Source organism: Dromaius novaehollandiae, chromosome 3 (genome assembly GCF_036370855.1).
Source record: "Dromaius novaehollandiae isolate bDroNov1 chromosome 3, bDroNov1.hap1, whole genome shotgun sequence".
Lineage (NCBI taxonomy): Eukaryota > Metazoa > Chordata > Aves > Casuariiformes > Dromaiidae > Dromaius > Dromaius novaehollandiae.
Window position 1 is genome coordinate 8083156 of NC_088100.1, and position 241044 is coordinate 8324199.

Genomic DNA, 241044 nt, shown 5'->3' on the forward strand with positions numbered 1-241044 from the left:
ACTCAGTTCCCAGACCAGCACTGACAACAATGTTTGTTAGTTTATTGGCAATCACTTAATTCCGTTTAGAACAAATGTAGAAATTCTTGTCCATTTTATTTTAATATGTATTACTTACTCATGCAAACCCTGGAAACAGAGGAGCTTTGGACAAGCACATTACCTCTTAGAATGTCTAAACACTGGCTTTTAAATTAGTTGGATAAAGCTTCTTAGCTAGTAAGAAAATTTTTGGTACTTTAGCCCTAGTCTATGAGACTTCAGGATCAAGAGAAGCCAAACCGGTACCTCTAACCAACACAAAATTCACCTAAAAAAAGTATAAATCAGATAGTTCTTCCAACTGTGGGAGACATCTCACAGCAATGTTAAGATCTTGCAGGTCTAATCTCTGCTCCAGAAGACTGTCATCTAGAATCAGATCTAAAGTAATGTGGGTCTGAGTGCCTGCTCTCAGCTCAACAGGATTATGTACCCTAAAGGATTTGCTCTGATCACAAAAATGAAGCTTGAATTAGGTTGTGACGTTAGGTGATTCACAGCATAGTTGAGTGGAGGTGATTTGTCCCCTCTCTGCCAAAAACATCTCCAAAAGATCCAGTTCCCAGGCCTTCCTCAGAACTGGACACAAAACCAGCACAAAAAAATGAGGGGCATGGAAGCAGGAGAGGAGAGAGAGAGAAATGTCAAGTTAATCCAAACACTGTTTTATCCCTTGATCCCAATGCTTAAAAGATTTAACAAGGGGCGAGCTGTCATGTAGCCTGCACATATGTACTAGGGGATGGTTAATGTGCCCTAAAGTTTGATAATCTGAATAAAAATGGATTTGAGAAATTGATTTGGATTAACATGATCTGCTTTTTAGCTAAAAGATTTGGAATCCTAAACAAGCAGCTTAGCCACGATTAACTCATTTAAACACTTTCACAGCTAAATGTATCCCCAGTGCCCTGAGCTACAGGAGTTTTACCTTGGGGGGGTTAAGATGAACCTCAGCTGGAGGTTCTCCTGTCCTTCTCTTCCATATCTGCTCGTTCTGCAGAAGTTTGTTCATCAGATCACCAATTTCCTTCCTTTCTGTCATTTTCAGTATAAGGGGCTGGAGAAATCGAGATGTGAAAGTTTCTCCCCATTCATTCCCATCTGGTTGTGATTTCCTCCTCCTGTTGCCTGGTAGTAAAAAAGATCTGAGTCACACATGATTTGCCAGGTCACTGAAGAAGCCCTACAAAGGAGAGTCAGCCATGCAGTTGCTTCCGCAGACTGACATGAAAGTCCTTCAAGGGGGTTTTGGGTCCAGTTTTCTGTTTTGAAACTACTCAGTAATAAGAATTGGTCTTTGAATTACATACGAACACCCAGAGCAGTTTTGGTGGCTTGCCCTTGCCTCTAGAGCTGCCAGGACCCGCTGTCTACGCCTACGCTAGTAAATGAAATGAAACCAGGACACAGGCTCAGTGTCATACAGCCATCCATGCTGTTAAATTACTTGCATCACCTTTGGCACTACTTTGACCTAGGCCAACTTACAATGCACAGACAGGATTCACACATCAGCGCAAGGCCCAGTAAGCAATTTGGATTCAGCCCTCCTGGTTTAGGGGATGAGAAGGATTAATATATGCTTAAGTTGCGTAACTTGACCTCAGAGCCCCAGAAGGGTCCCTCACTCATTTTACTTGCTAGTATGAATGGAGTTGTTAATAGCCAACTGAGAATACAAATACAAGAGTTCCCTGAAAGCCAGGATAAGGTGGCTTGCTTCACTGCTTGCCACAAGTAGAAGGATCTCCCCAGAAGAGCCTCAGTTCAGACAAGAGGTTGGAGTGCATGCAACTTGTGTCGGGATAGGGAACAAGACCACTTCCGCACAGCTAAATCAAACAAAACTAACACTGAGACCCAAGAAGCCCTTCCCCAAACCTGAAATATTTTTTATCCATTAGATAAAATGTGAGAGCTCGTGAGAAATAGTCAAGTTTTTCCCATTACTTTTTTTTTTCAAAAAAGACTACAATTTTTTAATCTCTATAGAAATGTTCTAGGGTTTTGTTTTGTCTTGTTCTCCCCCGCCTTTCCCAAAGAGGTGGAAAAATCTGACTTTTAGGACTAAAAACACCTGGAAATACAATGTGTGATTTATACTAGACCTCAAAAAATGTATACTTTGACGCTTTGCATTTCTAGAGCCCTGCTGGTGAAAACTGGCTTTTTGTGTCCAGGCGCAGCCTATAACAAGGTAGGTGTCTAATCTTAAACCATTTCTCAATACAGACGCAAAAGCTATGCTTTCTCATTTAGACACTTGTGCTTACATTCTTTTTTGGCTTTACTGCTTTTTTTCACTGCTTTTCTTCATTTTTTAAATAAAACACATTTTTTAAAACCCAAATCATAAAAGAAGAATGAAAACAAAGTCTTCTTAAGAGAGCGCAGTCTGAGCCTCTCCTGCAGAATCGGGCGGCTCTTGTAGAGGCTAGATGGCAATGTCTTGCTCTGAAAGCCCCTGCAAGATGAGGTACAGAGAAAACCTAATCTAATCAGAAATGTAGCTTCGTTCACTGAAAAGGAATCATGTGACATGTAAAAAGTCTGTGTTCCTACACCAGCTGGATGATTCAAAGCAACAGTTATGAAGTTTTTTTTCTCTCTATTTGCTAAAATATTAATGTAAATGTAGCATTTGCTGAAGGCATTGGATTGAGATGTAAAGGGTGGCTGCAGGCAGAGGCAAGTAGGTTCCTACCCTGACTGATTGACTCTGCTGTGCTCCTCAGGATCCACCCAGGCTCCCCAGGATCCCCCCACTCTACCCAGAGTTCTCCAGATCCTCAGATTCCCTCCACTGACCTTAAGCAAAATCACTGAGATGTTTTACTGCCTCCCAGTGCTCAGACACAGGGGCAGACCAGACCTTGAAGGCTCTGAGGCCCAAAGGCCTAAAGCAGACATACCCCTGCTTGTCGTTGGTGCCACTCGGAATTGCATGGGAAACACACCTGCACCAGTTCCCACAGGCTGCAGAGGTTACAAGCACGGAAAAAAGCACGAGTGTCCACTGATAGCTGATACCATCTGTGCTCTTCTGTTATGGTCCAAGTCAACCATACTGTGCCACTGCTGTACTGAGAGAAAGCTGGATTTATGAACACAGACAGATGCATAATAGGAAAAGGATTTCACATCCCTCTGGTTTAGGATATCGACCTACAATGTGGGGGTTTGGGGGGGGGGGTGTCTGACTACCAAACCTATGCACAAATAAGCACGATACATGGACAGAACAGCTTCCAGGTAGGAGACTGAGAGACACTTGCCTTAGAGCACCCTGTAGTACCTAGGATCCCCTTGTTATGTAGACTGACTCAGAGCCAGGCTAAGTGAGAACTGGAAAAAAACTGTTCCTATATCCAGAATTAATACTTTAACTACTCATGTCTTCTTGTCTTTGCTGGACTTGAGCCATAGCTGCGCATATCCCCTTAGAGAACCTGGCTACATGATCCGCCTCAATGGCCGATAGCCTTATTGCTTCAGGCCTCAGGATGTAGTTGTGGGCAGCATCAGGGTTTAGGTAACTTGCCTCCTACATCCATGTGTGACACTGTGTGGCAGCTGAGCAGAGGATCTTATGGTGCCGAATGTTCTTCAGGACTCTTGTCTTGCCCTCACAGATGTGAGCCCCAACCAGGACCCAACTTGGCCATGACCCAATTTCACAGGAGCCCTAAGCTCTTCTGATTTATGAGTGACTTTAACTATATGCTTTTGAACCTAAGTCTCAGTCTACTGACTTCACACTGTTTCATCTCACCTAACTTCAGAAGTATTAAAGGCCTGCCATCAAAGTGACACATTCTCATCACTCCTCAAAGCTTGTGGAGGAAAACAGAAGTCCCTAAAGAACAATTTACCTGTTCTGTCTTAGATACCTATCTCAGGATGATCTTAATCCTAGTGTACTCTGACTGGCTGGGTATTAAGTGAGAGAAATGCTGTGGTGAGTTCTTTCCTGCTGCACCGCTCATTTTCATAGTTGTTGCTCAGAGCACTTTACTTCTTTCAGCCTAACCACAAGGACTGATCTCTTTACTAGCAGCCATGATGCTTCCCTAGCTTCTTTTTTTTTTAGCTAGTTTTTACACCTCCGTTTTTAAAAAACTTAAGAGGGTTATAAATTGCTTGCTGCACACAAGGAAATGAGCACTAAGTGGTATACATGGCTTTGGAAGAACGGGAATAGTTTATGAGAAAACTCTCAGGAAGCCAGCCTGCTTAATGATGGCCATGCCATGTTTTTCTGGTTATGATTAACACCAGAGAGCTGATATTGCTTAGCTCAAGTGATGTTTTCAGTACAAATCTGGGAAGGATCCAAAGGTTCTTCTTGTTAATTTGTCAGAGTGGATTAATTTTTCAGCAGCCCATTCCTGGAATGCAGCCTGCCCAGCTTCAGGTTTCATTGTGAGAAGCCAGAGATACTGAGCTGACAGCAGTCATGGGCAGACAGAGCCCAGATGTGGTACAGAGCTGCAGGAACCTAGTGATGACATCTGGAGATCAGCTTGCTGTTTAATAGTAAGACATGGTGGACATATTTCAACAGAAGCCTATCTACTTCCACAACAAAAGTAATCAGTTCTCAAACGAATCGGTCTCAGAATCACAACAGTTGGGTCTTAGATAATATCTGTCCTCACCTTCTAGCTGTAATGGGACACACAGAATGATAACATACAGCATAACTGCTATTTCAAGCAATGGTTACCAACCCTGAAAGCTTCTATGAGTCTCCTGTTTAGCGCTGGTTCTCTCATTTCCCTCCAATATGAAGGTCTGGTGAGGATCAGGTCTCAAGAACGATGGGTGACCAAGGAGAAGCTTGGTGTGAAATCCCATCATCAAAATAGTCAAAGACAAAGGTATCAAAACAAATGAGCATGTCTAAGACTTTTTGCAGGCAGATGCATGCTCTCCCTTCCCATATTCTAAACTAGCTAGCTCCAAGCCAGCTTTGTCCTGCTATGTAGAACTGACAGTCCCCAATTGCCATCTTTCCGTGGGATGTTTTAACTCAAGGACAAGACTGAGCAAACCGTATCTACTTAGCTGCTGGTTTAGAACTGGTGTGCCACTAACCATCCTGGAAAAGGCATAGGGACCATGTGTTTGTCTGCCAAACACTCTGCAAACATACCTCCAGCCACCCCATGCTATAGTCAGAGACAGCCTTTCTACCATTTCTATGCATTGGTAGAGGTGCTAGTCACATCCCTGCTTCTGACTCCTGTTTACAAAGCTACAAGTGACCCAAAGAGACCCGTATTGTTATTCTTGCCACGACATATCTGCAAGAAAACCAGGTCTGCCTCTGACACAGAGCTAGATTTCTGTTTAGTGATACCAAAACGCTATACTTTCCACTCCTGCAGAATTATTGCTTACCAGGGAGTTTCAGCTAATTTCGTTGATGCATTTATGGGCTAGACGCGCTCTCTCTTGCAATATAAATCAGCATAATTATACTGAAGCCAGGGTGTTGCATCTTATAATATACCAGTGTAGAAGCTTCTCTGTAGTTCATTTATTTTTAATTAATGAATCAATTGCCAGGACCTTTTATTACCTCTTACATATACATTCACAAAATAGATGATATGTCTATCACTAAAGATGAATATGATATAAAAAAGAACTATGAAGTAAAAATCAGAGCCTTTGCTGTCTGTTCTCCTAGTTACTCTTTTTAGAAAAGAAAGATGTATTGCATACACATACACTGCCTTACCTGTACGAAGACGCGCTAGCATGCATCAGCATGCACGCTGGGGGGGTTATGCCTGAAAATCATGAGCAAACGCCAGTGGCAATTCAATTAACACGGGCAAAAGAGCTTAATCTGGGAAGACTGCAGTGTTAAACATGAGGACAGACAGTTCATGGAGAACAGCCATCAAGCCCTTACAAACCTTACCAGTCTTTGCAAGAATACAGGTGTTTTCCCTTGCCTCTAGGCAAGATGCAGACACAGTCAGTCACATCTGACCACAATTCCCCTAGCCAAAATAGCCATTGCTCTTGAGTTTTGGTGTTAAACTCCCTCTTGCTAAAGTTTACAACTTCCCAGTGTTGAATGACACAATCCTTAAATACAGTTTGTATAGTAATATACGAAAGCTTACGAATTCTTTGAGGTAGAATCCTATAAAGGAAAATTAAGATATTATTGCTGTTGAATGTACAATGTCCATTTTCCAAAGCAGTGCCCAATTACCAGGACATAGGAAGGGGGTATGTGCACATGTGTGTGCATTTGTATAAATTTGTGTTTCCAATTCCGTGGTCGATGTTGTTCCTGTCTACATGGGATAGCAAAGCACCCCTTGGCCCAGAAACCAGGGGCAATTTTAGAACATATTTCTTAGCCTTGTGAATGAAAGACTCACGCAGGAATAATGAGAGCTGGGTTGTGCTCTTTGGAAGGCTACAACTTTAATACTAATAAATCACTCGGAAAAGAGGAAGTGTAACTGCCAGGCTGAGGGCAATAGGCTGGGTTGTGTTTGGGATGCTGAACTCTTCAATGCTAGGGAGATTCACAGCCAAAAAGAGCTTTAGGACAGTGGGGAACTGCCGCATTAGTAACTTGATGCCTCAGGACACTGTCTGAATTTTGTCCTCTGAATTTTCAGAAGTCAGCAACAGATAGAATGACTGAACCCAAACTTATAGTCATTATAGTAACTTCTATACGGGCCTGACTGATGAATCAATGTGACAGCCCTGGAGATGAAAGGCACCGTAAACTTTCCTAACTTTCAGGGAGGTCTTTCCAACAGGAGTCAGAAGACAGGCCGCAAAATCATAGATACTCAATACTTCTGAGGCACAGCGTTTAGACGCATTGTGCATTTTGTCATGTTTATAAAGCATTTCATGAAATTTTTGCCACAGTCCCAATGATTGTTCAAAACACATACAGCCATTAAGTCATTTTGCTTCTGCAGTCATAAGGCAATGAAGAACAATGTGCCCTTTGAAACAGAATGAACACGCTGATAAAAGGTCAGCAGGGAAATTATTTTTATTGCTATGGCCATGCTATGAATAAATTCAAAGATAAAATACAATGTTAGAACCACATGGCATATGGAATTGAGGCTGAAGGATGAAAAAATTCACAACCAAGGCAATCTTGCCTTCAAAAGTTTGTAATTATAAATCACATTGCAAAGGTTTCTCTCTCAGAAGACCTAGGTAGTTTTAGAGACAAATTACACTAAAGCAATATTTAGTGCCCTGCACTGAGCTAATCAAGGCAAGTCTCTCCCCTAGACCTTGAGTTCGTCAAAATTTTGTATAAACAAATGGAAGCTCTATCATCATTTTAAACTGTTTTGCCTGAAGTAGTTTTATTTTACACAAGAATGCACCTGTGCTTCTGTCTTTCCCATAGGGCTAGTAACATATGCAGATCTCTGCATAGACATCAAAAAATGTCATTTTTCCACAGCACCAGCATGTTCAGCAAATAGCTCACACTCATTGCAAGGGGACTTTGGTTTTGCCTTCTTGAAATCTCTCAGGTTTGTTTCCATCTGAGCAGTAGACAACACTTTTCTGCCCAAGCAGACCTGGGAGAAATGCCTGCTTGACAAAAGAAATGTTCAGATGGGCCATGATCGAATGACCCAAGAGGGAACCTACCTTAAGCTTCATGGCTGTTCCTCTCCACTGACTACAACCTAAGTATCTCACTGCTGCCCACCCACTATAGCAGATCCTATGGGGCATCTAGATGCAGAGAGTTATTTTAGAAGTATTCACAGAGTCTAATTTCAAGTATCTCATTTTGGCTATATATACACTCAATAAAGAGATTTAAGCACCTCTAAAAGAAGATTGAGGACAGGTTAATAGGAAGTTCAGGTCCCACTGTAGGCCCCTAAATGCCTAAAGGTGGCTGATATTAATTATCCCTTTTGTTTATAAATCTTGGAGGGGCTTAACACCAGGAACAGTGTCTGCATGCCAAAATGCCACAGAAGCTGCTTTCCCAGCAGCCAAGAACCAGTGCAGATCTCGCATTCCTTTTGTGCCCATTTTTAGGTTTGCTTTGTCTACCAAATGAGGCAGCTGTCCAGAGCTGGCCAGCCTCTTTGGATGGTGGTCAAGCCTAGGCACAACTACGCAGTACAATGCCCAAGCTTATGGGTCCACTTCACTGAGAGAGATTTTTGATCTTGCTTTTTCATTGCTTTTTTCCCCCAGCTCTGAGCTGAGCATGCTGAGCATAACAGTGCCCTTTGTCCTCACAGGCACATCGTGAATAAACTCTCTGCAAAGCTCTCCAACGCTGCCACGATCATGCAAAGAGGGTGAAGGTGTCATTGCAAGCCATGCTAGAGTTTCAGAGGGGTTTGGCACACCAGGCCAAGCTTGAGGGAGAAGTATCTGCAAAGAAATACCTCATTATTACCCATTGCACTCAATGAAACCAGAGTACATGATGCTCCAGGACACATTTTTAGTATAAAAAGTCAGTTGCTTCCCTCTGTGCTACACTCATGCTGGCTGCAAACCCTGGCAAGCACCCACCAAACTGATGGCACCCATGGGATGTCAGGGGCCCCCAGTGAGCCCACCGACATGATGCTGAGAAAGCAAACCCAGGACTTCCAGCTCCTCAGCCACTTAAGTAAATGGAAAATCTCCAGGAAATACTTCTAAAATAAGTCCTTTTCCCTTAACTGGGCCAGCTACCGCTTGGGGCCAAAATGTCTCCACATGGGAGGATCACTAAGCAGAAGATGGTGTTGAATACCTCTGTGTTACTGCTAGGTAGCTCTACTGCTACTCTGTGGGCCATACCATACCCCTGCATTTAGCTGAAGGCAGTGTATCACCTGTGGGAGCGGGTCTCAGTGCTGTAGGTTGGCAAGACCCACTCTGATCATCTAATATTACATTGACACATATGTCAAGGCCCTCCCTAAATTTCCATTTGATTCAGAATGCAGTATGTCATTTAGAAACCCTCTGCCCTGATTAAAAATATTCCCAGTCATGTACAAACTACCACTTGCTAATTTTTTCCAATCGCAAATTACTGCTGTTATTAGAAAAGTCTGTTTTATGTATAGCCTGACTTTAGCTTTAGCTTCACTGGCTCTTGTTAGTAGAAGTAGCTGAGAAGCTTTCAGCAAAACATTTCTTTGTTTAAAAAGAAGAAAAAAAGGCAAATGTGTGGAAAAAGGGTTAGCTGCAATGGGGTTTCTCAACACATCCCCATTAGGTAATTTTTAATTGAAAACATTCCAGATTACTAGTCAAAAATATGTTTTGGTCTGATCCTTTAATAACCTGATATAAAATAGAAGCAGTCCAAATCAAAATGACACATTCAAAAATTATTTACTCCTTAATCCTTTCCCTGGAAGGAGTCTGTGTGGGTGTATGAGACATAAACACTGACTGCTGTCACTGCTGCTTTTGCTTTTGAATGGCACTTTATGATAAGGAAGTAAATATAATTAACTCATATTTAAATGGCACTTTCCCACCCTGGAAATCTGAGTATATTTTATTTGCCAGTGTATAAATATGCCTGTGCTGTATCACATCCCGCCAGTGAACTGAGTTGGCTGCACAGCACCAGGCACACTAAGCTGTTTAGGAGAAGAAATTAAATATTTCTTTTGTGCAAGATGGAGAGGATCTGTTCCTCACCAGAAAATGTTTTCAGTGCTGGAACTGGGTCACGCACTAAAACTGCATCAGGCTCTCATCCAAAAGGACCATATAGCCTCCTGGAGAGTGTGTCATGACCTGGCCCCTCACATCTACACAGGCAAACCTGCCTCCGGAAGGATTACAGCTGGGAGAGATTTGGGAAGGTCTCGGGGTTGGGGAGAGGGGGACCCAGGGAAGAAGGTGGGGGGCCATGTCTGGAGTCAAGGATCTCTATTTCCCAGCCCCCAAGGTGTCCTTGACACCTCTCTCCTCTCCTCTCCTCTCCTCTCCCCGGTGTGGGACCACCCATGACATACCCTTTTATAGCTCCCCATGCCGTTGCCTGCCTCCTCGCTTCAGTCAGCCCCCAGTGAGCAGACAACAGCTTTTCCTCCCTTTGCGGCAGGTCACAGGACACAGAAGCCATGCTGTTGTCCTGGATTAAGCTGGGACCCAGTGGGTGGCTTTCAGCCCTGGGAGCCCTGGTACTCCTTTCCAGTGCCCGGGTATGGCTCAAGGCAGCTCGTGCAGTAAGCATGGCGAGAAGACACCCTGGAGAAACACGGGGTCAGTTGGGCATGATGGCCAGCAATGGGTCCCCCCAGCTGGAAACAGGCCGAGCTCCATCTGCCTCATCGCTTCCTGTGCTGGTGGTGTTTTCTTCTCCCCATGAGCCACAGGGAAATCTGGATAAGGACCATAACATCACTGGCACTGTCAACCCCAACAGCAGGCAAAGCCTTCTGAGATGCTGCTGTAGCAGAGGAAGCATCAGTGGAGAGTCACAGAAAACATGCTGGGATTGTGTGTGGCACCTTCCAGGGAGTTGGCAGGCAGCATTCAGCCTTCCTCCCCAGAAAAGACAGCCTTTGGAAATGCCGTCTGGTGAGCACCAAAACACATGAGCTCCCTATTCTCCAGGCAATATCATTACCAATCGGTTTGATTTTTTTTTTTTTTTTCGGATCAGCTCTTGGAGGTGAGCTTGATCTTGCCCGTTCACTTCTAGTTCCAGGAGAAAGTCACCAGTTTTGACTTACTTTGGTTTGCACAAGCCTTCTTGAATTTTTCATCTGAAATTGTCCTTTTAAAAAATGCCAGAAAGATACAGATGCTTTGCTGGTGCTGTAATCATTCTGGGACTCAGACACATAGGACAGCTATGGGCTGAAACACCAACACTCACACCTCACTGGGCCTGTTACTTTTGAGTAGTGCCATGCGATTTCCAGGAAGAAAAGCAATTCATACAAAGAACAGTTTAGAAAAAGCACTGGATGCCTCTGAGCTGCTTTGTTACTGGGTGGTCTTGAGACTCTGAAAATGCAGGAGTTGGAGAAAGGAGAACTACTTCTGTCCCTTCTGTCCAATTCATTCATTTAAACAAAGGTCCCCTTACCCCAAGAATGAGGCGAGGATCATTCCACAGAAAAGGACGTTTTAAAGACCTTTGGAAGAAAGGGAATGCGCAAATTACTGGCTTTTTTAAAGCCAGAGGATGTTTTTCCAGCATGGCACCACATCCACAGGAAAGTGCTGCAGGGCGCTTGTATTTCACTCATACAGAATAATATCGGACTCCAAACACAACCAGAAAATAAACAAGCCAAGTCAGGGCCCTGCCAGGAACTGTAAAAAAATGCCTTTTCATTTAGATGTCCTGTTTCAGGGTTGGGTTTTTTTTTTTTTTAGTGTCACTTTCCATCACATCATTAGAGCTTATATTTCTTCATGGAGTCATAATAGAAAGGGAAAGGTGTTTTCTCATAGCTCAAAGAAAGCAATTTGACTTTGTTCCCATCAATCTTCACTATTTGTCCTCAGAAAATGCTTGCTCCAAAAACAAAAGCTGATTAGGCAGGAGAATGACTGAAGCTCGCAGGAGGTGCCCAAGTGGTAATGTTTGCATCTGGCAAAGGATGTAAAGACTTGGCAGAAATAGGTTCCCCTCAAAACTGAGTTTGCCTTGTCCAAACTCAGCCACAACATGAGGATTTGCTTTGCTTAGCAGTCACCCAGCCTTGTGCAGAACAATGTCCTTTAACAGGAAAAGAAAAATCCCAAGCCAGGTTTTGATTTTTCCCCTCCATTCCACACCCATTTGTTCTCTGACAGGAAAATGACAGATGAACTAATAAAAGCCAAGTCGCATTCTGCTGCCGAGAAAAATGTGCCTTTTCTCAGCAGTAAATGGAAAAAAGGGTAGCACAGGTCCCCACCAGCTAGGAGAATGAGAGACGGAGGAGAGTTCACCCGCAGGGATGTGGCCTGCCACAATTTACAGTCCTAGCTCTAGTCGGGCATTTTGGGGGGGGGAATGAGAGAACAGTAAGAAGTTACTCAGCAAGGGAGCAACGTAGGAGGGATTGGTCCATATCAAAGAAAAATGCTGCCAAAGAATGATGACACTCCTGGGGTTGGGCATTAGCACAGTATCAAGCCCCTTCCATTCATTAGATGTTTGTCTAGAAGGACAGCAGACAAGAAAACACAGCAGCTTCTTTAGAGAGCTCACTTTTTTAATTAACTTTAAAAACATTCTCAACTAAATGATTCTGCAATGCACTTCAGTTTAGAATAGTTCATTGTGTAATGGGAAGAAAATGAAATGTGCTTGATTTTGCCTAGATCTTGGGAAGCAGGTTTAGTCTTTAATTTCACCAATTTATTATTTATACCATTTGGATGACAGGGAAAGAGAGAAAGCAGGCAAAATAAAATATAAAATCAGGTGGTAGGTGTTCTTGGGTTGAACTTTGCTGTCCATCAAAATATGAACATATTTTGAAATATTTTCTGGTTCATGCTAACAGCGCTGTGTGGTTAAGAAGCAAATGGGTTTGCAAGTGTGTAAGTGTTTTCCTGCTGCAGGTGCTGTTATGTCCATCCCTAGCACTGAGTTGCTCTTTTAGATGTGGAAGACATTTGCGCTGAGCAAGATGCTCATTTAGGAAGAAATGTCTGTACTGTTCTCACTGAGCCACAGGACCTGTGTAGAGAGTTGTGTTAGTGCCAGCAGGGTTTATTCTCTCCATCGGTCTCTGATTAGAGACTGCCTGAGGTCAAGTTGCCCCTCATCCAGAAACCACTGTCACTGAGCGCCTTGACTTGCTCTGTGCGCTGTGAAGCTGGTGCTGATGCATGTGTGTAGATGGGCAACTTACCACCAATAAAATCTGAGACCCAAAATCAGTGATTTCTCCGGCACTGAAAAATCAGACTGCCGCTCAGAGACTTGTCCTAAAAAAGCAGGCCAGCAACCTTTGCCATTTTTAACTGGTTGTAATAAAAGTGACGGACATGACAGATGCCTGGTCATGCTCATGGTCATGACCACAGTGTCCCCGCACTACATCAGATCACCTCTTGCTAGCAAAGCGCAGCTCCATTCCCCTGGTTCTTCTGGAGCTGCAGCACCAGAAAACCTGGTTTGGTGAGGACAGCCCTGGCTGTCCTCGTGAGTGCCCTCTCCCCTTTCCCAAACTTGCCCAAGGACTCTGCTCAGAAGTTCAGAGTGCAGCACACTGGTCCAGCATGTCCTTTCCTGCTGGGGATCTTCCCGAGCTGTCCATTAGAGTGCAGACGCAGGGAAAAGAGGTGTCCATCGAACCTGCCTGTGGAGTGACGCCAGTCATGCTTCCAGTCATTCGTCCCAGAAACGCATCCTGTACCACACCACACCAAGGGAAACCTTGGGCCAGCTGCACTCTTTTAGCATTGAGAAGGGCAAAGTCAAGCCTGCTTCCCTTTCATTCCTTCAGTTTTTTTCTGGAGAGGCCCACAAGGAAACCGTTAGGCTTTTATGATATGGGCAAGCATCCACCAGAATGCACTTCCCAGAGCATCCACCACACATACACCTCTGGACAGCTTTCAGGTGACCATAGTTCAGCCAGCACATAACTCGCAGTGTCACTGCACCACTGATTTAGGGAGGAAGGGCTCCCTGATGCAATGCTCCAAGCTGTGACAATTACACTGCTGTTGCAGGAACAGGTCCATTCAGCAGATGGGTGATCTGAAGCCCCCACATCAGCTGATTTGGTCAAATTATACTAAACCATCACATCCACTCAGAGCAAGTAAGCACCTTTAGACAAGGGTGCAGCAAGTGCACATTTATTGCAACATAAAGATGAGCTGTAGTGTAACGAACCAAAGCCATTACTGCCCTTTTTTGGTGAACTACACTTAACTGTGACAGTCCTTGAAAAAATCAGAAAAATAAACAAATATGCAAAGAGAAAGAGGAGGAAAGTGTATGAGGAGACAAGCTACACCAAGCCTAATAAGAGTGTCAAGGAAAGGCAAACAATACCTTGAGATTACTTTTTCTCCGGGTATCTAAGGACACTAGAAACTCAGATCACCTTATTAAAACTCCACTATGATGGAGACCTCAGTAATGATTGTGAGCAGAAGGATTTCTGGGCCAGTCTAAGATGATTAATTGCTTGTGATGCCTCAAGAAGCTCAAGAGAGTCCATGTAGCAAAAGAGGAAATTCAGATCCCCACGGCACCATGAGCATATGCTTTACATTCTGGCAGTACAATGGCTAAGACAACTTGCTTTATTTGTGCAGCCCCTGGGGTGCTGAGCAAGATGGCAGACAAGGGGTTAAGTAGTAGCCCTGTGGTTTCTGGAAGGGAAAAGCATGGCTCATTAACTCGCTGGAATCCTTTGAGGATATGAACACCAGGATGGACATGGGAAAGGCAGCAAACGCCGTATTACCGAGATTTTCAGGGTCCATTGAACACAGGTCCACATCAGAGGTCGGCGGCGATAGACTGTATGATAGCGGGAGGTGAAAATGGCCCTGAGAAGTCAAGGGCAAAGGGAAGTGAGTATGTAGCAAGCGTGTACTTAATGGCAGCAATTTACCTTTCTGCAGTCTCTTCTGTTGTATTCTGTAACCAGCCCAATCTGCCGCAGGAGGGTAATGAACGTGTGTCAACACTTCAAAAGTCTGACCCATCGTTTCCAGTTGTTAAGGTTCTCCCAAGAGTAGGAGCTTTAACTGGCCAACCCGTCGTTGTCATTTACAAAACTACCATGATACAAGTTATGGATCTGTAATTTAATGACTCTGTTGTTATTAATCCAAGCATCCTGTACTTTGCAAAAGGTTGAAAGTGTCCACATATGTAGCACAGCCATTTCACTTCCTGAGGTTCACCTGACACAGGCCTGCAGCCCAAAATACTGTACATAATAACTACAGCACCACCTCCTTGAAATACAATACCACATGGTTCCCCTTATTACCAACTGTCCAAGCAACTAAGAATCCAGGATTGCTCTCTTATCCCCCATTTTATAAAGGCAAACTGAGGCTCAAAGAATGGATTCCCCACAGAAAATGAGCTTGTCATCTTTCTATACAAAAGATCAGCAATGGGGAAATTCATTCACGAAATAGGAAAAGTTGATTTCAGCTCCTTTCTCTGTCTTGGGGAGTTTGAAAAGTGTTATCCTGATGACAATATTCAACTTTGATGTATAAAATTAAATAAACTTGGAAGCAGAGAGCAGAGCCAGGCATAACCTCCAGGCATAACCTCCTACAAGAGGGATTCACAGTAGCCTGGTAGAGAAGTATTCTCCAATCTCTAGCCATAAAAGTGTTTAAATGTTACGTGTGAGATAGTGCAACACAGAAGATTGAGAGCAGCCAAATCTAAAGCTCTGTGTGCTTAAGCTATTCTTCTGCAGACTAAGAAATATGGATTTGACCCCCTCCCACCGTGAATCTGACTGTTCTGTGTTCTGGATGAGTGTTTTAGCTCTGTTGGTTTAAAGAGTTAAAGGCAAACCACTGATTCCTGCCCTGTGAATCTTGACTGTTTCCCCCCAAAAAACTATTCAGTAGTTTGGGGACAAATCCAGAAATAGTTACAGAATGACTTAAAGTCTTTTACTGATGGTAGCTCAAAGGATTGTATTTTTCTTTTCCTTTAGTGAAAGCCTTTGAGAGACGCATGGCCCTGAGACAAAAGGAGCTAGAAGGTACATAAAAGTACAGCATGCACCGTGAAAACCGTTTATTTCTACTACACCCTGTTACCTAGGGCAAGGCTGAGCTGGGCTTGTCTGCTCAGCTTTGAAAAGAGACGTGCACAACCTGCTCTTTTGTCTTGCAAGCTTCAGCTGGGAGATTTACAGCAATGCTAGCAATGCTAAGGGAGGATTGTCCATCAGTTCATAACATGGGCTCAGCTGTGATTTACACTCAAAGCAGGTATTTCAATCCCTTGGTTGCATATGAAGTACGCTCAGACTTACCGCACTTGTTCTTTCCTCTGGTCAAAAATACTCATTTGGGAAAATCATATACATAAATTCATTCATTCATAGCATTTTTAAATCAGTTTTGCAACTTATCTCTGAGGACACAGCACTCCAGATCTGAAAATATGCTGTCCCTTAATGACCAAGGTTGAGGGAAAGTATCTCATTATAGGTGAAAACACATGGCTAACAAAACTGATCCTGCTGATCTCAATCTTGTCACCCTGCTCCTCTACATCCTCAGCACAGTGCATTCAACATTCCCACTAAAGCACAGCACCTGATGGCTCACCTGGGATTCAGGACCTGCCTTCTGCTTTATTACTAAATATCAGCCATTAAATCCATCCCAGATCAATACTGAGTCTTTGCATTTGAAGCTGCATTGGCTCAGGAACAGCAACTGCTCTGCAGTATTAGCGTTGCCTTCCCAGATGGAGCCACCTCTCACTGATCTTTGACATTATCATCATTGCCCATTGCTCAGCTTTGCTCCCACCGTGCAAGTGCCAGGAGAAGGCGGCTATAGGCTCTTCAAATGCAGCTTCCCTTGGCCAGAGAAGGAGAACTGTGGGGATGCTTCAACCCCCGGCCACCCCAAAGTGTGCCAGGAAGGCTGATTTGGTGCTGTCCCGCCACACAGCTATCTGGCATGGCAGACAAATCTGCATTCCTCCCCCGGGGATGCTAGCCCTGTCCTCAGGTACCCACCCGTGTTGCAAGCAAGTCCGTCTGTCTTCATCTCTCAGTGAGGCTAGGGGAAAGCTCTGGGCAATCAGAGTTTTGGGTCGTTACGTGCTTTGTCAGCACTTTGCAAAACTTAAGAAACAAGTATGCCTAAGTGAGGCAGGAGCACATCCCAGAGCCCTGCAGGCTGAAGCAGCGTAGTGCAGACCTCGGGAACACCAAGTTTAATACCTGAAGTGCTGTGACTGAAGTTACAACTTCAACAGCTAGATAACAAGCAGGATGTCAACAACCCATCAAACACTCCACAGGGCACCTGGAGGAGCACTAAAAGATGTTTTACTTTTTCTTCCAAGTGCTATTTTGGTTCATTTAGCATTTGCTTCTCATCCAGACAGACTCAAAGCATCATGAAATCACTGGGGCTCTTTCCCTTGACACGGTTAGGCTTTGGCATGGCCCTTTGAGAACCAATTCATCCCTCAGCTGCTCCTGCCCATGTGCACCACAGAAGTAGACTGATGGGCTGAGGCCAAAGGAAAAAGTGCCTCCAGGTTCCTGCATGGAGAGGATGTCAGCCCTGCTTGCCTGCAGAGGTGTATTACTGTTCCAACGCATTTCCCTCAAGCAACACCTATGCCAAAAGTGAGGATGCAAATTCAAGTGTGTAGAAGCAAACCAGAGTTTATTCAGCATTTATTTCCCATTCTGCTGTCATATGTGGCTTCTTCTGTCTCCATTTTCCTCTGGTGAACGTAAACCTTTTTTTTATTATTTTTTAATAAAATATATAAAACATTGTGCATTGCTATTCATAGGAAAACTGTAGTTTAACAACAAAAAAAGAATAAGGCACATTCCTGTGCAGCATCTTCAAATATATATATATATATATTTAAAACAAAACAAACAAAAAGAAAACCCTTTTCAACCTCTTTGAGGTTGTTAACATCTCACCAATCACTGACACATCTCTTATATTACCATAATTTCACTGTTGGAGGTGGGTTGTTTGATAGGGACCAGCAGGGAGAACGGACTGAAAAAAAATATAGGATTTTATCCCTGAGGTGTCAGTAAAAAAAAAAATGTTCCCATTGAAAAGGAAGATGAAAAGACAGCCATAAATAACTGTATACACTATGGCAAACATCCAAGCACCGAGATGATTTCACGATGGAAGAATCCCCCCTCCCCCCACCCCATTCCCCAGTTCTTAACAAGTCATATTTGCCAATGGGTTTTAATTAGGTTAATCTCATGGCTTCTGAAGTCACAAGACAGTTGGTCAGGATGTACCTCCCCCTCCCTTGCCAAATCACTTTCCAGACCTGCAGTTTTGTTCACAATTATCCCAAAATCCTCAGGAAAGGGAAACCAAAAAATCCAAAATCAAAACCAAAACCTGGATGACTTCTCTCCCCAACAGAGAGAGGAGCAACTGTACCGCAGCACACCGAACTCAAAGCCCCACATGGGAGGACGTCAATTGTCAGCTTCCTGCCTACTGCTAAGAAATGAAGTTGGCAACCACCTCTGCCGTAACCAGAGAGTCTCCATGAAGAGGAGCAATAGCAATATGTCAGGGAAAAGGAGACAGGGAAAGCTTTATTGCTGTCCATCCACACTGCACCACGTAGCACTCCTGAAAGGAGAAGGGGAGACACCCACGTAATACTCCTTTCCTCCCTCTTCTCCTCCCTCCTCGTGGAGGAGCCCCAGGCTGCAGTGCTGGACTTTTGGGATTCCCCATCACTTAGTAGTAACGGTTCAGGCTCCTGGTCCCTGGGATGTCCGGCTGGCCGTTCATCCAGATCTCCCGGATGATGCGCTCCCGCTCCTCCAGCCGCTGAGCTCGCTCCAGCTCCTCCGCCGACGTGAAGACGTTCATGTTCAAAGTCCTCTCGAACCTGCGGTGCCTGCGGGCCGACAGGTCCGAAGTGGTGTCTGAATCGTCGTCACTGTCGCTGCTGTCGCTGTCGCTCTCCCGCTCCCGTGGAGGCTTTTTCGCAGATGAGCGTTTGCAGTCAGTTCGGCAAGACACCCTTAGCACCAAGGCGAGCAGGGTCAAGACGAGTCCAATGCATACTCCAGAGACAAAATACAGAGCAGCCCGCTCCGGGTTTTCTGAAAGGGGAAAGGAAGTGATTATCAGAGATGAAAATCCCTTAAAGCGCACACAGGTTCCCTGTGCAAGTACCTGCAATGGTCTCTGGAGAGGCAGAGTTCCTGACGGTTCCTTATGTTTCCAAGCCTTCCATTGCTCTCCCTGGGCAAATCAGGAAGGGGAATTTAAAGGGTGGACTTGCTGCCAAGTCATTTACCCGCATGCAGAGTGTGGGCTAGCAACAGTTACATCTTAGAGTTGTCTGGCATTGAAAGGAGCAGCCCACAGAATTAAATACTGATTTCAGTGGCGGTGCGAGTGGGATTGAGATGAGGATGCTGTATACTCAGCAGCAGCTAAGTGCACCTTTCTGCCACATCCATTACCATTATACAAGGAATAAAGATGATTATAAAGCTTTATACACTCTCTGAGCTGTTGCCAAGCTGAAATGGCAAGCCTTGCAGCATGGAAAATTGCATATTATTTATTCATAGGTTTGATTTGCTTATCTAAGGCAAGTGTGCTGGCTTTCCGCCCAGACCACCAAAATGTATACCTGTAGTTGGAGTTAGTACACTAACAGGATGGATCCTGCATAACAACATTTCAGAGGTGATATAACAAGACTCCAAAGGATCCACAATGCCTTTTAAACTAGGTCATCTTGTTTATTTACTACTTTTTTTGTGGTTCATTGGACTTCTCAAAGCATAATTATGATAAACGTTACTGCAATTTCCCTGGGCTGAATCATCTCAGCACATTCCAGGGTAATCGCTACACTGAAAGGGAGAAGATGAATCAAGCAGGAGTGCCAAGGCTCTCTGTACTCCACTGTGTCTGGTGGAACTCCGGAAAGGGACTCAAGGATGCAGTTGGTTCCTCAGATGTGTCCAGCACCCTTGAACTTGGTGATGGACCTGTAACAGTTCCCACCAGCTGAGAACCAGCTGAGAAAGATCCCTGTGACTAAACAACTCCACTCTGCCTTCACTTTCTCCACTGTGTTTATATAAATTGCTTTCTCCGGCTGGTTTCCTTAAAGGAAAGTCTGCAGGAGATGAACTGGAAACTATCTGAATATTTTCAAAACTCAACAGGACATGAGATTAATCAACCTGCTCTAACTTAAAAGTTGTCTTTAAGTTTGAAGTTAGCCATGTTCTGAGTAGAGAGTTGGACCAGGTGACCTCAGAGGCCCCTTCAAGCCTAAATTATTCTACAATTCTGTGGTCAAAATCCAAAAACTGATCTGTGCATGGTTCAAGGCTCTGTGAAGGTCATTGCCTGGAGATGCTCATGGCACAGTTACAGGCAAGTTCCTTTTTGCTCTGCATATACTCTCTAACCAAAGGGATCTAAAAGGTAACTGACAGGCCAAGGGCAAGGAAGACGTTGTGCAAATCTGAAATCTGGCTAACAAAACATAAGACTATGCCTTAAGTGGTTAGAGCAGAGGGCACGAGAAAAAAACAGCCTAGAGAGGGACTACAAGAAAGGGGGAGGAGAGATCTGCAATTGCTGTGTTCAACAAGTCTGTAAAAGAGAGGAAAGAAAGGCAGCAGTAGTTGGAAAGAGAAGTGAGGCCAAGGCCAGAGGTTTTAAGCTAAGATATTTTGACAAGAAAGAGCCAGCAAAAAGCCAAAGGTAGAGGAGAAGAGAAGGAATGAGAATGGGCATGAAGGATGCACCAATAGCTCTTGTAGAAGTCTGGCTGGGTGAAATCCTGGCTCCAGTGAAATTAATGGTAACACTGAATTCAAGGCCCAGAACTTTATTTAAAACTGCAGCCCTGCCTATGCAATAGCAAAGACACTGTCTCTGGTACTGTGTAAACAGTAAAGTAGCAACCTCAATTCCAGAGATTCAGAAACCCCGGGAAAACTGGAATCATCCCTGATACTGTTTTTACCTCCAGTTGCCATATAAACCAGGACACTAATTGCAGAGCTTTCTTTAAAAATTGGCAAAAAAAAGGCTCCAAGGACACCCAAAATGGGAAGAACAAATGAGCAGGACTGGTCTATTTGCCATGGAAGACGCTGAATCCAGTCTGCCTCCTCTCTGCCTGGCTGACAGCATGCCAGGCACACTTTTCTGAGTGCCACATTCCTGCACACAGATGGGCTTGATTTGCTTGCCTTAGTTCCACCGCTCACTCTTTTAAAGCAACCCATAAAAAAACACAGACTGGAGCCTGAGACACAGGCACATATGGTTTCTCTTCCCCCATTTCTGTCCATGTCTTCCTTTTCCTCCCTCCTCCACGTTCCTTTTTCCCTGCCACTGTATACAGCTCATGAGCAAGCTGCAGCTCAATTGCTAGTTAAGCAACCATTTTGCATACCCAGCTTGTGCCTGTATCCATAGTCCTTCATTCAGTGAAATGGCTGTAATTGAATCTTTGGGCTCCACTGGCATTTATGAGCTCCTACAGCTACTCTGTCAACATCTGAGACACTGCCTGGACTTCTTCACTGAGCTGTAACCCTACGTTCAACTGCAGTCTTGGCATTTATCATACATACAATCTACTCACACAGCAACATCTCTTTGCACAACCGAAAGAGCAACTTCAGCTACAAATCAGGGGCTCTGCTTTTTCTCACTTCAAGTAGCCAAGTCAGCAATAGCCTGGATTGGGGGTTTTGACACCTGATTAGTGGCTTTGAGAGACTCCCCCACCGTACGTCCTGCTTGCAAAGACCAAAAAAGAGGCCTTCTCTTTAGAAAATGAATGCTCAGCATCTTCCAAAAACTTCATGGTGTTTCAGACTCATCATCCAGATACTGAAGCACCTCAAAACACTTGCTATATTGGAAAATACTCTTTAAAGGGGCATGTATATCAGTAACAGGACTTAACATACTTTTCATACGCATGCATGTGTATGTGTACACTATCACACCCTTTAACACATAAATTTTGACCAGTATAGCTTTTTTTTCCACTGCTGTGGATGACAGCTCAGAGCTATGTTTTTCTCCTAAACTTTTAGCAGAACCAAGCTGCTGTCAATCTCTTTAGCTGGGGTTACCTTTCCCCTTCTTGGCATTTCTCTTTCTAGACTGAAAGCATTGATGAAAATGTCACTAATTCAAGCCTGCATTTAATCCATGCACACAAAAGATATATGCTCTTTATAATCCTTTATACAAAAGCCACCAGTTTCTAGGCATTCAAACTGGCCAAAAATTAGAAACACATTTTATTTTGTTTTTCCAATCAAACCAGCAGCAATTATGGAGCCTGCTTCCTGAGGGCTAGCAATCTGCTGGGAGCATCAGCCCAGACTGCCATTAATTCCCCAGGAAATGCCCCAGGCCAAGGTTGTTATTGCTATTATAATAAATTGTTTCAATAAATAAAAAACAATCTAGGCATTAATGAGGCTAGCTTCCTGTGATGGCTTCATACATTCAAAAACCTCAGTGGGGAGGGGAATTTCAGAGGGCCCCAGTAAAAGGTTCAGCATTAAGCACAGCCAGACAAACAGTAGGAACAATATTTTCTGGAGAATTTACAGTTAGCCCCACAGGCTGCTGAAATCCTCTGGTAGAATAGAGGAAGCTCTCCAGGAGCCCCTTATTAATAAGGCTCAGACCAAGCAGTCTGAAAATTGGAATGATGTCCCCCTGGGTTGTTTTTTGGAAGCCCCTTGTTAATAGCTTGGCAGCATAGCTTTGCTTTTGGGAGGAGAACACAGATTTGTGGAGGTTTTCCTCCAACTATCTCAGCATGAATGCAATAACAAAACTGGAGTAAGTCCTCTGTCCAAAGGAAGGCATTAGAAGTGTTCTGATACAACTTGGCCACTTAATATTGGTACAAACACAAGGCACGGTTCTGGTCTTGCTGGTCCACTGTGACTGCAAAGACAGTTCCAGCTGTCACTGAGATCGGCAAAGTCTTTCCAAACCATCAGATGAGCTTTGAATCAGATCCATAGCAAAAAACAGGTCTGAGGTTTACAGGCAAAGATTGCATATAATTAAAAATCCAATCCTATAAAGACAATAACCTTCAAATTAAGGGCACCCCTGAGTCCCTTGCAGGACTGAGCCCTAAATCAGACTTGTTTGTTTGGTCCCCTCACCTGATAAATTCATTCGTCACTGACATTGCTTACTCCTTCTCCCTGTTTCTGAATAAATGTTGTTTTCAAAGTTCTGGAAGCTGGTATGAGACTAACACCTAACTGGCTTTGATACTCCTAACCATAACATCAGCTGCTAACAAATTTGATGGTGAAAACCAACACTTCTGCAAAGAGGCTTTGCTTTCTGCTGTGCTGTGATTTTTCACTCCTTTCACTCTTGTCAATAGAAACATTCCCAACTTTTATACAGGGACTTCAGCCAAAAAGATGGTGGAAACAAGCACAAAGCCTCTTTCTAAGGTAGATACTTCTCCACTGTGTGCACTGTAAGACCCTACATGTGCCAACAGTGCAAGGGATAGGTGCCTGCAGGCTCTTCACCTTCTGTTGCCCACCCAGACCTGTCGTTTTGTACAGTAAACGCTCACAACAGTGAGCAGAGAGAGGATCCCACTGATTTCTGGATGTTCTCCCTAGACTAAGAGACACCGCACTGTCTGAAGGCAGAAAAAGGAGTAGAGTGGCTCATCATTTCAAGCGTGCACTTGACCCATGAAATACCAAGTCCCTGTAACTTCCTTTTCCTGGAGTGGGTCTGAGGGTATACACTACGCTCTGCCCCAACAGAAAAAATACATCTTTATGTATTGCCCCTGCCTGCTTACAAATTTTTCTTGCAAGCTACTGTCTTGAGCCAACTCCTTGGTACAGGGAAACCCTGAATACAGTAGTTTCAGTATCCAACTTTTACCTCAGGGACTTTTTGGTGCCATCAAACAGAGGAGTTCTTGCACTAATGTTTCCCTTTGGCACAGAGATTGTGGTCAGGAGCAGTGGGAAGATGTGTGAACTGGCCCTCCCTGGTCGCCCTACACCATGCCTCTCCCGAGCCACCATAACAGCTCCACTGTGGACATCAGCAGCTGCTGTGGCTTAAGCTGCCTTCAGGGCCCCCAATTCAGACAAGCACAAAAATTTCCAAGTGTTCTGTTGCTCAAAATCTGCAATAGGATGGGTGAGAGCTTTGCAGCGCTCTAGTTTTATGCAAATAATATTTGTGCCCTGTGAGACAGCTTGTCTTTGAACACATCATCTAAAACCACTTCGCATTCACATATAACAAAATAAACCATGCCAAATCCATCCTCTCCATTAAAAGCAGAGGGCCAAATTACACATAGCAGATAAAGATAGTTTAGATGCTTCAACCCATGAAGCAGCCATCAATTTTTATAATAAGTAACAAACAACACATATGTCATTGAGACTAAAATTCATCTAAAGTCATGGTTAAGTGCACTGGAAAACATTAACAACAAGCTCCTGAACTCATCACTGGAAATTAAAATTGTGATATCTGAGCTTTACCTATTTGACATCCAGAGGATCTGAACATATCACAGGGAGACCACACTTGAAAGGGCAAGCAAATCCCACACCAACAGGACAGTTAAAGCTGTCATTATTTATTATTTGTGTTGCAGTAAAACATAGAGGCTCCTGCCAAGACTGACACCTTGTGAAGGGGATGAATTGAGGCCTTTGTGCCCTACAAAACAAATAAAGGGTCAAAGAGTGCTACTGTGGTAGACAGAACTGAAGTCCATGTGGCACAGTCAACAGTCCTGAATCTCAGTCCCAACTGTCCCCTACCATAACTCCTGCAACCTTCTGCTGCCTATTACTGTTCAGGTGGAGAAAATAATGTTAATAGCATTTTATTTTATAGCATGTTTGGGAATGAAGACGTTTTCATGTCAAAAATAGCAGCTGCAGGTAAGAGAAGGGAGAATGTGACAGAAGATTCATTTAAAGTTTGTTTTACCAGAAGTCCATGCAACAAAAATATATCCTACTCAGCCATCACCTGTGAAGAACATTACTGCTTCCATTAAAGCTGTCTGCTTCTTAAAGGTGACATGAAAAGCCAGGTCCTGATGCCATCATTAGACATGTGGAGGGGCAGAACCTTGGGTTCACCATCATGGATTTTTCTTAGAAGGAACCTCCACTAAATGTACAGGAATGTTCTTACTAACTACTGACCACTGCCAAAATGCAATGGGTGGTTTCAAATCCAAATACTTGTCTGTAGTACCATGGCGGTGATCTGAGCAAGTACATGTGCCTGACACCAAGAATGAATTAGTATTTAATGAATAAGCAAACCCAATGGCACAAAGACATAAAAAACTGTGGCTCACAAGTACAGGCGTTTTAGTTACACAGACCCCAACGCAACAGAATTACCTAATTGCATTAGTGTGGTGCTAGCAGACTTGCTGCAGTATACAGAATTATTTGCAGCAGGTAGTGGAAGAGTAAGACGTTAATATTACTGGCAAGGTGCATACAAATGTTTTGTTAAACAAATCTAGAACAGCTTTCAATCCCATAAGAAAAAGTGACTACAAACAGTGTGTCCTGCCTTTGGAGACTAGCTACACAGAAACTAGGGCCCTCCTCAGGAAAGCAGCAGAGATTGGCCTAAAATATGCTGAATCAGTATAGGTGCTGCTACTCAGCCTGCACTCCTCCTTCTTTTGGGTAGGTTCTTCCAACTCTGTAGGCAATCCCTACTGGTGACAAGGTCCCTCATGCAATTGCAGGATGGGAAGTTATTGCACTACATCATCTGTCTCTGCTGGACTTCTTGCTACCAGTGGCATTGACCCCAAGCACTGAATAAGGGGTACAATCTTTATGTCAAGAGCAACTTTTTAAAGTAAATTTAAATAGAAGGCAGCTCCTCTGCTACTTTAAAGACACATGTGGGTGAAAGATAAACTGTGATCCAGGGATATCTTACTCCAAACCAGATTTAAATATACAATTAAGCAGACGCTCAAGTTATTTCATCTTCACACTTCTACTGAAGATAAGCCAAGTTCTCTTAAGCAGGGTAATGCTGCTCATTTTCCAAATTACAGGACAAGCTCGCCTCCCTAATAAGCCAGCCTTTGATCTCCAGGAAAACGGAGCATCAGGAATAATACCACATGTAAAAATACATTGTATTTAACTTCATATAAGAGCAAGTCCAGGGGAAGGCAGAGCCCAGTAAACGCTGTTATACTATCTGCTAGAGCTGCTCTGGTCAGGTCTTCCAAGGGAGAACTTGCTGAGAGACAAATGAAAAATATAAACAGTTCACAGGGGCAGATTTAGCCCTAGGTGACTGTGAAATGTAGACCCAACTGAGGGTCTGCAAAGAGCTTGTGAGAGCCCAGACAGACTGCAGCCGCAACACCTACCTGTGATAAAGGAGTACGCTGCTAGGATGTTGCTGAGCAGTGCCATCTCCGTGCTAACGCCCACGGGCTCCATGCTGCTGTTGAACGCTGGCGGTTGTGTCTCATCCACAGGAAGCAGGATGGGAGTGATTTCTAGAGGGTAGAAGGTGGCTGATCTCCCTTTCTTCTTCTCTGCTTTGGAACAGAAAGGGAATGAGGAACGAGGCATGTGCCCCAGCCCTGTCCTGCCCTATCCCCACAGGGTCAACATCTGCTCAGCAAAAAGCCACCCAGATTTCCCCTCTTTGGCAACTAAATCTTGTCAGTTAGCTTCAGCTGAACACATGCAGTGTTTGTATCCAGACAGCATCTTCTCTCCCCCCGTCTCCTGCTCTTTCATGTCACCATTTAGACACACCCACCTACGTTACAGCAAATATATAATCAGGTTTCTTTTCTCTTATGTAAATCAAAGGAGCTTTTATCAACAGTGAGTTCAGCTAAGCTTGTAATAACTCGGCACACCAGCTCGGAAAACACAGGCAGAATCGGCAACCCTCTGCCGGTGCCACACTAACTCTGTAGTGATCCATCCACACCTGGCAAACAGAGCTGCTTTCTCTCCGGCCTTCTCAGGGAAGGGCGGATCTGAGTTTATGACTTCCTTCAGAAGCTTGCTCGCATTGTGTTTCACCCAGACATCATTTCCCCTTTGGAGAGGTGAGCGAACATGGGTTAATGATTTGATTTTATTTGTCGAAGACTGGAGCTAAGAAGGCAGCTAATTCCAGGAGGCTCAAAGAGACCCTTTCAGACCTTATCAGCTCACTGCTGAGTACTCCCTGCACCTTGATCTGCTGGCAGACACCCCTGCTAGTCACAAAACACTAATTGTTTTAAACACACACAAAAATTGGTGCACAGGATCCAGATCCATCATCCATGTGATTGTTTCACTGTAGCTATTACACATTTTCCAGCTTCCTTCCCTGGGATCTGGTTCTGGCCAAAAAGCAAGCAAGGCACCATAAAAATCACAGAATTGCGCCTGGCTTCCACTTATCTGCAAGTATTAAATTCAGGAAACTGTCAGGTCCATCTCATATAACACCATCAGTGCCGTGCAAGCAGAGACACCTTGGGAGCAGCCACAGAGCACGAATGTCTGTGCTCCCTGGCTGCCCAATCCGCCCGCACTCCCCGCAACTCCAGCACAGCGAGCCGTCCCGTTCGGCCTCACGTCGTGCACGCCAGGAAGCGGCTCAGCCCAGGGAAACAAGTAACAGGCATTTAGGGGTGTGAAAGAGAACAGGTAATACTGGACGGAGGGGCTGAGTGCACAAACCTGTGTGTAGCAATGCCAAATCCTAATCCTCAGAGCAGAGGCAGTGGTGATGGATGTCCAGGTGTTACTGCGAGAGATTAGCCCCAAGCAATGCGGGCGCTGTCGTATCTCTGCCACTGAATAGCTGCGTGGCCTTGGGAAAGGCACACATTACAAGCTACCAAGGTGTTAATAACTGGCCCCCAAGCAAAGTTTTCTGACGTGGATGCCTCGGTGGCAGATCCAAAAGGAAGAAATATCCAAAGAATCTGAGAGGTTTGGGAGCACAGAGATCACTGAAAATCAGTTTTACAAATGGAGGCACCAGGGCACAAAAGGGCAAAAGGACATTCAGCAGGAAATCAATAGCAAGGCTTTGCAAAAACTTTTAATTCATATTTAAGCAGTAGAAACATTAGCATGCCCTCTAATCTGCTCCCTATTCTCACAGCCCCAAAAATCCATGTCTGTACAAGGGCCTTGATTTTTCTCTACCACTGTTCCTGCAAAGAAATCCATGGAAGCAGGAGATGTTTGTCATTTCTAAAAACTAGGCCACTGCCCTCAATGTAAACCTTTCTGTTATTCACCTTTGTAGTAGTAATAAATTTTCTGTGATTTAATTTCCTCTCTTCTGAAATGGCAATGGCAGTGCGATCAGATAAAAACCTCAACCGAGAGCAAAAAGGTTATGATTTATCACACCAGTTATTCTCACCTTTGAGGCCTGAGCACTTGCACAGGGCTGTTTGCTAAGAACAAAGTAACTTCTTTAACTTAGGGAACATCTACATTCATCCTAAAGATCCTGGTACAGTCTGAACCATGTGGGCCATTCTTCGACAGCTTAAATCCTACCTTGCTGCCCATGTTACTAATTATGCTGCTTCCTTCTATGTGATAGCATTAAGATATAGTCCAAGCTCCTTTGCAAAGTCTTTTTAGGACTCAGTCACTAGTTTGTCTCAGCTCCCTATCCCTATCTCTAGCTTTCCTATCCCTACCTATGGATTTTGGAGAAAGGAGTTTGGTGGAGACAGACTGGAAGACAGAAAGAGACAGGACCGGCATTAGTAAGGGTCCAGCTTGCTTCCAGGGTTTGGTTAGCTGACCACTGGTAGAAATGAAGGCTTACTGTGGGGGCTTCCTGTGTACTGACAATCCTAAAGATCAAAGGAGCCTCGATAGGCTAGATTTGGCAACAAAGGCAGCTTCCATTACGGATTAGCAGGATTGCTATGTCAATAGCATCTACGCAGCCCAGTCCAAGACTGAGAGGCTGTTCAGAGAGGTAACAGAGAAGAGGATGCAGTGGATGACAAAAACAGAGGTGGACTGATGGAGTGTATGTCAAAAGCACAGAGAAGCAAAGGGAGTTCAGTAAAAGCTCACCACTTACCTAGTAATGCCCAGTTGCAGGAATCACAGCAGAGGCAAGCTTTAAGCATGATTTTAGGAAGAAAAAGGCCCAGTCAGTTGGGCACCACACAGCACTGCCATTGCAGATGTGTCCTGAGAGGGTCCTTCTAATCACCAAACCACTAGCCAACATGCAACATAGGTAAAACATTGTTGCCTGCACAGTTACTACAGGCAACACGGATTAGATGTTACTTCGGAGTTGGGATGAATGTGCCTGCATATCTGTATCTGTAGGCAGATACACATCGAAGTTCTCATTAAAGTCAGCAAATATTAGAAGCTTAATTCAGCTGCCTACAGGAATGTCAACTGCCATTTGAAATTCTCTGCAGTTTCCCACCTGGCCTCTACCAGCCCAAAAGAGTGATGCCTTTCAGAGATCCTAACTCATATCTGCCAAGCCCCTGCAGATGTCTTGGATACTTCAGAGCATCTCAGGTAGCACTGTGCATCTACGATGAGGCAACTGAATCCTGCCCTAGTCAACACAGTTGACAGATCCTAGATGGTCATTCAGCTTTCCATGTAGCAAACACTTAGAGCTTGATGTAGTTGCTCACAAATAGACATCTATGTGATGTCTACGTGCATGTGCCAGATCAGCCAAGAAAGGCTCAGAGGGAGGCCACTTCTGCTGGGTTTCGGCCATCCCATGCAAACCATGCTGGGCAGTAATGGTGTCTTTCAGGAGAGAGAATAAGGCATAACTTCTCTCATGTGAGATGTAAGAAGAATCTCATTTTTTTCCTCTGATTTGTCTGAAGGACATGTGTGATCAAACAAGTTTCTAAATGAATACTCATCTGCATACACTATAATCCAGCAAAGAGCACCACAAAACCACAGAACTGGTTTTGTAATCTGTAGGATTGTACAAGCACAGACAGAGAAGGCAAAAAATGATGTGGGTTATGCAGAAGGGAAAAAACAAACAAACATAAAATCACAGGGACCATGTGTTGCTCTGCCATTTAGTTCCCCAGTCTGCCATTCATTCCAGGATCATATGAAAAGACATCTCCTTTTCCCCTTTCTAGCTGTGAAGACATTATAGTTGTTTAATCAGCTCACCTACTATTGGTTTTCTTTTCACCACCTCCACCCTTTCTGAGCTCTTCCCGGTCACTCTAGTGGTCTCTGTGTGACTTCACACCAAAGCTGAGCAAAATTGTTTCAGCTAGCAGTACATTTTTCTGTCAATGGAGTGTTAGCGTAACAGAGATTATTTCATGCAATTAGACTGACTCTAGCGGATAGTTTTATAAAAAGAAGTAAAAAGGGGAAGGGAGGTTTCAGAAATGTCCAAATATTTCCTTTTGCTATTTTCAAAACAATTTTTTTTAGCTTTTAATTTCAAAATGACATCTGTGTTTGAAAAGTGGTGCATATTTTAAAAATGAATGGATAAACAATGTGAAAACTAAACAAAAGGTGTCATTTGTAGAAGTGAAATGTTTAGATGAATCTTAATGAAAATGAGTTCAGTATTTTTATCTTGCTTAAAAGAATCACCAGGACTAGAAAATTTATTTCAGGTTGACCCAAAATTCCTTTTCCTGACAATTTTTCAGTCAGGCCTCCAAACTGACAAATCTGTTATTGCTGACTCTCAGTTATCTGCGGATTGATTATCCAGGCTGTAGGTTAACTTCGTGAAGTATGTAGACAGAGTCAAATTAGCTCTGCTCACCCCCTCCATTGAGCTGAATCTCTGGGAGCATAGGACGGGAATTTCAGGAGTAATATCATGTACCCTCTTCCTGCCTGTTAGGAAAAGCAATGCAAAAACACACCAGCCGGCCCAATACATGCTTACCTGTGCTTTTCATTACCATATACCACCCCTTCCTCCTACTCACCTATCCCTGGAGAGCCAAGATTTGACTTCACTCATATCTCTTGACTTTGCATTTTATGGAAATAACATATTTCAAAGCTCAGTTGGAAACTTCTCTATCCCCTATGATACAGATCTCCTACTGTCTCTGCCCTCATTTTTCTTTGCCACTGTATTAGATGGGCCTGCAAAGTATTTCTCTGATGAGTTTTGACATGCATGGCCGTGACTGCTATTTCAAAAGCCGGTGCAAGTTTCACAGTTCACTTTAGTCAGTTGGTGGTCATGCCTTGAAACTTCTGCTTCTGACCGTGAAATGGATGGGGTTTGGGAACAATACAGAAACACAAATAAGGATTCCAGTGTAGCCTCTGTAAGGGAAGACAGAGGGGAAGGGTTACCACATCACAGTTAGGTTTGGGCCAACACCACAACAGTCATAGCTACCTGGGAGAGCACGCCCTATATTGGAAGGAGAGACATCAGAAAGGAACACGCCGTCCCCTATAACATTGGGATCAAACGTCCTCGTCCGCAGTGGAAAATGTGGCTTCTGAAATCCTTGGTAATTGGTTGGTCTTGGCTGGGTTTCATGCAGAAGCTTCTTGGGAACTGAAAGAGAGGAATAGGAAGAACACAGTTGTTAGAGTGAGTTATTTCAGCTGGTCAGAATGAGAATTATCGCATTATGCTATGGGCTCTGCTGATAGTTAATTATACCATTTGCAGACCAAACAGACACTCATTTACCACTATGATGAATGCTCTGCAAATGCCAGCACAGAGAGATGCAGTGAGAGAACGCTAGAAACTATAAAGTGATTAAGATATTGTTTATTTATAATTAAGCTTTGAGACTAGACTAAGGGTCAGATGAAGACAGTTTATTTTAGACACCCAGCTCAGGCACTGAAATGCCGAGTAAGCCAGTCTTTGGCCTCAGCCCTCATCTTCAGAGTGCTCCAGCTAGACACCTCTGCTCCTAGCGCGGTGGCAGGCTGGGCAGGAAGCCCCATAGGTGGGGAGCGTAGGGCATGTCCAAATCCCTGCTTCTCTCTGGCCGTCAGGTTCCTGGCTCAAGGCTGCGCATCAAATGTTTCTGTTCACTCTGGATTTACAAGACCAAACTCCAGAGGATGCTGTTCACATAAAATATGAAGCTTAAATCATTCACCACAGAAGAAACCGTGCCTGTAGGCCCTCCCCACCCTGAGAGACCTTAAATACACCGCTTGGGCTTTACACTTTAGCTACACTAGGAAAGCCCTATTTTCCATTCCTACTATCCTAAAAAGAAGGGTGAAGACTCAGCTAATACCTGCCACTCTCCATGTTTCTTCAGCAACAGTGTTAGCAGTACACAGGTGAGTTAGGCTAGTACATGTCTACAAGCGCTGCAATGATAGCTGTGTCAGTACATCCATGGTCTCTTCTTTGGACCAAAGCATGCCTTAAGAAGAGTGTTTTCCTCTAGTTTGTGTTGCAAGAGCAGCTCTTCAGCTGTACATCATGGTAATGCAATCAAAGTCAGTGCAGCTTCCTCAGTTTACACCCACTGAAGGCAAATCCACATATTAAATTCACCCATTTGCCTGCTAGGGACAAAACGGCATGTCATTTACTGAGCTGAACAGTTCTCTGCTGCTGCAGTGGCCAACACCTGAGGCTATTTCAGAGCAAAGTGTTTTTCCATACAAAGAGAGAAACCACACATACCTGCCATTCTGCTTAGATATTAGAGGAACAGAGCAACGAAAGACAATAAATAAATTAAAATTTCCAGAGGAGCAAGATGTTTGTCCCTCCAGTAACTGTACACTAATATATAATACATAAAAGCATATTAAAGATATATTAAAGATTACATTTATTGTATTAAAGATACAGACAGCTGAAAACTAGGCACGCATTTGCTAGACGTATGAAAGCCCTGAGAGCGCACTGCTGGACCAGTCAGCCCTCTTTTCTCCCAGGTCTAACAGCAGCTGCCCCTCTCCTCCTGAGCAGGTTACCACCACTCAGTGCCTCAGTTTCCCCACTGCTACGCTGCAGACCAGACTCTCTCTTTGCAGGGGTGTGATGAAGCATAATTTAAAAAGCGGAGCACTTTGAGATCCTTGGCACAAGCATGAGGGAGGACTGGGAGAGTGTGCAACCCTGGAACAGAAAGGAAATTCCTTCCTGCCCCCCTGCAGCTAATCAGCTGTCAAGCCGGAGCAGGAGATTTAATCGCGCCCATTAAATCTCCCTGCACAGCTACAGCCGGTGCTGGGGAGGGGAGTGATCCAACCACCGTGTTTACCTTGTGTTTGACTTACTGTCTTTGCTGAGGCAAAGCGAATTGTAGCTATATTTACGGACTGACCTTCTATATTAGGCTGCCAAGATAGCAGTACTGAAGCTCTTGCATTATTAGTAGAGTCATGCTAGGTCAGGAAACAGACATAAAAACCCACAGCCTCTGCATATCAAAGAGCTGGCACAGCAGTTTCTAGCAAGACCTGAACTGGCAACTATCCATCGATGGGAAGTCAGTAAAAGAAATATAGCCCCTGCTAGAAACTGAACAGAAGCAAGGGGGATACCTGTGCCAGAGAAACATCAGAAAGTCTGGAGAGGAGGTGGGTAGCAAAGAGATCGTCTTATAAACCAGACAGTCAGAGCGAACTGCTGTTTTGGGTGCCAGATTTGAGGCATCTGAAAGGGACCCGATATTCAGAAGACAAAAGGTTCAGCATCCTCAGAAAATAAAGCTCCCTTTGCTACATCTCAGGCTGGGCACCTGAAAGGCCTCCCAAAGACACACGTCAGTCTGCCTTTACACCCTTTTCACCAGACTGCATCCTGGCTAACCCGTGCATGTGCATCCTATGAAGAAAATGAAACAAAAAGAACATGGAGTCCAATTTTTAACAGATTTTTGCTTGTCTTTCATGTTTCGGACTGGCTATTCTTCCTAAACAACTCCTTCCACCTCCCGATATTCATAACCACCTCTGGGGCATAACACAGGCTGGTTGGAGCTGCTTCTCTCTGAAAAGATGACACCACCATCCACTTAAACAATCAGAACCAAATGGAAAAGAAAAAATCCTCTTCCCCTGAACACACCCAGGGAATTCAGAGCTTTTCCCACCTTGGCATCTGTGCCGCCACCGCTATGCTACCCACAGGACTGCTGGATGAGTGTGGGTTAAAAGAAACGTCACTAAATCAGCCAGCAACTGATCAATAACATCACAAGCAGAAGCGGAGATGGAGAAGTATTCAGAGGAAGTGTTCTTATAGACTAACTTTTGCCCATTGAAATTATTAACCACAGAGGAAAGGGTTCTTTCACAGGATGATCTAGCAGGGTAAATTAAGTTCTTCCTCTCTCCTGACAGCTGAGACAGTGGTCGGAGATTAGCTTTACCATGCTGCCATTTGCAAATAACTTTCCCCTTGAGTCAGTAATAGGAGGCTCAGCACTGCGACCCAGAGCACTTCACAGCCTTCAGCGCGTTCATCGACACAGCACCTTTGCGGGGCAGAGTTGTGCTCTTTTCTCTCTGAGATGGCTGAGAAAGATGAATACCAAATAGGCATTCAGTGCTGTAAAATGCAGATGGCTTCAGAGAGAGATTCCCAAAAGTATGCAGATGTATAACGTCTTAAAAATCCTAAGAGGTGCCTGTCTTCATTTTTGCAACTAAACCCCTTTAAAGTTCTGGAAGCAACTTACTCAGTGCAACACCGGATGTCTATAGCACTTGAACCTTGGACTTTTTCATTTGAAGTGACCATTTTTCTCTACAGACTTCATAAATATCTTGGCGACATTTTGCAGGGAAAAGGTTTATCTTGGCAAAAGGGTAACTGGAGGGACTGAATACAGCAAGCCTGTCCTTTCTCTAGTTTATATGATGCTGAGCTAACACAGCTTATACGGTTTGATTTGGAAAGACAGTAAAATGGAAAGGATTTTTCAAGTGCAAAACATCTCACAATTTCCAGTTAGCTTCTGTGTGGCAGCCAACTCCACAAGAAAGATTAAACATCTGGTTCCTTTGAAATACCCTCTGTAATTCCCCACAGAGGAGTGCATCTAACACAAAGCATGGCATGAACTGAAGCAAGGTGTCAAGAAAAGTTATTTATGTTTAAACCCACCAGAAAAAAGTACCTAGGATTTTAGACGTATCTCAACATTAAGCAAAGAAATCCTGGCAGGGAACGCTTGGCACTTAGCCTGCTCCATGCAATCAAGCAGAGAGGTTAAAGCAACCCAGTCAGCAGAACAAGTGATACATATTGACAGGAGGGGAAGAAACAGGGTCTTCAATCAAGACTGCTAACATGTCTGATAAGCAGGAGCCCTGCACCTTAAAATGCACCTGAGAAATTCAGTCACTAGGAGGAGATGAAATGAGTTGCTGTGGGGACCTCTGGGTACCTTCAGGTTCTTAGAGGTAACAATCAGCATTGAAACCTGGACACTTATCCAAATGATGAAATCCTCAGGTGACGTGGACTGGTCGCCTGAGCCGCACAGACAGAGGAACAACTTTCCAGATTGCAAGCCATGTTCAGGTTACCATGGAGGGGTTTAACTCAGGCAGCACTGCATTGACCCCACGTGAACCCAGACTCATGGTGCAGCATGGCGTGCCAGTGCTTGTGCCCATGCCACCATGGCTGGGACATGCCGGTGAGGCACCCGCCCAACGCAGTCCGAGGTTATAAACCTGCAAGAAAGCTCTTGGATCAGCGGGTTCATTCCTCCGACGTTCCTTAAAAATCTTCATATAATCTCACACTGTCTGTTGTAAAAGCAGTTGGGGGTCCTGCTCCTGCTGGAAAGCTGCTCCTCAGTCTGAATCACTGCCCACACTGGCAGTAATTTATACCGGTTCCCAGCCCAAGACTTGTACTACCCATTTGCAATGAATTAATGGCATCAATCCGCAATACAAACTCACCACCACCGCCTGCCAGCCTCTCCGCTACAGAAATAGGGGCGAACAAAAATCAAAGCTGAAGTGTGGTCTCACCGGCAGAGCAGACCCACCAGATTTGGGTGCAAGCAACTCGCAGGACAGTGTGAAGAGGCATATGCTGCTGATGATGACAGTACCCTTACTTGTACAGGACAGAGACTCCTTCTACTGGGATTTTCACACAACCACTCTCTTGTGTGGCCAAAAAACAGAGGGTTGATGAAAAGAAAAAGTTACTGTTCCTACAAGCAGCAAAATTCTCAATTACCCTCCTAAGAGAGGGAAAGGCCAGCTGACACCTTGCCTCTTTGTTAAACGAGATCATTTGCTCTATGTTTTCTACTATTTTGACCTGTCTAATTTTAAACATCCCAGCTCTGGGAATTCGGCTACTTGCCACGAGAGATTCTGTGCAGTGGAATATTGCTTTTTCCCAGGAACTCTACTCCAGGACACTGCTGAGTGTTTCAGTCTAAGGGCATATATTACTCTCCTAACCAAAACATTTGAATGGTACAGCCCCCAACTTTTACAGATGGGGAATTGGCTCAAGGACAGAGTTTTGAAAGTGTTTAAATATAAAAGTGATTTGTCCAAGCTCACAGAGGGAATCTGCGCCAAAGAAAGGAAGCAAATTTAGACTCCCTATATTTCAGCCTTGCACACTCAAACCATCCTCTCTTTTTGCTAATTCCATCATTTGTAATTTCCTGGTGCTTGCTCAGTCCTAAACATGTTTAAAGACTTCCACTCCCAGCACCCAATTATTCCCTGACCTCCATTTTCACTGTATACACAGATCAGTCAAGGGGCGGAAAGAACAAGGAAAGCTCACCCTTAAGAACGTGCAGACAGGGGGGCTGTGATTCTCCAGCCCTCTGCCACATATTCGCTTGTGCATTTCCAGCCTGCAAGGTTTACTATGAAAGCTCAATGCATTTAAAACAGATCTGCAGGACCTTCAGCAAATCCTACTGCAAATGCTCAAAGCAGAGTGCAGTTTGAACAAAACATGACTCTCTCAGCAATGAAAATTACAACCAAGCCTTTTTTCTGGGCAGGTTGGGGCCAGGAACTGTTGATGCTCAACATATTTTTTAAATTAAAAAAAAAACCCTAATGTGAGTAAACACCTATTATAAACTACTGCAGCTTTTCAGTGGTGGCAGCTCTTAAAGATTTCTGTTCAAGCCAGAATTCAGCCAGAAATGGGATCAATCATGTTTCAGAACTATTACAAGAAAGCAATTCCTTAGCACATATGTAAGATGTATGGCTTTCTAAGATTACAGAACTTAAAGTGTTTTAATGTGCTGTAAAACCTAAATTCACTAAGCAATCAGTCAACAATAGCTGTTAAAATAGTGGATTTTGGTTGAATCAGACTACGAAATATCACCATATAATCTCAGGGCAAGAAGGAAAAATCAGGCATGTAAGAACCCTGCATCTGGTGACAACAGTAACACCATCATGTATCTAGAAACATAGGGGTGGAAGATGTTGATCTGATCATTAAATCTTAGTGTCAGGCAACAAACCAGACTGCTCAACCCACAGTCTGCCGACCACATCCAGTTTGCCCAAGGAAGTAAACTGAGGCACAGCTTACCCCCTCGTTCCTTCCCAAGGGCCTCAGACATGGCTATATAGCAAGCTGAAACCCCTTCGAGTGGTCCATCTCGGCCCTGGATGTGCACTTTTCAAGTGATTGCAACCCAGCTTGCAACACGTGGCAAGCACTTGCCTCTTCTCATGATCACGTGTGTCACGTCACACATCCAACGCTGATCTTCCCTTCCTGCCCAGTCACCAGGCATTTCCACTTCATCTGAGAGCAGAGCCATTGCTTTTCAATCAGATATTCATATAATCACCTGACAGGACAGCATCATAGCCTACAGCTCTCAAATACCTCCATGAGAGGCTGGGTGGCCTGGGCATCCCTGTAAGAAAGGCTCAGCACACTGAACATCAACATCATGCCATGGATGGGAAGCCACAATGTACCTCTGAATATCCTATATCATCTCTAGAGCAAAAGTATGGTACAGTTTACATGTGAAATGTCCCAGAAGACATGAAGAGACTTTGTTCAGCAAAATGCAAGTCCCAGAGGTGGAATCTGATCAAAACACTGGCATGCAAAACCTTCACTCCCACAAAAACGGAAGCAGAGGCTTAATGAACACAAGTGTCCAAGACCTCATCTTTCCATCTCCTTCATTCATTTTAAAAAAGGGACTTTTTTCACCCAGCATTGATACAGTCTGTCATCCTGAAACTGAACGCAAAATTTAAGAAAAAAGGGGAGTTACTCAGCCTACTGCATGCACTTCCACACCACTGATAACGCAGAAACGACTCATGCCAATTACAGTAAGTCCACTTTCCCGCAATTCCAAGTACCACGTGGAAATCAAGTGAGGCTGTCCGGAAAAACAGCCCTGTCATTACCAAAGCCACTTACACCTCTCCGAGTCCCATGACTGCACCAGGGCCCTCCTCCCCAGCTCCTCCCTTCAGATGCTGCCCAAAGCAGAAATCTGCCTCTTCTGCTGGTATTTTTTGTGCTGGTGGGAAACAGCACAGGCTGTAATGCCTGACACAACTCATACAGCACAACCTCATACATACTCAAGCTTTCAGAGCACTCTGCCAAGACTACTCCTGAGGCAACCCAGATGTTTCGCCCTTTACTGCATCTTCTGACAGCAGCTAACTATGTAAAGGTTGTGCAATAAGAACATAAATGTAACAGACAACCTCTCGTCTTGTTTGCCCTCCACAGAAAAGGAGATAATCGTCCTTTTCTTACACAGCTGCAGAGAAGTGACTTCAGAAGCTGAAGTGGAAGCATTTTTGGTTCAGAATCAAGGCCCACACACCAAAATTAGCTCGGTCTCATCCTTCCCCTCAGGTACATGGGCCCTGTGATGCAAGAGCGTCCAGGAGATGAAGGTACCACAGGGCACCTCCAACTGAGTCTCTCCAAGGGGCAGAGAGACACACTGCTTCCTCCCAACCTCTCCTTCTTGCCTTGCACAGGACTGCAGAACACCTCTACCTGCTTTCTCCTATTGCTGGATGTCCAGAAATGCAATAACCCTATTAAAAGATCCAGTTCAGCTAACGTGGGCACCTAACTCATGCATGCCTTGTAGGTGTCTAGTGAAAGAGTCCTCCTTAAGAGAAGTTCCTAGGTTCCCTATATCATCAAAGATGAAAGGTGGGTGCCTTTGGAGGCCTCCAGTGGAGATTCTGTCTACTTAAATTTAGGAGCCTAATTAGGGATAGTTAATGAATCATAATGTTACCTTTGAAATTATTCTCCTGAGTGTATCTGAGTTAAAATCTTGCAAACTGCTTCACATCTTTTACTTAGATATTTTTCTTCTATCTTGAACTTTTCAAATCAGGATTTGAAGTTATAAACACCTTAATTTCTAGCCAATGATGCATGCACTTGATCTATCCACAGGCAGTTTTCCTCCTGCTTTCATAGTCATGAAAGTTAGTTGCTCTTCTTTCATCATCTTAAAGTAATAACATCTTAAATGTAATAACAGAATATGAAGCATCTATTGCCAGCAACCCATAAATCTACTGCTTGATGTGGCTTTTGGTCTCTAACGGGCACAGTGGAAAAGCATCGTGTGCACCAGTCTTCTCTCTACATGCTCTATTTGGAGAGAAAAATGGATCAAAGGGAAGAAAGCCTTGTAAAAGATATCTGCAGATACAAAGAGTTACTTTCATCCGGTAGATTTTTACTTGGTCCCCAAGTCACTAGAGTTCTACATTTTCACAAGATAATGCATCTTTAGGAGGAAAATACTCGAGCCCAGACCTGTTCCAAATTCCAGCATACTTAGCTACAGCCCCCATGGGCCCTTCTACCAGTCGTAGCTGGAGGACCTCTCTGGCATTCTGCCTACATCTAATTTCCACCAGGGCCAGAGCAAACTAGTACAACAATTTTATACTCCTGAGGAGGAGTAGAATTTTTTAGGGACCTGAGATGGGTTCCAGATCAAATCAGTAATGTCCCCTCCAGATGCTTCTGCTAGCAGTGTAGGTAACTGTAGGAACAGGCACCTGCCTCGGCACTCACATACAAAAGTCACTCTGCTAAATTAAGCAACTTTCCCCTTATTTTCATGCTGAACATGATCAGAATCTGACCACTCAATTATGTAGCTTCAATTCCAGAAATGGCAGCAGGCAGGAGAAAAAAACCCCTAGCAACTACGAGGGTACCCAGCAGGGACTGACAGCATCTGGGAGAAGCTGTCAGCCTCCCAGACTAGGAAGGCTATAATGGAGAAGGGAACAGAATCCAAGAAAGTATATTTTGGCTTTGCTTTTCCACAGCACACAAGTATGTCTGCATCTGGGGCCCGGGCCCATTATCAGTGAAGGGGAACAGTCTATATGTAGGATGGCACAAAAAGGATATGAGTTCCCCTCATATGGACTGTATCCCTCATATGTTTGCGTTGGTACTTTGCAAACCAGCCCAATCATCTGTGGATTTCCCAGGCATTAGAGGGAATACTAGTGTGCTAGTCTCTTCAGAGCAAAATTTTATGACAGACTGTAATTTTACACAATGCTGTAATTGTATCCCCACCCTGGATCAGGGATCCATAGTGAAGTTAAATTTCTGATTTTGACCCAATTCCTATTTTTTCTCACCACATTCATTCAGTTCCATCAAACATTTAACACTGCAAGAAAGACTTTACTCTTTAAAATGGTTTTTATAGGGCTGAAGTGTTGTCCTTGACTCTTTTAAGCTCTAGAGCTTGTCAGAAAGTCTTTTGTGAGGCTTATCTATTTCTCAGGAAAATATGTAACACAATACGAGGCTCCCAGAAGGATGCTGAGAGAACAGCGAGCATTGTGTATTCAAGTGTGGCTGATGTGGAGCCAGGGGACTGCTCCTGTGAAGAGCTGCTCACCGGCAGGGGAGGAAAGGCTCTGCGCTCCGGATGGCAACACACACCCAAGTGGTTGCAGCTCCATGAGTTACCAGGCATCAGCTGAGTCACAGCAACCAACTGAGTAAAACTTAAGGCAAAAGATACTCCCTCAAATCTCCGTAAGAGGGATACAAGTAGTCTGAGTGAAAGAGGTTTTTAGAGCTCTTCATTATTACACATCTGAAGGCAGTGGTTGGTTGAATGTTACATAGCACGAGAAACTTAAATGATATCCAACATAAAGATATTCAAAATAAGGTAAGGAGAAAGGGATGGAGTAAAGGACCAGAGACCCCAAAACATTCTGGAGCAGATGTGAAGCCACGCTAACCTCCACCAGGGAGAGGAAAGGGATGGCAGGGAAACAGGAGTTCAGACAGGAAAGGATGGTACCCGGCATCATAAGAACATCCACGGCTACACTGCACAGCCCAAATATTTGTAATAAACCCTCATGCCTCAGCATCTGAGCCAGCCACTAAGCTGATATGATCCAAACATTAAATTCCAGGAGTTAGGAATATAATTTTTCCTCTGAGACTATTGACCTCAGCAGAGACGGGCATTTCGGGAGTTCCTGTGCCCACCTCTGAAGCAATGTCACCCATTCTGTAGTCCACAGACCACTGGTGACCTGTAAAGCATCCAAAAAGTGATCCAGAAAACAACCAATTCAAAAAAAGAAAAAATAACACAGCACAGCGCTGGACATTCCCACATGGTTTGTCTCAGTGCCTGCTGACAGGCATAGCCAGGAGATGGTTCCCATCTGCTCCCATTGCCTAATTAAAAATGTTGGTAATTACAGTGGTAAAACTATGCTCTGTAAAAATAATATTTTCTTTTTATCTAAGTGCTACTTAACCAATAGTGCTTTATAGTTCCTTATCAGTTCATTGGCTTTTCCTCCCAGTAATTAAACAGCAGAGAACTACAGAACGTGTTAGAATATTTTTCTGAAAAGGTAGCGGTGCCTTGATAACAAGTGCTGAGGAATGCTGTCAGAAAGCAGTTGGCAACCTCTGCCATTAACGACAGTGACTTTGCCTGGTCATGTGGCTGATTCAGTGTGACAATTCCCAGCATCCCATGAGATGCCAGAGTTGGAAACCCTGCCTACAGAAGGCTTATCAATACCATTGAAATAAAGACTAAAAATAAACCAAATTACATAAGGTGGCTACAGTGTGAAACATCGTTCAGTTATACACAAATGCATGCAGATTAACATTTCCTGAGCAAAAATACAATGTAGTTTGAGACAGAGAGCTTGACGCCAGCATCATTGGCTTCTATTACGCAGGACTTGGGCTACACAGGAAGCCAGACTACGTTAACAATCTTGAAATCCAAGGATCCATGGATCTAAGAATAAAGCAGCGAAATGGTTTTCAGTGTAAATCCTTCTATTCATATGGTCATAACCTTTGAGACAACCTCCTTTGGAGCTGAGACTTCCTGAGCACAGTGGAAAGTTTGAGAAAAACCCCTATAGAAGTTCTTGACTTATGAGTGCATTTAACCTCGCCTTTTTTTTAAAGAAGTATATTTAAATGGCAGAACCTCTCTAACACAGAGCATCACCCTTAAATTATCTGGCTTGTAATCTGTGAAAAGTTCTTTACATGGTTTATGTATTTTTTAGAAAAAAGCGTAGCATGCAACATCTTGCTTCCATGCATATCCCAAGGGAGCAGTAAGGACCATGAGCTCAAGTGTTACTACAATTGCTAATGCAAGCAACTGCCAGTTTTTTGGAACATCAAATTATAGTCACTTTCTTGCCGCCAAATAAAAGTGAACACATGCCACAGAAAACAATGCCAGGGTTTTGATTCAGCACAGGAAGGATGTTACTGAGCACCTACCCCATGCTCTTATGCAACTTGCACTGCAGTTACTTCCATGACAAGCGTAATCTGTGAGCACAGGAAAAAACTGTGGGAATATACAGTGCTGGATGTTTGTGGCAGCTTTCCAGTACTTAATAATGATTTTTTAAGAGAACATGAGGTTTTGAAAGCTGGGTGTTTGTTTCTATTAGGCTTCTTGAAACGTTCAGCAAGGAAGGTATTTCGTGCACGTCAGTCTGCTCTTCCCCACTCTTCACACAAGTAACTAAGATCCATTTATATTAAAGCCTCTCGCCTTTCTCTTAAATTTATAAGGCTTTTTACTGGGATGTGAGCTGGCTAATTCATTCCTCCATCAATCCTATGGGAAGGGTGACTAGTCTCCTAATCTATCTCCAGTTAAATGCCTGAGACAGCATGAGTAAGGCTTTGCAAGACTGAGCTCCAAGTATACAAGTGTTCTATTTGTGTAGGACTTTGCTTGGCAAAAGGTTTATCTCATTTTTCCAATGTTAATGGAACTAAACGATCGTGAATCAAATTCCACCCACAAATTACTGGAGAAATTTCTCTGGGACTACTTGGGACACCCTTGAGACCTCTTTAAGAGACTAGCAGGTCTGTGACACATCCCAGTAACGAGTAATACTTGATTCACCAGAAAATTTTCACCACATCATTACCCTAGCCAAACCCAGGGATGGTCATTCTGGGAAGATCAGCAACTCTCCCTTTTTAGTGGCCTTTGCCAAGCATGGTCTAGTTTTTGCCTCTGAGTAGCAAGGCCTGTCAGCTGCCATCTCTCCTACTTTACCCTTCAAAATGACTGAATTCAACTAGTTAGAAAGAGGAAATGGAGACACATCTTAATCTGTCATGTTTTTAGAAGTCTTTCTCATTATATATCCCCTAAGAAATACAGATTGGTAATTCAAAGCCATGGAACTATTAGGCTTCAAGTGTACACTCACTGTACACCTGTAGCACCTCTGCTTTTAGGCTTCCTTTTTTGCGACTCTTAAAAAAATTTTTAAGACTTTAACACATACTTTTGCTGCTAGTAACTTGAACCCAATGCAAATCCTTTATATGGCATGCATTCAGTTGAAGTTGCCACTTCTTTCAAGTGGAATATAATGGTCTGTATCACACAAAGTATTTGTTCCCTCTACTGGATATCTTGAGCCCACTGACCCTGATACCTTATCATCAGATGAAAGGATTAATCCAACACAAAGAGGCTGTGAACATCTTTTGAACAAGCACACCTTTAACAAACACATTTCCAAACGGTGGTAGAGACAAGGATGGCTTACTAGATCCTGCAGCCAGTAAAGAAATTCATAAATACAGTCCACCAAAGAATATCTGTCCCGTGCTGGAATGATCTCTGTTCATACCAACAGAGAAGCTGCCCTGGTCTGTAAAGACACATGCTGCAGCATTTGCTTCTCTCTCAAACAAAAGTGGCAGGTCCTTTAAAGGAAAACAAATCCTTACCAATGCAGTGGCACAGGATAAAATCTACCTCATAACCTGGTTGGGATATAGTGACAAGATGTTATGAATTACAGTACCAATAACCATCCATGTTACTTCAAATCTGAAATAATCCACCCTAATTACCTTAACTCTAATAACTGCACAGGATCAGAACAGTTAGAGGAGAAGAATACTTGTTAACTTGTTGACTGTAAGATGCAGACTGCTGATAGGAGATATACCAGATATTAAAGTATTAAAACTGACATCAGCCTGGCAGGAGAAGGTTGCAATTCGTGCCCATGACTCCTAGGCGCTGTGGGAGTACAAACAAATAATTGAGCAAAGATCAAAGCATTAGCTGTTTCAATGGAGTAAGGCAGGAGATTCATCTCTGGTTTACTCTCAGGTAAACCTCCTTCCTAACTTTCTCAGAGTGCAGCAAACTTCAGCAAGCCCAGTGCAGAAATCTGTTACATTGCCACGTTGTTTATACCTGCATCATCCAGGTAAAATTACTGTTATGGTGGAGGGTAAGAACTGGTCCAGTATTCTGCTTGGTTAGTGTTTTTCATCTTTGAGTTGCTGCAGAGTTTTCTCTGTGAAAAACAAAGAACCTATCTGAAACACAATATGTATTAAAAAGTCTTGCATGAAAGCTATTTTCTTCACCCTTGAGCAAATAATCCACTTCCAATTACATCCTAGGTAATGGAAAGTCTAAGACAAATACAGTTCAAAGTAAGGTACACTGTGAAAGAGGCACACTCTAATTAAAAATGCAGTACGTAGAAGCAATGCCATCTTTGTGCTTGTACAACAGTCAGTGCAAAGGGCTGCCTGCGCAATTTCCCAAGAGCCACACTGGTTTGGAGGCATGGATTTGCAGTCAAATTTCACAGAGCTGGAAATAAAAAACCATCATCGGTCTAGTCTCCATATAATTGGCTGACAAAAGAAATGAAATGGCTATGACACTATGCAAACTCAGGCATTAAACAAAACATATGAGAGAGAACTGAAATATCATCTGCAAACAGCTTCCCAGCCTCTTCCAAGGGGAATCACAGCAGCATGCAAAGCAGAGTTTTGCACCAGTCCTCACACATCATCCTGTACTCCCACTATGACAGGACTAAAAGGACAGAGATGGGACGAATGATCAGACTGTTAACTGTGACCCTGACTGCCTATTTTCCTGTGGGCAAAGCAGAAAATGAAGTGATCTGTGCTGTTTGCTGTATACTACGACAAGGGCTATGTTCAAATTTTGTATTTCTGCTGACCATCTTCAGAAAGCAGAAAGAATTCTTTTTCCTCCACAGGGGCCTAATGTCATCTGAGGATTTGTTTTGTTTTGTTTACCTTTTTTGAAATGTCAGAGACTAAATATACAACAACCACAGCTATCTGCAGGCAATGAAAACCTGGCCATAGAGAACGAGGGAGTCTGTGATCTGGGAAAGAACCCACATGTAGGAGGGATGATCATAGCCTCTTCGGAAGACCCTGACCTTCACCCAAAGAGAGCCCAACGTGATGAGGAAACACAGGAAGGGAAATGTGTGTGGTCCTCTGGTGTTCTGCTTAGACCAGGGAAGATTTTTCAGTAGATAAAGATCAACTGATCTTTGGAACCATTACAAAGACGCAACGAGTGTTAGCCTGCACTTTTACATGTCCCTGAAGACATAAACTACACTTGCAGCTATAGAAGTAAATTAAACATGCCATTCACCTGGTACAGTCTAACAACCTCCATGCTATTAAGCTCTCTTTAGCTCCACCCAAAACACCTACTAGGAATGGAACATGTGCCTGTGTTAACTCCTAAGCCATGTCAGGAACTGCAGCCCATCAAATATCATCCCTGCAATTTAGCGGTATGGTCCATCCAGTTCCAGTGTCAGTAACTCCTGGGCTTTGACACTATTTCGTTCACCAATGGAGAAGTGTCCTGCAAGTCTGCAGGTCAGATGCAGAAGGCCCAAGAGGTCCGGAGAAGACAACGCCGTCTCTGGGGGCTCAAAGGATCTCGGACATGAAATCACAGATCTGCAGCAGCAGAGCAGACAGGGATGACCTGGAGATGTGTCAAGCCAAGAAAAGAGCTGGATCTGCTGCTTGTCTCCGGCAAAGGAAACTGGGATAGCCCAGATGCAGAGCCGTGACACACATTCAGCTCAGGGCTGTTACCAGCTATGTGTTGTGCAAACGGGCAGCCCTTCGGAAGCACTGAATACTGAAATGCTCCATGGAGAAAGAGGAGGCTGAGAGCATCCGCCTGGCCTCCTCTGAACTGTTACTGTACATGTTCCAGCCATGCCCGTAACACAAAGACATGATTTACAAAGAGGAACCTGCCTCTGATGGACCATCTGTGACGCACCACCTGGCCTTGTGGAACAGTACACATCCCATTGACTTCTCGGGGGCTACACAGAGGGAGGCATTCGGTCGCCACCATAAAGGAGAATAAACTCAGCCAGCCCAAGCTAAACACTCTTATCAAACTAATTTATTAGCACAGTGTAGAGCTGCTACTGCCCAGGAACAGGAAGGAAACATATTACCATATCTTTCTGTAATGCTCCTCCTTTCCCTTTAAACATAAAGAACAAAAAAGGTTGTGTTAGAGAGTCCAGCAGGCTCAAGTAATTGTAAGAGGATATTACACTGGGCACCTCATCCATCAAAGAGACCAGCAAGGTTTAAGGGAGAGATGGTGGGATAAAATAGTCTCCTGGGCCAAATTTGAGCCATAAATGTTGCTCCTTCTTATGTCAAAGGGAAGTCTTTGACTTCTAATCTTTCCATATTTCAGTTAAATGATGCAAATGACAGAGGTCTAAAGTAGATGATAAGTGTACAGCTAACCTCCCCCATGTTCCAGGGCTCCTAAAATTTCTCTCTTAAATCCTATTACAATCACTGTCTAAAATTACAGTGGAATTTATTCTTAAGCCATGCTTGTATCAATCATTTGATTTAATGAGCTATCCAAAGTTTCCCATCGGTGTTCTTCTCCAGACATAGCCATGCTTGCAAAAGCTGCATAAGTGTCAGGTACCTTCCTATGTGGAAACTCTCATCCCCCATCCATGTCCTTCTGAGCAAGGCTTTGGAGCCACACCTGTACACAACTAATTATGATTGTATTTTTGTCAAAATATAATAGTATGGTCTGATATCAAAACTCCTTTTCCCTCTCAATTAGACCAATTAAAAAAAAAGGCCAGTTTCTGATGGAGTTCCCTGAGACCAATACTTCCACCTGTTTAAAGAAAAAGAAAACATCCCTTACAGACATATTTTGGATTTATTTTCCCATTCTTCTACTTATTTATTTATCAGTTCTTTTTTTGAGCAAGGAAGACACTGATTGTATATACCAGGAAAACCATCAGAAGAAACACTCCTAGGGAAACAAGTCCACATCGGTGCTGAGGATGTGGAGCCAGAGACGCAACCCTGGCAAGCTGATCCCCCAGAGATGGGATGAACTCCACCTCCCCATTTCCCAGAGATTTACAAGCACTGCAGCTCTCTTGAGGAAGAAGCCTTCCACCCAGCCTAAATGCAGATGTTTCTCTTCCCTGGATGAGCTTACCATGGCTATCTTCACAGGTCCAGCTCCAATTCTGGAGAGCACGGACTTCTCAGAGAACTAATTATTAGTAGAAATCTTGCCACAGTGTAAATATAAATATGTAATTTACTCAATGTAAAGCTCAACAGGAGATTTTCCGGCTTCTGCTAGTGCTGGTACATGCACACAGATGGACACAAGCTGTCACAAAAGGACTGTAAGGACAGGGATTAAAAGCTGGCTGTACAACTAGTGCTGTAGTTCTAGTAGTAGGAGGTAGAAGTAGTTCTACCTCCTTTGTTCAGTGCTCCAGCTTTAACCCTAATCACAGTGAAGAACTGCAAAATACAGCCAATAAATACGGGGCAAACAAAACACCCAATTATTTGCCTAAGAATCATTTTCTTTTTACAAATACAGTGAAAATTCAAAACACTCATGCCCTTCTGCATACATAGCGTGTAAGTAACCACTGTGGAATTTGTACACAGTTAGCTGAGGTTTCTGGTTGCTGGGCCAGCACGACCCTGACTACATACTGGCCTCTTGGGAGGAAAGGCTGGACACAGAAATTGCTCTTATCCATGGATGGACATAACCAGTTAGCTGGCCATACAGTAGGCACCAATAGATAGGTTGGTATTCAAGCACTGCGCAGATGTCAGTCAAATATTATGCAGAAGAGGCAAAAGATGACGTCTGAGTGATGAGTTGTGTGCTAGCCTTGTTCCAGTTCTCAGTAGGAAACGTCATAATTACGAATGACACTAATGGGAAGGCTAGTTGGCCGTCACGGTTTACATGCCAAAGATATAATGAATGATACTTCTACCGTGGAACTACATGACTCTCATACCCAGTGGCTGGTCCAACACAGGCTAATGACAGGCAGGTGGAGCGTGCAGGAAGCTTACATGGCCCGGCCTGAATCTTTTCCTCAGGTAACCACAGCACATCCACCCCAGGCTGCATGGCCGCGAGCTCCACCACCCTCATCAATTCCCACTGCTACAGGAGGTAGCAGAAGAGCCACGTCTGCCACACGCTGAAAGCAGTGAACTGTTTAGAGACCAGTCCTCTGTGTTTGCCTGCAGTGGAACTGAAGACTATGGCAAAGAATATAACTCAGTGACCTTAAAAAAACAAGGTAAATTTGATTTGCATATTAGATTCAAATATTCCAAGGCCATACAAACAGATCGTCTAATCTGATTGAATAAAATTAATCCTCTGTCAGGGAGAAAACATTTCCTACTTAAGCCTTCAAACAGCCTCAGTCCATAGCTGACAATAACCATCTGTTCCTCCTCAGAAGTGAACCCAACCAAAACGTTTCCCAAGCAGCAGTACATTAAGTACATGGGCATGTTTAGCACAGTCACCAGGCTTTAAGGGTGCACTGGGCTCACACCACAAGCGTTGCCAGTTCTCACAGCTAACAAAACACAAAGAAAGATGAGGCTAGAGCTAACATCCAGCCTGCCTTGATGCTGCAAACTGAGTGACTGGATATCAGCTCAAAGCCCAGGGAAACTGCAGAGAATTTTTGTCACAAGTTCAGGAGAAGGTTTGAACTCCTACAGATTTCTAGTGCGAGTCACTAACTGCTACATCACTGCAGCTTCCACCTGGGTGACCTGCCAGCCCCTGGGATTCAGCTCCAGAGCTTCCTACAGAGCTTGGCAACTAGGTCATATCTGCACTGCCCTCCCTGACTGGGCCCTCTGCAAGCTACATTTCCCCTTGTAAACTAAGGAGGTCCATGACACTGGTCCAAGCACTAGCAAATGATCATGCGTACTCTGCAACTGTTCACATAGTTCCCGGCAATGTCTCAGCCCATACCAGCCAGCCCTCTCCCAGACCATGGCTGGCCACAGCCCAGACCATCACCCTCAGGCAGTTGGGATACGTACAACTGTCCAGTTTTGGAGGAAAGACGGCGGGCTGGATGCAAATCCAGCCGTGTCACTCACCCCCAAGGCCAGAGAAGCTTTGGGACATTTTGTGTAATGATATAGGTGCAGCCTCTGTGTGCAGAACAATGTCACTCCATCACTAGGCATTAACAGCTAAAGCAAGAGGTTTTGATAAGGAGTAAGACCCCAAACCACAGGGCAACACTTTCTCATTTGCACAGGAGATAGCACACTAGATTCTGAGCTGATTTAAATCAGCCTGAGAAATCGTGCTGCAGAGCGAAGCCAGCTGGAAAGTGAACATTTATTGCACTCCATGCTCTGTGTACACAGCCAAAAGCTAAATGTGGGTAGCATGGCCAAAAACCAAGCACCTTCTCTTGTCCTGCCTCAACTTTTGTGTGAAAACAAATGATGGCCTTCACAGCTGGAAAATTTGTATTTGAAGGTAGAGTTCTGTGCCTCAGGAAAAAGTATCCCAAAGTGAAAGAGCAGCAATAGCTTCTGGCAGTGCTCAGAGAAGCCTAAGGAGAGATGTACTGGCAAATACTCAGAGGAGAAGCACAGCAAATCCTGGCTCTAGGAATAACACATTATATAGTTTTAGGCAAGTCACTAGACCAACCTCAGGCAACTGCAAAATAAAGTTGAGTGTCACAGAGCAACAGGGCTAAAAGCTACTTTGTAGTGTCATCTAGCCTATCCTTCTGGCCCCATAGCAAGATCCAGTCTAGCTTGCTTTTAAAGACTCCCACTGATGGACACCTCACTACTGCATGCAATCTATTCCAGTGCCTCCCTCTCTTCACTACTATATTTTCCTGAATGTCTAATCTGAATTTCCACTGCTACAAATTACGTTCTTATCCCCTCCACCATCAAGTTCAAGAATAGAAAATTTCCCTCCTCTCTGCCACAGTCTTTTAAGTATCTGAAAATTACTACCCTACTCTCCTCCCAGTCTTCTTCTTCAGGCTAAACAACTTCAGATTAGGATTTATATTACAATCGTACCCAAAGGCAAAAACCAGGATGTAGTCCTCACTGGAACGACACATAGTGCAGAGAGTGTCCCCACTCCAAAACACTCACAATCCACACAGAAAGGAAAGGGAAAGGGAAAGTAAAATGATCAAAGAAAGAGAATATTATTCCTATTTTAAAGCTAGGAACTTGAGGTACAGATAGACACATGTTCAGAGTCTTTTCAAGAGCTCCCACAGCTGCAAAAGAGTTTCCGGAGGGCTCAGTACCCAACAAAATTACCACATTTGAAAACGTGGTCACTTCTGCTTCCACTGAGCTGGCAGGTAAACTCTTTTGAAATACGTCCTGAAGATGTATGAATGTTTGTGACAGATCTGGGAAATCCAGATCAGATCCTCCAAGTCCCACTCCCAAGCCCTAATCTCAAAACCATTCTTCCTTTTAGGGAAAGTGGTGATGATTAATGATATTTTCAAAGCTTTCTGATGATCATATTTTTCTACAGGAGCTTGAGACAAAAATGATCATTACTTGCTCGAAACAGTTACATACATCCTTCCTTGCAGGGCAAACCATAATGATGAATAATAGTTTAAAGGATTCTGCACATCAGATTTGCTATATTTGCAGATTTCATTAAGACAGAACCATTATTAATTGCCTGAATGGTTAAATCTAGGATTCTCTATGCAAGTCTTCTAAGTTCGTATGTGCATTCCTGATCACCCATAGGCTCCACTGAACCATCAGTCACAATCTGAATTCATTCCTTTTGACATTAGCACACACACAAATTCCCTGCTTGTTACAATTTTACGCTTTAGCAGTGTTTTTCATGCACTGCACTGACATAGTTTCAAATTTAAAATAACTTACCGGTAGAGGCAAGCATAGTTCCAGCATATCCACAGTTTATGCCAGTCTGGAGGACAAAGATACTATGAAGTTAACGGACCCTGAATATCTTGTAATAAATGCAAAAGCAATGGTAATGAGCTAAAAAAAAAACACACAGAAAAAATAATCCCTCTAAATAAAATGTAAACATTAATGTACAGTGCAATTTTGTGTTGGGGGTGGGAAGGTAGCAGAGGAGCTGCATGTGATGATGAATTTAGACAAACAATTTGACAAAAAAAATCTGGTCCTAAAATAACTTGAGAGGAAGCAATAAATCTTGAATTGTTCTGATATAAAAAATATGCTCCAACTGGAAAACCTTTGGGGGCGGCAGTTAACTACACTGTACACTGATTGCCTCAGCGTGCTTGGCTGATGAGCTCAGTCCATTCACACATACATAACTATGGCAGCAAACTGTCACTCGGCACAACAGCAGGACAGGAATAAAGTCCAATTGCCTTTTCAATAGGAAGGACTAGAGCACAAGGAGGGGGACAGGGCAGTCCCACACATCAGATCAGATCTCTTGGAGAACTGGGCCATTCAAAGCCACTTGTACCTGGAGGATGGAGGAGCTGTCATACGTTGGAATCAACAACACTGAAAAAACAAGTAAAGGTCACAGCAAATAAAGAATACACAATGCAATGGTCTGGCTGTGGTACGTTACTTAGAGATATAAATGGGAGAAGTATTTTAGGGACAGGGCATGTTACCTCTGCTATGTGGCATCAGTGAGACTGAAACAAATATTGTATATATTTCAAGCAATCCAGTTGTTTTAACTTGGAAAAAAAAAGAAGGAAGACATAGAAAAGAGTCAGAGGAGTGATTTAAGACCTGAAAAAATATGTTATGCTGGCAAATGAGAAGAGCACAATGTTTAGTCTATGAACACAGAGACTGAGAAAAATGACTTGACTTGATGTATTAAGAGAAAAAAAAAACACCAGGAACCAGTGAACTTTTTAATCTAGCAGAAGAAACTGTAGCAAGAAGCACTGTTTGGATCCATCCCAGATCACAGACAAGGTGCAGGTCTTTAACAGTCAGGATCACTAATCACTGAACTATCACTGCTATTGGTGTCTTCTCCTTCTTACGAATTCTTCAAATCAGGCCTGAACCCCGAGGTGGGATGTGTTTATTGTACTGAGCTCAGGATAAGAGCAACTGGATTAAATGTAATAGCATGTATTAGATTATGTTGGATGATACCATGGTCCCTCTGGCTTTTAAACTCTATGAATGAACCTATGACCTTTATAAAACACTGGCTGCACCAGAGAGGATATTTAAATCTACGTGTAATGAGTTTCCATTATGCTAAAGCGTCTGCCTCTTCAGCTGTGTTTGTAAAACGACTTAACCTGATGTTTCCCATTCCCCAGATATAAACATGGCCTATACAGTCAGGTCCTGCTTTATTATTACTCAGTTTTGTTTGCACGCTAACCTGGTATTTCCTGTGATCTCAGCCCCACCAGACTCTTCTTTTCTTCTCTTCTTTCTTTTCAAGTGAGCCAACGTTGTCTGGTCCCTCTCAGCTCTTCCCCACATACTCATTCAGCCAATGCTCTCCTCCCTCCTCTTCCCGCCAGCCCAGCATTCCTGTTGCTGTCCCACCCTGCCATCCGTAAGGAATCCCAAGATCAGACACCACTTCTTAAATTCACTACCTTGCTTGGGGCCAGTCCTTCAGAACCCAAGGTCTTGTAGTACACAAACGCGCCCCCAGCCCTACTTTTTAATCCTGCTTCCCAGTCTCTCTCCCCATTCGAGCCCCTGCACTGCCAACATAGACAAGTTAAGGCACTTTGCACCAATTACATTGTATCTGTTGTCCGTGTGTATACTATTAGCTGAGGATAGCTGTAAGGGAAATGGATTTAACTCAATCTTCTTCAATTGTGGTTCAAATTAAAATGACTTAGAACACTCCCATGACCAGTCATTTTGGCTCAGTTGACCCATGGTAAATCACTAAGCCACAATAACTTTACCATCTGCTTGGTGCCTTGCACTAGACTTCAGAAGGGATATGACAAATGAGCTTTGTTAGAGCTAATCTCCAGAAAACACAGTAACGCCTCACTTAAAACTAGAGTGGTCCAAAACTAAAGGCTGAGATTGTCAGCATGCATACAGAACGAGAGGCCAGTGTCCAGATCCTACAGACGCTTCGTAAATGCTTGTACTTACACTGCAGACCAATCTTGCACCAGCATACAGGTTAACTGGGCAACCCCCAAGCATGGCTTGTCTTCACTATGGGTGACTCTCTGGTGATACCACTCAACACACAACTCCCTCGCATGCCCTTTAAGAGTGAGCCAAAACACCCTATGCTAGGAACAACACGAATGGTAATAAGCCGGTTTCCTTTCCTCCCCTTATACTCCTTTATAATTTGAGAGGAACAGGAGGCACAGGAGCTATATACACCATCTGTGTGTGCATCACCACCCGTCTTCCAACACCCTGTCTACTACAAAGCCCTGAGAAAGCCAGTCTGCCCTCACAGCTGACTCAGCTTTGAGTAGAACATTGGAGTTGAGACCTTCAGAGCCTTCTTCAAACCTAAATCACCCTATGATCCTGTTTCACTGCCTATCTGGAAAGCACTTCTGCCTAGAGCCCCTTACAAGAGTCAACATCCTCCATTCCTGGCATTTTACCTGGTTTGGCTCCAGGAGTTTTACTGTTCTCAACATCACAGATCATACTTACCTTGGAAAAAAAAAACCATGAAAGAAAAAAGGCTCCATCCCCCTCAACGTAAGTAAATAGCATCTTAAGATGGCAATAGACTCTTTTACATATAACCCTTTGTCAAAGACTAGCTTAATAAGACTTTCACCTGGATAAAACCATTTTACATGCATTTATTTCTAGTAGATACTGTTTTCTAGTCCCTGATTCCTGAAGCCTAGATACAAGCTTCCTGCCCTTGCATTTGCCTCGCAGAGACACGCTGCAAGTCACTGCAGCCTCCCTCGCCGTCTTTGAAAACCAGCACGCAGCCCCCCAGCTGCGGAGCCCCTCTTTGTTTACCGCCTGGTTACGTTCATTCACGGCCGCTCACACTTGCAAAGCGTGTTGCTAATGGCAGTCACATGTGCGTGGGGTGTCGCACCCCACCTCATGCCTGCCGGTGACGTACAACCCTCTGCTTCCTGGCACACGAGCAGCCCAACATCTGCTTGTGACTAGCGCTCTGTTTTGGTTTGAGGTTCCTTTTCTACCACGGCGTCTGAAAGCACCAAGCACCAAAAATGATGCGGGGAGCAAACCTGCCCACATCACGCTGGAGCAAGGCTTGAGTCTTGCCAGAAAAGCAAAGGAAAGAACAACTTTCAGCAACATGCATCTACAACGCACACCCTGTTTAATCCCTGTCTGCAATGTCAAACGAGGGCAAACGCACACCCGTGTCCTGCCAACACTCGAGATGTGGTTTACAAACCACTCAGCTCATTTTTATCCCCTTCACCTTTAACAGTTTTGGAAGCTTCCCAGTCTGCTTTCACACCACACAAATGCTTGAAAAATAGTAACTTAAATGATGGAGCTCTAGATCAGCTTGCCCACTCCCACTGTCCAACTCAGGCATCCTAATCATCATGAACTCTAATTCAAGATGATGATGAGCAAATCACAACTGCCAAGGGCTCCAAGCTTGACTCGTAACACCATCAGTGGAGAAAAATAATTACCGATTCTTTGTTGGAAACCTGTAACCGGCAGACCCTGTAACTGTCAATTACAAGTGTGAAAAAAAACCAATCGTTAATAAACATCACTGAGCTGGCAAACCTTGAGGGCAGAGCAAGCCCTGCTGAAGCTGTTAAGTACTTTTCAGAAGGTTTGTCTATAGGCAGTGATCAAAATGGGGACTTCAGAGAGACCTGCCTGTGAATGTTTAGAAGTATCCTGTGGAAAAAAAAAATGAATGTTTCAGTATACCTCTACTTTTTATCATTATTTACTTACCATGAGAGTTTATATGCCTCTTTAAAGGTGCTGGTGTGACATACTGAGTTCTGGTACATAGGGCCATTTCAGGACCCCTAAGTATAAAATGTCAGAAGAAAAGCAATACCATGACTAGTCTGAAGACCTAAAATGGCCTCTCAAGGCAAGAACTGTCAAGCAATGCTCAGATCTACAGTATTACAGCTACAGTACAACAAATGATAATAATAACAGTAACACAGGAACAGCAGCCCAGCGGCTCAGATTAAAATTAATGCACCTGAGCTTCAAACACTCAGCACTTTCCTGATGAAATGCTGCCCACTGAGAAATCCATTATAGGTCAGCAATAAGCTATTTTTTATTTCACATTTTGGTTTTGTATACTTTTCCAGACTCTCTTCCTGCCTCGACAGAGATACTGGATGGATAACAAGCCCTAAATCTGCCAAAGAGTATTGCAAAGAGATGTCATGTATAAAATACACTGAAAACCAGTCTGGACACTTGCCAACAGGACTCCAAAAGAGGCAGAGCATCAACTCTTCCACAGCTGGGGTGGGGGCTACCCACAAGGGTGAAGGATTGAGACCAATAGGTTTTAGCATCAAGAAATGCTTTTCTTAATCTGTTTTTATTCAGGTCAAGAAACCAAATATTAGCTCTGATAACAGAAGGAAAGGAAACATTAGATGAGACTAAGCACACAGGACTGTCTGGTTTCATCTTTATCTTGTTTTTTAAAAGTTGTTTCTCTTGTTTTTTTTTATTAAAGCCTCAGTCCTGCAGATACTCACACATGTTGGTAATGCTATGTCTGCTAGTCAAATATCTTGTTTCACCTGATTTCAGGCCCAGTCCAAAAGTTAAGAGATTAGTTTAAACTAGATGATGAGATTCCTTGTTCCGTTAATGGACAGAGAAAATCACCTTCCAATTTCACCTTCACTTTCACCAATGGATACTTGGAGAGACTTGTTCTTTGAAGATGCTCACCTCTCCCCATTGCCTGGAGAAGTAGGGTTTCACCAAATGGCTAAGCCAAATTAAGAGTTTGCTGTTGTCAAGAACGGAAGGCTTTGGTTTGCCTTTTTAGTTTTCTGCCATTTCAGTGAGTTGAACCAATTTATCAAGCAACTAGCAGGAGCCAGGAGCCCTGCTTTGGTGGCAGAGAGCTGTTGATTCAACTAAAGTCACGTCATGGACGATACAAACAAATGTCCTTCCACACAGTTACTCATCTGCGCACAGAATAATGCTAAGGACTGAAAAGTCTAAACAACAAACTTCCCTTTCTCCTCCTCCACATCATAAATTAGATATCAATAACATTCATAGAAAGACTGTTTTGAAGACAAACCCATGGCTCACGAAGCTCTAAGCCTCAAGCACAAAAGAGCCTTTGTCCAAACAAATTCAGACACACATGAACAGCATTAAAACTAACCTAGTGCAAGTATTAACATCTGGACTTAAATACAACCCTGGTAGACGCACTTCCTATCACAGGAGGAAAGAGACCTTTCAAAATCATTTAAAATATACATCTAAATATTTTGTACATTTTCTTAACAATTGTAAGGGTATCGGAGTTGCTATGCCTATGCTTATAAATAAAACAGGTCAGGGCTTATTCTCTGACCCTCAGGGCAAGACGCACAGCACAGCTTGCGTCCATATGGCTAGACTTTCTCACCCCCTCCTTCCCACACAGTGTGGCTTCATTCATACTGCTACCAGGAACGCCTGTCTCCAAAACTGTGCCTGGACGAGCGCTAGTTAGCACATGGCAAAGCCAGGCTGAGGAGCATGAGAACAACTGAGCAGCCTGGATGATGCAGAGCAGCGCTTGAGTCCACAGCTTGGCCCTGTGCTTTGCTAGTATAGATGCAGCCAGTGAGAGCAGTCAGAGACCCAAACAAGAAGCTGTGTATTGGCATATTTTAATATAATTACAGCTTGATCAATGATAGGTGAAAGTCAACAGCTTGGATGCGAACACTGTAGAAAGAAAATGAATGTTATGCCTTCATCCCAGCTAAGGCAGTTGCACTATACAGCTACCCTAATAGCACAGTCTTGCCTAGCATCTTCTTATGTGCAATACCATATATTCTCCCCAACTGGATCTCACTTCTTATTGCTGACAAATAATCGATGTTTTAATCTACCAAAATGTCATCACAAGCCAGGAGTTATAGATTCCACAAATAAAATCTATTTTCTAGGCAAAGCTGGTTTCCTACTGTGCAGCTATTTGGAAAGGTGTGGGAACACCAATACTCTTTCTACACAGTACTCCTCTGTCCTGGGAGAGGTGTTTTGGAGAAGGAAGACTTCGTGTGCCCCTCGCATGAAAGTCAAAATGAAATATTCTTGAAAGATGCACTGTTTGCCTTGCAGCGTTAGAGTCAAATGCCATGTGGTCTTGGGAAACAGAGCTGTGCTGCTTCTCAGAAACAGAGGAGAGAAAAATGAGCAGTAGCCTTTAGTGTGACCACTGTTTGTCCTAGCATTCATTTATGGTTTGCCCTCACTAAAGAATTAGCTTGCTGTTAACCCAAACCCTCCCCCTCAGACCAGCAGTGTCCTGGAAAGAACAGTGTCTCTCAGGACATTCTCGTAAGCAACTACAGAAACATGGTGCATTATTAAGGCAAGTATTAAGTAGCTGGAAAAATGTTTAGAGCGTAGTTATCAATTATTCATTTTCACAATGAAAGGATACATCAAGTGGGGTTTTGCAGAGGTCAGTCCCAGATCCGGTTGTAATGAAAATATTTTCTTTTTCCTGGATACAGAGTATGCTGGATGATGACCAGAATGATGGAATATAGAGAATGTTTATTACATTTGCAGATGAAATCAAGCTAGGAAGGACTGCAATAAAGGGACAGGAATAGAATTCAGTATGATCTTGACAGGTTGGAGATACGGACAAGCCCAAAAAAACAAAGTCAGACAGGAACAATCAAGTAGACAAATACAGGATGGAGAACAGCTGCCCACATAGCAGTTCTGCAGACCAAGATAAAGAGGCTTCAGAGGAGATCATGAAGGTGAACATCAACCAGCAAGGTCAAGTGGTTGACTGACCGCATACAAGATCTTTCATTCACCCTTTCATTCTGCCCAGCACTAGTAAGATCTCAGACAGAGTACTGTGCTGTTTGGAGCTCTCTGCTGCAAGGCAAACATGGATCTCGAGGAAAGAAGCCAGAGGAGAAAAAAAAAGAACAATCAGAAGTTTAGAAAACATGAGGGAACACTGACACTGTTATAATAAATAGCAGAAGACTGAGAAGGAGAGTGGGAGACATGAAAACAGGCTCCAAAAACACAAAGGTTTATGTTTTCTGCTAGACAGCAGAAAGAAAGAATCTGTTTTCTCTGCTTATTTGGATGAGTGAAAAGTAATGGACTAAAAGTAATGGGCTAAAACTGTAGAAGGAAAATTTAGCTCAGTCATGAGGAAAACGTTTCTAACAGAAAGGAAAGCATGTAAGTACATCGCCAGAGAGTCTCCCCTGATCAAATACCTATCAGGAACTGTCAATGTCCAGTTCTTGCTTGGTGGCAAAAGAATGGACAAAATGAGCCCTTGAAAGGACCTTAAAGTTGTATGATTTGGTGGCAAAGAGCAGAGCAGTTACCTCTCCATGAAGTGCAAGAAGTTCGTGACAAAGCTAGCCTCAGTGTTTGCAACTTTAAATTGCCCACATTAGGTCATCAGCGACGGACATAGTACTATCATGAATCACTCCTGGTCTTCCAACCACTTTTCCCAAATCCCCAAAGCACTGCACACTTAATCCAGTCTAATTCAATCCCAATTGTCGGCTCACTCATCAAAGTCCTGTATGTGAACATGATGACTCCTTATCTCCCATGCTCTCTTCCCAGCTTCAAGCATCTCTATTCTCCCAAGTGACAGTTATAAGGTCTGTCTTACGTCAGCAAGGCATCATGCTGCCACCTGACCAGGAGCTATTACCATAACACTTTTCAACCTTAAAATGATGACAGCAAAGCATATAACAGGGAAGCAAGAAGGAAACTCAAATCTGTTCAGAGAAACAGCTAATTAAACAGGTGAACTTTTGGATTGCCTGTGCAGGTCAACTGCACAAACCAAAGATTCAAGGAACAAAAGGTCATCTGAGTTTTCAAGTCCTTATCGACGTGGGAAACTGTGCACAAGAGTTTTAGTCCAGATGGATTTTCTTCATACTCCCCCACGCAGCAAACATTTCCCAGCAAGTAGAAGAGGATTCAAGCCTAAAGCATGCCAGAGAAAAAAAAAAACAAAGACAACCAAAAGCACTCTGAGTATTACTAGTGATTTTTTTTCATGCACATATTGAGGATCCTAGGAAATGCCTTTTCATAATCCAAAACACATTTAGCAGGACCAGACCTCCCACCTTCTGAACATGAGAATACAAAGCACCCAAGAGTTAGCTCTGCGTTATCACATGTCCCATCCCACCCTACATCCCTTCCATAAATGAGCAGGGACTCTTACTTGAATCAGATGCTTCAAATTAGCATGTCTTCCTTGTGAGACAGAAAATTTTTGATTACTATTTTGAAACAGTATAAAAGCTACCAGCCAACAGGGTGACAGGTTTCTCCCAGGGAACTACCCAGAAATAGGCATTTGCCGCACAGGAGGAAGGTGTTGCTATTCACCTTTCGTACTTGCCTTGTACCAATGAACTGTTATTTTTTTGTAACAGAATTAAGTGACCCCAGCACCCACCTCCACATCCCCATTCTACATCACAACAGCTGCTCCACCTGCATTTCCTCTCCTCTTTTCCTCCTCTTTCTTTCAGAGAAGCACATCTATGCCTGTGAGTACGGAGGGATGTATCCTGCCTTTTTTCACTCCTGCCCAGAGCCCATCTAATGTGGTTGATAAAGCAGAGTGATTTGGATGGGAGCTTCCACAATGTAACATTTGTAAACCGCTGTCTGAATGTCTCAGAGTGCCAAAGCCTAAAATAACCAAGCATTCAGCAAGTGACCAGCACTGACCTGATTTTGGCAGTCAGCACCGTTGTTCTAGCAGTGGATGTTGTTTGATGCCTAACCCAAATAAATGCATCATCCTGGCTCAGCAAAGGGAAAAAGGAAAGATTTAGTCAAGGTACCCTTTCTCTAGCATCAACACAACAGATTAAAGGAGAGTGTCAGAGTTGTGACTGCTGGCATGAAGGATTTTGCTGGTGTTACCAGACCAGCCATAGCAAACAAAAAGCTATAAAGTTGGTCCCAGCTGTACAGGAGAAGGAAAACTTAATGGGCAGCGTAGCAGCCTGGGCTCTGCTTGCTTTTTCTTGGCACTAATTTTATTTCTCACCCTAGGCTTATCACTTAAGGCAGGATTCATGACACAGCAGTCAGGCAGAGGAATTTCACTTCAGGGAGAAGGTAAGTGCTTAGCACTAGGAAAACAAGTCACAGAAGAAAGCTGATTGCCTGCCCAGGCACCTCACTAAACTTTTTCACACCTAAACTTACTTTGGCTTGTAACACTGGCATCTGCTGCGCATGCCTGGGAATGCCACCACCTTGGCTATGAGCCCCTGAAGGCCCAATCTCCTACAGTGGCCTCGTGCCACCCTGACAGCACTGAGTTCAGCACAAAGCACAGCAGTCACTACCACTGTCCATCGAAAAGAGCATGCAACAGGCACCTCCTGCAACCTCGGAGGGCGAGCCTGGGGAACAAGAGACTCACTTCCAAATCCCAGCTCAGCCTGAGGAGGACTGAACCCACATTTCCAAGTAGGCACCCAAGCCCTGAGGGGACTGAGGAGACCCACTGAAGGGACTGCCTTCTCCTTCTGGTGAAGGTGACAAGCTGCATAACCTTGAACCCAAAAGCCAGTGGGCAGAGCCTTGCTGGGATTCAAAGCTGGGCTCGCACATAGGCAGAGTTGAGTTTTGCAACCCAGGTGATGAAGGGTGGTGTCCCTTACAGTAGCCCTAACGGACCATACCACAGCTCTTCTCTTAGGAAAAGTAGCAACAAAAGTCCAGCCAGCCCAGCTCTCAAAGGAAGGAAGCCCACCACCATTTTGTTGCCTTTACCATTGACCACACAAGACAAATGCCCAGAGCAGGTCATGATCATAGAGGCAGAAAAAGCGTGGAGGTTTGCTCTGTAGCCTAGGAGCTGCAAATGGAGAGAACAAGTGTCCAGTCCTGGTTCCTGGCTTATTTCCCGTATTTAGCCAGTGCCTGCCAAAGGCATAAACACTTCAGGAAGCAGGGACCTAACCCCACACTCCTCCTCATCCAGAGAAGTCTCCTAACTATGAACCCAGGCATGCCCTGCACAAGCCTTGTGAGTGGGGAGCCTGAGAAAGGGGGGGTGCCTTAATTCACACCAGTTTAAGCACCTGAATGCTCACGTGGATCATGCTTTACATCTGTCTTTGCCTCCGTTCTCCATAAAGGCAGGATAAAAATATTTCCCAACACGCTGAGGGGTACTGAAGACTGTAGCAAAGCTTATGAGTGACAGTGAGTGGGACCTGCTTAGTCTCTCTCACAGACAGGCACAGACTTTTCCATTACAGGCACTGCAAGAGGAACTGAGTAAAAACAAGTCCATGTTCCCTTGGACTTCAGAAGGAATCAAATCTCGATCCAGCCTCTGTAGCAAAGGTTATAAAGTGCAAGACTCTTCATAGCAAGGGTCAAAAAGCATCTTGAGAAAAGAGGAACTAAAGTGCCTACTGCCATGCAATTCTCTACGGACGGCGTTGTTCTTTTGCTGGCTCCCATTACAGTATTTTTACGATTTTCTTGCTTTCCTTTCTGCTCTCTTTCATGGTCCCCTAGAGTTTCATTCGAAATTGCATTTCCCTGCTTCTCATTCCCCCCAGCCCCTTGCATTCCTGGAAGCAAAACGAGGACAGACTGAACTGGCTGGCCGTAAAAAGCTGTTCTCACAATGAAAGCAGCGCTTTCCAATAAAACTTCAGCAGTCTGGCTGCATTGCCTGTGCTTCGCTTCCCTGCTTTAGGGCACATCTGCAGAGATACAGCAGCCTCAAATGGGTGACATAAATAATAAAGAATCATTCTTAATAATCAAGCAACTTCAGCCTCGCCAAAAAAGTAGCCAATACAACAATTCCAGCTACTGTACACATATAAATATGCTGATGCCTGGAAGCTCCCTCCCCCCACAGCTGGTAACTGAACGAATCCCAGGTTTGGTTTTTCTCTTAGTTGACTTGTTTATTGCCAAATTCCAAAACCAAAAAAAAAACACATGCACTTTTCAAAATGTGATTTATGAAGTGCCTCTAAGTAAGTGCATGCATGCACACATAAAAACACACAGGGCTGCGGTTCCAGCTGTACAGGAGGAGCAACAGGAACTCTCACTGCATAATAAACACTACCTGAGCAAATCCTTCTCTTTGTCTGCAAAGGCTTGGGGCCAGATCTGCAGGGGCAGGCATAACTGCACGGCTTCATTAGCTTCATTCCGGTGATGGAAGGGCGCTTTTTTTGTTCCATTTTTTTGTTCCATTTCAAAAAAGTTCTCTTAAACACACACACACACACACACACACACACAGAGGAAAGGCAACTATCAGCTGTTGGACAGTTCAAATTGGATCATCCCTGCATGTCCAAATAACCTAACAGTCCCAGCTTTAAGCCTTTACAAGCATGTCTTCACTTCATCAAAGAGAAAGGCTGCTTAATTTTCATTTTAAAGGGTAGAAGGAAAGCATATTAATCTTCAGCTCGTCTTTAGTTAACGAGAGTGTTGTATACTCTGTTCCAATGCAGCCGTCATCGTCCACAATGCTCTAGCAGCTATTTGCAGAGCAGCCGCTCTTGCATCACTCTTGCAAACTCCATGTATAAGTCAAGGAGAAACAAAACAGGGTTCTCAGCATAGACTCAAAAAGCAGAGCCTGCATGCTCAGAGAGGCTAAATGCAAGCAAAGCATTTCAAGCTCCAAGAAACACTCCATGGTAAAGCCCTGGGTCAACCAAGGAGTTGTGCTCAGGGAAACAGGGATCGGCAGCCCCTGCACAGCTGTGGGAAGCAGCACAAGCTTGCATACCTGGAGGTCCCTGCTCTGAGCTTCACCCCAGCTCCTGCTCCCCTCCCCGGGCCTGTGGAAGTTCAGATATTTTTAGCTCTTTGCCGTGACTGAAGGAATGTCTTTTGCTATGTTACCTCATACATAAGGGCAGCTCCGCCAAGATAAACAGGGCCTAAGTGTGATTGCACCAATTTCTGCCAGGGGAGAGAGCTCGCACCACATTACTGTGCACGCTAGAATCACAGTACCTGGAATTATTAGCATTTATGGAGCATGAAATTAAATTCCTCGCTTCCTCACCTGGCCACACAGCTAGGTGGAGGAGGGAACTTCAGATCCTTCCTGCCCATGCCCTGCTGAGCACCTCTGAATGGGGAAAAGGAGGGATCAGAAGACACGCAAATATGCCCTCTCCAAAATGGCAGCATGAAAAAATGCGACAGGGAACAAAGTGGAGATGTTACCACCTTCCAGGGGGGTTGTCCCATCAGTGTTTAGGGCCTGAGAGGCAGAGCAGGACTCATGGCCTGGCAAGAGCACCACAGTAGCCTGAGAGACCCAAGGTCAGCAGGGATCATCACGGGGTGCGTTCCCAGACCGGGGTCTTTGCAGGAGCACAGGCTGTAAGGAAAGTCAGCAGCCAACAATAAACCCAGTTTCTCCCCTGGGGAAATCTGTTCTCCCTGGCTGCTCTGCTGGGTGAGTACTTTGGTAATCACGCACACCTCTGTACAGCTGTCCTCCCATCTCACTAGAGCCATCCCATAAGCAGATAGTAATTAACACCCTCCTGGGCAATGGGACCAACGACTTAGTGAGTAACCCCTATTGTGCTTCAAAGGCCAACTGATTAATCCTCAAAAACACCTCTACCTCGTAAAATCAAGCATAATAGCTGCCTTTTGCAAGTGAAAAAGAAAAAAAAATGAAGGAAGTTAATTGACTTGCCCAAAGCCAACATGCAAATCAACGCCAGCATAAACTAAGCCAGCAAAGGCTTTAGTAAACTAAAGCCAGCAAGGAAGCATCCTCGCTCTGTTGCAGAACTGTCCACATGGCCTCAGGCCCACAGGACCCCATCTCCTCTCTGTGTCCAACCTGTATGCTGGGCTTCTCTAGTTCACAGGGCTTTCTGGAGGACAAACCCATTCACGGTGTTCAGACACAATTTTACCTGTAGATACCACATCAGCACTAATGGTAACTACTCAGAGGTTTGGACTTCAACACTTCAGCCATGCCAGTGAGGAAAACATTGATAACTAGAGCTATTCAGTTCCCCTCCAGAAAATTTTTACAGACCCTCAGAAACACAAGGAAAGCTAGTTCAGTGCACGGACAGAACTTTCCTCATGCTACCCCCCACCGGCAAACATACGTTGAATGGAAAAGCCTGATCCATAGGGAATTAGTATACAAACAGGTTCAAAAAGCCCTGACATACAAGCCCTCTGAGCCCCACTTTAACAATTTTGGATACTACCTGAGAATCGCTGACCTCCCTTCTGCCACAACCCAAGAGCTACCCTACACTGTGTAGGTTGTTGCACTGTGAGCACTTGCTGGCTTTTCACTAATGCAAATTGTAATACAGATGACAGCACCCAAATAGATGGTTACGTCCATCCCCTCAAAGGGCCGTGCATTCATCGCCGTGAGTCCCATGCACCTCATTTATCATCCTCTCAGCGGTGACAAACTCAGTAACAACAACAACAACAACAACAGCAAGGCTTAATCCCTTTCCAGGGAGTTCTTGTCTGCAAAATCCTCCTGATGAAAGACATATGTGAACCTGACTGTTCAGTCAGACACAGAAAGCCCTGGTTAACGCAGGAATGAATATTCATCTCATACAGAATTGACAAGAAATAACGGGGAGCTCCAAACAATGAAAGAAGTAAATCACTTCAATATGACAGGCTGGATTTGAGAAAGATTTCAGGCCACGGACATAGAAATCAAAGACCATCATCTCTGGCAATCCCAAAGGAAAACAAACCTTTCCTCTCTGCAGGAAGAAAAGTTATAAGCCAAGGTGAAGAGAATTGAGAGTGAGGAAGGGAACGACCCACTACTCCGAGAGGCACACGGCAATAATCAGAGCACGCACGTTACAGGAGACTTAATTTAAAGCAAAGACCAAATGCTACAAAGCAAGACGAAAAAGAAAAGTAATAGTAAAGGAATGTTATGAGCAAAAGGAAACCCCAGCCACTGAAAGGGCCTTGCTGAATGCTAGACAAACCATACAGCACTAGCTGCACCTGAGATGGTCTTTCATATTGCACAAATATTCGATTCCTCTGCCAGACTGTATAGCTAAGAACAAAATATAACATCTAATGAAAGCTCTAAGACTCTCTAATCAGCAGGAATAAGAAATACCAGACCAATTTCCTGGACCAAGACAAAACAACATGGAAAGTTTGGGGGGGTCTGAGTCTTACCTTGGACTCCTGGCAGCAAAGCGCTCTGGCCTCTCCCCGCTCGACATCTGGGGGCAAGGGGAGCTTTTGGCTTTTTCTGCTAGGGCACAGATCCCTCACGCTGCGGACACAAATGGTGCTTTTTGCCCCCTCAGTGCTGGCAGGGAGAGCAGCGCAGAGCCGATTAGCTGCTTTGCTGAGCATGAGTGCGAGGCCAGGACACAGCGGAGGGTTGTAAGCGGCAAAAAACGCAGGCAGAGCACCGCATCTGCTTTCCCCAGTGACGGAAACGCCAAATCCAGCTTTTAGGGCAATGCCGACAGCAGCTCCCCGAATGGTGAATTAAAAACCCGGAGCACCCAGCTAAAATCCACGGGGTCACCGAGCAGCAGCTCAGCTCGGCTCAGCCTGTCCCTGGGCTGCACGGACGGGGCAGGGACCCCGGCTCGCTCACCCGCTAACAGGACACATTTGCTGGAGGGTCACGAGGTCTCCCTGCATCTCCCCCAGGCCCACCCTATCACACGCACTCAGCACCCACCCCTTCGCCCCGTGCCACTTCTAGGACCTTTGCCCACGCTCAAAAAACACACGCACGGGTGGTGACGAGCCTGAAAAAATGAACCAGCGCGGCGAATTCCAGGCTGTTATCGCTCACCGGTAGCCAGCTTTTTTAAGGAGATAAAACACTCCCCCTTTAGACCCAACGCAATGCTGTCTTCATCTGCCAAATATCACATTCCTGCTAACCAGCTCTGCAAAAATGTGAGATTCTGGTCACATTAGCTCCCAGTCTTTGAGCTTTTTTTTTTTCCTTAACAATTTGAAATCAAATCTCAATATATCCCTCAAACAGATCATTATTTCAACTGTTCTTTTTGTTGGCTTCTTTAATTTCATCTTAAAATGTTCCCCAAGTTTCTTTCCAACTATATTAATAGCAATTAATTTAGGAGGCTTGATTCTCAGATGAAATAGGGCTAATTACCCCTCTCCCTGGCAATATAAATAAGCTGAAAACCAACCGGCTTTTACTCTTGCATTCCCTTGGGAAATCAGAGCTACATTTTAGGGAAGGATACTGTGATTAAGAAAATACACAGTTTGCTGTTCATCCACCTCCTTGAAGCAGTTTGGGGGTACTGTGGCACTTCTACGCTTGCTCCCAACTGTCACAGCAGAGGGTGCAGAATTGCTTCAGTCTTCCAGTTGCCTTCTTCCCCAGAAGGACACCAAACCTTTTTGCAAGCTGCAGAGATGATCTCACAAGTTTCTAATCACAAGCGTTTTGGCTGTGGGTGACTGCAAGTGATGAGTCAAACTATGCGAGCTCCGTTCCGATACAAGAGCATAAAACTGCAACCGCTGCTACTTGGAACGTGGCCACTGCTGAGCAGAGCAGAAATACGCCGCCCGGTTGCCGAGAAAAGCAAGCGGGAGTCATTTGTGCAATGTGTGAAAGGTTACATAAAGCTGGGGGATTTGCGCAAATATCGGAGAGATGGTGATTCTAGCACCACCAGCTTGGGCATCGATGCAATGCTGGCCCATACAGTGATCCCCTGCAACCTTTTCCTACGGCCCTTTTCCCACTCTAACCCTTAGGCATCCCACCATGGAGGCAACAGCTCCAGGAGATGAGTTGCTTCAATGCTAGAGGCTCTAGCTATAGTTTAAAGTCACCTTTCTCCAGCCAAGAAACAACACTGGTCCTCCCTCTTCAGTCCAGGTGAGTCCCACACGTGTCTGCAGGCTGCCCCTAGCTAAGGACACAACCACAGGCACTTTCACATTTCTCTCTTTTGTGCAAGTCTTGTTTATCCACTGCCAGTCTCCCCTATTTAACACTGAGAAACCAAGCTTTATGTTTTAAAGCATGTATCAATTGGCTGTCATTTGAAAATCGTCTTAGAACATTTGTCTTCTCATTACCCTGTTTACTTTACAATCTGAATGTTACTGAAATGCCATTTTAGAATATTGTTTTCACTTAAATTGCAAATAAAAATGGATTTTCTTCAAGATAATGACATATATATTTCATACTGAACAGACAGAAAAATCTCTTTGAGTCGCCCTTGTACAGAGAATAATTTGGCCCTGTTCAAGAGGGCTGTGTTGAATGGTTTTCAGCACGCAGGAGACTGAGGGTTAAGTACTGGTGTGCTGGGGAGGTTGAGGACTCAAATCCTGTTCACAGTCCAGCATCATAAGGCCCAGTTATGCAGTATGTGTTTCCACATTCCCCGTTGTGACGATGGAAAGCAGTGAAGTAAAACTCAGCATTTAACTCTCTCCACTCTCAGCTGCATCTATAACCATGCTACCAGCTCTACAGCTCTACTAAGCTCTTGGTAAAAGGTGGGTTAGTGGGAGCCAACAGCTGGAGAAGGTAAGTGACACTGGCTCACTTTGTACTTACGCATTTTGCCAGTAACACTTTGTCAAGGAGAAGTGTGAAAAAACACACACATCTATCTGGCATTGCTGTACAAACACAGTATCTCGTGCAGAGGCCAGGAGCACTATTCACTGCTTCGGTTCTCCTTCCAGGCAACGGGTTTAAGCTATGGGAGCAAAATAACTTTTTGGCAGAGACTAGCTGTGTCTCTGCTGGGCGATTTATTAATAGAGGTTCGTTACTAGAGCTGTAAATCCAGGTAAGTAAAGAAAACCTTCATAGGAGGAGAAAGGAAAAAAAGGTGTCTTTACAAAGGATATATATGGAGTCCCATTGTATGGCTGTGAAAAGACACTGCAGACTGATCCACAGAGGTATTTAAGCACTTAACTCTTTTTTTCCACTAGAGGGTAGCCCTAAATTCCTCTGTGCAACACAGTCCAAATGCCTTCCCACTTTGAATCTCATGCTCCGTCTAGGGGCTTGCTGTGAGTGCTAAACGCGGCATATCACCCATTTCCCTGCAGAGCGGGGAACTGTCAAGGGCTTCAAAGAAAAGGGCTTTTCAAACCCCTGCATATGGAAACTCCAGTTCTGAATCTTCCAAGCTAGAAAGACCAAGAAAGACAACTGAAACGATTTCAAGTGAAGCAAAGATCTAGTTAGGCAGGAACTCCTCCGGCAAAGTTTCTCCCAAAGGAGGTAATGGTTGCCGAGCTGCCTCTGGTAAGTGCTGTTTCTGCAGTATTAGGGCTCATTGGTTATTACTGTTCATCCATTGGCCAGTAAAACCGCCATATTTGGGGTTTCTCACAGGCTGAATTATTCAGTTCTGGCTGACAAAGCTTGCAGTGGGAATGGACTTGACCCACAGAGCACTCAAGATACCAGCAGATGGGTGCAGAGTGCCACTGCTTCATGGTTAACAAGATCTCCCTCCCTGTTCTAGTATTCCCCAAAACTACCTTAATTAAGCACAGCAAATACATTGTTTTACAGACCTTTAAACCTGCAAACACGGCTCTCAGATACATTCTGACCACGTGTCTTCAGTTTGGCTGCAAAACCACCACAAGACTATGCGGCATGTTAGGATGAGGAGACAAGCACAGGTTCAAGTCCTAATCCACTGCTCATGCATGCTGGCAACCACCTAATCCAGAGAGAAGCACCCTCCCAGGCCTTCTACAATGAGCCAGTCAGGACAAGTCTTCGTCTGAAGTCACCTATGACATGACTAGACTGGCAAGCTTTTTCCCAGGATCTGAGGAGGGAGGAGGACTCCAGAGTCGCCTTCCTTCCAGCATCACAACTCAGCCAATCCCAGCACCTGCTTCCCAGCATCATACAGGAGGAGAAGACCTCCTCAGGCAGGCTTCAGCCTCGGCTGCATCGCAGCACTGTTGCTGGCTGCCTCTCAGATGGGCTGTGTGCTCAGACAGAGTCACAGCACTAGTGTCTGTATGGAGACAGAAGACACTCTGGGCCAAAATTCAGTCCTCAAAGGTAACGCACAAGATAAGCATAGCGATGATGGTTGCGTCAGCTTCTTCTCCACTGTGTCTTGGACCTGGGCAATAGACTTTTCTCTTTAGAGTCTCTGCTGAAACTAGCTTGAGACCCCATTTAATATGGGTTGTGAGGATGTTCTTAATAGGGCTGCCGTCTACTGCAGAGCCCAGACAACTCACAGTCTTCAAAATGCTTCTCTTCACCACATTTCTGGGAAGCAGGGCACTCCTCTTAGTCTCATTTCACAAAATGCCATCTAAGATGCTCTCCCACATTGTCAGTCTGCGGCAGGCCAGGGAACTGGACATGAGGTTGCCACCACTGAGGAGTTCAAATTGAAGAGTATTCCCATGCAGACATTTGCTTAGTAAAAAAGAGAACAATTCTGCCAGAATTGTTGCAGAAAGAAACAGTCACCAGTGCTCAGAAACCTTGAGGCTAGTGTTTCAAACTAAGAGGAAGTCATCTACATCTAAGAAAACGAGACAACCAGAAGTATGGAAGTGACCAAAAGTTGCCACAAAGTGGTCTCTGCCACTTGCTGCGAAGGCGATGGACATCTGTATTTCCTCATGCTATTCCTCTGCTCACATATAAAAATAAATAAATGCCTGTAGTTAGCTCTAAACCAAAAGCATGGCCACATCATGTCAGGACTGAAAGAGATATCAGGACTGAAACAGGGCCCTACAGAGCCTGAAGGGGCCCAACCTCACTACTTCAGCTTACCAGCAATTACAAGAGCAGGACATTTATGATACTTCCCCTCCTGTATTTGCTATATAAAAACAATACTTACTGTCCAAAGTTGCTTTTGAAATGACAAATAGGGTCATGAGTTTCAATCTCTACACAGTGGGGGACCAGGAAAGAAGTAGCCTATGATGTAGAAAGTTGTCTTAAAAATGCTGTCATTGTAATGTTCTAATTTGCCCCTGATCCACGGGCAGGAACCCTTCAAATAGTACAAGTTATTAATTCCAGGGGCAATAAATTATCTCCAAAGAAAAGGGAGAAGAGGTAGCTCCTTTAATCTCCTAATAAAGAAGCAAAGGAAGTTGTACCCAGATGGGAGACTAACACAGCTTGGCACTAATGGCATCACTTTCACAGATTCAGACAGACAGATCTTAGCTAGAGAGAACAGAGCCAAAATGAATGCCTAGATCCAAATCCCCCTTGGCCATCCTAGAGTCTTGAACTGATTTTTGTATCTTGTTACTATTTCTCATATAAAGGGAATGAGGTCCCTGGCGTAACCATGCTCACACATTCGGGGGACTGAACTTTGCTAGTCAGACACATTTCTAATGCAATTCTCAAGCAACGTGGGAAAGGAAAGTCAGAATTCTCTTTCCCCAAGTGTCAAACCCACTAAACCTACAAAGTGAGGCTAAGCTGAAAAACTACGCTTGTCTTAATTTTCAGAGCAATGTAAAACAAATGAGAAACAGCTTTTTGACTGAATTTTCTTTTCTTTTTTTCAGTGCTGCATTTTGTTTTCTGATCCATTATCTCGTCAATAGCAACATTTTTTTTCTGGCCCCATTCCATGAGCTTTCTGGGTCAGATAGTGGTATTTGTTTTAATGTAACAAATATGGTTGTTAACCAAGAAGAGGCAGATGTTATTCCTGAGAATGTTCCCTATGCAATCCCAACCACAGTTTCTTCCATCTGAATTAAATATATTTAAAAGCTTGTCTAAAGTAACTACTCCAGAAACCCATAAATAACCATTTCTTAGTGGAGAACGATATCCCTGGCCTTAGTTCCCTGCTGCCATGCACCTTATCATGTACACCTCCACAAAGCGTTGCAAGTACTGCCAGATCTGAGGAGCATCGTTTCCGACTTTGCCTCCCCTGGCTCATCCAGGAAGCCAGATGAGAGAGAACTGGGTCTATATGTTCAGGAAACACTTTTCTGAGTAAAGCCATCACCTGGTAAGGTGGTTTTCTAGGCATCATGACCCCTGAAGACTTTGTGTGAGGAGCCCCAGGATGCCCTACCATTAGCCTTACCCCAGCTGCAGGGACTCTCCAGAAGAAAGGAAAGGAAAACCAGAAATCAACGGGAAGCCACTTTCCCAGCAGACTAAATGAAGGCAGATGATCTGGCTCCACAGCCTACCAACATGCTCACAGCCAGTTACTACAGGGCCACTGAGAAGCAATAGTTCTTGTTCATCTGCACCCCCCAAAGCTCCGATAGACAAGTGCTCTCATCTGCTATCGCTCCATCATATGTGCTAACAGCAGCCTTGTGCTTGCGGGGGACAGTCCTACAGCACCGACGGCAGAGGCATCTGCTTTAAGGGAGCAGATCCTCACTTGGCCTAGATTGGCCTTTCCTAAGGATCTGCTGGGAAGGTGGGTGGTAGATGATGGCCAAGCAAAGCTCTAACCCTAGAGAAGCAGAACAGATGTTACATGCAGTGACAGAGGCTCCAAGTTTCAGTAGGGTCCTCCAGACTTACATATGAGCACAAATGACTTGGCATTGCAGAGGTTAACTTGCCACAGCAAGGGGAAAAACATTTTAAATTAGAGGCAGGAATATTTATTAGCCAAGAGAAAAACCTCCCTGTCCATGGGGATCGGCCTTGGTAAACACAGAAAACACAAATCAACCTAATCGCCTGGCCAGTCCCTCACCCCACATCAAGCCAGTGCATTGAGCCAGTCCCCTTTGCTCTCCCTGCAGGAGCCTGCACAGCTTTCCCTCTCTGAAGTTTGCTTACATTACTTGCTCCCTTTGCTGACTTTGGCAGCTTGCTTAAGCCTTTGCAAAACTATTTTTTCTTGGATATACTTAATCTATCTTATTTTTATCCCATCTGTGAGAAAAAACGGCCACAGCGCAAACAGATCTGCTTAGCAATGCTTCCAGCGACACAGCTCCCGTGACCTCCTGGTTAGGCTGCTGCAATGTTTTCCGTTTATCTGGTACTGCTCTTGTGCACTCATCCATGTCCTACCCCTAACGCAGAACACATTTGCAAGGACTCTTTAAGGCTTCTTAAAGGTGAATTAACTAATTCTCATGCCTACTATATTGCTGAGCATGGACTTCCAGGCCTTCCTCTTCCAAATAAAATTTTAAATAGGTTAGACTGAAAATCTTACTGAGGGATCTCATGCATTCTCCACACATGGGACCTGTAAATCAAAGGGGATGCACTCCCTGAAAGACTCTACTATAGTTCAGGCTGTCCCAAACAAGGATACAGAGCCCACTAATGTTGCAGGGGCTGCTTCAAAAAGGTATGGGGCCAAGTATAGAGCCAATAACAACTGTACCACTGTCAACTATGATGATGGTGGAATCATCACTGCAAAGATGGTACCCCCTGAAAAACAAAGTTGGGGTACCTGCTCTAATTGAAATGGGAATTAATTTAGGGAAAATCTATCCCCATTATCCAGGAGGACAGACTGAATGATCTCAGTGGTCAGTTCTTGCCTTGCATTTAGGAGCCCATGAAAACAGCGGAGTTAGCTTATGTGGCCAGATGGCCATCAGAAGGATGTGACTTTAAGGTCTCAGGTAATAGCTGCTCTGACAGATCGTTTCACTGCCTAGGGGAATGGGAGAATCACCCTACGGCAAAGCAAAATGCCTATCAGTTTTGTTTCACACTTTTTACTCATAAGAAAGGAGAAGAGAAGAAAGGCTGCCGTGCTCGCTGGGACGCACGAACAGGCAGACTGCCTTTGCTAAAGGTGCTGGCACACCCCAGGCTCCCTGCATGGTCGCAGAGCAGTGACTGCTCCGTGCAGGGCTATGCTGGCTCACCGCATGCTGGAAGTCTTCAGGATACAGAGCAGGCAAGACTGTTGCTCTCCTTCTACCACCCCAAGAAACAGTGTTGGTAATAAGCCTATCCTTTGGAGACACTTGATGATGTGTCATTATCAGGAGGAGGTCTGCAAAACCACTGCAAGCAACCATTTGTAAATCTGTGTACACATCCATTCCCACCAACTGGAAATAAATGAGTCAGTGACTATAACAGGCATATACTAGTGGTATTTACAGGCAGGCGGATCATGCTCCTATTTAAAATTCATACTTCTAACTAAAATTTCCTGAAGTAAATGAGTAAAGCAATGATTTTTGTAAAACAATACCTACTTTCTAAGTGCTTTGCTTACTTTCCACACTCCCTCCTTCCGAATACAGGAGCAGGACATACGGTGGCCCTTCAATTAGAAAGGACTGACAAGTCAAGAAATAGTTTTATACTGCTTGACCTTCTTGCAAAAAAACCCATGGCCCAGCCTGTGCAGCATTGCCAAATGATTGTCATTACAGCTGAATAAAGAAATCAGCTAAACTTTGAATGTTCACCTCTTATTTTTATTTTCCCCTGTTTTATTTGCTGGATCTCCAGCCAGCATAGGCATGTACACATATGGGTCTTCTCCATCTGTCTGCAGACCATGTCCTCACCTGGCCCACAGACAAGCGAACACTACTCCAGAGGATGCTGCTGTGGGGTGCCCTCCTTCGCATGCCAAGGTCTGAGTCTTCTCAAAAATATGACTCCTGTGCTTTCACCACCTCTGCAGGCGGTATAGCTCCACGGAGGACCTACCCAGCACCCTGTCAGGAGCACAGCAAGGTCTTCCTTGCAGAACTCATGCAGGAGAACTGCAGCAGATGGAGGTCCAGGGGAGACACATATAAACGACTGCATTTTAAGTTCTCCCAGAAAAATGTAAAAAGTGGGGGATTTTTGAGTTAATGTCTTTTCCTGCTGCTCAGTCTGGCTCTCATCTTTTCTGACTAACCTTCATCTGTTCCTTTCTGAAATGTAGGAGATAAAGGAGATTCCTCCTGTGAGACTGGGTGGAGAAGGAGGCATGATCACAGGTGAAGCAGGCGGGCATGAAAGATCAGGAACACTTGTTTTCCTAAGGATTTCACTTAATCAAATTATCACCAAATTGCAGGGCATTTCTAACCACTAATCACCCACTGCCTGGAAACTATTTTGAACGAAAGTTAATGTACAAAATCTGGTTGATGAAAGCCTTGAAATGTAGATCCTGGGAAGTCTGTGAACTCTAACAACTGTGGAGAAACAAAACCACAGTTTCTTTTTGTAATTTTGGTCCTATTTGAGGTGCATACGCAGGCACATGTAACAGATATTTTTTCCTCTCTATTTTCCTGCCAAGGATGACATTTTAACTCTGTGTGAGCAGCTCTATAGCAACTCCATGCAGCCTAACCTCCATAAAGTAACAGAATAAATAAATGCTGGAGTTTTTCTACAGTCCCTCCTCATAAACAGCAACAGCAACGAGCCTCAGTTCAGACTGAAAGGGCCACAAATGCTAAACTGAATTCAAATAGAAGAATTTGGGATTGTCCCACGGTGCCATCCTCCGCATAGCAATATAATACAGGAAACACTCAGAAGAAGGAATCAAGGATCAGAGACTTTTCTCCTGCAGACTGCAGGCTGCCTTAGCATTGACTTCTTTTATTTGTCCCTCAAACCCTACAAGGAAGATTTGTCACTATATATCGCACCATGGCAGTGCAGCAGCTGAACCAACTATCCAGCCACGGATGGTGGGGAAGGCTGCCACAGATACCCTCAAGTAGTCCATGTCTCTTCCTGAGGGTTTCTGAGCACGTTTATTTCTTACTTCTCTAAGTCATGTGGTTCAATGGAAATGACAAGGTGGAACTAATTCTCTTAAAAGCCATGGAGATTTCAGGTTAAGTTTTCCTATTCCACGATCCATGGGTTCTTATGGCCCAAAATGATTTTGAGGATTGAAATATTAGGTCAATTTCAATAGACAAGAGTTCAAATCCTGACAGAGCTTCAAGATTTCCCTGTAGTAATCTAGTCCATACAGTTCCCATATCAAAAATTCTGCTCAAAAGCAAGACCTCAAGCTTGAAAATTTCATGAAATAGAGAAAGGAAAAGATGATGAAGCACTTCAAGTGCCTACCTTGTGGCCAATTCTCAAAACTGTAATTGCCCAGAAATAAAATATTATGCACATTCAGAAGATAAACCAGACAAAAGCACAACACAGCCAAGCTGCATCCACTCAGCAATAAAGCAAGAACAAATATTGACGAAACAGGAGATTTTTTTCTGATCCCCAGTTTGGAATCTGCTTTTTCCTCCAGGATCAACAAAACCTCCATTTACAAATTTGTGCATACATGCTTTGAAAATCTGCATGCTGTGAGGACTCACCATGTCTTTTCTCAGGCAAGACATACAACAGAGAGTCAGGGTGGTATTTTCTGACCATCCCTCATTATTAACACAAAGCAGTCCCATAGAGCTTTTCATCTTTCAAGTATGTTGCAAGCAAGAAGCAATGAATCTTATGACAGATGGCTTTGAGATAGCACTCCCATTTTGCAGTTGGATAAGATGACCTTTCTACCGTCATGAATGGTAGACTGGCAGAGGAAACAGCCTGCTTAGCTCTTCCAGCTGCACTTATTTCCCCCTTTAGATCCATATTAATCCTGATGGCTGCAGAGCCACAGTAGATCCCTAACACCCACTGGGTGCCTGCTTCAAGTTGTGCTGGTGTGAAATAATTCAAGGCTGCCCAGGAGACATGGCAAGTCAAGCTAGGAAGTGTTATTTTCACCCTGTTGAACAGCCCTCTAAAGTTGTTTCTCTCAAGCAGGTGTAATTCTTTATTTCTTTGCCTGCATTCGTGTATTTCCAGAAAATACCTTTACTTTTTCCTTCCCAGTTCAGATTGTCTTTTCCTGTTTGCTGCACACTTTCACTTTACCTCTGAGTCAAACTGTGTGACCTCTGCCATTACAGGAAAGAATCAAAGGTCGAAAAAGCTCTTAGGCTATTTCTACCTTAGTGAATTGACCAGTTCAGGACACAAGCATGTGTGCTGGAATCTGACCATCTATGCTACTACACAGCTATCTTGCAAGCTTTCAGCCTGAGCCAAGCAGTACCCTCCCAGATAATTCCCAGACAAGGCTCAGGAACCAGCATGTACCAACCACTCTGAAAAGATGAACCACTGGAGCAGTCAGTGTCCGCAGACACAGTGCTGCAACCTTCCTAAAATTTCCCCCTATCATCCATTGGGGCCATCGGACACCTGCAGTTCTCAGCAGCAGAGAGACAGGAGACAACTCACAGCCTGGTATCTGTCTCACGAAATACATTCGCAAAATATATTCTCTACAGAGTAGTGAACTTTTTTATCTGATTCTAGAAGCCACTTGTACTACTCCAACAAGAGCACCATTTACATATGCTTTAAGGATATTTTACACACTCAGAAGGGGCTTAAAGCAGCTCAGTGTATGGGAGAATTGGTCCCACTGAGCCTCCAGGTTTCCTTTAACTGCTGTTATCAGGCACAATACCAACGGCAAGTGTTTCACAGCTAAAACCCTCCCGGTTCAGGGCAAATGAGTGCACTGTCTTTATCATTGTTGCAATGCCAGGGAAATGAACAAATTTGCCCCCCGGGTTGAAGCTAAAGGAATGAAATTCTTGAGCCCTGCCTAAAATCACATGGGTCTGCTTGGTTTGTCTGATGTTGTTCCACGGTGATTCACCAGCACTTCTCCGCCGTGCTTTCTGCTTTGCTGTGCGCTGCTTGGCAGGGAGCTGCACAGTTAAAGCAGTGCAGAGAGCAAACTTTTTGCAAACAAGCTCCCGCCTCACAGAGACAACTGCAGAAAATTACACAACAGGCAAGGTCTGGGCAGAACCAGTGAGCATTTAGTGTTGCTGAAAAATGAAGTCAGACTGCAGGGAAAGAATCCTTCTTTGACAGACCTGTGAGTCCCTTCCCCACAAGCCTAACTTCTCTTTGTAACAACAACAGGTAGTGCCTTGCAGGCTGCTTTACAAATGCCGATTAATACCAATTAAGGCCAACAATACTTCTCCGGATTGCAGCCTCTGCTTTGCACCTGCAAAAGCCAAGCTATGGCAAATTGACTTCAGGCTACCTGTAATAAAAGTCTTACCAAAGTGTCACAAGAACTATCCCGTAAGCATCCCATCATGACTCAGAGCACCTATCTTAAGTGCACAGGTTTCCAGCACGGTCAGTAAAAGCACACTGAGTTTCTGGTGACTCAGAAGCTGTAAGTGTTCCTCTACTGTCCCGGGAGACAAGGTGTCTGTGCAGGGCAATTAGGTGTTCCCATGTGCCAAGTGAGAAACAGCGGAGAGCCGGCCAGCTGGAAACGCGAAGCCCAGGGATATATCTGAATAGGCACCTACCTCCTGCTTGGTCCTCTCAGAAAATGGTTGACACAGCAGAGAGCCTTTTCCTAAATATCTGCCGAGAAATGGCATTAGCGGTGCCTGAGATGCTCTCCGCCTGACACAGCATCCGCACGGAGGAGGAGGCGATGCAGACCCCGCGCAGGAAGGCGCAGTCGGACGGAGGTTAACGTGACAACTGTCACGGCTCCCGTGGCATGGTCCTTTCTCTCTGGGGAGGGTTTCTGCTGCCACTGTTGCTGTCACTACCTACCACCCCTGTTTTAAAGCAGTCAGTAGGAAGAGCCAGCATGCCAGGCAGGTTTGCCTAGTAAGCAAACAGAAAGGAGGGAATTCCCAATTCGGCCTTTGTTTGCCTTTTAAACAATAAGACTCACTACGGAAAGCTATGGAGACTCTGGTTGGCCCCATCTCATACCCAGAGCTTCCACGCAGGTCGATGCGAGTTTAGGACTGAGAGGAGGGGTGACAATTTCTTGGTTGTTAATTCCTAAGGAGACAGGCACCCTCCTTACCCTGCCGGTGCTGTCAGCCTCCTAGGCTGGCTGAAGAGCACCCTTCCCGCTCCTGAAATGCAGCAGATAACAAAAACCACTTTCAGACTTCTTAAAGAAAAGAAAAAAACAAGGAAATGGGATTGGCTTGTAAGAGCCAGCACAGAGCAGCTCTCTGTTCACTCCTGATCTCCGTCACCAGCTGTTGATCACTCCCTGCTTCCAGCTCCTACTTGGGGAAGAGAGACAAGGGAGCGTCCCAGCGCTTTGGGCATATCTTTTCTAAGTATTTACTCCTTCTTTCCTGTGTATACCTGGCACCCGACACAACACCTTGCTGTGACATTCATACCATCATTGCTCCCAACAGAGCTTTTTGTATGTGCTCTGTAAAGTACTCAGCTCCAAAACTGCTAAATATACTCATCTAGTTGTAACCACTGTATTAAGGGGAAGCAAAGAAATAAGAAATTTAAGCTTACAATCTGCCAGCTAGTCCAAAATCAGAGCATTGTGTATAGTAAATAAAGAGAAACAACAAACCAGGAATCAGAGGAATCTGAGTCTTTCATGGTCACTGATGTAGTAAATCAGCACTGCAATTTAACACAGCCAAATGTAGTGTAAAGTAATATGTCTGAGGGAAAGGACTGAACTTGAAAGCACATATTTAAATGTGACATTCATGCACTGTACTACCTACGAAAGGAGGCTGGTTTCATTAAAGAAAAATAAACCCCTGAAGACTATACAGTTGATGTGTGTATTAATAAATAATAATAAAAAGGAATCCAAGTAGAATTTTAGGCTATGTCAGAGGGGAAACACAGCGAACAGCGAAATAAAAGGGACACAAAATATATATTATTAAGCTAGAGAAATTAAATCCACCTGGGAAACTATTGAAGAGTATCTTACAGATAGTGTGTCAGGTACCACTATGCTGTTTTTACAGTCCTCAGTAAGTACAGTAACTGATGGCCAAGAAGCATACTCCAGATTTAATTAGTATGCTTTCTCTGTATATTTAAGTTATAGTAGGACATGCATATTTAAATGATGGCAGCTTCAAATGTTCTCAGCTTTCTGTCACGCCAGTCCCTGCACAAACAACTCCCACTTCGAAGTAAGACAGTCAAGAGGAGAGAGTAGGGAGTGGTGGTCTTTCCTCTGCAGATGGTCAACAGAGGAGGAGAACATTGAAATATCTTGGTCATGTGGGGAATCAGGGACAGTGCCAAAACCACATGGCTGGATCCTTTATTTCTGTAACGATGGAAAGCCTCTGAGGAGTGCAGAACATTTTATGAACTACAGGTACCAAAACATGTTTGCTCCAGGGAAAACTAGCTGCCTCTGGTGTAAAGGAGGACAGACTGAATTGTGTTCCTTGGGATAAGGGCAAAGAAACTTTGGCCATGGGCAGCAGAGGAAGACTCCTCATTTTTGGGAACACTGGGTGGTTCTGTAGTGCTGCAGATGGCCTGGGGTGCATTCAGAGTGACTCACCCACATCAAACTGCTGGGAACTTGCATCAGAAAGATGAGGTCTGAGATACTTTAGCCAGGATTTCCACCAGTGTCTCTCTGGAAATCTGGTATCTCACAGCAAACACCTCAGCCTTCCTCAGAGGTCAAGTTCATTCCCAGTGGGGAAAGAAAACCTCTAACAGTTACCAAAATAAGCTGATCAAGAACTAAGAAGAACTGGAGAAGCAACAGGACTAGCCTTCTCCATTCTGTCTCAAGAGAAAAATCTGGTATTTATTACAAAATTCCAGCCTCAAGCTTCCTCCCACAGGATAGAGCAAGGAGGCCCAGAATTGTATGAATTAACCAAAAATAACACTTCCAGGGAGAAAGATGATGACTGAGGGGATTGCTAATAGGATACAGAGGCCTCTCACCTCCTGCTCACCAGTTCAACTGCAAAAGAGGTCAAGAGTAAGGAGGAAAAGCCTCTGGCTTCAAGATTTGTGTTTGGTAGCTCGTGACAGAGCAGCTGGTACCCTTAGCCAATTTCCCAGTGAGCAAGCAACTCTGCCACAGGAGCCATCAACACGTCAGACAGCTCCATCAGGAGCCCCCAGGCAGAGGCTGGAAGACGACAAAAACTGTCCTTCCAGCCTCAGCATTAATCCACTTCAAACAGCTGCAAGTCACACGGTGACAAGGCTCAGACTGGTAGCAAACTTCAGTCTCCAGCAGCAAAGATGTTTAAAAATAGCCAACACAAATAGGACACTCTTTGGGGAGGGAGGGAGAGGCATGCACCTTTTTGGATGTGTTTGGCCAGCTGCCGGGATATCATCTTGTTGATCCTGACCATCTCCGCTACGCATCCTCATTGCTATGGCAATACCCCATAAACAGAGCAGTGATCAACAGCTCCCTGGAGCAGTGAGGCAAGCTCCATCCTCAGGTATTGACACTGCATTAGAAGAATGAAAACATATTTGTGCATGAGAGCTGAAGACTCTCTAGTGCATGCAAGTATTACCTTAATTTGTGCATTAGCACTTAAAAACCACAAGAACCAAAGTTGTAGCTAAACAACAGCCAAGTAGGTGAACACAGGGGGTTTGATTCAACCTGAGGGAGACAGCCAGGATCAAGCCAGGAAGCATCCACCAGTGTTAGCAGACCAAGCCTGCCCCAGAAACGCCGCTGCTGTTGCCCAGGGGAGCTGTGGCAGAAACTGAAGCAGGCGGCAGGCGACACACGGCTGGGGAGCATGCTGGAGCAACCTCCAGCAGGACAGCGAGCACCACACCAAGCTAATGCCCCAAAGTACAGAAAAGCAGCTCAGAGAAATGGACTTCCCAGAGCCATTAGAAAGCACCAGTCCTTGCATGTCTCTCCTGGAGATCTCAGCTGTGACTGTGGGCCTGTGGAGCAGCTCTGAAGGTCTGGCTTGGGGACTAGAAGCAGCCCAGACCTGCACCTCTAAGCTGTCACAAAGCGAGGCTTGTTCGCCCAGTGCTTGTGTAAGGCGCAGGAAGGGGGAAGGGAAGCATGTGCTCACCCATCTTCTTGCAGAAAGCCTTCACAGTCTGAGGCCTCTTACAGTACTGGTTCCCCAGCTGCCGTGAAGCAGGCCAGAAGAGAGGATTTACCTAAGGTAGTACTTTGGTGATGTAATTTAAGACAAGAAGATTAAATTGAAACAGACAATTTATGTTGTGCAACAGGAAATATTCCCAGACAGTAAAGTCTTTTGGGCTCCAGAGCACTTTCCCAAGGTAAGCAGCAAAACTGGAATCACTGTCCTTTGACTCATCTGTCAAGGACAGGTGAACACTCAAAGTGTGGTAAGGAGAACACTCTTGTGCAAGGAGAGAGATGGAGCAGGGACCCTAGTCATCAGCATTTTCTTTTACATAGAGTAAGGTTCTGCTAATAGAACAAAAAGATGAAATTTTGGCAGGCAAGAAAATCAACAAAGCCAGAAAGCTCCTGTTGGTACTCCAGACCACTCAGCTCCCACCATGATCTCACCCTCAATGGGTTTCTCTTGTCTTTCTTTCTCCTGTGCAAGTCACAGACAAAAAGAGATGAAGGGACTGCTTCTTATCTGCCCTCAAGTGCTGTAAATCAGGAATAACTTCACTGAAATCAGTGGACTGATGCCAGCTTAAAATGAAGTGGGATCAAATTTAGATCCCAAATAGCTAAGGATGAAATCATGTTGTTCCTACCTGAGGCAAGCTCCCACTACAGAACCCATAGGTTAAGTTTTAGGACAGTTCAGAAACAGATGACCAAAAACTGCATTTGAGACAGAGGCCTTAGCTCACCTCCCAAAACCCAAATAAAGGGCTGGATTTCTAAAGTGATTCAATTCCTGTTCACTATTTAGGCACGTAAAAGTGGCAGCTGAAGTGCAGTTAATCCCCCCAGTCACCTTGCACAGGCAATGGAGAGAGATAAACCCCTCCCAGAGATGATTCAATTCACCAAAGAGTTGACTTCTCTGTTGGACTTCTACAAAGACGTCAGTCTGTCACTCCATTTACTTTCCTATCAAGAAATACAAAACACAGTTCCAGATAAATACTGTGTCTTCATCTCCTTAGATGTCCCGGAGTGATTCCTGCTACAGCGTCTCTCCTCCCTCCACTACATGAGCTCATTAGCCTCTTCGCTACATCTCTGCTAGTAAAACGAACTGTGCCAGAGCCTGTTCTCTGGCCTTGAAGCCAACTAGCACAGCCTGAGGCATACATATTATTAAACTCCCTTATGCTCTAAAACAAAGTGGCCACATCCAAACTGCCTTTTTAGAGTGATCCTGGCCAATGTTAACTCCCAACGACACCCAGGAGTTGTCCCAGGCCAAAGCTGTGTCCAGGACCATGCTGACAGTGTAGTAGTACAGACCATCAAGACCGGCTCACTAGTACAGATGTAGCCTAGCTGCATCGGGAATGCTGAAAGTGAAGAACATTTTTTGAAAGATCAATTAGGAGCAGCCTGAGAAATGGGAACACTCAAAAGAGTATTTCCTACTCAGCTCAGTTTTGAAAATGGGCTTTGCACATAGGAATTGTGGAACAGACTTTGAGTTTTTTACCTAGAAACGGACTCCAGGCACGGCTGTCAGTAATGCCTCCTGGGTCACCCACTGCTTATGGCAGCAAGATGAACGAAGCCAAGGCTGGGCAGGGAGCGTGAACTTTCCCCAGCCATGAGAGGTGACTTGCCTCGGCTGGAGGCCAGAGGGAAGGAGTCACACAGCAGTTATTTGTGTGCGAAGGCCCCCTTCTCACGTCATCCTCTTGCACCTTCTCCCACTGCGCTCCCATCCTGGGGAAGGGGGGCCAAGGAGGACACTGCTGCAAAACCAGCTTAAATGAAGGAGAGCTGAGGGAGCAACATGAATTGAGCAATGACTTGGAAGTAAATACACTGTACACAAAGTATTAGGATCATTTTTCCCAGGGCCAACTCCCTGGCTTTTTTCCCCAACTTTTAATTAGCTGGTAAATACTGTACATATAATTGACCTTTCTAAATGCTGCTGAATAGCTGGAGGTGCTGGGAGTTAATCCTGTCTGTGAAGACCTCGGGGTTGTGCAGCACTAGCACTGACTCTGTCTGCTGGTGTATAATGCTCTGCAAGCTCTTTTTTCTCCTCACTTAGTGACATGTTGAAATTTACTGTCCTGTGTCAGTGAGTTCAAGAAAGCCTTTTAACTCTGAAACCTCCGGGAACTGGCTCCAGCACATGCTTCAGGATTTATCTGTCAGCTCATTATGCCTCGTTTGTCCGAGAAACAGTCAAGACGGAACGAGTCGGGATTGACAGAAATAGCACATGAAGTCACATTCTCTCCACTTTAAAGCACAAACGCTTGTGTCATTTTCTTACAAAATAAATAAATATATGTGCATTCGGTGAGCAAATAAGGAAATCTCACAGGAAAGGCATCGCAGGCAGGTTTTACAGATGCCAACTGATTTGTGCCCGCTCCTCTTTAAGTGAATGTAATACAGATTCTAGTAATTATCAGTTCTTTCTGGTTAGAAAAGCAATCACCGGGACTGTGCACACCCACAAGCTCCTTGAATGCTACAGCAAAGAAAGCCTGAGGAAAAATCTTTCACCAGGGTAAACACTAGACCGAAGCTGAAAGACAAACACGTAAGTGAAAATGCTGTGCACCCAGGGCTGTTTCCTTCACCTCTATTCACTGCTCTTCCCGGCTTCTGCACAGCCCCACGCTGTTTTCTTCCTCCCTTAAATAGCTTTTTCCCTCCATCCACCAACATATGGAGCCACTAGAGTTTGCAAAACAGCATCAATACCGGTCCTCGCAGACACTGACCTCTTCTATAACGTCCATTTATCAAAGACCGGCACAGGGCTGCCGGGTTACTCAGCCAACATCCCTTCCTCCGGCTCTCCCGCACGCTGCCGGACGGCGCTCACCAGCCCGGGACTCAAACCCGCAGCACCAGCATCCCGCAGCTGCATCACCCCAGTCCCTCTCCCCCGGCACTGCTGCCCTCTCCCCAACACCCGTCTACCTGCGCGAACAGCTCGAGGACCATAGCCACGAGCCCTCCGTCGCCTCCCCACATCCCTCTCGGAGAAGTTTGCAGAAGGGAGGACACTTCTGCTCGCACCGCCTCGCATTCACAGCTGCCCTCCCCGGTCCTGCAAAGTACCAGCGGCCGCGGCTCTGCCGCCCTGCTCGCGAAGAAGAAAGTTGCTTTACCGTTCAGTCCTCGGTGCTTCCCCGGCAGCGGGCTGGGAGCTGAGCCCGCGGGGATGGCAGGCAGCAGGAATGCAGCGTGACAGGCGGGAGCATGAGGTATGTTGGCTTTGCCCTCTCACATCCTCCCCAAAAGCAGCGAGTCAGGAGCGAGGGAGCGGGGATGTGTGCGCGTCTGCGGGAGGAGAGCGAGGCAGCGAGCGTTTTGGAGGGCAGTAACAGGAAATGACACAGAAACTTCACCAGGCTCCAATCCAAACTTGGCCCCTGACATGAAAGGGGAGACAAATGGGGGGGGGTGGGGGGGGCAAAATGTTTCCCCCTCATTAACCAGCCTAAAAATCTGCTGACTGGGAAAAAAAAACAGCACAGTGACAAGTTTTATTAAAGCAGGGAACGAATGGGGGCGAAGGGATTTCCATCAGGGTTTATTTCTCTGAGCAGGAACAAGGTGATGTTAAACACCCAGAACTAAATACGGTTGTGCGTCCTCCCCCCACCCCACAGCCCCTTCCCCACCCCACGAGTCCCTTGTTTTCTATGGCTTTATGGCCTCTCTAAATCCCCCGGCTACTCCAGCTCACATCTAAGGGGCTGCAGGCAAGAAGGAAGGTTCACCAGCTGCCCCGTGTGTCCTCTGGGCTGCCCTGCGCCCCTCCGGATAACGCCGGCTGCAGGTCACGCGCGAGCAAGCCCGGAGAGGTAGCTTCAATGCTATGTAACAGCATGGAGGAGAAAATCATGGTGGGCATGTGGTCAAGCCCTTGCCTTAATGGATAAAATCTACTGCTTTAACTGAATCAAGCTGAGATGGATATCTTCCAGTTAGGAAAATCCTCTGAGCACTCTCCTATATGCAAGACACAAGGGGACAATGGTTATTGATCTAGGTGACTGGTTTAAGGCACCCCATAGACCTACCAGCTTGCATTTGTTTCCTTGAAGGCAGCCCAGACTCAGCTCAATTTTAGGCTTCTTATAAATCCCATCTGTCCTTGCAGTAGGCAGTGCCTTAAACCCTCCGGGCAGGATCCTACAGGACTTTCTAAGAAGGATGCTGGGTCCTTTTGTCTCCCTTACTTGGGACCCATGCCACTGCTGCTAGGATGGATGAGATGGGTGCTAGTCATGTCTACACAACAGGTCAGTCACTATACACTGAGGTTCAAATGGAAGCTTTCTGCTTGGAAGTAGGTGAATCATCCCTCATCCTGCTCCAGGACGTCCCACAAGATACGGTAAGTTATGTGGACAGTTAAAACCCCAGCCAAAACTCAGATTCAACTTTTTCCTGGAAGGAAAGTACACACACAGTCATCTTGGCCACAAATATGAAAGTGGTAGGAGACTTTTTTCTAAAATTTCTCAGGTTAAAGATGGCCTCACTGAGACCTCTCCGCTCCCTGATCAATTTAATAGGAATGTAATACTCCTATTAAAAAAAGAATTTTTAAATATTCCTATTTAATATCCCATTTAATAGGAATACCTTAAGGCCAGAAGGGTCATTGTGATCATTTAGTCTGATTTCCTGCATAGCTCAAGCCACAGAGTGGTGTCCAGAGTCAACATCAGAACTGGTATGAATTACGCCACATATTTCCAGGACAGATCCCCCCTTGAATCAGAGGCTTTCAGTGAAGGAAATCTACCCTGGATAAGTTATTTCAGTGGCTAAGCAACTTTGTCAAGAAGAAAGGCTGCCTTTTTAATCTGTATTTGTCTGGCCTGGCTCTCCACCCTTAGCTCTGGCTGTGCTTTTGTCTCTGAGACTAATGAGCTCTCCACCATCCTAAATCTCTTTTCCCCTGAGGATATGTCAACCCTGCCAGTTGAGGATGGGGCTGTTCATGAGACCAGACACAGCCATCTCTGTGGTCAGCCGTCAATCCACCCCAGGAAGTGACTCTAGCCCACATCTCTGGAGGCTTCCAGAGCATTTTGTGACTCACAGCCTTAGCAGTGGTCCAAAACCACATGATCACAACCAATCAGGTATGGACAGGGAAGGCAACAGCCCACTACGGAACAGCCCAGCCTCAGTTCACCCTCAGCACGACAGGAATATTGTGAGCCTGGGCATAGCTTGGGTTCTCTCAGTGTTTTGGTGGAAAGCACCCCAGCCATGCAGCTCCAAGTGGTGACTCCAGCCTGCCGTTCCCTTGCCATGTAGGCTTGACCTTGCAAAACCACAGACTAGTTATCTCGTAACCTCGTCCTGAAGAAATTAAATGAAATGAGCTTTTTTAGTCTCTCACAGCAAGGCAGGCTTTACAGACAGATCACAAATCATGCCTGTCACTCTTTTCAGATCAACTTCCACTGCATTAAAGTCCTTTTTGAAATGTGTATAGCAGAACTAGATGTGCAATTACAGGAATGATCTCACCTATGCTGTAAATTTTTAAGACACTCAGAATGGTATCCAATCACTCCATCAGAAGCATCTCTCTCCTCACTGTGCCTTCATGAATTTGGTAGCGTGTTAACAAGCTGAATAAGGGATTTATTGGCATAGTATCATTTTACTCCAAACTTCAACCCTAAATACAAAACACTTCAAGATTTGGCATTTATACAATGTTCAACATATGCTTTGATCCAAACAAGGGCTTTGACCTGCCTAACCCTGGGTATTTTTTTGGCTCTTGTGAATGACTTGAGCACAATCTTAAGGTATCGGTTGTCACTCCCTTAGCAAGAGGTTATTTTCAATTAATCAAAGAAATATAAACAGAGCCCTGTACTGAGTTCAAATAAGCTCAGAGTAGTTATGCCCTTAAAACAGATGTCTAAGGCTGTGTCACGTTTCACATCAGAGCTGCTATACCATCAAGAAGAGGCCTCACAGAGCTGTTTGTTCAACAAGCTCGAAAAGCTACTATTAGCTCCAAACCCTGATATATTCCAGCACAGCCCATTGAAGGCAGTGAAAGAGGCGGCCCGTGTTGTTGATTAGGGCACTCAGGTCAAAATCAGATTTCTAAGGACTTTATAGATTAGAGAGAATAGTGGAAGGAAGATTAGAGAGCACCACACTATTTGCAGTGAAATGGCAGCCCTGAATCAAGCTCAGCATACTACACCTATAACCAAATTGCTCCATAGTTCTGACCCTGACAAGGTTAAAAAAAAAAGAAAAGAAAAGAAAAAGAAAGGAAAGATGAAGGGGCTATAAGAGATTGATTGTGCACCCTCATCCCATGGACAGGTTGTGGTGATGGTAGCATCTGCACTACAGGAATGAAGAGTCTCAAGAGCTGGTCTTTGGCCTTGAGGCCCTGAGGCCAGCAGGAACAGTCCAGCCACATGCAAGTTTCTGGGTCTAAATTCCCTTAACCTCCAAAAGAGAAAAGCCCCATCCAAACTGCTTGTTGGGAATGGGCTCTGGCTGATGCTGATGTTCAAGCCATGCCAGAGGGCTGTTTGGGAGGGTGCTAGTTGGATGGGGATAAACACTGTGCTGGGGCCATGCTAGCAATTTAACGCTGCAAACAACTGAGTTCCAGTGCCTGTTCCCTGGCGCTATTTAATTAACTAATTAATTGAAACATAGTACCTAACTAGTCTCAGAATGACAAGTTACCCCAAAGTCCCACAAAACTCTTCATCTCAAGGCCTTGGATAAAGGCAAGCTAGCCCCTGCAGATATCAGACTTCTCTAAAGAGCTTTAACATCCTTATTCCTTGCACTTTGGACACTGATTTTTGTCTGTAAGCTGTCTGGGGCAAGGACCATGAAGTTCGAAGCATAAGTATGTCTCCTTAAATCCAGGGGGTAGATTTCATTTCCCCTCAGCTTAGCCATCTCAAAGTCAGATCTGAGCTAATTACCTATGCTGTCTCTCTGTAGTTAATAGAGAGAGATGGGCACTTGCAGAGGATAATTAATTTTATCCAAACAAAGATGTTCAAGACTGGTGAGATGAGTCATCTCTGGAGTTGCCCCTCCTGTTCCAATGACTGTGGAGGGAGCCTAGCTGATTCTTTTAACCTAGACACCTATTCTTTTAGTGTCTAACATGGGGGCAAAAAGCAAGATCTGTATCTGCCCAGCATAACACAGCATGTTTTTTTTTCACTTCTATAAAATAGAAATACAATAAGAATACAGTGTCCTCATTCCTTTTGATGCCAGAAGCAGATAATCTTGTGAATCCTCTGGCTGAGGTAGACTTTGACTAGGCCATCAGGTTTCATGCAATCACCTCTGCAGCCCAATAAGCTTTTGCTACTAAAGCATATCTTATCCCCACTACGATAGATTAATTTTCAATTTGAATTAATTTGAGGTAGCTTCCAATACTTGGTTTTATTGTACCTTTTTATATACAACTCAAGATACCCTTACTAGGTGGCATTTTCTCCCTGTAAAAATACTTACTCATTATAATCAAGACAGCTTTCAAATGTCTAATAAACTAAGCTCACTGAGCTTTTTAAATCCCTCATAAACAGCATCTGCAGCAACACCTGGAAAATGTATGGGCAAAATATTTGAGAGTAGTTACCTTGCAATTAACTTCATTGACAATGAACATCACATTTCCATTTTTACCTGAAAATAAGATTAGTGGCAGAGAAAAAGCATGTCTCCAAAGGCCAAGTTTTGCCTGTGTATTTGTGAGGACGTGCAACATGCCTTTCCTGTAGTCATGCCCCTGTTAGGTTTTTAATTATACTAAGTATAATGCTAGGTATTTAATTCTACTAGGTTTAGCTGTCCTATCCAGACAAGCTACTGAGATTCTACAGAATTTCAGGCTCTGTTTTACCTATCTTCTTTATTTAGGAGAATTATCCAGAGCTCAGTTTGAAGCACAATGGCCTGATGGTTCGTAGTGGAAAACCAGTGGGACCTGTGGCTGCACGTGTCATGGGATGAAGGACCTGCACTGCTCTGAATAAGGCTATAAGAGGGGAGTCAAACTTTTTTATCCTGTTGGTAGATCTCTACCTAAATCACAACACTAACGATGTGTCAAAGCACTGTTTCTATTGGCTACACTCTCATCTTGTTTTATGATTCAAGTGAAATCTCTTCCAGTAGAAAGACTATATCATTTAAGCCACTTACAAAAGCAGTATTAAGGTCTGCTGAATTCAAACAGAAGGAACAAACTGTCTTACAGTTTTTATCTGCATACAATTTTCTGTTCAAAATCTTCCATTTCATGCTAAAATTTCTGAATCCCACATGCAAAACTGTAACACCGCAGAGGTGAGGCCTTTTTCAGCTTTTGCAGTTTCACAGAGATCATTGCAGTTTTCATAGATTACCATTAGATTATCTCTTAAAAAAAAAAATATTCCCATATAGGCATGCCTGCCCAGTCCTATATTATTTTTGATATTTATGAAACCAGGTACATGGATTTCAACAGGCAATGACCTTTAAAAATGAATAAAGATCTTTAACATTTAAATTCTACATACTTTACAGCAGGAGAAAAGCTGATTTCAACTTCTTCCCTCTCCTGCCCCCCCAAAAAACAAATAAGAATTGTTTCTCTCAAGTCTTTCCTTCTCCAGAAAAATCTGACCTACAAATGCCTCTCTCATAACTCAGTAGACTAGTTTAGTGCTCAGATGGATTTATCATTAACCACATAAGCACATGTTGTCCATTCTGTCCAACCTAATGAATGTGCTATAAATAAAATATCTCTAAAAGCAGGTTTCACCATACTTATCCAAGCTGTTGCTGCAAGTCCTTGTAACTCCCAAGCCCACTTACGTTAGAAACATTAATCACTTGATTATAATTCAAAGCATCAGCTCTCTACAGCTGAAACTCCCTAGCACTTGACTTTGGCTAGACCTCTAACCTCAACTTATCACTTTCAGTCTTACTCCACATTTTCTCGCCCGATGCGTCACTAATGTAGAGGAGACTTGTGAAGTCATTTTTGAAAGGTATTTTTAACCTAGGAATGTCTCATTAAAAGGAAAACTTGGCACGGAAACTCTAAAACAAAATCCTCCCCATTTTGTTTGGCATAGCAATCCCAAAATACCAGAAGCGCCTTTCACCACAAATGAAAAAGCCATATCATTTAAAACCCAAGCAATGTAAAGAAAAAGGAAAGTCTTTCAGAAAAGACACTGTGAGTGTAATTCCTACTTATCCCACAAACATTTTGTATGATCATAAGATTATCTGTAGAGAACTGTATCCTTCATCTTCAATGAAGGAAGCTGAATCAAGCCAGTTATTAATTCTGGCTTGCCTGTTCATTCATGAAGAGTATACAGGGACAGCTTGGATTGTTTTCTACTTATTTTAGCTGACAAAATAGAGATCATAAACCATCTAGACAAAAGTTTTGAAAAGTGCAGAGAAACAAAATTAATTGTAGGAAATCATATTTTTAAATCATATATTTTAGCGTGGAAATAGGAAGACCAAGATAAAATTCCCAAAACAAAAGATATGACTAATGACAGCCTGAGACGAAATGATCACACATTCTCAGTTCTTCTGATGGATGTTCTTCTAGCCTTATTAATCTGAAGTTTTTAACGTCGATAAATCACTGAAGTATGATAACAGATGAAGGTGAATTTGGATGTAAAATGATCCATGGTGACGGATTACAATAAAAGAGGAAAGGGAGGGGGAGCCAAGTGTAGTTTTATAAACTGCATCCTCAGCTTGTAAGGACTTGTAGCTAATAAAAGTCATTCCTTTTCTACATTATCTAGCAGATTAAGAATGTTTCTCAATGTATAACTGCTGGGAAGCCTCTGCACCACCTTCTCTTGTTACTCCAGGAGGTTTACATTACATCAATAGCTTTATTTTTCCAGCAATTATTATTTCATTTACAAAGAGGAACTTAAAAGTACCTTTCTTCTTTTAACCACTTGTGGAGAAGGCAGGCTCCAGCAGCAGAAAAGGAGAATCCAGGCAAAATACTGATGGTTTGGTACTTAAAGAGCTTGTCAGATTCTGCTTTTAGATTCCAGCAGGTCTTCTAGTATGACCTGTTTGCACAACCTTATGTCAGCAAGGTTTTTATGCCTCCAATTAGCCTGTATACAGAGCTGTTGCTTTCTATATTCAGCAGTGCCACTCAGGTATCAATCTACATGTATCTGAGCAGTTTGCAGTTTTTAAAGAAAACATTTCTCAAAGCACTACAGAGGTATATAAATGCATTCGAGATGCTGTTGCTGATCAATCATTCAGCTCCCTTCCATTTTCTGCCCTCTACTAGTGGTTTTTATTCTACAGAAAACAGCTTTGGTTGTCCAAAGCAAAGCAAAACCATGTTCATATGCTGCGAATTCAAAACCGAAGATTACTAAAATCAGGCAGAGAAAAAGTGACATTTCAAGAAGGCAAAATTGACCTTGAACCACAAAAGTCAAAGCCTTACCAGACACCTAGCAGAGAAGGGACATAAATGCATCTGATGCCTTCAAGGATGCTTTCAACTGACACACAAATTTGTGTGGGTTCCTATGAAGGTTTCAGTCAGTTTGGCCACACCATGGAGAGATCTCCAAGCTGATCCCCTACCGAGCTGGTAATGTTGCCTCACCCTGCAAGACAGTACTTGGTGGCTGAGTACATCAGCATGGTTCAGATGCAGCAAAGGTATGCAGGTGACATTGCTTCTTGAATTAATAAGCCATTTCAACAGAGCACATTAGCTTGGGTGCAGTGTGGACATGGCCTTACTTCTTGTGGAGCCAGAAAAAAATCCACCTCCATACTGTACTGTCCTCTGCAGTAATTTCACTTAGGGGGTTACTGTGTGGGTTCACTATAGCCCTCAGAGCTTCCCTTACTGTGACGATAGCTGAGGTGTCTCTGGCACCATCTTCGCCAGTGCTTCCAGTTCCAGTTTGCAGCAGCTAACCAAAAGATCAGCTGGAGAGCCAAAAGGGACAGCCTTTGGAGATCGGATTTTCCTGTAGCAACTAAGGGCAACATCCCTATATTGGCTGTCTTGTACTCCATGCAGTGGTGGGACAGTTATTTCTGTTGTTTCTGGTTTTGCCAAGGTTTCTGTGCGTAGCTATGTATAAAGTGAAATACTGAACACACACATGAATGGACATTAAATCACAGGATTTTCCTCCTGTCTTCCTAAGTCAATATGATAGAAAACAGGGAGCAAGTACAGTGACATGTTAACATAAACTCTAAGCTGAGAGGTGTAATTCTGCCCATATAAAAACCAAAAGAGTGTGGAAGAGGGGAAATGAAGAAGAAAAGATGACAGAAAAAAAATCTTATAAATTAGCTCCAGCATCTGAGAAGAATAAAGTAGAATACCTGATGGCCAGTGTTCCAATTTCAGTTCTGCTATGAATGGATGCAGGAATCTGTGGCACAGAAATAAGTCAGAAATATTGCCTCAGTGAACATACTCTGTTGGAACAATCTAACTCATCTCAGGGGAAAATGTAAGTCTTACAGATATGATTCTTGCCAGATGTCTGTTTATATAGACAACTGATCACTAGCAGACTATTTTAAGATGCCCACATTTTGGCTGAAACTTAGTTACTTCCACCCCAAGGGCAGCAAATTCTTAAAATGCAAAGAAATGATTGCTTGAGATCAGAGTATCGATAATCTTTAATTACACCTTGATGCTACAAAAGCCACTGCTCTTGAAGTATGGAGGCAGCTCAAAGAAATAAAGGGGTATCCAGGCCCTCTTTCCATTGCTCTTGAATAAAGTATGGTATAGTTTTCTAGCTTGGGATTCAGGCCTGGAAGCACATCTGGAAGTGTCTATCCTTGCTTACATTAGATCTGTGCTACAGTCAGGAAATCAAGGCTTCCTCTAATATCATAGACTGACAGAGCAGATCCCTGGGCTGAAAGTAAGTATTATTGTTTATTATGTTAGATGGAGAAATATCTCTTAAAACTTGCTAATGTCACAGCCATGAAGTGTCAGCTGCAAAGCCTCAGCGTGCCACAGTTATTTTCCTGCAGAGTCAAGTGTTTGAAAATCCACCCCTGAGCTGGCACATCAAAATCTCCCCAAACCGCACGGTTGTTCTGCTTTTGGCAAAACAAAAAAAAACCCTACCTATATCAACCAACAGTCACCTCACTGTAAAAATTAACTGCTATCACTTACCTGCAAGAGGGATAGGAATTGCAACACAAGAAAAGGAGGAGTCTTTGGCAACACACTACCAGACAAAAGGACAAAGACAGCACTTCTCTGCGAGCTCACCTGGCACAGGAGGCATGGATAAAACACCACCTTGCAGTGCCAGCATTGTGCTGATCGTGAACAAACCCTCCTCTTCTTGGCACGGCATTTGTTGAATTTAATAGCTGGGAAGACCTTTAAAATCAGAGGTGGAGCTGCCTCTGGTCACAGGAACAGCCACGTCTCCAGCAGCAGGGCTGCTGTTAGGAAGCGTTACATAAATGAGTTCACGTCAGGGCACAGTCAGGAGATGGTCAGAGGCAGAAACACTCCAGTAGGCATTATTTTTCCACGGTACAGCCAATAGCAGGCAATTTTTAAATTTTTTAAACAGTAAAATATCACTGCAGTTGCAGATGCCATATGTAGATAGCAAAAGGGCTTTGCAGTGTATATGCACCACTGACTCCAACACAACCTTTGCTGCATAAAGTTGGTGAAATAGACATAAATTTATAAAAATATCTATTAAATTAAGGTGTATAACCCACTGGAGGACCTTCTGGGGAAACCTCAATGTTTTGAGGCCAAAGACTGATTTTCAGATCCAGTCCACTGAGCAGCCACGTAGCCACAAGGATGGATTGTGTCAGAGAGAAAGTGGGAGACCAAGAATCCTGTTCTTAAAAATTAATGATACTAATACTCGGGGGAACCACGAATGCCTTGATACCACTTGCGTAGCATTGCTGATACTATCTTATTTCAAACAGTGATTACAACAGAGTGACAACCAGAGAAACTGGGGTTTCTCTGAAGTCCCTTGGGCCTGAAGTCCCAAGAAACTGCAGACTTTGTGTGTCAAGGGGCTTTGCAAGTAGTGAGTTTGTTCAGTCTGCAGGGCAGGAGCAGGGATTTCCAAATTGGGCTGCGTCTCAAGCCCAGAAGTTCATGGTCCTGGAAGTTCACACGAAAATTGTGTGATGGCACCATAAAGGGGGTTCACAAATAGGAAACTTTTGGAATGGGCTCTTCAGAGTTTTAGTTGCTCTTGTTCATTCCTTATTAAGGGTTAGCTGACTGTACTCAATGTCTCAACATAGCAATTTGATGGATAGGATGATAGGAAGATGATGAACTTCAGCAAAAGGCTTAACATATAAACAAGTTTCCAGGAAAAACAGGAACAAATAAAACCTATCTGCCCTTCCTGAAGCTTATAAATTCTGCCCCAACTTTTAACAAAGATGGCAAACCTCTCCTTAAGCCCCCAGTGTCTAAAGTCTGCATCCAAACTGGTCACTGCAAAGAAATACAGTCACACTTTGTGGAAAATGGTCATGTATCTCTCTAAATAACACAGGTCCTCTCCTTTTTTATCCATTAACGAGTGGCCCATCTGCATTCCCAGAATTCACTCTTGTCAACAGGCAGCCTGAGCTAAGAATCATGAATCTAATATCCCCAATGTGAGACCTCAACCTGAAATCCCCAGGACCTCAGAGGAAGAATCATTCTTTTCAACATATTGACAACGAATGCTGGTGCTAAGCTCCCATATACTCCTTTTTCTGAATAGTATGGTCTAGTAGGTTGAACTGGCTAGATGAATACAACTATGGGATAGATCTGGCATGAAGAGTTCGAAATACAGAAAACTCAGCCAGTTCAGAACAACACAACATGTCAAACCTCTCCTCCAGCTTCCCTAAGAATTCTGAAATGATTTCCATGCCCTGATCCTCATCTTTCTTATCTGGATCCAGGACATCTCAAAGACATACTAAAGGACCAGATGAACACAATGGTCAGCAACAATAATCCTCTGGCTCCAGGGAAAGAGAAATAAAGATCTCACCACAGTGGTCAGAATGATTTATTTTAGAAACTGCAGACTACCTCAAACTTTACCCCCTTTCACCACAAGTGCAAGGTGCAATTCTTCACCATTGGCTATGGAAAATAAAATACATAAGAGGACACACATTTCAAAAAAATCGAACTACTTTAAAATCCAACCAAAATAATATGCTGCACTGCAAAATTCCTCACCCACAGAGGAAGCTGGGAAAACAACAATAGCTGAAAGAAGCATAATCATTGTGTTTAATGCACTACTGGAAGATGCTCAAATAGTTTTCGGACAAGTGCAGGAACAGAACACAAAAAAATAGATCAGTCCAGTTCAGATCAGGTGATCTTCCCAAATATTCCTCCTATCAACTCTCTGAAAGAGCATAAAACCAGAGATTCTGGAAACTAACTGCTAGCTAGGGGAAAGTATGATATGATGATAAAAAGCAACAGTCACATTTAGAATGTTAAAAATTAAAACCCCTTAAGTGAAATCCAATAGTCGCTTCTGTGTATGTCACTAGTTCACTGCAACATAATTATTTTCTGTAACTGTTGGTACATTTTATAAGGTGGTAAATATATCGATGCTCCCCACACCACACATAAAAAGGGGGTAAACAGGCCTATCAAAGCTTGTCTGTTTGACATCAGTCCCAGGCAAAACAACAGAACAGCTACAATGGGGCTCAACAGATAAATAATTAATGTCAATCAGCAATGGTTAATGGAAAAAGAATCTTGTGAAATTAATCCAATTTCATACGTTCATAAGCCTACAAATGTGGTTGATAAAAGTAATAGGGTTGATGTAGCAGGCTTCTGAAAAGCAATTACTGAATAATAAATTAGATTGGTATAAAATCAGCATAGCACAGTCTGGATGAATTGGAACCCAGTTTATTGATATCTTTCCAAATGTAACAGTAAACTGGGAATGATCACTCGGTGAGTGAACTTTTTGTACTGTCCCATGTAGATCCTACCTTACCATCTTCTATTAAATATTTTTACTGCTGACACGGAAGAATAAGTTAAATTATTGCTTAGCAAGTTTGTGAAAGTTTGGGAAGTGGTATGGAACGAAGAGGACGACTCAATAAAGCAAAGCGATCCAGAGAACTTCGTAAATTGCACATAAACCAACAGCATGAGTTTCAGTACAGACATATGCAAAGTCCTGCATATAAGACTAGACAGTGGAGACCTTGCTTCTCAGACATGAGACAGGAGGCCAGAAAAAACAATTTCAAAAAAGCCTAGAAAGTCATGGAGCCTAATTGGTTTAATACAGACTATCAGCCTGACATCTTCAACAGGGTAATCCACGTACCAGAGATGTAATATCAAGTAGAAGCAAAGAAATTATACTTCATCCCAATTTTGCATTGGTGCAACTGTTACTGATATACAGAGTCTATTTCAGAGGCAGCAGATACTAAGAAATCAGAAAGAATCCAGGGAAAAGCCACAAGAATGAATGAAGAACTTGGAAATTTCATTCTGGAGAAAGACATGAGGAGCTTTACCTGTTTGATCTTGCAAAGAAAAGGCTAAAAGGCTTCTTAATCACAGACTACAAGTAGTTAAAGAGCAAAAAAGAATAGTTAATGAAGGTTCTTCAGTCTAGGAGTAAAAGATCTAGTGATGACTGACAGCCAGAAATTGAATCTAGACATTCAGAAAACAAATGAATCCAGTTTCTTTGACAATTTTGTAAGACTTGTGAGGTACTGACAGTCACTGTGAATCTTCAGATCATGTTTTTTGAAGTCTTACTCCAGTTCAAACAGCAATTAATTCAGGGAAGTCTTAGGGCCTCTTAATCTCAGTAACCTACCAATTAAGTGACAAGTGACAAGGCTTCGAATGTTTCTGTGGGAGGTTATTTTACAACCTAATAAATGTCATCCCTTGGGAAAAGCTTCATAGGATTCTGCACTTCCTTCAGCACACAACTAATGGACCACGCTGATAACTGATTTCCTTGTTGCCTGCTCCCATCAAAGAACAATTAATATAATGATTCTTTAGCAATAATAGATAACAATACCTGTCTAGTACTTGCACAGGATGATCAGACAATGAATCAAGCAGTTAATTCCTCGTTCATATGCTTTCCTCCTACTCGAGTTCCCTCTAGCACGTTTAAGTCCCAAAACCAATGTTCACTTAAGCACAGGAATAAGTGCTAAATGTTTCCTTCCACCAAGCACTGGAAGAGAAGGGGAAGAGATGATTTTGTCTTCTGTGACCCTTAGACTGACATATTTTGTCACTCCCAACCAGAAGATTTCACAGAGGAAACTGAGATTCTTGTAGGGGCTGAGTTAAATATGCTTCTGTGATTAGCAAAATTTGTAGGTCTCCATCCGCACCTGCCTTTTGGCTGTGGTTTGTCCTTTGGTCATTTATGCTTTAATTTGCCCTATAATCTTAATCCTGCTATTCAGTGTTTTAGCACTGTGCATATTTCCTTAAGACCACATGGAAGCAACCCTGCTGTGTATAGGAAACCCATTAAGGCATTCCCTGCCCCAGGGAGTTCACAACGCAGAATATGATCCAGCATTGTCAAACTGGCAGCCTGCAAGCTGCATCCAGCACACACAGCCCCACCGTATTTCTTTCAGAGCCTCAGCAGAGACACGGACAGTGATGTAATGGCTGCTGGGGTAGCACAGAAATGCCTAACGGATAAACATCTACTGGGCCTTACTGCTACTGATGGACAGTACCAACAAATGCACTGCTAAATGATACCAAAATTGCTCTGCATTTCCAGGCCCCACAGTACCTCTCCCCTTGCCCCTCTCTCCAGAGGTGAGATGGGACTACCTGGTCAGCCCGTGTGCAGGAAGCCAAGCTGCATCTGCCTATCCCTTCCCTCAGCCAGCACCTGGCTCTTCTGCCCTTGGCAGGACCGCTGCATGCACAACCCTGGGAGGGAATCGAGGGAAAGAGACAACGGGTGACCCGGGCAACTGAATCTCGAAACCCAAAGCAATGATGATGGTCCCCACAGGACCACCTTGAACCACAGCATTCACTGAGTAAATCCCTCAGGGAGAGGTCCCAGAGACCTGGAAAGGGAGCAAATTTCCTCACCAGCCATCTGTCTGAAAACTTCAACAGTATCATGATATTTGCTTAGAATCACAATTCTTGTTTAAATACCGGTACAATGAAACAGTATATTTATGGGGTCAACCAAGAGGCTTTCAGCTCTGGTGTGGAGACTCCACATGAAAAAAGCTGGACATTCATTGGATAAGGAAGTGGGAAAGTCTGAGCCATAGTGGAAAACAGAGAACTTAAGTTTGCTCCAACTGGTGGACCTCGTGGACTTAGATTTCAAAATGAATTATCTTCAGTAAGGTACAATCATTAGAACGCTATGCAGAGCCCCCAAACTGAAATTTTGGCACCATTTTCTGTGATTCTGATTTATACAAAGCCTGTCACATCAAAACTTGTTAGCATTAGTGTTTTATAAAGCATGATCTTTCCCAATATGACCAGTGTCCCAGCACTAAGCTTACATCATAGTCAACTCTCCTTCCAAATCATTAATAAAGATTTTAAACAAAAACAGTCTAACATTCTTCCCTACTGCTCCCCTGAGGTGTCTCCCACCAAGTGTTGGCATTTATTCATCACTATTTGTTTCTAGTCCCTGTAGCCTGTTTTCAGTCTGCTTTATAATCGTCATCTCTAGTCAATCTAAATTAATTTTTCAGCTCAGTCTTCATGAGACAATACATTAATTGCCTTAATACATGAACAGATATCTTCTTTATGCAGATCTAATAACCACAGTCTTTTCATCTACTTCCACTGCAGTTGGATCAAACTAAGTGATTAAGTTATGGCTGGCAGGGTTTGGTTCTTACAAATCTAGGCACGTGTTACTTGTGTTCCTTTGTTTTTCCAGGATGAAGTTAACTTGTATAGAGGGCCTGCATAGCTCTTACATCCCACTAAATGAACTGAACTAATAACTAAAGTGTACTCTGAGTCACATGGAAAACTCTGAATAAATTCTTCCTCACCAGAGATGAGGTTTGCTTTAAATGCTTACAGATTTAGTTTGTTTAGTATTTGCTCCATTACTCTTTTACAACGAAAATCACTCCTATCTTCCTCCATCATTTGCATTCTATTTTGGCAACTTTCTTGAGTGTTAGCTAAGGTATACATGGCTCCATGTGAACATGTGGCACAGTAGATTTTACATCATGTACTTGCAAACTCTTTTTCTTTCCCTGCTTATTAGATTATTTTACTAGAGATAGAGGCTAGATTTATTGGGTAGTTATTAGTTCTTCTACTGACTGTTGGTTATTCTTAAAGATCAATACAACATATTTTTCTCTGTTCTTTGATTCTTCTCAGTCTTTTTCAGGTAACTGTATGTGAGTCAATTAACTCATTAGTAATTGCAGTAAGAACATAGCAGGCAGACCTGTTTTCCCAAGTTTTATTTTCAGGATTTTTCTGTTTCCCATATCCTGAAACTTGCCTCACTGAGGTATTATCCTGCCCCATTCATAACGTATTCAGTTAATGTTAGTGAGGAGATAGCACAGTGATTTGGTAAATCCAGCAGTACTGACTGCAAATTCTCATTCTGTGGGGCTTCCTAATGTCGTTAGACAGTCTGAGGTCTAAAATGGGATGAAAGGAGACAAGGCGAGGTAAATATGTCACTTCCACTCACAGTTCTGCTTATGGATGTTTCCCAACTTGGTGAAAGTCAGCTAACCCACAGGAACAGCAGTAAGGTAGCTTGGCACATGAAAAAGTTAGTGCCTAGAGCCACTCTTCACAGAGATCAGAGCTCCTTCCACCACATATAATACAAGTCACCCTGGTAGTCAGATGATAAGAACAGGATCCTTGATCAGTTTAGTGTCTGAATCATCAAATTTTTGTAATTAAACAGGGAATCCTGGCCATGAAGAAAGATCTCTTCATTTATCTGTGCCATTCCACTAAAAAACATAAACATGAATTCCCACTGGCAGAAACAAATTAGCTGTTTCAACAGAGAGCTTGTGAAGTGTAGAGAGACTGAAAAAAAAAATCAGAGCAGGAAAATGATGTAAATTGAAGAAAATTAAGTGCACTCTGTAAGGATCCTACTCTTTTTAAGTAGACAGACTTCTCCAAAGATTGCTGAAGAGAACAGCTTGTGTCAGCTGCCCTGTGAATCAGACTGGCATAAATGTAATCATTAGCCAGGGGCAGTTCTGGGACAGTGAGGCTGGGGGGAAAAGGTCAAGTACTGCCTTAGTTTAGAAACTTACTGTGAGCTAAGAGAAGCTTTCATGCAACTAAACACTAAGCTACTGGACATCTCTGGCTCCCTATTACATCCCACCAGTCAACAGATCTACTCTACACATACACAAGTGAAGCATGAGCACAGAGATGAGTGTAGACACACATGTGCCTAAAGCTCATAACTACATCTGAAATACTTGTATCTGAAAACCTCATCACTTATTTGGGTCCTGAACAGAGAACTGAACGCACCTGAAGATAAGCTGCTACGACTAAGATCTTCAAATGACCAGCCCTTGAGGGATCTTCAGGCCTGGGCTGCTGATCCTAAGACATCTCAAAGAGACCCAATGTTCAGACAGGAAAGGCATGTCATTCAGTAAGAATCAAGTACTTTTAGGACTATTGAATTGTGCAGTCCAGCAATGATTCTTTGATGAGAAAAGCAAGATAAAAATGGAGTAGATATGTCTCTTGATATCATCTGTGACTCTTTGCTATCAGCATGTGTGACAGGGAATTATTTGTCTCTGTTGTCTTAAATAAAACATATTGGAATGAAAATAGTATATCCCAGGCAATTTGTTAAAATCCCTTCAAGTCTCTGATAACTGATGTTAATGATCACTGGCTGAGGGTGGAGAGCAGCAAGGTGAATGTGATTATGAATGGCAGATGATACAAACATCCATCTTTCAGATTAACTTCCATCTATATACTTCCATGGACTCTCACTACACCTCATCCCCTCCTACTCTTCACCTTACTTATCTTCACCATTCTTCTGGAAAGTATCCTCACTTTTTTTTTTTTACAGAAAGCTGAAGTACAGAAGGAATAAAGGCTTGTCACCAGGTCTGCCCATTTCTCTACCACAGTTTCAAGCAGACTTGCACTTTTGATGCTGCAGCCAAACCGTATGGGTGGTTGGTTCTCAAGGATGTGCTCAGAGCTCTGCTGCTCCCTCCCACGTGGCAGCCTCTATGTCATCAGACACTGCAAACCATCGCAAGTAGGCAAAACAGTTAAAGGCATAAATACCAGTAGCAGACCTCATAAAGGTGCTTCAGGTTTGGTGTACGTGCTCTAGGAGCTGCCAAATTTTAAGACACTCAACAAGATTTTTGTGGAAGTATTCACAGAGACAGCCTGTCTCCACAAGTCTATCAAGTGTCAACACTTCTAAGCTAGGATCTGAAGATGCCCTCACCTGCTATAGGGTTGCTAATGGCCATTATCCCTGTTTAACAAATGGGGAAAGTCAGGTGCACAACAATAAAACAATTCTTCTGCAGTAACTCAGAGATCAGAGCTGGAATAAAAAAAAAAATGAGAATCCTGGCTCAGGTATCACATATTATCTACAAAGTGATTGAACCATTTGTCCTCTCAGAGTTTTCACTTGCTTTTCCTCTCCCCCAGCCCCACCTTCCTCTAATTACAATCATTTCTCTCCTTTCTATTGTCAGTTCCTTTCCTCTAGTCTTTCCCACCGTCCCTCTCCCAGCAATGATCTGTTCCTCTCCATTCTGCAGTTTTACCTCAGTTCCTTTCCTAAATTTCACTGTAGTCATACTCAGGCCATCTTCCCTGGTCCACAGCTGCTTCTCAGGAGGGGAACACGCAGCTGTCAGTGTCTGGAAAGTGGCCAGCTGACTCCCCATTCCTCCTAGCTATGCTGCAGGAGGATGCTGAGTGACGATGTCAGCAGAAAGAGCAATGAACTGGCCTTGGCTGCCTGTTCAATACCCTGAAAGCAGCCTCTAGTCACTGGAAAGAGGATCTGAAGGAGAAAAGTTGTTCCCTGTAGCCTCACCCCAGCAATATTTCATCTGGCCTGAACAAGATGTTGACAGAAGGGTCTTTGTGTCACTTCAGATGAGAGATTCTTGGCAGGTAGGGATGTGCCTCTGCCACCCACTTCCACCCAGCAGGAGGGTAAACAACCATCCGAGGTTCCTGCTTACAAACATAGCCGGAGGATGAACACTCGCTATTTCAGTCTGCTCAGAGAAAAGAGCTGCCCAGTAGAGCAGAGGGAAGGCAAAAGCAGAGAGATAACCAGCTCCCTTGTGTCATGAGGAAGGACTCAGGATGAGGAGCAGGATTATTTACAGCACTGCTTCTCTGATGCTGGGCACACTGGCGTATGAAAGTGGGCAGTTTTCCAGTTAATTTATTTTTAAACTTGGGAGAAAGCTTGCACTTTCCACTTGTGACCACATCACTAAACTCCTCAGGTTCCATTAATCCCTGACGTCCACTGTCAGTGAATCTGTCCCAGGATATACTTCATCAGCTAAGCCTGAATACGTACAGTCTGCTCTCAAATGGACAATGGTCAAATGATGGGAACAGTATGGTATGCAACAGCACGGAAATGGATTTGAGCAGAGCACAGGTATTCTCCAAGCCTGCCTTCCCAAGCAGCGTGTCTTCAAGTGATGAAATGCAATGCTATCAAATACCATGACAGAGAGCATAAATAAATAGAACATGAGGGTGCCTCTTAAAAATAAATGTTACCCCATGATCTTTTTCCCAGAAGAATAAAGTTTCCAATATGTTAGCTCTCTCTGCGTGTGGTATCACATACTGCATGGTCTGTTCCCTATAAGTTCTCAACATATGCTACAAATCTGCCTCTGCAATACATGTATTCTAAATCATAGGCTTATTGCCGTCTTCTGATCTTTTGCAGTCACACATACATATATTGGATTTTGCCACAGGCTATCTATCATTTTTCCCTCTCCAGCATCTGAAACACATGACCTATGATTTAGTTTTATGTATGTTTTACTGCAGTTTCCAGATAATCATACAGGCAACTTTAAATCTCACCTTATGAGGCCAAGCTCAAACACATAACACTGAACTCGGATTACAATTCTAATCTTTATCTTCCAGAAGTGTCATTACTGTATCTCTGCTTACTGAGAAGTTGTATTTTTCATAACTGATAGGAAAATATCTGAAACAAATTCCATTGCAAGCAAAGCAAATGGGAAAAATTCCTTTGTGTATCTGTGCCATTTTACATCTTCTATCCCAAAGCCATACCTAAAGTCACTACCTAATTGCCACCTCCCACCTTCGTGCTATCCTCATTTCAGCTGTGGATTAAGCACAGCAGTGCCACACGAAGTGGGCCCTTTCAGTCACTGTAGCACAAACAACTCCACAAAGGCACACATCATCCCTGTAACAACCCACAGCTCACTGTTAGCTTATTTCTGATTAGGCCAGGGCTGGTTCTCTGTGTATAGTATTTTAGGTGAGAAGCCCAGCCTCCAGCGCAGGTCAGAATCTGGTCATAAAGCAAGACTTCCTGCAGACCTCTCATGTCTTAAGGATGGGACTTGCCCTTCTCATTTCTCCTTCTCATCCCCTTCTGCTCATTTTCCTGCTGTTAAGGAATTCAGTACGCCTTGACCCCCTCCTTCCCCATGTCAGGCTGCAAGCAGCACATGCAGCTGGTCAGCATCATCCACCTTCCAGCTGCCTCAGCTAAGTTCACAAAAAGAAAAAGCGGCTGCAGGTCAGCCCAGCCTTGCCACACTGCAACCAAACACCAGCTGGATGGACCCTTCTCCCGCCGTGCCTCGAGGACTGACGTTGGTTGGCACAGCGCTCACCAGGACACTGCTGCCTGCACACACCCATGTGCAATAACTCACCAAGTGATCCTGATTCACATAGGGCTCACCCACCACCAGCTGACTTCATATTTAATGTGACACATCCTCTCTGACTGCAAATTTCTGTTTACAGTCAGGGAATGTGGCTCTCCCAGGAGGGCATCTTCCAGGCAACAGGAGCTTTCTAGTGGGGATATGCCCTGACTGTTTGGATGCAAGAAGGAGGAGGATTTTTAGCTCTGTGGAAAGGGACTAGCTGGGAAGTGGTGACAGAAAAATGATCTTGTAAAACACCAGTCCTGTGCATGGAGAAGATGAGGGAGGAGTAGATGCCACAGAGGCATTGAAGAAGTCCTGTAAACAACCAGTTGAGCTTTAGTTGCAAGCTGTTTCAGCTGCTTTGAATATAGCCTCTATCAACTTCCAGCTGGGGCTGGAAAACATCAGATCTGCTCTGCCTGCAAGGCTGTGTGAATATGTATATTCTGAACTATTGCCAGGAGTAACTTTGTTTCTGGAGGGATCAATTTTAGGCCCTGTGCAGTGTATCAGTGTGGCAGTGACTTATCTATGGAGGAGGAAAGCTGGAGAAACTCCCTCCCCCTCCAAACTATCTGTTTCTTGGCTCTTTATACTAGTTTATCAGCCCTCGGGAATATATATTCCTCTCTGCATACTTCTCTGCGGTCTGCCTTATCATTTGCTAAATATATTAGCACGTGCTATTTATCATGAGGTCCACAACCTTCATCCACTCCAGGGAGCTTGCAACTAAATCATGGCAATAAATTTTCTGATAGTCCATGGGTTTTATAACACCAAAAGGCACACAGCTGAAATTATCATCTCAGAGTCTTCAAGCCCTAATCCCACAGTGAAGCCTTAGTCATCAAAGGCAGGGAGGATGCAGGCAAAGGCAGGTTGTTTATACTCACAGTGGATTCAGAATCAGACTCCAAGTCTGTCTACTTACTAGTAATGATTACTTTGGCTCCGCTGGTTTTATAACATGTTTGAAAGGCTCAGGGAAACCACATTATTTTCAGCTCCCTTTCAACAGCATGTTTGGTTCGTAAGAACCGCTAAGGAAGCAAAGGAAGCAGGGTGTGTTTGTGGACTGTGAATGAGCTATAATAGCATCATAGTGACCAAAATGAACATGATGGTCTATTATTAATGTTGTTCCTCTGTATTTATTGCAGAACTGAATCATCTGAGACCTGATTCAAATCCTGTTGACTCCACTGATAGACACCCACTGACTTCAAGACCTTTTTGCAGCAGATTTAGGAATTGCTCCAACAAGACATTATCCCTCAATACCCTACTCTGGCCAGAGTGTTCTGGGAGTTTTGCCTTTCCCCCTTTAATAGCTTTTTCTAAGAAGAGATTCAAACCTTGACTAGACAGGCTACTCCAGCACCTTCCTCATTTCTGACACCTGAAGCCACTTTCAGATTTACTCTTTGCTGATGACTAGAAATGCTCTAGTTCTTCCTGGCTACAGGATCTGATCCCAGGTACCTTCAAAAGAAATCAGAGAGGTCAGACTGAACTGGGAACATTTAGTGCATAGTGTTATTTATTTTTTATTAAAGAGACAAATTAAATGCTACTTAAATGTACATATCCAAAAGAAACACTGGTCTGAGGAGTCTGTATTTTTCAAAGTTATCAAATTAGCACAGCTTGGTGTCTACCGACAATCTAAATAATAGCGGAAGTTGTCCACCAACTTTTTCCCTTTAAAAGATCCTCAGGCTACATACAGTGACCTACCCTATGGGCACACTTGCCACAGTGACCTGTATTTAGAGAGGCTTTCTCCAGATCTCAGTTCCTGATTTCAGGTGTCTGCAATGTGGGTGGCAATGCATCCGCTACAGTGGAGTCTAGAGAGCGATTCTGCTGGCCAGACATAGGGACATGATGTGAGTACCTCACGTCAATTCAAAAGGCAGGTACGGCACAGGAATACAGGAGACATAAGCGCTACTGAAATGGCAGCCAGAAGCCTGATAGGATAGCAAGAGGGCATCAAAAGGGGCAAAAGACACCTGTGATTGCCCGAATTAAATCATTCTCCAGATTCCTGTATTGGTTAGGAACTAGATTCAGTTACCTGCACAGAGGTGGCCCAATGCCATCCAAGATGCCAAGATATCCAAGGCACCTGCAGAGGGCTGGCAGATACGACACAGGACCTATGAGACACACACACAAGCTTTTGGAGGGGCAAGTGGAGGCCAGACGCACAGGAGGTTTGGTACTTAGAGCTTGATTCAGGGGCCTAGTGGCCTTTGCAGTGCCCTGGGGTATCTCTCCTGGCCTCCTGCCTCTGGTCCAAAAGGATGCACAGGTCCCAGAGGCATGAATCATCTCTGCAGCACTTCTCTGAAGTCTCGGAGGCCCCAGAGGGTCCCATGGCACTAGACACCTTTGCTTATGCAGATGAATCAGATCCTAAGTGAGCCTGTAGATACCTAAAGAGGACACCTACATTTAGGTGTCAGAACCTGAAGCAAACCCTACCCTTCTTCTGACTGAGGTACGCAGATTCTCTCAGCCATGAGGGCCCAGATTCTCCTTTTTAAAGCTACATCAGGTCTCCAATCCCAAGAGAGAAGAATATCCAGGCACATACAGATACCAAGCATTTTGATCAAATGTACCCCAGGCTCAGGCTCTATTGAAAACACTTACTGGGAACGTATCTGCGTCACTGAGCTCTGAAATAGCCTTGAATGCCCATCCATGAGCCATGCAGGCAATGAACACTCCTGCCTCCCAGTACTTTCAAACAAGCTGAGAAATCACTAGCAGAGTTATTAGTATCAGAGACAAGACATCCTCCTGCCCTGAACATACTAAATAGTGGTTCACAGAGCAGCTGCTGCTCTCTGAGAAGGGGGAGCCCGGAAAGAGGGTATGAAGAGACTTTTTGAACTGCTGAGTGGCCATGTACCACATGAGGAGTGAACAACTAGCATTAGCAAGATTTGCTTTGCAACCTTATGGCAACAAAAAACAAGAAGAGGAAGAACCAGACAAAAACATGAAAACAACCTTGGAGCTCAACATGGGGCAGCTTCCTCTGCAGCTGCAGGGAAGCCCTCTCCTGTATTCCTCTCTCATTTCCCCACCAGCATGGGACCCTAGGCAGGAAAATGCTCCCAAATTCAGGATTCCCTGGCCATTCCCCAGCCAACGCAATACTAGCTCTCCATCACAGCAGGCCTGAACTGTCTCAAAATTTTCCCCATTAGAGACTATTTTGCAGCACCATAGCCCTTTCTGATCAGAAAGCTGTCCTGATCTGGAGCAGGGATGTTTCTAAGCATGCCAGGCCTCTACATGCAGTAGCCTGTTACCCCAGAATGATGGGAAAATGAACAAAGAGGGACTGAAAAAATAATGATCAATAAACCGCCTTGATCTGCAGGTCAAATCCAGGGCACATTGACATTAATGAACTAAAGGGCTCAAGCACTGGAAGTGTGTAACTAACACACTTCCCAGAGATATTTTGGCCAGTGCCCACCCAGATAGCACCCTGGCATGGCTCTGGGGAGGGCACAGCCAAGGCACTGTTCACAGCAGGCAGTCTGGATGTAGCATAGGTGACAAGAGTTCCTCTGTTCAGATGTGAGCCACGCTGTGCCACTTGCCCTCAGGGCTAGAGAAACGGCCCTGACCCATTTTATTTACTGTACAAGCATAGCCCCTAGGGACTCTCAAACACAGCTAAATGTCCAAATCGGCACAAGGCAGTGAATATTGTGGTGCATAAGGGACGTCTGACAGGTTGTAGCTGCCTCCTTGGTGTGTTCAGACTCATTGCTTGCCCCTTTCTGCTGCCTGGGAGAGACGAAGGAAGCAGAAATGGCTGGGGGACTCAAGTCTCTACGGCGATTCCTCCTGGCACACGAATTTCCTACCAGTGGGCACTGAACCAACACCAGTAGCTTCCAGGCCACTCCCCAGCACAGGGGAGCACATCAGGCACGGCCAGTTGAGTGGCCAAGCCATAGCACACTGCAACACGTCTGCTGGCAGATGGTACCGAAGGGCTCAGAGCCAGCTGGAAAGGGCTCTAACCAGGCTGTGCTGGCTTCTGCCAAGATTTGGGCTGGGTAGTCCCTGGAGAGCCTCCTGGGCTGCTGCATCTAGCTGGAAACTGTGCGCGCTAGATGCTCTGCTTCACCAGAGAGAGGAGAGTCTCCCTCTTACTGGGGGTGTTTGCTCCACCTTTCCACAGGTGCCCAGGCGACACAGGTTGTCCATGCAGGCAGCTCCTTGAAGGCTTGGCCACAGCGTGCCTCCAAATCATGCTGGATCTCCCATGCCCAAGTAAGCCTGCCGGGCTAACACACACCCGGGCATGTAAGGCCATGCTGTGGTCAGGCTGCAGCCTGGCAGCACAGTGCAGACACGGGACTGATGGGCAGTCGGAAGGTAGGAGGCCCACAGAGGACATGATGCTCCCAGCTACACTGGTGGCAGCCCAGCTGCTTCCATGTGGACAAACATCCCATGAAGCTGCTGTGCGAAATAGGGACCTGCCAGAGCACTCTGCAATACTACAGTGCATATATATCACCAGGGGCTTTTTTACTCTAGAACAAGTTGCTATTCTTGGGTTGTTTTGAAACATTTTTGGCTGGAAATTATCATGTTTTCAATGTTACTGACACTAGCCCTAACCCCAAACCCTTGCTTCTGACCTGGGTAAGTCTCCACTGAAATAACAAGAATGGGAAAGTTTTTCTCTTATCACTAACTGGGAAAAGGAAATGCCCTTCAAAAGGACATGGATTCCTTTGATGTCTCAAAATAGAGAAGTGGCTCTTCTCTCTTCTGTGCCATGAGGATAACATGCCATGTCCATTTTTGGGACCTGTTTTTTTCAAAGATAGGTAAAACCAAGAAATAAATAGCAACAGTAGTGGTCTCTCTCTTGCATTCTTGCTCTCCTCCACAGGGACAGCTGCCACAGCAATGAAACTATATTAGGACCAGTGCATCCCTCAGAAAAAGATAAACTTTCCCATGGTTTCATCCTTGTACAGTGACAAGAAGGCTTGGAATCAGCATCGTATTCAGACACCCATATTTAGGTATCTGCAATATAGATGTCCTCACTGGTGTTTAAGCTCCCATTAGTGTTAGCACTGATCTGGTCTTCACAGTCAATGGGAAACAATTCAGCTGGCCAGATACCCATGATCCAGTTAAACACGGGTTCCCAGTGCTTTTGAAAGGCCTGAGCCAAAACATCACAGGCAGGGCTTGCAAATATGATGCAGGACCTACAGATAAAACACACTGAATAAAATACCAGTATGTACATATGTCTGGGTAGCTGAGCTCTTGGTATGTGCTCAGTGTGAGAAAAACAGGTTTCCTAGGCTTCACTGGCTACAATGAGAGCTTTGATATCTCACTTACTTCTAGGCAGCTACACTCAGTGTCAGAATCAGAAACTCAATCCTGACCTGGAAAACTGGGTACAAACGCACTGAAGAAGGACAAGAACCCTTCAGAACAGACATATTATCCCCTGGCAGCAAATACTACTAAACTACATACCTTATTCATCCCTTTTCTGGTAATAAGACATGAAATTGTCAAAGATTAATTAAAGTTGAAGAAAAAGATCTGTAGCAAGTTAGTAAACTTATAATCAACAAGGTGCTAGAACTGCATTTAAATATCATGAGGTTTGACAGCTTCTTAAGGAAAATAATGGCAAATAATTATTGAAAATAAATAAATTGGTATAAAACACATTCTGACCTAGCTTTAGCTGTCAACAGTGCAGATACTCACAGTCAGTCCAGTCACCATGGGCTCCCTTTATAAACAAAAGAGAGAAATAGGCACTTGTAAGGGGTGACCCTCTTACCTATCTGAGATGTCTACTTGAAAATGAGACACACTAAAAGGTAGAAATGCCTATTTCTTTTCATATATTGACTACAAAGGGAGGCCAAGGTATCTAGCACATATGTAACTGATTATGCTGGAGACAGCTACATCTGGTCAACATTAGAATGTGTTTAATAACATACCTATTTGCAACTGCATTCCTATTCAGACCAATACATCTATGCACTCAGTACTCTATCCCTCTGCCTACACTCAAGACTGTATCCATTGCTAATCCAAACCTTTACTCTTGGACTTCAAAAGTGTCTGTGGGCTGGATCCGGCTACATGGAGACCTATGACTCATTCAGTAAGGCCCATCAGGAAAACACAACTCTCCAAGCCAGGATGGGACATCTGACACACAGCCAGAGATACAGCACTCCCCTCTAAGCAGAATGCCTCCAGATAAACGGAGACAAATCATTGCAAGACCCCTTACTTAGGAAAATGTTTTTGCCATAACCAAAATGTCAATGCTGATGATTAAATACATTTCTTTGAATAAAATCTATCTATTCAAGACTTCATGAAACACATTCACAAAGAGCCATCATGCCAAAAAGCAAAGCAGTTCATATGATCCCAAATTCAAGAGAGAGACAGCCCAGCATATGCACTAATAAGCTGGTATGCTCTTTGTGAATATTTTTGCAGTCTGGGACAGGTAGATCATTTCTTGCACAAGTCTAGCTTGAAAGTCACAAAGCCTGGTTCAGCCACGAGCATGTCAGCATCCTAGGGTATAGGGAACAGTTTCTTGGCCAGCAGCAAAAGGAAGGTAACCTAGTCATCCAGATTTATAAAGCTGAACTTGCACTGTTATTAGAAGCCTGCCTCTGCATCTGGAAATTAAATGAGAACATATGCAAATGCCCAAATGCTGCTTAAGAGAAAACCATTACCCTGACACTGCTAAACGAGAGGGAAAACAAAAAAGGAAAACAAACCAATATCTGTGCCTTCACTGTTTCATTTTCTTTACTGTCAGAGGCACGCTTAATTTTAATTAAGAGTAATTTAGGGGACGAAGAATGATGAGGTGAGGAAGGAAAGCAAATCCATTTGTTTGTTAATACCATAATAGGCGAGGAAACATCTGACAGCAAATTTACATTACACATGTTCCAACTCCAATTTACTAGATAGCTTGCTCCTCTTAACAGAGAGCCACAACACAGCACTGACATCTTATACTTCATTCTTCACCAACACACAAGGCACCTCCAGAAGGTTTTGATAATCTCTAATAGCACAAAGGAGAAAATTTTCCTTTCTTTCTTCTAGGAAATCAGGTACAGCCTTCAGACAGCAGAAGTTGGACCCTTTGATCAATATATGGCACTTTAAAGAAACATGTGTTACTGCGTAACCCTGGGATAAATCCTGACTGGTTTGGGTTTTTCACTGAAAGACATAGGGGATAAGAGAATTTAGTATTAGTTATTTTTTACAGTAATAGCAATTATAACAGTAACTCAGAAGAAAAAAAAAGTGGAGAAATGTGAGACAACCATCGAATTCATAATGAAGTGAATTATCATGAGAGCAATGGCTACGTAAGGCAGGAGCAGCTTAACACCTGAGCTTTCCAAAGCTTCATGACAATAAAGTTCAACAGCAATTGCAGGCACTGAAAGCAGAGACTCACATCTGTGTGATCATGTTTGCATTATATGCATAAATTCAAAGCCCCGGGGAGGTGGAGAGGCTGGTGGAGAGGCTGTGCCAGATGCTACACAAACAGCCCTAGGACTTGCAGTCTAACTACACAAGGCAGAAGGAAGCCAAGTGACTGCCCAGTGTCAAAGAGCTGGTGACAGATTAGGGTTAGGAAGAAAGCCTCTTGGTCTAAGGTCAGTGCCCATGTGCTGGGCCATGCTAACTATCATGCCTGTCCACAAATAAGGAGAGGCAACGCTTGTCAATAAAGAGAAGGGGGAAGAAACATGCTGGGTTTTTTTTCCTTTCTATGACCTGAGCCATTTTCTTTCTAGTTGTTCATGTTCCCTTGTAAAAAGGGCATTTCCTGTATGTTTCAAGAGATTTTCTTCTTCTAAAGTGCCACAGGAAGTTCATCAAAGCCTGAAGCAAATAAATATAATCTAGGGACTAGAGAGTGCAAGTTACATCTACAAATTGCTCCCTGATGTATACTCCACAATTCACTGTGGGCTATGAGCATCCAGAGTAGGGCAACATTTGACCAGCCAGGGAAGTGGGCTACTGGACTCCAGAGGGAGCTGCATACCAATTCTCCTCCTCTCCCTGAGGCTTTGGCTTGGACAGCAATGGAGTGACACTCATTCACAAAAAAGAGACCTCCAAGTCTCTTCCCTCCCTCCCTCACTCCTTCCCCTGAAGGCAACCGACACCAAGGATCCATCTGCTTGGATTAACCAGCCTCCAGAGTCTTTGCAGGCAGCTGTGAGATGGCTTTTAAAGATAAGAGATGGCCCACGGTGGCTTCATGGCTTAGGAATTTAGTTAAATATCTTCTAAAGGGATTTAGTAGGATTTGCTTCATTGTTTATATTATGCAGTATCAGTCATTCTTAAGGCCCCAGGCTTTGTATTAGTAAGGCTGGGAAAACAACCAGCCAGGAGGGATGCTAATACTGTCCCCCATCATCCTGCTTCCCCACTCTGGCATTCAGAAGTTGCTACTTTCCTTGGCTCGGTCCTCCTAAGTGAGAGAAAATAGGTGAAATACTGAGCAGCAGAATACCTGGGACTGAAACTCCAGAGAGAGGGATGGCTCTTCCTCCGGGTACCGGTGTGTGGTAGCGCGCAGTGCCGGAACAGCAGCCGTTGCTAAGACAAGGCTGAGGAATTGCAAGTCGCTGCTGGCCCCGAGGGAAAAAAATAATCATAAGACTGCTGAGTATTTGTCAAAAGATATAGGTAATTGTGGAAAAGAGCAACAAAAAGACAATTGAGAAAGTGGACAGGTTGATTTATGGGGAAAGATTAAAGGAGCTGAATATGAACGGCTTAGCTAAACGATGACTAAAACAGGACAGGAAAAGTAGCCATTGTCAATAGTATTTGAAGTGTCTGTCTGAAGGGGCACTAATTGTTTGGGTGGATACAGTCTGAATGCAATGATGGTGGGAAAAGTAGAGGAATGTTCAGGAAAGTTTCATGAAGATCAAAATTACTGCGGCGTAACACTCACACACAGTTTCCTATCCACTGTAAATGAGGGGGGTCTGCAAGATCCTGCATACTGTGCAGACACATCCTGAAGAACCTCCTTGGGGCCACTACTTGTAAATGCCTCCCTGGACCTTCCCCATCTCTAAGCACTGGTGCAGGGATGACCAGACACTGCTGGTCACACAAAATAACTTTAATACTTCTTTCTCACGAAGTCTGCCTTGACTGCATAACCACTAAATTACTCATAGCATGGACTGCTTCTTAATTAGGGAGTGTGTTGCACAACAGGACAGTCCTTGATGAGGCCTGTAGGCATGGCAACATGATGTAAATCATTACTGCTCTTCCCAGTGATTAAATACTCATTTGATACCCGTATACCTTGCATCAATGGGCTACAGACACCTCTGAGTGGCTCATTACTGTGTTATTCTGTTTCAGTAGCAGCTCACAAACCCCAATTGTACCAAAGGACCCCTTCGCGGAGGTCGCATATATTTGCATCTTTGGTGACTTTCACAGAATTGCTATTTATTTCCTCTCTCTGTCCTGCTCTTCCAGTTCTCTTTTCATGTTCAGGAACAAGGATTTTCCAAATCCCAGAGAATTTCCTGTTTGCTTCGTATAAAAGTGGAGAAAGAGAAGAGAGGGCAGCTAGTAAACAGCAGGGCAGTGGTACGTGCGCAGCAGAAAAATGTGCACGTGCTCACAGAAAGACACCAGCTGTGAATCCTTCTACAAACTGTAGAAGGAATATATATGTGTGATCCATGCAAATGTATCTTAATTGGTCATGGTGTCAAATACTCCCTTCAAATTTAATCTAATGAGTGTTCCACTGAGCTGTCAGCAATCTCCAGTAGCCTCCAGGCACTAATGAGTTAGCATCAAGGTGTCAATGCTTTTGGCATTAACCTCAATTAGGAGGAGTCAGGGTGATCACTGAATGAAGGGTCAGTCATTCATTGCTGAGACATTCCTCTGACTATAGCCTGCAGTCTCTTGCTTGAAAGGGGCTGGCAGACTGGCTGCCTACTGCCTTCTCAGCAAAGGAATCCTTAAAGGTAGCAACATTACCACCAATTACCATATTTGAATCCTGTGCAGGCCTTGACAGGTACAGAAAATCAACAGTATTTAATGAAGCTATTCCGTGAGGCTCCCAAGGTAAAAAGTAGCCTGTGACAATCAAATGGTAAATACTTACCACATATTTATGGTCAGAACCTTTAAGAGAATATTAGTAAGGCAATAGATATGTCAAAGAATAGAAAGCTTGGACAATAGAGTTATGCTTACAGAAAAAATCAAGGTACAAGTAATCCAAGTAACTTTAACTCTGCTCCACCTATCTCTCCCTAGACTTCCTAAAAGATTTCCTTTAGATATATTACATTCAAATGTAATCTTGCACAATCATTCTCATGTAGCCGTGCTCTTCTGGGGTGAAATTCTGGATAGATCACAATTGCTGTCAGGGCTGTGTTCTCCCCACTCCAGCAGGGAGGTCTCAGGACAGCCACATGGACCCCCAGGTCCACCCATGTTCTGCGCACCCACCTCGAGAGCAGTTCTCCAGTTAGCATATTGCTGTTCAACCCCAAGGACATATGCATTTTTGTGCCAGGAGAAACCATCTAATAAGCAAGTCTGTTTAGAAATCTCATAGGTGTGTTAACCACTGTAAAACCTGGGTTACATTACTGTTTAGCATTACAGCATTACAGTTATTACACTAGAAACTCTGAGTCCATTTAAAAATATTTCTTATTCCTGTGTAGACTAAGGATAGTTTCCAGAACCCCATAGGTGCTACACAAGGGTCCCTACCTCCCTTCCTCCTCACTTGGATTTAGCATACTGGTTAATTTTGTGCCAGTTGCTCCAAACAGCCATTTCTCTGACATATAACATGTTAACAATCAGTATAAAAATGACTGAAATATCAAAAAGCAGAGATAAATACTCCTGGGTAACACCAGAATGAAAAAAAAAAAAAAGAAACCCTGTCTCCTTCCCATCGCACTCCCTCATCATGGCCCATCTGCTTTTCCACTGAGACCAGCAGTGACTGTAACCTCTGCCAGCCCTTAGCCAGCAGCAGCATGGACCCTAGGCAAAATGAGCCTGGAGCAGCCCCTCACGCACAACAGGAACCTCACAGCAAGCCCCTGATCCACTCCCATGCGACTTTTGGGACACAGTCCTCCTCCCCCTCAAAAAAAAAAAGAAAAAGATGAAAGGAATAAAGGTCTCGGTGCACACACTTTTTGAATAATGGGGGTGAGGGGTTGCAGAGTACTTTAGCTAGCTCTTTATGGGACTCTTCTTCCCATAGTAGAAGTTCTACATGTTTCTCACTAATGGATGAGACAGAGGGCCTCAGCAGAAGGCAAGCAAAGCTCACCTAATTGTAAGGGGGCATTTGTCTCACAGCTCACTCTGCTTAGGATCATCGTAAAAGGCATCCTTTGAACTCCCTCTCTACTTCCTCCAGCCCCATCTTCTTTCCTCCTCATCCCCAAGGCAATGATTTTTATCTCCAGGTCACCATTTCTCCTCTGCAAGAATCAAAGGGCTTTAAAGCCTTTCCCTTGAGGTGACAGCATGACCTGCTCCTCCTCTACCTGAGATGCCGAACACTGCTTCCTTGGAATATTTATTTACCCTAATGTATGTCAGACACAGATTCATTCTGCCTTGGTAATGAAGAGTTGCTGTGTCTGGGCCAGCCAGGCCAGACGTGTTCAGGCTCTTCTAGACTTGAGATTCAGATCAAGCTATACTGAGTTGCACAATAAACAAAGGCAAACAGGAGCAGCACACTGACAGCCTTCCATTACTTAATTTATCAAGCTCCATCTTAAAATGATTTAGGCTGTTTGTCCTTTCTCTAATTCCCAGCTAAATTGGCTCCTGGTCACATCATTCACATTTCACGTTCTTGTGCAATCACTACTCTCTCTCTCTCTATAGCACATTCCTCCTTAATGTAAAATATCAGAGCTACTATGGCCTCTGTTATTAGCAGATACCTCCAAGCTCATTAGTCAAGTGTGTCCCCCACTCTCTTCTGCACTGGTCAACAGCAGATGACAGCTTGCCTTTGCCCTCAGGTACTCTGTGATCTCCAACAGATCTGTGCCATGGAGCCTTTCTGACTGAGGGGTTTCCTTTTTTGCTTCTCCCTAAGGTCCAGGAAATTGCACCCACAAAAATGTTATGAGAACATCATTAAAGATGACAAAGTCACAGCCTTAGAAGTTGAAAAATATCCGCCTTAAGGCTGTGCTTATCTATCATGATGCAGTCTAGTTATACTACCACATGCTCTTTTAACAGGTTCTGTGAGGTTTGAATTCATGAAGTCTAAGTTTCTAAGTTTCTAAAAGGTCTAACGTTGAGGTCTCAGTTTCTAAAAGAGGAACAGGCTCCTTGCTTTTCCTTCTCCTGGATGGAAATTTATAACAGGCTGAAGGGAAGTGCAACAGGTCCATTCTCTTGCACGAACAGTGAACATATGCTACATCGCTAAAGAAAACCTACTCTGCCCCTTCTCCCATATTACCAGCTGCAGTCTCCAGCAGTCTACAACAAACTTTAGATCTTGATAACCGAAGACTGAAAGAATCAAAACCCAAAAGGCCATCAAATAACAGAGCAAAGTTGTCAACACTGTTCTAGCTCCTAGAGGCATCAAGGAAGCTTATGAAGATGAAATATAGAAAGTGGACCTCAATACCATGCAAACCCAATTAACAGGAAAATCCTTATCCAAACCCAAGTCTGGAGACTAATGTAACCCTAGGCCAGGTGCAAGACAACAACCAGGTATTTGAGAACTTTCTCAGCACTAACACCCCTGCCATCATGTCTGGTTGCACATAATTCTTCCAGGTTCAGAGGAAGGAAACAGTCCCTTCTCCTCAAAAAAAAAAATAGAAAATCACTGTAAGAAACCTAAATATGCATTGTAGCTGGACGAGACTATGATAATTGGAGTTCTAGTCAACCCGTGGGAGTGGAAACCAGTCAGCTTAAGGAGAAAAGATTGATATTATCATTATTATTATACAACGAGTGATTATATTGACCAAAACGAGCATTGGCCTAAGAGCACAGTGGTTTACAATCATCTAAACTTATGCAGATATTTGCACTGTAGAGGTCCTACATAAATATGCCTCAGCTGCCCCCACCCCCCAAAGCTTCCTTTATGGTTAGTACAGGGGAATTGTGACTTCAAATGTGCAGTTCATCTCTTTCAGACACCTACTTTAGGATGAGATGATTTGTGCCTGAAAAGTAGCTGTTTCTCTCCATTACCTGTAAAAGGAATTTTTCTCAGATGGGAATGTCTATGCTAGAAATCTCCAAGGCTTATGTCAGTACACTTGGTCAGATGAATCCCACTTCATGAAATCTTCGTTATGTGCAGTCATTACCTGAGGACTGGATAGCTTTTTAAGATATGCATCACAGCATGAACAGAAGCATAGGCTTGATACAAGAATTATCAAACAAAGTTCTATTATCTTAGGAAAATATGATGCAGGATTGGAACAAACCTTCTAAACCATCTCTTAACCCAGATCCTTGACAGTGAAAGTAGCCACATCATGGATATTATTGTATTCAATATTATATCACTATTCTGTTCTTTGTTTAACTGGTAGGTCAAACTATGTGGCCATACATTTAAAATGTACATGTCTGTGAGTTCTGCTTTACAGTATGACACAAGAATCCCAGCTAAAAGTATATTGTATCAAACATACATTCAGTTTAACATCCCTGGAGTTAGGTTGCTTAAAATGTATACTTGTTTATAAACATGAATTTCATTTTAACTTATGAAGGACATCTGTGTTATATATTGTGTCTGTCTTTCTCTAGTAATACTCTGTCTGCCTAGCCCTGTTTGAAAACTCAATCTAACAATATCATCTTCATTGAAATAGGTTTAAAAGGGTTTTTTTTTCTTTCTTTGAAGCCTGGAATTGTTCTTTTTCTGCTTTTTTCAGATCTTGGACATGGGCTCTTTATAGCAACAGAAAGTGTTTTTGCAGTGATAAAAGTGTGTTTTCTACATTCATGAATTAATGTGTTTTAAGAGCAAAGGGACCATCACATTCGCCCAGCCTGAGGCATTGATGGATTTACTGCACAGGAGCTAATGGACTAGAGCATGGTCCCTTTGAGATGACAGGAGAGAATTTGTGCAGCTCCTCAACCTCTCTCCTCATCAACATCATGATGGCAACCACCGCTGAGCTCTCTTGTTTAACATAGACCCTATACCCTGCCTTTAGTCCAACATACTTCATCAGATGTTTATTTAAATGCAACGTTTTGGAGAAAGTCAAATTTGCTTTCCCAAATACCCAGAGAAACTGAAGGCATAGCTATGCCCATAGATTGCTCCAGTGCTATCTGCTCCCCAGAGCAACGTGGCTTACAATTACAGATCTGCACGTTCCCATTGCCCTGCAGCACCTCTACTGCCCCAGACCAACACCATTCGGTCAGTAGCACCAGCCACAGTAAAACAACAGGAGCTGCTGTCTCTACGCTCATGCTTCATCCTGCAATAGTCCAGTCTCTCATCAGGATGTAAAGCGCGAGTCCTCTGGGACTTAGCTTATTGCCTCATAAAGCAGGATGGCAGGATTATTAATGTGGCAGAACTACAGGATTTTCCAAGCAATTTATGAGTTGCCATGGCAGCTCATTAGCTCCCAGTCCAATGACCACTTTCTACCAAGCATCAATCAAGTAGGAGACACACGCACATCTAAACACACAATGGATGTTCACATCGAAAATGCATTTAAGATCACACTTCCTCCATTTTGTCCATCTTGCATCTAACAAAGGCACTAAAAATTCACCCTTTTCCAGGACTAATAGCCGATCCACTGAAACATGCCTAGACAAAAGAAATTCACATTTCCCCATCATTTTTTTTCCCCCACCAGGCCATTTCCGACCAATGTGTGTATTTAAAGAACAGCAGGTACTTAGCAGAAGGGTTACATTTACAGTCTCTAGTGACTGCACAGGGAGGCAGCATCTGACAGTCTGGGACAGCAGGCACTCTGAATTGCTCCTCTCTCTTGGCTTTCAATGCTATGAATATGGTTTCTCTTTGTGCACAGGCATGTAAACAATCCCCCATCCCCACTCAAGGAAGTATTTAAGGAAATGTTTAACTTCCACAGTATTTATACATTGGATTTAAAATTAAGCACACACTTAAACATTTCCTTGAATACAAGTGGCAGTATGTGTGTGCAAAAATTCAGCACACATTTGAATACCTTTCCGAGTTAGGAGTTCAGGATAGGCCAAACACTAAGTCGAGCATACTAGAGAGGAAAGAAACCTGGAGAATTAAAAGGAGTCTTCAAAGGTAACAAGAGGGTAATTAAGAGAAACTAAAAGGTCAGGTGTACTGGAAGTTTTATCAGTAAGTACAAAAACACAGCAGTAATGACACTAGCAAGCTATAAGCATATATTGCAAACACAATGTTTTATTCTGAAGAAAGAGAGAGAGAGAAAGAGGGAGAGAGAAGGAGAGAGGAGAGAGAACAAGAGAGAGAAAGAGAGAGAGAGAGAAAAACTTCTACTAAGTCTTTGTTACGCTTTCCCTCTCACTTGCATTATTACTCTTATTTGTTGCCACCCTCTAATAGTGTCAAGGTATTTTAAAGAAAAAGCAGGGCTAAATCTTTTGCATCTCCTCTAGTTACAGCTGCTATGCTCAGAAAGCAACCCCACCATGTGTTTTCTGCTTTCCCAGAATTAATTTGCCCTTGTGTTTTCTTAAGCAAAAGTAATTAATGTATTTATTAATCCAGTAATAGGACCCACATACTGGAAAACCCCACCTTCCCCACCATCCCATTAGCTAAACTTGGCTTTGGATCGAACTTTAGTATTTCAGCTCCTGCCAATGTTCAGGTTTGGAATGTTTTTATGTTGGAGAATTTTCATCTGCTCCCTTGGCTGGGCTAGTGGAATCCTAAAGTACATGAGAGATCATTGTCTCATTGGGCTGCCAGTTACTAGCTGCTTGTTTCAATCATCTTGTACGTACACGCTAACTTGTAGTATTTCCATCACAGCTAAGTAATGCCAATAGGCATTTAATGCAGAATGGAAAGGGATATAATACGATACGGAGAACTGATTCTGCTATGTTGACTTGAAAACAATATAAAAGCACTCCCACTGGCTGGAATAATTATAGCAAATTACTCAAGAAAAGGGGGGAAAACTTCAGCTGGACAGAGAGTTAGATGACACCTTTACTTAAAACCAGATTCATCAACAAATTATGTATTCCAGGAATTCTTATGTGCAGTACCACATGGAGGCTCCAAGAATGAACCTCCAAGAAACTAGGCTGTAGCTTAAAGAAATCAAAGCTGTTGCCTTATCTGTTTGCTTCTCAGAGAATAAGTCAGGCTCAGCCACTACTGAGAGGTAAGAGAGCAGTCTCTAAGTGCTGACCTGAGAGAATTTTGCAGACCTTTCCCTACCAGGATTGGCAGATAAGTCATCTCAGTTGCCATTCATGAGCTATTACTCCAAACAGCCAACAGCAGCATGAATGCCTGTCACAAAGTGCCTCAGCAAAAGAACTGTGATTTCTGCTAACAACCCATGAGTTTTGAATTAACATCACCTTTTGTCACCTCATAAATTAATCCCTCAACAGATTTTTTTTCAAGAATTGCTATCAGCAGGAGACATATTTTTCTCTTTCCAGCCCTCCCCATGCTTTAGCACCAAGAGAAGAGCTCAGCTGCCCCATCCCCATAATTACTGAAGTTTCGCATATGGGAAATGTCTGCATGAAGGTCCTCCTACCCACACTGCAACATGCATCGACACGCATGCCCCTGACATCAAAGTTACGGTCAGACAAAGAGACCACTAATGGCATTTGACGTGGACTTTGGGACCAGGACCACAATGCTAGAATGTGACTGCATAGGCCTTTGAGATATCTTCTTGGAAACACATCATGTGGCTCTGGTTTAGAAACAAAGAAGCATCTATTTTCCCCACAGGTAAGATGAGTGACATGGTCCAAGCTGCAGAACCATGCAGGGACACTTCTGCCATGACCTGGCAGCCTTGGAGCGATGGAGAAGAACAAACCACCTGTGGATCTCAGAGTGAGGAATCACCCGTCCGAGGCAGCCACAAGAAAGGCTGAAGTGATGCTCACCAGACCTGAAACTCCCCTTTTGGGTACACCCATCACGTTCCCCAAGCTACACCAGGAATACTCCACATCTTCCTCTGCTCTCCAGCAAAGCTGCTCCTGCGCTGCATGTATCAAGCATTTCCAACTACAAGAAGTGGGGAACGGGGATATAAACCTAGATAAATCACAGGAAAAAAAAGCCCAAACCAAAAGGTACATGAGTCACTTTTACCAGTCAAAGCCCGTCCCCTTTCATTCCCACAGGCTTTGTGAAAGGAGGGCAATACCCTACCAGAAGCTGCATGCATGCAGCTTTATGGGAACTAGAAAAATTGAAATATCTGACAGGAGTTTTTCCACACTATGATTGTTTTCTAAACCATGACAACATCAAGTAGCTTGGTTTTACAATTTCTTTTCGAAGAATGCCAGAATTTCCTTCTGTCTCGCACAAGCACATGGGACTGGAATTTGATTCTTGTTTATTTGGATTTTACATTTTCAAGGATTTTGCTTTTTGAGAGGAGAAATGTGTGGCTGATGATCACAAAATGCAGCTCAGAGATACGTCTGAGATCATGATTTTGAAATGGAGCCATGGGCACTTTTGAAGTCTGAGGTAGATTTCACCCACTAAAAAAGCAAAAAAGCCCAAACACGTGCTCTCAAGCATGATTCATTTCCTGATGTAGTTTCCTAACTGACTAGGAAAGTTAAAACCAGACTAAGAGATCACTAATGCCTTTTGTAGTGGACTTTGGGACCAGGACACCGGAATGAGACTGCATAGGTCCTCTTGGAAACACATCATGGGGCTCTGTTTGGTTTGTCCTTGGACTTCTAGCTATGGAGCTGTTGTTTTGCTGCATTGCCTTGGATTTCATCACATTTCCATGAGAATAAGCTTTTTTCCAGTCTCTTTATGAGAAAACTGACCTAACAACATGACATTCCTGGGTAGAAAATTCACAAGGCTTTGCACTAAGCCTGACTACTTCTTGCTGCATCATTTCAAACAAAAACAAACAAGCCAAGAAAAAAACTTCAACTTTCCTGCCACTCCTGCCAAAGGAAACAACAGCCAGGCAAGGGCTCATAGCTTCACGCTCCTGGATATCTCTCTCCCTGCTCTTCAAGGTGCTGCACATCAGCTATGCTATAGAAACTGCATATAGTAACTCCATCTCAAACACCATCTCTCAGATTCAGGATGCTGCAGTTAGGGACTGCCCCACAGATCTGATGCTGTCTGAGCATGCAGCCAGCACCTCTCCTGCTACAGGCTCAGCAGATTCAGAACAGCACCAGAATCTCCTCTTCCAGGCAGACACAGAAAGAAATGGGTAGTGTTTTAATGGGTCAGAATCCTTGCAACAGCTTTATAAGCAAATCCCTTGAGCAAATATTTGCAAATATATCAACTTCTGAAGCTACAAATGAGTGAATTTTCATCACTAGAGGAATCACAGAAATACAGAATGGTTGAGGTTGGAAGGGACCTTTGGAGATCACCTAGTCCAACCCCCTTGCTCAAACGGGGTCACCTAGAGCATGCTGCCCAGGATCGTGTCCAGACAGCTTTTGAATATCTCCAAAAATGGAGACAATATCTCCAAAGATAGAGGGAGAGAGATCTGACGTTGTTTTGATACCACAGAACTCAGAAAGGAACAATTTTTTCTGTGCTGCAAAATAGGATGACTAGTCAGGGAAGAGTACAATGTCTGCTTGACACTATGACCTATGCTCCCAACTGAGGACATATTACTTCAAAGTAACAGTATTTTGGTAAGAAAATAGATCAATGTTCACCTGAAGACTTTGGGGATGATTTTCTACTAATGCCCTGGATGAGTATGGATTGGTGTGTGTCTTATTTACCTGTACAAATGAAAGACAAACAGAACAAAGCAAAAAGGAGCCTATTGATAACCAAAACTTTGTTGCACGCAAATGAAGCAGCAGGACACTAACATTCAGGATGGAAGCATCCAAAATGGCTTCAGCTGCCAGATTTTGCTGCCTTGCAGAGGCAGTGTTCGATAAGTTAACAAAACATCATTTCCGTATTTTCTGATTTTTCTATCAAGCCAATGAGTAGAAAGAGAGTCAGAATTAAACCACTCAAGTGATTCACAGAGCTTTCCCACATGACCAAATAAGAATCACAATGAACTGCATAGCCTTCTGGAAGCTCAACAACTTTTTTTTGCACAGTTATAACCCTTGCCTTTCTTCACAGGCGGCTGTTCATCAAATACATACCCCAGTGACAGTTAAAGTAAGAGAATTTGGTGGCTCACCGCATGTGTAGATGACATTAAGATGCTTTCGGATGCCAGGGTAACAAGGATCTCCAAATTCATAGGTGCTGGCATATATGCTGCAACTTCTTTTCCCATGACAGCGCTTGATCATGAGTTGGAGAGCAGTAGCCGACTGACACTCTAAAAGGGAAAAAGGATACCTACTTCTGAATATTTGTCTATGCACATTAGACAGCTAGACTTATATGAGAGAGCAGAGACATGAGAGCAGATATGTAGTAGCTTTCCATGAATATTTCAAGATCTTTGTGCGCACATGGAAAGGTGTATCTGACTCTCAAACTCTTCTAATAATTGTAAATTGTAAAAGGAAATTACAGAAAAGAATAGCAAAGAATTAGAAGCTCCTCCTCATCAGTAGAAAGAAGGCTGTAAATAAAAGATGGCTTTTGTCAAAAGGAAAAGCCTATCCACAATAGTAATAATTCCTTCTTACCTGGTGTTTGTTCTATTAAGATCTCAAAGGTCTCTAAGAAACAGAGGTATCGACATCCTCATTTTCATTTTAACAGACAGAGAAACAGAGTCATAGAAAGAGAAGAGACTAACAACAGCAGATCAGTACAGGGCATGGAAAAAGACTCAGACCTCAGGAGTCTCCTTCCAGTGTATTCATCCAGAAAAGCCACAAGCCTCTCCATAAACTCAGAGACTGCCATATGAACAGAAAGTGCATGAACACTACAGTTACAATATTCACTTACAATATTCAAACCCTGCAGATTTATTTAGCTTTCTGATAATGCAATCTATCACAGTAACATGCAACATTATTAGCAAATTCCCACCTCATGGGTAGAAGGGAAATGAACATCGTGATCTTGTTTGGGGAAGGGGAAAACTCTAACTTGATTTGAGTGTCTTAGGTGGGGGGGTTTCCTGGTTTTGTTTGTTTATTTTGGGGAAGGGTAAAACTCAAATTTGGTTTGAGCATCTTAGGGTTTTCTTTTCCTGGTTTGTTTGTTTTGTTCCATTTTGAGAGGAAGAGATAGGGAGAGTCTGGGTACATTTTTAGGCTTTTTTTAGCCTTTGTTATGTTCAAGAAAGTTGTCCCATGTCTGTAGTGACCATCTCTAGCCCCATTCTGCTGACAGAGATGATCAGCGTCCCTGTCTGTCCTTAGAGCATGCTCTGTTTCTAAGTCTAATGAGGTCTAGGAGTTCAAATAACTATAATGTTACCAACTACTATCTGAGTAGGGATATTCTGCTAACTGTGTTTATCCCATGCAACTAGAAATGTCTAGCATATCAGGACTTTAGAATATGCAAAGCTGCAAAGGTAAATATTTTCCCAGGTATTATGTTATATCAGATTGTTTGCTACTGTTTTCTCAGATAAGGTGAAAATGATTTGTACAGGCAGCTCTTGAACTTTGAGGTGCTAGACTGATAGTTTGCATGCACTGTCTGACCAGGGCCAAGCACAAGAAGTTGACAAGAAGAATTGTCTTCAACATCAAGCAGTTGCTAAAAGCAGCAGGAAAGCTGTAGAGAAAGGCATAGAAACCCCTCTTGGTCAGTAACCAGGAGGCAGGGAAATGGAAAAGGAACCCTTAAAGGTATTGAATGCTAGAACCAGCACAACAAAAGCCATGACAGACACGGGAAAGCCACAGAAAACTAAGCCCAGAGGGCAACACGTCTTTATTCTCAAATCAAAGGCAGCATTTTATTTCACATGCTGCGAATCACAAAAGAACAGGGCCCCATGCGAGCATTTTCATGCTGAACCACCCAAACTTCCTTGGGGAATTTTTGATCCAGCGAGTGTTAGGGGTTCCAATGGAAACATCTGGCATGCAGCAATCCTGCTTTATTGTCTTTTTGTCAAATGTCCAGTTAAACTCATCAAATCTAAGCACTGCATAGGATTTCGTGGCAGGCGCCTATTCTTTTTATTTGTTATTGTTCTCACGCAAAACAGACTGCATTCCAAGGCTGTCTGCACTGCGGCCTCACCCCCTGGCACAGGAGCATGCTACCTCCGTGGGAGGGTGGAAAATTATCCATCCAGCTCCCATTACTGGTCCTGTGAGAGGCATGGCAAGGCTTTTGCATACATCGCCAGAGATGCTCGCCCTTTGGGACACTCCTCTTTTAAGAATAAGTGGTAACTAAGCCCAGACTCTGCCCTCCACCTTAATGAACTGGGTTGACTCTTCAGGTGAGAGACCTGTTGATTCAACACATAGAAAATGCTTCTAGCTGTTTTCTCTGTGATATATCCTCACACTAGTATCACCAGCATTTCTAGACATCTCCAGTCATGTCTTGGTATTGAAGGCTTCTGTCCTCCTGTGCAGTTCTGAGCAGGCTAAGATCTCCATCCACATGGACTTCAAAGGCTATCTCTGTACTAGGAGACCAAGCCGAGCTTGAACCCTGATACACCATTACCCACCTTGTATAAGCGTTACCATTTTCCTTAGTATGATTTTGCCCAGGCCAACTAGCATTGCTCCAGACAATGCACAGGAACAATATAACAGGGCTGTTCCTGACTACCAAATTGCAGGAGGCATCCCTGGATCTTTCAGGTGGAAGAAGTGGTCCCAGAGAGTTTAGCTGTATAGATATGTATAGATATGAGGCCAGTCAGCCCTAGGGCTGGGCAACAGTCTCTGGCTCGTCGTATTCACTAGTACAGACTAGCTAATGTGTACAGAACAGGTGAGCACAATCCAGAAGCTACTTTTATCAGGTAATAGTTACATCTCAATTTCTGTGGGAGAGGACAGCCTTGTCCATTCTACATACTGAAAACACGCCATACTGCCTACAGGTGGTCACGGGACAGTGCTCTAGCCCCTTCCTAGCCCCAGGTACCAGCGCAAATGTAGCTTGAGCTGTGACATCCAAGCACACAGCTTTTTCCATCTGCCAGAGCAAGTCTTATCCGCACAGTTCATATTTGTATCCTAACAGTGCCCAGGCCCAGCCTATGCTGTTTGGCCATGTGCACACTGGTAAATGAAACAGTGTCCTGGACCATTCCCTGGCCCTGAGGCCAACCGCTGAGGAACAACAGTGTTATTGAGCACTCTTATTCTTCAAAATAGACCACCTAGTGGGAATGGTCCCAGTCCTATAACCAGCCCCAAACCACCTCCTGGATTGCCTGGAGACTGGAGATTGTCTCCTGGATTGGAGAGTGTTAGTTAGCCCAAGGCAACTAACCATGCCATGGACCATGCTACAGTTTAACAGTATAGATGATCTGTTTCCAGTATCTGTGCCCAGGCCCTGGCACTGCTAGTTTACCAGCATACATGTGGCCTTAGGGCCATCTTCTCATGGCACGGACTGCACCTCCATATTCGCTTATCAAATATCAATGGTGAAATGCTCAACACTCCAATTGCAGGACACTCCAGCCCAAATCGCACTAGCCAGAATGAGCCAAGCACAGAACATACATGCTTCAATTTTGTATGCTTCAATTACAGATGAGCATGAAATCCCCTAACACAGGAAGTAAGGAACAGAGATTAAAACAAAACAAAATAAAACAAAAAAACTGTTTAACAAGGACTGGTTGCAAGCCTTAAGACTGAAAATGCATCCAGGACAAGAGCCACCTGTTGGGACTGCAGCCCATAAACCACAGAAAAATTTCATTGAAAGCAGTATCTGGAGGTTATCCAGTCCAACCTCCTGCTAAAAGCAGGGCCAGCTTTGAAGTTACATCAGGTTGCTCAGGAATTTGTCCAGGCAAGTTTTGAAAATCTCCGTAGATGAATATTCCACAGCCTCCCTGGGCACCTGTTCCAGGGCTAAACCACTCTCCAGGTGAAGAATTTTTTCCCTTGTATCTAATCAGATTTTCATTGCTGCAACTTGTGTTCATTGCTTCTTGGCTTTTTGCTGTGCCTTTCCAAGAAGAATCGTCTGCATAACCACCTTTTAAGCAGTAGAAGACAGCAATAAGATCCCCTCAAGCATCCTCTTCTCCAGGCTGAACAAATACAGCTCCTTCAGCCTCTCCCATATGCCATATGCTCTGGCCCCCTGACCAGCTTTGGTGGCCCTTCACTGGATTTGCTCCAGTTCATCAACATCTCTCTTGTGCTGGGGACCCCCAAACTGGACGTTCCACTACCTCAGATACAATCTCATTAGCACCAAATAATGAATAAAACTTTCCTTTGATCTGCTTGCTACATTCTTACTAATACAGTCCAGTATCTGCTGAACCTTCATTGCCACAAGAGCCTACTGATGATTCACGTTCAACTTTCCCCACAGGACACCTTGGTGTTTTTTCTGCAAAGCTGCTTTTCAGCTGGCCTCCAGCCTGTGCTATTGCAGGGCATTATCCAGGTGCAGGACTTTGCACTTGCCTTTTTGAACTTCATAAAGTTTCATAACGTTTCTCCAGCTTGTTGAGGTCCCTCTGAACGGCAGCCCTATCCACCAGTGTAACAACTGCCCTGTCCAATTTGGTATCACCCCCAAACTTGCTAAGGGAGCACTTCATCCCATCATCCAGGTCATTACTGAGGATGGTAAGCATTACTGACTGCTGAGGAATGTCACTTGTAACTGGCTGCCAGTTTGACTTCAGCATATCATTGTGGAGGTTTTTGTAGTACTCTATTTCCTCAGCTCTTGTGGCAAACAACCATAATTTGGGCAGGCCTTCACTGTTGCCACTTACCTCCAAACCCTAACTGTTGCCACTTACCTCCAAACCCTAATGAGCCCAAAATATCATGAATGAAAGAGTGGCAGAAAGTCATCTCACAAACCCAGGTTGCAAGACCTAGCTAAAGCCTACTGACAAGACCATGCTCCCACATGGCAAATCCAAATGCTGTTCTCATTTCTCCCACGGTAAGGCCTCAGCCATTCTCTTCAATTGCATCATATTCTCCCAGATTTATGCAAACAGCCCTGAAAAAAAGAAATGGATTCTGTGGCACAAAAATTGACAAAACACTCACTTGAAAGACTTGGTTCACAAAAGGGAATTTTCCCTTATTTTCCATCCATACAAGATCTAAGCAGAAATGGTTTGTGCATTCCCAGAACCAACAGGGCAAGCAGCCAGCAGTACTCTGAGGGAGGATATTGAAATTAGCTTGGTCTCTCCTTTTTTTTGTTTTTTTGACCTGTCAACCTGTCAGTCCTCCACATAACTCATTGAACTGAAAAATATAAGAGAGGCATCATAACCTCTGGATGGGACCATCTCCCTCATACACTTCAAAGGATTTGTGATAAGGAGGTCATTCAGCTGGATGTCAAAATGTCATATTCAAGCAACTCTGTTCCCTTGTTAACTAGCACTGAAGATGTCAGTAATACATCTGAGAGATGGCTCAGTGACAGATGAGGCTACAGTACCTCCATAAATCACAGAGTCACGATCATGACAATCAGAGCTTCAGAAGTGACGATACAGTCTTTTCTTTTACCCCATGTCTCAGGAGTATAAAAACACTCAACATCACTCATGTTGGCTGTTGTGCATGCAGATAATTTAACTTCCAAATGTAAACACATCCTAAGGGATCTGTGCTGGAAGCAGATCTTCAAGGATGTTAGCACATCTTCAGGAGGCAATTCCAGGTCAGAAAACTCCACCTGCCAGGCGCCCATTCCCAGAGCTCAGAAAGCCAAGGCAATGGAGGCTCTCATATCCATAAGCTATGCACTTAACCTCCCAGAAAGATGCAAGGAAACCAAGCCTACCAATGTGACAGGGCAGTGTTGAGCTGTGGTCCCCTGCAGCTGGCTAATTTCATATTTTCCAGGTCTTCACAAGTGGCACTCTCATTGGAGCCAGATGGCATGCTTATTTCGGGGAACATCTCCTTTCCTTTGCTGCTTTTTTGCTTTCTTGCTTGCTAAGTGCAAACTGTGCATGTTATATTAAATACCATACTGACAACAGTGACAAACAAGTGATCAAGTGTCAGAGATATGGGGAATAAGAACACTCGCAAATGCCAACACCTGTATCTGCTACCACTGACGTAACTACTGCTACTAAATGCCAATATCCTTTGAAAGCACACAGAGATCAAATCCCATAGCAGAGTATTAAAAAAATTTTAAGACTTCACAGATGATAGAGAACCCACTTACATAGGTTGGATCAGATTTACCCTCTACTTTTATTAGTGTTGAATTGCTTCAGTACACTGCTGAGGAGTAAATGTGAATTCTGGCTATGGTGAACCTTCTACATGTGAAAGTATTTAACGACATCAGCTGTGCTTTTGGAATACTGTATTTTAAACTAAAGTGTGGATCTGGGAGAACACTGATGTCAGCTTGTCTTATCCTCTTTACGCCTGCCCCCACCTTCTAAAAGTTGCACATCCTTCCAGTCTCGCTATTGCTGCAAGGTCTGCTTGAATTCCCTGTTGTGGGATCACTCCACAAACACTCACTGCTGGGCAGTTTCACTCCAGCTCTTACTCTAAGCCCTCAGTGGGTAATTCATCCTACCAGTTGTATTTAGTATTCTAGGACTCTTAGCCTGATATTCCTCCCTGATCTACTGTCTTCATCAGCCTAAGGGGAAGGATTTTACCAGCTGCAGTTTGCAGAGAGCACTGGCCTTAATCCTGGAATCAGTCTCAGTGATGTAATGTCCATATCATCAAGCTCACCACAATGAATGGGTTTTAGTCAGTTTAAAGCTGCTTCCCAGCATGAGTATTTCTTTATTACTCTTCCTGGTGAAAAAAACAAATTGAAAAAAACAATGTCTCTTAATCACATCCGTTACTCTGGTTATTCACTGTTACTTGTTTTTCCCCAACAAGGGTGACACATCTAAATCTCAAAGTCAAGCCCGACACTGCTGCTTTTGATTGCAGAAGCTATCTGGGATCAAAAGACTGTTTCCAAACTGTTTAAATTTTGCATTCCAGTAACTCTTAGATGCTCTACTGGAGATCACAGCCTCCTCCAAGGCAGCAGTAGTCACAAGTGCATCCACAAACAGATTTAGAAACCTGGTTTTGAGATAGGTGATTAATCCCATTGTTAAACTGGGCATATGCCAGATGCCCAAAAACATCTGTGCATTTGTTAGGCTCATGATCAGACTCACTTACTACATACGTGTTGAGCCTGCAAGGGCAGGTTCCTGTATTGCTGAGGCAGGCTTTCCAGAGCAAGCAAGACCATGTATACCTGAGTTATACAGGTTAACATGTTAGCATGTCCTAAGGCAGGCACACAGGGGTTTTCCACAGGCAGTGCATGTGACTAGAAAGGCAGCAGGGCATGGAGCATTCCCCAGTACCGACTGTTCTGTCAGACTAAAGAGAAAGCCATTTCTCCTCCTTCTTCGCAGACCTCAGGATCATAGCAGTGTTAGCTGGAAGGGACCTCTGGATATTATGTGGTCCGAACTTCAGCTCAGAGGAGTCTATGCGACACTAGATCAGCTCAGCTGTAGTACTGTCTAGTTAAGTCTCAGAAGCCATTCTGTGTAACTGTACTGTCCCTGTACTGTACTACCCTCCTAGGAAGTTTTTCCTAATATCCTACCTGAATCTCCCATGCCACAGCTTCAGGTTGTTGCCCTCATTTTACCATCTGACACTACAGAGCATCGTCTACTCTATAGTCTTTGTAATTACTATTCAAGCAGCTGGATGAGATCTCCCCAGCCTCCTCTGTGTCAGACCAAACAAATCCAGCTCCTCACCTTCTTGTAGGTCTTGTACTCCACATTGACATACCACAGCCTCTGCTGTACTCTCTCTCCAGTTTCTCAATATCCTTCTTGTATTGGGGGGACTGAAACAGCTAGCAACATACCAGTCAGTATTACCAAGCCTATTCCTGTTCCTGCCCTGGTAAATTCGCATCAGATCTATCTAGTTTCCATTACTAATCTTAACAGCCCCTATTGCAAATTAGTCCTGAATGTCCTTAGTTGACATAGGAATTATGTGTACTCCTGAAAAAAAAAAAAAATAGAGCCTGAGAAGAAACCTCCACCCATTGTCAGAGGAAGCACTCCAAGCCTGCATATTTAGCATACGAAGTGGTGCACTCCTTCTGCTTATTCAATGAACAAAGTTTTATTGTTCCTTCCCTTGAGAACCACATATATGCCAAGAAGTATGAGATCCTGCAGTATCAGAAGGACCAAATGATTGGCTGTAATAAAAGGCTTCAGAAAGAAAATCACTGCCTAAAACATTATTTCCAATGGTATATGTGAGGTATGTGATTAGGAACTGGAACATGACTGGTGGTGTCTGATCAAAAGATGGAATCTGTGGCACACTTTTGGTTCAGAGTAAAGGCATCAGGAACAGACCCACATCCCGAATTAAAACAGGCAGCAGAGTCCTAGCTTTCCTTGCTGTATTTCAAGGATCAAGTAAAAAGGATGAGCTAAGATAAATATTCCCTTGAGGGAATAAGATAAATATTCCAAACAAGTGACATCTCTAGGAGGGAACACCCTCCCAAGCAGAGGACACGATTTCTCTCCAAAACATGCAGCAGGATCTTTTGCTAAAGAATAAAGCAGGACAAGTTATGTTCTGAGAACTACAAAGTAGGGAGGACAGAATGAAACACAGAAGATGTGGAGGTCAAACAACTAACAAAAGAGAAATTCAGTTCCTGCAAAGAAACCTGACAGAGGTCTGAATCAGCACTGTGGTTATCTACTCCTTTGCCAAAAGAGAAAACAATCTTCAGCACAAGGGAAAGAAGGATGTAAGTAGGAGGAAAGTAATCCAGTCTTGCCAGTGAGATAAATGTCCTTCACGTATTACCTAGGAGTGATTCAAAACTGTCTCATTGTGCAAGAGGATCTCTATCATAAACAGGAGTGAAGGAAGTTTCCCTTCTGCTCTTGGACAGTTTCTCACGTATGTTAAGGATGCTCCATTAGCGGGGACTGATACAAAGTTCAGCTCCCTCATAAAGCAACAGACTTCAGAAAACCTACAAAGTAAATCTGTTACTTTTCCAAACGCAAAAAAACTTTCTTCAAGTAAAGAAATAAAAGACTAATTCCAAAAAAGAGATGGTTAAAAGCATTTCTGAGCTGTAAGTAGGGGCTCAGGAGAGTTTTTGCATATTAAGGCACTGGGCTGTGTAGAAGGGCTTGCTGGCAGCACTGGGGAAGCATTAATGCGGCTTTGGCCCACGCATTAGCTCTGGTCTCCCAAGCTCCCCAGCTGTAGCACGAGCAGCTTGTGCTATCCGATGCCGTGCAGGACAGCCTCAGAAGGATGCAGCAGAGAGATGCTACAGCACGGACTAACAGCTGGGAAAGTGAGAGACTGTGTGCACAAGCATGAGGAGTCCTGTTTCTGCATTCCCACTCTGCACTGTCCTCTGGGCAGCTGGCAGAGGTCACAGGATGCCTGGGCTTCATGCTCCATGACCAGGACGAGGGAAGCCTGCCTCCCTCAGTGCCACATCAGACCCTGCCTATCGTTTCCTTCTCTGTAAGCTTTATTGTTGGAGGGACTTTCTGTCTGGTTTATGCTTCTGCAGTGTCCGGTACTTCCGTATCATGCTGAGTTGGGTTTCTGGTATAAATTTCTATCATCATTACTACAAAGAGCAGGAGGGAACTTGGTGTTGGTGCAGCTGGATTTAACATCTATATCTTGTACAACGCTACTGGAAAAGGCTGGCTAAAAAAACTACATCCAAACGTTAAGAAGGGTGTGCTATGAAGGCCAATTTCACATTAAAAAGAACATTTTAATGAAAGAGAGAAAAATTACTCACCAAACACTTCATAAAACTTTGGAAACCTTAGCAGTGGGCCAGAAAAGAGAAAATGGTCTTAAAAGAAACTTTAATTACATCTAGAGACTGTGATTGAAGGATCAATTGCAGGCTTAATTGCAGATGCTATAGTTACATTTAGAAACACTTGGTTTATTAATGTGACCTCAGATCATCTTATCACTTTTGCATCTGGAACCAGAATTCATATAAAACATATGAGGCTCCAGTTTTGCAGAGGTTGACTCAGAGTGTGTAAAATTGAGCAAATGAATACCACTTTGCAAGTTTGGAGGGGCTAAAGTGAGAATCTGAGGACAGCTTCAAACTTGGCTCCAAGAAGTCTCAGAGAACAAAGAAGTTTTGGTCTGGCAGCAACAATAAAAATTTTATTATTTAATTTGCAGCAGAAAACGGTTGATTGTGAGCCATAAGGCATTCAAGATAAAAAGCAAAGAAGCTAACAGCTCTTGCTTCAGCCAGGGAAAGATATGGATGCTGCAGTTCAATGCATCTACTGCTGTATAAAGCCCCTGAATTCATCTGTCCTTCCAATTCACTACAGCCCCAAAAAAGCATTTTCCAGATTATGGGTACATTTCAACAGGTGCTGGTGCCTACATCTAGGCTGAAGCAAGGTCTAAACTTCCCGAACATGTGGGACTGGCCCACTTCTTTAAGAGACTAACCAGCTAACGCAACCTGCAAGTCACTTCTTGCCCTCGGTTACTAAAACAAAACACTGCGTGCGTGCAACGTCACAGGTTTCACATTACCTCCGTTTCTCAGGCTCAGCATTCACCATCATGGTAATTTTGTCTTATGCTCGATTGACATCTGAATTATTTTAAGAGGAATTTTATCAGTTCTGAACAAGTTACACTGGTTTTCATTCAGAGTAACTCCACGGAAATCAGTTGAGATGCTATGAATTTACATCTCTAAAGTTCTGCCCTTTTATTTTTTGGAGTATATTCTGTATTTCCTTTAACCGATAGCAGGGCAATAGGCGTCTTTTGTAAGATCACTTAAGCTGATCCTATTGAGGGTGATACAAACACCTATTTTATTTCCTCAAATAGCAATCGTGTATCATCACAGAGCTTGCTAGTGCTATTTAAATTGCTGCTATCAGAATTTTTATTTAGAACCATTTCAGGGGGGTTTATACTCTACTGTAAACTTTCTTTTTTTTAACCAAGTTAAACCTTGGCTTTGAAAAAGATTTTGTCCAGAAACAAATTCGAATGGATTTTCTTCATTAAAAAAGCCAATTGTGTGCACATGAAACCCCACAATTTTATATAAATCATTTTTATGACTCTATGGAATCCAACAATAGTTTGAGGTTTTTCAGAAACAGAGCTGTAAAGTGATTTTAATTACCTCCTGGCGTTTCGAAGCAAAAAGTGAAACAGGCAAACTATCTAAAACTGAAAAACAACCTTGTGAAAGCAGGCTTTGTCCCACTTTAACTTAGAGCTCTAAATGGGAATTTCATTTCCATTTAGATTTAATAAGGTATTATATGTGAATTAAACAGCAACTGATATTTACTTAGCCTTCAAACCTGGATAGTTGTGGGTTTTATTAAATATACACAGCTCAGCCGCTAAAAACATGTTCTTAATCATCAGTATTACACATAACAAAGGAGTTTCTCCACTGAATGCAAATCAAACCTAGACAGAGAGCGTCACACCTACACGAAAGCGCGCTCTGGAAGCCCGACGGGCACATTAAAGAAGAAAGTTGCAATCTGACTCCCTTCCCAGTGTGCTGCTCATCCCATCAGCAGCCGTATGGTGAAATCAGGCTGTAGCAAAAGAGCGTTTCCAGACACAAGTGCTTGGACCCGCTAAAGGACGGCCGTGTTATATGTCATTATTTGTTCAGCACAGATTTCATCGGATCCCCGCTTCTCCTCCTGCCACCCCCAGCCCCAGCTGCCTCCCTGTCAATGCCGGAGGCTAGTACCCATAGTTGTGCCAGCTCCACCATTTGGAGGCCTTCTGGGCTCCACACAGCACCAGCAAAAGGGGCTGGCTTTTTCTCTTTAATCCTTTTCCGTTTAGGCCACGGTTCCATGCTACGAATCCTTCCACTGCAAAACAGGCTTAAGAGATTCCTGTTGCCGCTCCTGCCAGCGGGAATTATTTCCACCCTCATCACCCCAATTCCCCACCTCATCTGTTGTCCTGATTCAGCTGCTTCTGACTCTATGCTCTTACCAAAAATCTGACATGCTTTAAATTAAAAAAAGTATACCTTCCCCCCAAAAATGTTTTTTTTTCTTTTTAGCATTTCACAGACCAAGTTTAGAGCACAGCGACAAACTTGTACTAACAGAAACGTAGAGTGGAAAATTTTTGTGGATGAAGAAAAGGAGGGGAGACAAGAATGAACGGACAGACGGGCAATAATCTCCTAAAACCAGTTTTCTGTTGGCAGGAACAGTAACATGTATCTGTGACCTAAAATGACTTTTTTTATTGCATGTATTTCATACTTATTCACACATGAAATCTGCTCACAAGAGACTACAAGAGTCTATTATTTATACAGTGTAATAGATATTTATGTGATAGACTGTGAAGGCTCTGGTTCAAGTCACATAGACATCTGCATTAAGAGGAGGAAATCAATACAAACGGGACTGAATGACTTTCTGGCCCTGCCTTAAAATGACAAATGCGAGGGAATCAGCATCTAAAGCACAGGCAACCTTTGCTGAACTCAATTCTCTGCTCTTACGTTATCAGATCCAATGAGCTAGACAGAACCACTGACCATCTGAGTTGCCTCAGGGCTCTGTAAACACATCCATTTTCTCTCTATAGAGACACAAGAGAGAACTCATATGTTAGATGACAAGGACATTTCACTTCTCAGTAGACTACTCAGCTCAGCCCACACACCATGACCTGAACATCAGCTTTGGAGCTAGAGTTCCCATGATCTTGTGCCGACTCTGAAACCAAGCCCAGAACCCTTCAACCCAGAGAAGGAGTGAAATTGCTTTGGGCTCTCTGTATGCTTGATGGAGAGAGACAGGGTCCTTGACAAGGAGACCCAGATCCAGACGTTAGAGGTGAGCTGGACATGTCCATCTCATTCCCTTTGGGGAGGCATAGCTGCTCTACAAATGTACACGTGAACGTGTCAGGTGCACTGAATGTGATCAAGGATATTGCTCTACTAAACAATAAGAAGGTAATTGTTTTACATCCAAGTTCCTCCTCCTTAGTCCCTTAATTAGATCATTACCTTGCATTTGGATACAAGTAAAAATGGCCACTTTTAAATTGGCTTCTCTCAGTATAAACAAGTCACTCAAAGAGATGAAAACAGAGGCAGCTGTGAACAGCATGATAAAAAGGCAAAGGACTCACTGGGCTGAGGGATATTAATGGTTTGTTGCTTGCAAATAACTCTTTCCCCAGAGACCTCCCTATGCCCTGCGTATTGCTGGCAGCAAAGTGGAAGCTTTATTAAGAGAGTTACAAATAAGGTCAAATTCCTATAGGAGCTTTACAGAGTTCCCAAGGCATTCAAGGAGGGTCCAGCTGTTTGCAGGGGTTTCCCATTACGGTCAGAGACACAAGTTTCAGCATGTTTCTGGTTAAAAGGGAATCCTGGCAGATTTTTTCTTTTAACACAACAGGGATAAGATGCAGTTATTCCCAACAACTTTCCCTTCTCAGAAGCTAAGGACATTAATATAGACATTAGAGAGAAAGCACGCATTCGGCATGGCATGGTGTATGAAGTCTTACTTAGGGATCCTACACTACTCACAAGCTTATGCAGGTGTTAAAGGGCTGCAAATGTTACAATACACAAAGAATGCAGATTAAATGATTTGTCCACTCACTTTGTGGCAGAGTTGGAAATGAATACAGTGCTCTACTAGGCCATCCCTCCTCCCCATCTTAGACCTCGGTTCTTTAAAAGTCTCACACGTAGAAGCTGTAGGTTTCTAAATGCAACGTAAATGTGCATTTTGTTCAAAAAAAATGGAAGAAAGTTTTCTGAACTGTTTTTCATTTTGAGAGGAAGAACAGATACCCTTCCCCACCTTTGGGGTAACCACGAGGAATTCTTCACTCAACAGTAACTCATGCTGACCAAATAAAAATAATCAGTGCAAACTTGTCCAGGACCCACTTCCCACAAAAAGGTCCTTTGTCAAGGCTCAGACTTGATACAAATCATCAGTCCCATGACATTCAAAGAGAATAAATCCTCCAGTGCAGAAAGCAGTTGGATTCTGCCTTACGGGAGCTGGATGCTGCCATGGAGTCTGAGTCATACAGTTAGATTCGTTAGATCAGCTCATTGCTAATGTTTGGGATCAAAGGCTGTCACAGGATGGTCCTCCCTGTATTGCAAGGCTGTGGAAACCTGCAGAGAAACGTTCTCTAACTAGAAAAAGCTTTGATTTTCAAGCCATGATGTTTTCACCTACTCCTGAAGGAACACAGTTGCCTCCTGGGCTAGGCAGGCCCACAGCAGCAATACATTTTCTGAAGCAGGCTCGGGGAACTCTGCACACCACTCCCATGATTACTAGTGGCAAAATGGAGTACACTGCCCCCCACTTCAGCACTGTAAATGTATGCATTTTCGCTGACTCGGGTTGCAGATGGATTCTGTACTGATTTTTCTTATTCAGAGCCAATACAGGAGTGATAACCACAGCTACTGACTCACCTCCCCTAATTGCATCATAAGAGCACTGTCCCATCAGATCATCTCACACAAAACAGATGTCCAACGACCAATTTTTTTAGCCTCAGTCCACAGCCTAAAACCCTACACTGGATTTCAGTGTAAAGCTACCTCAGCATTCCCACTGTTAGCTTGGCATTATAGTGTTCTGCATTGAACCTGCTCTTGTAACTAGTTTCCATTTAAGAGCTGACATAGAAGGAAGGCCCTGCCTCCTCCCAGCAGCAGACTGCGTGCCACACTGTAGGATGAGACACCTTATTTCCTTGGGCAAACATCATAATTTATAGACATCACAAGGGCAGTTTGAAACACTTGGGCATCCAAGCTCTTTAGATTGCATGGCACATGCAGCCTTGCTGTCATACTTCACAGCTTGTTCTCTTAGCTACAGTTTTGCTCTTGCAACTCCACTGCCTCCCACACCTTTTCTAATACCACATATCCTGTTCTCAGCTGGCATAAGTTTCAGGACTTTGCACCCAGGCAAGTAAGAGTAAAATTTTACTCTTTGTGGCTTTCATTCAAAGTGGAGAGTTCTGCTTCATGTGACCACTCAAAAAGCAGATCCCAACACCAGTACTTTGTCACCTGTAGATGTCTATTCCTGCACTCTCATGAAGGCCAAAGGAGCTCTCTGCTCGGGCATATGCTGGAAGCCCATCAAGTTTCACTGACTCAGCAAGTCACCACCTGGCAGCTGAACCACCACAGCCACCAGCATGCACACTCTCAGCCCATCCCAAATGTCACATAAAAGAAGCCTAAGCCAACTTGTCAAACATAGCTGTTTCAGCATCTGTTCTCTGGCAGTTGGGGACACTAGAAGCACATCCAGGAACAGACAACTCACCTCAGAAGACAGGAGGTAACTTTTTAAGCGACCGTGGCTCTCCTGCCATACGTCTGAACCACGAGACTGGGTAGGAGACTGAACTACTCGGCTGTGCTGCAAGCGCTGATTCTCGCAGCAACAAAACTCAGGCACTCACCATGCTGCACAAATAACTTGACTGGCCTGATTCCCCCTGTGGTTTCCTACTGACACCCATCATGTGCATATCATATTTCCAAGCAGTCACTTCACATGCTTCCATCTGAATAGTATGTAATTCCTTAAGGGTCTCAGAAGTTCAGAGCTCATGGTGGAGCTCACTGATGGGAAACAAGGTGCCACACATCAGCTGCATCACAGTAGCAGGTTGCATGTGCCAGTCCTGCTTTTCCTCGCCATGATCTGTGCCCGCACTACCATGATGGCAGTAAATGAAATTACCCTGCCCAGATCAGTGTGCTCTGTCAAAACATTCCCCTGCTTACCAATCATGGGCATCCCTAGGCTTTGGTATGGGCACTCCAGGCTGCCTCCTTGTGTCCTTCCAAAGATAGCAGAGTAAATGGCTATCACCATGCTCTTCTTACAGCTTAGCCTCAGCTTGTCATCTTCACAGGCTACTTTACTCTTGTATTCATCTGGAAGGAAACAAACACTTAATTATTCAGCTGATCCAGAGGTGGGTGCCCAGCGTGAAAGAAGCCTTATCACCACCCCATGGTGTGAGCTTGTCAGAGGCAGCAGTAATTCTTGGCATATGCCCAAACGTGCACATCTGCTGCCAGCAGAATCCCAGCCTTACAACTGCATTTGCTAGAACAGCAGTGAACATTTGCATTACACACTATCTTTATGGCATTGTCCACACATTTAATGATTTTTTTTAATCAAGCACATGTCAGATCCAGTAAATAGCCAATAATTTCGTTTTGCATACAAGTAAGTGAAGCCTGGCAATTGAGTGATTTCCTCATGGTTATATCAGAAGTCAGTGGAAGGTGAAGGTAAAGGCCCATCCTTAGGCATGTTCCCCATACAGAGATCAGTTCTTCATGTGCTAAGCATTTCAACTCCACAGCAGTTGGAATGTGAACATAATTACGCTCAATAGCTATTTTCACAAGGAGATCTCCCTTGGCAGACCCAACAGGAGCCGTACTAATTTTGTAAATGGTGGGAACTGCTTTTGCCTGTTGCAAATATAGATGTGCAAAACTGCTTTCAAGTGCAATGGATAGTCCAAGAACACAAAATATACTCTTGCTTTTGTAAGGCTGATGCAAACAGAACAGTCTCTCTGTTTACATCTGTCAAAGAGACTAGGCAGTTATTCCACAAGCAATCACATACCATTCCTTCTCTTTGCTATTATTGTTTGTATTATGGGAACCCCTAGAGGTCCCAGCTTAGAACAGGCCCTCCCCATGTATGTCTACCAACACACTACAGAAGATAAACTCCATTTGGAAGAGCTGAATCTAAATAGCTAAACATCTAGATGTGTGCATGAAAGAGACCAAGAAAACTGAAATGACTTGTCTACAATCATCCCAGCCAACCCAGCGCAGAGCCAGGAATAATAACTTCCAACTCCCCAGTCTCTGCAGAGCAACACTCCATTGGATCATGTTATTTACTGCTAGAGATGTAGCTAAGTCAAAGACTGCTCTCTAGCCTCAAAGACAATTGGCATAGCTCAGCTTGCATTCACACAGCTAAACCCTCCTCTTCCTCCCCATGGCAAGGTGCTGCATCTAAACCACTTAATGGGAGTGATTCCCAACCCCACGCAATCTCCCAAGCATGGTCAGTCATCGTCCAAAATACTGCTAACTGTCCCAGGTCAAAACTGCCACAGACCACACTAAAGACTACACAGCGTGGATAATCGTCAGCCAGTGCTTGGGGCTGTCCCTGCCCTGTATAGCTTACAGACATGACATTTGTGTCTCTGTGTCACTGGGTGCTCTGTATGTCTGCCATCACCAATATATAAAATCTGAGGACTTCTGCAAAGTCCATATGTATCAAACTACTCAGTATCAGTGAATACTAGCTAATAAGTACTTCATATTTAATACTTAAATCTTTATACCACAGCAGCTGGCACATAATGTGACATTTTTGATTGTACTGTAACTACAGGCTCAAGAATCATTTCTTCCTGGTTGGGAATTTTCCACCAAAGTAGAATCATAGAAGAGTTTAGTTTTGAAGACTCCTCAGCAGGTCATCTGGTGCAACTGCTGCTCAAAGCAGGGCAAAATTCTACATTAGATGAGATTTTTCAGGAGAAACTACGTGAAGAAACCAAGCATTACCTCTGAGGAAATCCAGGACAGGAACGTGCTGATTTAAAAGAAATGTCTTAGAGCAAATGACTTCTCATTCTCAACTTGAAAATTAATACTCAGAACTAAAAATATAGCCACCTCAAAACAGCCTATTACCTGGAGATCAGAAGAGTCACCTGGAATGTGGAAATCCTGGTCCAAATCCTCACAGTCCTTGCAAGAATCTTAACCCTAAACACCATTGATTCTGGTATGTGATCTTCCTTCTCCCTCTTCAGCCTTTTTCAAAAATTTTTAGGTCCCAGTTTTTATCTCACTGCAGAAACACTTTCACACCCCCAAAACATTTATGGAACAGGTAAAAACTTTCTCATTTATTCCCAATAGATGAAGACAGAATTAAGACCTAACTCATTCATGGGAGAAGCCATTTGGAGATCACACATCCCCGGGGAATATCTATAGTAATAAACCCGCGACCATCTGAGCATGTAAACGTGACGAGAAGCAGGAATAAAGTTCTTTTTAACATTAAAGTACATAGGGAGAGAGGAACCTCGTAGAGCTGTAAAGAATCAATCATCAGCCAAGGTGATCAATCAATCGATCACTCTAAGGATCAATTTTATGTGTAACTGTTTCAGTCACAATCACCATGAAGGCATCTGAATAACACACTGAATATACTAAGAGTTGTATCTTCATCTCTAATTTTCCTCCATAGGATTTTTTTTCTTCTGGGAGGGAAGTGGGGCCAAAGTTTTAGCCTAGGTATACAGTGTAAAACCTAACAGAGTATAACAGAACCTATTAAAGTATAAACAGTATCACTTAATCAAAGTTATGCTTATTAATCACAGGAACTGCAAGGACTACAAAAACGGCAAATAAGAACAGATGGTCAAAATGGAAAAAATAGACTTTTGTTGCTTAGAACACAATACGGATTCAAGCTAAAAGCACAAGGGTATAAAACTAGAATAGAACAAGCTATACAGAGTTAATGTTAAACTTATAACATGGGAAGAGAGAATATCTGTGACTGGCTAAAGTGGCTGAAATATGAAATAGTTGACTAACTTTAGAAAAAGACTAATTTTGAAGTCTCCAATGAGCAAGTTGCCAGGGTCCTCTGTGGAGATGTTATTTCTTACAAGGCACTAACTGAATTTCCTGTTCCAAATTGGTTATTATTAGTTACTTCTTCCAATTAACAAGTATAACTGATTGCTTAACCACATGCTCTATGGACCCATGTAAGGTCCTTAGAAAACTTTACTAAATTCTGTTGACTGTTCAAGTCAGACTTCATTATTTGGGAACTTCACTGTGAGTGTTGTATTTTGCTCCAAAAACTCTGTGATTCATGGCCACTCACACTTCTACTGAAAGCTGGTCCAGTAGTCATGAGACAATTGACAATAAATCTCTACCTCTACCATTTGCAGTTCTTACCCTTGGAGCTGCCCCAGGAAGTCATCAGGCAGATGGCTTGAAATACTATAGTGGGATGGTGAATCTGACTGCGTACTACTCGGGAACCAGTGCAGTTTGGGGGTGATGTGCTTTTGGCATGCTGTGGTGTGGCACCATCTGAAAAAGGTGCCACCTCTTCCCGGTCACTGAATTCTGCCCTAGGAAGCACCTATCGGAGCTGCCAGTTCTCAAGGTCATGAATATGTGTCCTGCTCTGGCCAAGTCCAAACTGGTTAAGACTGCAGTCCCCTGGGCTGCCAAAGATAAAATACCCATTTTTTAAAAAAGAAGAAAGAAGGGAAAAAAAAAGAAAGGATGAAGTATGCAGTACTATTGCAGACTCCCAAAAGGTTCCCTTAAGCTTGATCACTGGAGAACAGATGCTCTCAATGTTTCTGGGCAACCTGATAGAAATCTGGATAAACAAACAGATGGAAGGTGATGTTACAGAGGACACAAGTCCCTGAAAGTATTTTCTGCTTCATAGCATTGCCACCTCAGTCTTAGCCAGGATGAACTAAAGCCAGCTGTCTTTCATCCAGACACTGATGGCTTCCAGTCATTGGGCAATGCTAAGGACTGTGACTGATGTAAAGAAAATACGGAGCTAAGCATCATCCATATATTTACTGGTACTTCAACCCATAATACCCTTATGTAAATATTGAAAAGGACCGAGGCAGCGTAAGTGACATAAGTGAGCTGGGACCGGGAATGAATCCGCATTTTTCTCTCCCACTCTCCTAAGCAGAACTGGCCTCCAACAGATCAGTCACAATCTGGTCCTAAGCCTGCTATAACTGTTACAGTCTGGATATAATTCAGTCCAAATGCAAACATTTGTATTAGTGGGTTTCATGTTTCACCCTGAAAAATTAAACATGCTTAAATGGCCTAGGAAAGGTGGCAGTGATATTCAGCAAATGGCTTACTCAGCTGTAATCCCCCATGCAGTCATTTGTAGGGCAACAGAGATTTACCATGATTAAGATATTTGCTGAGGATAATATCCCTTTTATTACTGCCTGTTTTCAGAGACACTGGCTTAAATATAACTCAGTAGAGAGAAAGCAAGGAGGGAACAGCTGCAGGCTTTTGTAGACACGTTTTAAAGGTCGTTACATGACATGATTATAACATGGCTAGAACAATTGAGGGAAAACAATTATAAATGTTTCTAATGGAAAAATTGGCTCTCTCAAATAGCAAAGTGAACACGAAGAACCATTGTAATTACAGGATGTGTACAAGAACACTAATTTATTGAACTGTAGTAAATAAACTTAGCCAGCCCTTTAAGGACATTTTTGCATATGGTCCATGACAATTTTCTGAATGACCATGATCAGGAAGCTCAAAACAAAATGTCAGTTGGCTCAATCTCTGAAACATCTTAGAGATAAGAGCTTCTAAAAAGATTTTGCATCTAACAAAGTGATGGAAGGCCTTGATGCCAGAGATCTATCTCACCTAAAAATATTTTACAACAGAACTAGTTGAAAATTTTATGAACTTTTACTGATTACAATATGCATGGTTCACATAATCAGTGCACAGTTCAAAGAGCAGGAAAGACATGCAAAGACATCTGTCTTCCTCAAAAATCCTAAAAGACTTAAATCTGAGAAACAGGGATCTGAGCAAAGAGTGAGATTTTGTAGGACACAGAGATGATCTTGTCCACTTCCTTATCGCCTCAGGATTGTTTCCTACTTCTGTAGTTCACCTAGTTTACAATTGCTACCTTCATGAGACTGCATCCAAGACGCCTCTTCAGAACTGAAATGTTCTCCCTGCTAGGCAACAGCTTGTCTTCAGTTCAGTTTTTCCCTTGCTCTCCTTCATCCCAGCTCTGTTAGCTGTTCCACAAAGAACATTTCCTCTCTTGAAATTCACAACTTTTTACTATGGTCAGTCATTCCGCCAGCACTAGCCTTTTCCTTTAACTGATCAATGAATGTGTTTAACTGTTTTTAACCGTTAGGTGGTGGTTAGTGTTGGTCTATGAAATACAACATAGGGACAACTCCCTTTCTTATCCTACCACTCTCCAGAAGAGCAGTGGTCATGGCAGGCTCCTCTCCAGTACTGTGTGTCACTCTTTCTACCCACATCTCTTACTGTCCCCATCAGACTCCACCAGAGCAAGAGTATGTACAAATTTCTGCTTCTATTTACCCTTATTTCCTTAGTCATTTGTTTCTGTTAGTCTTTTGTTCCCAGATGAACACTGGTCTATCCTGAGGACAGCCAGACAGGAGAATTTGCCAAAAATTAGTCACAAAATTGAGGGAAGGGCAGGTTTGCAGAGAAAATACCAGTTCTTTACACAGACACATTTGTCAATACCTGGAAAATTTATCTGGAAAGCAAAAAAAAAAATTTTTTTTAAAGGGACTGATTTATGTGGCCAACCATTCACTTCATAATGGAAAAATTCCACCCTTTTTTAGCAAAACAAATCTCCTCCCCATGATGTATCTTAGAAGACGTAAACAAGCCAGAGTTCCCAGACTGGGGAGAATAATGTGAACCTGCAATACCAGAACTACAACACCCGGTGACCATTTCATCTCAAAACAGCATGAGCGTAGGTCAACATTCTTTTTGCTCCAATTAAATATTTTTCCATAAATTTAATTTTTCATATTAAAAAAAGAAAATGCTTTCAAAAACTCAACCTTACATCAGATAAGTTGTAACAGAAAAAAAAAAGATTTTCAGGAAAAAAAAGCTCCCCCCATCCCTGGCCCAGCATGTATCAGTCACATAACAGGTTTCTAGCATATATTCCTCCTAAAACACGAGAGCTATCAGATACTGATTAGCTGTAAAATTAAACAGTTGAGAGACAGAGTGGACCAAATGGCTCAAGTGCAACCTTTGAGTCACATGTTAAAATCCAGCAAACTTTCATAGAGACTGGAAGCCATCACCCAGTAATAAAGATGATCTCACATGTGATGAGATTTTGCTGGTTTCAGCCCATGTCTGGGCAGAAGAATATTTACACTGCAGAAGTCACCACCCAGCAACTTTTTGTGTTAGCCTAAACAGAAAACCAAAATAAGAGTTAACCATGGAAAGATGAACCCTTTACTACAGGTGTGGTCACTCCAGACCATGATTCACAGTGTCACAGAATGGTTGAGGTCAGAAGGGAACTCTGGAGATCATCTGGTCCAATTCCCCTACTTAGAGTAGGGTCAACCAGAGCAGGTTAGTCCAGTCAGGTTTCGAATATCTCTAAGGATGGAGATTCCACAACATCCCTGGGCAACTGCTCCAGTGTTCGTGTTGATCATGTGAGAGATGAGTATAGTTGATATCTGTCAATATTTCTTCTGGGGGAACTTGAGGAGATAAGTCTCCAAGACAGGAAACACCAGGGCAGATGCCCCTAAGCAGTATCGTTGAACAAGGGTCCCTGTGCAACATGTCTGAATTAAACTAGATAAGCACATATCAGAGCAGACAGAGCAAACTTGCTTTGGATGGCCTTCACCAACTCCTGCGCTCCTCCGTGAATAAGGAAAGTGGACTAAAAGAATATCTTCCAATTAGCACCCTCCTTTAAAACCTTTTCCCCACACTCCTATTCTCGTGTTCCTATATTTATTTACTTTTCATTCCAAATAAGCATTTGTTTTCTGAGTCTAATGTCTTCTCTTTCTCTTTGGAAGCCATATCTTTTAACATAATTTCAGTTCAGCTTTCCCTTGGAGAAACTTCTTTTGAAGATGATGTAATTTAAGTTTTAAAAATTGAAGTTCGCTATCTTCAACGGCAAGGAGAGCACTGCTTGCTTGTGTAGAAGCTAATCTGAAACTCTGAAAGATATAGCTCAGATGACAGTCCAGAGTTATATCAAACAGGCAGTTTGCCAACTTCAGAAGGACCCTGAAAACTCAATGACTGCTAAGTTCTGGAGGTCTGAAAACTGTTTCAGCAAGTAAGAAGATTGTTCTTTGTAAACAACCTTGTCAGACTCCTTTAAAATTACACTCCTGATGCACCCATCCAATTAGCAATGTTTAAAAGGAGTCTTTCCCCACTGTCACTTTCATTGTCTGAAGTAGTTGTCTTTTCCTACTCCGCTTTGAAAGTGCTGGCAGTGTTGCAAATTAACTGCTACATTTCATTTCCAAAGCAGAGCTCAGATGCCCCTAGATGGACTTTCCTGTTGGCCAGAGGTATATAGTTATCTCAGGAGGAAAAAGGGAACAGTTTCAAAGCATATATGATAGACAGTGAGAGTTAAACAAAACACTTGGGAGTCAGGCACAAATTTAAGTCTAGTCCTACTTCTTCCACTAACGAATTTGAGCTGATTTTCTCAAGACAGTGCGACTTATGGCTGTTCTGCTGCCTGATCCTCTGCTTCACCATTTATCCCCCCTTTAAATGAATTGAGAACCTGTTAGCTAAATTTCAGTGAAACCTGTCAGAGAAGTTGAGGTGACAATACAGTTAAGTTCCTACAATGTTTTATAAAAACTGGCAGCTAGTTAGAGAACAGAGCTAAAGTAGTACCAAAGCTGAAGGAAAGGCAGAGAAAATTCAGTTGTTATGGTGGCACTGTCCCACATGCCAACCAGCATGGATTTAATACGTGGCCGATTAGCACAGATGCAACTCTGGACCAGCCACAACATAGGAGGTACCAGGGAAAGCATGGTGAATTCCTTAGCTATTGCAATGGAAATATGGGTCAGGTGCACCAAGGAAAAATGACCTGACTATGTAAAGAAAGAGGCTTCATTAATTCCACCATTCATGGAACTATGTGTTCTCCTCTTCCAGTGCTGGTATAAATCTGGAAGAACACTGCTTAAAGTTATTATTAAATAGCTGAAAAGGAGAATTTAATCTTTTATATCTTTAAAACTGTCTTCTCCAAATGTTAAAATAATGGTGATAATAATTCTAACACAGGAATATGAAAAAGATAACTTATTGATATTTTTACATATAATCTGTCGGGTTGCCTGGAGCATAAAACATGGAAAAATTAGACCTATAAGATTAAAAGCCAGTTCTCTGATCTTCTAAATAATTAAACACACAGCATTCCCTGAATGGCTTTGTCTAAGGAGAAAAGATGTAGCTGGAAGGAATATATAGTTACCAGATCTCCCAAATTCATGATGAGTCTCACTGCCATTAATGTTTAGAAGTCCCAGCTCCTGGAGACATGATTAGGTGACAGCCTCAGGTGCCTTTTAAGTGATCAGAAAAGTAAGTTTGCATTTGAGTAGAGCTTGAAGGTATATACCAGAAGTATAATAAAAAGTTGAAAATATCAGAATATACCCATTTTAAAAATGCATATTTAATGTGAAAATGAAATGTAGAACTGACACTGAAAAAATACTGAAAGAATTTGCAATATTGCAAACAGTTCATTACCATTCCTCTATCCCAATACTTTTCAGATTTTCTCTTCTCTGTATTTTTTCCAAGAGATATTGATTTGAAGAGAGAAACTGATCTATATTTTCTGTGTGAAATAGGTCTTCCATATACAGGACTGCTGGTAGGAATTCTTGTATACATTTACCTCTCCGCTCTGCTTACTGTTCTGCAAGGTATAAACACTTGCCTTAAACTGTGGATTCTATTTAACAGATCCAAACTTTTGCAAAAGTGAAGCAAAAGCAAATCTCAGTTTGGTTTATAAGCATATCATTAGTGGGATACTCTTTCTTTCTTACAATTCTTCACCAGTATGCCAGACCTCTGGAAATACATCACCCAAAGCTTGCCAGCTTCCATCACAGCTGGACAGTGCTTACATGTAGATTTGTTTTCCATAATGAAAAACCCCAGCCCTGGTTTCCCTGTGTGTTTGTTCTGGTTAATCAAGCCAAAGGACACTCTTGTGCGGAGGAGGTTCCCAGATCATTCTGTCTCCTGCAACAACCAAAGCCATTTGTCACAACTGAAATATCACCCACAGCACAGCGTCCGTTGTCAGAAAGGTATGATGTACACAATGCCTAAGGACTGGCTGGATCATCTTAAAGCTATTGTATGTGAGGGCAAAGGCTATGAGCTCCCAGTTCCTTCTCGCGATGCTATTTACTCACCTGTCTTAGCAAAGAAAGACTGTGGTGTATTCTTTTACTGTCCTTCACTGAAAATCTATGGCTTAAAAGGGGTTCTTTCCCTTGGTCTTTCCTAGGAGCCCCACGGAAACTTAAATGCCAGTAGACGAACTATAAAAGTCACAGCTCTATGACTCATACACTTCAGGACAGAATGGAAGGGGAAGCCATGAAAATTTGTCTTTGAAGTGGTTCACGTGTGGTTACTGGAGACCTGATCCAGCAAAGGGCATCTTTCCATCCATGTCTATGGGAAATACTCCAGTTCTCACTAGCTTCCCATTCTCCTTTTTATGCCAGTCAGGGCTGCCCAATGAGTTTGCAAAGAGAATTAGGATCTTTTATTGTTATTATTATTTTTAACTCTGCTGGGTCAGCAGCAGTTGCCTTCCCCCCACCATTACAGACACACTGAGGGGCAGGAAATGACAATAATCTTTGCATTCACTGACAGTGAAATCACACGTTCCTCTTAATCCTGTTCCTGACAGTCAAGTGATTAGTGTGTTACAGAGAGAGGGCTATTTGGCAACGCCTGAAAATCTCTGTGCATCAACGGCTTAAAAAAATATTAATCGTGAGCATTAAAGTTTTCTGACCCAAATCACATGCTGATGGATCTATCCTCTGTTATTTATAACACTCCTTTATTTACACCTTTTCATCACGGCAGCATTCGTTGCCTGAAGTTTTATTGCCCTTATAAATTTTCACTCCCTGCACCACCAAAACAGTTTTGAAATAATGCAGACAAGCAAGAGTGGGTTGATGAATGCAGGACGCAAAAGACCCATTTTCCTGCCTCAGTGGCTAGGCCAGAGGGACGTGCCATTTTAACAGCCCGCACTCCATCGCGCTGCTTTAGAAAGCCTGGCCCACCAAAAAGCAACGCAGCGAACAATACCGTGAACTTCTCCTGCCACCAATAAACCTGTCTTACAAAGGAGATTAATGTTTTTCTGAAAGGGTTGATAACTACTGAATTACCAATCTATCCCAGCACTAAAATCAATCACCAGCGTTAAAGGGAACAAGAATACATTTAGGCCTCTTCTTTGCTCTTGCCTGAGATTTTTACCGTTTCAAAAAGACCTCGTTCTATCCATAGGCCTCTGCTCTTTCTCACAGTATGGCACAAATTCTGCCTAGAGAGAGAAGGCCTTAGATGTGTGTGCGGTGAGATGAGGCTTTTCAGGCAGCATTCTGCGCTTGCAGAATTAAGCAGAAAATGTATTACTATCCTCAGCCCAGTGAACTCAATGGCAAAGCTCACACCAGATTCAATACTGGGAGAACAGGTTATAGGGAAATTAGAAGGTGAGCAAGATACATTCATTGCAAGCCTAGGTAGTCCTTCCAAAATGTCCTTTCCAGACATTCTAGCTAATCTGATCAAAATGCAACCAGCTCCCCAGGAAGTATAAGGCAGCTTGAAACTTAAAGGCCATGAATTTCCAATACAGAGGATGATTCTTTGCAGTTCTTCGATAGCTCATAAAAACTTTGCCACAAGTAATAGTATTCTGCTGTTTATAAGGTTTTGAAGTATCACTTATAAAAATCACACACCCTCACCAAAGGCAGCCACTTGTGGAACACAGCAGCTGTATCACCATGTGATAGCGCAAACTTGAAGATGACATTTTAATGAGAAGACAATTTAATTAGAATTAATCCCTAATCGATTTTAAAATTCCAATGCCTTCTAATTAAAATTATCTAGGGTAGTTAAGAAAAATATAGCTAACCGAGTAAGAGTTTGGCAATGACATCAGCACAGGAATTCCCATGCTTGAAAAGACTCATCGGCATTTAACAAGAATTAAATGGGTCGCTTAGATTAGAACTAAATCTATGGAGGAGAGAAGAACTGCCTGCTCCGTTCAAAACATTTGTCCATGTCAATTTTCAGCACAAAAGTTTTCCTATAAATCAAAGCTACAGGTCCTGAACTGAGACAAAATGACCCTCTCCCCACCCGCTTTCCTCCTCCTACCTCCAAGCAAACTTTTGGCACTTCACCCATCACCAGCAAATGCACGTTTCCTTCTCAGATGCATTTCTCAGAGCCTTGATGTGCCTTTTACAAATATGGTTTTGTACTGTTGTTACAGGGGGATTCGAGCTGCAATCGGAGCCTAGGTCAAAATCCTGGCTTTCTGAAACTTCAAAGGCTTTAGGCTTGTGAATAGAAGGCTCAGCGGCAAAGCTTGGATCTGTACTTTGTTGCATCGCTGGGAGGTTTAATACAGGAAAGCCTCATACCCACCAGCCTCCAATTATCCTGTCCAGCCACCCCACACAACATTTTAAAATGTCACCTTCGGAGGTGACAAGGTGACGGTGTGCCCAGGACAGAGTGGCAAAGGCAGTGTATTGGTGAGAAGGCAGGCAAGCACTGAGACAAGGGAAAGGACTACATGGAGCACTCATGGGGGAAGCCACCTAAGCAGGGTTGAAGCCCTCTCCTCTCCCAACAGCACTGCCAGTGAGCGGCCACTCGGGCAACTCACCTCACTCTAAGTAAGACCCTTTGCAGAGATAGGCAAGCCTTTACATCCTCATTTTGTCCAGAAGCATCAACACTTTGAAGTCTAAAGTGAAAAAAACAACCAACCAAAAAGATACAATACGCAAAGAGATGCTGTGCAGAGGCAGTCAACCTCTGCTCAGAGGACAGCCATAACAGCAACCAGCCCTGGTGAAATCACTGAAAGGGCACAGCTGGGGTGCAAAAAAGGGAAGTCATTTCCTCGGCATGGCTTCAGCAGACCCAGAGATCTTGCTCCCAGCTAGGATTAGACCATGCAGCCCCTCCAGAAAGTCTGGCACACAGAGCAAATATTTCCTAGCTTACAACAACACATGAGCCCACACGTTTTTTTGTCTCTGAAGCAAGGGGGATTCAATTGTTTGAATAATATTAGTGAATCTGGATTTCAGTTAGAGGGAATTCATGTTAGACCAATTAAATAGTATGTCAATTCCCTCTAATTATATGTTCCTGCAGCCTACCCAGTAATTATACTTAATGGGTCTAAATGAAATCAGCATGTTACCTGAGAAATAATTGGGTTTGTGTGCAATTTTTTAATGATCCTGAAAGGTACCCTGCAGATTGAAATTCTCTGCATATTTGGGGCCAGATCATAGGTTTCAGTGCACTTTGGATGTCATTGTCAGGCTACATCTGCCCTGCCAAATTAAATGTGCCCTTTCTCTGGACACTATGGCCAAGTGCATTGAACAGCCCAATCCATACACATAAACCTTCTTATCCCCCAAAATAGGGTGGTCATACCCAAATTGCCTATTGGAAACTATCCTTGGCCAGCAATAAACACCAAACCAGGCCCAGAAGCGGTTTGGAAGAGTGCTAGTTGGCCTGGTCCACAGCACAGCCAGGGACTGTGCTACCAATTTAATCACATGGGTGACGGAGCTCCAGCGCCCACAGAGGTTCTCCAGCACTTTCAGCACAGATTTAGCCTCAAAGAATAGCTTTGGGTTTCACTGCTCCACCAACATGTCTCAACCTTGACCTGTAGGGACCCTTTGGAGGCTCTCTTTTGGGGCTGTCGATAGCAGGATGATTTGCAAAGGCAACTCCAAGTTTTAGAAGCACAAGTTGTAGCTGTGCTGTGTGCTCTGCTGAGACACTTGTACTTTGCTCTTGAACATCTCCCCAGAGGCTGGCGCATATAGTAACTAAGGTCTACATGCAATGGGGGGAAAAAATAGAAGCTAAGCCCCTATATATTTTGATGAACCTTGTCCCCCAAGCCACACAGCAGCAATAAAGTCTCACTTACCCCAAGCAAAGATACATACAAAAGAACAGAGTGTTTTTATTGATTAAATATCCTGTACCTTAAAATTAAATGTACACCCACATACACACAGTGTATTTGTGTATTTACAGGCACAGAGAATGCACACAGGACTGCCAAGCATCTGCCATTTAAAAGCAGTCCCATGTACATACCAGAGTCCTGTATGTGCGGACAAGTGTCTGCTAGACCCCAGATCCAGCCTTCGGAGCAAAAGGGATCATGTTTAGCACAACACTTCCCAAAGACACACAAGCCATTGAATTTCTTACCACTTCTAGGTAAGCAGGCACTTCTCTAAAATATTTCTTTGAATTTCTAGAGGAGGCGAACCACAACACTTCAAATCTCTGCTCAAGTCTTCCCAGCTTCTGGCAAAAGAAGTCGCAGAGCCCGGAGTGGTTTGTGCAGCAGAGATTGTTTGCATCTCCCTGCTCCCGGGAGCCCCACTGTTTGGGGTATCTTTCCTTTTCAGCCTGATTTGCTTTCCTCCATCTCCTTGAAATTCTGCCAGTGAGAAACCAAAAAAGCACTCTGCCTTGCAAGTGAACCCCCTTACAGCCAGTGAGCACTGAAACCACTAGATTTCAAACACAACGTAGTGTCAGAGACACGTAACTGCAGTGACAGTGGCTGGAGGGGAAGACTGCACTATTTAGTTATTCATCAGTAAAAATACCAATAGATGCCACTAACTTCAATTTTACTTTATTTCAAGGAAGGGCTTTCTTTTTAGAGAACTGCAACTATTCAGTGGATTTTTGAGGTTCCAGCATAACTCTTAAAGTGGGAGAGCTTGGGCATCTGTAATTTATGTTAAGGATGTCCTGTCCAAGCTTGGCAGACCACCTCCCAAAGGGCATTTCATACCTACAGACAGAAAAACTTGCATTCATTCTACCTAGTTAGGCACTTAGCCAAGGCACCTGCCTCAGTAGCACTGTCAACCCCAGGCTCCCTTGTTAGACAAGGGAGAGAGAGGTATCTCTAGAGTACAATTCGGACCTTAAATGACTTCTTATTAAAGCACCTCTGTCTAACATTAAGGAGCACAAATGCAGGCTTAGAAGTAGTGCCCCAAAATTGCATGTGTCTTTTCATAAAGTTATCAATCAAAGCATGTGTCAGGCAGTAGGTTTCAGCAATGACTCTCCAGTACTCTCTGGTTAAGACTATGTGGGCTCAGACTTTCCGGGGCAGATCAACACTTCACAGGACCTAGATTCATTTAGAGCTCACAAGCAATACATTGTGCAAAAGAGCCCACCAAAATTTCTCATCATCCTCTATTTCGTATTCTATGGATCGGTCTTTCTTCAGTGCTCTCATTAACCTTCTCCTACAGCAGCGTGAAGAAGCACAGTTACAGATCAACACACGCAAGCATTAGAATTTTTTTCTGAAACTCAAACTTGAAGTCTGGAAACATCAAGGAAAGTTTGAAAGTGTCCTGGTATCTCTGTGCAAGGTTAATGCTCACAGATTTCAAGCCATGTTATTAATCCAGTGACTAAAAGTTTGTCCAGTGACTAAGAAACAACAACTTGTGTCAGGTTACCCTGTTTCACCCTGCAAAACTATAGCTGCTTGAAAAATGTCTTAGGGAAATGTTTTTGAGCAACTTCCCCTGCTCTCTTTCAGGAAAATCACTTACCCAGCACACACACAAACTCTCTTTTTTAGCATATCTGTAACCGGCAAAGAATGCCAAGCCATAAATATTTTTGCACAATGGGATCCTGAACTACCTTCAGAAGTTCGGCGCAGGCCTCAATAGTCAGATTTCTCTGAGCTTTGATACAAAACCTGTAAGTTTATGAAGACTTGTCAGAACACCCTGCAAATTGCTTCTGTTTCATAGAAATACGTTTCTCATCTAACAAGGGATGTTCCAATCACTCACTAAAACCCCGCAATAAGTGCAGGTGCTTCATTACCTACTTTTCATTTGAATTCCTCACAGATCTTGCCAGATCCCTTCACTTCATTAGCACAGGTCTCTGCATGCTAGGGCAAAATGTCTTCTACTGTGCAGCTCAGAGTTTGAGTGCTTCTGCTTTTGTTTCAAAATCTCTTCTGAAATCAGGTATGTCTCTCTTCCTTGCTCAAACCTTTTTTAATTTCTTCCCCACAATTTTGCTGATATGATGCTGGAACTATGTCACTTCTGTCATCAAAAGGGCTTGGGACAGGGCTGATCCGAAATGCTATGTCCAGACTAGTAAATTAAAAACATCCAGAGCCTATTCTCTGGCTACACCCACATCGTTTAACCTTATAGGTCTCCAAACCAAGGTGCCTGTTTCCCAAGTGCTCACGGAGAACGATCCCAGGCTGTGCTCACTCCCCTGGCAGGGCCAGGAATCGGTCAAGAGTGTGTCGTTTGCCCTGGGCCAAAACCACACCAGGGTAACTACTTCCCAGTACGGATGGCTGCCCTCCAGCACCCAGGGACAGGCCTTGCTTAATTTAAACAGAGCTGACGAGATCACTCAAAGCATAGGTTAGCATTTCCCAGGATGATATGGGAGCAATTAAAAGCTGGCTTATATCTCACGGCATAGGCAGGTGAGCTTCACGTAGCACCGCGGTCTTCAGCGCCTGCCTTAGGCCGCAGCATCTGAGAAGTCTGCCCACATGGGCCATCACGACACTGCCACTGTCACGATGCTGCTGTGGTCCTGTTCCTGCTACGGGGCAGGCCGAGAGGGCGCGAGTCCGCTAGCCCGCCAGGACAGGGGCCGCTGCGGACGGGAGCTGGAGCGGCCCACCCACTGCTGACAGCGTTACAGGGCAGTGTGAGCTAAGCGTTGGCAAAAGCTTTCATGGGCACCTGCAAAAACAATCCACCCTTCGGACCCATGGCAAGAAGGAAAGAGCCGGAGAAGCGGCATAACAGCAACGCAGCGAGCGAGGGGGAGAGGGGAAGTGCTCTGCACCCAAGGGGGTTGTTCCACCGCAAATAAATACGGGAGGGAACAAAACGTCCTAAAGGCCTCACTGCCAAGGATTAAGCAGAAAATCGCTTTGGTCTCGCCAAAGCAAACAGATTCAATGGAGAGATACTTACTTGGTCTGCACTTGTACCACACGATGAGGTATTTGCCGGTTCCTGGACATGGATCTGCGCCGAAGAGCCGGCTGTTGACGAGAAACTGGCAGCTCCGTCGGTCCTGGCACTCATCCAGCATCTTCTTCATCAGGAGATGCACACAGGCACGCACAAGAAACAGGAAAACAAAACACCTTAGCGTCTCCCAAAGGGCTCGCCGAACGGAGACAAGCTCGGGAACGGAAAGGCGATCCTTACCTCATCAGCAGGCCCAAGGGCTCAGCAGCCCCGGCCCTTAACAGGGCAGCACGGTAATTGCTTCCTTCCCCTGGGCTTGGAGAGGCCCAAGACTCACGCTATTTTAAGGGGAACGGTTCCTTTTCCTTTCTGCATGTACAAAGAGAAAGCACTGAGCTGCCCACAGAGATTTCGAAGCACTCGCACACAGTTTAAGCATAGCGTAAGGCAGTGCTGTCTCAGGAGCGTGTCCCAGGAAAAGCAACTTTGAGGACGCGGATCAGACTTGGCAATCAAAATTAGGGGCCCAAGCTCTGCCACGACCATTCTGCTTTTGATTTCTCTGGAGAATCACAATTATTTCAACCGTGTGCTTTAAAAGAGTTCTTGTCTCGATTATATGAAAGCTTTGGCAGTTGCTGGTGTTCTAATAATTAGTAGCTGTGGTGGGAATACTGTTATACAGCCAACTTAGTCAGGTTTTAATAGGGCTCACTCCTCTTCCCCCCATGACTTTTGCATTCCTTTTAGCTCAGCTCAGCAAGGGCCTGTGAGTCAGAGAGTTTTGGGGCACTATCCCCTTTTTGGACTGCTTTTTCTCTAACGCTTGCTTCCCACTTCCCCATTCATAACACTCATAAAAACTCCATCTCAGAATCCACAGGGGCAAGGCATTCTGTCTCCTGCTAGAAAATAGCTTCATTAAGAAAGATTAATGATTTTTTTTTAACCCAATGATCCTCTAAAGCAGAAATGGGGGGAGGGAATATTATTAAGTGGGGCAGTAATTAAGTTTTAAGATCAGCTGGATGGCTTAGGTGGTATTTATGTACTCCTGTAGAGCCCCTAAAGCGCTAAAATTACCATAATGTTTGCCTGACACACATGAACCTGTCAGAGCATTTTGAGACCCCAGAGCAAGGTAATTCACTGGCCTCGCTAAGCCCCTGCTCCACGGAGCTGTGAATGCCATTCCCAGAACAATTAATTTTCACTTGCAAGGAGGCGTTGGAAAATCCTCTCTCAAAAATTCCCCTAGACTCCCTGGTCTCTTTTGTCTGTTCCCTTTTCTTATACCCACCTTCATATTGATACTTTCCCATAATTTAATCCCTGTGCCATTAACGAGGAGGCCCTTCCTTCTCTGTACCATGATCCAAATAAATCTTCTCTCTACTTCAGTGAATTTCCATCTATTTTTGAGTCCTCCCTGAACATAACATATATTATCTCTAGCATTATAACCCTGAATGTCATCCGCAGAACAACAGGAGCAACAGCTGTTCCAGTTTCACTTGCAATTTGAAACTGCATTTGTGGTTGCTCATGACTTCCTACAGCGTTCACCTTTTGGGTTGACACATGCAAGAATTCGTGCCTGCCTCAAGTCTGACTTTTATTTTAAAGTTTAAACCAAGACAATTCAGGCCTTTTCTCATGAACAGAAAATATATGCTGTTATTTTCCAGTCACAAAGCTAATAAAATGCAGGCTTCTCATTTCAAAATACAGGGCCGATGGATGGAAAGGCTGAAAGTGAATACTGAAGGAGGTACCTGGCAGCGTTTTGAGGATCCACTAGCCCTCTAATGTTAAAATATATAGAAAAAGCATATTCTTTCGTCTAGGCTCGTAAGGATTGACTGTCCACTCAGCACGTGAAATTTAATTTCATGCAAAATCCAATGAGTTGCAAAGGAATTTAAGTAAGGTCTCTACACATATACCTTTTTTGATCTCACAAGGCAAAGAACAACTGGGACAACTCTCAAGAGCTTCGCGTATGGCAAGAAATATTCTCCAAATGACTGTGTACCTGAAAGGATTTGCTGGTATTGGACTGCGTATACACCTAAGCAGCACTAAGAACATAAAGCAAATGGAAGAAAGAAACACCCTGAAAGTTTTCTTTCCCACAAGGGAACATTTGTCCCCTCAAAGGCAGCAGACCCAGGTTTTTGGTCAGCAAACGTGTTCATACCAAGTGGGTGGGACTTTTCAAAAGCCTTCAGCATTGCCTAACTGGTGCAATTAAAACCAGCGGGAAAACCACTGTGGATTTCAACAGCAGCTGAGTTAGGTCAGCAAGAAGCCTCCTTGAAAACCTCAGCTTCGACGCCTAAGCAGCACTTGCTCATCTGTCCTCAGGCACAACACCAGGAGCAAAGGCAACTACCTACCAATCTCGGAGAACAGCGAACATAGGCAGCCTTTACATACTGCCACTTTGTCTTGTTCTGCTCTAACTTTTGGCAGCTATTGCTTACTCTATATTTTTCACATAAATGAAACCTCTTGGGCTTCCTTTCTGCAGTATACCAAGTAACACAGAGCCTTAGGGAAAAGTTTGTACCCAAATTATGGAGCAAAAATTATCTATGTCATTGTGAGACCTTAATCTTAATGTTGATTATGACTTTTATTAATTGGTTTTAATGTTTAACTACAGTTTCAATATAATTTAATAATTGCCATAATTCTAAACAGTTATTTCATAGGGAAGGAGAAATCAATATTTCCTCTTCATTCAGAGGGCTCTAATGCGCCTCCACTCTGCTCCCCCACAAATGGCAACAATTTTGCTGAAAATATTATTAAAAACCATTTGTAAGATTTCTTGCTTCCTGCAGACTGCTTGAATCAAGTCTTGTATGTAATAAACAAAAGAAATACATTCATAAGAGTAAAATAAAAATTATGTTGAGTGCTCAGTGAAATACATCAGGAAGAATGTAAAGAAAATTAGCAATGGTTGATGGCACCATGTTCTTGTTTAGAAAAATAATAAAATCCACTACTAGTTACACCAGCTCTATTGTTAATTGAAACATTGGCGCCTACAACTTTTGCCCAGCCTGGCGTACACAGAAAATTTCTTCCCTATTGCTTTCCTCAGCATGTGCTATGCACCAGCAGCTTCTTCAACACCGTGCAACACAGCAGCTCTGCAGAGCACACAGGACAAGATGAGACTCACCCCGCTGCAGGCTCAGTGAATCTGCTGTTACATCTATAGGGGCCCTTACAAGCTAAGAGCTTGGCTTTCTGGGCTTACTCTCAAAATGACACTTAGAGGCAAGATCAGAGCGCTGGCAGATTTCAGATGTTGTTTTTGAAGTGTTTGTGGATGGTCAGCTCGACTGACAGCAGGAAGGCTGCAAGTTTACTTGTTAGTGAGTTGAATATCCTGAGCTCAGGTGGCTTTTGATCAATGGCAGAAAAAAGCTGGCAAATTCATTCTGTGTTTGCCCTGGGTTTTTTTGCCTATATTGTCAGCTGTAAAGGTAAGAAAACACAACCACAAAAGAAAAAAAAAGCCCATGAACAATCTGAACTTGCATAGAAATAGCTCTGGACATGCAGAATTATCCCTAATTGGGATATACAACCAACTACTTATGCGAGCATCATCTGGTAGACCCCTGACTAATGCAAAATAAAGTTACATTGGATTAGGTTATATTGAAAAAATCACTTCAACAGGAGAAGGTGGAGGAGGAATTCCTGTCTGGCACAAAAGGGGAGGGAAGACACATTAATTGCATTGTGCCATTTTATAATTGCGTTCCAATGGTAAATCAAGCCTGAGGGCTGACAGCCAGTGCTCAGGAGGGAAGTTGTGGCTGTTTAAGCCCATTCCATTCTCTGGTTCATGACTGAGCTGAGAAGCTGCAAGATTTAGAGGAGATAAGAGAGAAGGAAATGTGAATTCAAGTAAAACAAACACTAATCTAACCCCTGTGATTTATGCCCTGGATTAATCTCACTGCAGTGACCCGGGTTTTAAAGCAAGGGCAGCCTCAAGCTCAAAACCATGTCTTTCTAGTGGGCATTGCAGATGAAACACATTTCTTGTGCTCACTTTGTTGTGCTTGTTAGCTAAGTAATTGCTTGTGCTCATTAAATAATAACATTTAAATCTGCAACTCGATGGGAGCTCTGCAAGACGGCTGTGTTCAGCCATTCCCAAGGGTGCACTCATTTTTTTTCCTGTCTCTTCAAATCACTTTTCAAGAAGCTCTTCCCCTGCACACTTAAAATAAACCACAACTGAGCTTAACATGCAAGGCAATTAAACTTATCGCAGTTCTTAGTCCCTTGCAGTAGTTCATGGAGTTAACACGCTTAGGGTGAGACTCTGGACCCACAGAAGCCAATGGCAAAACTCAAGGGGAGCTGGGATTTCGCCACAGGGCTGCTCTCTGTACGGCCTCCATCATCAAAGGAACATAAAGATGGCTCCAGGGCACATCAGTCAGGCATGAAATTACAGAGAGGAACCCCACTAAATGATTGTCCAAATTGCATGTTGCTGAGGAGAGTAATTCAGAGCACAAGATGCATGGCTGGATCAGAGATGTGTGCAGTCAAATGAAGATGGGCAGAGATTTTTACTAAGAATTTTACACAAGAAGGTACCAGTAATTTTAAAAATAAGATTAAGAGCTTATAGCTCAAATTCAGTCCAGTTGTAACCATTATGGTGCAGTTACAACAATAGTTACACTGGTGCATCTCCAGGAATTTTGCAATGAGAATAAATAATTAATTCTCCCTGCAGAGCCACACAGCACAAAGCATTTGCAGCGGCTTCATGCCATGTTTTATTTGAATTTTGATACTGTTTTATATATTGCTGAATATTTTTACTATTTTTAAACACACTGAAAACTTAGTGCTTTTAAGTTGCAAACATATTTACAAGTCCTTTTCGTAATTATTATAAAGATCACACAATCCTTCCCATTCATTAGTGTAAATTACTGAAGTCCATGGAGTAACGGGATATTCCTAGGAAGAGGTGGAGAAACAAAACAAATCACATTTAGCAACAGGGAAGAAAAGAATACACAAGGAAGTGAAATTCATGCTGATGAGATCCAGGTTACCTGCCTAGAGCTTGACCGAGCAGCTCTCCCAGCCTGCTCTACTACAAAGTAATTTAGCTTTGTCCAAATTACCACATTCAATCTGTGCATCAAATGGAGAGAAGATCAAAGGCCCCGAATCCCGACCACTGAGCTATGGCAGCTTTTAGTACTCTACCTACTATCTCTTTATCGCTCTCCCATGGACTTGCAGCAGAGTTAGCAGAAGGGAATGCATGTCCACAACTTGGGTGACTTATACTGATACACCAGACTGTGAAGTGAACAGCTGAAAACTGGGCACGTATTCCCCCTCCACCAGGTCTGCTATGGGAGTAGTAAACTGCAAGAGAGGAGCTGGGCTTCCAGCAGTGGGGCTGGGATGTTAAAACAGTGCAGCAAGATTCACCAGAGCTCCTCTGGCAGAGCCTTGGCAGAGCCTGGAGACAGCGATTCATAGTGAAACACAAGCAGGGATACGTTCAGCAGACAGAAGGACCCGATAAAAAAGTGCTTTACAAATATCAACTAATTAACTACTACCTACATTTCCTAATAGCGGGGAACTTAATCTGTATGCAGGGTCAACTTCAAAGGGAGAGGAGGTCTTAGCTGAAGAAATACAAAAGGCAGCATAACCAAAAGTCATGGGATTAAAGAAAGGGAAAGCTGAAAACACAGACTGGAAAGAAAAAAAGATCACTGAGAGCAAACCATTACACTGTCAAGCAGAGTCTCGGTGGCAATGATGGAAGCCCCATGACTTGGAAAGTTTAAATCTAGAGTAAACAAAGCATTAGTAGGCTTACACCCCGGGGAGCAGCCCTGCCGCATCGGGAAGACAGGCTGCACCAGCCACCTCTGCCTCCAGTGTCCCTCCTTCCGCAGCACATAATCACTGCGCTCACGAGCTGTTTCAGTCAGGCCAAAGATTTCAAAGATAGGGCAATTTAGAGATTATCTGTGACCTCTGCATCAAACAGTTTTTCTACTTGCAAATAATTAGCTTGTCAGCTTGTTCAAGATTCACGAATGAAGCTGCACCATTTCCGTGATTTTTAAGGGCAGTTTTGGCATTATAGTAACCTGGACCCTGTATAGTAGTCTGGACCCTGACTTCACTGCTCACCAGTCTCTGCAGAGCAATTTTAGCATAGTGTGACTAAGCATTGTCCAAATAGCTCCTTAATTTACTGACATTTCTGTGACTGAAGCTCAAACTGTCTCTAAGCCCTAGAAACCTCCGAATGTGCAATGTAATGAATGGCAATGCAGCCCGGGGAACCCAGGACAGGGACTTTGGGTTCCTGGGTTCTCCTCCCAGCTGTGCTAATGACCATGTGGTCTACTGCAAATTATTTCTTTTTTTCCCACCTCTCTCACTTTGACCATCACTGTGTTTTCTGTTGTTCAGGATCCTTTCTGGGATTATACGATATCCTTCCAGGACTGGGCATGGCCTACCAGGAAAGCTAGAGTAGTTGAATCACTATCTTTTACTCTCCATTTCACACTCCCACATTGTTAATCCAGACTGTTTGGGGAACGTAACACCATCTTTAGAAACAGTAACACACACACACACCTTCCAGCCTCATCATTTTGTCATCAACAGCTGCCCCACACTTTGAAAGGGGTGCGGCCAGTGGAAAGCTTGTCTGATCTTCCCATCAGCGGAGAGGTCAGCTCCTCTTTGCTTTCTATCATGCAAACCTTCCTGGTGGACATAAATAAAAAGGAGGGGGACAGGGGCTGGGGAATCCCACGGTTAGTATGCAAGGAATCTGCTCCCTTTTGTACAGCTGCATCACATGCTGCGAGAGCGACAGCAGGAGACGGTGGCAGCAAAGGTGTCGTGTATCTTGCTGAAAGGACAAAAGGAAATTCCACATCAGCAGCACGAGTGATTCTTGTCATCAACGGCTGGTTGTCCCGGAGAGCGCTGAAAGACACTCAGGCGACAGACCGTGCCTAGGCTCCCTGCCCGACCTGGCTGGTCTTTCTAATGAGACGCATGACTCAGCTCCAGAGCACCTTCTAAGGAAAACCAGTATTTCCCCTTGGGAAACGCTGCCCTCCAAGCTGCAGCTTCCTGCTGATTTCAGTGGACACATCTCTGAAGGAAGAAGTTCGCCTATGATTTCTCTGATAAATATCTGGAAGCAGAAACACAACAGATAAATGCCTCTCCAGGGTTTGTTTGTTTGTTTGTTTGTTTGTTGCTTCTAATTAAGCTTTGATTCTACTTTTCTGTCAATTTACAAAAATGAGAATATTGCAGATAATTTGCTGCACAGTATAATCTAGTTTTCTGGTAAAAAGCACTAATTATAGACCAACCATTAAACATTCTCCCATACAGTCCTTAAGTCACTTATTTCTGAAAACAAGTGACATCAGGAACACCGATCCAGGGATAAGGCTGCAGAACCCTTTATAAACACATCACTCCAAATCTCTTCTTCAGCTGAGCAGCTTCCTACACGGGCCTCCATATATTTTGGAAGGCACAGGCTGTGAATTGTGAGCCTGGCCAGTAGTGACTAGGGTTCTTACTAAAGAGATTCACTTAGCACTAGTCAATTATTAGGCACTTATCATTAGGCAATGCACAATACTAACACTCCTCTTTCTCCTTTGTCTTCTACCTCAACATTTATGCGTTCAGCTGAACAAACATTCACTGCTGTTGTACACCATTTATCAGCTTCCTTATTTCCCCAGGGGGGAGATCTCATGAGATGTCCCCACAGCCAGGAAGTGCAAGGTACCTCCTGGTCAGGAATACACTCTGCAAGACTCTACAAGGGAAGTGTAGATGAGACAATACCAGATTCTATTTACAGCATTAGTGTCCCAAATTAGCTCCTAATATTAAAGGATCAGTAGGCACCTTCTACACTTCCATCCTTGAAATATCTCAAAGACGCTTCAAGACTACAGCACGAATCTAACTTTCCTTCAGTGGGCACTCTAACACGTCTCATGTGTCTTGTGCCAGCTCTGCGTCCCCTGCTAAACAGGGTGGAATGGAGATGGCACTGCTGAAAAAGCAAATAACACTTGCCTTTCAGCACAACTTTAGTTTGTTCTTCTGATCTCTCCACATTCATCTGACTCCATCCAAAAGCTAAGGAGAGACTAACCACATTAAAACTGAAATCTCAGTCCAAATGTCCAAATTCTTATGCATTTGAAAATCTTCCACTGAATCTGATATTGTAGTGTTAGAATAACAGAAATGCGTAGCTTGGGGTCACTGCCTTAATGTCTCAGACACAGTTTCCCAAGTGGTCTATATCTCATTTCAGACAAAAACAAGTAACTAAAGCAAGGGATCCTGGCACCCGACCAGCTAAGGCTGGATTAGTAGTGAGTAGCAATTGTCTCAGTGTAAGCAACCTTTGCTTTTCTCTTTTTAACACACAAACGATGTCCGGACTGGACATTTACAGGGGAGAGAGCCTTTAAACAAGAATTAACTGTTACTCACAGGTAGTGTTTGCACGGAACCGTACTAATAACTGCCCCTTACACTCCCTCCATGCCACTCTCAGAGAAACAATAAATTTCTGCAGTCTGGGCTTGATTAGATGCGGTGATTTTATGTACTTAATTGCAAAGGGTTTGGTTTAGCTGAGTTTTTAAATTACTGCCAATCAGAACACACACACAATGGTCCTGTCTATAGTGGCCATACAACTGAGTCTAAAAACCACAAAAGCACACACAATTTTCCTGTCTACAGCTTTCCAATTTTCCTACATGCACGCATTTCCTACCGGCTAGCTCCAGGCAGCTTGCCATTGAGCTTATGGAGTTCCTGGCTTACCCTTCGGAGAGGCCTCACCCCCTCCAGGATTAAGGGCAGAGCCAAGAGATCCAACTCTGGCATTCACATTCACCCTATTGTGGCCAGGCACTGCACATTGAGATATCAAATCCAGATTTAGGGGCACCAAAGAGGTATTGTGGATCTCCCCCACAGAGACTCAGGAATTTGCCCAAGGTCCCATAAGAAATTTGCAGCAGAGTAGAGAGTGTCACCTACCTCCCTAGCAGGTCTGCACCCACAAAAGGCACAAATAGGAGTGTACTGGTCTCAGTCATGTAGAAAATGTATTGTACAAGACATCTGCTGCAAGACTGCCTATAAAGCACACCATTCATATAGGTGAGCTGTAATGAGAAGCGCTGCAAGTGCTGGAGGCAAACCTAAGGGGTAACAGTTAGCTCCGAGGACAAAAGGAGCTAAGCTAAGTAGGTAAAGATTTCTTTTAAATCCCTCCTGCACATAAAACCATGGCAAGAAAAGCCAATGATTACATCTTCCCTGTTCTCAAGCTGTTCCAGATGCCTTAAGTGGGCCACTCACCTGCAAGGGATGAGGCTATGCACATAGGTATCAATCATGCCAGCTAATGAAATGTTTCAAGTAAATTTGGCAGTAAATAAAAGAAAGGAAGGTTAGTCTCCGCCAAAGGCCCCAGTTCATATTCTCCCCTCCTAAACAGCACAGCTGCCTCCTGTCTGTTGTATTATGAGCTTTCGTTATCATATCAGGGAAAACCTCCCACTGATAAGGACCATGTCCTCCCATACTATAACTCAGTCATTTGATGTGCAATGGAAGTGTTATGAGGGCAACGGCAAATCTGTCATCTTAAGGGTACATACAAGTAAACACCAATCCTATGCAATTTCTTGAGAATTTACCACTGACATTTCAAAACCAAAGCACTCATATCAATTTAAAAAAAAATGCTCTAAATTTCTCTAAAGTCCTGAATGCAAGAGTTAGAAGTGACGTGGGAAATGCTGGCCTTCAGCCAAATTATAAAAGAAATATTTCACTAGCCCTGTAGGTTCATTATCTTAGTTCTGCTATAAATTTTATTATGAGTTATTATTGATTCATAGCCATAAACGCGCTGGGCACTTAAGAAAAGTTGAGGTCTTTGCCCAAAAGTTTTCAGAGTCCCAAATCCTGCACGCGGAAAGGCCTGCGCTTAGTTTTACATCTGGAAGCAGACCCCATTCATCTCAACAACATCAGCCAATTCATGTTTCTAATTTCAGTCGTTCCTCTTGACACTGAGTAACACACGCACCTTCCAAACAATCCTTTGATTTGTTGAAGTCACATGTGCTCTCAGGATGATACATGTAGTCATCTTCTACACAAATGGACAGAGGTGATTAACTACTGACGCTTGGGAGATTACATGCTCAAGTGATGTATGATCACTTACAGTGGCCTAAGAGCCAACTGAGTCAGAAGAAAAAGTAAAGCCAAAGATTCTCTCTGGGTTTCAAGTTACTAAAGTAAAAGCCCCACAAAAAAAGGATCATTTCTGAACTAAAAAGACCTTGATGGCAACTTCTGAATGTGTTGAAAAAGCTACCCTTTGGGAAGGAGGAATTAAAAAATGAATCTTCCAACACAGTCCAAATTTGGTCGTAATACATTTGGACATAATTTGGTCTCGCAATATAGTTCTGTTTTGACCACATTCCTGAACTGTAGTAAAATTAAGAAATGCACCAACGAAATCTAATTCATCCCTGTCAACATGACAAAGATGAATCATGCACTAAGCTGTGTCAGGTGAGCAGTGCTAGTACAGGTCTCTGCAGAACCAAGTTGCAGGAAAGATGAAGTGAAGTCGAGAATGAAGAGATCCAGTTTAACATGCAATACCTGAAGGGAAGTGCCAACTGAACAGGCAACGTCTTCTTTAATTAAAGTTGCATAGGAGTGGGGATAGCGAGAAGGACACATCTGATGACTTGGTACAATTCGGCCATAAAAAGAAGACTGGATGCTGATGGTTGTTCTGTGAGGACATCTCAAGGAAACATATTCTCCATCACAGGCATGGTCAGTATAATTCTTTAACACTTGTGATATGTAACCTGCCAGAAATATGACAAAAACCATCATTAGTGACAGGAAGTTAATATTTAGGTGATTAATAACAGTGCAGCATAACAAAGACACAACTAACAATGAGAAAAGTAGGTTTTAATACCATCTCACACATGGGGAGAAAGGGGGTGGGAGGGAAGACAGAGAGAGAAAGAGAAAGAGCGATAGAGGTTGAGTGATTTGGCCTTCAGCCATGTTATATCCTTAGAGGAACCAATATTCAAATGTTCCAAACTTATTCCAGTCATACCACTTATTTACATTGGCATAGCTATCAAGTATACAGGAAATGCAACTGAGCCAGACTCATCATGTAGATTGCATCTAGATACTGCATCCAGTTTTGGGCCCCACAGTACAACACAGACATCGATAAACTGCAGCAAGTTCAGCAGAGGGCCACCAAAATGGTCGGGGGCTGGAGCACTCACCCTGTGAGGAGAGGCTGGGGGAGATGGGCTTGTTCAGCCTGGAGAAGAGACAGTTTTGGAAGAACCTACTAGCAGCCTGCCAGTGCCTGCAGGGAGGTTACTGAAGAAATGGAGTCAGGCTCTTCACAGTGGTGTATCATGGGAGAATGATAAGTAACATAAGTTAAAGCATGAGAGGTTCACACTTGGTATAAGCTTTTACACTGTGAGGACACTATGAGGCAGTGGAGCAGGTTGCCCAGAGAAGGTGTATAGTCTCCATCACTGAAGGTTTTCAGACATGACTGCATAAAGCCCCGAGCAACCTGGTGTGACTTCCTAGCTGGCCCTGCTTTGAGCAGGAGTTTGGACTAGAGACCTCCTGAAGTCTCTTCTAATCTCAATATTCCTGCAATCTTATGATAATGGGCTAGAAAGGCCCAGATGCAGAGCTGCTAAGGGGAAAGTTGAAGGTGAGCAGTTAACAGTTTGTTGGATGAGGTCCTAGTCCATCATGGCACCAGATTCACATCTGTCAGGCCTGATCTCCCTTCACAATATACCCTTTTAATTTCTCTAGTTGCTCCTCCTGTTCTAGACTATTGATACAAAAGCCTTGGTTTCTCCCCTGTTCTGTAAAGTCTCGATCTTTTTAGAAGGAAAACAGTATGCAGAATCAAATTTCTCCTGTTCGCTACAGGATGACATCACACACAATAATGAAGTTGCTAAAGAAAATAAAGCATGGGGACTCAGTCTCATTAACGTTACTCTGAGTTAAAAGGGCTGACTGCAGTCAGATTGCCAAAGCAGCAATTCCTGACTCTGCCACACTCGAGCCCGAGATGAAACAGTTGTGCTGGTGACCTATAGACATCTGTGCAGGGAACTCTACAGCATGTAGAAATACAGCATCAACCAAGATCCCATTCAGCCCTGCAGACTTCCTCCTCTCTGCTTCCCATTGCTGGCCACCAGCACAAGTCTACCAGCAGCAATTCTGCATACCCTGTCTCTGTGCTCCTCTACCTCTTTCTTTAGAGGCAGTGGAGAGAGAAAAGACAAGGTCATCAAGAGAGACAAGTAATCCCCAGAAAAATCTCTAAAAGAGAACCTGACATATATCTTAGATTTGTTTTAAAAAATGGCAAAAATGTGACTATCCTTGTCGTGCTCCATAATCATAGAATAATCTAGGCTGGGACCTCTGCAGGTCATCCAGTCCAACCTTCTGCTCAAAGTAGGGCCAATTTATATCAGGTTGCTCAGGTTCTGTCAAGAACTGTTTCATTATATCTAATTGGAGTTTCCCACATTATAACTTGTGTTTGTTGCCTCTGGCTCTGTCATTGTGCTACTCAGAGAAGAGTCTGGCTCCATTTCCTCTGTAACTCCTTTAGGTAGTGGCAAAGAGCAATTAGATCCCTCTCTAGACACAGTCTGAGAGAATAGCCATTTATTGGGAATGGTTGTTCACCCATACTAACACTCAAACCTTGTTCAGGAGTTGTTTGAAAGAATACTGCGTCCAAGGGAATTTCAAGGTGCCTAGAACAACTATAATAGTTGTTCTTAAAGATAACCAACACACAGAAAACTTAGCTTCAACATTTAAGCCTCAGGGATGAGGGCTGGGTTTTCCTTTTTCTCTAAATTTCAGGCTGTGCTCCTCATTTAACAGTTGCATTGTTGCAGTGCCTCAGGGTGCATGCAAATAGCTATTCACTCAAATCAACGTATTAATTTCCAAGTCCCAAGGGCAACATTTGCTTTTAAGAAAAAGACTGAGACTCAGGCCCAATAGTTACAGTAAGTGACAGGGCTGCAGCAGATCAAGGAACAGCATTGTTTAATTTATGCCTTTATATCACTTGTTCAAGGAGGTGCTCTGCGTATAAAATGAACTACTAGAGTACATCTTCTTTCCCAGTTAATAGAATATGTGCTCTGCGCAGTGCTATTCACTTAGTTCTGAAGTCAGATCAGCAATTCTCCCTCAAAAGAAAGGCAACAAGATGGGCATCAGGAAGAGCAAACTACAAATAAAAACAAACTATAACACAAAACGTTAAACCAAGCTTTCCATGCTGTCACACCAGTGCATTACGATTTTCCCCTAAGGCTGGCCTATTAGGGAGGCTGAGAAATACAACCAAAGTGCAGCCGAGGCTCCTCTGGCTCCTCTGAATATTCAATTATTCTGTCAGAACAGCCATCCTACAGCATACCTTGCATGTTACCAATTCAGAATCAGGGAAGGTTTCAACCCCTGCAATTACTGCAGACCACTTGTTGGAACAACTCCTTCCCCTCTTTTTCCATCAGTAATCTCAGAATAACTTGAGTTCGTTCAAGCTCAAGATATTGAAGGGCTTGAATGCTCTGATGGTGACTTGCTACTGATAAGCAAAGCACAATGTCTGAAACATCTGGCACCAGCCACTGTCAGAGAGAAGATACTAGGTGAGGCATGGACATGATCAGGGATGACACAAGGTTCTTCAAAAAGCAAAAGGGACTGGCTGTAGGGAATTAATGCTTTTTCTCTTTAAATGTGCCAAACTAGCACTATATTCATTACCATTTTGAAAACACTGGCATTTATTTACCCATTGATTCATGTTTCCATAACCCAAACTCTGAACTGATTTCAGCACCCTTGCTGAAAGGTGACATGCTTGCTTTTCAGGTGACAAGTCTCCAACAACCTTTTGTACCACTAGATGTGGCGCCAGAGAGGGAACTACTGTCTTTATCAAATGAAATGCATAAACCTGTAGCCAATGTCAGGTGTTTGAGTTCTTCAATGACACATAGATACTAAGATGAGAAGCATTTCATAAACACCCAATGAATAGCTTACAGAGTTCTTTGACTATCTCCTGGCAAGCATTAAAAAATCTCTTTTGGATGGCCGCAAGAAGCAACAGCAAATCACCAATCAGCTGTTGACAGACCACAGAATATGACAGGTAAGAAACTGAGATGAAAAAGGTATTATCACTAGAGGTTATCATTCCCCCTGTAAACTATATTTCTGTGCATCGACCTTACAAGTGTCCACTCCACACAAAGCTAAAGCAGGCTTTTATCAAAGCGAGCCAAAGACAGCTTCCATTCTTTTCTTCATCCTCAAATTCTGGGATGTGAAATCAACCTTGTCAGATCCAGGACTCAAAGGTGAGCAATTATTTGAGGAAAACACCCCCGCTGTACTGCCACAGTCAAATCTACTCTATTTTGTCTTGGTTCATCTTGAGGAGGAAGTGATTTTATGATTTCATCAGAAAGTTCTTTGGTGGTCCACTCATTATCCTGTCTGGGGAGGATGAAAAGCAGGTGACAGTTTTAGCCTTTCTTTAAAAAAAGATATTTCTAATCCTCATCATCACAAAAAAAAAGCCTGAAAGCATACTAAAAAAAAAAGGAAAGCATAAAGGAAAGCATCTACAGCATCAAGTCCACAAAACCTTTTTAAAATGCTATACGTTTTGAAAAGCTAGGGTGAAAAAAGTATCCTCAAAACCTTTGGGTTTAGCCCCTCTCTTATCTTAAGGATGGTGTTGAGGACATGGTACTGTTCCTGCCAGGCTTCCATACTCCCAAGCTAAAGCAGTCTACAGGAATCATGTACTAAACTTCTCCACAATTCAAAAGCCCATATCATTAAGTCAGGGATTTATGTTCTGAGAACAGAACAACCAAAAAAGTGCATCACAAAAACTGAAAATCCTTTTTTCTCCTCTCTAACAAGGAGGAGGAAATATTCCATTCAAACATAGCTTGCAATTTATTTTTTCAAAGTCCAGAGGTTGACTCCTACCAGTCATCAGCAATTATTCTTGGCTACTCACCCTTAGTGCTGACCATTCTCAAGAATCATTTCCACTACTGCCTCTCCAGAAAATTGTTGCTCAGTTCTCATCCAACAGCCACTTCTAACCCTGTACACATGCTGACTAGAGAAAACGAATGGTTCCGTATGGGATCATGCATCATTCTACAGGTACTGCAGTCTTAACATCATCCTCCACTTGCTCTTATAGAGCCACAACCCTGCCTTTTGAAACCAAAGCATCTGATGGAGCGGTTCACGAAAGCACAGATATTAGAGCTTTTCTCCCAACCAGATGTAGGATGACAGTATAGTATCCAAGCACTCATACCTATATCTCAACAAACCATGGTTGTCTCAAAACAGTATCCACACTTCTCCTTCTTCCTCTACATATAGTTCTAGGTTTGCTTGGCAAGACCCATAGCAAGACACCAACTCATCAGTCATCAGAAGACAAATGTCACCTTTCACCAGGAAATGTCTCTGTCGGTGTGTGCTGTCCTGTGGAGTCATGGACACAGTCACAATAAAACAAACTTAGCATCCAGTTTGGATACATTCTGAAAACTTCTAATAAAATTACAAGGAAACTCAAAGGATTTTAATGGCCAAATGAACTATTACACATAATTGAAGCCAGAGAACTTCATTAATATCTGCATCAAACTATATCTAAGCTACAGTAACATGCCACTTTGAACATTCATACTTGCAAATATAGAATACTACCTGGAACATACAAAGTCGATGCAGTTAACTGTGTCGGTTACTGGTTACTTATCGTTACTGGTTGGCACAGATTCTTTTGTTATCCCCTTATTTTCAAGATCTATATTGGTTTTTAAAATATCAACTGTTATTTTCTTCTAGTTTCCTCAGCTTCCTTACGGATATTTTTGAGATACTGAATGTGAAAGAGAACCTTCTCCCAGGACAGGCTTTAATCAAACACCTTTCTGGAGCTCAGACAATCCACATGCCAGACTTTTTCAGAGAGGCTTTAAACCATAGCATTCCAGCTTATTCTTTATACGCAGAACACCAACACTAGTAACATCTCCCCGAAACAGTGCTAAGCCAGTGGAATAGTATAACACACCACTGGGATAGGCAAACAGGGCTGGAAATGTGACCCCAGGCAAGGCTTCGAGCCAGAGCGAGTAACTGAATGAATGTATTTCATACCAGGCATTACTGATAATCCTGTGGTTGCAGCAGTAAAAACAGCTCTCTCAAATCATGCAGCAGCCTAGTATAGACAAGTGGGGTTTGTTTTGCTTTGTTACTAATACTGGAGATTAAAACTTGCTATTACAAACCACCTACAGAGAGATACGCTTTCACTTCGGCTTCTCCCCAACTCTTCAGCTTTTAGATACCATACAGCATGGGAAAACCTTGAACAACTTGTAAGCATATTTGGGAAAATCTTGTCATTCGGAGTTGAAGTCAACACTTCCTTGCCCATTATCTGATCTTCTGTACTGCCACCGTGGCTCCAAGCAGCATCCGGTGTTAAGATAGAAAACCTGGCTTTGGAATGAGAGTGAATTTAGAACTGCAGCTAAGTGCCAGCATTTCAAGCCTAAACAAGGCAACATTTTGTAAATGCTGAACAGTGTGTCAAAGATCTCCCTGGCTTTGTGTAAGGATGAGAAGATATTAGAAATTCGACTGGTGAGGGTAAGGGGTGACTAGTGTTAAGATATGGTAGTTTTCAACTCTGCCTGCCTGAATTCAACTCAGATCAGTAGTGAAAATTGTTAATTATTCCCTTAAACTTCCTGACTGAATGCTCCTATAGAATTTAATAAAACATTACAGCCCTTCCATAGGCTGTTGGAACAAAGAAATGGTCTAGCATGGGACAGCTGATGAAACTTTTGCCATCCGTTGTCCAATCTGCCTAGGCTGCATATAAGTTGCTCATTAAGCAGTGCACAGATCTTGAAGCAAATCCAAAATTAAAACCCAATTTAAACTGTCTCACACTACACTGTCCTCAGCAATCAAAGCCTCATGTCTTTATACCTAGGTAGAAATGAGTAAAATACTGCTGATTACTGTAAAATAAATACAGACTTCTGGTTAGCTAGTTAAAACCCTTCTTGCAAAAGGAGGGGATCCAGCTGGCATACCTTTGCTAGTTAGGGCTGAGCTGCAAAAGACCCTCAAAGCCACGCTGAGACCCCTTCATCTACAGGAGGGACAAAAAGGTGATACTTTTTATGTTTGTGCATTAAAAGGGAAAAAAAAGGTCAGTCTCATCTGATTTCTGAAGGTGAGCACCCCACTTTTCCACTTTTCTCACCCTAGCAACATACCAGAGAAAACACAAAAACAAGAAAGAAGAACTGAACCACGGGTGGTTCCCTAGATCAAAACCCAGACCCATGGAGAAGACCAAGTTTATCCTTTTGTACCCCAACAGACCTCTGCATATCAACATACATGCACATGTGTGTGCCCACAAAGACACAGATTCCCCGTCTCTGCTGTCCTGTTGATCAATCTGATGCAATATAGAGCGTTAGCAGTCCTTCCACCCAATTATAATCACTTTTGCTACTGTTTTTAGGATCTGCAAATATATTTGTCAGCAAGGCTCCTACATAACACTGTTTTTAGAGAAACTTATGAGTAAGTGTCATTATTCCCCCCAAATGGACATGACTGCCTGTGAGGTACAATGGGATTGGTGTTATTTTTTAACATAGCTGTCACCATCACAGTTCCCAACAAATGAGGCTGTTCCTGAAAAGTAATAGCTACAAAGGATTTTCCTCCCACAGACTATCTGAATGTCTTATAATTACTTTTCAATTCTGACCAGATTGAGAGATTAAAAAATAAAAACGTTTTGTGAAATGAAAAATTCCAAGAAGTTTTGAGTTTGAAATGTTATAACAAAACTATTTGCATTTGTTTACCAGAATTAATGTTTCCTTTTCACATTGTGATACAAAAATAAAATTCAAATAAAACAATTCAAAAATGTCAACTCAAAAAGAAGTAAGCATCTTCCCAGCCAGAAAATTAAACCTCACTGCAGCCGCCAGGAAACACAAATGCTGATGAAATCACATTTTGCAGAAAGGTAAAAGCTTAGGCTGGAAAATGTTGACAGTCTTAACAAGAATGAAGCAATGATCCATCTTGTTACGTTTATTATAAGTACCACGACAAGCCGAAGTCACAGTGCTGCAGCAGACAGTGATAGATGCTGTACAAGGAAGAAACATAAGAGCATTTGAAGAAGATGACATTCCCTGCTTAGGCTTTCTTGGGAGGTGGCACCTTCTGGAGTGGTGACAGCTCTCGGTAAGGTTTCTAATGGAAAAATATGTGTCTTTTAGCAGATACTGAAAAAAATCTTCCTGTTAGGTTATGAGATTAAAGGCTTATTTCTACAAACAGAAAGGAACATGGAGAACAACAGCACAGCTGCTGCCCAGGGGCACAGGACTCATGGGATGCAGCAGAAGAGCACTGGGTGATTGCACAAGACTTTCTGTTAAAAATTCCATGTGTGTGTGTGTGTGTGCACTTTTATATATATATTATATATACACATATACACACATATATGAAATGTATATACATATGTAAAAAAATAGCTTTGCAGAATATTTTCCCGACTTTAAGTTATGGGGCAGAAGCTCAAACCTCAATATTACTGTGGAGTTTATTGTTTGTGGTGCTAGATTTCTTAGAACACTCTGTAGAAATAATGTTACAGCATTATAAATATTAATACACATTAATAAACTGCACTAATTGTAATTGGTATAACTTGCATTAGTATGTATTGTGTGTCAATTATATACTATTGTGTTATGTAAAATATACTATATGTAGTATGTAAAAGGTATTATATGATAACATAACCTAAAGATAATTAACAGGTCACCTTGGGAAGCCCTAAGAGGTTTGTTCAGTACGCAAAGAACAAGAGCTGTAATCTTGGGAGGGATTTAGTATATACTTCTTACAGCCCAAAGAGGCCAAATCCATGCACTAAAGGCAAAATAGGGACTCCCTCATTCGAGAGATAGAGCTGCATTAAGTGTTAAAGTCATCACTTCATGGCTACAAGAACTACATGGGTGATACTTCCTGAGCAGCTTCTCCTGGTTCTTTCTTCTTGGCTCTCAACCAAGTCCTTTCTGAAACACAACCATGGCACATATTATTCACAGCACTGCTCACTGGTGGTCTTCACATTGCATTCTAACTAGCAATGAAGACAGTTCACACCACAGGGGAAGTGTAGCTCTTCTAAATTGAGCTATAACAGCTTTATTTTATGGGAAGAGGGACAGTTTCTCTAATGATGGTTTATATACTCAGGCGAAATTAAAGAGGAAAACTGTAGTGGTATAATTAGGCTGCTCTAATGATACCCATATAACTTTCCACAGTAAACACATTCACATGGGGACACACTTGCATAACTAGCAACAGATCTTTGCTGGTAAACTTCATCATGTAGACAAGTTTCACTGGTGATCATTTTTATTTCCACTTCCACAACAAAGTACTTCTTTGATCCCATCCCTTCCTGTGACAATCTTCTATGGAAAACAAATTTGACTTAAAAATCCTCATTGTTACAGATCTAATACATGATGGAGATGACTAGCAAAGAAAACAGACCCAAAGCTGGGTGTCTTCCAGCAGTGGTGACTGCAGCAAAGTAAGAACTCTAGCAGGATCAGTCCCTGTACTCAGCCTGCTCCCAGGGCATGCTGATGCTCAGCCTTTCCTACAAGAACCACTGGGTGTTATGGCAGGAGACTGGCAGCCCATCTGCACCTTCTGGCCTATTCCCTAAAACTGCTGAAATCAAATTTGTGCAACCAGTCTCACAAGGGCCAGAGACTAACTTATTCATGTGTTGCTAAAGTGGTTACCCAACACAGTATTATTATATAACCAGGAAAGGAGTCAGGAGCTGGATCCATTCCCCTCCCTCAGGACACGTTTCAAGTTCACTGAATGTCTTATTACTTATTCAACAGGCCAAGAACATTTTATGATGATCAACATTTTCGTTCACCTCCACTTTACCTATGACTTGCACTTCGACAGCTTTTGTTGCCAACCTGCAAACAATCATGGTCACACTTTCTCCATCCTTACGAGAGAAGTACCCTACAAGACTCTGCAAGGCACCTCATTATCTCCATCAAATCCCTTCTTGGGTTCTCCCTAGCCATGATGCCTAGAAAAAAATCAAGGCTGGTCAGACAGCAGGTACTGAGCAGAGTGCCCAACAGCAGTCTTCTGCTGCACTCCCCAAGCCTGATGAATGCCTCTTTTGTTTTTTCCTCTAATGTTTTGAGAGCCAGGGTTCACCAGTTCACCATGTGCCAAAAAAATTAATTTCCACATTTTTTCTGGCAATAGGAAATGTTCAGTATCTGTCAGGAAAGTAGTTGCTACACATCCACTCGGGTCTCCAGCAATGTCTGTGACAGCTCCCTGATCCCCAAGCAGCGTGAGAGTGAGAGACAGAGCAGGAGGGCACAGTTCCCCAGGAAGGCTGGTGACTGTCCAGTTTGGCCAAAACGCAAACTTTCACCATTGAAAACATAGGAGGAAGGGTTTGTTTCTGTATTGGAAACATGCAGCAAAGGAAATACAGATCAGCCTTGGTATAACCATGCACTTCTGCAGAGCTACAGTGGGGAAAGTGCCTGAAAGCAGCCTGGCCTTTGCCCACAGCTTTACTGGGAGTGACAGGGAAAGTCCCCTGTTACTACTCAAATTAAAAGAAAGCTTTTACATACCACATCACACTGGGAGAAAGAAAATACTTATTTGACCACACAAATGACAGACAAGCCTTTATGCACACTGACCAATTCTTTTAAGCAAATCAAGAACTAAGCCATAACAATCTGACAAGGGCTGAGAAACACCAACACTAAATAAACATTTTTTTCCCATTTGTAAGAACTTATTCTGACATGGCCATGAGTATAGAGAGTTGGCAGCTTTGTTTAGATTAGGGCAAATGGCAGGAGTAAAGGCAAGAGTGCACAACCCTGCGGGAGCTGCTGCTAAAGCCATCGTAAGCAGACATGAGTTCACAGTGCCAGAAGGCAGCTCTGGGCCCCTGAGTGGGCTACACATCCTAGAAAAAAAGGTAGATTTCAAGTGGCAGGTCAAAATGTTGAACAATTCTTGCAATTCCAGAAAGCAAGTCTGAAATCCTGTTACCTTGCATAAAATAATACAGAGTGACTTACATGTGCAAATACCATCTTGGCAATGAAGAGCTCTCCTACAAAGAAATACTTCCAAAGAGGTTTCGGTCTCTCTCACAAATTTTAATGAGCTCTTCAACACTCTGATAGCCGTTTTTATCAGAAACTTTTCCTATTGTAAACTGAAATACAAGGCCTCCTTCATTTGACAATGTGTAATAAGGGCAGAGGATAGGTAATTTCCTTGCCCAAGTAGGTCAGATCACTCTGGATTGCTTTGCCACCTGACAATACTTCCATTGAGCAAGCAGGGAATTTTTCGGGACAATGACAAATTGCTGTCTGTGGTGGGAAGGACAGCTATCACTCACACACAGCGTGAGGTCTGCTGAGATTGAGAAGAAGCCAAGCTTGTAGTTCCCTTCCAGACCAGAGACTCTTGGGCTTAATTCTGCCAGTGCTCCCCTTCCTGAGAAGATTTGAAGATTAGGCATAAGCCTGTTTCCAACACTGGGATTTTAATCTCTCCCTTTCCTGTCTGCTTTAAATTCCTTATTTTACTTCTTTATCCCTATTCAGAGTAGATTTGACAAACTTAATGAGAGCAGCAGCTCTGGAACAAACCTGCATCCTTCTCCCCAAGACCTGCAGTGAGAGCTATGATATTACCCTCTGCATGACCTTCACCTGTGAAATACATATTTCTCCCTGCCTTGGTCAGGCCTTGGCAGCTTTATGAACCCCAGGAGAGGAAAGGAAATGAGGAGAGACTGAGACAAGATAGAAAAGGGGCTAAACAATGAAAGGAAGAAGTAGAGTAGGGGAAAAAGAAGCGGGGAGGGAAATGAAAAAGCAGAAATAAAAAAGGAGACAAAGGGTGGAGTAGATGGGTTGAAAAAAATGAGGCAAAGATAAGCAGATAAAAAAGTAGGTCTGCACAGAGCTTCCCAGTTTCTGGTGTGTCCTACCTCTGATGACTTGGTCACAGATCTTAAATATCATCTTAACAGAACATGCAGGTGTCTGCAACAGCTAGGCAGAACTGCCAGATCAGCATCTTCTGTTTTAGCAATTGACTTCAGCCAAGGGGGAATTTACTGTTCACCAGTAACCAGACAATGTACAGCAATGTTAAACGCCGTGAGGGTAGCAGGAGGCATGATTATACAAGTAATTTTTTTTTAATTTGATATAAGCAATATTAACACAGGACAGGCAGCCTGAACATTACCAGTTTCAGCTGTCAGGCTGCCCAGCCAGTTAGAAGCTAACCTCAACTTCCCACACACTCCTCCTGGAAAAGGCATTGCAGGAAAGGATGGGTGATCAACACTTGGCAGGACAGGCAGGATAGTCTCCACACCTTGGGCTGAAGATCAAGCACTAAAGCAGGAGCTTCCTTTCTGCTTGTTAAAAAAGCCATACTTTCCTGGTGCTCAAGCCAAAAACCTTGCTTGTTTCAAAATATCTCACCAATTTAACTGTACTTTTATTTTTCCTGAAGAATCATGTCACCCACTCACAAAACCTGCAGCCTTCTTTTGGAGGTTTTTAAGATCATTCACTAAATTAGTATACCCTGGTTTAGGCTTCATTGTTGAGACCTATTAGACTCCTGCCCTCAGATTTTTTCTTTTTGCTTTGGAAAGAAGGTAGCATTGTTTCTTAGCTAGGCAAAGCCATAATGTGGGGGAAAACTTTGTCTCAGGAGACTGACCCTTAGAGACCACCATGCATGGTGTTTAGCTACCATTTGAGCTTTCTCAGTACAGTCAGTGGAGAGAAATAAGCACCATCGGGTGCAAATCATTTTATCCTAAAATAGATGTCTAACTGAGAACGAGAATAGAGGCCAGACAAATCACACACAAGGCACAGACCAATGGCTTCAGGACCTTCTTCTGATGCGGGTTACCCAAGGTGGAGCTCACATTGGGTACAGAGGGTCAGTAGGGTGGCAACTCACTGCCTGACCCCTCTGGGGTCCTACAGATGAACAACGGTTTATGTTGCCGCAAGGCAGCAGTTGCTAGTGCTCGAATATGGACTTTGGAAAGGCTCTGGTGTTCTTTAGCCTCTGCTGCTCCTGAAGCCTCGTTGCCATTATAACTTTTGTCTTTAGCACCTACACCTTAGAGTGATTCCTGCATAAGACAAAACAAATAAGGTGTCATTTACATGAATAAATAAAATGGGCCCAGGCTCAATCCATGACGGAAGGGACTGAGTACAGCTAGCATACACATGACCAAACTCTTCTCCTTGCCCCCAAAACAAGGTGAACTTGTCCATTTGGAGAGCCTGCACCCTCACCTGAACCATGCCCTGACGTTGACTGGAAATTTCTCATTAGTGCAGGCTAAAACGGTGACTTCGAACATGCAAAAACGTAATCAGGACAATCATGTGGCAGTGGTTAGCAAATGCCCCGAGGTCTGCTTAGTTTGTTAATATAGAGGTTTAACTACGCTAGTTTAACTTCTCAGGACCAAAAGGCCATCCACAGATGGCTTCTATCTTTTCCCCTGTGCTGTTAAGAAAGGTCAACTCTGGCCACCAGCCTCAGGGCCAGAAGAGAGTTCCCAGCACACTTCATTTGGCATTGCCCATCCACCTCAGTTTCCCAAATATCAGCCAAAGATGATCCCATTTCTATATCCAAAGGGAGGCCAGGACAAAATAAGGACCTGAGACTGTGAAGTAATATGGTAATAGGGGACACAGAAAGTCTAGGGATAAAGAGATACAAATGTGAACTGATTTTTAATCAGGAGTGCTCAATAGCACTTCAGTACATGACAACGATACATTAAGAAGGGAAACTGCTTAGCCAGGAATATAAGTTAATAACAGTAATAAAGACGTCTTACCAGCATAGAGAAGACCGAACAGCCCCTTACTACCACATCGCCACAATCATCTCTGTAAAGGCAGTAAGTGAAAACACAAAAGGTATTTTTCCACAGGGCTCTTTTTCTCCCCCACCTCTCACTGAGGCCATTCCCCATATTTGCAGCTTCTTTCAAGGACAGAAATAATATTTGGCTTCCTTGGCAACAAAGAACAAAGAGACAATAGAAATCCGACAGTGGAATTTATTAAGCCGCATACTACACTAACCCCTTCTATAGGGACAGCAATGAGGCAGAGCAGAATGGCCCCAGAGTAACAGCAGTTAGAAAAGCTTTTTGGCTAAAAGCTATTTGTGCTGCTTTGACACAGAGCAGTTGTTTTGACTAATAGGCTGGAGAAGGGGATTTCTTTTGCAGAGTAACACTTTGAAGGGCTCTTTGCCTCACAGCTGTAACAGCAACTACACATTTTCTTCTTACCGATTGTATTACATACCAAAACACATCACCAGCCAAGACAGTTCCAGGCCAGACTCCCACTAAAGTGGTCTATATGGACATATATGGACAGCATTAGTTTTTACAGCTAAAGGCTGTGATTAAACTGCAGGACCTGGGAGCATTTCCCAATCCCTGGATCTGCACCCCAGCTGTATCACAGCTCCATAGTGGAACCAGACAAACACCATCCCTCCTCAGAAGAGGTGATTGCCTAAAATATGCAGTTTAAAATGAGATGCTCCAACTCCCCCTACCCGACACGCACACTTTTTTTTTAATCTACAGACAACCTAGGTTGATGAATATCCCCTCTTCCATAATTCTGGTTTGGGACAGGACATGGAACTGCACCCAGTTACTCCACTGTTGAGTCTAATACTCTGCTTTTCTGTGTTACATTAAAGAATACTTCTGAACCTGTGTATAGCATGTGCATAATTTCCAGATGATGCAAAACTGGAGGAGTTGTTGATAGGCCAGAGGGTTGTGCTGCCATTCAGAGGGACCTCAACAGACAGATGGGCAGAGAGGAAACTCATGAAGTTCAGCAAAGAGAAGCGCAAAGTCCTGCCTCTAGGGAGGAATAACCCCATGCAGCAGTACAGTCTGGGGGCTGACCTGCTGGAAAGCAGCTCAGCAGAGAAGGACCTTGGGGTCCTGGTGGACAAGTTGAACTTGAGCCATCAATGTACCCTTGCTGCAAAGGAGACTAACAGCATCCTGGGCTGCATTAGGAAGAGTGTTACCAGCAGGTTGAGGAAAGTGATTCTTTCCCTCTGTTCAGCCCTGGTGAAGCCAGGAGTGCTGGCTCCAGTTCTGGGCCCCTCAATAAAAGAGAGACATGGACTTACTGGAGTGAGTCCAGCAAAGGGCTATGAAGATGATGAAGGGACTGGAACCTCCAACATAAAAGGAAAGGCTGAGAGAGCTGGGACTGTTCAGCCTACAGAAGAGAAGGCTCAGGGGGGATCTTATCAATGTGTATAAATATCTGATGGGGGGAGTAAAGAAGACGGAGCCAGACTCTTCTCAGTGGTACCCAGCGAAAGGACAAGAGGCAATGGGCACAAACTGACATATAGAAAATTCCATTTAAACTTATAAAAAAATATTTTTCTGAGGGTGGTCAGACACTGGAACAGGTTGCCCAGAGAGGTTGTGGAGTCTCCATCCTTGGAGATATGCGAAACCTAACTGGACACAGCCCTGAACAACCAGGTCTAGCTGACCCTGCTTTGAGAGGGGTTGGGCCAGATGATCTCTGTAGGTCCTGTCCAGCCTCAGCAATTCTGTGATGTCGAATCACTTCTCAGCATTTATTGACAAACTAAGGTCTTATTTAAAACATCCTGGAAAAAATGCTTTAACTCAATTTGGAGTGCCATTTGTCATGACACCAGGTATCATTTCAGCACTGTCTCAGCTCTGTTCACAGAGAGATGACTTTGAGTTAGTCTCTCACTGCCCTACAACAGAGTCGAGGGAACTGTGAACAGGCTTTCCCAGGAACATGACCCCTGCACAAGCAGCATAACTGATCTTTATAAACAATAACCGGCATTTCATTCGATCAAACTGCTGCTCCAGACACCACAAATGGCACCTTTTCAGTCTGTATCTGCTGAGGAAGCACTGTAACGAGGCCCCCTTTCTGGTTTTGTTCGGTCTTCGCATCCATGTTTAGCAATTAGATTTATTCTGAAGCAAAAGTGGAGTGCTACAGGAACAGAGTTTTAGATAATGATATTTGAAAGATTTATGAGATTTACATAATGAACTAGTGCCCAAGTTTTACATAACCAACAGCATTCCCTTGTAGCCTGCTTGATTATTCCTTCAGTTCATTCTCTAAGGTTCAGCCAATGCCTTCTCCCGACCAGAAAACCCTCCAGACAAAAAAAACCCCCTGTTTTCTGTGCCCAAGAGAAAAAGCCATGCCAGGGGTGCTACAGAAAATGTTCTGGCAGATGCAAACCATCTTGGCCTCCGTTTTTTCACAACACAATGCCAAAATGAAGAAAGACCTACCTGTGAGCATGTGCTGTGCTGGCAGCAAACCCAGTCTGTGCTCATGTGCTCACTGTCTTACAAAAGGACTCACTTGTCTATGTACAGTGCTGTCTAGACCAGCAAACAAAATGAGATGGGGACCTTTATCTGGTCTGGAGCACAGGTGGAATGGCACTGCCACAAGAACTGATCTCTCTTGCCTCAAAAACAGGTGGGGGAAGCCCTTGTCCATACCTTCTCCTGGGAACCATCTCTGGTCAAGGTTCTCCTCCAAACTGAGCCTAAGTGCTGTTTGGCAACAGGCCAGTTAATGCAGCCCAGAATCACGTTAACAATTAAACAGCGAGAATGGCTGTGCCAGTGCTCCAGGCCATACTCCAGCTCTGCTTCATTTATGGCCAGGAGCCACTTTCAGAAACGCTGGGCACTCCGGCCACAACAGAACTGAGCCTTTCCTTTCCAAATCACAGCCCAGACCCGCCTGAGACAAAAAACACACCTAAACCTAGGGCAATCATCATTTTCCCCTTGGAAAATTCTGAATGAAAAAATATATAACTTACATCCTTCAAAGTTAAAAAAAATTCGAAACTTCGTATCTTTGATTTCTGGAGATTTAAAGTTTGGGGGGTTTTCACCAAATTTTCTTTCCTTTTCTGCCACTAAGTACATTACAATTAGTTAATTTCTTTGGATTTAAAGCACTACAGCTACTTACCCAAGGTGCTCAGTGTCATAAAATAATTAACTCTATCAGTAATTGTGCCATAAATATGGGATTAAATGGCACTTTAACAGAAACATAATCGGGGAACCACTTTATCCTAGTCAGATTTTTGGAAATCTCTCTCAGCTCAGTCCAAAGACCTTTCTTTGACAGACCAGTTTTTAAGTTTAACTTTAAAGATACTAAAACTGATATATCCTGGACAAAGGAAAGATGTCCAAAGTTTTGCTTACATTTCCTTTTTTCTATTCCAGAAATTGCCAAAGATGACTGAGCTCAATAAATTAGCTTTAGGCTGCAGGCTAGCCTGTCTTCTCTGGGACTTGACTCATTAGTTGCCACAGCAAAGAGGTAAGATTGTGCCTTCTTCCCTTCTGTGAAATTCAAGAGCAATAAAATGGGGAGATTCAGAGTTAGTGGAGAGAAGCTAAAAGAAAACACCTTCCCTCCTGCTTTATTTTCCTCCCCAAACCTTAACTCAGCAGCTGGCTATCCCTCCAGATCCCTCAAGGCTTCACAGGCTCATCTTCAGCCACATGGGGCATATTCTGGGAAGCAAGTGCTTTCCTGTACCCTGTGTCTCCTGTGTCAGAGGACCCAAGAAGAAAACTTCACCCCATTCCAGGAGAGGAGGAATTCCAGAAGAGATGAAGAAAGATATAGTATGGGGAAACCATCACTACAAATGGAGAGGGGATAATACCCAAGCTTAGAGTAAATGGAAGAAAAGAGAAACTGTTTTCAAAACAAAGCAGATACAGCAACAAACATGAGAGGAAAAAAATCACATAAAAATGATACATCTAGCTGGCCTTGCAGGAATAACTTATGAGAGTTAAGTAGAGGAAAGGAGGGCAGAATTCAGTTCTATTTGTCATTAAATTTACCCTTACTTGACTCACATGAGAAATATACTGCAGTCAACAATCACCTCTTGCTGGAGCTTTCTCAATTTTTTTCCTACTGAAGGGCTTTTAAAAATATACACTGAGTTTTCTCCAAGGAAGGAGACAAGTTTCTCCTTCCACAACACAGGCATAAATCTTAGCAGATCACATCATAAGTCATCTGTATAGGAACTTGCCCTATCACAAGTTTAGCCTCCTGCAAATCAAATACCTGCAAAGAACTAGGGACGTGGAAGACATGAAAACTGGTACCTTGCATATCAGTGTTAAACCCCGTGAATGCACACAGGATTCAAATATAGTCATGCTAATGAAAACAAATTCAACCAAGTGTGAGAATCTCAACTGCTAAATAACTTAAATAGACATCATGAGTGGGGTTCTGCTGGCCAAACCTAGAGCTCTATAGGTGACCTACTTTTCAGACTCCTTTCAGAGCCAGCGAATAGAAGCAGGCATTTCTGTGATATATTATCCTAAAGCAGACATCTAAACTAGGTCTGAAGTGTCACACGCTGAAAGTACTGCAGAGTGTAGCAGACAAGTAGCAGAAAGACATTCTGATACTGAGTAGTTTGGCGATAAGTCACAGATAAAACGCAGTGTAAATAAATGTAAAGTAACACACATGGGGAAAAAAAATCCTAATTTTACATGTACAGCAATGGGCTCTGAATTAGCTACTACAGTCAGGCTAGATCAGGATTTTGGGGTAGTAACAGTTCTGTGAAAATATAAACTCAACATTTACTATTAGCCAGAAAAACAAATAGAAATTACTAAGAAATTGCTAGGAAAAGAATAGAAAACAAACCAGAAGCCATTGTCATGTATAACCCTAAGGTACCCATATCTGGAAGGCTGTGCACATTCCTGGATCCTCTTCCCATCTCTCTCCCCACTTCAGATCAAAAAATCATACAGTGGAAGTAGAAATGGCTCAGAGAAAGATGGTAAGTGCAAAGTACAACTAAGTAACTAGCCCTCTTCCGCCTGGATGGGAGACAACTGAAAGGGGCATCAGATCTACAAAATCACACAAAAATTAGAAGGGATATAAAGGGATTGAAAGCCTTGTTTCTTTCAACAGAAGAAGTTGGTGTGGGGGCATCAGGTGGGGAAAACAAGAAGAGGCAATTCCTTATCCTCTGCAGTGTGGCACTTACTGCCACTTCCCTGCTGCAGATCTCAGACATGTACCTGAATTGCAAAAGCCTAAAGATCAATGAATGGAAGAAAAATCCATAAAAAAACAGCGAGCTCAGACACAGCTCTCGGTTTAAGAAGTCCCTGAGCTGTGAAGGTGGTTGAAAAGTGAAACAGGTTGCCCAGAGAGGTTGTGGAGCCTCCTTCATTGAAGACATTCAAAATCCAACCGGACATGGCCCTGAGAAACCTGCTTTAGTTGACCGTGCTGTAAGCAGAGGGGCTGGACTAGACAGTCTCCAGAGGTGCCTTTAAATCTCAGCAGTTCTGTGAGCTGCACACCACTAGAACTGATTCGGTATTTCCCCAGTATCACTGTAGCAATACCAGTATTGTCTGCCTTGTTCCTACTTTTTTGTCCAAAACTGGTCACTGTCAGAGACATGACATGAAACTTTGGTCTGAGTTGGCATAACTGCTCTTACGTTATGTCCAAAATGCCTGCAAGTCTGAAGGAGTTACAGAGGGAGCCGAGGGTGAGCCCCTCAAATGTAGAAATCTGCATGGTAGACTCTAAAGTTAGGACAGAGTAATCCCAGCCCTAGTCTGTAGTGGGTTTTGCTCTCCAGCCAACCAATCTATCAGAAGGTAAAAGAACACCAATTCTCCGGAAATAAGCTATAGACAACATGTTAGTAAACAGAAAAGTCAGCAGGTTACTCTTATTAGCAGATAAATAAATACTGGAAGGAAACATGTCTGTCAAAGTCATGTGAAGACTGGCCTTTGCAGAGAATATAGCCATCAGCACTGTGTGGCATGTTCACTAACAGAGTCTAGTAACATGCTTACAGGATCTGTCCCTGTTTCCACTGCCTGGAGCTGTGGTCCTGAGGTGGATTGTATTAAGCAGAATGAAAGAGGGAAAAAAGTGAAACAGGAGAACAAGAGAGCAAGGAGATGAAAGATGCACAGGAAGGCACTGGGTTAATGGACAAGTATTTATGTTGCGATCAGCTAATGCACCGAGATTAGCATGCAAGGTATTTTCTGCAAAAAAAAAAGAGAAAAAAAGTCCTGACAGCCACAAAGTGATATACAAAAGACGGAACAGCCAAACGTCCCTTCACTGTCTCTCACCCTAGAAGTGGGAGGCGGGTAAGCAAGGAGAAAGGCAGAGGGATAAAAACCATAGTGTGGAATCAGCAGAATGTCTGAGGTTCTGCGAAGCAGAACTGTCCCTCCCGGCAAATAAACCAAGGGCATGAAGCTTCAGTTTCCACAACCAGCACCTTACTAAGGAGACAAACTACCTGGATACAATTTCAGCATAGACATTACTTTCCCTGCAACCAGAAACAGGGCTGTTATTTCTTGGCTAAGCAGTGAGAAACAGCACCAAAATCCTTCTGCATATTGTTTGTAAAGGCAGAGGCGTCAAGCAGAACTTTTCTCCAAAGAAAAACAGAGCATATAGGTGGGATCAAAACTTTACTCAAGACTGCAGACAGGAGGAGATCAAGAACTAATGGCCAAAAACATAAAATAATAATTCCAAAAAGCTGCTTTCGGAGCTTAGTTACTCTAGTATCTAAGAAAACTGAAATAATTCCTCCTAGCACTTTTTGTTCCCTGCATGAAAAGGCAAAAATGGGAGGCTCCTGGGATATTTAATAAGGCAGACCCATCGGGGATGAACACCTGAAAGAGACTGATTTGCTACTTGAACCCACATGTACAGCTCATGGATCCAAGGACTTCCAAAAATCAATACTAATTCAAAGAGTCTTTCAACACTGTCCAATGCCAGGCAGAAGGACTGGGTGGAAGAATCTTTACGTCTTTCTCTCAAGGCGACCATGCAATGGAGTTACACTGTGTTCATGCTTGACGCAAGCTGGGTCTCCAAGGTGTTTGTTAGCTGAGTTGGAGTGGGGTAGGATCATTAACATCTGGGTACAAGTGGCTCTCAGCAGTCACAGCATAGGTCATGTGCAGGCAGGACATGTGCTTGTTGTCAAGTTCTCATGGTCATGCCAATACCTCGCCTACTTCTCAGCCAACACAGAAGGAAAGTTTCAAGGGTACAGTTTTCCCAAAGACTGCTGAAAATGGGTCACCAATAGCAATTGAACAATAGTATGGAATTTATCCACCAACTTCAAGGATAACACCAGACTGTGGCAGTCATTGAAACACTGCAGGGTAGAGCTACAATCCAGAAGGACCTTGGCAAGCTGGAGGAGTGAGGCAACAGGAACCTCATGACATTCAACAAAAGTAAAGGCAAAGTCCTGCATCGGGGATGGAATAAGTCCATGCAACAATAAAAGCAGAAAACCAAATGGGTAGGGGGTAACTTTGCAAAAAAGTCTTCGGGGTCCTGGCAGACTAGAAGCTGAATATAAGAAAGCAGTGCATCTTGCAGCAATGAAGGCTAACCACTTACTAGGCTTAGCAGGCTAGCAAGAGAGTAACCAGCTGACCAAGGGAATAACTGCTCCCCTCTACTCAGCACTCCTGAAGCTGCACCTGGAATGTTGCTTCCACTCTCAGCCCCTGCTGTAAAACAGAGTTGTTGAGAAACAGGAAGGAGTTCATTAAGAGGATCAGTAAGATGGTTAGGGGTCTAGAGTACAGGATATATGAAGCAAAGGAAAACAGGTTTGTTTTGCCTGGCTAAGACAAAGTAAGAGGAAGATTTAATTGCAGGCTTACATCTACTAATGGGGTTACTGAGATGACAAAGCCAGACTCTTCTCAGAGGTGCACAGAGAAAGGACAAGAAGCAATAGCTGCAAGGTGCAACAGGGGAAAACACAATTGGGCATAACAAAGAAAAAAAATCTTCATCACCAGAGAGGTTAAGAACTGGAACAGGTTGCCTGGACAGCCTATGGAAAATCCATCATCGGGAGATTTTCAGATCGCAAGCAACCTAACACAACTTTGAACTCTACTTTGCTTTGAACAGAGGTTTCACCCTAGAAGACCTCCAGTGATCCCTTTTAACCTAAATCTATTGATGACTCTGCGATTGTGTTCCAGTGCTTTGGTATCCCTTGAAGGTGCTTAATTTTCTAGCATATGCATTGCCACATAGTACAACTGATTCCTCAGAATATGTATGATTCCCTGACTCAGGGCCTGTTCCTTTACCTTCTCTCCCTGCAACCAATTTTAATTAAAGTTTCTCAAGTCAAAAGATAGAATGTTTTATTAAGTGTCCTGAATACTTTAGAAAATTAAAGCTTGCAATACTATAGCAATTTCTCCACCCTGCACACAATGCAACGTTCTATCTTCTGCTCATCTTCAGGCAGCTCGTAAGAGTTTAATAATCATTCAGGCTGCTCTGTTGAACTGCTGAGAATTAGCTTTAATCTATAATTCTTAAAATTGTATTTTACATTGTACCTTACACTGCTTTGAGGAAAGAGACACATAGCATGTTACATTGGAACAGGCTTGGTGGCAACAATAGGCGCTTTTGTACCAGAGAATGGCATGTTGCTTGGGAATGGGCCAGAACAACCAATTGATATGACAGACTTTACTTGCTGTGGAAGTATGAAATCTCAGCTGATAGTGAAACTATCAGCTTTCTCTGAAAAGCACCTTAACTTGAGCTATACTGTCCATTCACCATAAAATGTAAATGGCCCACAGACAGAAGGCAACTTGGGAGAAATCAATATAAGTTTAGTTCAGCATGAAGACTGGGCACGGGCATTTTCTATACAGGTCCTAATACTAAGCATAGCAATATGCAAGTCTTCAGTCTCCAAGACTCTGGGTCTCTGGAGCAGTGAAGCAGACAGAATTATATTCAGAAGCAGGGGTCTTCTCAAGAAGCCTTTGTTTGCACATCATTACATTGAAGTCAGTCCTCTCATTAAGGCTAACAGCAGGACCCCTCACTGTAGGGCAGCCAATCCCCTAGCAATGCCAATGCAAGCTCTGCAGAAAAGTAAGAGCTGGTAGATTAATCTACAACAGCAAAAGTTGATAATCTAGAAGTGTCTCAAAGATACCAAAGCAAGTGTTACCTGGGTCCCTCTCTTCTTACTCAGCTGAGCTCTTTGGCTCAGTTCAGGCTCTGGACACATCCTGATGCCTCCACATGGTCCCCCTGAATGATGCAGGTTGGAAATGCAGGGGCTTCAGTGGCAATCCCAACCTAGTCATTACTGCCACTTCCTCTGCGAGCAAGTGGGGGGAATGGGTCCTTCAGCCAGTATTGCCACTGAGGCCCAAGGGACCCACTAGCAGCAAACAGTTTGTAATCTGGGACTTGCATCCACTTTGGGTCAAGGAGAGGGGCTTTTAGGCATTTGTAAGGCATGTCCAAAAACAGTACTGCAGCTCTGATCAGGCTGCAGTAAACAGGCTCAGGGTCACCCACCTAATTTTAGGCAGTTCCACAAGGTAGGTAGGAGTACAATCACCCCAGGATCCCTCTGCCATCCACTCACATGGAGGGACACTTCAGGAGGGCAATTTAGCCAACCTAGGATAAGAATCAGCCTGGAGGTGCTGGGCTCCCTCCACTGATCACAGAGTGTGCCCAGACCACGTACGTTCCTTACACAGGCATCTCCTCTTTGCCTTTATATATAGGAGTAAAACAGGTTACCTCTGTTAGTGGCTGTTTGAACCGCTGACAGATGTGAATGACTGAAAAGATGAGGAACAACATCTTGTTAGTGTTTGAATAACAGCTTTTCAGCACTGAGCTCTGACTGTTTTAATTCCCACTGCCCAGGTATTTCTGGCCCGCTAGGACCAGACTAGGACCTAGTAAGGGACAAGCCACCACGTCCCTGCTCCTCAGAGCTATATGGGATGGACAGGAGTGAGGTGCAGCTCAGAGGAGAAGTGACTGCCAAACATCTCCATCACAAGGAATGGGGAATCCCAAAGCATGGCCGAAACCTCAAAAATAGTGTCAGGCCCTTGTCACTGCATCAGGAGTGCACAGCAAAAAGGAGATTCATCCACTTTGGAATTAAAAAAAAAAAAAAAAAAAAAAGGACCAGTAATGCTGTCAAAACACACATTCAATACTCATTTGTCTCCCACCATTTTTGTCCCTAATCCATTTTTAAAGGAGAAGCCACCCAAACTAATTAGTCCAAATGTTTATAGAAATAAGCAAGCAAAAGCAGGAGAAATAGACTGTTTCTTAAATCCATAGAGATAATAGAAAATAGCCAGCTTGCATGACTGGCAAGAAACAGGAAGGTTTTTATGGATATGGGAGGGGAGGAGACTTGTGCTGCTGCCCTAGAACTCTTCTTCCAGTTTGTGCTGCACACTAATAACCCTGCTCACATGTTACGGGTTTGTGTATCCCTGTATTGTCTCCCACCGGAGATAACAGTATTGAGAGGCTCTAGGAAAATTTACAGTAACAGCAGGTCACAAGGCAAACTCAGGATTCACTGGTCTTTTTGGAAGTCCCTTCCAATAAGGGAGCCTCACAAAGACTCTTAAGAAGGGGATTTTGTAGGGGATTAGGATTAAGCCAGTTTCAGTTACTGAAAAGTCAACTTCTGCCCAGGGAATTAGGGCTGGGGTAGCTAATTACTTGGCTTTATTTTGCTCATATCTTTCGCTACCAAACTGCAGAGAATGCTACAGAGACAGAAGAAAGAAGCAAGACCTTCTGCAGTCCACAGGGCCACATGCTGCCTGAATGAGCATAACAGGGCTGAAAAACACCCTCTCCAGGAGGGTTCCCATGCATTCATCTAGGCAGGAGTCCGAAGGACAGGGCATAGTTCTAGGTTGCTCCCAGGACAACACCTCGAGGCTGAGGTAGAAATGAAGACAGGCCTCCACCCTTTGTGTGCAGAGACGTGTGTAAGGTCCTTGAACACAGTCTTTGAGGAGACCTTGGGAGCACAAGACAGACCATCCCAGTTTCACTTGGGAAACAGCTCACTCCACACCATATCAAAGTATTGCATGTATGTTAAGTAAAACATGATGACTGCAATCCCAAGAGAAGCACTAATTTGCCAAGAGCAGCAACTGTTTAATGGATAAAGCACCAGACTGCGATTCTGGAGACTCTAGCCAAGACACTGATCTGCTTTGTGATGTCCTGGAAGCCTTTTTTTTGTCATACACTTTCCTTCCCATCCTGTCCTCTCCATTTATAGCCCAAATTTTGCCCTTGAAAGTCTCTGAGTTGTCCCTAGCATTAGGGTACCAAGACTTCACTACTGACATTAATCATTTTTGAATCCACTGCAAGCTGCAGTTGCTTGTACAGGCTGTAGGACAAAGAAACACACCTACATGGAGATAAGCACTTACATACCACCCACTAATGCACAGGTTTCTGAAAATATATAAGCTAGGGATTACCATGAGAAATCCAATCTCTGACTATACATCTGCTCTTTGCAGGTAGGCTGTGCCAAGTGTTGGCATACAGCTAGAGAAAAATAAATTTCCAGTTCAAACAGTTTCTCAAGGCCAACAGAAAAGTCTCCTGGTTTCAGTAAACTTCCCCTGCTTTTCTATACTGGTGCAGCTCCCCACCATTTGTCTTTGACTTGTTCGCTTGCAAGATTTTCTTTCAAAACTCCAAAAATGCTCTCTTCTGTTGTAGGTACAGTGAAAAGGGCCTATTTAGTTGAAATTAACCTTCAGAGAAATTCACTGCACTCTTGTAAAACAGTTTATTGTCACAAAGTGAAAGCTTCACCCGGTAAGTTTAACCTCATAAACCACAAACTTCTAACAAGGGAAGAATCAACAGACTTTTATAAACCAGGGCTTGGCGAGAGCAGCCACAGGAGTATCTCAGGCCCCCTGAGTCATACTGGCAGAACAAAACCACAGCAGAGCAGCTCGCGATCTAAAACCTACCAGAGCTATCTGCTTCCAGAGCCTTATAAATACTAACAGCTGGACTACTGGGAACTTTCAGAGCCTGATCAAGCACTAAATCTGAGAGGCACGATTGTTCCTCACATTGAACACTATCTCAGTCGGGACCTAGTGCCATTAGATCATTCAGGTCTCAATCTAGGGGAACGTTTTATCTTTTTGACCTTAAATTCAGGCAAGATCCATGGGAATATTAGCCTGCCTTGAAAAATGAAGTGTGCATTCATTGACATGCCTCTGTAGATGAGGGCCTAGGTCTGTTCAGACCTGCAGCGGTCTGTTTTATTACACTACCATTGCTGCCCAGGTAAGCAGGGTCAATTATGCTGCCTCTGCTAACCAAAAAGGGGTCAGTGCTGATGAATCTGCTACCTGAGTTAATGCAAGACTGGCAATGTATGACACCAGCATTTTAATTCCATGTGAGTGGAACTAAGGTCTAACCACCTCTTTGGCACTAACGCCACAGATAATTTTGTAACCAAAGGTTCAGGTACACAGTCCCCAAAACTGCTCTTTGGCAAAAGATGCCATCCATTTATTAGCAGATTGGCAAAAATTTCCAAAGCCAGATACAGTATATCTGCACTGCAGCATTTCCTTGCATGCCAAGGTAACCCTGAGTAAAACTGATGGTCTTCACAGTCCCGCACATGCCAGCACAGCTCTGGTGTCCTGCCTTCCCTCTGCCTTCCACGGTCAGGAGGTCAAGGCTACCTGGGGAGGCTGTGGAAGTGTAGCAAGAAGGAGAAAGAAGGGAAAAAGATAATAGGACTTTCAGACGAACCAGCCTAGGCACAGAGCAACAGGGTACATGCTTCTGCTCCCATGATCAGACTTGCAATATAAGGTTGGTTCTGTCTTGTGCAAGCTAAAAGGGTATTCAAAACTGGAGTACGAACTAGCATAAATCCCAGGCAGCTAACACACGGATTATTCATGTCCATGTATGAACAAGAGGAAAGTCAGCACAGCTGTCTTGCTTATCATATCACACAGGTAAAATCTCCCCAGATGAATCTCAACAGTTCCTCCTCGTACTGGCCTCCTCCAGCATTTATTCCCACCTCCAGGCTCTGTGTTTTGTCTAGCAGAGAGCAGGTGAGATCGGCTGTGTGGTCTCACAAAGCAGAGTAATCTTTAGCCCCAACTTGCCTGCCTGATCCTTCTGCCAAACAAAAAGAAGCAATTCAGCTTTCAGCCCTGTTTACATGCTTTGAAGCATCTCAGTTCGGGCAGCCGCAGCTCAAGTCCCCCTCACAGGCAGGGCAAAAGATCAGCATGAGTGCTGCAAAGCATGGGCACTGCTGCAGTTTAGCTCGGGAGCCGTTCACACGCAGCCATTCAGCCCATCCTCTTGCTTCCCCCTAGTCTTCTATGCAGGCTCAAAACAGCCACGACACATACAAAATGTAGGGATATTTTATAGGGCAAGCCTGCCTCTCTGGTTATGGACCAAAAGACTCAAAATACGTTTAGAAAGAACAGAGCTACTTTTGTGGGTAAGGATACAAAGAAAAATGTGATACTTCACATTTCCAAAATTCTTTTCATCACAACTTGGTTTTGACCAGGATGTTTCCTGACTCCCAAAGCAGGACTCCAGAGCAGCTACAATCCTAGCGGTCAGGACAGATAAGTGAGCAGATATGGAAGTCACTGTACTATTCAGGACAAATACTTAAACCTGAATTCCCTAGCCCAGGCAATTACTACAACTATTGGGATCTTATGGTGAAAATAGGCTAACATCTCTTTCACCAAAGGAAGAGGATGGAAGAGCTTCAACCAGAGCGATTCTAAGAGAGACTAACTCTATAGATCGGGCCTTCAAGGACTTGAATGTGTCCCAGCTCCCAGGTGAGCATCCAACCAAAAAGGGCATTCTGGAGAAAGGAGGAGTGAGGGAAAAAAGTTTGTGTCTCTGATCTTGAAAAATGCCTAGAAATCTCTAAAGCTGAAAACCTCAAAACATTCCATGACATGAAATTGTGTCTTATCTAGCCCCAGCTGAACTGTGTTTTATCCAGCTCCAGCCAAGAGGCCTTGATTCCCCAGTGCCCCCATGCTCCTTTGAAATACCAGCCTTAACTTACCTGTGTCACTTTTTTCATACATAACATTAAGTAAAGATAACTACCTCAAGAACAGCAAATAAATACCTGCTCAGATTAATAATGTTCTTTTCCTCATACACAGAGGTCAAGTGAGCCCAATGGGAACGACCCTATCAGTCACTAGCAAGTTATTTAACATTTACTGAAGACTCGACCGTGGGTGACTAAGTGGCTTGTTTGAAATGGAGGTGGCGTTGATTTGTAAGTGGAGGAAAGATCAGAGAAGTCCATTAGTATTCCTGCTGCCTGGCTGCACAGATTCCCAGCTGAAAGGCGAGGAGAATTTTCTCTGTGTTTTTTTGCCCCCCCCTCTCCATCACAACAACAGTTTTAACTAGACTTCAAGTAATGTTTGGATGCAAAACAGATGTCACTTCCTCCTTACATACCCTTGAAGGAATTTGGTGCTGTTTTCATGTGTGCTGTCTCCCAAGATCCTGGGGATATCCAATTTCCCATTCAAACCCAGGCAACAGAAAAAGCTGAAAGGCAGATTCTTGTGGATTTCTCCTCTATCCCATGCCCGAACCTGTAACATGAATGAGGCTATTGGTAGCTTTGTCCTTCCTTTTTAATAACTCCTTCATTTACTACTTACAAAAGCCAGTCTTCTTTCCTCATTGCAATCTCCTAATAAGATTCCCCCCACATCACTGAAGCCCAATTGTGCTCGGAGGCTGGGTTATTCAGGAAACAAGAAAGTTTGGATTACACAGCCATCCCTGCTGGCATTCAAAGTCCCTCCACCCCTCCCCACACTGTTCAGCCCTTCAGCAGGGAAAGATCTTCCAGCCAGTGCCACCGCCCGAGTGGGGCAGACTGAATGGCTACTTGCCGTCTCTCACTGCCCAGTTTCCATCTTTTATTTCCGCAGTGGGAACCCCTTAGGTGAGAAGCTAAAATTCTTCCAAGCCAATATAATCATTTCTGTCAGCACATCTCCTCTGTCTATGCTGAATTTCACAACCACCGACCACTCTGCAGGTGTGGACCCCCCTTGCATTGCAGTCAGGCCTGGGATGCTTCCCCAGGAACAGGAGATCTGCTACATGTACGGTGTCTGATACTCCAGCTTCTGAGCACTTCACTGTAGCTCTAGAGTTTTGGCTCAGGATATGCCATGTTGCATAGGAAGTGATGTGGCCACTACAGCCCTTGCGCAAGTTGATCAACGGCAGCAATGAGGGCCGGGTTCAGACCACTCTAAGTAACTTTAAAAGACTAACACCTGTCCCCACCAGAGCCTCAAGCTAAGCATATCATCCTGGCACATGCCCTTCTTTGCAAACTGAGTTTGCACATGAGGCTAGAAAACCTCAGCACTGCTGAATCCACCCGGACACCCATGCCATCAGTCATTTTGACAATAATCCAGAACTCCCGAGGACATCTAAGAAGCAAAGGTCCCTTACCTTCCCCACTTGCTGACCCCACCACGCTGCTATCAAAGGGCAGTTCAGCCCCAGAGTCTGAGGAGCTTTGAGTAGACCTGTTTCTTTGCAAAATGGTGCCTCTCCCCTTCTGTTCCTGGTTCTGCCTCCAACCACAGTGATTTTAACTGAAAACCTGCAGGCTTTAAGTGCTCACCCCCTACTCCCCCCCCTTTTTTTTTCTTAAGGAAAGTGGCCTCTTTTTCCTTATCCAGATGCACTAGAAAACCAGCCTGGATGGAGTTATTACTCCTATGAATACAGGGTATATTTCAGTTCTACCATCTGACTTGAAGCAGACAGGACACGTAAAGGGCAATAGGGAGAGGAGACATACAGACGGATGGAACAATTCACCCAGTCACATTGTGGTTCAGTGAAAGCACCAAGGAACAGAAGGCCAATCCTGCATCCTACGGATGTTGCTCTACTGATCTAATCTTTAGACCACAAAGTCACCCTTCAAAATTGCTTTTTATGTGACTGAAGAAAGTTTGCAGCTCTAAGCAGTAATCACATTGTGGGAATAACCCATTGGAGATCCTGATTACAGACCCTGACCCCGGGCTTCTTACCACAACGACACAGCTGTGATGGGTCAAAGTGTTTCCGACACTGTCACACACGGACATCATAACAACCTCTTCTACCAGCTTTGATGTGTTCTAACCCCAGAAATGAGTTGGGAGGAGGGTGGAGGGCAAGAGGGGGAAAAAAGGAGCATTTGGTTTCTTTGAATCTGGTTGCTCACTGCAACCTTGACAGCTTTATTATAAGCAAGAAAAATGTTTTGGAATGACAGAAAACAACTGCTAAGTTCTGCCTAGGTTTGGGACTCTCTGAAGGTGTGTAGACAATATAGGGCAGGGAAAGGATTTCAAAGCAAATTCCTCTCTGAAAAGGTCTGGGGTTCCCTCAGAAAGGAGCTGTTCCACTTGTCAGGCCAATTAGTGGCAGCTCTGCCACTTGGGTAGAAGATGTCGGGGAGAGATTTTGGGGGGGAGAGGAATGAAATCCCTGCGTGATTCATTGAAATATCCCAGGAAAATCTGCATGCCAAAACCTCTCTTATTTGCTGCAGGCACAGTCAGCCCACATCAAGAGGCTGCCAAGAAGTGCTAGATGCATAGAAAGTCGAGGGACCGCATGCTCATCTAGAATTTGTCGTGGGAAAGGAGGGAGGGGAGCAAGGCACTTCAACCATTTCTTTCCAGATCTCCGAGCCTGTGAGTGTGCCCCCAATAATGAACAACGTGAAGCAGTGACTCACAAGGAGCTGAGCACTAGCACACTAAATAAAAAGGGGCAAAGCAATTCTCTCTTTCGCTAGCCATGAAAACAGCAGGAATAAAAGCCGGCACCTGCAAATGTTTGCACCGTAGCAAACTGGCATGGCAGCTATTAGGCATGGCTGACTCTTGAGATACCTGCTCTGTGCTTTGTATGGCACTGAACTGTTTCCTAAGCAGCCTGGCTCTGTGAATAAGTGACATCAGCAGACGCTTCTTCCCCAGGCTGCCCTTAATTCACAAGAGACAGGTCAGAAGAGCCCTCAGGACACGCTCCTCCTTCCAGAGAGGACAAGCACATCAGAGCTCATAGCTACACAAAACCACTCCAAGCCCCCACCACTCCTGAAGATAAAAACATATTAAAGAGATATTAGTGTCTATGTGCACGCTGTTACACACTTTTGCCCATTTGCTTTTGCAGTAATGCTGTATGACTGATCCTGCCTGCTGTTCTTCCTAAAAGGGACCTTTTCTACAAGAGCTGGTGAGACCCGTAGTTACCCCAGTTTCAGCACATCCTCTCAGAAATGTATACTCCAGCTTCCTTGCAATCACCCAGTTCCGGTAAATACAGGCCTAGGTAGTGACTCCAACATCTCTTTGGGCTTCACACATCTTAACTATTGGAGCATAAGAAGGCATGCTCTGATCACCAGCTTTTCTTCAACACCCTCAAGCAAAGCAAGGGAGAGCTAGACCTTGCATGATGCATACAATAGTAACTAGTTGCAGGTCCCATTCTCTGGACATGAGACAACTGGCACAGCCTGGCCATAGCTGCACTGTTAACCTCTCAGCCTCCAAACGAGACTGTGCACCCAACATGTCCATACCTAATTCCAGAAATTGCCCACAAACTGTTTAGGAAAGTGATAATGGACCAATCGGACAGTAAAACAGACTAGCAAACCACCCTTGCACTGTTCAGTTTACTACTATGGTCACAACCCATGGTTTCTTCTATAAATCCAAGGAAAAGAGGACAGAGGATATAGCCCATACCAGAAACCATGGCACAGCAGGAATCTCACATGCATACACTTCAGTACTTACTGTAGTTCATGCAGACCCTAAAAGTGATGGAAGTATATTATTCCCAAAAATCTATGGGGAATAATAAAATTCAGGGAGAGTTACGGCTTACAAAGACTGAACTCAGCACTTCAAAGCATCACCTGCATGCTAAAGCATTCCCACATGTCAGAAAGCAACACTACAAAACAGCAACACTGGCACTAACAAAAACAGGTCTCTGTTTCTTTTTCTGAAGGCAAAAGCACATCTTGATTTCTACATTACTCATCTTCAGAAAAAGAAACAGCTCTAAGCATTTCCAACAGCATGAAGCTGTGTGTTAATTTAATTTTGTCCCCTAGATGGATTATTATTGGGGTAGATGTTCAGTCTAACCTCAAAAACAAAGTCAGGGCCCCAGCTGAATATATCTGAACATTTCTGCCTGCACAAGTGAAAGTTATTTTTCAGTCTGAAGCTATATCTTTTATAGCCAACACTATTTAGTCTTGGTTAAAAAATTCCCCTGTGACTTAAAAACTCTGTGTGAGCAAAGTCCTCTACCTGTCTTAGATTATTAAAAATGAAAAAAAAGGCAACTGTGTGCATCACTATCTGTTTTTCTCCTTTTCTATTCTTTCTTTTCCTCCCAAATGGAGAATGGCTTTTGGAGCACAAGCTTTGGCTTTTGGTGCTGATTTTCCTTTGAAAATTCTCCTCTTATTTGGAATTTCCAGGTTCAAAATCTGAAAAAAAAAAATCTTATAGAAAAAGAAATTAGAGAACTTTTCATTTTTATTTAAAATAAATGTTGTGAATGTTTCTTGGTGTTATGTTTTCAAGTGAGGTGTTTTTCTCCACCTCAGCTGACACTTTTGTCCAGCCACGTGCTAAATAGCTTTGAATCATTTGGTAACTTCTGAGGTGAAACTACAGCCTCTCTCAAGAAGCAAAACCTTCCATGAATCTCTTCACAGAGAAGTCCAGCATTGGAGTCTAACACTTGTTACTGCTACAAGTCTGTTCTGAAAAACTTCAGAGTACACCACTTAAACTCCTTTTTCTCCTCTCCCCGCCTTTTTTTAAAATGATGGGAAGAAGAGATCCAAGCACACACTCACATACTTGTGCTACATTTCTTCCCCTCAAATCTCAGCCCAGGATGCTGTTATGCTGCCTGCGTGTGCAGCCAGCTGTCCCTCAGCAAGGAAAGCACCTTTTCGGGCAAAGCCCTGCTTTCCTGAACACCGCGACAGGGCATAGTCAGGCAAATCTGGGAAGGAGGAAAAGCATTCAGGATTGGCAGCATGGCAGCTCCTTACCGAGTGAAGGGTTTCACCTCTTTCAGGACTTTTGAAAGCTGTCAGAGCCAAAAGTAGTCATTCTATTCAAAATCCTAATGCGTAGGGTCCCTTCAGTATAAATGTTCTTCATCAGTAAAGACCAAATTCTAGCCTCACATCCATGTGTGCAACCCAATTACTGAGATTTCAAAGCCAAGCAGCGCTATTAAGCTTTTTTAGCCAGACCTCCACCATAGTGTAGGTCTTAGGTGCTCACACGACAGATCCTTCACTAAGCTCAATAACTTCAAAAAGAAGTATTCACTGAGTAAGCTCCTGAATTTTGGATTTAAAAGCACCGAGCAAGCAAAAATCTGTGGCATATCTTCATAAGCTACACTAATAGTTAATTACTCTCCTTGTTAAATGCTCATGCCTTGTTTCCAGCAACCATTACTCACAACTGGATACAGGCCCAGACTCTCTCTAACTGAGGTAAATGAGTGTATTTTTCCCCTCACAGTTCCTATCACTACACTTCTGGAATACGAAATGAGATTCACTATTGGTAATTGAGCTGTTGACAAGTCTTCCCAGCCAGAGACATAGAATTAGTGTTGCTAACCTTCGCAATTTAAATTACAAACGCAACAGTAATTAGGGTTTTTCTTGGAGCTCCATCTCCTGGAGATAGGGGATTATGGGAGAATCCCTACTTTACTTATTTTTAAAGTGTATTTTAGCCCCTGTGAAAAAATTTAGAAGTGTCTTGAGTACCCCTAACAGACGCATACACCCAAAGACAGAGTGAATTAACTCTAACTTTACTTATTTCTCATTGAAAGTAATGATTATTTTTAAAGCAGATGTCACAATTTGCAACTGCTGAATGTTTGGAGGGAGAGAGACTGCAGAGTTAACACTGAAGCAAGCAGAGGGCTGCACATGTCAAAAGGAACCAAAAAGACCTTCTGGAAGAGCTGAGTGGAAAACAGGAGACCACAACGGCATTGAGGTGTTGGGAGTCACCACCGGTGGGAATACAACCCAGCAGGCACCAAGGGATCATGCACTGGCTTTGCTGGCAGCTTAGGGAGGTCAAGTATCATTTCCCATCGCTGCAATTTGAGTTTTCTTTGCAAATGGAAATTTCTGGCCGACAGGGCCTAAAGAGACAGCTATATGCCGTATGAACTGAGACAGAGGAAATTCACTTCAAAAGCATGCTCTGGTCTGAACACATTAAGGCAGAAGCATCTACTGGAGCTGTCCTGCTATCGGAAAACATGTATTGGCTCAGGATACGCAAGTACTACATAGGAACTTAAAAATCATGATTACTATAAATTGTCACTACTACTACTCAGTGATGATCAATTAATTGCAGATTACTTGTATTATATGAATTTATTATTTGACTTGAATTCGTTAGTTTAATTAGAGATAACTAAAAATTAATTAAAGCTTCCTTGCAGATTCTTCCCCGTACGTTGTGAAAATCAAGGCAAACAGCCTTTACAACAACACAGAGTGACCTCTTTGCTTTAATAAAAGGCAGCATCACACTGATCTACAAGAGCATACAGGATATTGAGCTTTCACATTCCCTGCATGTTTTTCTTCTTCTGAATCTGCACTGTCAATGTTTGTCTCCAATTTGCCTTAAGGATATTATGGCAGTCCCCAGGTTCTCAAACTGTACAGGGTTAAGTCAGGCTAATTCAGATGTTCTCCCACTGAGCGCAGACAAACAAGCCCGCATCTCCCTCCCAAAGCAGGGGCGGGGACACAACTCTGAGAAGGACACCACGGTATTAGTAGCAGTTAAGAGACCCTCTTCTACTAAAAAAACATTATTTTCTAGTGTCTGCAGCAGCCATGGAAGGTATGTTCCCCAGGAACTCAGCCTCCCTTGCAAAATCACAGAGATCCTAGTTCACAAACAGCATTCTTCTGCTTTAGTTTTGACCGTTCAAAGAGAGTTTCTGTTCACTCAAGCCCTGGTAAACAGATCCTTGGGTGCTGGTTTACTAGAGCTAGTGCTCTACAGAAGACCATTTGACAGATTGGCTCTGTATCAGATGCAGTCCCCAGGAGACAACTTTGGAGGTCTTCTCCTCTGACTAGAAAGTCCTACACTGCACGTGCTTTACCCTTTTTGTTTGCTTTTACTCCAAGTGTGCAGTAGGCAGGAAGATAATCCCACAACTGGGTTGCTGTGCATGATTTAACTATGCATTTATGTGATTCTCCTGTTTACCTATGTGCTGTACAAAGTCCCCCCGGCTACTCAATCCTCATCATGCACTGAAACCAGGTGGCATTCCCCTAGTGACTTTTCACTTAAGTGACAATCTCCTTGATAATCCTTGGCATTCAGATAGCACAGCCTAAAGTCTTGCTCTCTTGCTATCAAATATGTATCCAATAAAAAGGTTTAATTGTTCTTAACTTTTAGCTGTGATTTCCCTTCATCTCAAAATACAGTGCAGGGGAGAAATAACTAACCCCCACCTCTGGTGCTTAAATGAAGCAAACCCATAGGGACAGGGCATTAATCCTCAGCAATGGCATCAGTAAGAACCTGCAACAAATCTCCTACAGAAAACTGAACAACTTACAAGCACATTTTAAAACCTCCATTTAATCCCTTTAGAAGCTTAAAAAGTTAAATATTAACCTTATATCTACATGTTTTATAAGCTTATTTTCCTTAGGCTTTTTTCAAAAGTGATTTTAGCTTTTGAAAGTTTAACTAGAAATGCTTTGGGAGAGAGAGGCATCTGAATTTTGGCTGAGCTATTGCTCTGTTCTTCTTAAAAATCAAATTCCTTTAAAAAAACCATCCAGTTGCACAGCCAGATTGAGTGCTCCCAGAAATCTGGGTTTCTTTCTTTCTTTCTTTCTTTTTTAAGAGTTTCAGCCTCCTCTACAATAGCATTGGGCACTATAAATATCTCAAAATAGACCAGGCAATAAATAAGGAATTCAGGATTATTTTTTAAAGCAGGGTAAAACGAATACATCCTCCTCCTAGAATGATGATATCAACATCTGGCTACATCTGTCTGGGTTTGTAAATGGGAAATGCTAGTCTAGAATGACAATCTCTAGTTGCACCTGATCAAGATGGCATTTTAAACTGTGACAGCTGAAAACACAGCAAAATTGATGGGAAAGGCAACCTTTAAAAAGGCATGTGCAGAAGCATTAGGCACCTGTTTGCTTTATTGACAGGGCAGGCTTTGTTTAAGGAGAATAGCAAGCATATTTAATCTTCATGTCAAAAGACACAGTGGCACTAAAGGGTAGAGAGTTACCTCAGGGACAAAACTACAGTCTTTAATCATCCCGTTCTTCATTGTTTTGGACACTGGAGCTTGATTCAATAACTTCACCCTTGTGCTCTTATTCCCCACTTCCACCACACTGACTTCTAAATGCCTGGTACTCTAGCCCTCGTTTTAAAGATGGTAATTACACAAAGCTGGCAACACGAACAGGTTCTGGTTCCAGGTCAAGTAACACCAGAGAATAAGAAGGAGATATTAATTATAGAGAGTGGATAATTGCTTCCTTAGCAGCTAATCCTCCCATTTATCCACCCAAAAGGTCAGCTCCAGAAACCCAACACCTTTTCAAAGTACAGTGAATAATCTGTCCTCGTGGCCCTGTGCCAGAAGTCTCTCGGCTATGCACTAATCTGGACTACTTAGGGGCAGAGAGCCTGTGCCGGCCATTTAAACAAGATGTAAACACTCATCTTTCTTCCTGGCCACTTGAAATAGGCACCTTCAACCCATCAGAAACAGGCACAAATGCAATTCAACACAGCCAATTTATGTTGTTTAGCTAAGACAGGCAATACTTTGGTGTCTTGTTATGCAAAGACAAGGCAAAACGTAAAGGCTTCAACTTTGTCTTCACATAAGCCTGTGTGAGGCACGACTATGTGTAAGTAAAGATCTGCTGGGTTAGCCACTAGGATGCTTTTCTCCTTTCCTTCAGTATTTCAGATTCTTCTAGCCTCCCAAACAGAAGAACAGTGTTTAATCTTTCGGGGTAATGCTAAAGGACTAAGTGCCTAGGGAAGATGAACTAAGGGCTGAATTCAAAGTTCTCCCAGACTTAGGGAAAGATTCCTGTTGAATATCTTCCCTTGGAGCCATTGGGTTTTGAATCCATTTATGCTGCTGTTTCACTCTGAGTAGTGGCAGCAACATTGCAGCTGGGATGGTCTATGGACACAAGGAAAGCAAGCCCATGGGCAGAGATGATAGCTTTTATTTGACCTGCCAACAAGGAGCACACAAGCTGCATTGCCAATGCACCTCATTTCTGAGCAGACACACTCTTACTCTTTCAGTCAGAGCCCTTTGGGGACAGATGGCCACCCCCAAGACAGACTGCACCCAGTGGCATGGCATTAGCACATCTCTCTGGCAGAGAGTTGGTGGCCTCAGACTAATCAGATCCAACAAAATGATAAAGTTGTTATTTTCCTACAATGCATCCTACTGCTCAACAACCCTGGAGGTACAACATGAGTGGAAGGTCACAGAGATGTTTTTCAGGTGAAATATTCCTGGTCTTTCATCATTCTTTGAAGAATCCTTAGCATCCACCAAGTGAGCAGACGCTTGCCTCGCTGTGTCTCTGGCTCTTACCTCCAAAACCTCTGCTCCCCAGTGCCTTGGTCAGATTGCTCCTCCGCAGCAAGGACTGCATTTCATGGCTGCTCCAAATAAATTAGCAGCACGTTGCAGCTATTTCCGCTTCTCAGGTATCTTATATCCCCACACAGAAGCCTACTCACATGAAGTCAGACGTTCTCCCAAGGTGGGCAGAGTGACAACAGGGCAAGCAGCGGGGAAAGAGCCAGGCAATGGCTGTGAACCTACTATCTGCTTCTGCCTCTTCCACAACTGCTGCAGGCACTTCCCTCTGCCCCTGACTACAGAACAGGACAGCCCTTATGAATATAAAGTTAAATCCATCAAATTCTGTTTTAACACCTTTGAATCAGCAGAGGAAGATCTTGCATTACAATGTTGCAGTATTTTTTTAATGATAGAAGCCCTGAAACCAGATTTCCTGTTTGGTAAAATTAGACAACAACAGTGATGTTTTGTCCCATTAGAGTCACTGGGAAGGACAACCATTCAGTGACTTCAGCTGATGTGGGCTCAGACCCAGATTCAATACAGTATTCAGGCTCTTGAGTCCTGCTTAAAGTCCTTACTTCTCACCAAAATCAACCAAGAAGTCAGGATGTAAGATCCTACATACAGTCTTGGTGTTTTGAAAACTGCTGTGATGAACTGACTTCTAGGGCTGCTTCTCCCTCCCTATTGCCCAGTAAAGAAATGCAAAAAGAGCAAAGGTGGAGGAAGCTAAATGCCAGTTCCTCAGTCCAGGAATAACAGGTCATTACAAAGCAGCCTTTGCACACAACCAACCACCTCCGATCTGAGGAGAGCAAGACATGTTGCTGTATTTCCTGTAATACCTAGAAAATCCAAACAAGCCTCATTAGCTCCTTTTACAAAGCCAGAGAAACAAAATAATGGGATTCACACAAAGGAGCTGAATGAATGTATCAGGCAGATGAGTGGAGGCTCTCAATGACATTTAAAAAAAACATGTTATATCTTTTATTTCACGCAATGTGTAATGAGCTAGTCTAATTTTTTTCCTTCTTGATGGCACTTTTCCTTTCCCACACAGACCAGAACCTAGATTTGTTACACGACAACAACTTTTTGCTTTTAATATTTAATATCAGCAGTCTGTTGGTCATGAATAGGGAATATTTTAAGGCTGTATTTGCTGGCCTTTGGTCTGATTACTGATCAGAAAGTGACTCTGGATAGCTGGGAAAAGCTGGTGCCTCAGCAACAGCTGGCAAAACTGTAGTATATACTTTCTCTTTAGTTGTACCTATGCTGCCTTGGTTAAATTGGGAAGAAAGAGCAGGAAAAAGACTTTCACGGGCTGAGGTTTGGGCAGAATTTGGTACTCTCTATAATACATGAAACACCATATAATCAACTGTAAAAACGAATCAAACACAATTTTAAGCAACAATCCTGTGGCGAGGACTATATTATCTGAAAAGTTGTCTTCAAATGCCAAGTTTGTGTTCAAACTACACATTTGGGTTTTCCCCCTAGTTTTGGGCTTTATTCCTTTCCCTCTACCCTGGCTGTGAGTCAGTCTCTGTCAGCAGCACTGCACAGTGAAATGTCTTTGTTTGCTTTCCTGTTTGGAAAATGCCTGGCGTACAGTGGGCACCGTCACAGCCTAGTAAGCTGGCACTTTGTTATGCTTTTCCACTCCAACAGCTCTTTGCAACTGTCAGCTGCAAAGCAACCTGCAGCGGCTGCCAGTTAATTTACTGGGCCATTAATCTGTACTGGTAACTTTCAAATAGATAAAAGCCACGCAGGAGCGGAGCAGGGGTACCAGATTGCCCATGCCTGGCCAAGCTGTACTTGGTTCAGCTTCTTCTCTGTGTCAGAGCAGAAGGGGAGGAGAGAGGTTGGAAGGCAGCTGGAAGGGCTCTGATAGACGTATGCTGGTACATTAAAATCAGATGGGTGAAGCTGTTTCCACACCCACGCTTTTGTGATGGGAACATCCAAGTTGCACATGAGTTGGCTCCTGAACTGCTAGTTGGTTTTTTTGGTAAATAGGAGAGGTGCCCAAGTTTCGGTTGGACCAAGGCACACGGTCTCCTCAGAGCTTCCCTGTTCAGCTCCTCTTTTCTCTAACAGCATTGCTAACCTGGGGAGCACAAACCAGACGCAGGACCTGATTTGGGAGCCATATCCGATTTCCAATATCCATATTTCTGTCATGTAACTCGATATATACTTGTGACAGGCCCTTATATTTGTATCATATGATGCTTGGACAAGCATCCGTCATGTCACGGGGGGCACAGTCACTGAAGGCTGTGACAGGGAGCAGGTCACCACAACAGTTCAGATGGCCAGCAGCTATTTCCTGCCCACATATCAGGGGACCCTCAAGAAAGAGGATGCCTGGGAGGAGGTAAATTTTTCTGACAGAGACCTCCGGCATTGGGAATTCAGATACCTCCGGTCTAGAAGATTCCCCTTGCACTACAGGTCCGCAACACATGGTATGTTTACATCTCACTTCCAGCTGAGCCATCAGGGCTTGCCCTGGGACATTGCGGGTACATGTGGCACAGAGCTGGTAATGCGGAGTGGAAACCCTCCTCTCCCAGGTATCGGCAGTACCCAGCACTGCATGCGACTTGCAGCTGTGCGGGGATATGCACTGCAGCACACCACGTTAGGCGTAATTTCAAGCTGGCAACAGCTGCCACCCTCCAAGATATCCCACCATTTCTGTGGAGAAACCAAGGTGCTGAAGACCATCTTTTCTGGATCATTAATAGAACACTTACGGAGACTAATTCCAGTTAATGTTTATGTGGGGTTTTACCCTGCCCACTTGCATCCAGGCTTTCACTGCCAGCCCAACCTGAATTGCCATTGCTCTTTGACACAAATGTTACTGGAGAGAAGAGCATTCAATGACTCTAAGCCCATTTACCCTCTACCTCACAAGGTACGAGGGTGGGTCCTGTATAAACAGGGTTTTTGTTTGAGGGTGCCTGACAAAGCAGAGCCTGACCTTTCCCCTTTAGGGGAACAGCAGGCTTCAATCAAACCTTGCTGAGGGTTGGGGCTATTTTCCCCCCATGCGGGTCAGGGTGATGCTTGAACTCTCCTTGCCTCTGCTCCCCCACCCATCCCATCAATCTCTGCTCCGCTCTGCCTGGCAGCTGGGGCCATGGTGATTTATAGCAGCCTCCCCTGCAGCTGCGTCTCCTGGGGGACTTTCCCTGCCACTGCTAAGTGCCTTCGCTCTTTGGACTGCCTGGCAGTTGGCTCTTCTTCTTGGGGCCATTTCAGTAGCTGAATCCCTTTGCATGAGGAGGAAGATGCTTGCCAGATTAATGCTCCCACATTAAATTCTACTTCCAACACTCTGGGCACTCTTAGGAAGACATTACCTTGGCAGTGGCTGAACTGTACTGTTTTGAAGTGCTCCAGTGCAAAAGGTATTTTTGGTGTATATAAAAAAAAGCACAGGGTTCGATATCAATAGGACTCCAGATAAGAGCTGAGAAACTAGAGCCTACATTGCTCTATGGGGAGAGTAACGGATCCTAGGAGAGCAGTTCAGCTGTGTTTATCCAGTAATTTACACCCTTGAGCTACTCTCAGGTTGCATACAACCCGATCATTATCAATGCAGCATCACTGCTGTCAAACCTATGTTATTTCACATTCATCGAAGATCCGGCCCATTAAGCTTTCATAATACTAAACATGTTAAATTACTACAGAGAAAACGTTCCTCCTTTCCCGCTCACCAGGAGATACAGAGTGCTGACTGGCTGTGTCCCAGTTACAAGCACATTTTTCAATAAGGATTTTTATCGCGAGTACACGTTTCATTATTTAACAGCCAAATGAGTCTGGCTACTATTCTGGACACTGCTTTAAAGAACTAAGAGCTTTTATCAGACTGTTCCAAGCTTGAGCACTAATCAGTAGAGTTGCTGCTATGGCCCAGAGCCCAGCACTGGCCTCCTCCTGCACCTCGTGCTCAGTAAAAAGAAAAAAAAAGCACCAGAGTGCTGCCACATAAGGTGGCCACATATGCAGTTGGATTTCCTCTGCTCTTGTTTTACGCAACACAGCCAAGCTTGGCAAATTCTGCTCATTGTTCAGTTCCCGGAAAAATATTGGTGGGGTAGGCGAGAGAAGTAAGGAATGAGTGTTCATGTCAAGCATGGAGCAAAGCAGGAAAGAGGAGGACTCAACTTTCTCCCATTTACCTTTGGAGAATCACTCGGGCCACAACCTTGCAGAGAGACCCAGGATGTGAATCGCCTCCATTTACAGTTTGTTTGTCCAATGCCAAGCACAGTAGAGATGAACTGAAGTGAACATGCCTGGGGGAAACCTCTCTGGAAGCAGAATCTGCTAAAAGTATCTCAGGTTGGGCCAAGGGGAAAAAGTGTTCCTACCTCAGAGGTCACTTCTGAAAACTGTGATTATTATTTTTAACTGTTTTATTTTTTAGCCCCATAACTGCTGGGTTTTTTGCCTACTTCAGTGGGGATGAAAGGACTGACCCCAGAAAATGAGAAGCTGAGCCCAAATAAAGCATTACACTCAAAGAGCCTAAAGTCTCATCCCAAGAAACAAATATCAGGATTTATGAATCTTAACTTTAGATTTGTGGGAAGGGCATGCCATGAAGATAACTTGCCTTACAGAACAAAGATATTTGAATTATCAGCCCTTTCGAAACAAGTGAGGTATCTGGATTGTTTCTTCTTGCCAAGCCACTGGTCCTAAAAACACAGCAATGTACAGTCAATGCCTCATTAACTTTTATGGGAGGCCTTCTCTTACTTGCTGCCTTCTGCCCAAAACAGGCCCGAGAGGCCAAAAAAAGACAGCAGGCCTGGATGAATCCCACAGGCCTGCACTCAACTGGGAAACCACAGAAACAGGTTTTTAGCTCAGAGAAACCACATGCTTCTTGCTACAGCTTTTATTCTTCCAAGATACTATTGGTTCTCTTTCCTTCCAAATTAGGGCAACCACTACGCCAGGCCATCTGGCACATCAAAATTATCTTCAGATTTCATTATCCAACCCACTGACCCCAATGTTTTCTCTCTCAAGTAATGAGATTAGCCCATCACCTCCTAATTGCAGCATTTTTACCTAGTTCATTTTGCAACGCCCAAGAAAACAAATCCCCAGGTTGAATGAATGCCATTCTGCTCACAGAAAGAGGCACGGCAATTATAAGGATAGAAAATGGCACATACATCAAAACAACTAATGAATGTCACTAGGCTATAAAGTGAAAAAATAGAAAAAAATAAAACACATGCATTAATCTTAAGCCACTGAAGTCAGTCTCTTCCAGGTTTGCTCCTTAGGCTTGTTACATGAATGTCCTCATGCTACAGAGTTTGAGGCAGATAAGCTCAAGTCCATGAAAGAAAAGGGAGCAGTCTTAGAGGGATTTGTAGGGATTTTTCCTCAGCCTCTTCTACTACATCAATTTCCCTGCTGTGTTGAAAGGAAGGAGGAAGGCAGAACTGGTCATTCCCAGAAAGGTAAAACAACACAACGTAAAGGAGCAATCCTTAATGTACAAAAGGATCTGAGTTATTCCTTAGTGTCTGCACCAGTGTTTTAAATGCGAGAGGACAGAAATCTAGTTTTGAAGCTAGTGAGCACTAGCCCAACTCCATCAGAGCCACACAAGGAGTATTACCTAGCATTCCTCATCATGAGGGAGCAATTACAAGGCTAGCAATCCACTGGGCAAACCGTACTTGTAAGGACACTAACAGAGGGTACTCCAGTTCCCTACCCCACCATCCCGTTAGGAAGTATCTCCATTGCATATTAACTAAGTGCCAAGAACTAAATATGTCACAGGAGATGGGCTGGAAGTCCAGATGTCAGCTTTTTTGCTGCCCAGCTCAGTGATTTCAAGCAGGATCTGTCTATTCTAAGCTAGCTGTCTGGGCCTACTTTGGGTAAACGGAGAGGGACCAACAATTCTAGGCTACCTACTCAGATATAGATATAATGCAAGTCAGATGAAGCATTCCCAGAAGTCCAAAGGAACATTCAGGTGAGGTGAAGGTGTCTTTGGTATAGTTAAATAAAAAGGAATCCCATTGCTGATGGCATGATCTGTGCCTCAGTTCCTTCATCTGCAAAATCATGCTATTGGTATTTACTCTTAATGGTAAAATGCCTGTACAGCCATGGATGATCAACGCTATGTAACTGAATTATTCTTAATAAAGTTATTGAGTGTGCTTGAACATGTTACTTGAAAACCTGCCAGAAATCCAAAACTAGGAGGAGAAGTGGGAGGAAACATTATAGTTTTCAAGTAAAGCTAGAAAATTTAGAGTTAAGTCAGAAACAAAAAGCACCATACCCATCTTCCTGGCAAATAGGCCTCCAAGGTGTTTTACCTGCAGCCTTACCTTATTATAGCAGGTTTTAAAACTTCCAGAGTAGTCCTAAAATGCCTCATTAGAAACACCAACGTTGATTTATCACTGAAACACTAGCATGAACAAGCCGTCACAGTGAGAAATAAATTGCCCACACCAGATCACTCAAAATGCACAGATGCCTCCAAAGCTTCGTGCTGGCTGGACATCAGGAGGGTTGGATGCTCCCCACAGGGGGCCAGGCAAGACTCGGATGATAACCCAGGAGAATAACTTTCCACCTCTGTCCACTGATTTCCTGCATGTTCTGTATCTTTCTAAATATACCACCAGAGGGGCATTTCGCTGCCTCTCCCGCTGAACATTTCTTTTGTGAAAAGTGTGCCTTCCACATTTTTAATGTCTAAGGAAGCTGCTGACCCTCTTCCCCTCGCTGCACATCCCATGGGGGCTGGAGCACAGCTGAGCTTTGCTACCACACGAGCCAGGCCCCATTAATACGATAGCTTCTCTACAATGCAAATCAGGCTCATTGTCATCAATGGAAATGAAAGCCCTAAATTGAAAGTTATTGCCCCTTGATAGTCATTCCTTCAAGAGAAGAAAAGGGTTGTGACCTCACTCTCGCCCCAACACCACCAGGCCAAGCGTTCAGGGAAAAGAAGCGGGCTCCCTCCACATCTGTCAGCGCTGCCATTAAACCAACAGCACAGGGTTGGGATGGAGGCAGCTCTGATCTCCTCCAGAAAAGTACGCTAGAAAATGGGCTCAAAAGGCCCTGAAACAAGGGGTCAAACACCCAGCCAGCCTCCATCCCCCTCCACCATTTTCTAGCTTGGGCCCCTTGGGCCAGCACACCCCAATGTCTATACACTCTAGAGCTGCACCCTCCTACTATTCCCAGTACTGACAAGTCTGAGAGCGGCTTTAAAATGCAATTTGGCATCCAACAGGCATGGATACTTGGGGAACATCTCACATCGAGTGCTAACAGCAACCTGCAGCCCTCACTAACCCCACAGCAGAAAAGTAGTTTTCAAATGAATGGAAGACTCTTGCTCAGAGGGACAGGTCTGAGGTTAAAGCCAATTCTGAAATCTCTTATGCTCAGGATGCGCTGGGCCAATTTGCCCCTTTGTAAGCCAACGTGTAAAATTTGGACCAAGCGAATACTGGCCTGGGGAGCAGAGGGCATGGGGCTGGACACAGCCCCCGTGGTAAAGAAAGGGGTGGAAGTGTTTCATTCCCTACCACCTCCATAAGGAAGGCACAGGGACAGTGAAGGGGGTCATGTCAAAGCCCTCTGTTGTCAAGCCAGGCTGAAAGAAAACCCTCCCGCCAGCCCCAGCCACAACTTCACCCCTCTCCAGGTCTGTTGCCTGGCATGGGCTGGCATCCACCACAGGTCTGACAGGCCAGCAACTTGCTGAAGCAGTGTTTTAGCAAAAAGAGCTGCTGGCAAGCTTTGCAGATGTGGGTAAAACCTCTGTATACTCCTTTTGAGGTTACCGCAATGTTTGGAGAGCAGAAGTGTAAATGAAGGCATCTTCTCCAGGAGTAACTTTGTCCAACTAGTCACAAACAAGACCAGGTAAAAACATTCTTGAAAATAGTAGGAAGTAGAAAGTAGAAGTAGACAGTAGTAATAGACCCTGCTATTAAAAATCTACCCAGTTTCAGTTTAGGGCACACCACCCTAGGTGACCACGTTGACCTTGCTTGGAAAACTGCCTCCCACCAGCTGTGCCTGCCCCTCCCGCTCCAGCTGCGGGGAGCACATCGCCTGCACACGGCATAAGCCTTCCTATCCGCAGCTTTTCCCAGACAAAAGCATGAGTTATCTTACACCGCACTGAAAACCCCCCGCGAGGGAAGTAAGCAGGTTGAGACCTACCAAGCTGCACCTCCAGATTTTTTATTCTCCTGCCAACGACTCCAGCATTCAGTGTCCACAAGGGGGGAGAGGCTTGTGCTATCAAGCCTGTTTTGCTTTGCCTTTCTGCATCAGAAAGTCTTCAGACAGGCAACACTATTAAGGGTGTAGTACAAGCCCCCAGCCCCAAAACTATTTGGAATTCATCCCAACTGGGGTCAGTAGGGGAGCTGGGCTCCAAAATACCTGCAAGGAATCAAGCTACAGTACGAGACATTCTCAAGAGACCTGTAATCAGAAGGGACAGATGGGGAAACAGAGGTGCCGAGAGACTAAAAGCTCAATCCCACGGACACCAGCCTCTTGCGGTGACTCCAGCGCTGTGTAGGTGGGCACACGCAGGAGGTCTGTGACAGTCTCTTTAATCCAGGCTCCCTTCACAGCTGAAGCAGACCTGGGGCTACTGCCCCAGGCTTGAGAAGACCCAAGGGTTGTACCTCATGTTTGCTTGATGACAGTTCGTTTTAGCTAATATGATTTCTTTTCCATGTGCCTCATTCTTCTCATGAGTATAAAGGACGGAAGCCTTTGAAAAAGGCACTGAGCGAAATTCAGGGTGGGCATTAGTTAATATTTTTGACAGCACGAAAACTGCCTATGAGAAGGGTTTCTTTGTTGCTTTTTCTCTATTTTTCTCCCCAAGTTGCAACTTAGAGGGGGAAAACAGAAAACAATGTTCCATGCAAGGCCTGACTGATCGGGTGACAGAGGCTGGCTCCGTCACTGCGCTGCACAGGCTGTGCTTTTGGGGGAGTATTGTTTTTATTTTAGGCGAGAGAGGAAATGAGCAATCCCAGAAGGAAAGGGTCTGAATGCTTGTTCATACTCCACCACGAAGAAAAGAGATTGCTATTGTCAAAGGGCGTTTCATTGTGCTGATCTTCCTGAGAAACCTTAAAACATATCCAGAAATGTAACAAGAACAGAACACAGATCTGTTTCTTCAGCTATATAAAACCCCTACTTACAGCCTGGCTGATGAGAGAGACGCTATAACTTAGCAGTGTTAATTATCTTGATTAAATAAATGCCATTAGCAAGAACAAGGGTTAAAAAGTCACTTCATATCCATCAGGAGGGGACATAAAGAGAAACCAACTCTCCCTCATGTGAATAGCCATACTGCTTTAAATGCAATTACCCACAGAAGTCAGGACTCCTCAAACGACTTAAGCATTAGCCTTCAGGTTAATCAATAGCAACAAATTACTGTAATAACTGTATTGGTAGTGGCACAGATAAAACACAGACCTGTCAGGCCACTCTCTCAACTGCCAGCCTCATTCTTTCACTGGTGCCGCTTCCCAGCACTGTCCACAGAGTGCTCTCCCACCCGGATTGCTTCAAGCATGGACTTCCAGCCAGGAGTCAAGCTCCGAGTGATATCCCCAAAATAAGTCAGAGAAATGTACCCCAGAGGCAGGGAAATCCTTGTGCTCTTGCAGCTCTCCTAAGGACCAGAAAATGGCTCTTAACCAAGAAAGTTGTGCATCTGCATCTCATGGGAGCAGCTGGAACCAGCCAGGGCTGTTTCTCTAACTCCCCAGAGCTATGTGATCTCAGAAAGAGGAAAAATTGCAGCTAATATAGAGAGAGGAAAAAATATATTTTTAATATATTTTATATATATATATAGATAGATATGTATACACACACACACACAGGGGGAGAGAGAAAGCAAATATACATTTTATATATATAAAAATAAAACCTGGGTCCCTAAAGCCAAACATGAGGGCATACAGAAGGGAAGCAAGCAAACGCCAGGCAACAGCAGCATTCACAACACCAGCACCGAGCGAGGACCAACACAAGCATGCACTGAGCATCTCCAGCAGCAGCACCTGCACCGCTCAGCACCGCTCCCGAGCCAGAGCACCCCCCGAGCACCCGCCGCAGGCCCAGCTGAGCTGCTCCCACGCTGGCACTGGTGCACGCAGAGCCAGCTCAAGGCTCTCGGCCCCAGCTGCCTGATAAAGCAAGAGCCAACAGCCATCACTGAGAAGGACAGAGGGAACCAACACAGGTCTTCAGTGAGAAGGTTTGTCTTTCCTTTCCCCAACAGAAGGAGTTAGCTCCCCAGGTCCAGACATTAGTGAGGTTGGTATAAATACATCTAGATTTCTCTTTCTTTAATCCATAGAAGAGGGCAATGCAGAGAGGCAGAAAAGGCTCTGCTTCTGTCTCACAGGTCAAACCAGTGAGGATGGGCTCTTAATCTCCAGTATCCTGCAACACTTAATCAGTCTTGTACTCCGTACGACTTAAATCAAGTGATTTTCCAATGTCTCACTTTATCTAAATCATATTGAGCAGAAGACCATACCACGCTGCCCAATTGACTTCCTCTCCTTCCCCCAGCAGGCTTTGCTTGAGCAGAAACACTCACCGTCAGCTCCGCCACACTGATGTGCAGGCGGTGGGAAAACGCAGAAGAGGCTGAAGTGAACAAAAGGCATTTAAGGCCTGCTGGGGTCAGAATGCGTATCTGTATGGTAGATTGGACTCTTCGCTAATCCAGCTCGGTTTCTAATGAGATTGGTTCCCATTACAGCGAAAGGATGTCCATGGCTCAATTTGCCAAGGGGACTATTGTCATGCAGCTTAGGGAAGCAAAATAATCTTATCAGTTTGAACTTGAACCCTGTGCTCCCCAATTATACGGACAGAGTTTAAAAAAAAGAGAGAGAAAAAGTGATTTACAAGAAAAATGAATTGCCTAATATTAAACATTCAGCTTCTTGCAGCTCATGTTAGTCTTTCACACTCAGCTAGAAGGACTATTGCACTGCCAAAAAGCACTAACTACTATCTGTACATGCTAACTCTGAGCCAAACCAAAGCCAACCAGCCCCAATCGCATTTACTGTGCAACTCATTGGTATAGCAGAGCCACCACTCCTGCAATGTGTGAAGAGAAAGCCTAGGGCTGCTGGTCAGGACAAGCAAACCAAAAGGGCAGAAAGCGCTGCAGATGTTTTTCACCCCTTCTTTTTCCAGCACCTCTGTCTCTGCCTCCCTGTTCAATGCATCAGATCCCCTTGGCTGCCACGGGGACTATCCTCTCCCGGGAGCAGCTCTGCGTCCCACGCAACGCAGCTAAAACAAAGAGCATTCTGGCAAATAACAGCCCGCCTTCGTCTATTCTTTTCTCTATACAATTCATTCCATCAAAGTTGTTTAGCGGAACAAAAACCAGTGCTATCCTTTATTGTGAGGCTAACAATAAACTAAACATGTGAGCACAGCGTGGGTCACAGATGTGTGCGCTGCACCATCAGCTGCGGAGCCACTTCCCTGCTCGACTCACTTTTATAAAGCTTTAACCACTCTGAGCTGGAATTTGGCTCGAGCACGTAAACCGGGAAGCAAACAGTGTTAACAACAGAAGCAGCCCCTGCACAAAAGATACATGAAGAGACCAACGTGCTTTGGAAACAGTCAGATCAGCAACCTCAGTTTCCAAGGGGTTACTCACAAAAATCCAGAGAGAAATTAAACTGGACAAATCCCAGCGGCTCTATTTTTAGTGATGTTACCTGCACAAGATTTTTTTTGTGCCTTGAAAAGGCATGTTTATGTTTTTTTCCTCTTATGACAAGACAGTAACAAAAAAAAGCTTTTGAGGGGAAGTGTCTTCAAAATTCATTTACAAGGATCTCTTGGCACGCATTTCAAGGACTGACCCCAAATTTGTAACCCAGCTTTAAGTACTCTTATCTCATCCCAAATATAGTAACCTTCAAAGCATGACTGCTCTTAAAAAAAAAAACTATACAAAACTAGACCCTTCTTACAACTGTGTTTTATGGCTTCAGAGCATATCTGCCAACAACTGAAAGCTTGCTACGGTATCTACCTCTAATTGACATTACATATAAAACACAGGTATAACTTTTCCCTTTCCGTAGTTATGTGCACTTGACTTTGCAACTGTGATGCTCAATTTAACCTGTGCAGCCCCTTTGCACATGCATGCCACTTTTTTTTTTTCCTGCCTGTTACAGCTTGAGAAAGCGGGAAAGGGGCATTGGCTGTTACCAGAGAAGGTAGTTAAATGCTGAACAGCCTCCAAAAAATTCATCAGGTCCCTAGTGCCTCAGACTGGGCAGTTAGTGAGAGCTCTTGAGGCTCTCAGGCCAAGAGATTAGCATCATCTGTGCCATGCGCATAGCGCTCCAGCCTCCCCTTCCAGGAGGGCTGGGCAGGTAGATACAGCCCCGTTTGTAAGGCACTCGCAACCAGCAGACCAGGGTTTAAATCACACAGGGTAAAAAAGGCCCTAGGGCCATCCTGAACCAGGAAGACAAAACACATGATCATGTGTGAGGCAGCCGTCCAGTGCACTGGACAATACAGGAGTCCCAAGGGGGACAGGAGGGGGAAAGAAAGCAGTACGTGCTCATTAAAGAATAACTCATAATGTCCGTGCCCAAAGGGCTCGATTCAAGAAGCTCGAACTACCCTAAATTTTACCATTTCTTAATTTCCCAGTGCTTGATTTGCAACTTTTGTGCTGTTGTTTGCATGTAGGAAGTTCCACACAAAAGCTAAACTTTTTCAAAAGCAAAGTGCAAAGTTTTGTCCCGCAGCATCTTGCGGATGTCTCCAGGGCCACAGCAGCACTGCACTCACAGTCCCCCCATAGACCACAGAGGTAAGAGAGTTTCTAAAGACGGGGGCCCAAAAGTGAATATAATCCAGCTATAGCAGCTCAAGTTACTGCCCATTAGCCTAACTGCACTAAATGCCTGCACTCTTGGCCCAGCACAGCTTCAAGGGAAAAGTGTGTGACGCAAAAACTTTCGCAAAATACAGCAAACACGGGAAGGAAATGCCAGGAATAGTCTCTACCATAAGCAACTTTAATACCAGCACAGGAGAGCAAGGAATAAAGTGATTGCAGCCCGCAGGTCCCAGGCACAGACAGCAGGTCGCTGAGGCCTGCAAACAGTGTGATACCAAAATCCCAGAGGAAAAATTAGCAGAAAATCCCCCCCATAAAAACACTGCTGTGTTTTTATGTTTACCTGTTGGAGTGAAAGCCCATTTTAAACCCTTGAGGCTAACACAACACATGCGGATAATATCATAGCAGCAAAACCCCAAGCAGAAACAATCTGATAGCAGATCAAAATAAAACAACGCAATCGCATAGGAGGCCTCAGAGTAGGTGGTCTGAACGGCTCCTTTTGGAGAAGCAGCACCATCAGGTATCTGGTTTCTTGTAGGTTGAGTATAACTCATCTGAAAACACACCGTTCCTGCACCCCTGTGTTCCTGGTGTTTTTATGGGCTGCAGGAAAAAGTGTCTCTGCTGGCAAGTGTCTCTGGGTTTATAAGCTTTCTCCTCTTACTGTAACATTAAAAAAGGGAATCTTTTTTGCACCTTTTTTCCTCTGTTGTAAGTGATCTGGGATACTTTGCTAGCAGGTGGATGTGATCTCCCCTGCCCACCACAACTGAAGAGTCCAGACTATGCATCTACAGCACTGAGAGCTTCCTCGGAGAGCACTTCGGTGCCAGCCTCTGTCCTGCCTGGCCCCCTACTACTACTGTCCAACACTTCTCCAGCATCTTCCCCACCACTTTTGGCTTCAAAAATTCAAGCATGGTCAGCAGCAAGGTCAGTGGAAGCGGAGATCTAAGACTACTGCATTGCACACCCTCAGCCAGCATTATTTGCCACTGCCTTTTAAGCTGATTCAGCCTGAGTTGTAGACGTGGGGTACAGAGTAGCCATAAGGAAAAAGGGGTTGCACAAGAGACTGATCCATGGTCTCCTCTTCCCTTCACCTCACAACTCACAGCACAGCATCAAAGATTTTAAAGTAGCAGCTCCATTTCGAGCACATGGCCACTGCTGTGTCTTATCTACTCCAAACTCTTCTGCTGTATGCTGGAGCCATCTGCTAATTCAGGTCTACTTCTGAAGCTTGACGACTCGGAGAGTTTCATGCAAGGGTCCAGCTGGAGCCAGGAGTGAACACTGTACAGCAATACTCCGCATCCAAAGGAGCCTCATCGATACTGATAATGTAGCACCTACCACCTCTCTTCAAGAGCACAAGGTACGTTTGAAGAGTCCCTGCCACCTTCTGTTTTATGGCGTGACTCAGAGCTGCCAAACCATCGTTGCCTCTCTCCAACATGAAAGGACATGCATGGGTTCCAGGCAGCCAAGCATTAAGCATCCCCGAAAGAGCAGACAGACATACTTTAATTACTACGAATGAGCTCACATCCTCAGTTAGGGAGCTGAGATAGACATACTTGCATCAGCCCAAATCCAACCTGAGAGACACAACTCACCATCTTTCCTCAGGCAAAAGGAGCAGCTAAGTAACTAATAATAATAATAATGAGTAACTCAAGCTGTTCTCTTAAAAATGTTCAAAAATATTACTTCTGTATCAGATTTAATCATCAAGATGAGGTGGGATCAAGCTCTGTGCTTATCTGCACCCTGCAAAGCCTTGGCAAGTCAGCAAAGCTGCCTCACAGCTGGGCAGGATTTGGCCCTGCCTGTCTCTTGGAAAGAACACAAAAATCCCAGACAAGGGCAGTACCTCATCAGCGAGGCAAAGCACTGGCAAGGACACAAGGAACACTGTAGGACTGCATCAAGAAAACCCAACTAAAAATCCTCTGAACTGCTCTGAGCATAGCATGGGGTCTGTTCTTACAGGCAGCCACACAACTTCCAAGGGACAGGAACACACTGAATCCGGGAAGGTCTTGGTTATCTAAAAAAAAGAGGAATAGCAAGAGCACAAAGAAACAGAGGCAGTTTCTTCAAATAGGATAGCACAGGGAGTGGGATTGCCATCTTGGAAGAGAAAGCAGAAAACTCAGTCTACACAGGCACAAACATGCCAGGGACAAGCAGCCAATCTCAAATAAAGCAGCCAGGTAAACATGATGTTGGCCACCTAAATTGCTGTCTAACCACCTAAATGCAGCACGGCTCGATTTTCAGTTCTGAACACCTAGAGCTTCAGGGAGATCAGGCCATGTTTAAATAAGCATCACCTAAGGATCAACAAAAGTGCAAAGTGTATAAATGTTGGGCTTTTTCCCCATAGAGATTTAATTCCCCCTCCAGCTTAAATTACGACTTTAGCATTTAAGAATCTCAGCTTAGAAAGGATACATTTATCACTTAAGTCCCATCATTTTTTAATTCACCAAACTATTTGCATTTTATAAAAATCTGATTTCACAGAGTGTTAAATCAGGGAACAAGTTTTACCTGAGGACATAAACAATTTCTTTCATTAATTTTGTGGCATTTTTATCCCTAACACAATGCACAGACAGAGGAAGAATGCTGCAAGGACATTTTCCTAGAACAGATTGGGTGTGAAGCAGAATCTACTGTGAACTGATAACCCAAGATATTTTAAAGCATGTAATTAAAATTACCACAGTGCATTTTTTGTTCATAATTAACAAAATTAATTCACTAAAATAATTTTGTTACTAATTAAATAAAATGTTCGTGGTACCAACAGATGTCTCCATCAGTGGGTCAGTTTCTGGGCCACAACCTTTAGTATATAAACTATTTAAACTTGCTAGTCATCACACACATGTTGGGATCCTTGCAGATCCCAAGGATCACTCCTCCTCCTTAGAGATCACCTCCAAATACTGCCCAGAACTCGGGAGCTTTTAAGATCCTACTATTGCCTCCCATGGATTTCGGCACAATGTGAGCCAGGCACATCTGCATAGCTCTCGAGTGCGGCACAAAGCTTGAAGCCATTGCACATGTGGGGGCTCACACAGAGGCATCAAGAGACACCCGGCACCCTGAGCAGCCCCGTCTTTCCCTCCCTCAGGGTGTCTCCTTTTCCTGGCATCCCAAACACAGACCTGCAGCTGCTTTTGCTGAGCAGTAACAACAGCACTGCTTGTCACAGCACAGGACCGCCAATATATGGAATCGGAAACACATGTTTCTCTTCCTGAGATTCAGCTCAGCCCCCTTAGCTGTGGGCAAAAGTAAACACTGAACATGTTAAGAGTTAGCAAGCACTGAATTCTCCCTCACAATATTATCATAACCCCTGGGAAATCCAGGATGCTTTCTAGAGCAGGCCTCAGGACAGGACCACAGACACATTTGCATCTTTGTTTAACCCAGTAAATCAGTGTTTGCAAAGCTTCACCCCTGCTGACAAACCAGAACAAATCTCTAGGGCACTGAATCACTCCCAGCTTCTCTGCTTCGGTTCTTCTCCCAGCAGCAGCAGAACTGGCACCCTCTGACTGACATCCTTCTCCAACACCACTCATCTCCCTAAGGACTTTAAACTGCTGCCCACTGACTGACAGACACAGGACATAAAGCCATGGTGACTTTAACCAACAGCTTCCCCATGAGAAAACCACTCAGCTCCATCTGACAGACTCAGCCATCCTTCCTCAGCTCAGCAGACCTTCCTGATACAACTCACCAGAAGCACAACAACAGCCAGGTCTCCAGAACATGATCAAAAGTAGCCAAAACCGGCTTTTAACTAGCTTTGGTGAGGTTTTAAACTTTGTCACCTCTGCAAGAGAGAACTTCTACCCCAGCACAGACCTCCTTCAACAAGCCAAACTGAGACCCGCAGCCCACACAGCTATGATGGATGTGTTGGCACATATAACCTCCAGCTGACAAGGAAAATACAGCCTGGGGCAATAACCTCTTCAAGTAGCAGCCTGATGTCCATCCAACCTCATCTTTTAGAGCCCTTCACCAAGAGAAGGCGTGGAGGTGCTTTGGGTTTGTCCCAGTCTTTAAACAAAGTCTAAAGCATGACTGTTTGCCCTTTGCAGGCAAAAGCACAAACCTCCTTACTGAATTACAGTGCTGCACTGGAAAAGAAATCGTATCTGTCCTTCTCTTGAAAATCCCCCTTTTTCCAGCCCACAGCTTTCAACACATGGAAATCCTGGACCCCCCTTGACACCATTGACCCACTCAGCACTCCAAAACCAATATCAAAGTCTAACTAAAGCCATTCAGAAGCTGTTAGCATGTAGATTTTGGTGATAATCTGGTGAATGGACTTGTCAAACAAATTGCCTTTATTATGGGCTGATTAAATGCAATCAGGGAGAAAGAAGAGCCCTCGCCCTGCCCTCCCGACTGCAGCCCTCATCAGCTCAAACAAACACACCGAGCCAATTAGCAGGGAGGTGGCAAAAGCAGCTTTCATTTGAAACCTTCCATTCTTGAACAAAAAGGATCTCTGTGCCTTCAAAGTCAGGAAGAGCCTCCAGGGAGAGCTCTGAAAAGCTACCAGGGCTCACCTGCAGGGCCTGCATGGGATACATGAGTATTTGTTTGGCTTGATGCCAGATCGGGCTCCCTTAAGCAAAGTGCTGCTCAGATCTAGCTTTCCCGAAAATAATACAAAGAACATAAATATTAAAGTAGGTCCAGGGGGAGCAGCACCACTGGGACTCTCTTTCCTACAGCTTTGTGTCCTGCAGCTGGATTCTTCTGCATCAGATAAGGTGTGAGTGGCAATAAAAGCTTCTTCCATACTTGGAAACCTACATTTTTTGCATGGCTCCCCTGCAGTGGATTCTCTGTTGTCTGAAAAGGGTTGAGTTCACTGCACAGTCTTTTCTGCACTGTTGCAGCAGTGAAAGGATCTCTCTCCACTAATATGAAACTAGTGGCAATTGTGTGGATCGGATGCCACTACTATTCTGTACAGTATGTCTGAAATTGGCTAATGAATGGGAAAGTTATTGAGGAGGGGATAAAATCAGAGAAGTCATGGCATCAGAATCACATAAACCTAATTCCCTGCAAGTATGGAACTGGAAATGAAATGGTCACCTTGACTGGCTGTGAGCAGAGCAGAATTTCACAAGCGTTTGCACAGCCTGATTTAGCTCCAGATTATACAAAATCTGGAGAAGTGGCTGATACACCAGATTGTTGTGCTGCCATTCAGAGGGACCTTGAGAGGCTAGAGAAATGCGCCAAAAGGAACCTCAAGAAATTCAACATAGGGAAATGCAAAGTCCTGTCCCTGGAGAGGAATAAACCCTCACACCAGGACAGGTTGGGGACTGACTGGCTGGAGAGCAGCTCTGCAGAGAAGGACCTGGGGGTCCTGGTGGGCAAGAGGTTGACCATGAGCCAGCAATGCTGCAGGAAAGGAGACCAACAGCATCCCGGGCTGCATTAGGAAAAGTTTTGCCAGAAGGTCAGGGGAGGTGATCCTCTCCCTCTACTCAGCCCTGGTGAGGCTACATCTGGAGTGTTGCATCCACCACTGGGCTCCCCAGTACAAGAAAGGCATGGATTTACTCAAGCAAGTCCAGAGAAAGGCCACAAAGATCATTTAGGGATTGGAGAACAGCTGAGAGAGCTGGGACTGTTCAGCCTTGGGAAGAGAAGGCTCAGGAGGATCTTATCAATGTGTATAGATATCTGATGGGGGGAGTAAAGAAGATGGAGCCAGACTCTTCTCAGTGACGCCCAGTTAGTAGACAAGAGGCAATGGGCACAAACTGAAATACAAGAAATTCCATTTAAACATAAAAAACTTTTTTACTATGAAGGCAGTCAAGCACTGGAACAGGTTGCCCAGGCAGGCTGTGGAATCTCCACCTTTGGAGATACTCAAAACCCAACTGCACACGGCCTTGAGCAACCTGCTGTAGTTGACCCTGCTTTGAGGATGGGGGTTGGACTAGATGATCTCCAGAGATCCCTTTCAACCTCAACTATTCTGTGAGTCTGTAAAAGTAACCCCATGGCTAGAGCTAGAGAGGGCATACAAGGCATGAGCAATAGCTGTTGACTAGGCTTTCAACTCCTGCATTCTAAGTCAGAACCAAAGACTAATTTTGGTCCTATTTTCACTAACCCAGCAGCTCCAAGGAGCACACTTTATGCCCTGTACACAGATTACTGCCTCCCAGGGTCTAGAGTTTATGCACAGGAACAAGAACATCCTCTGGTAGGGTAAACCATTGCTTTTTCTTGGACACCCACCACAAACAGAGAAGGGCTAAACCAAAGGTGAAGTTGTATCAACCAGCAGGGATTTCAGATGGCTCATTGTTGGGACTGAGATTAGGATTAAGTGTTTTACAGTTGAAGCACAGAGACTCAAAAAAACAGCTTCTTATCCCACACCCCATCACGGTCTTCGGGTTTCACCTTGAACACAAAGGTGTATGACATACTATGACACTGAGTCCTGAGCCTTCAAACAGTCCTGAGCACAAGAAATGACCACAGAACTAGATTAGACCAAGACCCTGTACAACAAGTAGCCACAGAGAAAAAATTCAGGCCTTCTTAAGGAGAAGTGGTTGCAAAGTGCCTGGTTACTCCCCTTGCTCCCCAGAGACCTGCTTCTTCCCCCCCTTCCCCTCTTCCCCCTTCCCCCTCCTGCAAACATCAATGTTTAACGAACTATTAAAGAAAACAACTTCAAAACTCTTCACATAGTTCAAATACTTCATGTAAAAGGAATTTTAATTCTTACATCTCAGATTGCACTGGTCTCCAGCAGGACATGCACTCGTCATGTTCAGGTTGTGGTGTTTGAGCTGTTCAAACAGGAGGAATGGAGCCACATGGCGAGAGCATGCACTCAAAGGCCTGGGAGCCGAGAACACACAGATCCCTACCAGCTCCCTCTCTGCCTTGTTGTGAGTGACTCAGCTCACCGCTCTCGGCCTCTACTTCCCTTCTCAGGGTGCTTCTCTGTGACCTACATAAAAAAGAAATTTTCCTGCAGCCAAGAGGCACACACCTTGAAGACCCAGCCAGTGGGAGAGCACTGGGAGGATGTGCTAACAACCCCTGACCGTCCTTCTGCTCCACTGCGGGACTGGGAGGGGTGTACAGCAGGGCTCTCAGTAAGTCTTTCTGCCAATCCTGTTGTCTATCAGCTGTGTGAACCAGATCAGAACTGCTTGTGATCTACTCAGAGCTCAAGATTGACCATCCCAGTCTGTTTCCTCCCAGAACTGGAGTTAAACACTCTGTCTCACCCATCACAAAAAGACCATGACCTATTCCTAATAGCAGGCCCTCCCTGGCAGTGCTGACTCAAACAAGCTAAGAAGCCAGTAAAGCTTTGTTGCTAAGCAAGGTTGCTTCCATCTGAGAAGAGCTTTGTCGCTAAGCTAAGCTCAGCTGCCATCTGAGAAGAGTACTGCTATTTGCCACCTGTAAAAGCCCTTACATCCCAATGAGTTCTGGCATCTCCCTCCAGTATGTGAGCAGCAGCCAAATTGCTACAGAAGCCTCTCTTGGGACCATGTCGGGCCTTGCATTCCTCAGCAGCGATGATCAATACAAATCTGGTCATCTCCTTGGGATACAGACATGTTTCAAATGTACCACTTCTGGGTAGGATGGCATATGGTGGGGCTATAGGGCTTCCCCAAAGACATTCACCTGCTGAATTCCAGGCATGCCAGGGAGGAACCCAGAACCCCCAGAACCATAGAAAAAGTGAACAAATGGCTAGAGACCATTATGGTCAAATTAAGCTAAAATGCTACCCCGCTTCCGTTCCTCATACTAGTTAATGATCCATATATAGGAGTAACAAAATAGCAACAAAAGAGCCACTCCATCAGGCAAGAGGGGTTATCTGGGCTACTGCTCCTTGGCAGAGGCCCACGGTGTGTGCTTTTCAAGCACTGAAGAGAGACCAACGGGGCTGCACCACCACTGCTGGGTGAGCTGTTAGCATTGATCTTTGCTAGATGTTTCGGGAAAGCGTAAGGTGTGATCTAGAAAATACTCTACCTTTTCCTACCCTCTCTCATCCCATGGCTGCCCAGCTCCTGAACTTAGAGAACAGTATTAGAGCCACTATAAACTGGGTACTGCCCTTTCCCGCCCCAAACCATGTTTCCTGTCCCACAAGCTACAGTCCAACATGACTGCCAAGCTTGCTATTGTGAAACACAGCCTGGATCTGGCAGAAGACATCGACAGTTACGGAAACACATGGAAGGCTGTGCTGTTAGGACTACAGACTATACCTCAGAGAACAACCTTACCATGGAACTACAGAGGCTTTTAGGCTATCCTTCCTCTCGCAAAGTATGACAGTACAGTCGAATGCTGCAGAAAATATGATTTTGTCATCAGAAACTTTCCTATCCATTTTTTTTTCAACTGACAGAATCCCCCCCCCCCCCCCCCAATCCATGCCAGCATCACCAAAGCCTGTCGAATTTGCTTCCATTGCTCTGGCTACGCTGCACACACACACATTGTGGAAGTACTCCTGCTCTGAGACAGTTTTGCAAATTTTAAGACTAACCAATTGGGCTGGCTGGGATGCACTGTATCTATATTTTAGAAGGACCAGTGCTTTCCACATTGCAGCTTTTCCCCCTGACTTGCCCGCTCCCTGCAACCATTCTGCATTAACTTGCTTGCAATGAGGAGCAACGAGAGAAAGCTCATTGCTGAGAAAGCATGAGATAAAAACCCACTATAAACAGGGAAGTACCGCAGTCCTTTCCATTCAGAGGCAGATCTGCCTTGAATGGCAGCCCCCAGGACTGATCTGCCTCCAAAGGAGACTGAATCACAGGCAAGTCAGCCCCCTTCAATTCACATTAAGTAAAAGATTTCAAGCCACTGTATGTATCCTCCCCTCCACCACAGGCTCCTCCTTTCTAACACAAATCTCTCAGCAGCACACAGGCACATGCACTGCCCTAAGAAGCAAGCAGCAGTGCTGTGATGTGTTGAAACCACAGTCCTGTGAGATGCAGCTCTTGCTAATGACACTTTTTCATCAGCAAACTATAATTGGCAGCTCTTATACACTACAGAGTTTTGCAACACTCATCTAAAGTATATGCCAGACTAATCTTCACACTAAGTCACAAAATTAGAACAGATATCCCAAAAGCAAAGAGAGCCTCCATAGCCATTCCTGAGAGAACGAATCATCCTTGCTCAACTGCAAAATGAGATGTAGTATATTTGCCCTGGCCCATATGTACATCCACAAAGAAAAAAGCAGAAAGCTAATTTTAAAATGACTTATGCAGCTGTATATAGTTGTAAAACTTATCTGGAATTTCACACCACTGAAGTGCAGGGTATTTAACCACTGCGCACATCTCAAAACGAGTGCTATGAACATTTTTAGTTTCATATTTTACAATGTCTTTAGAAATGAGACTTTTTTCACCTTGTTTAAGCAAACATAGGCTCAGAATATGATTCACTCGTAGCACGTAACATCTCCTTTATTTGAGCTCAGGGGACTTTTGAAACAGTCAGGCACTATGTGTTAAGAGCAGAGGAATCTGGCCCGTTACAAAATACTTTGATCTTGCTATGTTAGCTTTAACTTATGTTCTGGACTTTCCCAGTCTCCTAACCTAGCTCTCTTCACTTCTTCAGAGAAACACAGCACAAAAACTGCTATAAACTTACAGAAGTTGACATTATTCCCTTCCTTGTTCCCCATTATTCAGACCCAACTCTGATGAAATAGTTTTGCTCAGGATTATTAAGGGAGTCTGTTAACAAACTTAGAATCCTTTACGGAAGATCCTTTTCATTAGATTATTTTAAAAGGATTAAAATTGCTCCCTGCATAACTATCCCAGACCTGCTCACATCCACTTTCCTTGACCTGTTCTTGAACAGTCTGTATGAAAAGCTCCCATCTATAAGCAGCAGACAAGGATATGAAAGGATCAGCACTTTGCTCCTACCTGAGAAGTCTGCAGAAGTCTTAGCAAAGTTGCTGAAAGCTGTCAAGCACATCAGTCCTACGAGAAAGGTGGAGGTGGGAGACACATCTGGGCAGTGCATCCTTAAATATCCTTACGGCTTGTTTTCTTTCGAGGAAAAGGAAAGCAGTTTCTGCCCCAATCCGATACTCCTCATTGCTCACAGAAAACTGTTAGTCCCATTGCTTGGAAGAATCACAGGGACCAGCCAGGAAGGAAAAGCTCTCGGTGCGCGCACACACACTCACGCACACACGCACACATCCCTGGGAGTGAATGAATCTGGACTGAGTGAGGCTGACGAATGAGACAGACCTACCTGAGCCTTGGCGGAGGTCCCAGGGTCCTAAAAGCCATCGCTTCACCAAATTCGCTCCAGACTACTAATGTGCAGCTGTCCAGCAGCAGCGCGGCAGGCCACATCAGGTGCAAGGAGTTAAGAGAGTGCTAGCACTCGGGTGCCCTGGGAGAGCTGATTTGGAGAAGCCCAGTTGCTATTACTTTAGGTATCCTGGGATCTTGTCTCTCTGGTGCAGATAGACAGAAGGATGGGCAGTATTTTCAAAGGAAGGAGCCCAAAACAAAGTGCCTAAATTCACAAGGATTTTTGGAGTGACAGGCACTTGTAGCTGCTGCTGAAATCAGCAGGAGAAGTGATGTCCTGCCAGATCAGTGACAGGACAATTCTTCAGATATTTCCACCCTTGATCCTACAATAGAGGAGACTTTACACAGGCCCAGGAATCAAATACTCCTACGTCCCATTGTGGGACTGGGGCTGGTCTCAGTCCACAAAATCCTCCTCCCTTCTGACAGAAACCATCCAAACCAGGCTCCCCTCTATCCCCCTCTCCTCTCCATTCAGCTCAACAGAGGAGGATTTTTCAGAAAGTTCATAACCTACAGTGTTCAAACCCAGGAAATCTGTGTCCTTCCATAGCAGTTGCTTTAACTTCTGCTCACCCTGCAGAGTTAAAAGAGGGCTCAAGCTTAGTTGGAAGCACATCCAGTACTTCATCCTGCCTTATCTCCATCTGCATCCTGGCAGCATCAAACCAGTGATGCTATCTTGGAAAAGCTGAGTTGAGCTCTGGGGACGTGGAGGTGGACTGGACTGTGTCACAAGGACTTGCAGGTGGACCCTGATCTCTCTGGGTGCAGGAGGGAGATCTTGGGCTTTGGGCATTGAGAGATCAGAGCTCAGAAGAGCTCGCAGAGCTATCAGAGATGAGCAGAGATGAGTTCCAGCTCAAGCACAGGGTTTGTGTGTAAATAATGGACATAACCAACACGTCTGGCTAGAGCAGAGGCTGAGTGATGGTGTACATACGGGGGGGAGGGGGGTAGTTTTGATAGGTAAAGCCAATGCTGGCATTTTAGCTGTCTCTGTATAACACATATACGAGCACTGTGTGGGGCTGCCAGGGACGGGGAGATGGAGCCAGGCCCACACACAGCTGTTGAACAAAACTGCAGCTACTGTCCTGCAAAAATAACCTGAGTAGGAAAAACACCCAAGTGAAAACGGCAACTGGCTTATACTCCTCTGTCCTTTTCATCCATATGGAATTAGGCCAGGCTTCCCAAAAACATTTACCTTAAAGCTGAGAACAAGCATAAGAGACTTCAGTCCAAAAGGCTCTATTTTTCAGAGCTGTGTGCACTTGTAAAGAGATTCTTGTGTTGAAATTTCTACCAATGTTTCAACTGATCTCAGATTAAAATCAGACTGGCTGTCAGATTACATGTGAAAGACATTTTCAAGAGCACAGCCATGAATACTGCGTTCCTCGTTTCCAGCAGGGATCCATCCTGGCCTGTGCTATATGGTAAAAGCCGCTTCATGAGCGACTGTAAGCCCTCTGACCCCCTTTGCTTTTGCTTCTGTCCATACGGCCACCCTTGCTCAAGTTTCACCAGCCACACTGAGGATGAGTGTAGGAGGGGCTATCACGTGTTTGAGCTTGAATCCTGTCCGTAGCCTATCCACCCTGATAGTGCAGCCCTGAAGTGCACCTAAGCAACCCTCCTTCCCACAAACCGCTCTTCACGTGCTGAGGATGAGCACTGAAGGTGCAGATGGGTCAGCCTTGAGGGGGGTGGTGGCCCTGTGTTCAATGGACAGCAGAGACACGCCCTGTGGTCCAGCAGGCTCCAGGTGCTTGAGTCCCAGTTCCTGCTCTCCACAGACAACCCTGCCACCTTGCCTTTTAAAGGAGCGCTGCACAAGCTAGATCAAGGAACATCTATGCCTCCCTCTACTCTTTAATTCTTCTGAAGCTTTAATCCCACCTGCCAGAACTCTCTGACCCATAGTTTCCAGGGTTGACTTGATTTTTGAAGAGACAAGATCAGGACACTTGGCTCCCAGCATCTACATATAATTTCTGTCTCACCGAGTTCTACTGTCCTTGCCAAGAGGAAGATTCACCACTATTACCTTACAGGCATGAGATAACCATACCTATTACCAGATTATCAGTCAAAGCTCCTTATCAACTGGACAAAGAGGTAACAGGGCCCCTGGAAATTTATCAGCACTCTGGAAAAAGGAAGCAGTATTTGCTAAAAGAGCCCACCCTGTTAGCAGGTGTTGATTTTACTGATTAAAGGGGAATTAGATTTGACTGACTCAGTATATGGGGGAGAAAAAAACCACTTTGGTGACAAAAGGTTTAAGGCTAAACATGGGAAGTGCGCTTGAGCAGCCCTTTATGTTATTGTTAATACGTCAAAGTAGAGGGGAGGAAGTTTACATCAGTGTCACGTGTCTTTGTTTTTAAGCCAGTTTGCAAAAATGCCTTCCAAAAGGAAAGCAGAAAACAGCTCTTGCTAAAAAAGAGATATATAGGCCTTTGACAACAGGCAATTCAGTTAAAGCCCATCTCCATAATGTCCTTATTCCTTAGGGCATGTGGGAACATCAGCTGTGTGTTTCAAACGGAAAGAGGCCACCTGTCCCAACTGCAGCACAGACAAAGGATGGTGTCTCCATCACAGATAGTCTCACGGGGTAAACATGAATCAAGGGGACACCAACATGGATCATTCTTTTTAGGAGTAACAGCCTTAGAAATCAAGCCATGCCTTCAAATATGTCTCAGGAACTGGCAATAATACTTATGATCATATAAAACCTTTTGGATTCCTTGCCCCTAAAGCCACCCAGAAGGGGGAATAGTCCAATATTGATGCAGTTCAACATTACACCTTAGCTAGGAGGGATGACTTCTCCACCTTTCTCACCACACTCTAACTATGGAGAATGACCGTTTGTTATTAAATAGGATGTTTGGGTATACTTAAACGTAACTCCTCCCTCTGGGAGATAGAGCGCCTTGTGTCTGAGCTGGGTTTTAATAGCATGGCAAAAAGAGCAATGCAGTTGATGTGCCCAGCTTAGGAACTGAAGAAGTCCATAGCGCCCAGTTACATACACACAGCCTGGTCCTGATCTCAGCACCTCTCAGCTCCCCCTGCAGTAACAGGAGCTGTGGTCACTCAGCACTGAGAAGCAGACACACCAGGTCCCACCTCCAAGGACATCAGGGTGTTTTCCTGGCTGGAGACGAACAAGGACTTAGTCACCTGAATCCCTGCATGGCTTTAGCCCAGGACACTTAACAACTCTTTCTCGGTCCTCCTTTTTGACCACAATACATAAGTGCATTGTTCTTTCTCCTTCCTTACTCCTACTTTCTCTCTTGCAGGTCCTCTCCTGCTTCTGCTACCTATAAAACTATAATAACTGAAACATGCATGCAGACTCCCAAAGTACTTTAAAAGTAAGTGCAACTGCAGCTGGGAAAACTGAGGCACAGAGAAGTGAAGCAACTCGCCCAAAGTCACCCAGCTTGTCAATGGTAATCAGGAATGCACCCAGTTAGCATGATTCCTAGTTTAGTGCTGTATATGCTGATCTTACTGCCTTCTAGGGTTGATTTTCGGTAATGCTTTCCTATTTTGCACTGACCCTGCATTACTAACCTCTGCCTTGCTGACTCTAAGCCATCATCAGCTTGAAGAAGGGCTGGTCAGCAGGGGAGCTGGGCCAGGATTAAGTTTCAGCTAGAGAACTGTATTAGGGTTGAAGGCATGTCTCATTACACAAACAGTCACAAGCAGGTTAAGGTGGGTAACTTCCCTTGGTTGTAAGCAGGAGAATAAAGTACTCATGCCAGTAACAGATACATTTGTGCAAATGTGCCAGGTGACTAATGTTGCTTTCTGAACCACAGTACCGTTACTTAATTCTTACTGTGTTTTTCATTAAGCCTCAAAGCATTCTCCAGAAGAACACCGTTGCATCCTGCCATTTTACACCTGGCAAAAGTGAAGCACAGAGTCACTTGCTTGATATCACTCAATTTTCTGTGGTCAGTCAGGCAAAACTGTGGCAGCGATGATAAAAGATTAAATACTCTCCTGAGACCAATTAGAGCTCAGTCTGCTTGGCGACATTGCCTCCTTGTAAGTTAATGTAAATTAACAACAAAGTATACATGCATTTGTACCTATAGAACTATGTCTACATTGGGTGAAGAGGGCTTCAAACATAAACTAACAAAGCTTCCCTGTACAAAATGGCTCTTTGTTCTTTTTTTTTTTGACCTTTCTCCTAAAAGCACCTTATGGAAGCAGATGACATTACTCATAGAAGTAAGTGCTGTTTGCTTTCATCATCAGTTTGATGGCACAGACCTTCATATAATGCAGTTTTGCAATGCAACACCAAGTATGTCACATGTAAAATCCTGCCCTGTCTCCATATTCAATTTGAAACAACAGCTGTGCAGAATATTCAAAGTGATAAGCCTTTGAAGCTTTCACATTTTGTTTTACTCAATCAATCCAGTTTACAAAACAAATATAAATCCCAGGGGACTTTGTTCCATACTGGGACAGATTTGGAGTGGTGGTGGTGCTTTAACATAACTCAACGTAGACCAAAGGCACCAAGTAATGCACTGTTCTCACTAAACTCTGGGAAATGTTGTAAACAGTGACGCAAAATCCTCCAGTGTGTGAAAATGTCAAAAATAAAATATCTAGAGACTATAAAGTGATTTGCAATGAAACTAAAACTTTTCCCCTCATGTTTGCAACAAGTAGTTGATGTTGAAACCTCTCTCAGCTGGCGTTTGCTTTATAATAACAACATGTTCTATGTTAGAGGAGCCTGTTAGAGGAACCAACAGACTCTGTTTTTTTTCTGGGACCAGCATATCCAATTGGATTTAGCTTGTGCCTTGTATTCTGCAGATGCTCTTAGCTTAATCACTGTATTGGAACTATTGGGATTTGGAGTCATCTTTATACTATACCCGGGGCAAGTCATATAAGGATTTCAAGAAACATTGAAAGGCTCTGAGTTCCTCAGCTGTGATTTGGATCCTTTCTTTTCCCTGGGCTTGTTCTGTCCTGCCTATTTGGATGCTGGCTTTCTAAGGTTTCTTGCTATGTCAGCGTACAGCACCCAGCTGCCCTTGATGTCCACTGAGACCTTCAGGATTTGCACTCTTATATCTGTAACATATATACTCCCACTTGACCCATTAGGTATCTCCTATGAATTTTCTAGAGACGATTTCTCTGCCATTTGGATGATGATACATACTGACTTTTTTACTGTCACCACTATCTTTTCTTTAGCATATTCAATAGCTCTCCAAGAGGAATTTTTATGAGAAAGGCTGAATTTTACATATGAAGATACCTGCCTCTGACCTAAATGGTCTTTGCTTTCTCAAGTGGCCAAGCACACTCAGGTAGGCAGTATGTAGCCACAATTATACACTGATGCACCTATGCTAATAAGCTCTTATGGTCCAAGAGCATTAATGAAGTACAGAGATATCCCAGTTGGTTGAATGTGAGCAGCAATATGCTTTTTTCTATTATCTCACCTACTGCAACCACAGGAGAATTGGCTTTTTTCTGCTCTTGCATGAGTATGAGTCACTTCGGGTTACAGTGGTTCCCAATATTTCTCAAGCTTCATGTTCTCCCCCCTTTAATCTTTACCTCATGTACATTTTTTTCCCTTTTGTTTCCTGTTTTACTCCCTATCCTCACAGATAACTTACATTGCCGTCCATTTCCACAAGAACCAGAATTCTTCCCCAGATTTATTGACTGGAAATTCTCCACTTGTCCTGTGGAAGAAACATGTCATGATGCAATTTGATACAAACTGGGAATCATCTCAGCATTCAGGCTTAAAATCATGCTATAACAGCCCCAGCATCTATCCCAAACCTCATGCGCACTGTGGCCTCCATTTTGAGGGCATGTAGGTATGGGAGCATGAAGGACAATGGAAGAGTCCTACAGCACCCCCCCCCAGATCCTCCTCTCTCTCATGACTGGGCACACATCCTCTACACACAGCCACACACCATCCCTACTGCAACTACAGTTACAACTTACATAGGATAGTTACATTGGGAAAGCTATTTTAGTTGGCAGAGATGTTTTTCACACAAAATTGGCTCTTTCCAAGCACACCCATAGAGCTACAGCATCACAGCAGCATCTATATTAGTAAGCTGAACCAACCAAGGCTCTGGACACAGGCAACTCATTCGGTCACACAGTGTTAGACTGCTCGTTGGCATGCTTTTGACCTAGGCCACTTGGCATCCAGACAATTCCTGAGGGTAGTTTGGGAGTGAGCATGGACCTTGGCCATTTCCAACAGGCAGTAAGGAGTCCTACCTTGGAGGCTAAGGGAGTATGATAGCATGCACACGGCCAGATAATGCCAGCTAGTTTCAGGGCCGAAGAAGGAACCTTGGTACTAATTAATGTACAGGACTGAAAGAAGCCAACAAAACTTTGCAGAGCGTTAAGCATATTTGTCAGCATTAATAGTATTGGGGTCTTTCTCTTTTTATGAGCTAAAATTTGAAAGTGAGCTATCTTGCTTGGACCTGGGGCTATAAGAGGACCAGTGAGACACGTGGTAAAACCCTCAGTAGTATTTCATAAGTTGTTAACAGGAGTGGTGAAGATGTAATGTCATGGGCTAAGAACTGAACAAATGGTCCCAGGGCTGTCTGGTGCTGTCTGTAACGAAGCCAGTGCCACAGCATCTTTACCACGTTGTTACCTAGGCAGGCCTGATTAGAGCTGGCCAGGGATGACAGCACATCCTGTAGTACCCCTCCAGACTCCAGCGTAGACACAGCACAGGATAGACTATTCCTACAGGGGCATTCAGCAGACCCTGGACTCAAGTTTGATCCAGTAAAGTCAATGAAAAAATTCTTACTGACTTCCCTGGTTCAAAGTCAGGTCCTTCTTCTGTGAGAGTGAACAAGTAATACAGCTCTCTAAGTCCCCTTGCACCTCTGCATCTTTCATCATCAATAAATTTGAATGATTCTAGACTGCAAGAGAGCAATTTCACTGAAGCCTAACACCTAATATTCTCTTTATTAAAGGACAGATCTAATGGAAGGCAGAGTCAAGAGCATGTGAGGAATGTACAAAAAGCAGATCTATCTCCAGCATGACTCAGATAGAGCTCATCAGCTTTTGCTTCAGGGTTATCATTGCCTAGAGGCACAAGATATTTCACTCCTTTTTGTGCAGATAGCAAATTAAATAAAAAATCTCTTTCTCATAGATCATAAACTGGTAAGAAATCAAAGGGAACTGGAGAAAATGCCTTTCTGCTGAATGAGTCAAATTAATCCCACATGTAATTTCACTAGCATCTGTGCACATTCAACAATGGACTAGGCCTGCTGTTTGCAGGAAGCAAAATAGGTATGTTCCCCTTTCATATGTGCTTAAAAGGAAAAACACCGCTCAGAGTACACTTTCTTTTCCTTTTTTCAATCTTTTCTGTCTGAAAGAACTGTTTCAAGCATTAACTGCACACTTCCACATGCACTTAAGTATGCAAGTCAACATTACTGTCATTTATCTATATTACAATGGTCTCAAGAGACCATTCAGTGACAAAGTCCAGGCATGCTGGGCATTGCAGACAGTACTGGACATAGCCTACTATGCCATCTAAAACAGACAAGGAACCCACAACGGCATTGAGGTTCAAGCCATTCCAGCCTTTGCACTCTGTAGCCACAACACTGTGGTCAGGGTAACTCCAGTTAGCTTTCTTCCAGACAAGAGAGACTTCCCTTTGCAGAAAGCTTGTGTGGACATTTTAGTGCATTCATTCTCTCTGGCCACCTGGTAAGTACTGTCTGGAAGACACATCTCTTGTACTTAGTACAGTAACATTACTGTAAACTGCTGACAGCAGCTTTGTGTGCAGATGTGTGCACACTCATCATTAGCTCAGAGCTTACAAGCTTATGGGGGACTGCCTACAACTAGTATAATAGGTGGCATTTCTATATGCAAGTAACACACCAAGGAAATAGAAATGCAACCTCTGGGTGACTGAGAGAAGCCGTGGCTTGTTTGTCACTGGTGAAGTAAGAAGGGACTAAACCCCACGCAGCTTCCAACACCTTTTCAATTTTTGCTGGACCAGCCCTTTGTGACAGATCGACAAACCAGCATCACCCTCCTAGCTTTCCCCCCACTCACCACCCCTGTGCTCATTCTCTGCCTTTTCTACAGTTGTCCAAGAGGTGCTATTTCATGTACACACCTCCCTAGCAGTTCTCCACCTGGGCTGCTAGTGCCCATGGAGAATCTTTTCTATTTACCTGCTGCTGATAATTTCGTGCTTCCCCTGCCAACCCCATCAGGGACATATGTAACTAGCCAAACCACCTTTTGCTTTCCTGCAGTGACAGGTAAAATCATTTATTTTTGCCTCACTGAATGTGCCCAGATTCAGCACACCTGCTGGCCTCTAGTTAACCTTCCCTTCACAAGATGCACCTTGTTACTTAAGAGATAAAGCAGCTGTACTCACTAAAAAGAGGCCCAGGGCCTGCATGAGGTGATTTGGTTTCCACCAAAGGAAGATCACCACAAGCGGTACTGAGAATACCTCCAAGAGCTTCTTCAGCTGCTTTAAGAAGCCAGTGCCCAGAGCTGCTGTTGCCTTTGTGGAGGATGAGGCAGTGATGCAGTGCTTGTAAAGCCCAATTCTCAGGTGAAAGCTCCGTTGTGAATGCAGTGGAAGCTAAGTCAGGCATAAGATGAAGCAGCAGTTTCTCTGTCATGCCTATCTTCCTGCAATAATACTCCATGCAGATGAACGAGTTCAGAGGAAAACAATGTTATGATTTCTAAAGGGCTTTTGGAAAACAAAAGACATGGGATCAAATTCTCTCCTCAGTTTCCTCACCGTTCATGCAATAATGGAGTGAAGAACAATTTTGTTCAAAATAATGAGAAGCTCTGACTTTGAGAAATTCCATCATAAATTTGTGGTTTGCTTTCTCCCCTGCATGAGCAGGTTGTGATAGCAGATATAATTTATTATGGCAAACCACTAGCATTGATGCATTAATCAAGAGAAACAAATGGTCTCCCTTTGAAATCTCCTGCCCACCTAGAGAGAGTAATGGGGTTATAAATAGAGAAAGAACAAATATTGACTCTATGAAATGTAAAGGTACCTGGGAGTTCTCCCATCAGTCTTCAGATTACATTTGCCTTTCAAGATGAATGGGTAATTTTTCATAATCCATCCTGATTTTTTTTTTTTAAGTATCTAAGGAAACAGGACATGGACTTTCACCTCAATGCTTTCCTTAGGTTCTCAAGATGTTCCCGACTGTTTCTGAAGGAAAGAATCTGAGATTTCTGGAATAAGGTAGATGTTCCCAAGCTAAGAGTTATCTTTCAGTTTGATGTAAGTGCTGAAGGAACTGCCTGCACTAGTCAAGGACTTCTTTGTTTGATGGTGTTTCTGGTGAGACTTTTTCTTAGATGGTTCCAGAGACGTGGACTATGGAAAGAGAGGAAAACAGGCACCACTTGGCATCCAGACCCATACAAGACTCAAGAGGACCCAAGAATTTACTACCTAAGGGAAAGGCCTCAGAGGCCATTTACTGTATTTAATCTTACTTTGTCACACATCTTGCTTCCCCCTCCAAACTTACAATGTCTCACTCTGAAGCAATGCTATAACAACTGTCTCCTACACATCTAGTTTATTAGAACCTGCTTTAGATTCCTTTCAACATTAGATGTAATTCCTCTTAAAAATGTCCTGCACAATCAGAAAATTGAAAGAATCTTATGCTTTACAAATACTGAGATAAGCCAATGGTGCAGTCTCTTCTTAAGGGCACCAGGCATCCCATACTCAATACTGAGTGGAAACACAATCAACAGTCAAAACACTAAGAGAAGCTGCAAAATGAACCACATCTTAAATTCTCAATGATGTGGAAATAAGACAGGTTCCAACAGAAATTTTAGTACCCTTTTGATTCTGAACATAGGGCCAGTATCTACTAACTGGCAAAACTGCCAACAGACCAGTTCATATTTCATATATCACCTGTACCCTGATAGAAATCATTGGCACCTGTCTTTTTCTCCCATTAAGGTTATATAATAGCAATTTATCCTTCAGGGCTGCAACGCAACAAAGGAAAAAGGAAACGGAAGAAAATAGGTGTGCATGAACGTGTTGGTGATGTGCCACGAAAGCCATGCCCGCTGCCAGAAGCATTCCAACAGCCTCAGGCAAAGGTGAGCAGAAGTAATCACTGCTCTGGCAATCGCATGCAAAGGGCAGAACACACAGCTGGTCTGGCTGGGTTAACCGCATGCGACTCCGGCAGGATGTACGCTCCAAAATGACTGAGGCCTGGGGATGTTTTGACAGAACGAGCAGAACATTTTCCAGTCCATCACCTCTCCAAGCTCAGTGCTAGGATGCTTTGTGTGAAGAACAGTTCTCCCTCTCCTCTTTGCTTGCTCTACAATAATGTAAAAAATTTAATTGTGGCTGTTTGATGGCTATATTAATTAACAGATGCTCAAGCCAGAGAGGTCCAGTACCTTAGGTCATTTTTGGCAACATTTTGCAATACTTCTGGTTATTAAATTTCAGCACAGTAACCTTGCCTTGGACTGACCAATAACTCATTAAAGTGAAATTTCCTGAAAGACTAGAGTTGTTGTCAGATTGTTTAAATATTCTAATCAAATCCACTTCACTCAAACCTTTCTTAAGCAGTTTATAGGTTTCCTGGCTGCTAGCAATCCCAAAAAGCTGCTTTGGTACCTGGGATAAATAGGACATGGAAGAATCCAGGCATTGCCTTGTGCCTACGCTGACATGGTTTTGCAAGAGAGCCTAAGGGACTTAGCCAATGTGCCAGATATCCCCATTCTGTGCGATATACATGGCCCTTCTCCATCTGAAGGGAGCTATACCTGCTCCATCAGTGACTGATAAGGCTTTGACAGCTTTGATTCACTTGACAGTCGCTCAGTAGAGGGTAGGATTTAGGAAAGCTAGGGCAAAAGCAGGCTCTGAGCCACTTCCCTCAGGAAGACATCACCATACAAGCCACAGAGCAGTGGAGACCCTCCACACCATGGAGCCTACTCCGTGCTTCCAGTTACCTCCCCTGGGCCTCCATTTCTCCACTAAAAAAGCAGCTCCAGGAGACCCTCAGAAGAAAAGTGCCAGACAACAGTGCAGCTTCTCCTGGCAATAAGGGCCTATTCAATGCTTGAGCGATTTACTTTTTAGTCTTTCTTCTTTCCAGTCTGACTTTTGGGTGATTCCTCTAGGAGCAGAGATCACTTGCAGGCTCTGCACCTGGTGTTATGATGGTACAAACCAACGAAGCACAGATGAGAGGAGGCGAGATGAATTTGTGCCAAACTCTTACATAACCAGCAGATGAAGGAGCCTCACAACTGAGGTAACACATTTCAAAGTGTTGTTTTAAAAAGGAATTATCAAAAGCAATGTTTCCACTTTCAAATCCAACTGAAACCAAACCGTGCCAAATCTGCAGGTCTGGTATTGAGCTGGTGCTGTGCCAAATTCTGAGGTCTGTATTGAGCAGGTGCTCATTCCCATTTCTGGAAGAAATGACCACAGGTGTTTTCTGTACCCCCAGCGAGGAGGAGGTGAGGAAGGCCCTCAGGAGTCCCCATTTCTTTCAGAATCTGGCCTCTAGGGACATCTGACTGCTTCTGCTCAACCCCAAATACACAACGTACCACATCTCCAGAGCAGGTCAGCCCCTTATAGGTCTCCCTTTCTAAACAGACGCACAATAACAATAACAGCAGGTGTTACCGCCTTTTACTCTGTTTCCTCCAAAAAGGTATCCAAGTTCCCTCAGGCAACATGAAAATTCACTCCCTTCTTCACACCCTCTGACACTCATCAGACAGCTGTGTTGGGGATGCCGTAATATGGCCTTGGGCGGTTAGAAGAAATCTTGGAGCCTGTGACTTGCAACTGCAACGCAGCCTGTTTCAGAAGGTGCTACTGACAGCCTCCATCCTGGTGTTGCAGAGATTGATGTGCTTACCTACGCTGAGACTGAAGTACCAGGTCCCCAGCCTCAGGAGGCCATGGTGGTAAATCCACAGAGCACGTTTTAGATGCAGGCAGACTGGCCAGCTCAAGCAAGGAAGCAGCTGCCCACACTCATACAAGTCAGGTAACAACCCTCCCTCAATGCTTGTAACAAGCTTTGGGGTTTCTTCGTTCGTGATCAATGTCATACAAACCCAGCAAGATACGTTCTAGTCCTCAAGTAGCTGTCTCTGAACTTGTTCTGGGTCACCGCTGGTAGAGCTTGTCAAGAATCTCCACATCAGAAAAGTATTTCCCTTCCCTGCCTAGCTCAAAGCACTATACAGCCTGGGAAGGTCACAGTCCTTTGGGTATTCATGCTTGCAAAAAAGTTGACCTAAAGCACAGGGAACAAAAATTACCTGCTCCAAGTCACAGAGAAAGGGTACAGTGAGACACAGGCCAGGTCTCCTGTACCACAGGTTAGTCTCAAAACATCAGGCTTTTTCCTCTGACAAGTAGTACCATCACTTGGGGAACTCATTAGCAAGGAAGTATGTGTCTATTTAGGTCCAAGAGGGATTAGATTTATCAGTGATCTCAGAGCAAATATGTTGTCATTATTGATACACCTGCAATGACAAACATCAGGGGACCATTCAACAATGAGGCGGACAGGTCACCAAAATGCACATCCCAGGTGCAAAGGTGCACTTGCAGAGACAAAGAATCCAGGCCATACTTACAGGATAGACTTGTTTCCCGGAAAGGAAGGGTTTTGAAATGGCTGGAGGTGGGAGCG

At 43.8% G+C, this 241044-nt stretch overlaps 1 protein-coding gene across 6 annotated transcripts; it reads right to left on the reverse strand.

Moving 5' to 3' along the window:
• Positions 1-17383: 17383 nt before the first annotated feature.
• On the reverse strand, positions 17384-228096 carry EVA1A (eva-1 homolog A, regulator of programmed cell death). Of its 6 annotated transcripts, XM_026092333.2 has the most exons (9): positions 227792-228096; positions 195458-195597; positions 167217-167431; positions 156429-156552; positions 140137-140289; positions 124334-124477; positions 31189-31353; positions 26180-26353; positions 17384-18842 (listed from the first exon to the last, which is right to left on the reverse strand). In XM_026092333.2, exons 2-9 carry the CDS (start codon positions 195525-195527, stop codon positions 18472-18474), a joined length of 1416 nt encoding a protein of 471 aa, XP_025948118.1. In that variant the 5' UTR covers positions 195528-195597; positions 227792-228096; the 3' UTR covers positions 17384-18471. The 6 variants fall into 6 exon arrangements, with proteins under 6 accessions (XP_025948118.1, XP_025948116.1, XP_025948117.1 ...); XM_026092331.2 differs by lacking the exon at positions 195458-195597 and having other exon boundaries at positions 156429-156549; XM_026092332.2 differs by lacking the exon at positions 195458-195597 and having other exon boundaries at positions 26180-26350.
• Positions 228097-241044: the final 12948 nt, after the last annotated feature.

What these genes read in the sequence shown, in the direction of transcription:
- EVA1A (XM_026092330.2), bottom strand. Translation starts at nt 227,891, where the DNA reads ATGCACTGCCCAGATGTGTCTCCCACCTCCACCTTTCTCGTAGGACTG. An exon ending in CAGTTGGCACTTCCCTTCAG is followed by an intron (nt 156,553 to 167,216) that starts GTATTGCATGTT and finishes CTCCTGATGAAG; the next exon opens with AAGATGCTGGATGAGTGCCA. An exon ending in TAATGTCATCTACACATGCG is followed by an intron (nt 31,354 to 124,333) that starts GTGAGCCACCAA and finishes CCTCTCTTTCAG; the next exon opens with TTCCCAAGAAGCTTCTGCAT.